At 49.8% G+C, this 267153-nt stretch overlaps 6 protein-coding genes and 3 long non-coding RNA genes across 23 annotated transcripts; 7 read left to right on the top strand and 2 right to left on the bottom strand.

The window, feature by feature from the left end:
* The first annotated feature begins 20995 nt into the window (after positions 1 to 20995).
* CORO2B (coronin 2B) lies at positions 20996 to 52570 on the top strand. Of its 3 annotated transcripts, none has more exons than XM_067305246.1 (12): positions 20996 to 21232; positions 36644 to 36844; positions 44650 to 44766; positions 47606 to 47755; positions 48293 to 48457; positions 48747 to 48863; positions 49291 to 49395; positions 49838 to 49934; positions 50328 to 50440; positions 50610 to 50649; positions 50796 to 50935; positions 51405 to 52570. In XM_067305246.1, exons 1-12 carry the CDS (start codon positions 21218 to 21220, stop codon positions 51534 to 51536), a joined length of 1392 nt encoding a protein of 463 aa, XP_067161347.1. In that variant the 5' UTR covers positions 20996 to 21217; the 3' UTR covers positions 51537 to 52570. The 3 variants fall into 3 exon arrangements, with proteins under 3 accessions (XP_067161347.1, XP_067161344.1, XP_067161346.1); XM_067305243.1 differs by having other exon boundaries at positions 20998 to 21232; positions 50610 to 50700; XM_067305245.1 differs by lacking the exon at positions 20996 to 21232 and adding an exon at positions 25364 to 25452 and having other exon boundaries at positions 50610 to 50700.
* Positions 52571 to 60868: 8298 nt separating this feature from the next.
* Positions 60869 to 84731, bottom strand: ANP32A (acidic nuclear phosphoprotein 32 family member A). The gene is made up of 7 exons (XM_013952076.2): positions 84517 to 84731; positions 67981 to 68130; positions 67708 to 67830; positions 65444 to 65642; positions 63796 to 63893; positions 62416 to 62476; positions 60869 to 62224 (listed from the first exon to the last, which is right to left on the bottom strand). The coding sequence occupies exons 1-7, from the start codon at positions 84568 to 84570 to the stop codon at positions 62163 to 62165; spliced, it is 747 nt and encodes a 248-aa protein (XP_013807530.1). The 5' UTR covers positions 84571 to 84731; the 3' UTR covers positions 60869 to 62162.
* Positions 72228 to 82122, bottom strand: LOC106492275 (uncharacterized). Its single transcript, XR_001293965.2, has 3 exons — positions 81966 to 82122; positions 73779 to 73818; positions 72228 to 73267 (listed from the first exon to the last, which is right to left on the bottom strand). It is a non-coding gene; the product is annotated as an uncharacterized lncRNA (long non-coding RNA).
* LOC136993418 (uncharacterized) lies at positions 82529 to 84426 on the top strand. Its single transcript, XR_010885705.1, has 3 exons — positions 82529 to 82684; positions 83169 to 83257; positions 83991 to 84426. It is a non-coding gene; the product is annotated as an uncharacterized lncRNA (long non-coding RNA).
* Positions 84732 to 85001: 270 nt separating the features above from the next.
* Positions 85002 to 117830, top strand: LOC106492274 (uncharacterized). 3 transcript variants are annotated; one of them, XR_010885723.1, is made up of 4 exons: positions 85002 to 85103; positions 86437 to 92301; positions 102767 to 102959; positions 115908 to 117830. It is a non-coding gene; the product is annotated as an uncharacterized lncRNA (long non-coding RNA). The 3 variants fall into 3 exon arrangements; XR_010885724.1 differs by lacking the exon at positions 115908 to 117830 and having other exon boundaries at positions 86437 to 86656; positions 86760 to 92301; positions 102767 to 104941; XR_010885722.1 differs by lacking the exon at positions 115908 to 117830 and having other exon boundaries at positions 102767 to 104941.
* Positions 117831 to 125771: 7941 nt separating this feature from the next.
* On the top strand, positions 125772 to 134560 carry NOX5 (NADPH oxidase 5). The gene is made up of 17 exons (XM_067305525.1): positions 125772 to 125894; positions 125969 to 126119; positions 126487 to 126529; positions 127364 to 127410; positions 127558 to 127768; positions 127844 to 128078; positions 128416 to 128569; positions 130058 to 130233; positions 130461 to 130643; positions 131492 to 131624; positions 131728 to 131884; positions 132796 to 132823; positions 133179 to 133297; positions 133788 to 133872; positions 133949 to 134048; positions 134137 to 134303; positions 134429 to 134560. The coding sequence occupies exons 1-17, from the start codon at positions 125775 to 125777 to the stop codon at positions 134558 to 134560; spliced, it is 2241 nt and encodes a 746-aa protein (XP_067161626.1). The 5' UTR covers positions 125772 to 125774.
* A 10540-nt stretch (positions 134561 to 145100) lies between these two features.
* Positions 145101 to 207169, top strand: GLCE (glucuronic acid epimerase). 3 transcript variants are annotated; one of them, XR_010885721.1, is made up of 6 exons: positions 145101 to 145161; positions 165120 to 165219; positions 197069 to 197652; positions 201612 to 201857; positions 205193 to 206285; positions 206846 to 207169. XR_010885721.1 is itself a non-coding variant. In XM_067305627.1 (5 exons), exons 3-5 carry the CDS (start codon positions 197082 to 197084, stop codon positions 206215 to 206217), a joined length of 1842 nt encoding a protein of 613 aa, XP_067161728.1. In that variant the 5' UTR covers positions 145101 to 145161; positions 165120 to 165219; positions 197069 to 197081; the 3' UTR covers positions 206218 to 207169. The 3 variants fall into 3 exon arrangements, 2 of the variants coding, with proteins under 2 accessions (XP_067161728.1, XP_067161729.1); XM_067305627.1 differs by having other exon boundaries at positions 205193 to 207169; XM_067305628.1 differs by lacking the exon at positions 165120 to 165219 and having other exon boundaries at positions 145102 to 145161; positions 205193 to 207169.
* A 14008-nt stretch (positions 207170 to 221177) lies between these two features.
* On the top strand, positions 221178 to 234140 carry PAQR5 (progestin and adipoQ receptor family member 5). Its single transcript, XM_067305381.1, has 7 exons — positions 221178 to 221266; positions 222365 to 222492; positions 222893 to 223098; positions 224730 to 224856; positions 230519 to 230615; positions 231350 to 231491; positions 232069 to 234140. Exons 1-7 carry the CDS (start codon positions 221216 to 221218, stop codon positions 232314 to 232316), a joined length of 999 nt encoding a protein of 332 aa, XP_067161482.1. The 5' UTR covers positions 221178 to 221215; the 3' UTR covers positions 232317 to 234140.
* A 2836-nt stretch (positions 234141 to 236976) lies between these two features.
* KIF23 (kinesin family member 23) lies at positions 236977 to 254788 on the top strand. 9 transcript variants are annotated; one of them, XM_067305372.1, is made up of 24 exons: positions 236979 to 237040; positions 237126 to 237192; positions 237280 to 237408; positions 238753 to 238858; positions 239635 to 239771; positions 240408 to 240517; positions 241106 to 241279; positions 242207 to 242248; positions 242684 to 242796; positions 242944 to 243065; positions 243642 to 243744; positions 244074 to 244153; positions 244233 to 244352; positions 244877 to 245036; positions 245579 to 245746; positions 245968 to 246125; positions 246529 to 246702; positions 247434 to 247613; positions 247976 to 248281; positions 250345 to 250575; positions 251592 to 251674; positions 251979 to 252060; positions 252173 to 252243; positions 253960 to 254788. In XM_067305372.1, the coding sequence occupies exons 1-24, from the start codon at positions 237030 to 237032 to the stop codon at positions 253973 to 253975; spliced, it is 2943 nt and encodes a 980-aa protein (XP_067161473.1). In that variant the 5' UTR covers positions 236979 to 237029; the 3' UTR covers positions 253976 to 254788. The 9 variants fall into 9 exon arrangements, with proteins under 9 accessions (XP_067161477.1, XP_067161473.1, XP_067161474.1 ...); XM_067305373.1 differs by having other exon boundaries at positions 236985 to 237040; positions 237123 to 237192; positions 241109 to 241279; XM_067305371.1 differs by having other exon boundaries at positions 236986 to 237040; positions 237123 to 237192.
* Positions 254789 to 267153: the final 12365 nt, after the last annotated feature.

Genomic DNA, 267153 nt, shown 5'->3' with positions numbered 1-267153 from the left:
GTGTGCCGAGGGCAGCTCTGGACGCGGCCGGGCAAGTGCTGGCTGCCGCGTCCCGCCTGACCGAGGTGGGAAACCACCCGCCGGGAATGAAACGCGTCTGTTCAGCGGAAAGCAAAACCCAGCTCTTCACGAAGAGAGGTGACACGAGGCCTTTTCCACCCGAAAGCTGCACCTCGGCTGGCACGCGGCCTTTGCAGGCACCTTGTTTTCCCCTGCAGCCAGAGGACTCGCCACCAGGGAGCTACCGGCATCAGTTACGTTTCCTGTGCAGAAATCCGAAGGGATAATCCCGAGGTTCTGCTCTGGGTTTTACGATTTACAGCTATTAGATGTGTTGCTGGAGACCACGCGACCAAGCCCCCGTGGAGCTGTGGCACCCACAGAGGGTCCGACCTGCTTTTCCCCCATTAGAGAGGCCGGTTTGACATCTGAGGACCTCACCCAGACCTCAGTTTCGCCCCCAGAAGGGCTGCGGGATCAGAGACCCTGCTGCCGCCTTCGACTTCGAGCGGCGACGGCTAGTCCCTGCAACCGGAGAAGAGATGTGTGCGGGTTTTCCTCCCTGAAGGCGTCCTGCTCCGCTCCTGGCGATCGCCTGCCAGCGGCTTGCGAATCTCCCGGGTTCTGCCCCCAAAACTGCCCCAATTCGGACGGCGGGGCACCGGGCGCTCGCATCTCCCGCCCGGCCGAGCCAAGCGGCGCCGGCGCCCACGTGGCCGCGCTGCCGTGAGGACTCCGCGGCGGAGCTGCCGGGGCTCGCCACCGGCCGTCCTCGTGTCGCGGAGCTCCTGCGCAAGAAATGCCACGAGTTCAAAGGAGAAGAGCTGCGCTCTGCTAATACTGATGTAATTCTTCCGAAATGTAAACAGCTGTCGCCGGAAATGATAGAGGGGAAAAGAAAAAGAAGGAAATAACAGTGCTTCACCCCCTTCCAAAAAGCTGTTTAGGGAAAGCCGGGCTGCTCTGGGAACGTCTCGTGGTATTCTTGCAGAAAATTAAGAAGCCGGGCTCTTTAATATCTAAAAAACCTACACAAGATGATTTTCATGTATTCATCATCTGATACTAATCCTGTGAAAGGATCGAGCAGGGCTCAGTAAAAAATTGCCTTCCCGCTGCATTTTTGGAGCCTGCTCCTGTGCGCGTGCTGCTTGACGGGGGCCAGGCAGCGCTTTCCAAGAGCTCTGCTGGCAGCGGAGCCAAGCGGAGCCGAGCGCCGGGCCGGGGCCGGCCGGGCACGCGCTCCCGCCGGAGCAGCCCCCGAGAGCCAAAGCGAGGCAGTTAAACCCACGCAGCCGACTGCTTTTTAATAAAACGGTGGCTTTTTTTCTTTTTGACGCCCCAGCTGCCGATTGCGAAGCGTTCGCAAAAGCAGCAGGAGCAGCCGGAGGGGTCTGGAGCCGCCGGCGCGCCGGGGGGGGCACGGACTGGCCGGCAGCGCCACGTCCTCGCGCCCGCGGGGAGGACGCAGAATAAACGTCTCCAAGAGAGACCGGCAAGGCTGGAAACAACAAGCCATCCCCACGCGGAGCTCAGATGTCTGGAAGGGCCCTAGGAAAAGATTTGCTGTGAGCTTCGCCTGGCTCCTGAGGAGCCGGTGCAGGGATGGTTCTCCTTATTTTGGGGCTGGGGGGGGGCTGGAAGAACTGGGAGGATGAGGAGGGCGACGATAGGACTTCTAAGGAAGTTTGCGCTGTTTTCCCTGCCCCCGGTGCTCATGCCTCAAACGTCAGAGGCTCGTGGCTGAGAAACCTCTCGTTTTCTTGGCACGTGTGACACCTTCGCAGCCAAGCGCTGCGGTGCAAACGGGGCCGCCCGCACCCCGCGGCCGGCACGTGCTCCGCGGCCGGGGGCCCCGCGGGGCGAAGACCGTACAGCCCCGGCGGGCAAAGCCAGACGGTCGCGGGGGCTTCAGCGTCGCTGCCGCGGAGCCCAGAGGAGCGCGGGGCACCGGCCTGGCGCACGTGCTGCTGCGGCAAATTAAAACATTGGTTTTCACCCGCCGGATATAAAATGATGCTTTATTTTCTGCACGCCGCCGCCTCGCATCCTGCCTGCTTTTAACTCACCGAGCGCTGTTGTGTCGAAATAACCGGCCCCGGCCCCACGGCGAACCTGCCCCGTGGGCGGCGGGGGCTCGGCTGGGTGCACCTGCGAGCGGGGGGCTTCCGCCCCCACCGCGGACCCCGACGGCACGGGCCCGGGGACGGAGCCAGAAGCGAAGTTCCCACGCTCCGCTGCATCCTGCTGCGGCGCAGAACAAGCTTTTTAAGCACCTCTTAAAAATAACGGCCTAACAGTAACTTTTTAAACCTCCATCTGTGCTTCCGAGCCGAGTCCTGGCTCCAGCTCTCGCCCCGATGTCTTCGGAGCTGAAAACAGACCCCGGACACGAGCTCACGCTACCAGCTCGCCACCAGCCTGACCTTATTTTCCCTCTAGCTGGAGAAAGGCTGAAGCTGTCCCAGGAGTTCACCGCACATTTTCCCACGTGTGCTCATTTTTTCCACCCTTCTCCAGCCTTTCCCTCCTGCAGATGCTTCCTTGTGCCTGACCTTTCCAAGGGTGTAATGCGCTGGATGCTATTACCGCTCGAGTTTTGGAAGAATTAACCTAGGATACAAGGAATGTAAACAGAGGCCAGGAATGAAAACAAAATCCCTAATTCGGGAATATAAATGGAGGAAGGGCCGATGGTGTCTCGCGGGGTGTTTCATCGCGAGCTGCCCTGGACCACCTGCGCAGGGAGCGTTTCCACCACTTTTGCAAGAAGCGCTTGCGTGCACAGGGGTGGGTTTGTCCTCGCGAAATCCCCGCTCTGAAGCTTGCCCGGGACACCGTCGCCCCGCGCGCGGGCAGGTCGAGGCACGCGCTCGCTAAAGGCGATCTTGTCCACCAGGAGCATCGCTAGCTCCTCGCCAGCTCCGGCCGGACCACGTTGCAAAAAGCTCCCGCTGCAGTCGGCTCCTTCCTCCAGCAGCTTTGGAAGAGCTTCGGATTCCGCGCCGAGCTTTGCTGCTGAGACCAGCCCCGACTGAAACAAAAAGCTGGGAGACCTGCGAGGCCGCCGGGCAGCCCCCGCGGGGCCGGGGCGGCCGTACCTGGGCGCCCGCGTCCCCGCCGCCTCGGCTTCCCCGGGGCCGCGGGCAGCAGCTTGCAGCCGTCTGCCGAGGGCGGGAGCATCCCGTCCCGTCCCGTCCCGTCCCGTCCCGTCCCGCCTGGCCGCCGCGCAGCCTGGGTGAACTAATAGCTCTGGAGAGTTGGTTGTCCAAAACAACAGCTGATGTAAACCCACAACTATCCTTTTCCAGAGATTATCAGTTTTAGACCAAGCCAGGAAATGTTGCATCTTTAAACAGCACAAGACCAGCGTTAGGAGTATTAAAACCAAACGCAGCCAAAGGAGGGACGTTGCAGGGAAGCAGACTGGAAACAAAAGTACCCGGAAAATAAGCAAGGAATCGGGGTCCATTCCTCGTTCCCGCGCTGCAGCCGTGGCGATGCCGGGAGCCGGGACCGACGGCAGCAGGCGCCCGCGGGGCAGGGGGTGACGCTGGGGACCCGGGGACAAGGCACCGAGGAGCAGGGAGGCGTCGCCAGCTGCAGGAGCTGGGAAAACCCGAGTTATACTACGAGACCGATGTCCAGCGCCGGCTTCCTCGCTCCGGGCAGGGATTCGGTGGGCCTGCCTCTTCCATCCGCGGCCGCCTCCAGCACTGCCCAATTCCAGAAGCAATTTCAGGGGGCAAAATATGAACTAAACCAAGAGAAATTCCTCTGGTAAAGCGGTGCAGCAGAGATCAATTCGACTTTTTAAAAGGGGAAAGTAATTCAGCCTCCGGAAAACAGAGATTTGGAATCTGCTCTGTGTTTGGAAGTACTTTGGCCCTTAGCTCCCAGCACTCAATTAGCCTAAGCTTTATTTATTAGCCCCAGCCAAAACGCTTCTCTCCTCTTCTCCTTCTCCGCCACCAGCTTCGTGCTCTGGCCAAACGCTCTTGCGGCGCGTGCCAGGCGGTTTAAGCCCGCGTTCGCGCCGCCGGCTGCAGAGGTGCCACGCTGCGGTCCCGCGGGCGGCAGAGCCCGCCGGAGGCGGCTGATCCCGCCCGAAAGCAAGGCAAAACCCCCCAGCTGGGACACTGGCTGCTGGACGGCGCTCAGCCGACTTGGCAGTCGGCATCCCGCTGTAAACATCCACCTCGGATCCCTCCGCACGCAGAGAGCAGCTTTCCGAAGCGCCTAAGCGCCGCTCAGGGCGAGCCGGCGAAGCCCCAGGCCCTGCCGCAGGGCACCGCTTTACGGGCAGAAACGTGTATTTTATGGTCACCCCTCACGCGGGGGGGGCCCTGGGTCCGGGTCTGCCCAGCACCTGATGCCATCGCAGGGAGGGATTCGGGAGCAGCCTCCGCACAAGCGTTTGCTACTGAGGAATTTTCTTCTGTTTACTTAAGCCAGCAAATTTATTTCTTTTTTTCTATTTAGTCTCTCTCTGCTTATTTCTTCCTTCGAACGAGCAAACATCCACGCTGCCTTGATAACAAATAACGGCATTAAGACCGGTCCCTCGGGGAGAGCGAGCCGTGGGTAACGGCTGCCTGTCGGCTCCGGGCCGGGCGCGCTCCGCCTGGACCGGCTTCCCACGCACCGCGGCACGGCCGAGAGCCGCCGCCGCTCTCCCCCGCCGCCATGCAAGGGGAAAAGGCACCTAACGGCGTTTTTTTCCAAAAAGCAGCATCGCCTGCCCAGCCTCTGAGCATCCCCGGCACATCACCGTCCTGACAGGCCTGGAAACGGCCGGAGCGGACAGCTCGCCCGGCCAGCGGTTAATCCGCACTCACACCAGGAAAAGATGCCAAATCTCGCGGTTTTGCACTCAAAGGGATGGGACGCCTCCATCCCCCCCCACCCCGACCCCGACCCTCTCCCAGCACCTTGCAGCCCGTCTCCCTCCCCGAGCTTCGCCCAGCTCTCCAAAATCCTTCGAAGCCTTGAGGTTTATGGCCCGAGTCGGAGCAGCGGGTGCAGAAGCACCGGAGCCGCGCGTGGGAATATCCCGCTCCTCCCGCCCGGCCCAGAGCCGCAAAGCAGATCTGCCGCCGCCGCCGCCGGGTCCCGGCGCGAGGAATCGTCGCTCTCCATAGATGCTCATGCACTTTTAATTTACAGAAAAGGAATTAAATACCTCAGCAATAAAAACACAATCCTTCCCCTGGGAAATTTTCCGTTGCAGGAAAAAGCCTCTTACGTAACTATTCCGAACAACTTATTAATAATATTATTTTATCTCTTGCTCCGCAGAAGCGCTAGTCACAGCTGTACATTTTTGCTACCTCCATTTGCCTGCCTATAGCAATTAGTCTCTGTTCGGAGGCAATTGCTATGGAATACAAGCAAGAATTCTGTTTTTTCTACCAAAGCGACACACATACTTCAGCCCTAAACACGAATGGTAAAGCCATCGAAGGCCTGATTTGCAAGAGAAGGTGCCAAACTGGCTTTGTGCAGTTGGCAGTCCATAAAAATCGCAGAACTTCAGAGGAAAGCGTGATTAATATGCTGTCGAGCATATTGGAGGGGAAAATATGTGACAGTTAAAGTAACTCTGGGCACAAAATCATTTGCAAAGAAGGAAGAAAAAAAAGAAAACAAAAAGGGTTTGAGCCCCGCTTTCTCCTCCGGGCGGTAAAGAGGGGGTGCCCAGCTGGCAGGAGGGTGCTGGACGCCTCCGGGAAGCGTCGTGCAGCCGCGGCCGCAGAGCTTGGCACTTTGCTGAACAAAGCTAGCTGGTAAGTTAAGAAAAACTGATGTGAATTCTTTACATTGAGGCCAAAATGCAGTTTTTTTCTTTCTTAAAGGAAAGCAATGCAACGGTTTCAGTGCCAGCTTGGAGGAGGGCAAGTCACCACTGGATTCAAGAACTTCGGAGATGGGAAACACAGTTTGACCCAAAATATGGTCAGGATTAAGATCAAAGCCAAAAGCGGTATTAAGGTATGAGTCACTCGGATTCGTCCCCGCTTTGTTCTGCCCGACCCCAAGCGAGCCGCAAGCCGGCGCTCTGCCCAGCCGGCCCCGCTCCCAGCGGGAGCCGTTCCTCCCCTGCCTTCGGAGGGGGAACCAGCACGTTGTGGTCACTTCCCCGGAACGGTCCGCTGCTCAAAATAAGCGCGCCGCCCGCTCCAGGGTGCAATTAGGTTGCTGTAAGGAGCCTTCGGACTTGTGCAGAGCGCTTCCTCCGAGCAGCTCAAACGCTTCTCCAAACCGGTGGCGCGATCGCGCCGGAGAGATCGATCCACGTCTCCCCACTCACCTGACTTCACGGGCACTCAGGACCGGCGTTTTCTGGACAATCCCCTATTAAAAAAAAAAAAAAAGCGCTATTTTTAAAATCTGGAGATGGATTTAACGTATTCCAGCCTTCTGGAGAGAGCTCTGGTCTGCAGGCCACGCTCCAGGCCCTTCCTGCTAGGAACATTACTCGATCTGTCCTCCCGCAGACACATAAAATGCAGTTCCCCTCTCCTGCTGGATTTACTTCACACTTGCGAATCCGCTTGCGAGCAGCTTTGCACCCCTTTCGGTTTATCTGAACATCAAAAGTTTTTCCACGGTAGTTTCAAGCAGGGATATGCAAGTCGTAAAGCTGCATTTATCGGCCCTTGGGCCGCTTTGAAGCAAATGGACTTTTCTGGGAACAGTTAGACCCTCTGATTTCCAAAATACCGTCGCCCCCACGTGCCAGCTGCGCCCCTGTACTGACTGCAAATGCAGCTGTTCAACAGCTCTTAGTTTTAAAAGAAAAAATACAAGCTTCCCAGGGGCTAACCGGCGTGACGGCACCCCGGATGGCAAGCCAACACGTGGAGCGACGCGGTGTGTCCGTGTCCACCGCGCACGGAGCGCGGCACCCGGTGAAGCGTTGGGGACGGTGCCCACGGGCGACGCTGAGAACGCATCGCATTCAGAGGAAAACCTCTTTTTCCACCCAGGCGGTCTCCCTTCATCCGCGCCGGTCATAGATCCGAGACTAGAATTAGCGCAACATTTTCTGCTTATGCCAAAGAAGGATCTGGCAGCTGGATTTTTAATCGAAGAGTAGCCAAAAGAAGGTGCCGTATTAATGAGATTTGAGCTTTTGCTATAAATCTGAATGCCAGCACATTCTCTTCCCCCCCCCCCTTTCTTTCCTTGGAAAAAAGCTGTAGTCATTAAGAAAGCCAATTCTTTGCAGAAAATGCTGACCCTACCTTTTGCCATCCCTGCCCGCCCACTTTGGCTCCTTCCACGAGGTAGCCGAGACGCCCCTTGGCCGCCTTTCCCGGCCGGCGCTGCCATGCGGCGGCGTCTGCACACCAGGAAATGCCAGCAGAAGCCACCCAATTAAACGAAGCAAGAAAAATGGAAAAAGGAAAATGTGAAAGTGCTTAATGCCGCAGCCGTCAGGCCGGCTTTCGCAAAAGCGCGGCCCGAACGTCTAAACAAACTCCCCCCGTTCCGGAGGTACGCGTGAAAAATATTTTCAGCTAAGGAACTTATTACCTCTGCAAGCAGGTGGTTTCTCTTCTTTCCAGTGATCCATAAAACTACCCCGGAAGCATCCCAATGCCAGGAGCGCTTTCAAGCCGCACTAACGTCACCCCAAGTCAGAGCTGCTCGCCGCTGCTTTGGGCCGGGGGCTCATCGAAAGTTTAACTCCACCACTCGCTTAAGGTCACATAGCAGGTTCGCTGAGGGCTTTCTCTCCCTTTGCTTGGATTTTGACTCTCTTCGGGGCGTTTGCCAAAAACGGGATGGGGGAAGGCAGGCTCCTTGCAGGGGGGCCGGTTCCCCCCAGGCGCGGGAACGGGCGCCGCGCTCAGCTCCCTTCTTGGGCCTCGGGCGAGCTCCCAAATTACGGCTTTCCCTGGCTTCCCTCAACATTATTTTAGTATCACTAGTTTTCCGAGTTGCTTGCTCCTCGCGAGGCGTCACGTCTTGCGGGACGGAGCGATGCCCGCCTGCGACGCCCGGCCCCGGCTCTCCCGCATCCGCGTCCCCGCATCCCCGTGACTGCGTCCCGTCACGCCGGCGTGACCCAGTGTCACAGCAACGCTGGGCTGAGGAGGAAGGATGCAGCAGCAGCAAGACGCCTGCCCCAGCTCGTAACAGGAAAGAGATGTTCTGCTGCCCAAACGAGCCCAAGCGGCAAATTAGGGAGCGGGGAAAGCTCGCGGCCGCCTTCACGAGAGAGATCTGCACCGAAGGCAATGCTGCAGTAAATGCATACCTTCATAAGCCAAATAAATCCTTCGGGAAACGGGTTTGCAGATCTGCCTTTTTGTGGACAAGCAGATTTTTATCTGCCGCCTGCGTGCCATATTTGTAACGGAGTCAAGTGCTCGGTATCTGCTAACGGCACCTCTTCCAGCGTCAGGGGAGCGGTTCGGATTGAGCAAAACCAGACGGGAGGCGCAGCCGAGCACCGCGCGCGGCCAGTCCCCCGCGGTCCCTGGGGAGCGGCGGGCACTGTCCCTGCCGGCGGAACCTGCCTGGCCTTTCAGATCAAGAGAGGGTGGTACATAATTTAACAGCAGCTTCAGAAAAATCTCACTTTCCGGGGGATTTAAAACAAGGAGAATCAGTGCGCCTGGCCCTTTCTGCAAGTGTTCTCGGTAGGAAGTCACACGTACCGTTTATGCCATGTCCCAGCTTGCTCCGCCTTCGATTTCGGCTTCTTCTTGGTAAAAAGCTGCATTTTTAAAGCTCTGAACATCTTTTGGTGGTTACAGATTTAAAAAGCTTGCAAAAATTTGGTAAACCTGGGCTCGGAATCGTTTCCGCTCTGTTTGCATTTAAAGCTAGTCTCTTTGGTGTGACGGGCTGACGCACACCAATGGGACCCGCCGGGCTCGGCGGACAAGCAGCTCTGCTGCAAAGCTCTGGCTGAAAGCAGGCACCGGTTCCAAAGTCTCCCATTTACTTTCTTTTTCGTTAGATAAGGAAAGATAAGTTCCGCCCGCACAAGCACTAGCTACCTTAGACAAGAGCTTCTCCTTTCCCTTGCACCTCCTGCACCACCGCGGTGCGAGCGCTTCCCCTCGCGCTCCCGAGCTGCCAGCAGCATCCCCGTCCTCGGCTGGACAGGGCTCTGTATTTAGCACCTTAGAAAAACAAATATCAGTTTTGCAAACTGTAACCTGATGAACGTGTCATTTTGCAGACTTTTTCCTCCGGGCCAGGCTGCTGGGAAAACACACGTTTCACCGCAGCTCGTGCAGGTGGTCAGCTCGGAGCGAGCCGACACGCTCTGCTCGTTGCACGGGAGCAGGGGGAAGCATCAAACGACGGCATGAAACCTCGGGACGTTGCACTCCCGGTGCGCTGAAAAAGAGCCAGGACTTGTGCAACCCTCTCCGGTGCTTTTTTCCAGCGTCACCAGAATTTTATCAGTCAGGAGTGTTACGGCATGGAGACTGCAGGAAATCAATGCACCTGGGTGGAAGCTGAGTCTTAGCCCGGCCGGGCGGTGGCTCCTCGTCCTCTCGCCCCCGACGGGCCGTTTGCACGCCCTGGCCCAGCTCCCTGACGAGCCAGCACACTGATGGGCCCTCGTTCGGAGACGGGAGCCGAGGAAATGTGCCTCGTGACGGCCCCTTGCTGCTGCCAGCCACCCAGCCCTGAGCCACTTCCGCGGCATAAATCCACTGCCAATGCCCCAGAGCCCCAGATCCAGCGTTATTCGGGATTCTCCAGTCCAGAAATCCTGTTAAAACCATCACTAAAAGACCTTTCAAGTGTAAAATTACTGCATCGACCTTTTTTCTCCATACTCTATCATGTTAAAAAAAAAAAATCCTATTTTACGTATCCAAGTCTCCATTACTTTTAAGTATGATGTATTGTTAATACATTCATGGAAGCAAAGCCATTCCTTTCATTCGGTGCTATAGCCCGCGTTACGCTACCTCGTCACACCTGAAACCCATTTAGGGGAACTCTAAATTATCGTGCTGCTGCTGCAGTGGCACCAGCCTGGGTCTGGCATTAAAATCAGGCCAGACCAGGTGTATCGGTTTCTCCCCCGCCGCGCGTGGCAGCCGGTCCCAGGCGCCCTTTGCACCCGGGCGGCTTTGGAGGAGAAGAGGCTTTTGCAGCCCTTCTCGCCGCACGGGCGCCGACCCCCCCAAGCACAGCTGGGAATGCTCCAGAGGATGCTCTGCAGGCACCTCCGGCGTTCGGGGCCCCGCTCCGGAAGCACAGGGCTGCCGCGTGCCGGGCTCTCCGCAAGCTCCTTTCAAAGCACGGCCCGGGCTCGCAGATCGCAGCTGAAAGCCCGTTCCTCGGACGCGAGCGCTCGCTGGAAGCGTTCAGCGCGGCTGCGCCCTGCAACGCGTCGCACTGCCGGGCAGGGCTGAGCTGGCCACGGGTCGGGATTCACCATCACTTTTAGACTCACGTCCCCATGCCAGGATGATGCGCAGGCTCCTCGGGCAAATCCCGGAGCCGCTGCAAGACGTCGCCCGTGCTCAAGTGCCAAGGAGCCACCAGTCCTCACCCCCCGCTGGAAATAATAGTCTCACGGGAGGGGAGGCGGCACGGTGGCAGCCACCCGGCGTGCGGCACCGACGGCCACACGCTCCCGATCCAGGCATCTGCTGGACTCGCAGGCAGGCGCTTTCCTACCGGTAACGACCAAAGAAGGTGATGAAAATAAGCAGGGAGGGAGAATAAACGAAAAAAAAACCCGGGTACGAAGTGGCAGGGAGAGCGCTTTTCTCCGCAGCATTTGGCGGAGAGGTGCCGGGAGCTGCTTCCGACGGGAGCCGCCCCGCGGGAAGTGGGAGCCCTGAACCCAGCCCCAAAGATGCGTTTCCAACAGGACCTGCCAGAAAATCAGCCGGGGGCTGCACACTTGGGGAGCGCTGCGAAACCTGTGGCACGTGCGGGCGGGTTGCGGGTGCTCGTGGCACGCGGCGGCCCCTGAAAAGCAGCGAGGAAGGCGAGAGCCGGTGCGCTGCGCTTGCGGCAGCGCGTGAGCCGGGGCCCGGGCACCCGCCGGCCCCAGGCGCTGAGCAGCGAAAGCCTGCGTTTAAATACGTCGTTTAGAAAACGAGCACACGTGCTAGCAAGGGTGCTCAGAAACAGGGGGGTTTGGCGTGACGCGTGCTGCGGCCAGCGTGCCCCGAGCACTTCCGAAACCCCACGCCCGCCCGCAGCCAGCGCTTGCAAGGGAGCCGCTTTCGGGGGCTGCTCGGGGGCTGCGCGGCCCAGCGGGGTGCTGAGGGCCGCGCTTTGTGGCTTTCCCAGTCAGAGCTTTGTTTGCTTTTATTTGTTTTGCTCTAAAACGTCTGAAAAAAGCTTTGGAAAAGTAAACGGCCTCGTAGCCGGTGGGTCGGGTCCAGCATGCTGCGCCAGGTGCGACAGCAGTGGGAGCCGAGGCTGGCGCTTGCTGCGCGGGTGAGTGTCCAGACATCCCGTCCCCTCCTGCCCTGTGTCCCATCCCATCCCATCCCGTCCCCTCTGCCAGCGGTAGCTCCCCCCAGCCCTGGCAGGGCAGAGCACCTTGGGCACCACCTGGCTGCACGCTGCTACCAGGGATGCAGAGAACACGTCTAATGTTGGAAACTTTCACTCATTCCTAACCGCGTATTCCGGACTGGATTTTTACCCCCCAAATGCAGGCGGCTGTCAAAAGCAAGAGAATTATTCCCTCCCCTCCGCCTTTTTGTCCTAGAAGTCAGGAAAAAAACGTTCTTCGGTCGCTCGCTTCTGTCCTTGCTCTTCCCCTGCCAGGTTTCCTTCTTCTAACTTTTCAAACCTCCCTCTGCTTAGGGGAACATGTCGCGCAGCAGCAAAAGCAAAACGCGCCAAATGCAGCTGGCAAATGATGTGAAAGGAGGGAGTTTGCCACCTTTAAATAGTAACGTTCACACGAAAAATACTCGAGTTAATAACCCCATGGCAAATTTCCACCTTTTGCAAAGCTGAGGAAAGGCGGCAGCCGGCGGCTGGGCCATGCAGGCGCGATGGGTGGCCGCTGCCCCGCTCCTCGCGCCCCGAACTCTGGGGCTGGCCCACCACGAGGGAACGTGGCCGCGCTGCGCTGCCGTGGGGGCTCGCGTGGGCGAAGGCCGCCCAACGCCTCGCGGCATCCACCAGCCCAGCCGGGCCGATGCTGCGGCCGCCGGCTCTGCAACACCGGTGGTGCTTCCCGGGCCCCGGCGTCCGGCGGGCGGGCGCCTTGCAGCGGGGCGTCCCACAGCGCGCTCGGAGCAGCCCCGCAGCCACCGCTGCTGAGCCGCTTCGCGGGGTTTGGGCGCAGATGGAGCCCGGCGCGGGCTGCAGCGCTGTGCTGAGCCGTTTGGGCACTAGAGGGCAAGCTCGGCCCCAAAATGCTGCGGCGTGCACCGGGCTTGGCCCCCAAAATGCTGCTGTGTGCACCAGGCTTGGCCCCCAAAATGCTGCAGCGTGCACGGGGTTCAGCCCCCAAAATGCTGCGGTGTGTGCAGGGCTTGACCCCCAAAATGCTGCCGTGCACCCTGTCCTCGGTCCCAAAATGCTGCGGTGTGCACTGGGCTTGGCCCCCAAAATGCTGCGGTGTGCACGGGGTTCAGCCCCCAAAATGCTGCCATGCACCCTGTGCTCAAGCCCCAAAATGCTGTGGCGTGCACGAGGCTCAGCCCCCAAAATGTGGTGCACCCTGTGCTCGGCCCCAAAATGCTGCGGTGTGCACGGGGTTCAGCCCCCAAAATGCTGCCGTGCACCCTGTGCTCGCCCCCCAAAACACCGTGGTGTGCACCAGTCTCAGCCCCCAATGGATGTGGTGCTGCATCCCAGGCTCAGCCCCCCAAAATGCTGCGCTGTGCACCGGGCTCGGCCCCCCGAAGCGCTGCTGGGCACCCCAGGCTTCGCCCCTCGGACGGCTGCGGTGGGCCCTGGCTCAGCCCCCAAGGATGCCGCCCGTGGGAGGCGCCGGGCTGCGCCTGCCTCTGGAGCGGGGCTCGTTCTGCCGCGCTCCCCTCCCGCAGCAGGGCGGCAGCTCCGCTCCCCCCCCCCCCCCCGAAAGGCCTGAGGCCGTGCTGATGGGCTGCAGGCACCCCGCCGGATGGCTCCCGCAACCCTGCACGGCTCCCGAAGCCTACGGCTGCCTCGAGCCCGCGGGGACGTGGGGTGCCCGTGCCGCGACAGGAGAGCGAGCAAGTGGGCCGGGCGCTTCACGTTTCCTTTTAAAATGCACGTCGGATGCCGCTGCCAAATGCATGCGCCAAACAACCGCGGCGAGCGACGGAAAACCCTTCTTAAACGGCCCGGGCCGCCTTCCCGCGGGCCAGGCCTCCTGCCAGGGCTCTCCTTAAAGCGGAGCCCTGCTTCCACGTCCCCCTGGCTCCGAGCCCTGCCACTTTCCCGCCTGCCGCCGCATCCTCCACGGTTCCAGCTTCAATGGACGCCCTTCCCCAGCGGGAGATGCGGCTCAGCGCAGCCTTAAATCCGGGCTCCGTTTAAACATAAATCAGCATCAGGCATTTGAGCGTCTGAGCCGACTCGGTCCCGCCAGGGAGAAACGGGGCGAGACGAGGGGTAGCGACCGAACCGCCCTTTGCATCGCACCCGCCGGCCACTTTTGCCACGACGCTCCCGGGGAGGAGGGAAGGAGGGAACGAACGTCCCCGGCGAGGGACGACGAGGACGGGCCGGAGGAGCGCCGGCGCGGGGGCTGGGACGAGGGTGGGCGCCGAGGCGAGGGGTCCCATTGCAGCGAGGCCGAATCGGAGAAAGCAGCCTTTCCAAGAGCTTCTCATCCCTCCTCCCGAGGGGCCGGGAGCCCCCGGAACGGGGCCGGGCGGCAGGGCAGCGGCAGGCTGCGCTTGCACTTGTCGATGCAAATAGCAGTTCTGCCCGGGAGGAGCTGCAGATCCGCCCGATCGCCGGTCTGGGAGGTCGCTAGGAAAACGGAGCGTTTCCTCGCCGGGACAGGAGCCGCCAAAGCCGCAGCGCGCCCAGCACACCAAAAGGGAGCAGGCGCTTTCAAAGACCTGCTCCTTTAAAACAGTTTTAAAGCCTGTTGTGCCCCCAGCCACAAACACCCGGGTTGGTGCAGAGAGCCTGGCCTCCCCCCTCCCGAAAGCCCATGGAAAAAATGCGGTAACCTCCGGGCGTTTTCCACCCTCGCTAGCCCAGATCCACAATTCAAAGCAGCCAGGGGTGTGCCGAAACGCAGGGGCGAAACCGCGCCGAGGTTCACGCGGTGCCAGCGCCGAGCCCCCGCGGGCGCCGCCGGCCGCAGCTCGGGGCAGTGCGCTCCTCCATGGGGCAGCCCGGGCAGCAAAAACCGATCGAAAGGTGGAGATTCGGCATTTTTGGAGAAATTTGTCTTCCTAATATGCTGGTCGAATGTTGCCACCCAGAAGTCGGTTTTTCTTTGCTCGGTGATTTGCACTGGATGAAGCTGAGTTCAAAGTGCCACTCTGGCTGCAAATGCCGCTCAAATATCTGGAAAATTGCAGTTTTCTCTCAGTCGACCGGCTGCAGGCGCTGGTGAGATCCCTCCCTTTGCATCCTCTTCTGCTTCCTCCATGTGCAGCTGCTCATTCCCACAGAGCAAGAAAGATAAAGGATCAGTAAATTTTGCAAAATTCCGGGTGATTTGCAACAAACAACTCAGCCACAGGCGGTTTCAGGCCGCGTCCAGGCAGTGACCCCGGCGGCGGGCAGCACTTAGGCGTGTGCTTAACTTCAAGCACATCCTAATTTCTGCAGCAGGTGGGAGCTCGAGCGCGTGTTTAATTGCTTTCCTGTGGCCTGAGGACTTGCGCTCCTCAGCTGCGCTCAGCGACCGTCCTCTCCTCCGGTGCTGCCAAGCCTCCGCGCGCTGGGAAGTCCAAACGCACTGTGCTATAGCTGCCTATAGCACGCTGCGAGTCCAAGCCAGCGAGCGCTGCTAGGGGCCTCGTGGTCCGCCTGAAAGGACGCTGCCTTGCCCGCGTGGGCTGCAAGCAGCAATTCACCTCCCCAAAGCAGCCCAGCCCCAAACCCCAGCAGTTTTTGGGTGGACGCCCGCGTGCATTGCTAGGGTGCAGGGAGGTGCGCGGTAGGACACGGATGCGTCCCGGGCACGCGGTCAGCTCACTTTGCACCGGTCATGTCCCGGCAGCTCCCAGGTCTGTGGTGGTGCGGGGATGCCTTCCCGTCGGATGCTCCGGCCTCGGGTCCCTTGCTTGGCGCTGGTTCCCTGCAGCGACTCTGTTATTCCCTCCGCCGTCTGCTGCAGAGCGTTTCCCATCGTCACGGGCTACCGAAGCAGGAGCTACGGCAGAGCCAGCTATGAGCAGACGCTGCGTAAACAGCAAGACGCAAGACGGGCTGGGTCCGACTTGCGCTCCCTCCTCCTTGGCCATCCTTATCTGCAGGAATCGCTTTCCCCACTTGGAGAGCGCCAGGAGCACCCGGCCTCGCCGAGCCCCGATGCCGCCCGGCTGGCGGAGCAGAGCCGGGAAGCCCCAAATCCGGCGGCAGCTCCTGCCATGCCGGGGGCCTCCGCCACCATTCGCGATGCCGATGTGCCACCCTGGGACCACGCTCCCGCCGGTCCCCCTGCCGCGCTGCCCGCCGCACTTTTCCCCCGGGAGGCGTGGACGTGGCTCCCGTTCCCTCTGCCCGGTGGAGCCCGTTCCCTTTCTGTTCGTGCGCCACGTTCGGCTCATACTCGAAACGAGCCGAAACAGCTCCAAGTTCGCCTCCTCGTTCCTGAGCGCACGGGACCCCGTCCAGTGCTAACGCGAAGCAGATGCCTGCGGCGGAGGGGAGAGCGCTGCGCGTCGGCAAGAGGGAGATGTTTGCTCTTGCTAACAGTGCTTCTAAATGGAAACATCTTGCTCGCAGGCGCAAGGGCTCGGGCCGTCGGTGCGATCCAAGCACCGAGTCCTACCAAGAGTTGTTATTCCAGATGAACTTTCATCAAAGCAGATAAAAGCCCATCTCCGGGCTTCTCAATAAATTATCCAGTATGAAATACAAACATTAACTTCGGTATAAGTCACAGCTGCAGTAAGTCAGGGGATAATCCAGAAAAATTTGCTGTGCACAGACTGTGTGTCGTATCCATACGATATTTATTTCAGTGTAATTTTAGCCAGTGCAAACAATGAATTCAGTTTTGGCTGCTTTTCCGCCTCGGTTTAGTGATGGAGCATCTCGGAGAACCGTAATTGGTTTTCAGCAGGGCAAGGAACCAGCTCAGTGGATCTTTTCCTAAGAGTCAAATAATCGAGGATTCGCTAGCACAGGACCATACGCTCTTCATTTCAGGGGCATAAGCCTTGCAGAGACGGAGCATGGACCTGGAAGACACGAACACGTGTTTCCGTCTGTAGGCAGCAGTGCTGGGTGAGGAAGAGCATCCCACCAGACCCAGCGCCCAGCGTTTCGGCGTCCCGCCCGGGCGGCAGGCGGACCTCTCGCGGGAGTTTTGGGCCTGACCTGGACCACCGGAGCGAGCTCCACCATCGGCTTGCGGCGAGAGACTCATCCAGCTCCGTTCCCGAATCGCCTCCTAACGAGGGCTCTCTGGCGACGTGGTAATTATGCCTTACAGCGCTGCTTCGTTATTATTCTCGTACGTCCACGAGCTCAGACGGGTGCAATCGAGACGATGCTTTCCAAGAGCTGCACCAAACGAAGGGCTAAATTCGTCCCTGGTGCAACAGGACCGACCTCAGAGCCGGCGCCGGACCGAGTCTGGCCTGAGCAAGGCAGGTCCTGAGCGACGGGTCGCCGCGGCCGACAGCGAGGACAGCTTTGGCGGTGCTTCTCCGGGAAGCGGCCCCGGAGCAAGGGGAGGCACGGCGCCGGGCAGCCGCGGGCCCGCAGCGTGGACCCGGCCGCGGCGCAGCCGGACGGCAGCCTCCGGTTTTCCTGAGGGCTTGCTTTAATCGCTCGCACCCACCGGCGCCGCGTCTCCCCTCCGCTGCTCAGCAGCCGCAGCCGGTTAGCGGCACAGACAAGCACGGAGAAGGGCTGCGGCAGGCGGTGCGAAGGGCCGGGGGGCAGGCGAGCTCCGGGTGCAGCCGCAGCGCAGTTGGGCTCCAGCTGCCGGCGACGCTGCGGGGCCGGGGGGGGGGGGGACCGGGGGGCAGCACCCCCCCCCCAAGCTGCTTCCGTAATTACTGTTGTTAATCACCGCTAACGGCCCTGCAGGGCAGCGCGTGGCCGAGCCGAGCTCTGGGCCAGGGCGAGCAGCGGGCGCTCTCCCGCTCCTTCCCAGGCCCTGCAATTCCTGGAATCCGGAGCGGCACCTCTGCGCCCGGCTCTCGCCACGCAGATAACGCTGGGGCTGCTCCAACGCTCCAGGGCAAGCGAAGTCCCTTAGTCACAATTGCAGGAAGGAGGCCCTGGAGCCCGGGATGTGCCGTCAGGCCCGGGGTCTGGGATGCAGCACACTGCCGGATGGCGAGAGCTCACGCGTGGCCTGTGCACATGGCATGCCGGGATCCCAGGGCCCTTTGGGCATCTGCATCCCGTTTTACCATTAATCGCTTTTAGGAGCAGGATGGTGCTCGGTGCCACAGGGGCGCCGTGGGGGAAAACCTCTCCCGGAGAGGAGCCGGGGGAAGCAGGGCCTGGAGACAGCCGTGAGAGGGAGCCCCAGGCAACCCAATCCCGAAAAGCCCGACCCACTGCTGCGCTCGGCGGGAGCAGCTTGTCCAGGGAGCCGTCGTGTCCCTGCAGGCGCCTGCTCCGGCGGGCGTGAAACGCGGGCTCCCTCCCCGCCACGGCGCGCCTGGGGCTCCGCAGCCTCCCCCCGGTCCCAGCCTGGCCACACCGCAGCATCCCGCAGGGAGGCTCCGGGTGTCCTCGGCACGTTCCCACAGCCGCGCGCCGAGCAGGGGCTGCCGGGCACCGCGGGCCCGACGATTCTCCCTGCGCGGCCGAAGTCGCCTATGGGTGTCTCTCCCGGTGCGGATGTGGAGGGCGCTGCCGCAGCCAGCGCTGCTGCTCGCAGTTCCGGCTGCCGGAGGAGGCCGGAGCGGGATGCCGCACCATGCCAGCAGGAAGTGGCTTGCAGATGCCGAGCATCTCCTTTCCCTGGAGCTCGCGGCCGGCATGCTCCGGGCGGCCGCGCGTGGCGCTGGGAGGCGAGCGGAGCGCTGTGATTGCAGTTCTCCGCGGCCGGTGCAAACTCTGCCCCTCCCCAGCCCCCGAGAGCCACAACCTCAGTCCAGGCCTTGAACGAAGCCCCAGCAAATCTTCAAAGCAAAACCCAGTAACAAAGTCCCTGCAACCTATTACAGTCTTAATTTTGATCCAAACTATAATAAAATCCTTTCCGGCCCACCAAAAGCCTTGCGATTTGGAGCTGTACCAGTGAGGCAAGGAGCCCGTGCTATTTTCCTGAAACCGCTGTGGGGCAAAGCTAAGGGAAGGTTTTCTTTCACGCTGCGCGCCAGCCCCTGCGAGGCGTCAGCGCTGAGCCCCGCGCGCTCGTTAGCGCTGCCGCCGCCGCAGCAGCGGGGCTCCCGCAAGCCGCTGCAGCGCCGCCGGCCGCCCCGCACCGGGAGCCTCCCCGCGCTCAGCAAGCTCATCGCCGCTGCAGTTCTCCCACGGCTGCAAAGTCTCGCCTCTCCCCAAGCAGGGGTCTGCCCTCGGCGGAGCGTTTCGGGAAAACACGGCTTTTCAGAAGCCTTTCCTGCCTTGCCCGACCTTCGCCAGCTGTCCCAGCTCACTGCACCAAGCGGCAAAGCACTGGGTTGTTTCAGTCAGTTAATTGGTGCTAATTAACTCCAGCAGCTCCAGCTGCATGTGCGAGAGGCGCCGCGGCGAGGAGCGCTCCGGGCGCCGGCGTTCCCAGGCTACCGGCACCGGGGCTCAGTGGCAGCCAGCGAGACCAGACACGGGGCTCGGCGCACCCCAGGCACCCTGCAGCCTGGCAGGTTCATTCCTTTATTTTAAGCTCTCGCTCCATCCCCGCCCCAGGACCTGCAGCTGCAGATGCCTCCAGGAGCTTTCCACCATTTGGTCAATAAAGAACCTCGTGGTTCCTCCAAAATGGTGCAAGAGGCTGTTTTCTCCTCATTTGGTGCCTTAGGGCCTCTACGCCCTCCGCCTGGGTCGGTTCACGAGCACATTCTAGTTTTAAGCACATCCTCCATCCACAGCGGCCTTCTGCTCCGTTCACCGGCTTGCAGGGAAAAATGGGGTATTTGCAGAAAAGAGGTCATTCCTAGGTGCTTCAGGAATTAGAGGCGGCTTGTTCTGCTGGCTAATGTAATTAACTCTACGTTAAATGCATTAACCTTCCTCGCCAGTTCAAATCCAGCTCGCAGAACACGTTTCATCATTGAAAACAGAGCCGCTTTATAGAGGAGTGTCTGTGGACAGCCATTTTTTACAGCTCTCTCGGTATGCACTTGTTATCAGATCCTCTAATATTTTATGGAAAGGCTCGGCACGAGAATAAAACTCAGTAATCTTTCATCAGACTCTTGGCTGTATAATCGCCTTATAAAAAGGAAATCCTTTGTTTATTGGCAGAGTGCTTTTCTTTAAGGGGAATGGGAAGTGCATTTTTTTTTTTGGCCTCAAGTATTTTTAATGCAGCAGCAATAAAATAATTTTGTGCAAGGCCTAATGGCTGGATGATTCTGCGGTGAGTTTGTACTGTGCTGTCTTCAGCTCTATATACCCAGGAGACAATGACTTAAAACGCTACTTGCAAATTTTGCCTCTCAGCTCGAACGATGAGGAGCTTTAAAAAAGTGACAAAAAGCCTCTGTTTCACAGCTGGTGCAAAACCCTTGCTAGCAGAGGCAAACCTTTGCTGCAGCAGGCACCTGCCGCAGCCTCCCCTTTGGGGTTTTTCTGTCCAATTCGACCGTGCCATGCAGAATTAGGTGTGTTTGCTCTGGGGCTCGATGCTGCCTGAGTCACGGGCCGTCGTGCGGGAGCACGGTGGCTGTGTTGTGCGTGCCCGCGCAGCCGAACCATCGCTTCTCCACTCCCCAGACTCTTCTAGCATTAAAAAGTCACTTGTCACAGGCTACAACAGTAGAAAAAAAATCGCTTATTAGATACAATAAGATGTTTCATGGAATTTTTAAAAATAGTGGCTAAGCTAAAAATTCTGAAAAACTTTCGCTGGGTTGGCATAAAAACTGCAGCTACTGGAAGAGCTGCTCGTGCAGCTGCTCTTCTCACCGACGTGGGGAAGCTGCAGCAGTCCCGACGTTTACATTGGAGAGGGGGGGAAAAAAAAATGGAAAAACAACTTATTTCCTCCCGCGTGGGCGCCTCGGCGGGGGCAGCGCTGCGGGGGGGGCGGTTTATTCGGGCACAGCCTGTCTAGTGCTCCGAAAGGAGCGTTTATTTTTATTGCCTTGGGTGGAAGAAAACAATTGCCCTTCCAGCCTGTAAGCACGGGAACGCGCCGGCCGCTGCGAGGCCCCGGAGATCGCCGCAAAACCCGGATTTGGGGCGATTCGCGGTAAGCACGGGGCGCCGCTCGCGCCCGCCTCGGCCCCGCGGAGCAAAGCCGCCCCCGGCGCGGCGCGATGCGGCCCCGGCAGCAGCGATTAACGGGAGCCATGGCCGCCTCGCACCGGCTCGGCCCGCCTGGAGAAAAGGGCTCTGCTATTACATGCATTTATTTATAAGCGCTCAGCGCTGGCGCAGCCCCGAGCAAGCGGCCGGAGCGGGAGCGGGGTGGGAAGCGCAGCAGGTGCCCGCCGGGCTGCGGCCCCCCGGAAATAGGAAGTTCGGCTTCCAAAGAGTTAAAAAAAACCCGGCCTTTTCTCCTCGGAGCTGAATGGCAATTATTCCCCCCGCGCCTGCCCCGCGCTCCGTCCTGGCGCTTCCCTCCGCCGCCCGCCCGCCCTCCCTCTCCGCCGCGCTCTCCTCCCTCGCTTCCCCCTCCGCCGCCTCTTCCCCCGCTGCCGGGGCCCTGCCTGCCTGCCTGCCTGCCTGCGGCCCGGGCGGCTCCGGCGTTGCGGCCCCGCCGGGCACCGGCCCCGGCCCCGGCCGCGGCCCCGCTGCGCGGCGGCAGCTCCCGGCTCTGCCCGCAGCCGCTGACGCCGGTGCCTCTGCGGGAGCAGCGGCGGCTCCGCTCGCCCCAAACCCTGCCCCGGGGCTCCGCTGGGGGTTTTTGTTTGTTTGTTTGTTTTTGTCTGTTTTCCTCCCGCCTCCCCCCCCCCCCCCTCCCCAATCGCTGCTTTCCGGAGAGCTCGCTCACTTCTCCCCGCGGTTCTGCATGACTGTCACCAAGGTAAGGACCTGCCCGTCTCGGCCCGCGCCCCCGAGCCGCGCCGCGCCGCGGGCTGGCGAGGCTCCGGCTGCGGCACCGGGCCGGAGCGCGGCCCCCCGGGATGCCGCGGGGGAACCGGCACCGGCACCGGGGCGCGGCGGCGGCGGCAGCAGCCTCCCGCGCCCCCCGCCCGAGCCGCTTCCCGCATCTCCAAGTTGCTCCATCGCCAGCTCCCGGCTCTGCTGCATTTTTAACCCTTTGAGCGGCGGCGCGGGAGGCCCGGGAGCACCGGGCCGGGCGGCAGCGAGGGGCCCCGGAGCCCGCTAAGCCGCTCGGCTCGGCCCGGCCCGCCCGGCCGGTGCTGCCCGGTCTCCGCAGGTGGCTGCCCGAGGGGAGGGCGGCGGGCGCGGGGGCATCAGGGCGCTGCACGCTGTGGGGTGCGACGGCCGGGCCCCGAGCAACCCCCCCCCGGCGAGGGATGCTCTCCCGGGGGCGGCTGCGTCGCGAGCAGAGAGCGGCTCCGGTTCTGAAATTCTGCCGTTTCACCCTCTGCCGGGTCTCTCCCAGACCTCAAAGCGGAGGCTCTGCTTTCCCGAAGCACTGGCAGCGCTCTGGGGGAAGGTGCTGCTTTCTAGGGAGCGCTCCGCATTTCTGCTTCCCACGGCAGCTGGTGCCGGGGCGCCGCGCTCAGCAATCCCCCCTTGGCCCCTGCCTGCAGTGGGACAGTGCCAGAGCGATGCCACGGCTGGGGTGGCCCCAGAGCAAGCCCTGTCCTGGGGGCACTGGGTCACGCTGAGTTCATTTCTGTGCCATAGCTGCATCCGGGGGAAGGGGATACCTTGCAGGGGAGCAGCGGGACACGGGGATCACAGCTGCCCAGACTCACCTGCTTGCCCCATGCCCCCAATTTGCAGCTGTGCAGATGAGCAGATGCATAAAGGCTTACGCACTGGGGTGAAGCAGCAGTGCCCCCCGCTAGCAATCCCCCTCCGGGCAGCAAACCGCCTCGCGCAGGGCTGGTGCAGCTCTGGGGCTAGGTTGGGTGGTAGGACACAGCCCTGTGTGCTGCGTTTGCCTCCGCAAGGGGCCAGGGAGCAGACTTGCTTTCCCAGCAAACACAGGGCACCAGCTCAGCTCCACCAAGCCCAGTCCTGCATGCAGCGAGGGTGCAGCAAACCGCTCACGTAGCGGCCAGCGGGTGAAGGGACTGGACTTCCCCGGATGTGGTCTGATGTTAGAGGCCAAACAAAGCCCTTGCCCATCGTTGCACGTGCACGATGCGGGTTTGTGGAGCATGGCGCTGAGGTAATCAATGTGCAGCGCCCAAGCACCCCGAGGGCTGCTGCCTGCGCACACGTAGCAAACGGGAACAGCGTAGTTCTTCACTGAACCCTGAGACGAGGTGGGTTTGGGGGGGGAAACCCCAGTGCCGTGCTCTGCCTGCCACCTCTTGCGCTGGACGTAGTCAACCTCCTGGTTTGGAGGTGGCACAGCAGGGACACGAGCCTTGCACAGCCTGAGCACTGGAGGTGTTGCAGCTCCAGGCTGAGGAGCAGGAAGCCGAGCTCTGGGACCGGATCTGCTGGTGAAGACAGTGCAGGGGATGAAGTGCTTCCCCTAGCTCCGTCCTTAGCAAGCAGCTTGCGTATTGCCTGGTTTGATCTTTTTGCTGAGCAGCCACCAGCTTTTGCATCTGTTGTTATTTGTTTCTGGTGCGTCTTGTGCTGCGTCGTGCTGTTGCAAAGCCCCTGCTAGCTGGACAAATGCACCAGTATTTGTGTATTAAAATAAGTGTTTCCAGCTCTTCTGGGGGCTGAGAGAAGGATTGAAGGACTGACCCAGAAGGTCAATGAGGTTAAAAACCTGCAAACTTACTGATATTAGAGTGTCAGGTTTAACCCAGGCCAATTAGTCTGTAGTGCTTGTTAACATATTTTGTTTTTTGAGTGCAGATTTATTCAGTGCTAAATTGAGAAAAGGCCTTGAGGTTGCAAGGAAAACAAGCTTTGTAGTAAGCAAAGGACTCCTCTGTTCATTGTCAGGAAAAAATATATACATAAACTAAAAGGATCTATAGTACGTGCACAGAGTATGCATTCATTAAAGCACCCAAAAGCTCCAATATCCCCTGTTATATACTATTTCCTGCAACGTGGACTACCTTAATGCAAGCTAAAGGCAGCCCCAGAGCAGGGCCCTGAACCTGCCGCCGTGCCTGTGCCAGGATCCTTCCAGGGTCCTTCGGTGGCCGACCCGCTCTGGCTGCGTGGCGGCGGTGCTCTACCACGGCAGGGTAAACGAGGGGTTCGGTGCCTCGCTGCCCCTGCGAGGGGGGAGCCCTGGAGGACGTCGGCGTCCACCACAGCCCGTCCCAGGGCAGGTGTGGGGCCGCTTTCAAGGCGGTGCAAAGCTCAGCAGCGAGGGGTAGGGTTTGCAAACCTTGCAAATATTCCTGAGCAGCCTTTGTCTTTGGATGAAAACAGACTGGAAAAATCGGGTCCAATTGCCTAATGCCAGATAAGGCTATTTTAACGCGAGCCCCAAGCACGGGCAGGCTGCCGGGCAGGTCGGATCAGCAGGAAAAGCTCCTGCACAGTGCCCGCGTGGGGAGGCAGCATGGGGGCAGAGATGCACGCTGTCAGGATGTCCCACGAGCTGGTTTCATCAGCCCCCAAGCCACCCCCTGCCTCCCACGGGAGGGAAGCCAAGCGAACGCGGCACATCCCCACACCTCCTTCTTTTGGGGGAGTTTTCTACCCAGGAGAGGAGATCTTAGGTTATAAATAGGATGGAGAAGAACTGATTGAAATGCAAGAAGAGCCCACGACTCACATTGAGGAATCTACTCAAATGCTGTGAAACCTCTCCTGGGGCTGGAAGCCAACCATCTCCTTCCTGTGTGGTTCTTCCACATCTCCAAACAGGAAATTCCAGGGGAAGGAGCTCATGGGTCTCACCAAGAGCAACCCCAGCAAACCTGGGGCCTCTGCCCTGGGGAGGTTTTCTCCAGGCTCTGCAATAAGGGTCAATGAGGGCAATGTCCCGCAGCTGGGGAGGTGCCATCCCAAGGGGGCAATTCACCCTGATGTAGCCCAGCTGGGCCTGTGGCATGGCCCATGGCCACTCCGTGGAGAGGAGGACTTTCATCTGGATGACTTGGTGCTTCCATGCCCTGATTATCCTGGAGCGCATTGATGTTTACTATCTCATCCGCCTTGCAAAAGTGGTTGGAAATGAATCTTCTTTTTTTCTGCTGGGCCACAGAAACCATCGCAGCATTGCATTTGAGCCGGAGCAGCCCAGAGCCCTGCGAGCGGTGCCCGTGCTCCAGCTCTGCTGCACCGTACCTCACTCCCAGGAGATGAACCTGGGTCCAGACAGGACCTCCTGGGTCACCGGGGCTCATCTGCTGCTGCCGAGTCAAAGAGGGATCGATTAGGTGCAAGCGAGCATGACCGGGTGGTGTCCGCTGCGTGCAAATGGGGAAAAAAAACCCAAATCCATTTTGCGTAGCGGTGCTTATGGTCTACGTTGCAAAGCTCAATGAACCAGCTCATGAAACCCATCTGCATAAAGTGCCACTTCCACAGAGGCAAAGCGTGTCGGGACCTATTTCCAGAGACCTTTTCCGCCCCAAAGACGTGCCTGTACGTACGGGGGCAGAGGTGGCAGCCCGCGCGACGGATGGGCCCGTCGCCCTGCGGCGATGCCCAGCGGCTGGAAGCAGGCGTGCCGAGCCGAAACCCGCGGAGGGGAGAGGTGGCAGCTGCGCGGGGCAGGGGCGGAGGAGAACAGCCCTCGTTCCTGCCCGCGGGGTGTTTCGTCCGCAGCTTGATAAAGCCAGTAACGGTGATCGAAGGCACCGTGACTCCCATTCTGATTCAGAAGCAAAACCGCTGTAGGAACAAGCGGCTCGTGGCCGAGTGAGCCGAGGTCCTGCTGCGCTGGGAGCCGCTCCGGGGCTCCGTGGGCTGCAGAGCCGTGCCTTGCCCCGGATGACGTTCTGCTTCTTATCAGCGAGCAGGAAGAGCGCAAAGCCAGGCCTGATGGTTGGCAGATGATGCAAGGCCTGGGGGAGTGAAAAGCGAGGGGGGGGCTCAGTCACGGATGTGAGTCACGGGAGGGATAAGAGGAGCCGGGGGAAAGTGGCCGAACGGGGAGACTTAACCTCCGGTTGCAGCGCGCGCGGGATCGCGGATTCGCCTGATTGCCCCCAAACCGCCAAGAGCAGCACGAGGGAGGTGAGGAAGAGCGGCCTGATCGGGGAGGGTTGGGTTTCCTCCGCGCTTGGTGCCGAGGCTGCAATGCCGGGAAAACGGTCCGTCCAGGGGCGGACGGCTCGAGCCGCGGGGAAGCTTGGAAACGCCCAGAGGCTCCCCAGGACGCGTCCAGCTCCCGCCCGTGCGCTGGGGCCGGGGGGGGGACGGATCGTGAGAACAACCTTCGGGGGGGGGGGGGTCTTACTTGGAGGGATACGGTTTTAAAACGCCTGGAGTTTTTTCTGAAAGATGCAGTTTAGAAGAGGATGCGCCGTGGGGTGGTTTAGGCCGAACGGTCTCCTCCGACTTTTCTATCTATTAATTGGCATTAGTCATGGAGTTACATCGTCTAGATAACTGCTCATCCTCTTAAGTCAGCGGCGTGATGAAGCCAAAACAGAAACCCGGGGAGGAAATTGCATCTACGGTCTGCCGCGGTGAAGGCTGGTAACGAATGACGCAGTCTAACGTGGGCAAGGAGTAATTCCAATTACCGCAGAAGCCCTCGGTGGGGAGGGCGCAGCGGCTACAGCGCCGGCGAGCCGGGCGGCGGCGCCTGGAAGCGGCTTTTACAGCCAGCTGCGTTGTCCTTTGCGTTCTCAGTAAGGGCAGATTCAAAGTGTCTGGGGCAAACGCTGATCCCACGGAAACGCTGATACTGGTTCAATCAGTACAAAGCTTGCTTGAAGGTACCGGGCCGCGTTACCACGCAAAATGGCTTTACAGAAAATGGGCTTTGGACTGCACAGCTCAACTTCATTTCTGAAGAAATTGCTGCATTTGATGAAGTCTTCTCTATACGTTCCCCTGCAAAATGAATTCGATGATGTGCATGCTCTGATGTCTGAAAAAAAAAAAGCTCCAGATAAACCCTTTAGCATGAGTTTTAGTAATATTAGGTGCGGGCAAACCAACACGTCTAGAAAGCAGATGAACGGCAACGATCGCCGCAGGGCGTATTGCCAGCGGCGTTCGGCGCCGCCGGCCCCTTTTGTCCCGCGTGCTCGGCCGCGGCCTGGGCTCGGCCGTTCTGCAGCACGTGATCCGCAGATCCCGTATAATGGTGCCGTCGCAGCAACTGGAAGAGGCAGCAACATCGCTTTAGTCACCAGCTGCATCCAGAGGAAAACAAGGCTGTCGGTAATGAATTGCTAATAAAGTGCAAAACAAGCCCTCCTTTCTTAAACGGCACCGATGTTCTGTTCGCTGCTCTTCAGCTCTGCTGGGATTGCTGGGGTGGGGAGCAAGCCCCGCGGGCGGCTTTGAGTCTAAAAAGGGAAGCTCCTCGTTTCAGAAAGTATTGCTCTCATCAAAGGCGACTTCTCTGGCCTGGGTTTTTTTAGAGGGTTTGAATTCTGACTCAATGCAGCGTTAATCTGTGGCTTTAATACTGTCCGTTTGCAGCCAGTAGGCTCGCTGGGTGCTGTAGTTCATACTGTGCAAAACGCAACGCCGGGTCACTTTTTCCCCCCTGCCCTGCCCCACCCCCCCCTTCTTCTTTTCATGGAAATTTTATCAAATGATGAATTGTTCAATTCATTACCCAGCTAGCAGAAAGCTCGGAGTCCTCGAATTCTGGATTCCTATCTCCCGAGTCAGTGTGCAATTGCCAAAATCTGGCAGCAGGCAAAATCTACGTGACGGAGCCAGCTGCTCGAGTCCCCCACAAATCTGTGAATCGGATCTTTCAGGGGCTGGAAGCGACCCAGCGGAGCGCTCGGCTCCGCGAATCCCTCGCTCCTTTGTTCAGCGCGAGGAGGCTCTTAGCGGCGCTGCCTCCCGGCAGCTCCCTGCCAAGGCCGCGGCGCTGCCGAGCCTCGGGAGCGGGCGTCCCGGGAAAGCGCTGCTGGGGGGTGCGAGCCCGGGGAAAGCCAGCGTGGCGCAAGAGGAGCGGCCGGGACGTCGGGCGACTCCTCCGCCTGGCCCCGACGACTGCGAGATTTAACAGGAAATCGGGCTGAACCCTTGAGACCCGAGCCTGGCCGATGGCAGGGACGCGGGTTTGGATGAAGCGCGGTGGAAAATCCCGTCGGAGGCTGAGCGGCCACAGCGGCTCTTTGCAAACTGTTGCTCGATGCTCGCTGCAAAGCCCGGCCGGGATGCGTCTCTTGGGGTCCGCGCGGCGCTCCCGCGGGAAACCCTTTCCTCCAGGAGGAGCCTGGACCCGCTGCTTTCCCCCTCTCTGTGCTGCGGTTTCTTCCGGAGGCGCCGGCGAGCTGCTGGGCCGGATGCAGAAGCCCTCGCCCACCTCCCGCTCCGCAGGGCGGATGACAGCACGGCTCCGGACAGAAAAGCCCTGCGGAGCAGCCGGCCGGGCGCGCGGCCAGCGCGGCCGCTGCCTCTCGGGGGGTTTCTCCCCTGCCCCGGCGGAGCGCGGGAAAGTCCCGCGGAGGCATCGCCGCTGGCCTGTGCCCTGGAGCCGCCGCTGCCGCTGCCTTTTGGTAACGGGAAGGACCCAAAGGGCAGGTTCCTGGGGCCGGAGCGATGCACGGATGGGGGTCACATCCCGGTGGCACGGATAGGGGCTGCCGGAGCGAGCCGGCCCCGGCCTGGGTTCATGGTGCCGCGAGGCGCCTTGGTGCCCGCGTGCACAACAGCGGCTGTAAATTCCCCGGGGAATAATAGCGGCTGTGTGAGCGCGGCGGGAGCCGTGCAGCCTCGCAGCGGGCCGTGCCAGGCGCCCCGGGGCGCTCGCCCTCCTGCCGCAGCCCCAGCCGGCGCATCCCGTCCCGTCCCGTCCCGCCGCGCCTGTGAATTCCAGGCTATAGCAGGATATTAAGGGTTAGCTGCCTGCAGGTGCGCTGGCGTCGACGTGCAGCGATTGCACCCAAAAGTGGTTCAACGCCCGCCTCTCTCTATCTGTCTGCCGTCCCCCGACCCGACCCGACCTGGCCGGGCGCTCGCCGGCGCCGCTGCTGGCCCCGCACGTTCCCGCGCCGTCCCCAGGGCTGTACAGCTCTGCGGCGGCTCGTTGCAAAGCCCCGGCAAAGGGAGCAGCTGCGGCTGTTCCCATGGCTGGATGAAGTGCAAAGAAACCTGGGTTTATGGCGTTACGTGTTAAAATACAAGGAAGTGAGGAAAAGGCAAACTTTAAGGCTCTGGCAGGCGTAATAGAGAGAAATGGATGGGAATGATGAGCGCACCGCGCTGGTCTGCAGGAAAGCGGGCAGAAAGGCCTGGGTGCTTCGTGCGCCCCTTCCCCGGGAAGCTGCCGGGTGCGAGGGCGGCTCGTCCTGTCCCATCCTGTCCCATCCCGTCCTGTCCCGTCGCAGGCGTTTCCGGCTCGCCGGGAGCCGTTTGCGGTCTGCTCTGCCTTTGCGCCTGACCTTCCCCTGCTCCCCTTCGTGCCGCACATCGCTGGCGCTTCCTCGGGCTGGCCGGGAAGCCGACTTCTGAGGCTGGAAATGTTTAGAAGAAAGCGCTTGTTTTCCTTCCTGATGTTTTTTTGTTTCTTTTTTCCTTCGCTTTGGGAAAAAGTTTTGCCCCCCAGCTGGGACAAACTTCCGAGGAAGCCGTGCGATGCTGCAAGCTGTGCAGGAGCGCAGCCCCGAGCCCCGCGATGGGGATCGGTCCCGGCACGGGGTGCGCGGCCCCAGGGACCCGCGGGAGCTGCCGCCTCTCCGGGCGCCGGGGAGCTTTCCCTGGCTTGCTAGGCAGCCCCACTTGTTATTCTTAAAACGGCTGGATCCCAGCTGGAAAAAGCTGCTGTAATCGAGTCTCCTGACTCAGTCGCCTTGATTATGTGCGGCGTGATTTGCCGACGCCGATAGGGACTAACGTTCGTGGAGCGGCGCCCGGTTCAGTTACCCGCTCGTCTGGGGACACGAAAAGAGACTTTTTCCCCCTCTAAGCTTCCTGAAAACCTCTCAAGTTGAGAACAAGCGTGCAACGTTTTTGCCCCAAAGGAAACATTATTCCAAGAAGCCGCAAAGAGGGCGAAGTCCCGCGGTCAGTGCCAATGTCCCGGGGTGACTCCGGGCTCCTGGGAAGCCGGGCCGTAGGGCTGCTCCCCGTCCCCTTTGCACTTCCTCAGAATATTTCTGCTGGCTTCGTGGGGCGGGAAGGAGTCGGGAAGCAGAGCGGGAAGGAAACTGCTTCTTTACATGATTTATTGACAAGCAGGAGCCTCGCGTTTCTTCTCAGCCAGCGGGCCCGGGAGCTGCGGGGGGGTTTGCTTGGCTGCCCCCAGACCGATTCCTGGGGCGGAAATGGGCCAAAACGGGTCGCTGCGCTCACGGAGAGCGCTGCGGCAGCGAGCGGAGCCGGAGCAGGGCGGGCAGCCGAGGAGCCGTGCCGGCTCCGGAGCCGCGGCCCATCCGGTGCCGTTTCCCAGCCGCCGGGGAAGGGCAACGGCTCTCCCCAGGCAGCCGGCGCTCGCTGGAAAGCGGAAATTATTGAAAAGTTAAGCGCGGGGGAAATCCCAGGCGCGCACTTCCAGGCTGGACGGAGCTCAAGCTGGCAAATATCTTTTCGGAAATGTTCGTGTGTCTCGTGTCCTTTGTGCAGACGGCGTTAATGCGATTAATATTTGCAGCGTGAGTCTAATGCTCTTCGCCAGCCGGATAAACGTGCAGCTCTCTCTGCCGCTTTTTCCTCGTCTCTGCGCTAAGGGCAAGTGACTTTCCCAAAACCAGCGGTGCCGGCGCGAAATCGAGTCCCTCGGGCCCTCGCCGGGGTGCGGGGTCACTGCCGGGCTCTGGGGGACCCCAGCGCCCCACGGGCAGAGGCGGCTCGGGATGGCTGCGGCTGGGGTCTGCCGCCGGCACCGCGCTCGGATCCGGCGCGGCGCAGGGAGGGCAATGCCTCCCCCCGGTCCTCCATGGGGCCGCGTTTTCCATGGCGATCCAGGAACCGGTGCCTGCTCTGCCCAGCTCCTCGGCGGAGGGTGTGAGGTCCCTTTTCCTATGGAAACAGCCCCACGGGATGCCTGGTGCAATGGGAAACGTGCCCCGTCCTGGCCCAGCCACTGCGGGAACGGCGGCTCCTCGGAGCGGGCGAGCAGCTCCTCGGAGCAGGCTGTGCCCGACGCATCCCTGCCGCCACGGCCGTGCAATATCATCATAAATCCCCAAGCAGCGGCGTTCTCCGGCGGCTCAGGAAGCCTCAGCGGGCACGCCGTGTCCGCACGTGCCAGCCCCCCTCGTCGCACCCTTCCTTGGAGCGCGGCTCCGGCGGCAGGGTGAATCCGGCGGCCGTTTCGGGGCCGAACCTCGGCGACCGGATTTCAGAGCATCCCGACTAGCTGCCGTCGCCCACCTCCATCCCTGGGATTAACGTGGGGGGTCCCAGCCCCGCTGAGCCCGGCAGCAGCCGGCGCCGCTCCGTCGGGCCGCTGAGAACGGGGCAACTCGGGGGCGACACCGGACCGGGCACGGCCAGACGCCTTCGCCGCTGCGCTTGCCCGGGGCTTGGTGGCTCCGGGGTGGTTCCCATCGCCGTTGCTCCAGCCAAGCTCTCCAGTGCCGCATCCCTGAAGGAGACGGCGAAAACGGAGCACGGAGAACGCCTCGCTCCATCCTGGCCCTCGGAAGGCGTATTGACCACGCTCATCCGGAAAGCTCCCGGCGAGCCCCTGCGGGAGCAAGGCACGGAGTCGCAGCACGGATGATCTGCAGATCGTCATGTCCAACCCCCTGCTCGAGCAGGGTCCCCTGGAGCAGGTTGCCCAGCTCCGTGCCCGATGGCTTTGGCGTATCTCCGAGGACGGTGCCTCCGCAGCCTCGCGGGCAGCCCCTTCCAGCGCTCGGTCCCCGCCAGGACCGCGAGGGCTGCTGAACCCGATGGCAATTCCTTTTCGGTGGGCGTTAAACCCGCATCAGGACCAGGAACGTACCCCGCTGCCGAGGAGGTTCTTTTCTCCCTTCACCCTTCCAAGCCCCATCTTCTGCTTGGTCTCCGCCAAGAGAAGTTGCTATCCACCCGCTTATTCCCCCGCGACGTTCCCACGCAATCAGTGCGTGGTTTTGCGGCTCCGATGGCCGTCGCCGACGTGCCGAACCGCTCGGCTATTCTCCTGCGGGGGGGTGAAGCCGTGGCGAGGGGGTTGGTCCTCGTTCCTTCCCCATCCCCATCCGCGTCCTGCCCCGAGCCCCCGCCAGCTCGCTGGCCTCGGCCCCGTCGCGAACGCCCAGGTGCCCCGCGGGCGACGCTTTCCGTGGAAAGCGCTTCCGCGGCATTTCCCGGCCCTTCGGCTTTTAGGGCCATGCTAGGGCTGCGAATGCCGCCGGGGGCCTCAGCTGGGCCCTGAATTTCGGGGGCAGCTGTGAATCCGGACGGTCCCAAACTTGCCGTGGGGGCGGCAGGGGCTAAATGACGTCTTCCCACCCCGAGCGCGTTGCCCTCTGCAGCGGGATTGTTATTAAAATGAAGAACGGGATGTGCCTCAATGTTAAACCTCGCCGAGGCTCGTTAGCATGAAAGCCATTAACGCGAACAAAAGCCGTTTTCAAGGTTGAATTGAGAAGCATCAGAGCATTAGCGTACTGAAGAGATTAAAATCAGCATTTGCTTGGCTCTAATCGCATGTGCATGGAACAATAAGCGTTTGATGACTAATTTTGGCAGGCCCGGGTATCTTAGCAAAATATAGCTGTTTGATTTGGAGCTTTTCTTCGGGGCGCGGGTTCCAGCAGCGCGGGCGCGACGCTAGGTGCTGTGCTCGCGCAGGGGCCGCCGGAGGGGTGCCGCCGACCCGCGCTCCCCGGGAGCCGCGGGGTTCGGGGGGACCGGGACCGGGATTGGGAGGGATCTCTGGGGGTGCCGCTGGCCTGAGCTCCCTGGGAGCCACGGGGTTCGGGGAGGACCGGGACCGGGATTGGGAGGGATCTCTGGGGGTGCTGCCGGCCCGTGCTCCCCGGGAGCCGCGGGGTTCGGGGGGACCGGGATCAGGAGGGATCCCCGGGGGCGCAGGTGGGTCCTCGCGCCCCTTTCTGCAGCGTCAAGGCGCAAGTCAGCACCCCGAACATGACGGACCCCGCCGGGGACCTGCCGCGGAGACGCCGGCGCACAGAGCGGTGGCGAACGTTTTTATGGGAAAAAACGCGCCGCGGGTGATGCTGGCGCGCTGAATCCGTCCGCGGTGAACGGGGAGGCGGGAGGGAGATTCGGCAGGAGCCACCCCGGTGCTGGGAGAGCCCCGGCGGTGCGCAGGGACGACGCACGAGCTGGGGACAAGTTTTGGCTGCGGCGGAGCCGCTCGAGCCTCCAGGTTTGAGCGAAGCCCTGCGGGGCTGGCGCGGGTCAGCTCCGCTTGCCCCCGGCGTTTGCCCTCTAACGTGGCCTCGCACGACGTGTTTCGGTGTTTTTTCCCCGCGTGGGAGGCGCGATGAGGGTCCCCGGGGCAGGGAAGGGGGGATGCGGCAGCCGGGCATTTCCGAGAAATGGAAACGGCGCCTTTGCTTCGGCGCTGCTGGAAGCAGGCTGCTGCCTGCTGCCTCTTGCAAACAAATCGGCAGCGCTTTCTTGCCCAGTAACATCTTCATTTTGCCGGAATGGCCGATCAATACTGCAAATGTCAAACTCGAGCACCGCTGACCTCCCTGGTGGAAAACAACCCCCGTCCTCCGGCGCCGAGGGATGCGGCCTCGACGCTTTCGCTCCGCGTTGGAGAGCGGGGAGGAAAAGCGGCCCTGGGCGAACCCCGTGCCGGGAGACCGCCGAGCTCGGGCGGATGCTGGCTCCTGGGTTCCTGCAAAACCCTCCCGCAAAAGCCCCAGCTTTGCTGGGAAAAGAGCGATTGCCGGTTCTCCCGGCGGCTGCCGCGGCGCCTGCACCGGCGTGGGAATCGCAGCGCGGTCAGGCAGAGCGGCTGCAGGCGGGGAGCCGCTTCTCCGCGAGCTCTCCCGACGGAGGCGGGTTCAGAGGAACTATTTATAGGATATATAGCTTACGAAGGGCTTACGGCCCGCTTTGCTGCCTAGCCGCGCTTTCCGGCCGTGTGGGCTCTCCTTCCTGCAAGCTCGCTTTCCGCACGGCTGTTGCCAAGGCTCCCGATGCTTGAAAAGATGCATTTAAAAATAAACACATTGAGACAAGAGCTGCGCCCTGCTGCTGCCGGTAGGGAAAGACGGGAGCTGCCAGGACACCAGGAAAGAGTCCAAGCAGGGGGCTGGGTTTGCCTCTCGCTTCCTTTGCTGGGCGAGCGGCATTCGCCTCTCTGCCGGCTGCAAACTCCTGCAGGAAGCAAAGCGGAGGCAGGCAGCGGGGGGCAGGTCACTGTCATCGTCCCCCCCCCGGCGCCGGGAGGCCGCCGGCGTCCTGGAGCCGGGACGCGGCTCCTAACAGCTCCCTTTGCCGTCATCGCCTTAATCCAGCGTTAGCGGCGACGCAAAGCCGCCCGCTGCCTGCCCTACATCTCGCGCGCTCGGCGGCCGTCCGCCCGCTCGGCTTTTGCAAAGGGCTGCTTTTTTTTTTTTTGCTTTCTTCTTTTTTTTGGCAAAGCCTCGCCGGGGCTGCCGGCGCCAGGCCCTCGGCTTGCGGTGCCGTTCCCGGCGTCTCCCCGCGGCCTCCGGGGCTGCGCGCCTGCCTCGGGCTTTGAGCAATGGCCCAGGCGTGATGCAAGGGCAAATGCACCGGGAGCGATGTAGCGCTCCCCTGGGTTGCTTCCAACGGCGCCTCTTCCCCAAAATCCCTTCTGCGAAGCAAAAAAACGGGCGAAATGCTGCTCCCCTCCGCCCGGCCGGAGCTTGTTCCCTCGCCCGGTGCTCCGTGCGGCTCCCAGTGCTGCCGTTTTCTGCCCTAACTGCTGCCGCAAGGGAGGTTTCCCTCTTCCAGCTTGGGACCTGGGCACACGCTCTTCCCCTCAACTCCTTAAACAACTAAAACACTGCAACGATTCGGGAAATGCTGGAGCAGATGCTGGAGCGTTTCTCCGCTGCTGCAGTTTCATGAGGTTTAATATTGATGCTGAACGTCATGATTGAGGATGTGATTTATTTTATTACCTTACTTCAAAGTGTTTTATAGCATTCCCGTTTTTCATTTAAGGCCTGCTCAACCAAAGACGGAGGAGGAGTTTTGTAATGAAAGGAAAAACTGGAGTCCAAGAATAATGCAGAAGGAGAATGAATCTTGGAAATGGTGGCACATTAGTCTGATTCTCGGAGATGGATGAAAATGACTCCAATAAATCAATAGTATTTTCTTAATATCTCTGAGCCACTGAGAGCAAGGTGATGGAAAAATAGAATGCCCATTAGTGTCAGCGAAATGTAGAGAATTACTCAAAGAGCAAGTTTCGTAAAAATTATGTATTGTAGGATTGCAAATGCTCCGGATAATAACTTGCAGCCTTGCTAGACGTTGCAAAGGGCATGCACGTTGGCGCCGGGCGGCCGCCGGCTGCTCCGAGGAGGCGCCCGTGCGTTGCTGCGAATGCGCATGCTGCACGAGAGCATCCTGCACCCACCCGGCGGGCTCTGTTTTTCACGGACAGCAAATCTTTGCAGCATTCCCGTGGGAAGCGCGGTGCTGCGGGGGACACCCAGCGCTGCCGAGGGGGTGCCGCTCCCCGGGACGGCTCTCCGACAGGAACGCGATGCCTTGGCCTTGGCTGCCTGCTCCAGCGCCGCAGCGGAGCTGTGCTCCGAGCGGCCTTTTCCTGCCCGTCCGGATCCCGAGCACCTGGTTTCAATGGCAGGACGCAGAGCTATTCCCAGTGCGGGAATGCAGCTGGGCGACACTGTTTCCGGATACCCCACGGGCGTTTCCTGGCTGCCTGCGCCCCGGCCCCTGGGCTGCTCGGCACCGTTTGCAGGAAATACACGGCCGAAGGAGCGAGCCTGGGGCTTTGCGGAACAAATAGCTTTAAAAAAGAAAAAGCAATACGCTGGAATGCTGAAAGCGGCGCCTGCGGCAGGTGGGACAGCGCCGCGGCACCGCGCCGAGCTTTGCAACGCGGCCGCGCTCGGTGCTGTAGGATGCAGAAGCGGAAAAGCTGCCGGGCAGCGGGGGCCGTGCCGGGTTTTTAAGAGCTCGTGACAAGTTATTAGCCATGTCGTACCAGAAGCAAGCAACATGATGCAATGTGCAGTACGATGTAATATTTCTGCACGCGGCCGCTCCAGCTCGGCTGGGGCTGACGCGGCTCTTCGGCACTGCGGCGGGCCGCGGGGAGCGTTTGCGGAGCGCCGGCGCTCGCCGGGAGACGCTCTCAGCGGCTGACCCGCCGTTTAAGTACGTACTTGCATGCTTTTGTCGACAGGCGCCGGTTACAAAGACACGACCGCTGCGAGTCCTCAGGCGTGCAGTTAGCAGCGTCTTTGGAGAGCGCTAAGTGCTTACGTTGCTCGGAGGTGGCTTAAGTGCTCACGCTTTTCTGCACACCGAAAGTGCCTTCAATCTGCGTAGATTTTATTCAGGAACGCTTGTGCTGCCGTAAGGATCGTCCCAAAAAAAAAAAAAAAAAAGCCTTCTTTTCCCTTAGTGAGAACAAGCAAAGTGCTGCTCGTCCAGGCGGAAGCGCACTGGTTTCCGTGCGGACGCCTGGGCGCTCCGGCTTGCTCCGGGCAGCGCCTCGCTCCTGCCCGCTGCTGCCCTGGCGGCCTGTCCCCGAGCGGCCGGGCTGGCGTCCCCCCTCGCGAGGCGGCAGCCGTGCAAGGGGGCTCGGGCGGGAAGATCAGATGCAATAACTGTTTGATACCCGCTCCCTGCCCAGGTGCTCTTAGCCTGCTCCGATGCATGCTTTTATGTAGTTCACGTTATTCGGATCAAGCCATTTCCAAGTCATTGCATTAAAAGCCTTAATTCAGTACATAAAATAGCAGTGCTGGGTGTTCGGGATAAGCAGTTCCTTCCGAAAAGGGTATCGGCTTGGATTTTGCAACAGTATAGAGCCTTTGGCTGCCTTTTGCGAGTTGTGCCGTGCACCAGAGAGACGCCTCGCCTTTTCCCAAGGGTGCTATATTTGCAAATCCGTGCTGCTCCTACACTGCCCTGCCTAGTCAGGCAAAGCCGTACTGCGGCGCGGCTTAGCCCGGCTGGGAGGAAAGGGCGGTTGTGTTAAAACCAGCCGGCAAGCTCGAGGCCGCGACGTTGCAGAGAGCACGCGGCGCTAAGGGTGCTCGAACGCGCCGGTGCGGGGACTCGGCACCCGGCGCCGCCTGCGGCTCCCGCTGGGACGTCCCCGCAGGACGCCCGGATTTCGGCTCCTGACGGGGCTCTTTCTCCTCGGCAGATGTCATGGCGCCCGCAGTACCGCAGCTCCAAGTTCCGCAACGTCTACGGCAAGGTGGCGAACCGGGAGCACTGCTTCGACGGGATCCCCATCACCAAGAACGTGCACGACAACCACTTCTGCGCCGTCAACGCCCGCTTCCTCGCCATCGTCACGGAGAGCGCCGGCGGCGGCTCCTTCCTCGTCATCCCGCTGGAGCAGGTAGGGCGCTTCGGCCCCCCCGGCCCCACTGCAAAACCCTCCTTGCGGCCCCTTCGATGGCCGGATCCGGCCGGGGCTGCGCCGAGCGCTGGCCAAGCGCGGTCCTGTGTCTTCCGCCGCGGGAACGGCCCCGGCTTTTGCCAGGGCAGAAACACGGATCCGGCGCCCGGCCGTGCCCGGCCGGCGGCAGCGGGGTCACCGGGCTGCCAGAAATGCCGGCGAGGACGTTCCCGTGAAAAGGCCGTATTGTTCAGGGCGAAACGGGGGCGGATGGGGAGACTAAAAATACCCCAGCGCGCTTTAATCGGCGTCGGTTCCCTGCCTGGGCCCCGGGGCGCGGAGCCGGGATCCACGGGCCGGCAGCGGAGCAGCCGGCTGCTTCCCGAAATGCCGTTTGTGACATTCTGGCTTCAGCTCCTTGCGCGAGTTCCCGAGCAAATCTGCACGTCCCTCGTCCATGCAGTTTTAAACTCCTGGAAATTCAGCTGATTCCTCGGAAAGGGGCCTGTGGGAATGGACCGCGCGCGCCGAAAGCGGCGCCTGCCAGGAATGGTCGCTCGCGGTTGAGTGCTCGCCGCCGCGGGGGCCGAGCTGCATCTCCCGGCAGCGACCTGGCGCGTGCAATAGATATTACCTTTGCTCTGCTTTGCTTCCCGAGCGTGAGCGCCCGGCGCTGCCGGCGGCCAGCCGAGGCTCGCGCTCGCCGCCCGACTTTTGGCGTTTGTTCCCGTGCAACTTTCATGCCTCTTCTGAATTTTTCTTTAATTTCTTGAGCAGAATCAACTACAGATGGAAGAAGCTGTAATCAGCGTTTTAATTGCAATGCACAGCTTGACTCTTATTAATATTCTAAAAACCGGGAGCTTTATCTAAGCGTTCGGCACGCTCCAGTCTCCATCCCTGCCTCTTTTCCCCGACTTTCAGCCCTCGGCGGTGAATGAGCCCGTCCACACACCAGTTGTTGGTGGTCCTGACTCAGGAGCCGCTAAGCTGGCATTGCCCACCGAATCCCATTTTTCTGGCCAATGCAGCACGATCCCAGGGGAACGAGAGCAGAGGGAGCACGGCATGGCTTGCAAGCTGCTCCGGCAGGATCATCTGTGCGGAAATCCCCAGGCAGACTGAGCGCGGAGACATTAGCGCCGCATAAATTCCGGTCGGAGCAGACCTTGGCAACCCATGTCAAGTGGCTGCACGCTCCTTTGTACAATTTAATAATTTTCCTTTTTTTTTTTTTTAAATAGGAACTGATTAGCTCATTAAGAGTAAACTAATTTTCTTTGGAAGTCAGCAGCCATCTAATTAATTGGCATCCATATTTAGCTGAACATAATTAAGGTAACCTAGATACTGCGGATCTACGCAGGATTTGATTTGCTGCCATCTTTCCTTTTTTTCAGCTCTCTGCCCTCTGTTCCCGTCAGAAATCTGCCGCAGAAAACCCCTCTGCTCTATGCTTAAAGCCACAGTGCGTTTGCACGCTCGGGGCCGTATGTTCCCCTGCCTGCGCTTGGCTCCGGCACCGCCAGCAAAATCACGCCTGGCGCGGGCCGGGCGGTTTGGGCGAGCTCGGTGGCCGCTCCTTCTGCCTGCCAACAGCCCCGTGGCATTTTCTGCACCTTTGCTCTCCAGCATGGGCTGGCAGGAACGCGCTTCTGCTTAATCCTCCCCTGCGCCCTCCACGGAGCTTTGCAATGGATGCTCTCGGGCCGGGGCCGAGCGGGGAAGCAGCCGCTGTTTAAAACAATACTTGCGAGCCGATCGCTTTCTCTAGCCGTCATATCCAATATTGCTTTTATTTGTTTGCTGATCTTTAATGCTGGGTAAATCTTTTCTCTGGCGTGTGCACGGGTCGGTTTGCTTTTCTGCAAAACAGCCCCCCGCTTTTCACCCCTCCCGCGCGTCAGGAGGAGCCGCAGCAGCCTCGTGGCGGGTGCCCGTCCCAGCAGCTGCCTTTGGCTCCGCTCGGGTCTCGGCGCGTTTTCACCTTTTCGGCAGGGCAGAGGGAAATTCTGAAAAGATAGGCCCGTGCGGGGGGCTGCAGGGCCATGCACAGAGACGGCGCAACGCGGGCGACGCTCCCACAGGAATCCCGCAGCGGCTCCCGCAGCACCAGCACCAGCAGCATTGGGCAGCTGCCTGGGCGCAGCGGGGATGGGCTCCGTCAGGGTGGCGATTGCTTCCAGCTGGGCTGCATTTGGGTAGCGCTACATAAACCAGGCTCCGAGGGGGGCTCAGCTCCCTGCTGGGGCGGTTTGTGTGACCTGCTGGGGCATCCACAGGGTGCAGCAAGCCCTGCCCAAGCCCTGCGCGGCCGCTCGGGATGCCCTGGCACTGCTCGCACCGCCGTGGGAGGATCTTTGCTGCTCCAGGGGGTGAGGGTGGTTTGTTTTGCACTGCTGGAGGATGTCACCTGCCTGCGTGACGTGAGGAAGCAGAGAGCACGGAGGGGGCATCTTTATTTACGAGCAGGAAGCTGAAATCCAAAATTGCACTCGTGCCAGAGCTGCTTTTTGTAGCCGTGCTTTGCTGAGGCTTGCACGCGGGTGCATCTCCCTCTGCTAGCCCAGCGGGTGCGAGTGCCCCCCAGGAGGTGCGTGGTCCCGTGGGGTGGGTGCTGGGAGCTGCGGGGCCTGGGGGAGAGGGCAAGAAGGTGGCTGCTCCTCTGCCAGCCCGGCGGCCTGCAGCAGCTCTTCCCCTCTGCTGGGCATGGGTGCGTTGCGGTCTGATGGCTGGGACCCCCTGTCCTGGCGGCATCTCCTTGGCTCGTGGTGTGCAGCACGTGCGTTGCCTGTGGGAGCTCATGTGCACCCACACCTCTGCCGGACACCTGAGCGCCCTGGCTGCAGAGAACGGGCAAGCTCATCACGTGGTTAAGGCACCTCCACAGGACGCCTGAGCACCCCAGCTGCAGAGAACGGGCAAGCTCATCACATGGTTAAGGCACCTCCACAGGATGCCTGAGTACCCTGGCTGCAGAGAACGGGCAAGCTCATGGCAGGGTTAGCGCCCTTGCTTCTCGGTGCTCCCGTGCGCTGAAGCGGTCCCCGGGGCTCTGAGCGCTGGGGCCCCGCAGCAGCCCCTTTCCCCGTGCCCGGCCCCCCTGGACAGGGCTCCCCGGCACGCGGAGGGCTCCCGGGAGCTCTCCGTCTCGGCGATGCGGATCCTTCGGGCATTTCCGCCTGCAGAGCCGGGGCGCGGGAGACCTCGCCTGCTGCCTTTCGCTTCTCTCCGCGTTTTCCGCATCGCTTTGGGCTGACGGAGGCGGCTCCTCCAACCTGGGGCTTGCAGAAAACACGGCGTTTCCCCGGGCGCCGCGCTGCGTGACCTCCCCGCCTTTGCGGGAAACCCGCTTCTGCCGCCGGCCCCCGCCTTTAAGCGCCCGGCGCCGGATCGGGAGGTTCCGCCGCCGCCGCCCCGGGAGCAGCGCAGGCGGCAGAGCTCGGCGCGGCGGGGGGGACGCGAGTCCCGTCCCGTCCCGTCCCGTCCCGTCCCGTCCCGCCCGAGGCGGCGGCCGCGGCCGCAGGCGCCTGCACCCTCTGCCGGCTGCACGGGAGACGGAGCGCGCCCTCGCCGGGGAGAAGCGCCTGGCTGTTACCCCTAAACGCGGGTTCCTTTTTAAACGCCCGTAATCCGGTTTAGCCGGAACGTTATATGGGCTTTTGTCTTTTTAATTAACAAGCTCGGTGCTGGCTACTACCGCTTTTATGGTGCGGATAGATCCCGCCTCAGCGAGGCTTCGGGGTTTTAATTTGTGCAAATCGCTGCTCGCGAGCCGCCGCCGCCGCCACGCGTTGGCTTGTCTCGCCCGCGGGCAGCACCCGATACCCGAACCTGCATCCTTGTAAAACACCCTGCTCGACACCCCGCTGGGGCAGGCGCGGCGGGGGGATTCGCAGGAGGATACGCGCTGCTGCCCCGCTCCTTTCCCGCGCCCGGATTCCGGGAGCCGCTGACAGAGCCGGTGGGGCGGCAGCTCTCTCCTGGGGCAGCATTTTCCTAGGGACACGTGCGGCTGAAGAGCCACCTTGTGTAACAAGGGACTAGAACATGATCTGATTCTTTTTTTAAACTTTTTTTTTTTCTGGAAAAGCTTGGCTTGGAAGAAGCCAGGAATCTCCCCTGGTTCCGTGAAATCTGTTCTGTTTCTTCCTCTTTCATCCTCCAGTAGGAGAGGCCTTTAAATGACAGCAGAAAATGCGCTTACTCTCCTAATCTCAGCCACTAGAGACTTGTACGTACTCCAGGATTTCTTAGGAAACCCATAAATCTGCTGTGGCTCAGGCAGAACTTCCTTGATCCCCCTGTAAAAGCTAATACGAGATTAGGGAGAATTTGTGGGGAGCCAATAGGTGGGGAACAAGGCCTGGGCTGGTGGGATTTGTCCTTATCCCGGAGGATTTCTCATCCATGGACAGGTTTTGATGGCGTTGATGCTGTTTCTGAAGTTTTGTGTGATTGGTTTGAGCGCAGAGAGCTGGATGAAGCTTCTTGCCATATCCAAAGCTCTTCACAGAAAACACGGGAACTCGGAGAAGTTCTGTTTTTTGCGTTTCAAGGAAAGTTGGCAGTTTTTGAAAAGCAAAAAAAAAAAAAAAAAAAATTTTGAATCAAATATCTGTGTGACAAAATGATGCCGCTTAGCGGATCTAAAGCAATAAAACTTCCCTTCACTTGAGTCCAACGCTGGCGAAGAGGTTCACTGGGATGGATCTGGACCCAGAGGTGGAAATGGCTCGAAAGCTGCCACCGCTTTTGCCTGGGGTCTGCGGACACCGGGGGCATCGCACCCTGATGGCCCAGGGCGCCGCTGCTCCATGGCTCTGCTCCGCTTTTCTCCATGTGTGTGCGTATTTTAAGCAAATCCCTTGCATTCCGGGACAGGCAGGGTTGCTAGGAACCGAACCCTGTCTTGCCCTCTGGAAAACCTAATGAATTTTGACAAAAAAAACATCAAACCTACTCTGCAAAGGAAATTACTCAGCTGGTTGCTCAAAATTGAAGCGATCGTGTGTTAACTTGTGCTGTTGAAAGGTCCGTGCTCTCGGACTGCTGCACAAATTCCTACTCTAGGCAGCGTGTTAATAATGTCGCGCTAATGCAGCCACGAACACGGGGAGGAAAGCTGATGGTCTGGGCTGTCCGGGCAGGCGGTGTCGGCCCTTGTGCTTAATAAGCCGGAAAGCCGTGCTCCGCACGCCGTTAACGCGTGGCGGGAGGAGGGGGTCCGTGGTCCCGCCGGGCGTCGCGGGACCCGGCGGAGGCTCCGCTCGCGAACGGAGCAAGGAGACTCCTGTTCTCGGACCGGCTGCCTCCCGCCTCCGCCGTCCCTCTCCCGAACCTCGTCCGCTTGTCCCCTGCGATGCCCTGCTTTTTCCCTGGGAAAAGTTGAAGAACACAAAATCTGATTTTTTTTTTTCTTTTTTAATGATTTCTCGTGGTTTGGCTTTTGCAGTGACTCGATGAAGGGAATAGGCTGATGCGGGGCCGGGCTGTGCTGCCCTGGGCACCGTGCGGGTCTCACTGGCCCCGGAGCATCCGCCGCAGGGCAAGCGGCACCTCCTGGAGCCCCAGCCCACGGGAGCCTCTCGGAGCAGCGCCGAGAGGCGGGAACGGCTGAAACGGCCAGGAAGGCACCGCAGCAAGGGGCAGAAAAATAAATACTGGTCTCGGGCATTCGGATGTTCTTTCAGTCAAACGCAGCATTTTCCAGAATTCTTTCCTTTGGAAAACTTAATTTAGTTGGAAACCAGCTCTTCAATCAGAGCCATTTTTCCAAGGGGGAGCGTCACACCGAGCTCCGTGTTGGCACGGGAGAGGCGTTCCCAGCTTCGATTCCTCTTCTCCCACTTTTTTAATTAAGGGCTTGTGTTTGCTAACGATTTCCCTTGCGTTATTGATACTAGCGCTTGGCTGGTCACGCTCATCCTTGGGCCTCGCTTTTCCATGCCCTGGGCCTCCGGGGTGCCAGGATCGAGATCCTGGGGAGATCCCGGGGGCTGTCGCTTTGCTGGACCCATTGCACGGATGTGGAGTGACGAGCAGGAGACGGGGAGAGCCGGGTCCCCAGGGAGGGTCTTCGTCACGGGGTAGAAGGAGATTCCAGCCTGCGCCGGTGATGTGCTGTAACGCGTTGCGCTCCTGGTGGGATGCTCCAGCGTCTGCAACCGTGCTTAGCTCCGTCCTGCTCATCCGTCAAACCCGGCCCGATGCCACCGCAATGGGCCCTGGTGGAGGCTAAAATCACCCCGGCAGAGAGCGGCCGCTGCGGTGCCGACGAGCCGGGTGCCGTATGGGCCGGGAATTGGCCTTACGCGCCCTAATCGGAGCACGGCTCGGAGGTGGGAAGCAGCCTGGCGTCAAGGGCTCGGCATCGGCCCGCTGGCAGGGCTGTAATCCCGTGCTGTCGCCCGCGGGCGTTAATGCGGGTTTACAAGAGGCTTCACGGGAGGGCAGAGGGGATCGGCTGCAAACGACCCTGTTACCCGGGCAGCGATGCTGCTGGATGCGCCAATTTGTGCCCGTATCGGCGCTGACGAGAGCGGACACCTATCTTTTTTCCTTTACCTTGATAACCGCGATGACCCACGTAACTAATCCCCCTGCGTTTTAGGGCCAGCCGCGCGCGCATCTTATACGTGCGCCGTGTCCGAAGGATGGCTTGGAACGGTTTTGTCTGAGCGGAAACGGGCTTTTCGCTGAGCAAATAAAACAGGCGAATGCTATAAAAAGGGCTGCAACGCTGCTTCTGCCCCAAAATGCCCTGGCAGGGCTGCACGGGAAAACTAACCCAAACCTTAACCCCCCACCACCACCACCACCAGCTGCCGGGACCAGGGCACTGCTGCCGTGTTTCGGTCCTTGCACGACCTGCATCGCTGCAGCAGCCGAGTAATTAGGGGCCGGCCCGATGTGCAGCTGGTGAACGTACGGATACCTTGAGCTGCTGCTCTAGGATAAGTCTTTGCTTAATAAGCAGTAAATTGGGAGGGGTTTGGGGGGCCTGGTATATTTTTCTTTGCTAAGCTTCTGCTTGCTTGTCTTCCGCGCACCGAGAGCGGGAGCCCGGGCCGGCGTGCCGCAGCCGCGCGTCGCACGAGCGCGTTAGCGAAGCCGGGCGCTGAATGCTTCGGACGGCCAGCGCTGCCAGCGCCATCAAATATTTAGCGGCCGCGTCGCGCGCTGACCTAGTTTGCGGGCGCGGGGGGAAGCTTGCTGCCCGCGTGCCCGTGCCGGTGCGCAGCCGCCCCAGCGCGTTTCTGCACCCGCCCGGGAAGGGGGGAGTCAGCGGGCGGCTGCGCTAGCGGGATCCGCGCGCGGTTCCTCTGCCGGCGTCCCGGGAATGGAGCCGCCCTAAATCCTGGCGAGCATCCGTGTTCCCTAGAGGGAAAAGGGTTGCGTGAGATACATGGCATAAGCGTTACGTTAGCGTTATTAATCCATACTGGTCTTGCTCCCCAAGGCCTTAAAGATTCATTCTATGGAGCGCGTGTGTGTATATCTATCTATCTATCTATCTATATAAAAGTGTGTGTATATGTGTGTGTGTTTATATATATATTAAAAAAGTGTGTGTGTATATATATATATATATACATGTATGCATGTGTACCTTGGTCAGAGTGACTCTCTTTTTGTGCGTGACTTGGCTGCAGTGAAGGTGTAGGACCGCTCAGGAGGGTGCAGACGGCGCGGGCATGGTGCTGAGCGCCGCGGCATGCTGTCGCCGCCGTCCCCGCGGCCGTGGGAAGGCCCGCTGTGTCGCCGGCCGTGCTTATCTCTCTTTTTCTCGTCATTTGTTGCAGACCGGTCGGATTGAGCCGAACTACCCCAAAGTGTGCGGCCACCAGGGCAACGTGCTCGACATCAAGTGGAATCCCTTCATCGAAAACATCATCGCTTCCTGCTCCGAAGACACCTCTGTGAGTAGCAGCGGTCGGAGCCGGCGTCTCGGGAGCCGACGTCCGCGCCGGCAGCGTCCTCCCAGGAGCGGCTCGCTCCGATACCTCCCCCATCCCGCGTGCCGGGCTCCTCCGGGTGCACGTGCTGCTGGTCCCTGCTCCGGCGTCGCTGTCTGCGGCTCCGTCCCCGCTGCAGGCAGGCGGCAGCGTCCCGTGCGAAGCCGGCAGCGATGCTGCTGGGAGTCGCTGCTGCTGCATCGCGTGGTGCCGGCAGCCCGGGGGGGGCTGGACCAGGGCAGCCCCGTCTCGCTGATGTTTGCTGCCTCCGCTATCTTCTGGACACAAGCAAGTCCCTCCCGGAAGGTGTATCGTAAAGGGGAAAAAAAAAAAAGCCTTTACGCAAGGGAGAAGAGCAGAAACCGCAGCCCGTTCTGCTCAGCAGCAGCCAGGGCTCGTGGCGACCCGGTTTCAGATCCGCCTCGCTTGAGCTCGCCATGCCGCCGTATATCCTCAGCTAACGTCTCCTCCTCCCCCTCGGCTCGGTGTGTTTGGCTAGCTGAAAGCTTGTCAAGGCGGCTTCCGAGGGGAAAAGGTTCAGATCGCGGCCGTGAGCCACGGTGAGCTGCCGCCCGCTCTGAGTTGCAGCCTGCTCCGTGCCGTTGTTGGAGGTGTCGGGAGGGAGGAGGGATGGGGACGACTTCCCGAGCCGCCACTGATGAACCCGGGAAGCTAATTGCCCCGCAGGCTGCCTGGGGCATCCAGGTTTCTTCCCCCTCTCGTTTCCGGAGTCGTGGATGAGAAGAGATCCTGGAGGTCTCCGCTCCGGCCTCCCGCCGGCACGAGATGAGCTTGGCCATGGCGTTGTCTATAGCCGAGTCTGGAAGCCTCCGGGCTCGGAGGTCCCCTGCCTCCCCGGGGAGCTGTGCAGGGCCATGCCGCGCTCTAGGGACGCCGGGTTTCCTAAGGTCCGACCGGAGCCTCCGGGCCGCAGCTCGCGGCCGTTGCCCATCGCGCCACGGTCGGGCGCCGCGGGGAAGAGCTCGGCTCCGTCGCCGTTGCAGCCTCCTCCGCGTCGGTGCACGCTGCCGCTAGACCCCTCTTCGGGCTCCGCTTCGCCGGGCCGGACCGTGGCGGTGACCACTCACCGCCTGTGACCCCGGGACGCTGCTGGAGGTGGCACACGAGGATTTTACGGCTCGGCGGCGTCTAACGCTAACGGCCGCGGTTAGAGGCGGTCTCGCCGGAGCGCGACCCCCCCCCCCCCCCGTGGGCGATGCCGGTTTGGGGGTGCAATTAGCAGCTTCGTCAGGAAGGGCCCAAAGGTCTGGGGCGGGAGAGGAAGCCTCCTGCTTCCCGGGCTGCTTCCCACCACGTCTGCTCTTGCTGGGGCCCGGGCCGAGCCTCGGGGGCTGCTGTCGGAGCCGGCACCTCCCAAAGCAGCGTTCCCATCCCCGGACGGCTCTGGGACGCAGCGCTTCGTTCTGGCTCGGCTCCGGCCGCGCCAGCCGTACCGGCTAGGAAATGGCACTCGCGCCGCGTTCGGGCCCGATAAGTCTATTTTCGGGTCGTAGTGCCCATGGTAACGAGGAAACCTGCCTAAAATAGCCCGTCGTGCCAGGCAGCCTCCGAAGGCACTGCTCGTTCGCCAGCGGCGGGGGGGGATTGCGGAGGCGACGCCGCGCTGCGGAGCGCCGGCAAGGATGCCCGGCCATACCGGCATGGCACACGCTTCACCGGCTTTAATGCCCCCTTTTATACCCCAAAAGTGGCGTTTTGGCTATATAGATGGCTCCTAACCCGGGTGCTGCCACGTGCCCGCCCTTTGCTGATGCTTTCGGGAGCCTGGGCATCCGAAGGGCATCCCAATCCTAAGGGTTTCCCCGCGCCCCTCGCTAGCGGGGACCCCAAATTCCCGCTGCAAATCCCCCGCTTGCAACGAGCCTCCGAGCGCAGCCGGCGCCGAGGGGCTGAGGACGCCGAGGGCGTTTCGAGGCGGGAGTGGGGCTTTGGCGCCAACAGGCATCTTGCGTGCCGAGCTCCCACGCGCCAGCGCCGATCGAGCTCGCCGGAGCGGAGGTTTGGTGGCGGCAGTTCCGTAACCGGCCGGTTTCATAACCGCTGCCTCGGACGCCCGGCACTTCGGGTTTTGTTGCACCTTCCTCCTGTCACGCTCTGCTTTGAAATCTCCGTTTTGAGAATCGTATGTCTGATCCGACTTGGATTTAAAGCACCTTTCTCCTAACTCCCTTCTCTCCGCGCGCCACGTGCCCCAAACAAACACCGGTGACTCTACGGGGGCTGCTCAGGGCCTCAGCCCCATCGCTCTGCCCTCGCCCGGGTCTCTGCACGGGTTTTTTCCCTGCAATATTGCAGGTAATTAGCTTCCAGCCCCGAGGCAGCGGCGCGGCGTCTCCCTGGGTGCAGCCGGCCGGGCTGCTGCTTGCAGGGCGCTCGCGCGTGGCCGGCACTGGGGGGGCCGGAGGGCTGAGCTCCCCCCCCCAATTCACCCCCAAATGCAAATGCTTGAGCGAGCGGCAAAGCAGGAAAATGGGAGCCGAAAGGACGGTGCTTTGCATTCGCTGCCGTTTGGCTTTTCCGGCGGGAATTGCTGGGCTGCGCTGCAAAACGCCTTTACCTGCTGCCGGCCCCAAGACGGGCAAGGGCTCAGCTTCGCGCCGGCCACCTGCCACAGGGGCGAAAGCTAATTCCTTGGTTTTCCAAGGAATTAGGTGGAGTGGTTTAATCGAGGAGCAGGGAGACGCTTTCAAGGCTTTATTCCGCGGGGGGCGGCAGGAAGCAGCCAGGCGCTCCGTTTTTCGGCGCCACTGCCGGAACCCAACCGTCTCCTCTCCCGGCCCAGGTGCGGATATGGGAGATTCCCGAGGGGGGCCTGAAGCGCAACATGACGGAGGCGGTGCTGGAGCTGTACGGGCACAGCCGGCGCGTGGGCCTCGTCGAGTGGCACCCCACCACCAACAACATCCTCTTCAGCGCCGGCTACGACTATAAGGTGAGCTGCCGCCGCCGGCGCTTTTCCGGGGGGTTTCCCGGGGCTCCCGGGGGCGGCTGTGGCCGGGCTGAGCCGCTGCAAGGTGCAAAGTGTGGCCAGAGGTGCTGCGAGACCCTTTGCGCATCCGGGGCCAGAGGGGTGCCGCGGTGCAAGATAAAACGAGGCGCCGTGCCGGCATTCCCGCGCATGGTGCGTCCCGCCATCCCTACGGACCTGCCGTCTGTGGAAGGACCGTGCAACACACGGGCCGACCCGGCGCTGCGGGAATAGCAAGCCCTGAAATCCCGGCGTCCGTCCCTGATGGAGATGTGGGGGCTTTCCTAAGCGATGAGTCGCGGAGCTCATCCGCGTTCCCGGTGGGAAGGGCCGGGCTGCACGGAGCGCTCCCTCTCTGCTTGGGCCCTGCCGGCAGCTCCGGAGGGCTTTGCTTCACCGGAGCCAAATTTCAGCGGCTTTGCCCAAGCGGCCGGGGCGGAGGGCAGCCGCGGGGGGCTGGGGGCATCCTCACCCCCCCGCCCATCCGCCCGCCCGCCGCAGGTGCTCATCTGGAACCTGGACATCGGGGAGCCGGTGAAGATGATCGACTGCCACACGGACGTCATCCTCTGCATGTCCTTCAACGGCGACGGCAGCCTGCTGGCCACCAGCTGCAAGGACAAGCGGCTCCGCGTCGTCGAGCCGCGCTCGGGCCGCGTGCTGCAGGTGAGGCGCTCGCCGGGCAGAGCCGGGGCTTCCCGGGGGGGGGGGAGGCTGCAGCGTGTGCATCCCCCCCCCCCCCGACCCTGCGCCTGCCCCCCGCCAGCGGGCAGCTAGCTTCAGAAATAAGATACCGGGGCAGAATCCTAACGAATCGCGGCAAAGCGCTGGCCAGGCGCTGCCGGCGCCCAAGCAGCGGCGCTCTGCGCGTGGCGGGACCTTGCACGCACCTCTGCCGCGAGGGAGCCCAGCTCGTTTGGAGCGAGCTGAGGGCGGCGCGCGGGCTGTCTTGCAGGAGGCCAGCTGCAAGAACCACCGCGTGAACCGCGTCGTCTTCCTGGGCAGCACCAAGCGGCTGCTGACGACGGGCGTCTCGCGCTGGAACACGCGGCAGATCGCCCTCTGGGACCAGGTCGGCGGCCGCCCCGCGCCGGGGACGCGTGCGGGGGGGGTTTGGAGGGGTCGCGGCCAAGCGGGAAGTTTTGTGCCTGTCTCGGCATCCCGGCTGCTTCCAGCCCTTCAGGCGTTTTGGAAAACGAAATGTCGCCCTTGCAATCCGGTAGGAGGAGGGACGGGAAGCGGCGGCACGCCGGGCACCGGTGCTGCTCCGCGGCGCCTTCCTGCCCCCTCCTGTGCAATGCACGAATCCAGGAAAAACACCCCCAAACCTGCCGCCCCAAAAGCAGCCATTTCGGGGCCCCAGCGGCCGGGTCCCCCCCGGGCTGGGCTCCTGCCTCGGCGTGCGGATGCCGCTGGGGCAGCGCGGCGCTCGTCCCGGCCCCGCGGCGCGCTCCCGCCTTGCGCTTCGCGGTGCCTAAAACGCTGGTGCTGTTGCGCAGGAAGATCTGTCCATGCCGCTCATAGAGGAGGAGATCGACGGGCTCTCGGGCCTCCTCTTCCCCTTCTACGACGCGGACACGCACATGCTGTACTTGGCCGGCAAGGTAGGCTGGCTGTGCCGTGCCGCGCTGCGCTGCGCTGCTCTCCCGCGGCTCAGTTTTCCCCTACCGGCAGAGTAACCCCCCCCCCCCCCGAGCATGCATCTGCAGCAGGCAGGTGGAGGGACCCCTCTCCCGAGCAAACAGCGCGTGGGAGAACATGGTTTGGCTAATTATGGCAGGGTTTCGTTAATTAGCGTTGCACGCGGGGCAAGGGCAGGCGGCAGCGGTGCAAACTGGCTTCGCCCAGCGCAGCGGGCGCCGGGGCCGGTGCAAAGGCAGCCGACACGCTGCGTTCCCGCGTCCCGCCGGCGCTGCAGAGCGGAGAGCGCGCTGCATTCCCGCGGCCCGCCAGCGCTGCAGCCGGGAGCTGTCGGAGCCTGCCGGAGCGGCAGCACCAGCCCTGCCGCCGGGCAGCACTGACCCTTCCCTCCCTCCCGCGCCGCAGGGGGACGGCAACATCCGCTACTACGAGATCGGCTCGGAGAAGCCCTACCTGAGTTACCTCATGGAGTTTCGCTCCCCGGCGCCGCAGAAGGGCCTGGGTGAGGATCCGGCCGAGGGCACGGAAAAGGCGGAGGAGGGCGGGAGGGTTTCGTTAAGGGTCGCAGACGGACGCGCGGTGCATCGCCAGCCCCCTGCCGCCGGCTCGGCGCTCTCCCCCCCTCGGCTCTGTCCCGCGCTGTTGGGACTCGCTGGGGAGTTAATCCAGATTCCCAGGTTTGCACTGCCGGGATTTGGTCTTTCCTGCGCCGTGCTCTGCGCGGAGGGACGCAGCCCAGCTCTCCGCGGCGCCCCGCGCTCCGCTGCGACGGTGCGGACGCTCACCCGCCCCGCGTGCCGCAGAACCTCCCCAGCGACCGCGCGGTTCCTGCCGTTCTGGCCCTCGAAACTTTCCCGAACGACTGCAATTCCTGCAATTTTTCCTGCCGCCGCAGGGGTGATGCCGAAGCACGGGCTGGACGTGTCGGCCTGTGAGGTCTTCCGCTTCTACAAGCTCGTCACCCTCAAGGGGCTCATCGAGCCCATCTCCATGATCGTGCCGCGGCGGGTGAGTGCCGCGGGGACGGGGACGGGGACGGGGATGGGGACGGGGACGGGGCGAGGGGCGTCCGCGGGTCGCGAAGTTTTCGCTCGCGAATCTTTACCCCGGGGCCTCGGGAAACGCCGCGTTTCTGCGTTGCTTCCGTCGCCGCTATTCTCTTTCCCCGTGCTTCCAGTCGGAGACGTACCAGGAGGACATCTACCCGATGACGCCGGGTACAGAGCCGGCGCTGACGCCGGACGAGTGGCTGAGCGGGATGAACCGAGGTAGCGCGGGGCCGGGGAGGCGCCGGGGTCCGGCAGGGTGCCGGCGGGACGGGGGCCCGGGGCCGCGCGCTGACCCGCCGCCCGCCTCCCCCCAGACCCCATCCTGATGTCGCTGAAGGAGGGCTACAAGAAGACGTCCAAAATCGTCTTCAAGGCGCCGGCGCGCGAGAAGAAGAGCGTCGTGGTGAACGGCATAGACCTGCTGGAGAACGTGCCGCCCCGGACGGAGAACGAGGTAAGCGGGGGGGGGGATGCGCCGGCCCCGGCATTGCCACCGGCTCCGCACGGACCCGCCGAGGTCTGCAGCCCCCGGAGCTGCTGCCGAGCGCCGGTGCCGCGTCTCTGCTCTTATTCCCAACCTGAAAAATCCACGCGGCGCGTTTCCCTCCGGCGCGAGGCGTCCTGCTGCAGATGAGCTGCAGGATGCCCCAGAAGAGCGAGCAGCGTTAGGCTGCTAAAAATCCTGCTTAAAACCCTCCCTCTTGGAACACCTCGGTCCGCGAGGGAGGGCGGTTCCTACAGCCGCGCTTCCCGGTCGGGCGTAGCCGACACCACCGAGCTGGAGGGTGAAAATTAAACCGGAGCAAGCAGCCGGCAGCGCAGACCGAGCCGGGAACCGGGAACGGGAACGGCACCACGCGGCTCCGGGAGGGCCGGCGGGAAGGGCAGCGCGGTCCCGACACCTCTGTCTCCTTTCTCCCAAGCTGCTCCGCATGTTCTTCCGGCAGCAAGACGAGATCCGGCGGCTGAAGGACGAGCTCTCGCAGAAAGACATACGGATCCGGCAGCTACAGTTGGAGTTAAAAAACTTACGTAACAGCCCGAAGAATAATTAACTTCCCGGGACGTTTTATAAATGAACTTTCTCTGTTTATACTCGCTCTTTAATTTTATTTTATCCACTTACACAGAACATGAGCCAGAAGTCGAGTGACCTGCCAAGAGCCCACATGCTAACTGGAAATGTGTCCTTGTAGTCTTGTCTAGCACTAAAAAAGGCCTCTGCACTAAAGCTGAAAGCTACTGCATGAACGGAAGCTGGGGCGGGATTTGCACCCCGGCGTTTTCCTTGGAGTAAGTAGAAGAGCACCGTATCCTCCGTACGGCACTAACGCGTCGGGCGCCGCTTCGACTAAACCCCGACAAGGGAGAACGCAGCGTGTCCTTGAGCAAGTGAAGATGGTTTATCGCTATTAACTTTTTTCCTATGCAAAGTGTGACAGCAGATGCCCCTGGGTACAAAACTGGAAGTGGATTCGCTCAACTAGCATGTTTCCAGAAAGGGCTTAAATTTGCAAGCGCTCTCGCCGAGAAAGCGGACGGCATTGCGGATTAACTCGGGTTGCAAGTTAATCCTCCCGTCCGGTCGGGAGCCGGCCCGGGAAAGCCCTTTGCTGGCTCCGAAGGCCCCTCGCCGCCGCACCGCGACGGGCACCCGCAGCCCGTCACCGCCAGAGCATCTTCGGGTCCGGTTTTAGGCTGAAACCCGCGGAAGGGAGTTGCTCCCGGAGGGGCGCGTGTGTATGTGCATGCACCTGTGCACATAGGCGTATCATCTTTTAATACATAAATACGTAAAAAGACCCTAGGTGCGTACAATCACGTTCCTGTGAATTAGGCCTGCCACACGGGGAAAGACACCAAATACTGCTAGTTTGCCTCTATATCTATCTATCTATCTGTGTATATTTTCACGTAAATCAAGCTGTTAAGCTGCCTAGCACCGTCGGTGCGACGGTTTCTCCTCGCCGTCGGTTTACATTGTGCCCAGCACCCACCGCTCTCCCGTCTTCACGTTCGATGTGCTGTCGCCGGCTCTTATTTATGCTACCACAGAATAGTGATGAAATAAAATGTTTTCAAGATACCAGCCCTTGCGAGTGGCCCAGTGTTTTTTTTTTTTCAGGCGGGAACCAACAGGAAGCCCTGGCTGATGCCACCACCGAGAGCTCCTGACCTGCGCCGGCTGCGGGGACCGAGGGCTGCTGCATCCGCGGCCCCGTGCAGGGAAGGGTTTGCTCCAGCCCCGGGGGTCGGGATCTCCCCTTTCTGGCAGCTGCAGGGTGTTTTCTGCAATTAGCAATTGGGGGCTGCTGCAAACGAGGGGGTGGAGGCAGCCGTGCTGGGCTCAGCCCTTTGCACCAGCCAGCAGCAAAAGCCGGGGCTGCACTGGGGAGGTGATGAGGGAAGTTGTCCCCAGCTGTGGGGCTGGAGGAGGCTCTTTGCTGGGATGGCTGCATGCAATGTGGCTGCGGACACCAGAACCGGCCCTGAGTTCAGAGGTGGCTTTGCAGGTAAAACACATCCCCCTTTGCTCTAGTCCGTGTTTGCACCAGCGCTGCCGTAACGGTGAAGGTGCCGGGTTGGAAAGAGGCATCGTGGTTCCGTTTCATTCCTTTTCCGCTGCTGAGCAGCATGTTGTAGTTTGGTAGCAGGGCTGGAGCTGCTTGGTCTTGTGGTTGCTCGTGTTGCTTCTCCTGCTGCTGTTCATTGGTTTTCGGGTGCCGCCTGGCAGCGTTAGCAGAACCGAGCGCTTTTGTTTAAAATACTGTTCAGAAAAAGGGGCCTGGGGCCGCTAAGGGAAAGGGGGAAATTTCTGCCGCTTTGGGCGCATGCCGGGGTGGCACCCGGGGAGTGTGAGAGCAGGACGGAGTAACGCCGGCGCCTTTTCCCGAGCAGCCCGGGGTGTTTGGTTGTGTTTCCCTGCTCAGCTACGTTACGCTATGAAGCTGGGTTTTTTGGGAAGGAGAAACCACTAGTTAAGCAAATCTCAGGTGCTCTGTTACTCCTGTGAGCTCTGTTTGCTCCCAGATCTCTGCTGCCCACCCCAGTCCGGAACAGAAACCTCGTAGTCCTGTTTGCACTTATTTACGTGTTCCGGCCTTATCCAAACGCAGTGCGTCGGGATTTGTTCGGTTAAGTTACCTCTTGTGAGAGAGGCGCCAAGGTTTCCCCAAAGCCCCTGTGAAACGAGCCCCGTTGCAGCCGCCGGTGGCGGTGATTAACGAGGCGATTAGCATATCTGCGAGCATCAGCAGGGACGCGGTGGCGCTTGGTGAGGGGCGACGTCCCTGTGCGGTGCGGGCTCCGCCGCTGCCCGCCTTCCCGAGGGAGCATCTGCTCGTTCCCAGGCCTTCCTTACGCCTTGGCTTCCCACCTCCCTCTTTCCGGAGCAGCTCAAGCTTTTCCTGACGTTTCCTCTCATACCATCTGGGGGCTGTTTCAAGCAGAAAGGTCCATTTGGGGCAATAGCTAAACCCTGTTTTATTCCTGCGTTCCCGGTGCCTTCGTCCGGCCGCCCCAGCCCGGGCTCTGCATCCTCGCCGATGGTGCTTTCGGCCAGGTTTAGACATTTCTGTGATCCCTGGGCAACCCGACGCCCCGGCGGGACTCTACCCAGCCTCGACCCCTTGCAAACATTAATTAATGAATCTGAAGGGCTTTCCGAGCCGCCCCGTTGAGGCTCCAAGCTAAAGTCTTGCCCTTCCCGTGCTGACGCCAGCGGCGATTGCTCCTTTCTTGTTCAGCTATATTCATAGCGTGATTTCTCGGTGCCATGTAGCTCTTCTATTTTGTTTTTTCCCTCTCTGTATTAACGCTATCGTTCTGTGCTCATCCGGATCAACCTGACCCACTTTCTGCTTCCCGGATGTTTTGCTCCGTGTTTGAGCCTGATGAAGAGGTTGTGTCTTGGCCTCCTGTTACGCTTCCTATCTTTAGGATTATTGTTAATCTTCCGTGTTTCCCAACATCTTGCGAGTGCCTACTTGAAAAGGTTTCCAATGATTAAGAACCTCTTAATTTATAGACGAAGATATAACAAGAGCTGCTCTCTGAAACCTAAAAACAAGCAAATTCAGACAGGAAGACACCGTATTTTTCAATTAGTTAGGGATTTCCCATCAGGACAACTTACTGAGGATTAGGGCGGTCGCTCTGTTGCCCAACACCTTTACATCGGGCTGTTCTGCACTAGCAGAATTTGGACCCACTTGATTCGGGAGCTCTGACTACGCGCTCGGGAGCACGCCTTTGGCATCTTGACACTTTCATAGCAAAATACCATTTTTTAAAAAATGAAGCACAGTTGCTTTTTGACCCAAAGTGACGTCCCAGCATACAACTTCTCCAGCCTTTCCTGGGAAGGAGCTTTCAAAAGCTGAAAGGGGAATTTGGTGCTTGAGCACAGCCAGATGTGGCCATGCCAGATGTGGCCATGCCAGATGTTCAGCAGCAGCCATAAGGCCACGGGGCTGGAGCAGCTCAGGGTGAAAACACCCCGTTGCTTTCTCTATTGCCCAGTAGCATGGAGCTGCTGAACATAGCTGAAAAAATCACAGTAAAATTGGTAGTTGTAGGGTTAGGGTTGCTGGTTTGCAAAGACGGTTGAAGCAAGGGCAGGCAGTTCCCTCTCTGGAAGGCTGGTGGGGTCATAGCGCCTGCCTGGCACGGCCTCTGCTAATGCCACCTTCTCCGTGCAAATGTTTGCAAGAGGAAAGTGTCCATGGGCAATGGAAACAATAAAAATTCCCGACAGAAAGCGCTAACGCCTTGCCAAAAAGTCTCCGCCAGTTTTATTGGCCCTGTGTGGAAGGAACAAAACCAACAGTGTGAACAAACGACTGATAGCGGAAAAGTGACACGGGGACTTTATCTAGACCAAACGCTTCCAAGGGGGAAGTGGGAACTGCCAAGCTAAATAACACAGGAGTCAAAATACATTTGGAGGAACACTAGTGAGAGTTAATAGGAGACGCTCAGCCGGAAAAACAATCTTGAAGTTTTCCAGTTAAAAGGGGACTGATACCTACAGCTCCCGAGCTACGTGCGCTATCATACTCGAGGCTTTCTGATGCTAACCCGTGTCCTGGGCTGTCAAAGGAGAAAGTTCTTGCCACCCCGTTTTAAAACAATTTACGCCATTAACCCCGCTGCCACCATACCGTTGCCCAACGCGCGGAAGGAAACGGCGGCTGAATGTTTGTCCTCCTTGGGCGACTCGTGCAGCGACTCGTGCAGGCATTATTGCTGCAAGGGCTCGCCTCGGGGAGCGGCGAGGGCCACGGCAGCGCCAGGTCACGCCGCGCGATCGCTTCACCCGCGGCCTCGGGGGGAGCGTTCGGCCCCGGGCGGCCGTTTCGGGGAGGAGGAGAGCTCTTCCAGCCGTGATGTGGGAGGGCTGGTGGCGTTGCAGCCGGGGTTGCTCCTCCCCGCCCCGGCAGACCGTCCCCTGGGGGTGCAGCCCTAAGGGTGGGTTTTGCACCCATGTCTCGCATCACCTTATTTCTTTGCCCACCGTGTTGCAATAGCTACTTAAAAGCACCAAAGTGCCCCCAGTCTTTTTGGTCACTGTGAAAGCATTGCTGGTTCTGCGCTCAAACCTACCTGGTGTCCTCCTTCGGGGAGCTGTAGGCAGTGCAATACCTTCTCCCAACCTCCCAGCTGCCCGCTTGCTCCTGCTGGAGCAAAGGGCTTGGGCGTGGTCCGGAGGGGTGAGAGGGCTGGAGGTGACCCCTGAGGAGCAGCTGGTGGGAGAACTGCATCTTGTCCCTCCCATGGTCCGGTCCGCTCCTGCAGAGCGCGATGGAGCTGCGCGCGGGCCTCGGCACCGGCACGGCGCGGGACTGCGCTGGCACCTGCCCTCCGCCGTCTCCCAGATGCCGGCAAGCCGAGCCGCTTTGCCGCTTCATGTAGCTCCGCTGCGCCTGTCTGAGCTGTTTCTGCTTCTTGCTCTGCTCCAAAACGTCTCACCGCAGTGCAGCATCCCCCTGGGGCCTCCCGAACCTCGCAGCCGGCGCTGGCGTTTGATTTTTTTTTTTTTTTTTCCAAGGCTTGTCTGCTCCCAAGAGCAACAAATGAGAAGTCACTGGGGTACCATTAAGGACAGATGAGGGTAAGCCTGCAATGAGAAGGTAGTATCCAAAGAGCAATGCGGTCCCACCCGCCAAACTACCACCTTCTTCCAGCTGGCAGGCTCCAGAGAGCGGCCGCGCGGCTGCGGTGGTGCTGCCTTTGCCGCCTGCCAAACGCGAGCTCAGAAGTCCTCCTCGGATGCTGAAACAGCTCCTGCCAGCCCAGATCTCCGACCAGCCTGCAAGCTTGCTGCTGATGTGGGTATAGCGGCACGCTGAAATCAATAGCTAAAGCAGTTGTGACCTCCGGAAAGCTGAGAGACAGGAATCTGCCCATCAGGATGAGCTCTGTGCAGCTGGCCTGTTAATGAAGCAAGTCTCTGTTTTTGAGTAACCCTGCAGTAGGCTTCCTCCCTTGGTTTTGTGGGCTGAACATCCTCAGCCATCTCGTTCCTAGGCTTGAGTTTCTCACCAGCCCTAGGTCTGTAGCTGTTGCGGAGTTCTAAGTTTCAGCATGATTCATTCTTCCCGAGACATAAGATATCTTTAAAGACAACTGTAAGCGACTCTTGGTCAAGGTAGCTAAGGCCAAAATCAGTATTTTTCTCTGCAGAGAAATAGGGAAAGAATTTAACACCTCCTGCCTAAATCACCACAATGGGAGAACATGCAGGATAAGGCTATAGAGCATCACTGCTTTGGGAGTCCACTTTCAACAGGGGTTGTTGGTTGTCGCATCTGGCTACGAACCAGTGGATTTGCCTCTTTGTAGGTACCCGAATCTCATTTCAAAAGGATCCAGAACACTAAACGTGGCCAAGCAAGTCACTGAGCCTCTCTGGGGCGGGAGGATGAAGGAATAGCTTTTCTATCACAAGGGCTAAAGTTTTACGGAAGCATCATTTAAAGTAGCAGTGGGGACTTGCAGCAGAGTCCAGGCAGAGCCTTTGCTTCACGCAGCCTGCAGCCACTCTCTTTTCCTATAATTGGATAATGTTGACAGTTACTTGGACTTGGAAAGCCTGCTTGACCTTCACCAAAGTCTTGTGCCCTTGCTCTAAAGTCCATGAATAGCTCAGGTACAAGAAAGCACCATCAAATCAGCTAAGGAGAAGCCTTCCTCGAGAGTGCCAGAAATGCAAACAGCCAGGCCATTACGTTATTAAGACTAGACGGCGCTCGCTGTCCCCATGCGCTCCGCTCGGCGGGAAGGTTTCTGATGAAGATCACGCTGTTCCCGGCTCGCGTGCGTTCATTTACATGCACCGCGCAAGGCAGAGCAGCACGGTCGCGATGGCTCGTTTGCTACGAGGGACGTAAACAAGGCTGGAAAGCGGCTGCCAGCACTGCTCCGGCAAGGCCGGCACTGCTCCGGCGAGGTCGGCACTGCCGGCAGCCGAGCCGCGCGGCTGGGGGGGCGGTGAGGCACTTGGGTGCTGAGGAACCTTGTTTCATTAGCACAGCGGCTCCTGGACTGCACGGGCAGCACCAGCGTGGCTTTGCGAAGTTTTTTTTTCTTTTGTCTTTAAAGAGGGAGAATTTAAATTCAAGAAGGTGGTTGAGAGAGAGGGTAGATCGTTCTTCCAGGTGGTTTTCCGCTCCTGCTAGTGCATACGCCAGCTTTTGCATTGCAGAGCCGTTTGCAGCGCTTGCTTTAGGAGAAGCCGCGGAGAGGCCGCGGGGTCCCTGCGGAGGCGGCGGGTGCTCGGCGCGGGCCGGCGGCTGGCAGCCCGGAGCCCCCTTCCCCGCGGCGCTAACGGCTCTGCCGCTGCCGCCGCGGAGGCAGGAAAGGCAGCAGGCTGGAGGATGAGCGCTGGAGAGCCAAGCAGCGTGTCGCAGCCTGCCAAAGACTCGCTCGGGAGCTCCTTCGTATCGCTGCGACGATTAGTCGGATACTGTATAAATAAAGGTTAAAAACGTTAAAAGCAAGAGCGCTCAGGGTGGTGACTGGGACGTGATCTTGGATAGCTTGATTCTCCCGAGGCGTTTCGGGTCAGATTTGCTCTGCCAGCAGCAAATCACGGGCACAACAGGAAGGGCCTGTGCTGCACTCGAAGCTGTAGGTAAAAGCGGAGGTTTTCCTCCAACGCGGTCTGCTGTGGGTCCTCGTTTCTGCCCGCAAGTGCAGAAGTGGGTATTTATTTGGGAAACTTGAGGGTGAAATAGGCCTATCACTTTCACAGCCCCAGCAGTACTTTCTAGGCAGTCTGAGGACAGTTCCAGCTAGCAAGACAAAATAAAACACCCCAGAAACAAACTCCAGGGATTCTCGGAACTAGGAAGCTGGGGAGGCCGCCATACCTCCCTGAAGGAGAGGTATTCCCACAGCAATCATCTCGCCTGTTCCAGGTAAAGCTTATCCTACTTATGTTCCATTTAAGTAGGAATGTGCAGGAAGAATAGTTCAGGCAGTCTGGAGAAGGAGCAGGCTCCAACGCCGCAGCCCTTGTCTGGGCAGGATTGGGGCCCTTCAGTTAAGGTGTGGTTAAAAGGCAAACAGAGCAGAAAGAGGTAAGTGACCCAAAAACTTAGCGTTTGCAGGAGATGAGCTCTCCCAGCGTGCATTTCTGACAGCAGACACGCAAGGCTCAAGCTTTCCTGAGCTGTTATGAAATAACGTTTCGTGTTTTTTCCAAAAGAGGCTGCAAGTTAAGCTGTTAAATACCTTTAGCCAGTGTTCATGTATAAACATATACACCTGGGAAAAGAAGCCCCTTGGCTCTCAGCGTGGCAAGGCTGTATGCTAGGAAATAACTACGAAATTGTCCACAGTGGGCAAAACTGGTTATATTTCAGCGGCCTAAGGGCTTGAGTCCCACCTCCTCCCAGCACACTCGCGCTCGGTCAAAACCTTGCTGCTTAGGGAGAAGGGAGAGGGCGGGCTGGCGTCTTAGCAGAGCTAAGCAGGGAACAGGACTTCACGGGGAAACTGGTAAATACGAGGTGGGGGGAGTAAGGGTCCTACTGCTGCAGTTTTCTGAGAGGAACGTAATTAATTCCAAAGCAAGCTTTGAAACAATTAGCACTACAAAAAGAAGAGTCCTCGCATGACACCTGAGCCATTCCCTGCTTACAAAGGGTGATTAACTTAAGGGTTTCAGAGCGTTTCCAAGAGATGAGGGAAAAACTGCTCTGCAAGCCAGAAGCAACTCGCTGGAGCCCCTGGGTGACAAGGGTTAAACAGATGTCGCTTCTGCATCGCCACGAGCCTGGGCTCGCGGGCCTGTCTGCGTGCAAAGGGGACGTTCGTTCAGTGGGCGCGTTCAGTTGCTAAGTGCCTGGGAACTGGAGCGGCTGCTTGCAGCAGAGGTCAGCTCCTGCTGCTGAGGAGGCCTTTTAACAGCTCCAGCAAAAAGCCATGCTTTCGGAAAACAGTTAAAAACCGAGTTTCCCGGTACAAAGCCAAATTGAAGTCGTGCATAGAGAGGTTCAGTGCAGCCCAAAGGCTCTGTTCGGGGTACAGCTCTTGGCTCCCGGGTCTGCCCCTGTGCTAACGAGGGTTTGCGACTGCTCTTTGCCTCGCAGGAGTCTGGCCCTGCCCTGCTCGTCCGTGGTTTTGGTTTCACAGCAGCAGACCCTGGCTAGGGAGGGAGCAAGTTTGCCAGCTGTACTTCTCTTACTCCAAAAAACCCATCCTACACAAATGCTTGATAATAGCGCAGTTTCCTGCTATGGAAAAGGGCTTTTTTTTTAATTATTATTTTTAGAGATCCAGTGAGTCTTCCACGGCTTCTCGCTCTCTTGTACGGCCCATACAAGCCCCTTTAAGCATGTGGCATGTGCTACCTGCTCTGCTGTTCACCTGTAATGCAGAGCTCCCTCGCAAGAGGAAAACTCGGGAGAAACTTGCCTTTGGACTGTCAGTACGTAACCGGAAGGAGCCTTTGTCTCGGTTAATCACAAGCGAAATATCGCAGCAGAGTTCCTACCTCTAGTAACCTAACACACAGAACCATTTTTTTCCTCAATCAGACGGAGGAAACCAGGCATTCTTTCTTCTGGGCCTGGATAAATAGGGGTCGGATCAAACACTCAGTAGATATGAACACGCTAAACTATAACATTCATCATGACAACACAGGGAAAAAAAATCCTCTTCCTGAAATAAAAATGGTGTACCATTATTTGCATTAAAACCAAAACCTCTCCCTTGGTTTCACCCAACCATGGCTAAGAGTAGTTTTATAGAGCAAAACATATCATCAAGCTACTAAAAATATTGGGGAATTTACCAGAATAGGTTATTAAATGCCTTTTAAAAAAGGTATGCAATTCATTCCCAGTGGCCCATTTTACTCAAATAAGCCACAGAAAAATTGTATAAAAAGATTTATTGAAATTCATCAATGACAAACAGACATAAAACTCAAAGTTTGGCTCTTCTGGGAAAAAAAACTGTTGCAAATGTATTTATACAGATGAAATATTGACTAGGAAATACAAGTCACTTCTAAAGCTATTTTAAAGAGGGATATGAAAGTAAAACTGTACATTCACTAGGTATTTTCAGTCATTTTACTGACTTCCACTAGGTAAGAAAATACAATTTTGTATTAGTATCTCGTGCTTGAGTGTATGAAAAGAAACCTCCTACCCTACATGCTGAACTGCCTCCTGTATTTAGGTTTGTAAAAATTTTCAAAGTATATAGCACAAGTGGAAGTAGTTTCTCATCACTTAAAATTGACTAGGTGTTATATATTACAGACCAAAATAGTACACACCTTATTTAAAAGGGTTGAAACATTTTTTTATTACAATTGTCAAATTCATTTCACTAGTAACTCAGGAATTAGGAACACTTTTTATATATATTTATATATATATTTAAATGCCTGCCATTTTCAGTGTATTGGCTATACCCTAGCCAAAAAAAAAAACCCCAAAACAAACAGAAAGGAAAAAACACAACACACAGGGGGAGGGGGGATTGCAAGTTCACCCCACAAACCAGATCCAAAGGAACACCCTGAAGGAAAAAACAAAAAAACAACAAAAACATTTGGTCACTATTTACAAACAGCAAAATAAAAGATACCTATAGAAGCAGGGAAAGCATTGGCTGAAAATGGCAGTCATTCACAGACAGGCAACAAAGAAATCACTTTATCAATATGCCATTCTCACACCTGTTGCTGTGGAGGGATGCTTTGCCTAGATCTGCAGCATCCCTAAAAAATGCTTACAATATGTTTAGTGACTGGCAGCGGTGGAAAATCCCAACAAGCAGATATTCAGCTGTCTCAGAACAGATTATGCATATTTTGGGTATCATCCACTGATCTTAAACTTTTTATTTTTTAAGATGTCAAACTATCCACTCCAATAATAAGAAACAAATTACCACTTGGTTTATACTTACTATTGCAGTTACAGGGACTAAGAGAGGGACAAAAAAAGAAAAAATTTAAAATGAATAGGAGGAGGAGTGGCAGTAAAAATAGTATTTTATTCCCTTGCCCACCCAGTCTGCTTCTCCCTCTCATTCCCACAGCAACATTACAATCAGGAGAAAAAAAAAAAAAAAAAAAGTTGGGGGTGTGGGGAGGGGGGATACAGGGTAAAAACAGTCAAATCACAATAGGAAATTTTCAAAATAGGTTATTCAGTTTAGTCGTCTTCATCCCCTTCGTCTTCAGGTTCTCGTTTTCTCTTCTGTCCCCTTTCTTCATCTGCAAAATAAAACGCAACTTGAATTATGTGAATGCTTCCACATGCTACTCGGAAGCTGAACAAGTTCAACAGGCTTCTACTTGGCAGCTGGCTTGCTATCAAAGAGGCAGGAATACAAATGCGAGCCTGCCTTTACTATACTACACATTTTATTTTTTAATCTCTAGCAAAAACTGGATTACTGCCATACCAAGTTCTTCTTCATCTTCATCATCATCTACCTCACCGTCGTTATAGCCTTCTTCATCCTCCTAGACAGAAAAGAAAGTATCAAAAAAGTTGCTTTTTGTGCAGCACCTTTCACAATTTAACAATATCCAGCAGCATTTTACAACAGGGAAAAAGTCCTTGAAGCATCTTAAACAAAAACCAAACAAAAAGGCAGACACTTCCCCCACACTTATGTAAGTGCAGTTGCTGAAGTTCTTAGCTACAGTATAACTGGACTCTGGCCCAAGTTTCACTGCAGGAAATCAAAAGCAATCATAGCAGCCACTTCTAGCTTAAAGCCTTCAGCAAGTAAATGATTTTATAATTCACACTGCTATGTTGCTGCAAATTTGTTAAGAAGTTTGAGTTTAGTTAAAGTTGATGACTGGACAGTAGAAGGCACAATGTCTAGAGGTAAGGAGAGTTAAAAGATGAACACACATCTCCAGATCCTGAGAAGTTGCTGTTATTTTTGAAAACAGGCTGGCCAACCAGTCAGAAAGAGTGAGAGCTAAGTATCTGCGATTCTTTGGCCAGAGGATGGATTATATGATCTCCTACAGTCACTTTTTAGTCCCGTTCCCAGTGGTTCTGCTAACAGCGAAGTCTCAGCAGATTGCGACAGGCTCAGCATACCCTACACACAGGACCCAGACCATGCAAAGAATTTAAGCATCCTTAAGTGTCACAAAGCACATGTCCAAGGAGGAACCTTGTTCTTGAGAGCACATGGTCAGTAATTTGTGTACCACATCAAGCAGCACGCAACTTCTACAACATCAGTGTGACCTTGTTAGAGCAGGGTCTGCTCAGAGTCTCTTCTTACAAAGAGGTGCTAAACTGTGTTTTTCTACGTGTGCTAAGAATAACATGAGCAACAGTTACCCACAGGCCCTCACAAAGACAACTTCACTTTCTGCTCTTTGTGCTCATCCCGTTTATCCCATTGTCATTCTGACTAACTCTTACTCAAATCAATACCATGGTTTAAAGGTTCAGCGTTGGTACTCTGTGTTTTCTGGGCTGCAGTTTCTCCCACTCCTCCTTTGCTTGCGTGGAGACTGTAACTCCAGCTTTTCAAAGGCTCCACATGCGAAAACTCCACAAACATTCCTGATAGTATTTTTGACATCAGCCCAATAAACAGAATGATTTAATGTCAGTGGTCACTAGATGGCAGCTGGCTCACAGAAAGACACTCCTCAATGCCACCCCCATTGTAATTTTAATTCAGGTTAAAAAAAAAAAAGTACACGCTTCAACTACAAAAAGGTTCAATATTTGGTCCATTTCTTGCCCAGCTATTCCAAGTTAGATAATGTTCACTCCATGCTCATTTTTAACTACAATGAAACCTTACCTCCTCTTCTCCGCTTACATCCTCCTCTTCTCCTTCCTCCTCTTCCTCCTCATCTTCTTCGTCTTCTACTACCTGAGCATCTTCATCGTATTCCTCTTCTACACAAGCAAACAAGATTAACCACTCAGATATTTAGAGTTTATTTTTTCAGCATTACCACCTGAGATGTGCCCTCTTAGTGATGCAAGGAGCAAACTGAAAGCATTGCTTAAAGGCAGAACAGAGTTTCATGCAGCTCTCCAGCTGCAAAACACAGAGCTAGACACAGTCTTGTGCCTCTTTAGTCTAGTGACAGGGTAGCGCAGCAGCTGTACCCACAGACTGACCTGCTCCAGGACTGAGGGGGCCTTGACAGTAAGTCACAGAAGCCTCAGGGCTGCTTTAGTTGAAGCTGCTCCAGCTCCCACTACTAATAGGCATTTTAAAGCCTATGAGACACTGCAGCTCTTCTGCTCTGTCCATCTGCTCCCACCAGGGACAGCGCAGAACTGTAACAGGCAACCACACACTAGAAATGCTCCCTAACAGCCACCCCTTGCCTTTGTGCTGCCAGAGGAAGGGCTGCACACAATCCAAAATGGGAGTTTTCAATCTGTTTTCAAGAGGAAAGAGTTCAAATACACCTAGCCCAAGCAACAAACCAGGAGTGTTTTCCATACTGTATGAAGGGTGTTTTGGAGCTTTTTCATGCATTTGAACACAGGCCCAGGCTTGTGCTCTGCTGAAAAGAACCTGTCCCTGCTGAACCTGGCTGAATGCACCACTCTGCCAGGCAGTGCTGCAACACTCACCCTTTCACCAGATCTCACATTCAGCACTCGAGAGAAAAGTGCAAGTCCAGCTATTCTGCTTTTGCTGTGCAGCTGGGTTTGAAGAGTCTAGCAAATTCCCCAACTCAGCCCGATACTCATCCAGCTGGTGAACTGATGCCTCTGACTGCAGTCTGCCAGGGAGGCAGAACGGCACCTACAGCCCAGTGGGACCCACAGTTAATTTTCCTAACATTAGAAAGTTGTTTGCTACTTCATTAGTGCCTTTCACAGAGCTTGCTCCAGGCAATCTTCAGTACACACTTTCCCCTCTTCTGCCCTAACCCAACTAGTTCACTTTGCCCTTAATGATCAGACATACTCTCCTGTTAATAAGCAATGCCTCAGCTCCTTTGATTCCTTGACTCTGGCACTTTTTTCTATGCCCAGTCTGGTTCCCCCTTCCACCCTCATCTATCAGGGTCTACACAACTGCACATACTCCCCTGACTGTATGGTTCCTGGAAAACTGCAGTATGTACATGTCATCTTTTCTTACCCACTTCTTCCTTATGTCTTCCTTCCCTGAAGTTCACCGTTCCCTGAACTCTTTTAGTGTCTTATTGCTTGTCTTACTCCTCCTCCTGGCCCATTTCTTCTACTACCCCTTCACTCCCTGTCTTTTACTACAGATAAGACTGAGAAAACTTTCTCAAGCCCTGCCCATCTTCCTTCCCCTCATTCCTTCAGAGGGCACTGAGGTACTTCTCCTTACATCAGGCAGGGAAGGAGCTACTGACACACCCCTTCTCTGGCCAAGAAGTCAGAGCCGGAAACAAAAAGTACTAGGCAGCATATCACTCTTAACTTATGTATACCAAGTAACACAATTTACATACCATCTTCATCTTCCTCCTCATCGTCTAAGCCTTCCACGTAGCCCTCTGCATCAGAGTCTGGTGCTTCTTTGTCATCCCGATCGTAGCCATCGAGGTATGTGAGCTGCGGGAGGAGCTTGAATACGTTTTCTCTATAATCGTTCAAGTTGGTTACCTCGCAATTGAAAAGATCTAAACTCTTCAGGTTTTCTAACTTTTTCTGCAAGGAAAGAAAAGTCTCTGAAGTTCAGTGTTACAATAAATCTCTAAAGAACAGAGAACACAACAGCAGCTGGAGTTAATGTGCTCAACAGCTTCCCATGACAAAAGGGTCACTTCATTCTCTGCCTACTAAATTGGTGTGGAATAGAATTCTGCAATGCTTGGCCATTGTTGCTTTGATATCTGTGAATGGAAAATGCTCTTTCTAAAGTTCAGTATCTCACAAGCAGAAGACTGAAATTTGGAAAGAGGTAATGGTGCAAAATTACACATTGTGAGGGACCAAGCCAAGAATAAATATCAGTCCAGTGAGTTAACACAAAAGGGCAAAGCAAGATATTGGAGCCAGCAGTCAGATACCTTTAAACTACTACTTTCAATGTAAAAAGAAACAGCCTATTCTTTGGACATAAGAATTTTACTGAGGGACATTTAAAAAGTTTTAATGATTGTAGTCTACTTAATCCTTTTCTGTTCAATTTCTAACTTTTTTTTAAATTATTCTTGTGAAAGGTTTTTTTTGTTTTTTTTGGTTTTTTTTGAGGAAGAGGTCTGCACTGCCAGCAGCCAAGGGCACTTAAAAAAAACAAGAAAAACACAAGCATAGCAGTTAAGGATTTGTATCAAGTCTTATGAAATATCTCCCTTCTGGAGCTGAAGATACAGAGCAATGGTGACTTCAAGAAAAGAACAAGCCTGAACTGGAAGCAGTTACAATCCTCTTTCTCATATGTATGCTACAGGAGTTCAGCTCCTCTGCTGTCCCCTTCTGTTAAAGGAAAGAGGGTCCAAGACAAACTCATCTGAGAACTGCTCCTTGAGACATTTTAAGAGCAAGTATTTTGGAAGTAAAAACAAGCTGAAACTCTTCATTTCTGGAGATTAAAGGGCACACAATCCAAAAACTAAAGAACAGTTCTAAAAAGCACTAAATGAATGGACACGTGGACGCTTTTTGGAACTGCAACCTGATAAACTTGAACCCAACATTTGAAATAACCATAGTGAAAGTGAGCAGGCAAAGCCTGGTGGCACATGGCATTGCAGCTGGTTTCTACTAACACCAGCACATCCCACATTGCTGAGCAGAAGTAGTGGCTGGTAATTTTAGACTGAATGCTTTAGGGAAAATACATTCAGTTCAAGTAGAGAGTCTGGCTAAGGGAGGCAAACCTGCAACACATGCCAGCCATTTGAGCTGACTCTTGGTTACTCTCTTCTGATGAGTTACATTAGCGCAAATTTGTTGTGCTTCTAAAATGCACTGATTGAGTGACACTAGCCTTCATATTTCAGGGAGGGCACAAGACTGCAATGTGACACTGTCAGGTGCACAGCTTTGTTCCAAACAGACAGTCCTAGAGGACACAACCTGTGTGGATAAGCACAGACCTACTTCCCTCAGCTGGCCTCAGTCAGGACTTAAAGGTTCAGCTATGGAAAGAGGAGGGAAGCAGAGAACTCGTGCTTAATGAGCGGTAAGTGTGTCAAACTGGTACCATAGTAGAGGTACTGTAGTATCTACAGAAAGCTCAGAAGAAACAGGAGTAACCCCCAGTTTGCACTGTTACAGTTCACAAGCAGCCACCACTGCAACTCTGGCTGACCTGCCCTAAACAAGAATAGGCAACGTGAGGACAAAAGTTCCAGATCCTGCTGCAGCCGCCTACTCGCTGCACGACTCTGCCCCATGCCAAGTCCTGACTCCTGGGGATGTGGCTGGCTCCTCTTTTGCAGAGGGCTGGCCGCTAGAGGGAGGCAACATCTCATGCTCCCAGCTGAGACGCAGCACCAGTCCCGGCTACACTGTGCTCCCCGCAGACGGTGCCCGACTACCAGTATCCTGTTAGGGGTGTCAGTCAGTCTAGAGCCACAGCCACACTACAGTCCGGTAGCAAAGGCCAGCGGCTGCAGAGATAAACACCAGAACTGAAGACACTTAGCTGAAAGTTGGTTTGGAAATTTCAAAGTCCAAAATATTCAGGCTCCACTAAGCCAGTGCGTTACCCCTCCTCATCACAAAATGACAGGTTTTGATTTCATTCTGTATCACAATAACTTACCAGAGGTTCTATTGTACCGAGATCTTTTATTTTGTTGCCACTTAGATTTAGATGCGTGAGGTTTGGACACTTTTCTGCCAACACTTCCAGTCCTCCTGAGATTCTGTTGTCGCTTAGTTCGAGCTAAAAGGCAGATAAACATCTTGAGTTTTTGGCACTAACCATGTATCACAAAGCCACTTGGTTGGTTAAATTAAGTTTTTCTGAAAACAACTATATTATATTCAGTATATTGCAAAGAGGGAAAGATATGGCATATGGCATTTTATTTACCTTCTTAAGTTTGTTTAACTTTGGTAAGTTTGCAACCGAGGCTAGGCCTACGTTGATTGTACTTAAGAATTCCAGCTCTTCAAACTCATCTGTAAGGCCTTCAATTTTGCCTTCACATGACCTACAGTTGTCAAGAACGAGTTCTTTAACCTGGAAAAAGAGCAATGCAAAATGTGAATAAGAAATTCTGCATGGAGAATAAAGAGTTCACTCACAAGCAAACTACAACACAACTCAAGCAATGGAACTGAATAAAAAGTACTCCATTAAACTGGCAAGCATGCTAAGGGTTATTTTCAGTATCTGATTCTTAATTTCGCTAGCTTGCTAGGTTAGCATCTCTTGAAGGGTCTCAGCTACACTTCAAAAACACAGGCTAGACTTCAGAAACATTAATCCTGGCTTAACTTATTTGTTATAAGTAGCACTGCCTTTGGTAAATGAAAACAATAAGCACTCTAAACAATATGAAAACAATATATATTTTTTAAACTAACCTACAACTTTGACACTTTTTGCAACTTGTCTGCTATTACAATGTATCATCAGTTGTTAAAACAGCTTCTTTGTGCATGCAAAAATTATTCAAGCTTTTCAAGCTGGAGAACTGTGTATTTCAGATCACTGCCTACTCAGACATTTCTGAAACCCAAAGACAGACACTGGCTATCCTAAATCAGGCATTGCTGGATTTCATCCTCACCCCCTTCTCATTAGGGTAGCTTCGTGTACCTTAGGGCAAGATCTTCTCCACAGAGGCAACTATTTTCTCGGGGAATTACAAGGCATGTTGCAGATGATTCTGGAAGGGGAGGTTTAGTGAATACAGGCTGCTGCTACTTAAGTACATCTCTTGACTTATCTCCCCTGCCCTGCTGCAGTAGGGAGACTCGAAGGGGGAGGCAGCGATAATTTCCCCAGATGTCGGTGCAGCACAGAAGGTGCCTAACAGGGAGAGCAAGGCAGCTGACACGGGGTGTGTATAGCAAGTTACAATCTGCTTTACTGAGCACCACTCTTTTTGCAGGTGCTATCTTCAACTGACACAAAACAAGAGTATTAATGCAAAAGAGCCGCTAAGCATGCTCCACCCTGCATAAAACAGCTCATTTTCACCCTAGAGTCAAGTCCCTCTCACAAGATTCAATTAGTAGCAAACATTAGGTGAGTTTTTCTGGGCTCTCTAGAAGCTCTCGGCATCATGGTCTGTGCCACCACAGGAAGGCCCCACCCTTTCGGACACTATCCAGGCATTTTCACATCCATGGAGAATTTCTGGGGATTATTTCTCCCCTACATACAAATACCTTGAAAAACACATCCTTCTGACTGCATTATAGCCCCCCTCCTGTAACAGGCAACCAGAGAACCAAAGCTCAACTCTTGAGGTTTGGGGGTTGTTTACGGGTGTGAGGGGGTTGCTTTATGCAGAGAGTATTGGACAGAAGAAAGTCTGCGAGAATGATGCACACAGAAACGTGAAGCAACTCTTCAGTTCACACAAAGGACAGTTAATATGCAAATATTTAATTTCCTTAATTTTTTTATTACTGTAACCTTCTCTGTGCAGCAGCACAGAGAAGAATCCTATGTAGTTTTACAGCTCCAAATAACATCCCTAGATTTCTAATTAAATCCTAAGCACTGAAGTCAATAGGGAAGTCAGCCCAAAGCAACACGAGAGTACAAATGATTCATTGAGAGTAGGAGGATCAGAGTTAGACAGGAAATACGTTTTCCAAGTCTCTACAGTTTTCCTAGAAAAATTATGATAGGGAATGACTATACAGAAGTCTTCCAGAATTTTAGACTGGTTAGGAGAAACCAAAGATTAAGTCAAATGCTCAAGATCCTACATACATTTATTTCAATGCAAAAACCAAACCAAAACACCCCCACCCCCAACAAATCTAAAGGCACATACATACAGCTTTTTAGTGTAACAGTATTTAAGTATCAGGGTACTCAGATCAATTCAGGGACAAACACAGTTTTCTTGGACATCTCTTGCTTCATACATACAGCCCCCGTCCAAAAAAAGAAGAAACAGTAAAATAAAAAGCTCCACCCCAAAACCAAACCTTAGAGCAGCTATGTTTCATCCCTATCTGTTTGTGTCCTTGCTCCACAGCACACAGAGGCCTTTGCCTGCCGCATTATCTCCTTTGGCCAGCCCGCTTGCTCATCTGAGACAGCGCTCGGTAGTTTCAGAATCCACCCGGAGATATGTTTCTTTCTGAACAACGTGGGCAAAGGAGAGTGCTATCGTGTAGAGCACACAACTTCCCCATCCACCGGCCGCCATGTGGCTGGGATCTGGCTGGAGAGGCTAGGGAACTCCACAGCTGCAGGAGAAAAGGTTTTCTGTGGAAGCAGATTAGATCCTGTTATTGGAAGGCTGATAATTGTGCAAAATGCACAATCTTTTTTTTGTCTTATCCTCTTTGCAAAAGCCAGAAAAGGAAGTTTGCAAAAACACACGTAGGAAGATGAAGCAAGGCCGGGGTTGAGGGAGACAATGCTCATGGGCTCAACCAGCACAGGACAGAGCTTACGGTCAGATTTGGCTTGAAACTGTGCAGCAGACCAAAGAAAACGGTATCTGTCCTCGCTGCATGGCAAGAACAGGAGGAAGAGAAAAGGCAAACAGGGAATCAGACAAAGCTTCCACAGGGGCAGATAAGAGATCTGAGGAGGAGTTGGAAATTGCTATGGATGTAGAAGAAGAACCCTTTAATATGGCAGCAGAAGAGCCAACTAGCTTCTACTTTCAGTCTGCTCCACTTAAGGGAAGACTGCTGTTTCCTCTCTGCCTTTCCAAAAACTTTATTTGATACAGACCTGCAACACTTTCTTGTTTCCTTTGCCCAGTACCAAGACACCGGGCAAAGGTACAGTCAAAACAACTGCCACAGGGAAGTTATCACGGAATAAAACTGGGCAGGTTTACAAGTGGTGGAAAGCCTGGTCAAATCTAAGAGTTCATTTAGGAAACAGCGGCACACGGCTCCTAACGCTCCAGAATTGCAACTGCAGCAACGCAAGTTCAGTGCCTAGGTGGTCAAGTTAAAATTAAAGTGGCTTTAGATTCAAAGAGATTTAAGAATACTATAGAAAATAATACACATGTGCAAAAGCATGAAGGTAACACAGCTGCATGAACTGGGCACTTGGGGCTTCTCCCCACTTCCTTTCAATGTGCACACTCAAGGCTGCATTGTAGCCAGTTCTGTTTTGCAGTACAAACAGTAACAACTACCACCAGCTTATACACTTTCTGAGTATTAAAATTATCCACGGCTGTTCGCCCATGTCCTCTCAGCCAGCAGTCTCGCACATCCCGCTCTCTTCCCCTTCCACTCCACCTTTACTTGCTATTTCCTTCTTCTCTTCAGCACTTACAATCTTGCACATAACCAGAGAACTGCAGCGCTGAGCTGGTCAGCCACCGACATCCCACGCAGGCGAGGGCACTGCTCTTGCACTGCGTGTTCTTAACCGGAGACGGCTCCGCCACAGGCAACAGGCCAAAGGAACCAACATGCTGGCTGCTGCCCTGCTGTCTACTCAAAACGTAGTCCCCTTCTGAGGACGATGGGCCTTATCCAGGCATACTATAGCAGGCCACGCTAGACAGTTAAACAATTATGTAAGCACATATAAGTACTGAAAAGGTGACCTCAGTAAAGCTGCATTTCATCTAAAACAGCTCACCACCACCAAAGTATGACAGAGGGAGTAAATCTCTCCCCATTTGTTTTCCTGACGTCTTAACAGTTTTATAAAAATTCCAGACCCTGAATCATTCTCCAAACATCTACTGGACTTCCCATTAACACACTGAAAATGCACAGTAAGACTAGCATTTTTACATGTCTCTTTCTTCAAACACAGCACAAACATTTGCCTGATATAAGTAGCCGGCGCTAGTACCCTCTCTGAATCTTGATGTATTCTTGAGCGAGATGAGTGGGCCTCAACTGGTCTGAATCAATTTAATTGTATCACATTTCAATCTGCATAATGTTACAGACATATGGATGAACAGTCAGACTAAGGAAGACAGTCTGAACTTGTTTGGATGGATAGGCTAAGGGAACAAGTTTTCTGAAATAATTCATGCTTAGTTATGCCAAAGACAGGAAGATCCAACTTGCAGAAGTTGTATACAGTCAGTTTTACTGTTGTCTACTACACAATGCATAAGCCAGTCAAAGCACTAATGGAAATAAGTACCACGACAAATAGGCCACATGACCTGTCCCTTCCTACCTCTTCCACCTCCTTCCCAAAAACCTACTACATAGTGAGAAACAGCAGAAGAGCGACATGCCACAGGCTACTAAACATCAGAGATAACACAGCAATACAAGGGTAGTCAAAGGACAAAAAAGTGTATAAACCACTACTTGCCCGAACAGCTAAGAAGGAACCTGCATGCGAATGCCTAGCAGAAAATCTAACATACAGCAGGTTAGGCTGGATCTTGCAGCGCATACACCACGTCTTCAGCAGTATTTATGACAAGGCACCACTGTGTACTGGAGCAGGGATATTGCTGCACAGCTTCAACTGTCAGGTGCTTACTGTCAAGGTCTGCTGTTCTGCCTCGTTCTCAGTGCTCGCTCCCCATGCCAGGGGTGGCTCGCGGGGCTCTGCTGCCCCAGTCGTCCATTCAGTACGCTGCCATCTGCTCTAGCAGGTGCTTCCTGGTTGGTTGTGTACTGCTGCTTGCGTGTTGCTTTATGGCTTGCTAGTATCAGTCCCTAGTTTTCAGCAGTCATATGCAAGCAAGTAGACTGCTGCTTCTTCACCAGACTCTTTAGACAACGTGCCTTGGAACTGTTCTCCTGTGGTCATTCTAGTTTCTATTTCTGATGTTCTCAGACGCTTTCAGAACATGACATCACATTGTTGTTAAGCCCCTGTGCGCTGTTAAGTGTGGATGACAGCATCCCCTGGATCTCTCCAGGCCTTTCATGACATCGCACTTTGCATTACTCCTTGCTTGATAATCAAGGTCTCTTATTTGTTTCCTAGTATGGTTACTGTATTAAGCTGTATTCCCAGCTGTGTATATGGTATCCTTAATATAGTCACAGTGTGTACTGTGAGACTTCCAGCTTATTCCTAGGATAAGTACAGGCAACCATGGGTAAGCTGCCACTGAATTTCATGGGAATAATCACAAGGAACATCTACAACTTATTCACTGTACAGGGTATCTGGCAGACCTTCCCCAGCTCACTTTTCCAGTGCAGTCTGTGTCTCTGGAAGCGACCATACTCTGTATCAACAAATACACACTCAACAGAATATAATTACACATAGACACACTACTATCCAAAACATTTATCACCTTAACCTTTAATCTGCACTTGCATAGTAACATTTAAAAAGACAAAGTCTCCACTTCAGAGAGTCTACAACCCATGGGCAGAAAGATCCATGAATTAGGGACTAAGCTCCTGACTTTTAGTCTGTGACTGAAGTCTTTTAATAATGTGACAAAAGGACAGTTGTGAATACAATTTTTAAAAGGTAAATGGCAAGTTTACAAGTTCAAATACCATTCTGCTGGCTTTACAAGCAGGAACAGCAAAGGCTGTAACATCTTATTTTCAGTACAATAAATCAGATGCTTCTGAAGCATATGTTGTGTATGGTACCCCTAGGATAGGAATATCCAACCATGTAGCATTTTTTCACAAAGAACAGGTAAACAGGGTGTAACTATCTTCCACTGCTCCCAACCAAATGGTCCACGGGAACAATGAGAGAATTAAAGTCTTTCATACCTCTTAACCAGATGGAAGCTTCATTTGGAGGAAGGCAGAGCTGTGAAAAGAAGGGAGGGGAGAGCAAGGGAAGTCTGCTGTGATAAGCTGAAGCCAAGTCCAGCCTTACTTTTGAAAGCAGAGGTAGCTTTTTCTCTCTGAGATGCACAAATACTTCTGGTTTTTGTTTTCTTTTTTCATTTTTTTCTTTTTTGAGGGGGGAGGTCTCCTAAGTCCTGTATCATTCTGCAGTAAAGAGTGAAAGAATGAGCTTTGCTTGCCTATTGTAACCAGACTGCCAGATGACTGTGTTCCTTCTAGTTCTAGTACTGCATTCTACATTTATACTCCTGTAGATTTGAGGATCCTTGGGCAAAAATGGATCTATGCAGGTTTTTGGTTTTACCCAATTTGTGCCATGAAGTTTAAGAGAAGCCCACCCTCCACAGTCATGACATTCAAATTTGCTGGGGATGGAAGTGGGTTTGACAAAGCTCAAGATATCACCCCAATCTTGCAAAGAGCCCATCATTCATGCTTAGCTCAAACACTGGGCAGAGAAGTGATGGTAAGGATGTAGAATATATCATGTTGGCCACGTTCAATTTAAACAACCCTCCCCCAAAGTTGCTTTTCCTGGAGGGAGGTAACATTTCATGAATTTTCATTTCCGATATTATCTGGAATGTGACTAGGCCAAAAACACTTGAACAAACAGCCTATTTAATACCTTGTGCTAAAACTGAAGCTCCTTTGAAGGCTCAAAGACATGATGCAATTTCTGCTCTAAGATGGTCACCAAAATGTAACCAATGGATGCTTGAAGAACAGATTTTTTTGAATAGAGATAGCACCACATGTAATTTCCCACCTGCATTTAAGACAGGTCTTCAGCCATGTTAGGGCACCCTGTGATTCAGAGGCACAGCAGAGCAGGCTATGCAAAGTTCAGCTCATGGTGGAAAACGGCAAGAGACAGAGGAATGCAAAATAACCTCTAGCTCAAATTAGAGCAGCTACTGGGCTTTTGTATGTCAACGAAGACACACCTTAAGAGCTGTTCTGCCTTTCCAGGCTTGCCACAGCGCGCACATTCTGGCTGTGCCCCCCCCCCTACCTCTGGCGTACTGCCCACATGCGGAGAGGAAGAGGGGAGGAAACAGGTGGCACAGCACTGACTGTGCTGGCGCTGTGCCACCCGGGATTCCCCTTCCACGGGGTAATCCTCAGCTGCTCCTTCTGGGCAGCTCAGAATCACTCAGTGGAGATGCTCCAGGATGAGCGTCTAACCACAACATTTTTTTTTCCCTACCTTAAATTTAACAGATGAGGGAAAATTCCTATACTGATGATATCCTCCTGTCCCCACAACATACACATGTGAAAAGAAAGTCAGAATAAAGCTCACATGCACCTACTCCGTGTGACAGCAGCAATGATTTGTTTTCTTATCAAACCAACATTTCATTTTGGATTTTGGCATGTCCCTTCAAGTGTTATAAGTATCTGAGACAAAAATCTGCTCCCCCCCCCATCACCTACAGTAAATGTCTTAAACTATTAGTTAACCAACTATTATTTACCTCGCACAGGCTCTGGTATTATTGTGTTGTGCAGAGAACTTTACAAACCCTGGGGCAGGGAGAAATACTGCTCAAGAAATGGCTGCATAGCACAAACCACTTCCCTTGAGATAAGGACAAGATATCTAGCAGCCAGAGTACTTGAGAACTGTATTAGCAGAGGCAGTGACTGACAGCTGGAAAGAGACTGGATGGAATTAATGCGTATACCTTGTAATTTTGAGTAGCACTCCATTACCACCATGATGGATACCAAGTGCAAATGCAGAATCTCAGCACAGCTGAAGGCCAGATGCATGTCAGGACTTCAAAGCAATTCAGTTTTAAGTTTACAGAATCTCCCCCATGCACACTCCCCAAAACCTAACAAAGATGTCCCTTTCAACAGCACTCTGGAACTGGCCCTTTCAATACCAGGCAATTAACAGTTGCTGAACATAATACTTTCTGGTGTAGTCTGGTTCAATGACAACAGGTTCAATTTCTAGTTATTTTACATCTATTCAACTGAGCTGGAACTCCAAATCTTTGCAACAAGGTCACATGAAACTACTAGTGGGCTTAGAAATTCATCTACGGTTTCTCCAAATGATGTAACCCCACCAAACTTTCATATTCAAATTCCTCTTACGCATCTCTTTCTTGGAAAGTCCCAGCAATATTTACTTCAAAATTTTAGTGGAGGATTTTAAAAGTCCAACATTGAAACTCCAGTATCATGCTGATAACAGTTTTCATGCTTCTGGTATTTTTCACTAAAAGCACAAATATACATGGATGTGCACAGGTCCTGACACCACTGTCTTCAAACAGCTAATGCCATGATTCTCCTACAGGTTTACTCTGCATTTGTAAACTATACTCTAGCAAACTGTTTGTATTTAATACAGTTGATCTAGCAATCACATGACAAAGAAAATCAGAATATTTTCTAGATGTTAATTATATACCGTATTCAGTCTTTAACCATTCCAGCATTCTGTTCTGCTTGCAAAGTGCCTGGGGGAAGCGAGGGGCTGTGAGCCAGCTTCTAAAACCAGAAGCAGCATCCTCCCATCAACAGGGTACTCAGGAAAAATGGCCACGGGAGGAGGCTAACAACAGGATTCACTTGGAAAGAAGGTGCAACCACGGAATAGCATGAAAACATTTGCCAAGGCATCAAGAATGATTCAATAACAACATGGCATCTCTGTGGACATCTGTCATAGTCTTGACTCAAGCAGTTCAGGCAAATCACTGTGTCCAAGTTCAAGGCAGTGCTGAAAAACAGCAATTTAAAGCCACCTTTTAAACTGCTACCAAGCTGAAGATAACACCATGCTAGGAATTCACAACCTGAAAGCTGGGCTCTGTTTATGTTAACTCCCACAAAGATGAACACAGTTAATGTTTTCTTTTAACTACACTGCATGTATCAGGGACCCTGCATCACCTCTACCCTGGCAAAAAGACAGAAACCGGGGAAGAGAGAAGGGAAAATGGTTTATTATTATTGAAGCTACCCTGTGTTCACAGACAGCCAAATGCTGCTTTCATAGCCTAGAAAAATCTGGCTCTACATCAATAAATTTACTTCCCTTTACTATGCACCTATGAGAAACCTAAAGTTCCAAGTGAAATAGATAAGCCATAGAGGGTCAAAGAGTCTTGACAAGTCTGACTACACCTTAAGCTCAAATCTAATTATGAAGCATCTCCAGTGCAAGAAGCTTCCAGAAAAAATAATCTACTGTTAGGATGCCTTTCTCAAAAAAACCCAAAACCCAAACCAAGAAACCCTATGAGTCACATAAATATACTTTCACACATTTAGAAATGTCAGTATAGCTATATGCATAGGCAACATACTAATTAATAAATCGAGAACACACATTAGAGACACAGAAAGCTGTTTCATTCAAAAGTGTATAGCTAGTTTGTGTTTTGGTTTCTAGTGTTAAGAGCATAACACTGTAAAATCCTGAAATATTTCACCCGAAATGTTTCAAATACTTAAGTGATTAAATTGTTTGATCTTTGCATTAAGTGCTTTTAAAATTCACACTAACGTCGCTTTCTTCTCCTTTTTCTACAGATAGTATGCACAAGTCACTTTACCTCTGCCTCAGTTTCTCTATTTGAGAAAGTGTCTGATACCACATTCAGAGTGTATTTCATTCACTGCCAGCTATTATTAAATACAACAGAACTAAAATACATATCTGCGTTCCACCTTGAATTTGAAATTTCTTCAGTTGGAAATGTTAAGTATTTGGCTGAATTGTTTAGTTTGCTCAGTTGCAGATATCAGCTGCTATAGAATGCATTGACAAATCATACTTGCAAAAGACAAGCTTTTCCTACGTTTTTTATGCTTTGGAAGGGAAAGTGCCCTTTGGAAAGGAAAGGCCAAGTCGATGGACAAATTAGTGCTCCAAAAGAGAGCCCAACTTTTACAGAGTGGCATAAAGGCAAGCCACTAAGGTTGGGTTTTTTTAGATTTCAAAGGTCATACTTACATATGGAAGAGCTTCAGAACTGATATTAGCAACTTGGTCAAACATAGAGACCAAGTATTTACTAGCTATTTTGTTTGAAGGACAGCAGAGCAAGAGATGAGGAGACAGGAAAAAATTAAATGCAGAACAAGTCCACTAGTGTCACAGAAACAGCTGAGAAGCCTCCATCATACTAAAGCACAACAAAAACATAAATGCTGTCTATTCCCATTTGAGACCTGTCCCTAGTTACAGACACAGACTTAGGTTCATCTAGCTGAGCTGTCTGTCAATCAAGCCTGCCGAAAGCCATCACACGCTTTGTAAATGGAAAGCCTAGTGCAGCGAGCAGCAAGAGGAGGATCACCTTGGCTGCCACCCTCTGCTACTCCTGCTTCCTCCCAGGACGCTGCTGCGGAATCGCAGAGGCATTACACTCCTGCGTAGCTTGCAAACCAGAACTGCTCTCTTTAGGGCAATACCCATAACCAAAGCCTTATTCTCAATTAATTCCAAAGCATTCAAGACATAGCATCCACTCATATTTCACAGGTTCTTACTTCTCAGGCTTCAGCAACTTACCTATACCTTTACAGGGGGAGGATGGGGGGGGGTAAAAGAGTAATCCACAGATGGAGTGAAATAGAAAGAACCAGTCAACATCAACCTTCTGGACTGCAAATATTTAAGAAAACAACCACCGATATTTGTGCCACTGATTCAATTCACATTTAAAGATGCATCACTGATGTAGATAATATGGTCTTTTCAAATACAGTGAAAGATAAAGTGTTTTATAAGTCCTAAATTTCTGCATGTGATTAATGTTACCTTAAAACACACAGATTTTTGATGTACATTTGGAGCAGAAAAACAGAAAAGTGTATTTTTCCACAGATATATAATGCACAAATCCTGCTGCAAGGACAGATTACAATAGTTAGGTCGAGCCAAGGCCCCAGAAGGTTTGTATTAACAAGTACTTTTTTTCCTTGTTTCAATAACTTGTTTCACTTGGTGGGCAGGACAAGATCTCTTGTTTCTTCAGGAGATGCATTTCCTGATGGACTACAACACAATGGTGTCATCTAAACTCCAGCTATCTCTTCTTCATACATTTTTATCAAGCCAGTATCATTTTTCAGAACAATATTTTCTTGTTTTGGACACACACCTGAATCATCCAAAAGGTTGTGTAACTGCGACTGCATGTTAGCTATTGCTTGTCAAAAGGGAATTTCCAGGAGTTGAAGGTTTACTATATATACATACATATATATATATATATACACACACATATATATATATATATACACACACACACACACACATATATATCTGTATCTATATCTCTACTGTTGCTTCTTTCTAGCAACATCAGAGAAATGGAAAAATCAGGCAAACAGTTTCAGCTCCATGTATCGGTGCTTTTCAATTCTGTGTGCACAGTTCCTTTCATATGCTTAGGACTTGATCCAGCTTAAGAAAAAAGGAGGAGGCTTTGCCAAATACTGTGCTGATCAGCCCAGTACTCAGAGGAGAAATTAGGCTGAATTTCAGTGAGGACAGCTCAGACATCATATACTTTCTCCAGGCCTGCTTTTTGTGGGCAGCAGTTGTTCCAAGATGAACATGCGTGCTGTGACAGGACGCTCATTGTAAAGGTTTGCAACTAGAAATTCAGAAATATAAAGACTGCTAATACGCAAGCTTGGGAATTTTGCAAAAAAATCAGCTATTTCTTTGCTACAGTTGTGCCCTTCCATCAGCTACGTAAGTGATTATCATGAATTTTTGCAGGCTTGAATCACTCAATCTGAGCATGCTGAATAGAGTTTGGATGTGCTGATCTCATGCCACCCTAGACACTACCACACAACATTGCTTGTTCCATTTGTTTCAAACCTAGAGTACATTCCCCTTCTATTTTGAGGTTGTTCAGCCTGGGGAAGGTAAAAATGTACGCCTATACCCCGTAACAATACCAAAATATTTTTTTAAACGCAAGTCTCTAAAAAGATGTGTGTCAGTTTAAACTCTCCACTGTTATTGCACACATCACAATAAGGAATTAGCTTGGGGAAAAGAGTCCTTTTATTTACATTTTTCATCTAAAACAATACTACATATAGAAGTTTGCACTGTATTTCCCTTTAGCATTAAAACTTACAGAAAACCAGAGAAATCAGACCGTGAAATGAGTTTTAAAATGCAGCAGAGAGTTAAAGAAGTGTAAGAAATACCCAATGTTACTGTCAGTATGTTATCACTGTCACAATTTTGAGCTGATAAAACTCCTTTTAGAAGCAGTATTAAATCCTCAGACTAAATGAACCGGCATGGTAGCTCTAAACCACAGAAGATGAGGTTTTGTGTACAATTTCAAAAACCTACCCCTATGTTGCACAGCTGAGAAGAGTGTTAGTAGTGAATTTGTTTTATATTCTTTGTACTTTACTAATGAGTTGCGCTTTCCACTATACAAATGAAAAAAAAAAAAAAAGCCCACAAATCTGCCCAGGTGAGCATCTTCTCTGAGGAGGTGAGTAGTTTTATTACTACTATCTGATGGGTCTGGAGGAAACCTAGGTAAAATAATTCTACCTGACCAATTCCTAGCAGGCAGTTATTTTTAACAGAAAACTAATATTATAAGTAAGATAAGCAAAGTGATGAATGTTATGGTAAATGCACTACCTTAAGTGATCACTAAAGGTAATGGGATAAAAAGAAAAGTTGAAATATCTGGGCAAGGCAGGAAGCAGATGCACAGACTCAACTCTGACTGTCCAATGCACAGAAAAACAAATTTCAGGCACTAAAACCCCACACTTCTCACCAACACTGAATTCACATAAAAATGAAGGGAGAACTAAAAAAAAGGAGGCTGAGAAGGAAATAGCTCCTATACTATCCACTTTCAGATATCTTAATTATACAGTTTTGTTAATTGATATGTATATTGACCCTACAGGATTATATGACTTAATGTCTTAAAGCAGCCAGTTATGTTACATAGTATCAAGCAGTATTCTACACAAGCACTGTATTAGCTATCTCAAATTATAAAATATTAATGTAAGTTCAGAAAGACGTAAAACACCTTATCTACATTCTCTTACCTAACTTTGATTTACAAAAAAAGTTTTGATAATGCAAACCAGTAACAGTATACATTAAACGTAAAATGCACTGCAAAACGTAGGCACATATATGGCAGAAGCTCCAAGACAAATTAATTTACTTCTATTTGTGCAAGCAGAGTTTTTTTTCCCCCCCAGAATGTATTTATACTAACTTTGAAACATGGAAATAACGATCCCCACAGAACATATGACAAATACTGCATATCTATCAAAGTGCAGATTAATAAAGACAATTTACAGAACTATTATTCTGTTCATGTTGAAATACTTATTAAAATCTATGAATAAATTAAATACCGGCATCAGAATCACTTCTAAAACTCAGTTTCAGACATTTTACCAAAAGCACTGGCTGGATTTAAATAGACTTTATTTTAAAATGTATTTTAGACAGATAGTGGCCAAACTGTACACTTAATTCTCCATGACAAAACAGTGTATGTATGCATCTATAATCGATAGTTTTACAAAACCAATTCTAAACAGAACAGCATTCCCAACTGACATTCCCCCCTTTGGATGAAACCAGAAGTATTCAGCTTTAAAACGAGTATGATTACATTTGCTACCTGAGAGGACTAATACATGTAACTCATTGACAGAACTAAAGACTAACAGGTAAAAAATGACAGGTCAGATAAGCATTATTTTATGACCAACTGCTTTGGCCTAGATTTCTTTATCCAAAATCGCTCTGAATTCCAAAGGAATAGCAAAACACCACCCAAATCAATGCGCTCTCAACTTTGTCCTGCAGCAAGTCAAAACAGAGCAAAAACCGAACAAAAGGTAAGCAGGGGAAAAGAAAATGTTCCGCTTACACCTGACAGGCTTCGGACCCAGTCTTTACACCTTGGGTCCGTGTTTAAAATGGGGCGTGTAAATAAGTGCTGACAAACCTCCTAGCAGTAGGATTAGGAGATTAATCAGTAAAAAAGGTTAAAAAAAAAAAAAAAAAGGTTAAAAAAAAATTAAAAAAAAAGGAAAAGCGAGACCTACCTTCCCGTAGGGCCCTGCCCAGGAAGAAGGCGTATTCCCAGCTCGTCAGTAACGCGCTCCCTCCCTGCGGAAGCTGCAGCAGGAGCCTCCGGCCGCCCCGAAACACCGCGCTCCGCCGCCGGCCCCGCTGCGCGCCCCGCGGGCCCCGCGCGGCTGCCGGGACGGGACGGGCCTCGGCGGCGGCGCTGCTCCGGCCCGGCGCGGCGCCTTCGCCCGCGGAGGCCCCTCAAACCCGCAGCGAGCGCCGCCTCCGCCCCCCCCCCCCGCACCCCAGCAACGGCATCGTGCGGGAACGCGATTAAAATAATAATAATAAATGGAGGATGGTGGGGGAAAAAAAGCCGCTTTTTCTTTTTTTTTTTTTTTTTTTACCCTCCTGGCTCTGGCGGTCGCCGTTAAGAGCCTCCTCCCTCCCTGCGCTCGGCGACAGCGGCGACAAAATGGCAGACGCGGACGCAGTCATGTCGGCGGCGGGCGCGCCCCCTCCGCGCCTCCGCCGCCCCAACGGCCCCAACGGCCGCGGCCCGCCGCGCGCGGCGCCTCTCCCCCCTCAGGAAAACGCCCTCCCCGCCAGCGCCTCATGGCGCAGTTCGACACCAAAACGCGGCCGCGGCGGCCGCTCCTCTCTTCTTCCCCCCCCCCTCCTCCGCCACCACCGCCCCCGGCGGCCGGCGCGTAACGGCGGGAGGCGGCGAGGGCTCCCGCCGCGGCGGCGCTCGGTAACGGCCGCCGCCCGCCCAGCCGCTCCCCGCGAGGGAAAGGCGGCGGGAAGGGAGGAGGAGGAGGGGGGGAAACATGGCGCCGCGTCCTACTTCGGGTGGACGGTGGCGCTGCCAACGCGAGGATACGGAGCGGGGAACGGTTTCGCGAGGAGGAGGAGGAGGAGGAGGAGGAGGGGAAGAAGGGGGGGACGGGGAGGAGGGGGGGGGGTTATTCCGCCTGCCCGGCAGCGGCGGCGGGACGGAGGCGGCTCGGCGGGAGCCGCTTTGTCCGTCCATTCCCCCCCCCTTCCCCGCGCGCGAACAATGAGCCTCCGCGGCCGCGCAGGGCCGCGCCGCGCCGCCCTTGGCCGGCGGCCGGGCGACAGCGCCGGAGCCGCTCCGGCGAGAGCCCTCCTCCCCCCCCCCCCTTCTTCTCCTCGCCCAGGACTTTTTAAAGTTTAAAGAGCAAGGTTACATAAATCTGCCCATCTTTGTCCGTCAGACATTTTACAGGCGAGCGGAAAAACTGCGGGGCCGCGTCCGGCCGCCTCCCTGCGCCCTCCCCCGAACATAGTGTCGCTTCCCGGAGAGGTACGTTTCCATTCACTCGCGCCGGGGCCCGCGGCCGCGGAGTGGGGGGGGGGAGCGCGGAGCCGCCTCCCCTTCCTTCCCCGCGCGCACGGCGCCGCGGGAGCGCCCCAGCCATTATGTAACGGCCCCGCGGGCACCGGGCTGCCCCCCGCCCGGCCGCTGCCCGCCGCCGGCCCCGGCCGGGGAAGCCGCCTCGCGGCCGCAGCTCGCCCGCCCGCCCGTCCGTCCGCGGGCGAGGCGGGAGCGGCCGCCGCGCTCCGCGCCGCCGGGGCGCCGCGAGTTCGAGCCCCGCCGCCGCCGCCACCGCCGCCGCTCCGGTGCCACCGCGGCAGCGCGGCCCCCCCCACACCCCCGCCCCCGGTGCCCGCATGCATCTGGGCACCCCCCGCCGCGGACTATTTTTGTCCTGACAAAGTTTCTTGTTCTCGTCTATTCAGGCAGACGCTGCACAACAACCTTAAGTCCAGCCCCGAGGAAGAAGAGGGGGGGTGGAAAAAAAAACCCAACAAACCCAAAAACAAAAAACACGCACACACACACATCCAGCCTTTTTGTGTGTGTGTGTGCGTGTGTGTGCGTGTGTGTGGATGTGTGTGTGGATGGAGGGGGGGTGGAGAGTGCATTTATTTTTTGCAATATTTTTTATTCAACGCTCACACTACCGGCAGCGATATCAGATCTCTAAAAACGCTAAGCATTTGTTTAAAATTCTTTTTTTTTTAAATCTTCTCAGCATCTGGAGAGAGGGAGAGAGAGAGAAAGGGCGCGTTCATGAGGACTACAAAGTTACAAATATGGCTCCCCAGTCTCTCTTGCCTGATCACTGCAAAGAAATGAAGACGCACTTTAAACTAAACCATTTGCAACTCACTCACAGTCTCTGTCTGTCTCTCCCTGCCCAGCACCCAGTACAAATATTTGCAAACTAAACACGCCAGAGAGGAGCACCAACTTATTTTTATTTAATGCACTGCAAGCCCCTTTAATGCATTTCACACCAGCCGAGTCAGGAGCAGCTCATAGTTTCCCCCTAGACCATAACGCGTGCGCCTTCGGGCACCCCAAATTGGGTGCACAGACACATATACACACACACAGGTAGGCACCTCAAGGGCAGCAGCGGCCCCCGCGCCGGCTGGCACCTTCCCCACCCCCGTGCCACCGCACCCCCAAACCTCGCCGGGGTTTGAATGCACCCCCCCTCCCAAAAAAAAAAAAAAAATGTGGGATGGATTTTTTTTTTTTTTTGCATTGCTTACATCTGAGGGCGTCCTGTTCCGCAGCTCTAAGTGGATCCTTTTCTTCATGTCCATGTCCGTGGCTGGCAGGAGTGGCTCGCTGTCGCCGGCCCCGCTCGTGCACCGACACCGATGGAGACCCCCCCAAAGCCAGCGCGGTGAGGGACTTTGAGGGCGCAACCAGCTCCGCTCGGAATCCCGAGCCCCAGCACCGCGGCGAACACTAACCTGATAGCTGCGGAGGCGGGCGCTCCCGCGGGCTGCCGCCTGATTGACGCCCGCGCCCGCCAACCGCCGCGCCGCAGCTGGCGGCCGGAGCCGATGGGGCGGGCGAAGGGGCGGCGGGAGCCAATGGGCGAGCGGCGAAGCCGGCCAGGGGGACAGCCCGGCTGGGAGCGGAGGATCATTCCGTGCTGGTGGCTGCTGGGGAAGGAGCGGCGGCGGCTCCGCGCTGGGGATGGGGCGCGCTCTCCCGTCGCCCCCCCCCTCGCCCCCCCCCTCCCCGCGCTCCCCCGCCTTCCGGATCCTGGGGGAGGCGCCGAGGCGCGGGGCGGGGAGCGGCGCTAGAGCCGGCCGGGCAGGGGCGCGAAGCCAGGAGGGAGGGAAAGGTGCGGAGCGGCGCGGAGCGGGCGCGGGCGCGAGCAATGGCGCGCGGGCCGTTGGGGGCGGGGAGGCGCGCGGCGGGGGGGGGGAGGGGCGGCCGCCGTTGCCGTTCGTGAGGGGCGGCGGGGCCGGGCGCGCCGCGGTGGCGGCGGCCGGGGCAGCGCGGGGCCGTTGGGGCCGCCTCGCGCCCACCCTCGTTCTTTATTTTCGGCTGCGCAAGCTGTAGGGGCTGCTGCGCGGAGAGGCCCGGGCTGCTGAGGGCGCGCAGGGGAGCGAGGGGAGGGGAAACGACCCTCGTGGGGAGCGAGGGGGGAAACGAGCCTTTCCTCCCACGGAGAAATCCCAGGAGGGGCCATTCCTGCTCTAGCGGAGGCGCCTGTGGCTGCCCTGAGCGGAAAGCGTCGCCCCCGGCCTTGCCGCCGCTCTCGCCCGCGTCCCGTCGGCGGCGGTGGGGAAGGGCCTGCGTTGCCAACGAGAGGTGTATTCTCCCGTGTCCTTTGCCAGGCAGCTTTCTGAAACGAGCTGCCAAATATGCCCTGGCAAGGCTCGCCGCCGGCGTCGGGCCTCGGAGCCACCAGCGTCGCGACGGCGGCGAAACCCCTCGCTCGCGTGCTGCGTCGCGCTCCGGACCGGCTTCGTCGCACGTGCGGGACCGCTTTCGCCGGGCTTCGCGGGTGACGGATAAAACGTGCTTCGTTTGCTTAGCGCGATGCCGGCTCATCCCTTCGTGCGGAGCGGCCGGCCTTCCCGTAGACATGTTGACCTCGCCTTCGCCTCGGGTGGTCAGAGAAGGCTTGAGGGCCGTACAAATCCGTACGAGTCCTTCGAAGCGCTTGGTGTTCAGTGCTAGCAAGAAGACGAGAATTGCTGGGAAACAGTCTGGCTTGTCAAAATACTTTGCAGCGTAGGGTGGGGAATTTCTTGTTTTGGTCTGTTTTTACCTGCATCGTTTGTGGATAAACTGTAACGCAGTTGACAGCTAAGCACAAATTCTGTGGGAGTGTTTCTGTGAGTTGGGAGAAAGGTCAAGCTGGATCCAGCTTAAGGTAAAAACAAATGTAGCTTGTAGGTGGTATCACAGGTATTCTGCAACAGGTTAATATTTTTGTGGTGATTTAGGGCCTCTTATAAATTTAGCTGTTAGAGCCCTTGAATTTCTGCTTTGTCTGTGGCGTGTTCTGCCCTTGGACAAGTCATTTTACTTACTGTTCTGTGGCACTGGCTTCACCAGAACAAAAGTTAGGGCAATTGCTTTAAAACATAAAGTTTGTAAAGTGTTTAGGACTTCTGGATTAACATGAATTTTATTTTTGCTCTATTTTAAATTCTTCTTTTCAGGTGTGAACAAAAGCGGCCCTTGGGCTGAGGCTTCACAAAGGAAGGTTTGGTCTGGAGGTTTTAATGGCACAGGCGAAGAAAAAGAGCTTTGGAAAAGAGCTTTTATCATGGAAACCAAGTATCTGTAAGAATTAACTAAACCAGCATCATTTAAAAAAAAAAAGTTTCTGAGAATGCAGAAATGCTTTCTTCTTCGTTTCCTCTCAAGTGAGAACAAGTTGTAAGTTCAAATTATATTTGAATATGTAAAGTTGTATAAAGTTGTAAATTGTTCTCCTCCAAAATACTGAGTGAAATTTATTCAAAAAAAATTTTTTTTAAAGGTGTTGACTTCCCCTCTGCCCCATGCATGCACACACTACTCTTACTACAGGAATTTTAGAAGTCTTGAAAACTGTTGGGAGAGCTAAAATGAAAGCAAATGTTCCAAAGGCTAAATATCTAAGCAACCTATGACAGTGGTAAATGCATTTTAAATAACACTTTTGCGGGTACAGCTTTCTTAAAATAAATAAAAAAAAAATTTAAATCCCTGGTCAGTGAATTAGTTATTAGATTTAGGATAAAAGAAAAAGTAAATCAGTTTAAAAGATTGATATGATTATGCCATTTAAATTAAGGATCCAGTTTTCTTCCCTTTGTGATAGGGGAAGAAACTGTTGCATTTTGATGAAGCAAAATTAAGCCTTAGTTGAGGTGTTTTTTTATTATGCCTTTCCATGAATAAAGCTGTCAATTCTATCTGTTATAGACATCGTTAATCGGGACACGCTTTGCTAGCGAGATATATGGAATCCTGTCTTGTCAGAGTCTTAACAGCTGAGCAGCAAAAGTCCTGCTTATAGTAGTGGGAAACTAGTTTTTAGTTATCCCTGGTTAGTCTCCCATTGAAAGATGAAAATATTCTCCATTCCTATTGGTATGTTCAGGTTTTCAAACCTTGAGTACAAAGAAGTTAATACTGTGAGTGTAAGATTCGCTACAGTTAATGTTTAGTTTTGTACATGGTTCCCATACTTGTCCAATTTCCTCATTATTCAAAATAGTCTATAAATAATTATGTGGATGTTGAATTGTAAATGCAGGTTTGCATGTAGAAGCTAGCCATCATACTTCAGCATCCTGGGCCAAAATTTAAAATATTAAAAATACTCATTCTAAAAGATATTGAAGTTCTTCAGTTATTGCTGGAACTGAATTAGGTTTTCATGTGCTTCTATATGATTATCTTTTAGATATGTTCTGATCTAGCATTAAGAGCTATTTAGTGTTGCTGCTGGTTTGATCAATTAGGTCACTTCATCCAGAACTAGTATTTTGCTACATAGTTCTGTGCATGTTTTTGTTTTGTTTTTAACATGAAGTACTGCAGCTACACCCTAAGTATATGGTTCATACTAGAAGTCAGTAGAATTTCTCATGTCAGAAAGTTACTGGGTAGTTGAACACTTGCTGAAGTGAGCTCCTGACTGGCTTTTGTGGCTTATAAGATATCAGCTGATCTACAAAGGAGTATTATTTGTCCCTGCTGCATCTAAACAATGCATTCCTTCATTTTTTGTGTAACATCTTCTTCAGTCATTTCTTGTGTATGTAGATACGGTAACTGGAAAGAGAAAATTCTGCTCTTAAACTGCTGTTCTTCCCTGCCCTCACCCCCCAGTGTAGCTGGATAATTGGTCATTAAGGGGAAATTACGATGATATTGATCACAGGTAACAAGGAATGCTGGGGGGAAGGAACAAAAGTGTGTATGGGGAAACTATAACTAAGTTTTCTGACAACACAAATTTACACTCTGAGACCGTTAAAATCAATACGGCAGTGCTGTAGACAGAATTAAAAAAAAAAGGGAAAATAAAAAGCTGAAGTCTTTGGGCAAATAAGCACTGGAGCTTAGCACCATTTTAAGAGGCTTGGATGTTTGTACTGTGCCTTTTGTCTCTAGTTCACTTTTTTAAGTGAACTTATCAATGAACAGGTCAATAGTGGTTAGCAAGGTACGAGCAGGAGGGTCAAATTTAGATTCAGAGATGTTCTTGTCTGCTGTTATTTGCTCAGAATTCTTGATGTAATCAGTCCTTTGAGGGAGTTGGACAAGTTCAAAACAATATGATTTCTAGTACTGACTTCTGGGACTGGTGTATAATTGCTCTGGCATATGAATGATTCCCATTGGTTTCTGCATTAATTGCTTGCAAATACGGCATAGTTGTGTCACAATGTTCTATTTTCTAGTTATGTTTCAAATAAGAGACTAATATACAACTGGGAAGCTCAGATAAGGAATGCAGAAAGGTTATTTAAAGCAGTGTGTAGAATAGGAAGAACTACTTTAACAAACTAGGTGAAGAAGAAATTAATTTGTATGTGGAATGAACTAATATACTGTAGTGTGTTCTGCAGAAATACTCTTAAACTTGCAAAATCGTATATAAGGAGGAATTAGGATACTCTGCACTATTTTGATTGTCATCTCCCTGGCATTCCAGAGGGAAATGCTGGCAAAAAAGTACAATGAAAGAGGGATCCATCCAGTGAAAAAAATGAGAAAAGATTCTGATTTCTATTTTTTTTTAAGACTTAAGTCCACTACTGAGGAATAGCATGACTGATTGTTTCAAGTTTCCTTTTATTATGCCTCAGGCTTTCTTGGAAAAAACATTTTCTTCTGCATCTCATTTTTCCCTCTCTGTAATGTGGGGATACTATGTAAAAAAACCCTCTGTTCAGTGAAATTTAAGTAAATATGGTTTAAAAAACATTTTTCAGGATTCTACACAGAAGGCAGCATGTTAATGAAAAACATTTTTTAAGTGAACATAGCGTTACAATAACAATGACTAGTCTTCCTATGTTTCTTATTATGATTTCCTACGCTTCTGTACGTGTAGGATGTTGGGGTTTGGAGGATTTTTTTTTTCTTCCCCCCTGTTGCAGCAATAGCACACCTTGCTACCTCTGGTGCCTACGCTTGTTTGTGGAAGTATTGTCACCGCTGCCAGCTCAAAGCTATCGGGGCTGTGTTTGCCTGTGGTGCCAGGGGTTTGCCATCACTGCTTTATTTCATGTCGTATCCGTAATGCCTATTAGCAGTACTCCGTGGTGTTGGGAGAAGAATGTGTACTTCACCTGTTCCACATTGAAGACATGTATCAGAAGGTAATAAATTAACAGTGGCATCACACGTACTGGTTTCTCAGACTAAGAGTGCTCCTCCCATTAATTGTCTTTAGCATGCAATTATATTATTTCCGGTAGGTGTTAAAACTGCCCTTTTTCCAGAGTTTACTGCAGCATGCTATCTCCCTTTTCATCTGCATAATATCAGGCAGGCCAGTGAAGCCTGGAAGTTCATAATGTTTAACAAAAGAAGGGAAGAAATGAAGTTGCACATGCTTTCACTGGTCTATAAGAATAAACTGGTCAATATCTATTTGCAAAATTTCCACAATTTGTACACCATTTTTTTAAAAGTTTTCTGCAGTCTTTTGCAGTACACCATTTTTTCCTAGTTTTATGTTGTAAGATATGTTTTCTATTTCCTGCCAAAAATGTTTGTTGTACTTGTGGTGTATTTAGGACAGGATTTGGATTTTTTTTAAACAGATACATTGTATATTGTCCCTTTTTGTGAAAAGAATACTTGTTTATCCTTTGATGTTCTCTAGGTAACCAAGTCATTCTTCATATAAACTGGCAAATTTCTTTGTGTTTCTTTTCTGAAGCATTAATCATTTTATTATTATGAAGATAGGCTGATGTCATCACAGATAAATGCTTTTTCTATGGCTGTGATACTTCATATTATTATCATAAAGATTCCTCTATGGAGTTTAACCAATGAAAAATAATTATGTGGTTAGTGAAGAGCAACAATTCCAGATTTTTGTATACATATTACATATTTTGTAACTGAGTATTCAGCTATTCTTACTACTGTTGGTCTTTCAGGCCTGTGAATGTAGTTGAAGCTAAAGGAGTCTTATGGTTTAACTAGGACTTTAAAAAAAACTTTCAGCAATATTTGACTGGTACTACTCTATCCAGGGAGAAAGAAGGGAAAAAAAAAAGTACTTATAGATTTTATAACTTATGCAATGGTTAGGTTTTGATTCAGTGAAAGTGCCTCAAATGAACAAAGTGTATATCTTTCTTACACTCAAAATAGGAAGCACCTACTGTAGAAAGGGCGTATTGTACTAAACTTGCTGTGGTAGATGTGAGTGCTTTCAGGTCTGACAGTTTAAGTAGTGAAGATGAAAGTGAGGACAGTTCTTGGGCAGGGGACTTCAAGAGGAATGTGATTCATAGGACACAGTTACCAGCGTAATTACCAGTGCAGCTGCTGTAGTAACTTCTGCCAGTACTAAAAAAATCTGTCATGTCCAATGCTCTATTGGTTGTAGTGTGAGTGATAAAGATGGGAGCAGCAGAAGTGTAGTATCTTGTTCCACTTGCCAACTTCAAACCAGTGTAAGCGAATGGAGCTATTTCTGCAAAGCTCGAAACTGGCATCAAAGCTTCACCGGATTTGCATAAGTTTTGGGCTGCACTAAAATTTTGGAATTAGAGATGGCAAGATTTTTTTTGTTTTCAGTTTTCTATAAATAATAATGAAAGGACTGAGATTCAGGTGGACTGAATTTTTCTGATAATTAGTCAAATTTGGCAAATAAATTCAGGCAAGAAATAAAGAACCTTAAATATAAACACCATTATGGCACTTTGAATACATAATGTTTTATTTCAGTAGTACATTTGTTTCTGTATTGTAATAAATAAGATTTTCACCTTTTCTTTGTGATGATACTTTCTATTTGTCACTTCCTTAAAATGTAGGTCAGACTTTTGAAGTATTAATATTTTTTCCAGTTGTGTTGATGAAAGGTTTCAGATCTGTTCCAAAATAGAATTTGGGGATAAGGAGATCTTGGGGAAAAAAGAGGGGTGTGTGTGGGGGGAAATAGTCTGTTAGACACAGGCTTCTTTAATACACATTTTTAGTTCAAATGAGAAAAAATATTTTGGGAGGGGTGGGGGAGTGCTTTTGAAATACATACCATAAAAATATTTTTATATTATAATTATACTATTATTATATTATAATATTATTGTATTTTCTCTCATTAACGTATCACTCATCATCAACACTCACTTTTCCAGCACACAAAAGATAAGTGCAATTTCTACTTAAAGTGAATTGCCAAAGGTTATACAACAGGCTAGCATTAAAGATGGGTCTAGAATTAAGGAACTCTGAATTTTACGGGTGGAGCAGATCTATTTGACTGTCTAGCCCCTACATCTGCATTAACATCATAAAATTTCATCTGTGCAATAGAAATAATTATTCTGCCCCATGTAAGTAAATACTTGGCTTTCTTCATAGCTATTCAGGGTATCATCTACATACAGACATGCACACGTGTGGGGAAACCTTCCCAATTTCATTGTCTTCCTCATACTCTTCAAGGAATTGCAAGGTCTTGCTCTTCTCAACGTTTCACTTGTCTGTCACTTTATTTTTGTCATCTCCACCTCCTGTTTCTTAAGAATTTACCTCCTTTGGTTTGTTTGGCATTCTTGAGTAAAGACTTTAGTGGCTTGATTCAGCAGAAAGGTAAATAGGAGTCAAAAGTTCCTGTATACCATGTTATCACAAGATTGTTGCTTATTTCATGAAAATAGTCTATAAGCATTCCTGACTTGTTTCCCCTGTTGATTGCTATAGTACAATTGTTACAGACTTAAATTCAAGCAAAATATTGGTCCTACAGTAAAACTCCAGAACTGAGCTGTACTGTAGAGCAAGAAAACTCCCTGTACTCCTCCGAACACTTCCTGACTGCAGACAGAGTGGTGGTAAGTCATTTAGCTCATCTGTAGCTTTCATATGTCTGAAATATATCTGTATGCATTGGGGCTCAGCCCTAATAAAGTGACCTTTTTGTGGAAGATATCTTGCATATTTTCTTTGTCACAGATGTTTATCAGTTTGTCCTGACAAAATGATGAATGGCGATTAGTTGAAACAGCCTGGCTACTTGCTTTGGTGTTGGTTCTGCTATGTGTGTGCCCTGCTCAAATGCAGAACAGCCTCCATGCAGGTGGAAGGTGTGTTGACTTGGCCCTGGTAACACAGGCAAGGGCCTGAATGGAATATGAGGAGGAGGGTGGTATTTTAATGCATTTGTAATTTTTAATGGTGTTTTCAAAAATAAGATTCTCTACAAAATGTATTTTGCCCCAAGTTGGTGTGTGTGGGGTGTGGGTGTGTGGGGCTCTTTTTTTTTTTTTTTCCTTTATAATAAAAAATCCAAGCCTGAAAATGATAGCTTAATCCTTTTTCCATGCCATCTTCTGGCCTTTTTCCAATATGGAGACCAGGGAGGGAACTGCTTATTTTTTAAAGTAATCCTTTTTTAAAACCTATAAACAATAATAGTTTTAAAAAGAGAAGTACAATTTCAGCTAGTGTAAGAAGTGATCAGTTCATCTCTGAGATTTTCTTTTCCTCAACAATTAACTCTTCACAGTTTCCAAAGCAGCTTAACAAATAATACATTTTAAGTCACTTAGTTTCTCTGCTTTTCTTTGTGACTTTTTTTTTTGCCTAATGCGTGGGTTTTATATATTGTGCATCAACCACTTTTATACCCAGTCACATAAATAAATTATTCCATTGTTAAACTTTAAGGTCAGTCACACGTGACCAGAGGATATGAAACTTCTGTTTTAGCCAGCTCTCTGAAAAAGGGTTTTGTAATATTTCTAATGGTCCAAGAACTTGTTGAGCCAGAGGCAGATCCAGCCAATAACTGTGTTAACCATGAGAAATATTCATGAGATGTACAAACTAGGAGTAAGATTTGCATCCATTTTGTAGATAGGTAAGTTGAGGTGGAATAAGTGATACGTACATCCTGTGGGGAAAAAAAAGATAGATTAGAACTTGATCCTAACTGACTGTTAAGTCACCCCTGCTATCCATCCCAAAATACTTGGTGCTTTTTAAACATGCAGGCTAATCTTCGAGTGTACTAGGTCTCTTCTATCATTTTTATGCCCAGTTACAAAAATAAATGCAGCTTCTTTTAAGACATACAGGATGAAGATGAAAAACTTATTTAACAAATTAAAGTTTTGACTTGTGCTGGAATGTGCAGATACTTTCTTTATTCAAAGACAGAATAGAGTGGGAAAGAAGTAAATTCTGTAGCCTAGAAGTTATTATCAAAACCAAGTTACTTGTAAAGATAAAGTAGAAGGGACTTTGTAGAGCCTTATGAAGCAAGATTCTTATGTATCTGCACCATTAATGCCTTTAAGGTGGAAGTGATGTATTGCAATAATGAACTGGTGCTAAATAGGAGGCTGAACATGTACTGGATGCGGTAACCTGGCTTCTACTATAGTTAATGGAATTATTGCCATTGGCTTCATGAGCATTTTGGTTTTGGCTCGTATGCCACTTACATTTCAACTTCTACAGTGAAGATAAAGAACGATCTGTTAGTTTATACAGCAGCTACTGGTAGACATCAGGCATGAGATCTGGCCTGCCAGTTAGTTAAAAGATAACAGTTTTGGAAATATTTGAGAATCCTAATCCTCTTGAGTCCACATCCTGTTGTTTTCCCTCCTAGGTGGTTATGGAATTCCTGGGTAGCAAAAGGGAGTTCTACAAACAGCCCGTGCACTCTGTGTCCTATAAAGCTGTAGTTCACACACATTTTGTGTCTACTAACACAAAAGTAGCTTTGGGGATGAAACAGGACTTTGATAAAAGTCAGTTTTAACTTAGACTGCAGAGTGAGGGTTACTACTTACCCTCTCATGGAAGGAGGATCCTAATGCAGCAAGTGCCTCATATACCACTCCAGTAAATGGAGGCCTTTATGAAAAGATACGTTTCTCTAGAGCAGTATACAGAATTTTATTACACGTTTGTTGTTTCCTGGGTAACAGCCAGTTTGTTTGTTGTTCCCCCCCACACACACACACTTCCATTTACAAAGGAAGTCTTCAGTCTCTTGAATATCATACAAAACTGTTCAAGAGCAGATTTGAATAATTGAAATCAAATTAGTTCAATCAGAGCAATTCCATTGACACAGCTGAGTTCTGTAATCTGAACAAAAGATTTTGCTTGAATTGTCTAGAATATATAAATGATAATACGACTGTCTTGTTTCCTGCCCTCTAGAAAGATGCAGTGTGTTTTCAAGTTTATTGGTATGCACTTTATTTTACTTCTTGAGGTTCATGTGGTGCCTCAGCCTTTTATAAAATTGCAGGTGAAAGCAGTCCTCTGGAAGACAAGTGTTTGTATGGTGAATATTGGGGGTTAACAAGTAATGTGCTGCTAAATTTGGTACGTGGCTCAGTTGTCTATTCTGTTCTGAGACAGATTATTTTCCTGATTAAATCATTTGAGATAAGAAAATTATAATTCATGGCTCAACTGTAGTGATGTTCAAGTCAAAACCAGAACTTTCATTATCTCGGAAATTGTTATGATACTTGCTTTTCTTAAATCTACTTACACTTCTCAGTCTATAATATACAATGGGGTGCAAAGCCAAAATAAATATATATTTATTCTCTAATAAGAGGACCAAGAGTCTCCACTGTTAGAAACAGAAATTTGTTCAATCATCTTGCTTTTGCCACTAGCAGTCATGCTCTTTGTGACTTGTGTTTTCACATGGCATCTGCGACTGCCACCAGTTCTTTTCTCACATTCCTGGATGCTTCTTCACCATGTCATCTTTGTCCCTCTTTTGGTTTTCTGTAGATAATCAAAAAAGTGTCTTGTTCTTGCTTCCTCTGTTTCTCATTTTGCATAAGCACAAACCTAATGGTCAAACCAGTACTTCAGTTGCTACCTAGTTCTGTTTTCTGCTCAAATTTAAGATCTCGTGTTGTCTTTCTGACATTGTCTATGGAAATTAGGCATCAGCTTATGCATCACACAGTTAAATCAGAGATCCTCGTCTTCTGTCGGTCCTCCTTGATCAGTGATATCTCAGTCACAGCAGATAAAGCGGCCTTATTTCCTTACCATGTAAATTCAAATTGGGCATCATCTTTGAAATAAGCTTCTCTCTAATCTTAAGTAGGGTTGTCTAAACTTCCATTTTCTTTCTACGTGAGATCTCAGAAATGAGACCTTTAGCCATCCACACACGTAAAACTTCTCTGACATCTCACCATCTAGTTAATCACTCATTTGAATATACTTTTCTGTAGGCTTGATAAATGTCATGTGTCACATCCATACAGAGCAATGCTGCAGAGGGCATTGTGCAAGATAGTGGTTTGATATTTCATCCCTTTTTTGGTGCTCTGGTCTCATGCTTTGAGTAGGAAGTATTTCTCCTTACCTCAGATCCTACACAGCCTTATTTCTTATTGCCTCACTTTAGAGTCAGCCACCGCTTTTGCTTGGTATAGTGTGCCAGCCTCCATTGTCTGCCTGTTGCATTTCAAACCATTATTTTCAAACGAGGAGTTCCCCATAAACATCCCCTTCTCCTGCTTTTCTGTAACGGCTATAAAAGTCCTCACAGTTATTTGCTGTCATGCTTTTGGAACCATCAGTGCTGTCTTCCTGTTTCTTTGGGCCTCCCTATCTGTCAATTCGACTGTTGTCATTTATGTTTATCCTATCCCAGGATTTGGCATGAGTCAGTGGCTAGGCCTTATGGACATTAAAGTAAAATAAATAATTAATGGTAGAATATGCAGTAATCAAACACTGAATCGTAAGTGTGGAAGGTCATCTGGTTTATACTTCCCTGCAAGGCAGGGTTAACTACACTTCCATTCCTCCTAACAGATGTATGGGTTCTTCTTAGAGATATCTGGTATTGGAGATTCTGCTCCCCAATAATTTGTTCCACTACCTTGCTGTCCTTGCTATTTATAATGTTTAACTTGAATCTTGCTTGCTGCAATGTAAAGTCCATTTCTTCTTACATGGGCCATGAACAGAAACAAGCTATTTCTTAATTAATTAATTAATTAATTTAACATTTTTGTTTCAAGTACTTGAAGACTTCATGGTCTTTTTGTCAGGCAAACCACCTCTGTTTCTTCAACTTTTCCTTGTAAATTGTTTTCTAAATGTCTGATCATCCTTACTGGTTTTCTGTAGGTAGTCTGCATTTGATCCAACCCTTTCTTAAGGGATAGCACTCCAAAGCGGAGTGCTGCTCACCAGCTGAGACCTGGGGTTATGTTTGTCTTTCACCCCCGTGTGGTACTGTTGACTCATGCTCACCACCTTGTAATTTCTCAACAGCCAGTAGATTCTATTCCGCAGCGTTGCCATCTAGCTCATTCTTTCAGTCCAGTATTTATGTGGTTGAAGTAGCAGTAATGGAAAGTAGTTGTGGTTTTTTCCTGAACAAGGGTCTCACTCTGGATAGTCCAATATGTCAGTGCAAAACTTTTCGTAGAGGGAAGTGTGATCAGCGCAAGGAGCTTGCAGCTCTGGCTTGAACTAGAAACACAGAACTGGAAAAGGTCCTGAGGCTGTTCAAAACCCTCTGGTGGATAGAAGCCATCTAATCTTTTCATGCTGGTTTGGATATATCCTTGCACTAACATTGTCTGTTAGGTTAAATAGCATTGCTTCTCTGATACTTATCCCTTGGGTATGTAGAGGGAGGAATTTTATCCCTTTTCAGCTTTCGTTTTTGTGAACATCAAGTGAAGCTCCTACATCCTCCATGAAATCCATTACAAGAATAATCTTCATTGTTCTTTACTGGACTTGTTCCTTTAATTCTTGCTGATAAGAATAATTACGATTGTACTCACTTTTCTGATCTATTTCAAGCTGGGTCTCACTTATAATACCAGGAATCTGGGTTTCATTGCTGAGTCTTGAGCCTTAGAGACAACATAAAGAAACATAAGTATGTCAGGATGGTACTTTGAAGTCTATGGGTCAGGAGACTGAAATCCAGCCTTCATGCCCACAACATCTAAGGATGCTGTGATGGGTGAGGAGCAAACTGTGCCAAGAATGGACACAGCAAATCTCACAAGGGTTCTCAAACTGAAAAAAATGACAGCGTAGACAGAAAAGATCTGAATAGAAAAAGAGAGGAAAGACTTCTTGTTATTAATCACTATCCATATTGAGTGCAGTACTACTGTTCTGGATATTGGAAAATAAAAAGAAATGTTATTTGCTTTTGTCATATTTAAAATGAAAAACCCAGGACTGAGTGGTAGCTATTAAATATTGTATATTTCAAAAGGATTTTTCATCTGCTGAGCATAAAGAAACCTCACTTCCGAATGAAACAGTCTGGTTAGGCCCTATATCTTGGTGGGTGTGTGTGTATATATATGATTTACATAATTATTAACATAATTATGTTTATTATATATTTTTATTTTATACACATACACACTTGTATACATACGCACACAAGTATGACTTGACTTGGTTTTTCCTCATACAGATCATGTATTCCTATTTCTGTTTAAGCTAAACTTAGGTCTGGGTAAATGGAAGCACTTTACAGAAATGCTATTACAAAAAAAAACAATTTAATCAAATCAGCTCCACAGAATATTCACAGCTCGCCCTCTTGTGCGCTGGAGTTCAGCATTGTACAAACAGGATCACAAATTCTTTGCTTACGTAGCAGCAGATTGGCTACTTAATCAGATGTGCAAAATACACGACTGAATTTACAATGCTGGGAAAAAAAAGTTTTGATAATTTGGCTTTCTTTTGTAGTGTCATTCATTGCAGGGTCAGACTTTTCAGATAATAACTGTACAAAGCATCTCAGCATTCTGTATGTGCTCTGAATGAAGCTCAGAACACAAACCTCCCCCCTATGCAGGCTTAGGGGGGATCTTATCAACAGGTACAAGTATCTGAAGGGAGGGTGTCAAGAGGATGGGGCCAGACTCTTCTCAGTGATGCCCAGCAACGGGACAAGAGGCAACGGGCACAAACTGAAACACAGGAATTTCCATCTGAACATGAGGAAAAACTTCTTCACTGTGAGGGTGACAGAGCACTGCAACAGGTTGCCCAGAGAGGTTGTGGAGTCTCCTTCCTTGGAGATATTCAAAATCCACCTGGACACGATCCTGGGCAACGTGCTCTAGGTGACTCTGCTTGAGCAGGGGGGTTGGACTAGATGATCTCCAGAGGTCCCTTCCAACCTCAACCATTCTGTGATTCTGTACGTGCTCATCATGCAAATTCTGCTTTATAACCTGTACTTGTTTTACTGCGCCCCTGTCTAATTCACGCACAAGTTTATGATAAGTGATTATACAAATAAGTCAAATAATCTGAGCATTTTTTATTAATTAGTATGTTTGTGAACTTTCAAAACACTCAAACATATATGGTCACATATATCAAAAGATCCATCTCTGCATACAGGTTACTGAAGGTAAGTACCAGTAGCAGGAAAAGTCCTAGTACAAGGAAAGTATTATTTGTTGTCATGAATATAAATAACCTTTGGTTTTTACTCTGTGAGGTAAAAAAGAGGGATTTTGATGTATTACTAGCTAGGGGAGAATACTGAAGGTGGCTTTTTTTCCCCTCTAAAATGAAGACAGCAGGTCACCAATTAATTTGAGTTTTCACAGTCACCAGCAAAACATCTTCCCCTTGACTTAATCTTCAAATTGTTCTAACTTTCCACCTTCCTTCTGAGTATTCTGTAAATACTCACAGTACTTTGCTCAGCATCTCTGATGAGAAGGAAGCACGTGTGGGGACTGAAAGCTAGCACTAGGGAATGAATTTCAGCAAAAGGAGATACTATTTGAATAACGATTTTTCTGCGAAGGGCTCCTTCCATCGCAAGTTCACTTTACAGTCATGGAGCAATGTCTTACTATCTGGAAACATCTAAACTACAGACACAGTGAGTGAGGAGAGGCAGGAGTGTAGAAGTATCTACAGAGAATGTTTCATTTTTTTATGGGGGGGGTTCTTTAGATTTCTGCCACTAGTTCCTGTTACTGAGTCTTCCTGTGCATTAAGCTTCGGAAATTTTAACAAAAAAAAAAGTTTAGGCACTCCACTTAAGTCTTGATTAGATGCGCACGTATTTTTAGGTGTGGTCTGTCTGTCAGTTATGCTCGCCTGAGCTCCCAGTCCGGCTGACTGTTCTTGTGGTCTAATCCTCTTTCAGCAGAATCCCCCTGCAACTGAAGGTGGGAACCCTCAGATTTACAGCATAGATTTTAGGAGGAACTGAAGCGAGACGATCAAATATGCAGATATAGAAAGGCTTTAGGCACACCGTTGTTCTTAACTGAGGGATAAAGTGTTGGAATTAGGGAGAAAGACTCATGATATCCTTACTGTTGCTGTCCCCTTTAATGTCTTTGGCAATCCCTCTGTGTTCAGGCAAGTCAGATTCCTCATGTTTCATTGAGGTCTTGATACAAGCAAGTCCACCTCAGCTCAAAGTGGTTAAATGAATCGTTTCTGCCCTTTTATAACTTCACAGTTTCAGTCTGGTGATTTTTTGATCATCTGCTATCTCAGATCCCTGCAAGACACCACTGTTTATCAAGGTAAGCCTCCTCTTGACAAATCAATTCTTGATGAGTTGTAGTTTACTGTCCAACTTAGCTCCTTTCAGTGGGGTAATACAAAAATCAATAGTCCTCTGTTGCTAGCCTGTGCCAGCATCTTTTAGGGATCTCCATCCTACGTGGAGAGTAAAAGACAGCAGGAGGATGAGGAAAAGTAAGTCCAAGTTTGCATGTGACAGATACCATCGCTTCAGCAGGAGACCAGAAACTGTCTGCAGACTTCCAAATCACTACAGAAGGAGAACTGGAATAAGCTTTCCTGAGGGGCAAGTGGAGCAGGAGGAGAAGGGTCCATATCCTTGGGATTGCCACGGCCAAAGCTTGACCCTCTCATCCTCAGATGCAGTAGACTCATGAGTAAGTGAAGATCAGTGAGCAAAGTAATGTTTTGGGGAGTCTTCAGAAACAAGCTGTGAATTAACCAGGTCATTCCCACTCAGAACCTCATATACAAATAAGAAGAGACTCCCCTACTTGCTAGGCAGAGAGAATTTTAGCCTTTTTTTTTTTTTCGGGGTAGGAGAATGAAAATTAAATGTGTTTCTGGACAACAGCCTCCCCTTCAAACAGCAGCTACAAAGTTGCACCATGTTTTTTATCCTCCCTATTTACTCTTGCTTCGAGGTAAGTATATGCGACTTGGCTGTCAGTGTGCCTGTAACTTAGCACTGAAATGAAACCGTTGCCTAATATACATAGTCAGATATTCCAAAAACAACAACAAAATAGTTTTCTCTTTGTGTAGATGACTGTGACTGTCTAGTGAATGTCATTTTTGTTATTAAAGTGATTTAACTTGTTGCCCAAGAAAAAAATGTGTTACAGCAATGCTTTGTTAGCATTACAAATTTTCTGGTCATATCCACTGCTGTTTCCAGGGTCTTATCTTATGTTTTTGGCTTTGGAATTCTCCATCTCTGGATTTCCAGAAACTGGGTTTGTTAATCTTTCATGCATTTAGTAAACATATAACCCAAAGCAGACTTTATTTTGTCTTTTCCCTAGGGGCTATGTGCATAGAGCACAGGATAAGTGTTGCTAGCAATTCATGATTTTAAGAAGTTGAAGTGATTAAGAATAAGCTAAAATTATTAGTGTGCACAAGTTGGGACCAGGAGGGATTCATATGCTATGAAATCCGGAGGAAAGAAAACCATTCCAGCTGTTTGTTAAATTATAATATTAATTTTATTTTACGTAAATATGTACCTAAGGTTTTTGTACTGAAATTTCTTTTTACCATTGCTATGTGATTTAAAGGTGCATTGCTTCTGAGCAGAAGTAATTAGTTTGACTTTTTCACGATGTTATTGTTAGAAAATGTAAAGGTAATACGATTTACAATCCCCTTCTACAAAATTTGTCATTCCACTGATACTGATCATTGCCAGACCCTAGATGCAAAAGGATTTAAGAATGACAGGAGCGACTAGCCACAGCACTCAAATAAGAGCGAGAAGAAGGAACAGAGTGAATGAGCTATCTGAGTGATGAGCATTAAGATATCTCCAGATGTGACTTGTGGCCTCCTGTCCTCAGAAAGGGATACAAGTATAGATCAGGTGCATGTAATACTTGTGGAAGCATTAATCAGCTCCTAGACTCCTCTGCAGGCTGTGAAATACTCTCAGGAATATCCTGCCAATGAATGTTCTGATGATGAAGTGATTTTTAACTTGTCTTTCATTGGGGAAGCATGTTGTCGCTCAGTATCTTGCCAAGCAAGTTTAATGGGGTGGAGATTCTGGGAAAACAGGTGGGACTGGAAGTAAATGGCACTGTTCTACTATTAAAATTGAGCTAGGCTTCTGAATAAAAAGCTGCTATTTGCCTAATTTTCCTTCAGATGTTTTAATATACAGATGGGTCCAAAGCTAATTCTTTGACTATTTAATAGCGCTAAAGTTGGTTAAGATGCAAACCATAAAGTTAAAAAAAAAAAAGGGGGGGGCTTGCGGGTGGGAAAACAGGTAAGTAGAAAACTTCTAAAATATATTTTTAATTCCTTTTAAGGTCTTATTTTTTCCTTCTTGTTAATAGAGCCTATCTTTGTTTCATTTTTTTCTCCAATTCTCTCATTCCTTTGTGATCTGTCATTTCTATGGATATTTCTCAAAAAGCTGCTGTTCTTGGCTGTGACCTATAACAGAATGGGAAGAAGTGGTTTGTAATGTTTTTTATTTTAATCTTTTCTATGATGCCTGAAAAACAAGGTTTAAAAGAAACCCTCATTATTTTTGCAGAAATATGACTTCCATTTTTACTGTGGGAGACTGTGGATAACTCAGGAATGGGGGCTGTGAGCTTTGCAAGCCATTGCTTGAAGGGGCAAGGATTTGAAGTCTCAGCCAACACTGCTTCCCCCAAAGTATTTCTGTTAATAAACATAAATAGATACCAGATAATTTTAAACCCCCTGCAGTAAAGCAATTTCCTTCACAGATCAAGTTTTGCTACCATCTCTTTCTGATTCTCACTGCATGTACCCCACAGGAGAGAGAACCTCAGCGTCTGATGTAAGATCTCAGCAGGCAGAACAGAATTGTTCTTTTTAAACAAAATGTAACCTGTTACACTTTCTTTGTATACCCTAAAAACAAAAGGAGGATTCACAACCTTAAAAAAAAAAAAATCTAATCTTTCCCCAAAATAAATGGATTTGGAATGTTTTCTCTGTCTGAGCAGGCCGACTCTCACTTTAGCTGTGCATGTCTGTTTTCTCTTCCTATAGGCTGTGCTGTCCAAAGACTTCAAGATATTTAAGAGCTTTATTCCTGAAAGTACTGTGCATCTGAAACTCCCTTCAGAAGTTCCTAGGCTACATCCACAGGTCTCAGCGTTTGGATTAATTTTCAGCCATTGTTGAGAGAGCAGAGTGTCTGTACTGTATAGATGAGATGCGTTATGATTAAGCTATTTTTAAGGTAACAGTATAGCCACACAGCCTGGTGTCATTTTGAAACAAGTGCTCATCATTCTGATGAGCCATCTCATGGTTCACTGGGTGGTGTTGTGTTGTGTGTGATCTGACAATTACTGTGCTGCATATTGTACAAGTCGTACTGGGGGGGGAATTGAAATCTGGGCTTAAAGTCAAACTGAACAATCCCTGCAATGCCTTGTGTTTCATGCTATCAGATTTTCTGATTTTTTGCAAGGTAGAGACGAGCTGTAGCTAACAGCGAGAAAGAAATGTGCATCTGCACTGCCTTCCTAATACTGGTAAGTTCAAGCAGACTGCTGTAGGCTTACCTAAAATTAGGCAATAGGTCCTGACCCTGTGACACCTGAGAAGAGGGGCCGATGTGAAGTATGTACTTCTTTGTTTTTGTGATCTTTTGTTTGAGAAAATTCATGCAACAAATGATAGTTTGGGGACAAAACTGTCTCTAGGACATGGAAGTGCTGTAGATATGGCAATGGTAAAAGAAATTCAGGTTCTCAGGAATGTCTTTTGCAGAAATCTGTGCAGATCTTGCTTTGTGGCCCCACAACATTTACGTATATTTACTACTGCCTCCCCTCCAGCTGCAAGTCCATAGCTAGCCAGTTTGGTATTGGCAGATAAATCACTTGGGCTGTTTATAATGGAGCCAGCACTGCTGACCACAAGGTGTTTGTCCCCCAACTTGGGTTATTTTTGTCAGAGTAACGCACAGGAACTTGAGAATAGTTTGAGGGTTTGTTGGTTTGCTTTCAGTGGAGTTCCTGAATTGCACAAGGGTTGCTGATGAGACCCGTATTCTTGGCTTTTTGCTTTCCACAATAGGTTTTAAAGCTCATTTACAAGAGGAGGTATTTTGTCCAGTGTTATGCACGGCCTGTCTGACCACCATTGGGGGACTGGCAGGGTTCCTAACTCTGGGAACACACAAAGTCCTCTTTCTGAGAGGAAAAGGGCCCCTGGATGCATGTAGACTGTAGCCTGCTTCGCGAGTGTAGAACAAACGTGTTATTCAGGAAAGTCTTGCGTCTCTGTCAGCCCTACCAGGTGTGCCTGCCAGGTACTGACCATTTCTGTCCTCTCTTCTGTCACGCTTTATGGAGCCTTCCCTCCGTTCCTCCACTTTTTATCTCTGTTTTGGTCAAAGCAAGCTCTCTGAGAGTGTGTTTTGTACCTTTGTTCCTTTGGTGTAGATTGGCCAGGAATTTAGAGACATTAGCAGCTTTGCCACCAACTTAATCAAATAGCAAGGGGGGAAAAGAGAAAAGTAATTCTAATTATTATGTCAAACATACAGTGGAGAATTTGGCAGAGGTGCAGCAACTGTTGGGGGTGACTGCTAGTAAACTCCCTCTGTGTCCCAGTAAACTTGTTTCGTAAGAGCTTCTAGATACCAGCTGTTTCCTAACAAATTGTTTTGTTTATCTACACAGGATACTTCCTAACACAAAATAGCAAGCTGACCTGCAAGAAATTTCAAGTATAGGCAAATTGTTAGGGGCTGAGGCCTGAACGTGTTTGCTGGAACTAATGCTGTGTCTGGGTTCCTCTTATCTCGGATTCTTAGTTTATATTTGAGAACTCTGATGGGTTCATTTGAACATGCTCTTTACTAAGACTTTCAGAATGTCAGCCATATGTCTGTCATATATAGAGCTGTTTTAAGCACAATTTTGTGCACATTTAACTTTGTTTATAAGTGTTATAGTTAAGTGATTTCATGAATGATAGCAGTATGTTTATACCAGTATAATTGCACTCACAGTAGCAAGTTTTATTGAATTAACTGTATTTGTTTCCAAACAAATGTAGTTAGTTGAATTGGTACAAAATCTGTATATAGACAAAGCCTTACTTTTACCAATTATACAGTATTGCAAAGGTAGGAGGTGCTCTGTAAGATGCGTCATAAAACTCCCTTACTCAAGAGGAAACTGCAGAGTTGCAACAAAACACTTTAGGAAAAAGTGGGTGTAGAGAGGGGTGGGGGGGTTTTTTTGGTTGGGAGAAGGGGAGGGGAATGGATTTTAGGGAAGAAGTGCTTGGCAGACAATCCAGCGATCGTTTCAAGTGTATCATAGTCAATAAAGTAGAAAATCAAGACAGAGTGACGTGCAGAATGGGTCTCATTGGGGCTGTCTTGATCGGTGCTGATGGCATGTGTGGGCACGGTGCTACCAGGGAAAGGGCATTGCAGGGTGAGCGCAGAGGCCCTGAGCACCGCGTTTCCTAGCGGTTACTTGCAGGCAGACTGAGCAAGAGCTCTAGCTCTGCTCCCCACGGCCTGCGCCACACTGGCAGTAGGGATGCGTGCGTGGAGCTGTCTTGGAGAAGAACCTGACCGTTCTTTTGTCTTGCTCATCGCTTTTAGTAGCTGGGTGTTCCCCAGGTAAAAGTGTAAAAGCAATGGAGAGAGATGTACGGATTGTTCTTGGGGAATCTCCTCTGAATCAGAGTCCTCTGCCGGAAACAGTGCAATACACGAAACTTGCACTTTTGGAGGTGGGTATTTCATGGAGTGCTTCATGAGCAGATGCATAATCTACAGAGGGGGAACAGAGCTATGTCTTATTAGTGGGTTGTCTGGGTGCCTAGAGGGGGGGAAGAGGATGGGACACCTATTGCAATAGGCTAGTCCTTTAGCTTACATCTATCAGCATGTGAAAAGTAATGTGACTACCAGCAGTAGCCCCTGGCGTGGCACGCTCAGCATTACACATTGAAGTTATCCTTCTCTGTTTGTTTCTCAATTCTGTAAAACCTGCGTAAGTGCTGCCACCTAGCCCTTGGAGTACTCCTGGAAGCACTCCACGTGCTGAGAGGTACCTGACAGCGGTATCAAGCCCCATCCATCTCCTGAATGATACCTGGTTTAAAGGGATGTCCTTACATTTTTTTTAAAATTAGCTGTGTTTTAACTGAACTGAAAGATAGGTAGGCCAGAGCCGAACTGCCGATTCTCTTCTCTCAATGAGAAGAAATTTTACTGTTGGAGGAAAGCAGTAAAAATTTCAAAATCTTTTCTCTGGAATGGATACCATATCCACTCCAATTGTTTTTCTGGTGGCAAGAACATCTCAGGATCCAAGTTCTCACTGATTTATTTTAGGAACTATACTAGAGTGGGTCAAAATACTTCTATACAAGTTTCCCATCAAAGCATCTGATTTCTAAAATGAATGTGTTGATTTTTCAGTAAAGTTTGGGAAAAATGTAAAATCTTCAAAAATTGAAACCATGTTTTGTTTTGCTTTTCCTATTTCATTTTTATGTTTGATAGCATAAAAGGTCTTGTTTGACTTTCAGACTTCTGATGTTACTGTTATTTTCAATATTTTGAAGTGGTTCTTATTTCAGTATTTCCAGCCAGGTGCCGCATTTGGAACAACTCTGTCAGCCACATAGGGAATTGCCATTTGGTCGCAGCTATTCTTAAGAGTTTCCTTCCCCGTGGGTGCGGCGCTGGTTTGCAGGAGTTGTTGCCTGGGTATTCACAGGGGGGGATTTGACAACTGTTGTCAAATGTGCTGCCAGGAACAGCCATTTCCCCTTGCCTCCGGTTCTAACATAAGACCACCCTAGCAACAGCAGTGCCTTGGACGCCACAGACTAGTAGTTCGGTCAGTCTGTTTTCTGCTCGGTTTTGAAATACAGACATCAAAGTGAAAGAAACATTTTAGAAAATTCATTTTGAAGAATCTTAAATGAAACTTTTGATTCTCATCTATTTTTTATTTTGTTAGTTTTGCAATATCAACTTTTCATCCTGATTTAAAAAAAAAAAGAAAAAGAGAGAGAGGAAGAAATATCTAGTATTTCTCCTGGAACAGAAATCCCATTTTAACACACATCGGTTTCCACTGATTTTCCTGGGACATCTCACATACATAAAGTTAAGTAGCTAAAGAAGTGTTAGTGAAATCACAGACATAAATTTTGCAATAGATTAAAAGTGTCCTGTCAAAATGTGGATAATAAATTCTGGTTATAATGAAATTGTTCATAACTTTTTCAGGAAAAAAAGTGAGACTGCGTTTTTTCCAAGTGATTTACAACAGCTGTAATTTTTAAGGGGGCTAAATTCACTTTTCAATTTAAAATAATTTAAAATGCTTCCATAAACAAGCAGTGATGCTATGTTGGCCATACTTCTTTCTAATTAAATATTTACTATACTTATATATCTGGTGGCTGAACCAGGAACTTGGAAAAGCTGATGCAGGCAGCTCTAAAATGGCATATCTTACGTTTCTGCCGACTGACAGGCCTGACCTTGGCAGGCCGACCCTGCGCCTCCCACACCCTCGCTTTGTTCTGCTGCGCTCGCCCTGGCAGTGTCACGGCAAGGCTTTCATCCCTGCAGCCCCTTTGGCTTGCATGGGTTTTATTTCCAAAAAACTCTTGACAGGTGAAAACGTCGTCTTTGAAGTCCTCTGGAGAGGCAGATTTCCTTTTGGTCTGCAGTTTGCCATACCAGCGCCTGTCTTTCTGTGTGTAAATGTTTGTTTGGTCTGTGCATCTTTTTGTCTCTACTGTGCTCTAAATATTCCTCGTTTAATGAAGGGGAGTTCTTTAATTACTATTTTTCTTTGTGGAATGGCTCATGATCCCTCAGTCTGTTGGTATTATCAGACTGAAAGGGAAAAATCTTTTAAACAATTTTCTGACTCCCCCTAGAGGATTTCTTTCACAGCCTAGAAATAGCTCTACAGTGTGAGAAATAGCATTTAGTCACTGTGTCTGCACTGCCAGGTTTCAGTGCAGATTCTATCTTTTTCAGTATCCACAGATTGCTTTTTTTCTGTCAGTTCCTGCTAATGTCTCCTTGATTCTATTCCCACTGTTCTTTAAATATAAATGCTTGTAGTCCATTTTTCCTCAGGCAGCATCAGCCCTGCATTCTCTGCCAAACTAAATACCTTGCTGCAATCATCACTGCCCAGAGAATGTCCATTCCTGTGATGTACTAATTCCTCTTGATCAAACTTTCTGAGACTATCCATCGAGTAGAAAGCTTATTTTAAACATCTTTTTGATGCCTTCTGTCCCATTGCAATAGTGAAATTTTAATGGAAGTTGTGAATAGCAACTCATTTTCATGATGGCGTCTTTTCTTCCCCTCATTTTAAGGGTGCACATAACTTGCTTGTATTTCTGCAGCAATCCTTTTCTATTGCTGCACATCATGTAATGCCAGAGCTGATGAAAAAATGCCATTAAGTTTTAACAGACTGTTGTGGCTTCTTTACAGAGGTCACAAAAAGAGTGGTGACTTTTTAAATATAAAATACTAAATGCAATTCATCTTAGAAAGGTGCTAATGTCGTGTCCATACCCTGTAAAGAAATATGTTCCAAGGCACTCTCTGTGAAGTGCACTTCTCCAATATACATTTAAATAAGAAAATAATTCCTCATATTTCAGATACATTATCCTATTTAACCATTCAGTAGCCATCACTTGCCAAGAGAGATCTGTTATGAGAATATTGTTAGCTATGGTAGAAACGAGCAATCCTAGACTCTTGTTACTACCACTTTTTTTATATAAAATTCTTTCAGGATTTTAACCAACTGCTGTGAATATTGACTAATAGCTGAATTACTGCTGCACTAAATCATTCTCAATTTAAAATAGTTGCAACCACCTCTAATTCATCATCTTCTTTCCTAAGTGATATGTTAACCAGAACAATCATTTGAAAAATAGTAGCTAATGATGGGCAATATTATTTGATTCTTTTAACATACTTAGAAGTAAATCGCAATATAATCAACTAACCTAGTACCACTAATGCTTTGGACAAGGGGTCAAATGTAGGGGTGTGTGTGGACTTCTCCCTCCTTCCCAAGTCCCTCATTAATCCTATATTCCAACTCATCTGATTTCGTTGGAGAGCCAGGACTTCTTGGAGGGATTCACCCCCTGGTAGAGGCTGCAGCACAAAGCTGATGCTGGTGTCCCCATCACGCTCCCAGCACATGCAGCACGTGTGTACGGTGAGGTGCTGGCCCTTTGCTGGAACCGGGAGAAGAGGGAGGGAGGGAGGGAGAAGGAAGGGGAGACGTGGTGGCCTAGCCACAGATCAGCACGGCAGCGTCGAGCTCAGGTGAGGCGATGGAACATGCCTTTGAAGTTACCTGTTAATCAGTCTGTTGTGAATTCATGCAGCTGTAGCACAGTCGATGAGTTTAAACCACGTCATGTCTAGGTTACTGTTCTGACTATGTTTTCCTTCATCTTCCAAAATGACATAGGCTATGGGGAATGTTGGAATTGAGACTGGTTGCCTTTTAACTTTGACTGTATTCTAACATAAAACTCTATAGGAGCTAACTGCATTTTATTAAAATGCACTATTTACATATAGATAGTAGGAGTTTTTTTGATCCCTTGGCCAAATTCTCTGGAAAAGTGTGATACCAATAAACAGTACCTCAGGGTTAGGAAAATCACTATGTGGTTTTCCCGAAGTATCTCTTGAAGGACACAGGCTTAATCAATAACAGTAGGCCACAGTGTTACAGTTGAAGCAGATATTACTAGTCTTGCATCTGACTTCAGCTAGATATATTTCTCAATCTTAATTGCAGTAAATTCTGATTGCAGTAGTTTCAAATTTGGATTCTGCGTCCTAAAAATGCTTTGGTTTCACCGTATTACATGTGCGATATTAGAGAATCACAAGAGTACCAAGATTTAAATGTACTTCCATAATTTTTTCAATGTATGGCTAAAATATACACATGCTATATTTTTTAGGCCTGATGGAACATATTTAATGTGCTCCTCCATGCCAGACCACAGGACTCAACCCAAAGATTCGTGTTCAGGCAGGACTGAATTTGGTAGATGCAATTTTGTATTTGCACTGTGCTGTGCTCGCGCACGTTATCCCTGAGTTCTGTGCATGGAAAATGCATGCCTGAATTGCTGGATTAAAAAGGCAAGGCCTAAATTACTGGCTCTTGCTACCATGCACTGAGCAGATCCGAGTTTTACCAAGCGCACCGCCGCTGCCCTCAGCCATTGCGGCCTGGGAAGGGCGGTGGTGCGAAGAAGTGGAAAGCCTAGAGGGTGGCATGTGGCAGGGGAGTTGGTGCCGTTGTCACCTCTGTGCACGCTGCAGCGTGGGACGCGTGGCTGGCAGCGCGTTGGGGCAGGCGATTTTTCCCGAGCGAGCAGCAGGACTGCGCGGGCTGGAGCTGGTGCATGAGAAGCTGCAGGTACGAATAGAACTGTGGTGAGGAGGGGAAGGGATCTGGTGCCCGTTTCACACACACCCCCAACCCGGCTGGGGAAAGGGCCCGGTGCCTGTTCCCCCCCCCCCCCCAACCCGGCTGGGGAAAGGGCCCGGTGACCAGTTCCCCCCCCCCCCCAACCCGGCTGGGGAAAGGGCCAGGTGCCCGGTTCCCCCCCAACCCCAACCCAGCTGGGGAAAGGGCCCGGTGCCTGTTCCCCCCCAACCCCAACCCGGCTGGGGAAAGGGCCCGGTGCCTGTTTCCCCCCCCCCCCCCCAACCCCAACCCGGCTGGGGAAAGGGCCCGGTGCCTGTTCCCCCCCCCCCCCCAACCCCAACCCCAACCCGGCTGGGGAAAGGGCCCGGTGCCTGTTCCCCCCCAACCCCAACCTGGCTGGGGAAGGGGCCCGGTGCCTGTTTCCCCCCCTCCCCCAACCCGGCTGGGGAAGGGGCCCGGTGCCCGTTTCCACCCCCCCCAACCCCAACCCCAACCCAGCTGGGGAAGGGGCCCGGTGCCCATTTCTCCCCCCCAACCCAACCCGGCTGGGGAAGGGGCCCGGTGTGTGCGCGCATGTGAGGGCGCGAGCGCTGGGCGGGGGGAGGAGGGCGGCCGTTGGGGGGGGGGCGTGGCGGCCGTTGGGGGGGGGGCGTGGCGGCCGTTGGGGGGGGCGTGGCGGCCGTTGGGGGGGGGCGTGGCGGCCGCGTCGCGCGGAGGGGGCGGCGGCAGCTCCTGCTGCCGGCAGCGGCGCTCAGCCTGCCGCCGCCCCGCGGTGAGTCAGCGCGGCGGGGCTGGCGCGAGGCGCCCTCCTGCCGCGCCTGCTCGCGGGCCCTTCCGCACGGTGCTTGTGGGCGCCTCGGCGCCCCGCCGCTTCCGCGCGCTTCTAGAAAACCCCGCGTTTGCGCCCCCCCGTCGTGGGTGAGGCCTCGTCGCTCCACGGCGTCGTGCGGGGCCCTCAGGGAAACGGCCCGTCCGAAAACGGCCCGTTTTGGAAGCAGCAGCCTAGTGAGAACGCTCGAGCTTTCCTGCCGCTGGGAGGGGAGGCGTGCGAGGGGGGCAGCGGCTGGCCCGGCCTCTCCCCGCGGGCTCCGTCTCCCATTACTAATGCGCCTTTTTAATTTCATTTTCTTCACTGCGTGTGCTACATATTTCTTCAATTTATTCTCTTTTTTTCCTTGAGCCGCAGATATCTGGTAGAATTACCAATCGTAGATGAGAGGTCCTCAGACAAAAGCAAAACCATTTCAATTCATGCTTGAATATATATATATATATATATGTTTTTTAGTCACCATTGTAAATTACTGTGATTGGCATGGAATTAACATCAGCAGAAATGTAAATTAGGAACGACTTGAAACAGTGCTCTCAGATGTTTTAAAAGGTTATTTTAAAGCTTCTCACTTCTTCCAGCGAAAGTGTTTTGCTGTGTTCCAAAGCCCAAGCATTTGCTTAGTAATAGCGTTACAGTCTTTTGTTGATCAGAATAATAACTCCTCTCTCAGCAATCAGTAATTTGTCAGGAATGATATCGTACGTGTTACTTTGACTTCAGCACCGCGTCTGGAAGTCGATGAGCGGGACAGCGAGGTGGGAGACGCAGCCTGCGTGCAGCCCGCTCGCGACCGCCCGGCCACTGTCAGCTAGTAACGAGCGCCGTCAAGGGGAGCGAAGTGCATCTCCCACCTTCCTCGCCAGCCCGAGGGAAGCTCCTAAATGCATCCCAGGCTGCACTCACGCTCTGCCATGTCCTATCACTTTTAAACCTTTGGAAGGGGTGGATGCAGAAGAGATCTGGTATTTCTGTTTAGTGCAGAGGACTGTGTCTGGTGGTTAATTGTTCCTGTGCCTGCATGGATCCATTGCTCGTGCTAGTTATGCTGCACAAACCACCTTTTTCTCTTTGCTTGTTTGCTGACTTGTTAGATAAGACAAAAAAAAAATTACATTCTTGCTCTGAGGTTGAATGAACTAGCATAGATCTATGGCTTTTTCACACAGTTTTTTTTCTGTACCTTTCTATGGAATGTGTGTTTTAAATATTTAATCATTATAGAAAAATGTACAGAAATAAAATAATAATGGGCTTTGCCTCCTGCAGGGTAATAACATTTTAAAATTAACTCCACAAACTTCTGAGTAGAACTGTTAAAACAAGTGTTTGTACCTCAGGGGAACGCAAGATAAACCTGCTAAGGGGCATCTATTACCTGAAACCTTTCCTGGTTTGCATATACTGTTCCCAACATGATAAAAACTTAGGGCTGTTTCAGCCCTGAAAACGCAGCGGGAAGCTGTGTGCTGGAACTGAGGCGGGAGGGACGCTTGGAAAGAGCAGAAGGCACTTGCAGATGCCACCAGAGTTTATATTATTTCCATTGCACTGGCGGTTTACTTGATTGTAGTATTTGTGGATCTTCTCTATTGATACGGAAGAGAGGGAATACCTTTTTTCTTTAGACATTTAAGAAATCAGTACGTATGATAGCTATGGTTTTTAGTTCCCAGCTGACAACTTTTAGTCTGTGAGCATGTTTTGTAGTATGATAACTGCCGCTTCTATGGATAGAAGACCTTTCTGGTAAGCTTATGGGCGAGAAGATACAATGTCAAGTCACCTCTGATGGGTCTTCTGCTCCGGTGTGAATTGCTATTCTGGGGAGGTTTGGCAGAAATCTTAAAGAAGACAGCTGAGTAGAAATCAATATTCTTCTTGACAGCCTGGGTCGTCGTCTTCTCTTTCCAATTGACATCTGTCCTCCAGAGATGACAAATTGGTGTAGTCACCAGAGAGGCTTTCCGTCTCCTGGATTACAATTGGGATGTTTTGTTTTGTTTCTAATTCCACAGGCAAAAATGAATTAATAGTATACTTTCTCTATTGTAAACCCTTTGAGATTCCTTGGATTTTCAAATTCTCCCATTGCTTGAGTAGGGAAATAGCTATATTTTTTTCCCCTCTTCTCAGATTAATTTTTCATCATTAAGATTGTTCATCCAAACGATGAAATTAGTTAGAAAATTCTATGCTGTTGAAAGCACTGCGTGAGCGTCTCTGTAAAACATCACTTATTAGAGAATGGATCATGTGAGGGAAGTTCTTTGACATCAAAGGTCAGATTTATTTTCCTTTGTGGTCTCAGCCTTAGTTCCAGATATAATTTATTGTGCGGATGCTGTTCTATAAATAAGGTTTTAGCTGAAGAAGTTATAGAATCTCATTTATTATGTACATATGAAGGTATTATGAAGCCTCATGAAAGACGGGAGAAAGCCAGAAGCTTATTTGTGTTCTTTTAGAACAAATCGCACACATGTTTTAGCAAATACATGTTTGTATAAAATTGAAATTTGATTTTTTTAAGAGTTTGCGACTCTGTTTCTAGCTTTTGGTTCCTGAATAACTGTGAAGGTTTTAACTGTGAAATTCATGCTATTTTACATTGTTTTTATCTCAGAAAACTTGAGAATTAGGAAATAATTTGAATTTTTTTAGATTGAGCAGTTACTGTAACACAATCTTAAGCTTCAAGGTTTAATATTGTCTTTGACCTTTTTCCCTTTGGTGTGTCTTTTTAGTTTTTGAGTCTTACTGAAGTGCAATTTTTAAATGATCTAGATAATAAAATAGATGTTGTAATTGATCACATCATAAAAGCAGTTATAAAAATGCATACTGATCTTTCACTAGTGGTATTCTGATGTGTAAGTTGCCTAATAGCTGAGATGGAAACTTGCACAGCTCCTTTATCTAGAAGTAGAAGATAAGATCTTATTTCTCTATTTCATTTTATGTATTTTTTTTCCCCCAGATTGCCCTTTTGTATTGCTAAGATTTTCTGAGCTCATAGTTTCAGAAAGGCAAGGTGCAACCAGCTTTATTTCTAAATTCACTCTGAAATTGTAAGGATGAACATATTATTTAAGGTCGAAGTCAGTCCCCCAAAATAAACTTTTAAACCTTTGCAGACTTTTAAATGCTTTCAGATATGTACCTGGGGGGTTATGAGGGCAGCATGGCACTGGAAAAGCAGACGTGTCATGTTACCTGGAAGGTCAATAGTAAGGCTTTACAGGTGTCCACTGGAAGTGGTTGGACTGTCTTGAGTCACGAGATAGGATGCTTCAGTGTAATATCTTTATTAAGATGCTACATTGGGAAAATCATTCCTTCATTTTCCCTTTGTTTGTAGAGGATCTGATCTTCTGATATTATATTCTGATATTATAACTTCAGAAAAGAAAAATTTCTGTAGAAGTTCCAGTGGACCTATCTATAAAAAAAGAAACCTATCTACAAAACATAAAAAATATATCTATAAAAAAGAAACAATCTCTTTTGTTCTTTCACAATTTAACTTTGCAGTTTTTCTTTACCAGAACCATTATGACCTGACAACTTTTTTTTCAAAGAGAAAATTATAAAGTAAGAAAACAGCAAATTTAAGCCTATGTATCAAATCGAGATCACATTGTTGCTTATGTGTTGTGCTGATTGTTTCTAAAAAATCTTTCTTTTAGCTCTGCAGTATAATTTCAAGAATGCTAAATGCATAAAGGTAAATTTAATGAGGGGACTTTGAAACGTATATTTATTTATGTGTGTGACCACAGAATGTCAGAGATTCCATAACCAAAAGGATCTTCCCTGTCCCAGATGGATGCAATTAGCATTTGGTGTCCTTCATATCCTGTGTCTCATTTATTTTTTCCTTTGGCTTAAAGCTAAAATTTTTTCTGATTGATTACTCACTGTTTTGGTGCTACTGTGTGTACTGTGCTACTGTTCATTTACAAGTTGGATTTAGACATTTTTGAACTTGTAAAAGCCTATATTCTCCCCCCCCCCCCAGTACATGTAAAGGAAAAGCAAATTTGAGTTGCAAGTATTGTAAAGAATATATTTGCTAATGTAATGTTTTTTTATTGGCATGGTTTGATTGCTTTTTTCCTAAAAATGGTAACCTTGAGTTTCCAGGCTTCCCTAGGCATAATGTTTCGATTAAAGACCCCACACACACTGCCACCCACCCACCCACCATTTTTTTCCCCAGTAGTTTGTCTTCATTTGGACTTAAAAAAAATTTGGTGGGATAATATGTTGCTGAGTGTTATCACTTTAATGAGCTGAAAGTCCTTCTGTGATTAAAGTTAACTTTGTGTGTGACACATGATAGTGCATCCGTTCTTGTTTACTGAGATTTCAGCTGCAGGAACAGACAGTGTTGCAGTCCATGGTAAGAACTTTTCCATTTCACAGCTGTAATTCTGTGGACATTCACTACAAAGCCATACAGTTCATCTGGATGCTAAACAGTAGGACCTATTTCAAACCAATTAACTCTTAAGGAAGGCTTTCCAGGGTCGTATTTCACAATCTGTGAACCAAGGGCGTAAAAGCCGCAACTTTAAAGAGCGGTGTGGCAGAACTCCATTTCACTGCAGAAGCAGAGTGACCTGGAGAATTCACTGCATTATTTATCCATTCAAGAAAGGAGGGTTATTATTTAGTATGGCAAAACTAATGGATTTTCTGTAAGTATGCACTTTTGCTAGACTACTTTTAATATTCATTTGTACTAAAGTTTGTAGTATTTGTGATATTGACCAAAAGGTGAACAAAGCAAATGTACATTTGACATTTGCTTGAATGCACAACTTGAAACTATTTAATAATCTTTCTTTTGCAGCATCTCAAACAACTTCATCCAGGACAGAAACAAATAAAGAAGAGGAAATCCTGAAGAGCCTTGTGGACATGCTGCGGCATGTAATGCAAGGTGTTCCCACCCAGGGCCCACCACCAAAGCATACAGCCATTATACCCCCAGAAGGGCAGAATTCTTTTAATGATACACTAGATTCTCTTTGGTTAAAAATATACAGAAAGCATGTTAAAAAGCAAAAAAACCTTAAAAGCTTTGCAATTACAGGAAGATCTATTCCCTCTACAACTCCATCGTTTTTGACACTCCAGGCTGAGCCAGATGTTTCTGTTGTGTTGCGTACTTATGAATCTACACAGTTGAAAGCACCACTGAAAAAGCTAGCCTTAATATTTCAGACTGTTGCTACAAAAAAAGAAAAATAAATAAGTCTTTTGATGAGTTAATAAATGAGCTTAGCGAAAACTTTAAAGAATATTAAGAAAGAAGTGGTAAATACCACTATTAAGTTTGAAAATCCAAAACCTGCTAATGAAATGATGAAAAAAGCTGCATGAATTTAAGAAGGTGGAACATGAACCTCTAGGCAAAGAAGTCTTGAGAATAATTGAAACATTACAAAAAGCAGTAGAGAATGCACCTACCAACGTTAAACAAAATCTGCATTTCAGGGGGCATGTTGGATTGGCTGAAATCTAGACAGCAACATCTCAAGCACCAGAAGAAGTAGAGAATTTGTTAGAACAACTGTGTATTTTTTCTAAAGCTTCCCTTGCTCCTCCCTCTCCATCTCTGTCTCCACTAGACTGTCTAGGAGAGAATTCAGCTGAAACCAGAAAATTAAGAACTTTGATTAACCTGTTTTATGATTTTAGTCCTGAATTAAATACATATATTGATACTTATCCTGAGAAAAATATCACAAAGAATATTACTGAAAAAGCTATTGTTGTGACTAAGGCTCTAAAACAGGTTTTCTGTGGAAATCGGAGCACAACAGAAAAAGCAGGAAGGAAATCATTAGAAGATACTAAACTTTTAAACCATGCTTTTAAGAATGCTAAAGACACTATTAAAAAAAAAAACACAACGAATATCTGCAATATTGTCATTGACTTTCCTTGAGGTTTTAAAGATCAATTTTCAGTTTTCTCTGTTATCCAAATCGGATATGTTATAACCGTATTCATCCCAGTAATTAAAAACTATCATTTTTAAATGATCATACTCATGTCTGTGATTTGAAAATGACTTTGACAGGCTTTTTCTGTGAAAAGATCCATGTTTGCATTTGAATGAAATATGCTTGGTCTAGTTACAGAGCTCTCTCTACTGCAAGAATATTCTGCATTACTGTAGGTGCACCACTTAGTGTAGAGAACTGGAATTTTTTAACATCTTTTCTAAACCTAAATATCACTAAATATATCTGCACTCATGGATTTGTGCCACAATAATACTAGGCTCACATTCAGATAAGTACAACATGCATATTCCTGGTATTTTACTACTATGTGCAGAACATAATTACTTTTTATATTTAATTTTAAAATACATTTCTAACTTTCTAGTACAGTCATTCTTTCATAAATTTGTCATATTCAATTAAAATGTTTTTTCAAAACTCTTCTTCCTCTGCTTGGAGAAAATAAAAAGCAACAGGCTGTTTTAATGTATGCCTAAGAAAACAGTACAAACTGACACAAATGTGACATGGAGATAGCAAAAAGCCTCACGGAAAGCATTGGAGTTTGGATCCTGACTGTTGTATGACAGAGTTTCATGAATATAGACCAACTTAGTACAGAAGAGGAAAACTAAAGTCAGTGGGGTCAAAACTGAACTGTAGCAGGATGATTCTGAAATAGATTGCACAAGGAATCAGAAATCTGTTTTGTCTTCTCTTTTAGGAATAATTGCAATGAATTTCTGTGCTCTTCCACTTAGAATTATACATCAAATGCATTTTTTGATTGTGTGAAATTGTTTCCTTAATTTTTACTTATAAACAAGTGAATCATTTTCAGTATGCAATTTATTTGTAAATCATTGACAGCTTTGAATTTTTGTTTGTTGTTGTTGAGGTTGCTTGTTTGTGGCTAATATTTATGTTCCTTCAGTGGATCACTGGAACTCTTAGGCAAGAATGTAGTGAGTAGTGAGTACTGTACTTTACTGTACAATACTGTACAGTAGTCAGTACTGTACTGTACTTTTTTGTGCAAATAATCAGTTCTGACTAAGTTAAACTTTTTCAGCTTTCCAAACAAAACTCTTTCGGCTTTCACCAACTGTAGGTACCAGTCTGAATAGTTATCACTAAGCCAATATAACTTTTAAGTTGTAATAAGTGTATCTTTCTGCTTCTTGTGAATTATGAATTTTTTACTTAATAAGTAGGCACTGTGGACAAAGATTAAGACTCTTTAGGCAATTTTAAGTGCAGGATTTTGGAGAGTCAAATACTGCTTTCAGAACAGATGCCTTATTTTCAGATACTTGTGTCAAGATAGGCTAATATGTTTTGGTAAAGAGAGGGTTTTTTTTTCAAATGAAATTTAATATGTTGGCATGCAACTTTCTTCTGGCCCAAGTTTGTCATAGATTGTTGGACATAACACACTTGGACACATGCCCGTGGACTAGAATAGGTTGCTAGTAAGTCTTTCTGCAACAAAGAGGAAAGATTCATTTCTGAGTTTGCATAGTTTGGATACAAAATAGAACTTCCACAACATTAGCAAATGGTGCTGAAAAATGCATAGAGGATGAGTGCATGGTGTGTTATGTTTTCTAAGGAAGCTTGAAATATTAGGACATTTTCAATGGATTAGTTTTCGAATAAATATTTTTGATTTTACTTATTTTAAGATAAAGATATATGTATGCAAAGGAAGACTTATTTCAACAAAAGCACGCTTCATGAAAGAAATGTTTATTTTTCACATCATGTTTTGTACAAAACAGGAGAGAAGATAAATGTCTAATTCGCTAAGTACATGAGTGGCTTTGTCATATCAAATGCGTTATCCAGCAATAACCCTGTGGATGCAACAGAATCCTAATCAAATTGCATTTGGATTTCTTACCCCTGGCTCGATCCTGTGAGGAGCTGAATGCCCTTCCTCCCCATTCGGAAGAAGGTTGAGATTAGTTTTTCTAGTTTCGAACCACTTTGACTGCTTTTCTGTAGCCTGATTCTTCAAAATGCCTTGTTTCAACAAAGCACTTTCAGTGCTTTAACGAGCTTTACGGATCACGCCGGGCAGGGGTTCGTGCGCTCCGCACCTCCCACGGCCAAGCCCGCAACGCCCTGGATTGTTTGGACTCAGCTTGTCCGTGGGTTGTTTTTAGCAGAGTCCTTTGAAGTATGTCTTACTGTGGGGTTAAAAATTGTGAGTTGTAAATGAATTAACGCATCCCTCTTACATTTAAAAAAAAAACCTACTATAAACATGAATGAATTGTGCTCTCTTTATTGTATGCACTGCTGTATATGGAATATTTCTCAGGAGTGTATAGAGTGTATATTTGTGTATAGAGTTTTGTACATTGTCATTCAAATACAGGGCTTGCTGGTAAGTTGAGTATTTCACTAGTGCTCAGCCGATACTCTCTGACGTTTTGAGCAAATGACTTGATCATGTGCATTTGAGGAACCAAATGTTCTCTTTTATTTTTCAAAGTATTTAGATGAGTAACCCATAAGCCACTTTCAAAGCAGTTATAAAATACCTGGGTAATTATTAAAATGTCACAACCAGATGCTCCTTAATGGTTCTGCTGAAATCCTTTTCTTATTTGACAAAAAAGAAAAAAAAAAGAAAAGAAAAGAAAGCTTTACCAGGGCAGTATTAACTTAAACCTTTAAAAGGCTAGATGTCTCTAATTTAAGGTGAAATCACTTAGAATTGAATTTGCACCTAACTGAAGAATGTATTAACAATGTTTTGCACTGGAACTTGGAATAAACAAGAATACTGAAGAATGAAAGCTATATCAAACATTTGATTTAAGGTGAGTTTAAGAATTAAGAATGTTAAAGTACACTGTTCTTCAGAGGAAAAGTTTAGTCATTTTTTTGCTATATTTCATATAATTTAAACATCTTTAACATTTGTAATTTGTAGGAATATTTGTGTAAAACCTGAGTAGATTTATAATAAATATATTTGTAGATCCAAATTGCATGATTTGTTAATATATGCATATATGCATTAATTCTTGCCTTAATGCAAATATTCTGATAGTTGGTAAATATGAAATTAATTTTGTTTTTCTTAAAGGAAATTAGATATTTTGAGGAACATTCTTTAAATTGCTATGTGTTGGCCAGTTGTATTATCTGTGCTTAGTTTGAGTATTTAAAGTATGCATTGCAGTTTACAATTTGTGAAATTATAAAGTGAAAAACTGTTTAACTTAATTTTCAGAAGAGGAAGTGTGCACAGTATTTAAGTCATGATGCTTATGTGCTTATTTCTGGCATGAGAGACAAAAGTATACTGTTGCACAATTTATTTAAATACTATTCTTCAGAACTCTTCAGAAATTTTTAGATAGTCATAGAAAAAATTTTTTAAATATTCTCTTATAGCTTATTTAAAGGATATTAATTTAGCAAACCTCATTCTTAAATTTGTAAACATTTTATTTCTCCTATATATGCACATCTTTCTTGTATCAGTTTTGTGAGATGGTAGTAGGTTTTTTATATTTTCTGTGTTGGAAGACACTTTTCTGTTTCTCCTTTTTCAACTGACTTTACTTGAAACTCATCACTGAGTAAATACACTGATAAATTATTTAGTATCCACTCTCCTTTTGATAGCTGCTGCCAAATTAAGCTTTATTTAACCATAATCAAATCTCATTATATTAAACTTGAAAACACCTTTAATACTTCAGAGTATTTTCAGAACAGATGATATTTGCACTAGTGTAAAATGCCTGAAACTTCTCCAAGTGGATTACCTCAGTCACCAGCTATTTGGGAACACTTAAAGCAAGAAGTCATCAAAAATGTGACAAAATAAGTTGCTCAGAATTAGCAACATCAAACAGTTTGAAGTCACAAGCCAAATCCTGTAAAAATTGAATTAGCTTAGAAATCATGAGGCTCTTGAAAAATAATAAACGCTAGGCCCTTTTTAGTCAGCTTCTGGTTTGGAGCCTGAAAAGTTCATATTATGAAGACTGGGAATCCAGCTGCTTTCAATAAAAAGCTGATATTCAGACTTCATGACATGACTCCAGGTGCTGAAGCTTTCAGAAAAAATATCAAATGTCACTAACTTTAGAAAGATATTGCAAGAAATGGCAGTACTGTTGTTAATGCATGCTACCGGGCTTAGCCCACCAAGACAGGACAGTTCTACTGGGTTTGAAGGAAGAGGACTACAGACATCAAAGTGCGTCAAAACTTAAGTTGTTAATAAACGAGACAGGCAGTGAAAATGGCTTAGTCGTGGCTCACGACTGGACTATCTTAAGGCTATGTGACCAACAAGGTATAGTGAAGTTTCTTCCTACAGTAGTCAGAGATGACTTTAACTCTTGTCGCTCCTTCCAGCAGTGGGATGCTGTCTTTACAATCTTGCATCAAACACAAGGTTTCCACTCCTACATCTCTAAACGTCTCAGTTTTGAAGCTACTGCTCTATCAGTCGGGGTATTGCCTTTGAAGGGTGACTCAGGAAGGCTGGTATACATTTCAGAGTTGCTTCTTGCTCCTCTGCTGCTGAGGTGGAAGAAGCATGCTCAGAAGTTGCCTTTATTATTGCTTAGCAATATTATAGTGATGTACTTTTGTATTAATTACAGCCTCTTTTAAGCACACTTAATCCACTCTCTTTGGTGCTGGTGTCTTAGTAAGGTATCTACTTTTCAAATTTGTGTGTCTTGCTGATTCTAAAGACATTTAGATGTGTGTGTACCCACATTTGATCTTGGAGCAACAGGCAGTTTGGTAGATATCAAAGCTTTATCTCTGGAGTCAGAGCTACAGTAACTCTACGCTAGAAGCTGCAAATCTCTTGGCTGCAACCAGTTCTGTATACTTTCACTTCTGAAGAAGTAATTTAGGTTTGTTCATATCTGTTTTTTTGTAGCATTTCAGGTGAAATACATCAATAGCAAAATGATTTAGTACATGCAAGTTGGAAGAAAAGCTGGCCAAATCCTGAATCTTAACTTGTATTCATTCCTCGTTTGCACTAAATATCTTCAGCCTGTAGGAGCCTTACCTGACGTGATTCAGCTCTCATCAAGCTGAAATCAGCTCTCCTCCACAACTTAATGTCCTGCCTCCTGTACGGTTGGGTGGCCAGCCACTTGTGTGGCAGCAACTGCCTGCCAGTCTTCATCCCAGCCCCACACATCTAGGGAGTGAAGATTTCATGTATTCATATATATAGAGGGGACTTTTGCAAAAGAGACAGCTGCAGCACGTCCTTGTGGTTATGGGGTGAGAAGCTAGCAGCAAAATTGAAGGCGTTTTGAGGTGCTGTCCAGTAAAGATTTACAAATGTGGGATTTGACTCTAGAAAGCAGTCTCGATGGGTAGCAATTTAAATGGAGTAACTTGCATTGCTCTCCCCTCTGTGAGTTTTCGTAGAATTGGCCCCTTTGTTTGCAAGCCAGCTTATATGGCTTGATTTACATTTATACATTCCCGTGTGGTGTGAAAATTCCGGGGTTTGTGGTCATGTTTTGAAAGCTTGAGAGGGGAATCTCTGCAAGCAGAGAAAACAGAAGTGCTTTTCTTGAGAGATTGGCTTGTCAGCCTTATTTTCATAAATTTATATGAGGAATTTAACACAAGAACTGAAATAAAACAGACTTGCGCTGGTACATCTGTCAGCCTGAAAGGGAGTAAGTAGCATAGGATCCCACTTCAGGCAATGTCAGATGCCTGAATATAATATATTATGTTCTTTTGGTAGCAGCCTGACCACATTTCACAAGTCGTGTTAGCAAACTTAAGGTTTCTTCTTTCCTATTTTAGATATCTGCAGTATGTTTGTATAGTAGAAATACTCTGAGAATAAAGGGGGGCTTGTGTCAGTGAGATCCAGAACGTACTTGAAGATGATCTATGTTTTACTCTCCCCTTTCCCTACTGAATGGTTTCATGACCTTGGATCACCATAGTTTTAAAATGAATTTATCTGGACTGCAAATTGATATTTTTAGCTCAGTTTAGAATTTGTGTGGGGTTCCTGTTGGAATCCCAATAGGGAGTGCTGCAAGTTAATGTAAAATAAACACAATTTAGAAGAGATACTACTGTACTGGGAAATATGAAGAATAACTCCTTTGAAACTGTATTACTTTGCACTGAAGCTCTGTTATATGCGGTGTCTACAGCACCTATTTCGGAGCTCTTATTTATTAAAACAGTTGTATCTGTTTTTATGTGCACTGTTTTCAAATCATACGGTAATACTGTTCCGGTATCATTTCAAATTAAAGCTTGCTTGTGGCTAGGGAAATAAGTTCTTACATGAAGAATGATTCCCCCACAACCCAAAGAGATGCTGGTGTTCTGTGTTTGCTGATGCTTTCCGTCTGGAAGACAAAGCTGGTGGGATGCAGGACTGCGCCTTTGGGGAGGCGAAGAGTCGTCAGCTGTCAGCGTGATAGAGGCTTCAGGTAGCGGGTTTGCAGAAGCACAGGAGTCAGAAACGCGTTCGGGGATGGTTTGTTGTCGTGAAGGCTAGTTTGTCATTTTGACTGTGTAAAACAGAGTGGAGAATTTTGAAGTTCCAGGTCCGTTTGCAACAAAGTAAGCTCTGGAAATACTTGTCTGACACAGTCTCAGCATTTACCGTCAGCTATTAAGAATGAAGCGGAAAAGTTTCAGAAAACCAGCTTGCAGAAGCTGGTGGCAGCAGGATGCAGTCAAATCTAATTTATGAGCAAACCAGAATGTATTTTGACCTGCCGGGGTAGGCGCTAATCCCTGACACACACAAAAATGAAATTAACTCTATTGAAGCCAACGTTGTTAAACTGGTCAGGCCCAGGAGAAGGGAGCGATGCTGATAAGGGTTTGCGAAATTCTTGAAGGCTGATGGGGAGGTGCGAAAGGTTCACTTCTGCCGATGCGTGCTTAGGTCATTCTGTAGGGCTTGCCTATATGTTTTGTCAGGCTCTACTAGCTTGTCTGTGTTTCTCCGTGTTCCTCGAAATACAATATGTGGGGTGCACATCAGCGTGTTATTTAAGTGGTGAGGTAGTTTCATCTAAAACTCCGGATATTTTGGCTGATTAGATCTGTGTGTCTACAAGCCTTTCAAGCCTGGGATCCATGGACCATGCCTCACGGAGCTGGACAGGTAGATTTTTGTACAAACCTCACCAGTCCGTTGGCCAGCACTGTGAATTTTGAGCCAAATACATAAGTAGATAGACCAAGGGAGTTTTCCAGCTGAGCTCTGCTGTCTCGGCTCCAGCAGTGAAGTGAAACTGTGCCGCTTAGCGTGCAAAACTGCTCTCTGCCTCCTCAACTTGTTTACTGCACAGGCACCTCTCTGCCTGAAGTACCTATTGCATCGGTTTGAGTAGTAAAGCGCAAATGGTTTACTATCTGGCTTCTGGTTCTGACATTCCCATGGCAACCTTCTCCCCAATTTAGTCACAGTTTATTGCCTTACAAGTAGGATTTGTTCAAAAATGAATAAAGGTTGCAGTATGAAAAAGACACTTCCCCATGTGTTCGTGATGGCTAGTAAATAAGGACCGAAGCACAGGGTGAACACGAGCTCTTTATTGAATTTGGCAGGGTGCACACTTCCCAAGGTTAGACTGCTTAATGGGGCAAGCAGCGTGAAATAAAGGAAATTAAAAGAATAACATACAACAGCTGCGATCATCTACATTTTAAATATCATGCGGCAACTGAACAACTGGGCTGCAGTTGCAGATCTGATGACAAAACTGGATGTGACTGTGAGATATGAGAAACAATAAATTAAAACCAGTGTGAAGCGGCGCAGAGCTCGGAAATGACCTACCTTTATACGAGCAGGCGCACAAAGCGATGCTGAAAGTTTGTGCCGGGTTTATAGGTGCGTTGCCCAAACTCCATCTATCCCTGCGTGTCGTCTCGGGGACGCTGTGTCCTTCTGATGAGACCTGCCGCTTTTGGAGTTGCACAGGAGCCGTGTGAGAAAGGTTAATAGAAGGGATTTGGGGTAAGATGGTGCAGGATGATTCACAGTTGTAAAACGGCGTGTTGAATTCAGCAGTTGTGCGTGAATTTTCTCCTGGTTTCCGGAGATAATGGGAGTCTGGGGCAATTTTGGACTCTGTTGGCAAGTCGCAAACAGATTCGGCAGAAGCCTGGAGGGCTCGAAAGGGCGAGCAAGTTTGGAGAAGGCGATGGGGAGGAGAAGCGGGATGGGAGGAGGCAGGACTGAACGGGAAGGCCAGGAGACCTGGGCTGGCTGGAGAGGGAAACTGGGCCGGGACGAGGCCGAGGGGAAACGAGGGGAGGAGGACAGGGCAGTCTGCAAAAGTTAAAGAAACCTAGAATTAGGGTGCGTGCGTAACAAGAAAATCGGCCTCTCTGAGCGCACGCTAGGAAACGTACGCAGCTACGTGACGTTTCTCACACCCCGAAGCAGCAGACGATTAAAAGGAAGCCAGTCAGCCCGGGAACGTGCCGCTGATGTCCCTCGTGGACAAGGTCACGAAGGCTGGAGCCACCTTGGGAGAAGAGGAAAAGGGGGAGGGGGGGCTGTCGGGCTGAGAAACGGGAAACCTTTATTCCTGCACGGCCCCCGGACGGATGGCGGATCCGGGGCTGAGACGTGAGCTCGGTCCGCGGGATCCGAGCGGCGCCGCTGCCCGTGCTCCGCCGTGCCCTTCCTCAGGCGTCCGGGCACCATGGGCACGGGCGAGGATGCCCGCTGGCTGGCGCGGGTAGCGGCGCAGTTCGCCAGCATCGCGGGGGACGACGGCGAAATCAGCCTGCAGGAGTTCAAGGCCGCTCTCGGAGTGAAGGAGGTGAGTGGTCCGCGCCGCCGGCGCCGCCGGGGAGCCCGGCCGGCCATCCGGGCAGCACGGCGCCCTTTCCGCAGTCCTTCTTCGCCGAGCGGTTCTTCGCGCTGTTCGACTCCGACGGCAGCGGCACCATCAGTTTAGAGGAGCTGCTGAGAGCCCTGAGCCTGCTCGTACACGGAAGCGAGATGGACAAGCTGAGATTCCTCTTCCAAGTTTACGACGTGGACGGTAAGCGGGTGAGAGGCGGATTAGTGCCCGTTTCCGCACAACGCTTGCGACGTGCAAGGCGACATTGCTCTCCTCTGAGCGTCCAAGCTCGTGTCCACCCCCCTCTCGCGTTAAGCAAACCAAGGTTAGGGGCAGGTCAGTCTTCACCGCAGGACCTGGGTCTTCATTAAAAAACGTCTCTCAGGCAGAACTTTGCTGTCCTTGTCCTGTGGTGAAGGTACCAAAAGTCCTTCCAAACGACAGCAACTGAGCTGGCGCGTGTCAGGGCTTCCCACGACATGCTTTTATCCTTGGCCGTGGAGATGAACCAAACGAAAAGCGGTAGTATCTGAACAGGAGTTAATTCGGGGCTGGAATTCACGCTGAGCTGAAATCTTCCCCTTCCCCCCCTCTCAGAGCAGAGCTCCGGGGTGGAAAAACAGCTCATCCGCGCTGGGGCAGCTCGGCACCGCTGCGGCGCTGCTCCGTGAGCCTGGCACAGCAGCTCTCGGCGGCGAGGGCCCCCTCCCGGCCCGTGCCGTGAGCTCCCGGCGGCGGGCGCTCGGTACCGCGCGTCTGAGCGTTCCCGGCGCTTCTGGGGATTTCGGCAAAAACGAGACCCCGGTCTTTGCCGGGCAGCGTGGCGATTGCTGCTTGGAAGTTGAACGCGTCCCGTCGGGGAGCAGAGGGGAAGCCCGCAGCCCCACGCGCCGCCCGGAAGGGCAGATCGTACCGGGTGGAAGGGGGACGTGCACCAGGCAGGGAGATCCAAGGCAAAAGCAGAGCTTTCCCCGCAAAGCAGAGGGCACTAAGCGCTGGGTGCAAGCACCGGTGTGACTAAGCCTCCGGGGCTGGGAGAAGGCAGCCGGCTTCAAGTCTGCCTGGAAGCTTGCAAAGAGCCTTAGTACTGCAGATCTGCCTCTTCCGTTTGGCTATTAGTCAAGCTGATATATGTGAATCATGGTATGAGATGTTCTTTCCCCGCTGGCTGGGAAAGCTGAAAATAATGATAAAAGGCTCTTCCTGACCTCACGTGGTCTTTTTCCCTGCTCTGACCTGCCTGGGTGTCAAATGCCGCCCCAAGGATGAAGAGTCAGGCCGCTTTCCTACCCAACGTGCTCTCGCGTTTTGCTGCCGGATGAGCACGTCCGCGCTGATTCTGTAAGGCCGAACTTTGCCGGTCCGGCAGCAAAGCAGCTGCTGCAGGCGAGCCGCTTGAGCAGAGCGACACCTCTCTCGAAACAGCCGGTTTGCTCGCGCGTTAGTGCCGGCATCGCCCTGTCCGCGTACCGATCGCTACCGCAAGTCCGGAGCGGCAGGGAGGGAGGGAGGCGATTCCTGCACTGAAAGTGCAAGATAAATGTAAAATCGGCCGCTTTGGTGGGCGCGGGCGGCCGCTGGTGGTGGGGTCTGGGGCGGCTCCGCTGACGGCCGCCGCGCTCCCGCTCTCCCGGGCCAGGCAGCGGCTCCATCGAGCCGGACGAGCTGCGCACGGTGCTGAGGTCCTGCCTGGGGGAGAGCGCCGTGTCCCTGCCCGAGGAGAGGCTGGACGCCCTCACGCTGGCTCTCTTCGAGGCCGCCGACAAGGACCGCAGCGGCTCCATCACCTTCCAGGAGCTCAGGGAGGAGCTGGAGCGTTTTCCAGAGGTCACGGAGAACCTGACCATCAGGTAACGCTCCGGGGGGGGAAGAAGGGGGCATCCCCAGGGCCGCGTTTTCCCGCCTGATGCTGATGTTCTCCGCAGCGCCGCGAGCTGGCTGAAGCCCCCGTCGCCCCGCGAGCGGAGCCGGCGGCCGCGCTGCCCCGACCCGGCGGGCTGGCACCGCCGCCGCGGCGAGCTGGGCTGCCTGGGGGGCTACGCCGCCCTCAACCTGCTGCTCTTCGCCCCCGCCGCCCTGGGCCACGTCGGCCGCGGCGCCTGGCTGCCGCTGGCCCGCGGCTGCGGCCAGTGCCTGAACTTCAACTGCGCCTTCATCGCCGTGAGTGCGGGCGCCGGGGGGCTGGGGGGGGGCCGCGTGCCGGGATGCTTCCCGCCGGGAGCCGTCCCCGGGCCTGAGACCCTGCAGCGCTGCCGGGTGCAAGAGCTGGAGCCCGGGGACTTTGCACCTTCCTCCTTCATGCGACCCTAAATAAGCAACAGCGGGAGGAGGCTGCGTGCTTTCTGGGGCAAGGGCAGCCCTACGTCCCTTCTTTGCGTGCTGCAAAAGGGTCCCCGATTCCTGCCTCCGGGCTCTCCCGGCCGGACCCCCCAGCCCCGGCGGGGGAAGCCCCGTGGGAGCCCCCCGCCGCCTCCCGCCGCCCTCTGCCGCCCCGCAGGTGCTCGTGCTGCGGCGCTGCCTGACCCGGCTGCGAGCCACCCGCCTCGCCAAAGTCCTGCCGCTGGACCAGAGCGTGGTTTTCCACCGGCGCGTGGGCTACGTGGTGGCGGCGCTCGCGGCGCTTCACACGGCCGCGCACGTGGCCAACTTCGGTAAGCGGCAGCTCCCGGCCGGCGAAGGCCTTCGGTTTGCGGCAGGTTGATGTTAGGCGACGCCCGTGCTGACGCGGCCGGTTAATCCTGGGGGACGCGTGGGCTGGGGCAGAGCTGCGCCGCTGCGCGGGGAGAGGCCTGAGAGCCATCGCGGGGGGCCCGGCGCACCGCCGGCTCCGGTCGCGGCAGGACGGCGCTGCGTCCCAGTGCATGCGGGGTGCGAGGCCCCCGGCGGCCCCTGGGAAGATGCACGTGGCTCAAAGGGGGATGCAGATGCCCCCGGTAGGGTTGCACGTGCCCCCAGGGGGGATGCAGGGGTCCCCTGGGGGGGATGCAGGGGTCCCCAGTAGGGATGCAGGGTCCCCGGGGGGGATGCAGGGGTCCCCTGGGGGGGATGCAGGGGTCCCCAGGAGGGATGCAGGGGTCTCCTGGGGGGGATGCAGGGACCCCAGGAGGGATGCAGGGGTCCCCAGGAGGGATGCAGGGTCCCCAGGAGGGATGCAGAGTCCCCAGGAGGGATGCAGGGGTCCCCTGGGGGGGATGCAGGGCTCCCCAGGAGGGATGCAGGGGTCCCCAGGAGGGATGCAGGGGTCCCCTGGGGGGGATGCAGGGGTCCCCAGGAGGGATGCAGGGTCCCCAGGAGGGATGCAGAGTCCCCAGGAGGGATGCAGGGGTCCCCTGGGGGGGATGCAGGGTCCCCAGGAGGGATGCAGGGGTCCCCAGGAGGGATGCAGGGTCCCCAGGAGGGCCGCTGGGCCGCAAGGAGGGCCATGCAGGCCGGGGGACGGCGAGCGCGGCACCGCGCAGTCTGTGCGCTGTCTGTTATCCCCCTCTAGTGGCTTTTCCAGCTGGGCAGAGAAGGGCTCCGGCTCTCCCCCGTGCAGCATGGGCCCTGCACCCCTTCCCGCTGCCCTCGGGTGCCTGGTGATGTATTTGTGCACCTCCACGGCACCGTCCTTCCCTGGCTGAGGGCTTTGGCTGCGCTTCGAATGCCCAACTTCCTTAAAACCCCTTAAAACTGGTGGCAGAAGTCATCAGCTGTGCCCAGGCCTAAGCGAACGCATCCCCTTCCTGGGCAAAGCGGAAAAACCGAGAGTCTTTCAGGCCAGCACCAAGTCAAGCGCTTGGCTGTCCTGGAGCACGGTGACCCGTCTCCAAATATCCCGTTCTGAGTGGCAGGAAGGGCTGCTTGATGGCAGGGGGAACATTCGCTTGTGGCACGGGGCTTGCTAGCTTTTATCCAACCATTACTGTGAAGTATGTTTAGTCCGAGAATATTTTCTGGCCAGAAGACATAGATACGTTTCTTTTTGAAAATGCACGAAGGAAGCCGGGGGGCACTTCCTCGTTAAAAAAAAAAAAAGTCGGGAATTCAGTGAATTCAGCAGAAACCTGGAAGCCCAGCGGAGGGGAGCCCGCAGCACTCGGCTGAGCCCGGCGTGGGGAGGTCGCGCGGCGCCGGGCCCCTCCGACGGCGCCTCTCCGCAGGCCGGCTGGCGCGGGACGAGCGGCGCCACGCGCTCTGGGAATACCTGCTGACGGCGCGGCCCGGCGTCGGCGGTGCCAGCAGCACGGCGGCGCTCACGGGGCTGGTCCTGCAGCTGCTGCTCGCCACCATGCTGGCCTTCTCCGGCTCCTGCGTCCGCAGGAGCGGCCACTTCGAGGTACCCGCGCCGGCCCCCCCCCCCCCCCCCAAACGGCGTCTTGCAGTTTGATCCCCTCGCGCGTCGGTCGCCCTTTGCATGCAGGGACGCGCTGGCAACCCGCGGTCCCGTGCAAGGGACGCCCCTGCCCGGCTCCCGGCGCGGCACCGTTTCCCTCTGCCCCCTCGAACCCGCTCGGCTCGCTCAACGCCGCCGCCGCCGACCCGCCGCCGCGTCCCTCCCCGCAGGTCTTCTACTGGAGCCACCTCTGCTACGTCTGCGTCTGGGCCCTGCTGCTCCTGCACGGCCCCAACTTCTGGAAGTGGTTCGCGGTTCCCGGCTGCCTCTTCGTGCTGGAGAAGGTCGCTGGCCTGGCCGCGTGGCGCGCCGGCGGGCTGCGCATCGTGGAGGTCAACCTGCTGCCGTCCGAGGTGCGGCGCGGCCCCTTCCTGCGGCAGGTTCCCGTGGCAGGTTCCCGCGGCAGGTTCCCGCGGCAGGTTCCCGCGGCAGGTTCCTGCGGCAGGTTCCCGCAGTCGGTTCCCGCAGTCGGTTCCCGCAGTCGGTTCCCACAGTCAGTTCCCGCAGCTGGTTCCCACGGCCGGTTCCCGTGGCCAGTTCCTGTGGCTGGTTCCCGCAGCAGGTTCCTGCAGGCAGTTCCCGCAGTCGGTTCCCGCAGCTGGTTCCCGCGGTCGGTTCCCGCAGCTGGTTCCTGCTGCTGGCTCCCGCAGCACCTCCCCTCGCTTCCCACTCCTATCCCGAGTGCGGGGATAAAGGTGCTGCTGCCGCTTGCAGGCGCACCTTGAATGTGGGCAAAGTGCTTTGCAACGCGGGGAAAAGCACTTTGTAAGTGACAGCTGTGGTTATTCGACGTGGGGGAAAAGGAAGGAAAAGAGAGACACAAAAGACAAACGCGGGTTATTTCCCTAGCGCGTTTGCACGGCGAGCTGGAAGGCAACGTGCCTCCAATCGCGGCGGGCAGGGATGGAGCAAGCAGGGCTGGCGTCTCGTCCCTTCACCTGAATTGCTCCCTCTATTCTGTTGCCAGCAAAGATGGGTAAAAATCTTCATGTGAATAGTTTATATGAAAAAGATGCAGTTTTGCATTGCCTGATAGCGTTCAGGAATTCGCCCTGCATTGGTGAATACTTACAGCAAAAGGTGAAAGGAGCAATTTTTTTCTTTCCCAAATGAAACTTTCTATTTTTTCAAAATGTTTCGCTCAGAATTTTGCTTGCGCGCCCGGGCGCTCGCAGCCTTCCCGCTGTCCCCTTTAATCCAGGTGACTCACCTGGTGATTAAGAGGCCGCCGTCTTTCCGCTACGAGCCCGGAGACTACGTCTACCTGAACGTCCCGGCCATTGCGGCCTACGAGTGGCACCCGTTCTCCATCAGCAGCGCGCCCGAGCAGCCAGGTTTGCCGCGGCGGGTTGGCTCGCCGGGCCGAGCGCGGGATGCTGCGGCGGGATGCTGCGGCGGGATGCTGCAGCCCGGCTCACGCGCGGCTCCGCTCCGCAGACACCATCTGGCTGCACGTGAGGTCGCGGGGGCAGTGGACCAGCCGGCTGCACGAGTACTTCCAGCAGCCCGAACCGCTGAGCTGCCGGGCCGGAGCCCTTGCCGGAAACCCGAGGGGGCAGCGCGGGGCGCAGGTGGGGTGCGCAGTGGCGCCGGGAGCCCGATCACCCCGGGCGGACCTGGCCGGTGCCATGGGCAGCCCGGCGAGCTCCCCCGGGGCCGGTTTTTTCAGGATGGCGTTCCCAGTGCCACCGGCTCCGAGGGCTCTGCAGCCGCCGGCGCGGATAGCAGCGTGGAGCTGACGGTGCACGGAGCTGCCGGGGAGGAGGCGCCGCCGGCGGCAGGGGTGAGCGCGACCGTCCGGAGCGCTGCCGAGCGTTTGCAGCCTCCGGGGTTTGGCACCCTGGCCGGTTGCACCGTTCCCTCTGGGGCATCGGAGACGGTCCGCGGGAAGCCGGGGCTCTTCCGAACGCAGCAGCCACCGGAGGAGCAGGCTGGGGAAACAAGGGGAAAACATGAATTCCTTGGGAAATCGGCCGAAGCTGCCTGGGAACCCTTTTTTTAAGAGGCAGCTTCTCCCCGCCCCGCGTGCGGTATAAATCGTGCTCGCGGCAGGACGCGGACAGCCGCGTCTGGGGGCTTTGATCCCCCGGTACGAGAAGTTCTCAGGCCTGGGGCGCCCGGTCTGCACCGCCGCAGGTCTCCCCCTAACCGAGGGGCTCGAGCCTTTCCCTTGTTTTTTTTTTTTTAATTGTATAAATATCGTTTTATGAACGCTGGCCGTGGGTAAGTTGTCCCAGGCGTCCCCAGCCCGGGCAGCGGCTGGCTCCAGCGGAGCCCGGGATGCTCGGAGGGATGCGGAGGGCACCGGTCTGCGCACAGCTCGGGTGAGGCCGAGGTCTCCTGATCTGCAAAGCTGGGGGGAAAAAACAAACAACAAAACCCCGAAGCAAGCCCTGGAAATAAGCGGATACGGTGTTAGCAGGGGAATCGTCAGGAAGGGAAGGGGAGGCGGGCGCCGGGCTCCCGTAACGCTGGGCCCTTCGCTCGCCAGGTCTGTGCCGCGACGAGCAGCCGCCGCCTCTGCGACGTCAAGGTGAGGGACCCTCCGCGGGCCGGGGGCCGCGTGCGGCTCCCCCGATCCCCCCGGTGCCGGGCGCTCCACCAAGGGCTGCAAAATCCCTTAGCAGCTGCACGCGGCCCCAAATTCCCATAGGAGCCCCCGAGCTCTGCCTGGGCCCCGCAAGCCTGCAAGATACCTTGCAGACAGCCCCCGTTTTGGGGCCCTGCTCCTTCGGGGACGAGGAGAGGCTGCCTCGCTTCTCGCTGAAAAGGCAGCCCGATACCTGTTCCCGTGCGCACGGGCGCCTTGCGTCGGGGAGAGCCCAAGACCTGCCTTAACGCGCACGGCTTTCTCCCCGCCCGGCCCCGCCGGCTCTCGCCTCTCCCAGTGCTACGTCGACGGCCCCTACGGCACCCCGACGCGGCGGATCTTCTCCTCGGAGCACGCGGTGCTCATCGGCGCCGGCATCGGCATCACCCCCTTCGCCTCGATTCTGCAGAGCGTCATGTACAGGTCGGTGGCTCTGGGGCGGCCCGGACGTGGCGCGCGCCGCGGCAGATGTGTCCTCTGGCGCCTCGCCGGCGCTCTGCCGTGTCCCGGCCCCGCGCGAGCTTGAGCTCCTTGGAGCCCTCTCGCCCTCGGAGAGCGCTGGCTCCGCCGAGCCGGTGGAGAAGGGGCGGCAGAGGGGGGACGGGGCTGCTGCAGAGCGGCGGGGATGCTTCACCGCTTCCTCCGCGCTCTTCCGAACCTGAAAGTCATCGTATGCGGTGATAAGACCCCAAACCGGGTCCTGGGGACGCGTGACCTCCCTCAATGTGAAGCACGCTTAGCCCTGAGGGTCTCTCCTGCAGGGAGAGCTCTGGTGGGACGTTTGACACGGGAAGGTGCAAGAGCAAAGGCTGCTTGGGGTTATCTGCAAAGGTTTGGGGGTTTGGAGCGCCTGGTGGGGGGGGGGGGGGGAGGCCGGGGGTGCCTCCGTCTGCAGCCGTCCCTCCAGGTACCGCATGAGGAAGCAGAGCTGTCCCCGCTGCGGCCACTCGTGGTGCCAGGGCCCGAAGGACGAGGCCATGGCGCTCAGGAAGGTAGGAACGGGCACGGAGCGGGCCAGCGGCCGTGGCACCGCCGACGAGCGCCCGAGCCGCGGCTGCCTCCTTGCAGGTGGACTTCATCTGGATCAACCGGGACCAGAAGCACTTCGAGTGGTTCGTCAGCCTGCTGGCCAAGCTGGAGATGGAGCAGGCGGAGCAGGAGCCGGGAGGTCGGCGGGGGCCGGGGGGCAGGAGCCGCAGGGGGGGCCCGGCACCCGTCCCGGCCACCAGCCTGACCCCCCCTCCGTGCCCGCCCAGGGCGGTTTTTGGAGATGCACATGTACATGACGTCGGCCCTGGGCAAGAGCGACGTGAAGGCCATCGGGCTGCAGACGGCCCTGGACCTGCTGGCTGCCAAGGAGCAGAAGGACTCGATCACGGGGCTGAGGACCAGGACCCGGGCCGGCCGCCCCGACTGGGGCCAGGTGGGGGCCCGCAGCCCTGCCGCAGCCCGCGGAGGCGGATTTGCGCCGGGGAAAACGAGCGCGGTTTCTAATCGCCCCCCCCCCCGGGGTAAGAGCAGCCCGTGCAACCTCCTCCCGTCCCCTAGGTGTTTCGCAAGGTGGCGGAGGAGAAGAAAGGGAAGGTCCAGGTCTTCTTCTGCGGCTCGCCGGCGCTGGCGAAGGTTGTCAAAGCTCACTGCGAGCGCTTCAACTTCCGCTTCTTCAAGGAAAGCTTCTAGCTCGGCCGCCCCGTCTGGGGCATCTCCGGTGCCGCGGTGCCGCGGTGCCGCCCGCTGCGGTGCCCGGGGGCTTCGGGCTTCCCACGCGCCCGGCGGATAAAGGGGCTCGGCGTCCCCCGGCGCTCGGGGGTGTCCGCGCTCGCTCGTGCTCCTGCGGTCGCAGCTCAAGCACGGGGAAGCGTCCAGCACGGGGCGTCATCCCTAGGGACCAGCCGCGTCAGGCGGGACCGGAGCAGGGCGGCGTGGCTGGCCAGCGGGAATCCTGGTGCCGGCTGGGCCCCGGGAAGGGGGGGGGCGAGGAGCTGCGGGAGCTCAGCCGATGGGGACCATCCTCCCCGCCCCACGCCGGGCTGCCCCACTTGGGTCCCCCCCTGACCGGAGCCTGGAGCTGCAGCCAGCCTGGAGCCCAGTGGACACCCTGGAGTGAAGGTCCCCAACCGTCCCTGGGGTGGAGGGGAGGGGTGTCCTGGAGCACCCTGGCATGGATTTGGGGTGAAAGGGATGGGTATGCGAGATCAGTTCGGGGTGGAGGAGAGGGATGTCCTGGACCCCCTGTGGGGTGGAAGGGACTGGTGTCCCCGGCACTTTGGGATGGAGGGGATAGATGTCCTGGAGCACCCTCGCATGGATTTGGGGTGAAAGGGCTGGGTGTCCCAGAGCACTTTGGGGTGGAGGGGACGGGTGTCCCTGGGCACCCCGGGGTGGCGGGCGGGTGTCCCAGCAGCCGGGGGCCGTGGGGACAGCCGGAGGAGCTGTGCCCACAGGAGGGCACTGCAGCCTCGCCGACGGCGCCCGCGGCACCAGGCCCGGGGGGTGCCGGGCCGGGACCCCCCCCCCCGTCCGTCTGTCTGTCCGGGCCGCGTCGCATCGCTCCGGGGAGCATCCCGCCTTTCCCGCTGCCCCCGTGCCCGGTGCATCCTGCCGCCTCGCTGCGGGGCGGGAGCAGCTCTGCCCTTCAGCGGGGAAAGGAGACGACTCCGCAGCGCCGGGCCCGGCCCTGAGCCCCCCCGAGCCCCCCCGAGCCGCGGCACCGCTGAGCTCGCGGGCGACCTCCGAAACGGCTCGGCACGGACGCGCGGCCGGCGGATGCTCACGGCGCCCCCGGCCCCGGGGACCCGTCGCGGGGCTGAGCGAGCGCTCGTCTTCCCAGCGGATTTGTGCCTCCTTTCACAACCTGCCTCTGCAACAGGCTGATGCTTTTGTGGTTTCTTTTTTTTTAAGAAAAAAAAGATTAATTTAGATGAGATGCTTGTTCCATGGCAAAGTCACCCACGGGGAAAACAAAGTCTAACCTGGAGGCGGGAGGAGCCCAGGGCAGGAGTGGGGACTTGGGCAGCGAGAAGGGGCGTCCCAGCCCTGGAAACGCCACCCAAGCGTGCCAGGAACGCGGAGCAGCGCCAAAAAGGGGGATGTCGGAGCGCACGTGCCTGCACGTAGGTGTGCGGCCGCTCGGATGGGCCAGAGCGCGTCCGTCGGGGGCCAAGCGGGACGGTGACCCCTGCGTGGGACCCCGGAGCTCCCGCAGGAGCCGCCGGACGCAGCGACTCCGTGTGCGACACGGGCTGTGCGTAATCGATGCTAATTGCTCCAGCTGCCGGGGGGGGGGGACACGGACACGAGCTGGTCAGAGTGCACAACCGCCCACGCGACGCTGCCCGTTCTGCCTGCGCTGTTCGCATTTTCCAAGTGCCCTGCTCGCCCCGAAGAGCCTTTCCTGGTCTCGGGCACCGCGCGGCAGCCGGCACCACCGGGAGCTTCGCCCCGGTTTGCAGCGGTGGCACCGTAAGCTAAACGCGCCGGCGAGCGATGCCGCTGGGTTTCGCCCGGGGCGGCGCGTGCGGGCGAAGGGCAGAGGCGAGCGCTCGGCGTCCCGTGCAGCTGCAGCCGGCGGCGCCGACCCCCAAGTCAAGCGTCAGTTTTTCCTAACCTCGGCTAACGCAGCTTCTTGCCTCCCCTATTAACACCGAGACGGCGGCGTAACGCAGCTCGCTGCCCTGCCCGAGCCCTCGCCATCTGAACAGACCTTTTTTTTGGTCCTCATTAGGGTCTTTCCTGCAGATCCAAGCTGCGGAGCCCTGGATTTGGCCCCAGACCCGCGGGCCGACCCTGGGCTGCGAGCCGGCGCGGGCGGCGCTCCGGCCTCCCCGGGACGCGGCGCGGAGCCCGGGGCTCGTGTTTACCGGCCCCGCTGCAATTACAGCCCAGGCGCCGCAATTAAAGGGGGCTGTTTCAATAGGGGGATGATGTCAGCCTCTGCTCACGGCGTCCAAGGGAAAATTGGGACAGCTGCAGCCTCCTGGGGCTTGCAAGGGGAAAAAACCCACCCCAGTCCCTGCGCACATGGAGTTGTGGTCTTTTAGGGATGGCTCTCAGCTAATCTCCCAGATTGACTCCATTCATGTGCATATATCTGTGCTCTCACACATGCGTTTCCAAAGATGCCAGGAAAAAAATGTGGCTGTATGTGGCAGTGTCACGTGGCTAAGGAAAACATACTCATCTCAATCATAAAGAAGAGTTAATTACATCTCCCTATTCTCCTTATGTATTGAAGCAATTATAAACAGAATGAATCATTATGCATGTGCTGATAATCATTTTCATTTAGTATCCCCACTGAATTGCAGGGTACTGAAGTGCATAATTCAAATGCTCTAAAGCTTTACGCTTCTCGAAAAAGAAAATTTAGCTTTCTTTGAAAATCATGGCACCAAAGTGCCTGAAGTGGAGAAGGCAGCCCCGGATCCTGGGAAGCCGTGCAAAATGCACCATAAACCCCCGGATGGGGCGACAGCAGTGGAGCGTCGAGGCGTCCCGGCCCTGCCGGGGAGAGGTGCCGGAGGCGCAGGGAGCAGGGAGGCGGGACGGGGCAACGGCGTTGCTCAGGCTGGACGAATAGTTAAAGCAAACCTCAGGGGCGAGAACGCGCATGGAGAAAACCGGAGGGAAGAAGCATCGCGTGAATTCTTGCATCTCCCGCCCCAGACCGTGAAGCACCCAGAAGGCACAGATCCATGTGGCTGGCGAAGGGGCGTCCTCGCTGCGCTCCTGGTTTTCCCTCCCTGCTGGGGTGAACGCAAGGACACGGCCGGACGGTGCGTGGGGAAACCGCGGGGCCTCGCTGGCGCCGGTTTTCAGCCCGAGGCCGCGGTGCAGGAGTCGCGATCCCCGAGAGCCCCGGTGCTGCAGCAGCCCTGCCCCATCCGCCTGCTGCACCCAAAGCCCCGTGTCCTGGGCATAAACCGAATTATTGCAGCTGCAGTCGGGGTTAGAAAACCCTCCGCAGGTACAGCGGGAACGGCTCCAGCAGCTTGGCTTTGCGAGAGCTCGGCACGGAGCCAGCAAGGAGCGGTGGCCGGTTCCCTCCGCCGCCTCCTGCCGCCCCCGTGCCGGGATCTGGGACCTCTGCCCGGGCCAGAACAGGCAGCGTGGTCCCACGTGCACGAGCTTGCGTTGGAAAACGGCGGGTCCGGGGGTTGCACGGGTCTCTCTGCCGTGCAGAGACAGCGAGGAAGAGCCCCACGTCGCGGCCCAACGCGCCGGACGCTGCGGGCAGGGCCGTGCATCGCCCTGCATCGCCGTGCATCGTGCAAACCGTGCCAGGGCACAACGCCCGGTGGAAACGCAGAGTTTAGCCACGTCTCTTGGTGCGGGCTGCGGCTCCGCTTGGAGCGTGCTTTCCGCCGGCGGGAGGCTGCCTCGCCACGCAGGATGTTCGGAAGGGTTTTTTTCCTCCCCCTCCGAAGCAAGCCGGCGGTGTTTGCGGATGCAAAGCGATGTAGCGCACACGCTCGGGACTGGTGCGCATTTAGCCGTCGGTGCCTCGCCGGCGGGTGTTGCACGGTTCGCCGGGGCAGCGAGCGGCGCCCACGGGCTGATGCCAAACAGATGGTGGGAACGGGCTCTCCGAGGGCGCTGGCGGCGGCATCGAGGTCACCGCCGGCACGAGGCATGCTAGCTGCTCACGGCTCAGCCACGGCCCTGAAAAATTCCTGGATTCCCTCCTCTCCATCCGCGGAAGCGCTGCCGGCTGCTGTTTCCCAGCATCTCCAGCTCGGGGGCTTTCCCCCCTCGGCAGCGACGGTGCTGCCGGCGGAGCTGGTCCATGCTCCCACGTGCTGGCAGAGCCGGGCCGCCTCGCTGACTCCCGCTACACCTCCCGATCGCTGCCTTCCCGCAGCCGCCTGTTACGGTGACTGCGCTCCGACTGTAGCGTAGCAACAGCTAATTGCTGGTTGGTTGCAAAGTGCATAATTCCCCATATTAAAATTTTATTAAGACGTAATTGCATTCATCTTGCCGCAGCGGATGCTTCCAAGATGCCACGAACAGGCCGCGTGGCTTGGCGTATCCGTGCCCTTTCCCAGCCGGAGCCACTGCTCCAGGTTGCGGGATTTTCAGCTCGGCTCCCCCGTTTTGGGGATTTTTGTCCTACAGCATGCAAAAACGAGGACCGGAGGGCAGGGAAGGCTGCGGCTCGCGGGCGGCTCCCGGAGTGCCGCGTAGGCAGCTGCCCTGGCGCACACGGGCCGCTTCTGCCTCTCGTTGGGAAGAAACTCGACCGGGAGCTGCCTGCGGCTGAAAGCCCTGGACGCACCGAAGCCGGGCCCCGGCTCTTCCCAAAGCCGCGTATGGGGAGAAACTTTAAAGAAACTGCGTTTACTAACAGCGCCATCGCACTTGGCACGTCCTGTCACCAAGTGCTCCTGGTACGCAGGTATTATTCACTTAAGTAATCAATCACTGCCAACAAATTACAGGATACCGGGAACAGAATTAGCAAAATGAACTATGGATGTAAAATTCATTTGAAATTCAATTTAGGAGCAACATTAGCTTTCAATTAGCCTGCCCAACTGTTTGAGCGTCATTTTGTCTATCAGATTTTTATATAAATGTAATTAACCTTTGCTGTGAAATTGTTGTTGATTTCATCGATATAATTATTATGCGACTCCTAAAATTTTGCTTGGGTGACATCTCATTAGTTCGGCGGCTTCCAATTAGTGAAACGAAGCCTTCCTGGGCGTCCGCGCTGCCTCCGCGTCGCCGGGCGGGGAAGGAAGAGGGGGGGAAAAGCACCCGTGGGGCCGTCACCGAGCGCGGACGGGCACGTGGCGGTGCGAATTCGGGCGCTGGCGCCTGCTCCGGTGTCCAGGCTGGACGTGGCCCCCGCGCTGCCGCTCTCCCCCCGCGGCGCTGGGCGCAGCTCCCTTGGGGCTGATGGTGCCGAAGGATTCGTGCTGGCCCCACGCATTTTCCAAAAGGCGCACGTCACCCTTGGAAGAAATGCAGATATCTCTTATTTACTTAGATAATTGCTCCGGCTTCCTACGTTGTCGCCATCCCAGTTGCCGAGGGCTCAGATACGCCTGGGAAGTGTTGCAAGCTCAGAGGCGATTTTTCATACCAGCGATCAGGTCATCCTATAAACGACCGGGAGAACAGATGTGTGCGGGTGCAGACAGATATTTGCAGGGGAGCGACGCTGTGGCTGGCGTGCACGGGAAGGGACGAGCGCGGGAGCAATGCCGTGGCCGGCGTGCATGGGAAGGGACGAGCACAGCAGCGATGCCACAGCTGGCGTGCATGGGAAGGGACGAGCACGGGAGCGATGCCGCAGCTGGCATGCGCGGGAAGGGGCTGTTTGCACCAGTCCGGGCGGCATTTCCGCCTCCTGCGCTGCCTTTGCAAGCAGCATCCTGGCAGCTGTCGGGATCCCCGGAGCATCCGGAGTCGGACCCGCTGGCTGCGTGCAGCTCTGCTCCCGGTGTCGCTGCCCGGCAAGTCCCCGCTGCCGCCGGCGCCGCGTGCGTCAAGCCGCAGGGATGCAGCGGGGGCAGTGGCGATTCCCTGGAAATGTTCGTCTGGAGGAATTACCTGCAAAGAAAGCGCTTAACGCTTTGTGCCCGGCGCGCTTGGAAACGGCTGCCCAGAGGCCGAGCGGTGAGTTTGCTCAGGCGCGTCCGAGCGCCGGCCGAGCGAGCCCCGTCGATAGGCGCAGCGCCGCTCGCCGCCGGCGTTTCCGCGGGTTTCCGGCCTCCTCGGGCGCGCGCCGGAGAGATGAAGCGTCTTGCGCGGTGCATTAGCGCGTCACGACGAGAACAGCCGCTCCCGGGGCCCCCGGGGCTGCGCTGAGGGCGCGAGCGCCGCAGCGGTTCGGATGGGCTCGAGCACGGTAACCGGGCTCCCTGCGAGCCCTGGTCCCGCCAGCCGGCACCGGGCAGGCGGCCGCTGCCGGGGCCGCCGGCGTTTCGGCACCGCGGAGCGTTTCCGCACGGCGCCGCACGAGGGTCGTGCACGGCTGGCGGCACCGCGGGGCCATCCCCGTCCCCGTCCCCATCCCCTCGATTGCTCCCGAGCGCCCATCCTGCTGCCCTGCCGGAGAGCTGCCCCCGGGGAGCCTCTGCCCCGGCGCATCCGGAGCCCCGCTGCTTGGGAATCAAGCTGCAGGCGGGAGGCAGGAAGGAGGTGCATGAAAGCAGCTGAGCATCCCAGCCCCTCTTCCCGCTCCCGTGGTGCCGGCGGAGCCGGGATCTGGCCGGAGGAGCCGCCGTCACCTCCCAGCGCCGCCTCGGAGCTGCTGACCGCCGGCACAAATATTTGTTTTCCCCTACGAGCGAGAAATATCACTGACAGCCGCTTAATTCCCATGAGTTATTTTTAACAGATACAACTTTCCCCCTCCAGCTCTATGGATCTTCACAAGGTTATAAATCAAGCTAATATCTGATATATAGGCCTAATTCTGCCCCCGTTGAAGTCGATGGAAATTTTCCCGTCGATGTCAGCGGCAGCAGGATTGATCTCCATGCATGTACCATTTGTTCCCGAGGTTTTAAGAATTCATTTCCTTCCTCCATTGCCAAAGACAGATAGCAGCAGCCGAGGTAGAGGAGTCATCTAATAACCACATATTAATACATGAATCATCAGCTTAGAGCCGGTGCAGGAGGAGCCCGAAAGGAGAACAACGGCGCTTGATATTGTGCTGTCTGCAGTAAAGGATTTCACCGATAAAGCGCAGCAGCTAATCTGGAGCAAGATAATAATTGCAATGTAAATTTTTACACTAGCACCAGCACCACAGCTTTTAAGCTCTATTTAAATGCATTGCGGTATATGGGACCTCCGCCGAAATCCTTCATGCTGTGCTGGAGCAAGAGCGGCCCAGTGTTTCTTTACAGAGCACTTGGAAAACACCCGTTTGCTTCCGGACAGACTCCCGATGCAGCAGTTAAGCAATCAAGGAGAGTTTCGGAAAGAAACGGAGAGCACCGCGTCTCCCTTGCGCGTTGCCCCGGCCGAAGCCCTGCGGCGAGGGCAGCGCCGGGTCCGGCCCCGGCCTCTCCTGGAAGGGAGAGGGATGGTGGATGCACAGCGCCGCGGCATTGCCTTTGCTCTCGCGGCCTTTCCGGAGCTGCGACCCGATCCTACGTGTTTTCATAGCTCCGTATTTCCCTGCCCGGGGGCGCGCGGACGCTGGAGCGGCGTCCGAGCAAGCCAGCGCCCGGGGCTCCCTCGAGGGCTGGGCGTTTGCACGGACGTTTCCGTGGGGCCTTGAATCGCACCCTGACACCTTGTTTTTACTGCTGCATTTTAACGGAAGACACTGGCTTTTTTTATATAACGGTACCTTCCTAGGCAGCACTTCAAAAACCTCTTGCCTGGAGGCTGCTAAATATAAAGCCGTGTCCTGTGCGACCCGGCACATCCGGCAGAGCACGTAGGAGCATCGGTGCGATTTGGAATTCGTTTGCAAGTGAAATTTCCCCAAGCGTCTCGCTGCGACGGCTCGGGTTATGAGCACCCTTCGTGCAGAAAAAAAGGGGGGGGGGGAAAAAAAGAGCAGCAGCGACCTTTCATTAGCTTAAAATCTCTTTGTATTTTACCCTGTGATTTTGTTTGCGCAGCGTGTGACAAATAGGAGTGATGGATGACTTGGGCAAAGGCGGGGGGGGGGTGCGTGTGCCTGTGCCTGTGCGTGTTTATACCGCCCTGGAGACAATCTCAGGGCCACGCCGAAAGGACAGCTCTGTTACCGGTGTTTGTGCTCTGAGAAGCCGCCAGAACCGCGGAATTCGCGGTGCATTTGGCGCGTGGCCGTGACCAGCTCCGGCAGCAGCAGGAGCTCTGCTCCCGGCTCCGCGCTTGCCGCTTCGGCCCCCGGCACGTGCGGCGCTGCCCGGCGCTGCTAAGCAGTAGTGACGATAATGCCTGAATTAAGACACTCGGCTGAGTGTTTTCTTACTCGGTTAATTTAAAATCAGGGAAAGGTCAACGTACCGGATCTAGGCGGGATCCAGCCTTTGGGCGGCCGAGCGCTGCTCGCGCTCAGCAAAACGCTTTGCAAAAGTTGCTGACGAAAGCGAAAAGCTGCTCAGGAGACGCCCGGCACGTGTCCCCTGCACGGCAGGAGGGGTTCAGAGCTGCCGGCCGCGGCTGGAGCATCCCCGAGCAGCGACGGAGTCCTGAGGCAGGACGGTGCTGCGCGAGCTCAACGCGAGCTCAGGTTACAGCAAAGAGATGAGGAGGAGACTTGGGCACGCTGAAGAGAAACCGGCAAAATTTAGATTATGCGGTAAGTAATTATTCCCATTTCAAGAGAGAACTAGATTAAAAAAAAAAAGTGCAATAAAATTTGTAAAAGATTAAGCTTGTTTGGGAAATGGAGACTATCCCATGGCTGTGAGCGCGCCAGGTGCCAAGGTCTTCGTGAGCGAGTTTATACTGTAAAAGCACACCAGCCTGCGACGGCAGGAAACTCCGAGCACGTCAAAGCGAAACACGGAAAGAAAAGCCTCAGTTCCTCAGTACGAAAATCAATGCTGTGCTAAATATAAACTTTTTTTTCCTTAGCATTGTTAAAAATCTTGCAGACTATGATGTTTTAACCCCCAAAGCACGTCAAACGAGAAGCAGAGCAAAGTCCAGCCTGACCTTGTGATTGCAAACACGCTGCGAGAAGCCGTTTGCCTGCAGCCGAAACGTGGTAGAGATTTGTTCATGCTGGGAAAAAAGCGCGTGTGGAGCCTGGGTGCTTCCCGCCACGACGCAGGAAGAGCAGGTGGGAAACGTGACGGCCGATCACGCAGCCGCGCGGATAAACCCGGCACCTGTCAGCCACGGAGCGCAGCAAGCGAGCCCGGCGGACCGGGGGGCGCGAATGAGGAATTACGCACTTTATTTTGCAGAAATGTTATTTAAAGCACAGAGCCGCCGCTGACAGCTGCCCTGAAGAGAGGTCAAAAAGTCGCTAGAGGCTGGTTTAAAAGCCGAGTCCGAGCTCCGGGCCGCAGGCAGCACACGGCCGAGCAGCCCCGGCTCCGTCCGGCAAGGTGGTCAGCAGAGACGGCGGATCCGACCGGCACGCAGGAATTCACGCAAGGACCCCGGGGCGGAAAGTGCGGAGCAGTGTGGGGACACATCGGCCGAGGCGGGGAAACGGGAGGGCAGACGGAGCTGCCGTGCGTTAGCTCCTCGCTCCTGCAACACGGACACCTCTAGGTTTTTTATGGGAACGGAGCAAAGAGAAAATTCTTCGTTTCTGTAGTTCTGGCTAAGAGGGAACGTGGGGGGAAAGTGCAGACGGACCCAGCACTGCGGAGAGGGGCCGGGCAGCGAGGAGCGAGGCAGCACCCGCGGTGCAGAGTCAGCGCACGTTTTTGGTTATCGGTCCTTTATTTTTGGTTATCAGTCCTTTGCACTTTGCGTCCCCCCGGGAGGAAAGCGGGGAGGCTGCAGGCCCTTTCCAGGGGCTGGCGACACGCCGGCTGGAAACCGCGCTGCGGGGAAAGCGCTCCCGGCCGTGCCAGCCGGTGACGAGCCCAGGACGCACGTCCTCCACTCCCTCCTTCCCGCCGTTGTTAGGTTTCCCCTGCTTTAACCACAGCGTGATGCAATCATCAGCTCGAGGTCACGAAACAGCCCTGCAGGCTCCCGGGGCCTCTGCGGCGGTAACGCGCCGGCGGGCTGGGGGACACGTGCGGGCGCCTGCAAGGGAAGGGTGGTGTGCGGGAACCCGGACTCACGGAGGTACTGTTTTTTTTGCTTTTTTATTTTTTTTGCTTTTTTTGCTTTTTTATTTTTTGCTTTTTCTTGCTTTTCTTGCCTTTCTTTTTTTCTTTTTCGCACTTTTCACCGAGCACTACCCCAAAACGGCAACCAGCGAGCAGGCCAGGAGGAAAGCGCCCTGGCTGCGGCTGCAACCGGGCCGTCGTTACCGGGGCGCGGGGAGCCACGCGGAGCGGCTCTCTCCGGCCGGGGGTCGCTGCACCGGGGCCGGGGCCGGTCCCGAGTCCCCGCGGCGCCGCCACGTGGGCGCGGGAAGAGGGGGCGGGGCGAGGCGCGGCGCGGCGCAGCCAATGGGCAGCGAGCCGCGCCGGGCGGTACCGCCTCCGGGCCCCGCCCCCTACCCGCGCCCCCATTGGCCGGCGTCAGGCTCCGCCCCCGCCCGCGGTTCTCGCGGGAAGTGGGGGCGGGGCGCGGGGCTCCCCCCTCCGTGCGCCCCCGCCTCCCCGGCGCTGGGGTTCCGCCGCGACCGCCGACCGAGCCCGGCGCTGTCGCGCCCTCCCGCCACCCGCGCCGGCGGCACCGCGCAGGTAGGCCCCACCGGGCGGGGGGGGGCCGCGCCGCGCCGACACCCGCCGGGGACGCAGCCCTGCCCTCGGCGCAGCGCCCCGCTCTGCCCGCGGCGCGGCGAGGCGGGCGGCGCCGGGGCGCTGAAGGGGAAGGGGGGGAAGGCCGAGGGTGTGGCGCGGCGGCGGGGCGCACCGAGACGCTGCCGCGGGGCCGGGGCCGGGGAGGACGGGAGCCGCCCCGCCGCGGGGGTGTCCGCGGGCGAGGCCGCGCCGGTCCCGCGCCCCCTCCCCCCCCCCCGCCGCCGCGGCTGTCACGGCACGCCGCGTGCCCCTATTGGCCGCCGCCGCGCCGCGCGCCCCGCCCCCCGCGCCCCTATTGGTCACCGCTGCTCCCCGCGCCCCGCCCCTCGCGCTCCCATTGGCCGGGGGGCGTGGCGCGGCGGTCCGGGCGCCCCCCGCTCCCCCTGCGCTGGGGTTCCGCCGCGGCCCCGCGCGGGCAGGGCCCCACCCGGCCCCCCCGGAGCCCCCCCGGGAGCCCCTCGGCCCCTCTTCACCCTCCCCGGCCCCGGGGGGAGCCCCGGGTCCCCCTCGACCCCCCGCAGCCCCCTCGGGGGCAGCCCCGGCCTTTCACCCCTCAATGCCCCCAGCCCGGGCCTCCCTCCCCGACCCCCCCGCAGCCCCTTTTTGGGGTGAAAAACGCCCTGATTGATAACATCCGCGCGGGTCTCTCCGAACTGCGGGTTCGTCGCGTGTTTTAACTCCCTGTTGCAGCTGCGGTCGGTCAGAACGCAGACCCCGAAGGGAGCGAGCGTGGTCCCGCACTCGGGACGCGTAACCTCTCAGCAGGCGCCCGCACGGAGGGGGGCATTTCGCCCAGCTGGGCTGCGTGCGAATATACCTAGCCCCCTTTCTTTTTTCTTTTTCTTTTTTTTTTTTCTGTCAGATTCCAGTTTTGTGAGTGTTGTTTGGAAAATTCCCAAATTCAGAATAAAGCAAGGCGTCGGAGCAGTAATTGCGCTCCCCTGGTTTCCCAATTTCTGTAAAACCTCACGTATTTCGTAGGAGGAGAGGCAGATACTTCCTCTGTGATCATCAATTCAATTGAAGAGTTAACTGATGAAATGTGGGATTATTTGTGTAAGACGTCTGCATCAGCTTGACTAATAGTAAGGAACCTTATTTAATCATTTAATGCAACCTAGCTTTCATTATATCAGTAGTGTAAACGTTTTTAGAAGAGGTCAGCTCCTAGTATGAAACGACAGATACCGCTCAGGAGCAAGGTTTAAATGTACGCTTAGGGAATGGTTGAGCACTCAGCTTGCGGGTCAGGTACTTTCTGTCTCTGCCCAGACACAGATGCCCTTCCAGTGCATCAAAGGCATTTTGCATGCTTGCTGCCTGAGATCTCGGGACATGGCAAAAATGGCATTAAGGCACTTGCAGTAATGCTGAGATGCTTCATCAAGTGCCTGTATAGCTAAACTCAACTCGGAATACTTCCTTATACTTTTTTTTTTTCCACTGCGAGCTTAAGGTAACCACGACTCTGTCAAACCTTGCCCTAAAATTGCCTCTGAAATGACAAACACAACAGGCTTTCCAAAATTCATGGAATTCAGAAGGTAGCAGCCGTCTGTAAACCTATTTACATGACGGATCACTGCTTACATCAAGCAAGTACTGTAGTAGACCTAACAAATTGAAATTAGCTTTGTTAGTAAGCCTACTGCTAAGTGATTTTTGTGTCGTGGATATGCTAATACTGGAACAGTCATCCTCCTTAACTGAATTTAATTCAAACAGGCGTGGTCTGCATGTGTTTTTCATTTTGCCTTCTGGAATTAATACCCTCTTGAACAGTGTGAAGAGGAGATAACCTCATCAAAACACTCTCTGGGAAAGGAAAAATTAAAATCATGAAATCCATAGTTTTGCTAGTGTAAGAGCTAGAAGGCCCTGTGCAGGTGAGTGCATGGATAACGAAAGCAGGACTTTCCAATATCTTGTGTCCTGTGTGTTCTTTCAAAACACAACATGCAAATCGACTGTTACAGGCCTTTCACATTAGTTTGTGGAAGATTTCTCATAACGAAAGAGATTTCCTGCACTTTATTGTAAGACAGTTTCAAAGTCATGAAAGCACAAATAGGATGTGCTTATGCTGTAATTGCAGATAGGTTTGAGTGTCCTTGGGCTGTTCTGCTTCTGCCCGTTTTGAGAATCATAAAAAAGATGCATGACAGTATTATTGTGATGCAGAGATTTAGCTAATATATTCTGCCTTTAAGCAAGATTTTAATGTTGCAAAAGCAAATACCTCACAGCTTCCTGGGCACTAGAAGAGGATTAGCATACATGCAGGAGTGTGATCCTCAGTTTTTCCACACAGTGCTTGTTGGCTTCAGGAGAGTACAACACCTTAGACTCCAAAAGTTTATTTTACTTATGTTTTTAAGCCAGTAGGACCTTGAGCAATTTGGCTTGTTGCATTAGATGCAGGAATTGCCAGTAGTTAATAGTTCTTCCAGTTAGAGCTGGCCAAGCAAGAAAGAGTTTTAAGGACGTTATGTACTTCTAAACTTGGCCAGTTGTAACATGCCTTAATATTTTAGCTACTCTGTAGAAGCATCTTGCCCTACTAATATGTTCTTTGGCATGGTTGTGAAATCTGGGTGAAATATTGCACTTGCTGTTTATTTAAAGTCATTGTTTTCACTTCAGTGAACTGCTAAGCCTTGTGATACAGCTGGTGATCAATACATAGAAATGAGGTCAAAAGCAATTCGCAAATAATTCCGCGAGGCATCTTGATTATCCAGATGTTCTTTGTAACTTCCTAAGTGAATCTCTTCTTATCAAGATAAGGTGAAACTTGCACAATTACTTTATGTCTGCACTTTTCAGATACGTTGCATGAGTCTGGACATCACAGTTCTGTAGCAGCATCTGTGACAAACATTTCCTGTTTTAATAAGGAAGTTCAAAGTGAGAATGGTTAATCCTAAACTCACCAAACTGGTTTGCAAAGCCACCAGACTGTTGTCAAAGCCATCTTCACTTGGCTTTGCCATCCTAGCTTGTGGAACAGCTTTTGACACTGTGCTCTGATGTTGTAGGAATGTAGGATGTTGTTTCAGCTCGTCATAATGTTACATTCAGGGTGATAGCAAATTTTTTGGTGTTTTTTGGGTTTTTTTTTTAATACTCAAAAGTATCCTAAAACACCGCCTGTGTGCAGCTGCCCCTGTTGTAACGGAGCGTGTTGCACAGCTAAAAATTAGTAGGGACCTGAAATGATTAGTATCTGGCTGGTGGCCCAGAAAGAGGGAAAGCTGGGTCTGGCAGCGTTTGACGGTAATTTTCTGTAAGACAAGTGTCTTTAGCTCTTTCATTGCCCAATTGATTCTTAGGCAATAGCACTCCTGTTTGTAATGCTGAATCTATAGTGCTGCTGCAGCAGTAGAAATATGAGATGATCTAGTCGCTAGCTAGCCCACATGCTGCAGTAAACAAGAGATCTTGCGTGGCTGCTTTAGAGTTATTGCTCTTAAATACAACAAATGTGTAGTATTCAGCAGGAGTTGCAATGGTCACCTAAGGTGGTGCCGTTGTAATATGGACAGGTGATAATCAAAAATATTTTCCTCAAAGCCTCTATTGCTGTTTTGTGGTCTTTTTGCCTAATGGCTTTTAGTGTTTCTTCTTTCCTTTCAGAATCTCTGATCCTTTGGTAAGAAAAGTAAAACGAGAGGCTGGATTTCACTGAGGTTAACTTTAAAGTGGCTCTCTTTCTCTGAACATTTAATTGAGCTGTAAGATTAAAAGGCAACTATGTACGGTATTTCTCAAACTGGTTACTTCACTACTTGGCTATGTTTTTAATGAAGTAGCTTTCATGTCTGAGTAGCATTCAGAAATTTTAAGATATAATTTCTACTGTTTTTCAAAGCAAGTTGACTCATCAGTTTAGTCTTGTACTGCAGACCTAAAATGTCGGAAGATGTTATTCTTTTTACTATATTACCATTTAGTGATTTTTTTTTTTCCTGCAACACTAAAATTCTTATGCACCTAAATAAAACTTGGGGAATAAGTGTTCTCCTTATGCAACAAGCCTAGTATAGCTTTAGCTTTTCCATAGCATGCTTGAATTTCACTTAACATTTCATCTTGCTTTCATGTCACCACCTTTCTCAGCTGACTATTTTCTTGACTCTCCCCTCCGTATTTCACAGTTATCGTTATGTAAGGTGTTGTGTAGCTTTGGCTTCACCCAGCCTCTTTCCCGTGTTGGTATTTCTTGTCGCTCTGCTTCATTCTGCTCTCTGTGAGCTAAACATGAGATCTTATTTCCCCCGCGTCCCAAGAGCCCGGTTTTCTCTGAAACTTTCCTTCCAAGCCCACTTCTTCAGCTTTCGCTCCTGGTTTTCACCTTCTCTTGGCATCCTGTCCTTCGCTGTGTCCTAATGGCATTAGAATATAAAATATCCTCTTCACGTGACGCCTCGGCTGTGTTTGTTTTAATCCTTCCTCGCCTTCTTGACCTTCTAACTTTGTGCCGTGCTTGCTGATAACTTCTGGCTGTTGGATGAGCTCTTTGCGGTTCTTTTTAATCTCCGGGAAACAATGTGCAAGCTTGAAGCAGGGGTAGAAATTCCTGCTTTGTAACTGTCTAGCTAATATTTAACAAAGTTTACCTGGAAACTATGCATAGCGTCTAAGCTATGTTTTAAGTCTTAATATTGGATTTGAAATATTGGAGGTGGCAGATAAAATGCATGGTAATGAGATCCTTCAAAAGAAAGCTCACTTCCAATTCCAAAGGAAACGAGCTTTTAGTTAGTGTCTTACCTCAAGTATGCCACCTTTCCTTTTTTCCTCACTTATGCTGCTTGTATGATTAGTGTTAAAGATCGGCTGGTGTCCCCTGATACGGGAACCAATTGGCCAGTGTCATTTTATAAAATCTGATTTACAGTCTCTCCGTTATATGTAGCTTGCTGATTGCAAACTTATTTGATTTGGCCATGTTTTCAGGACTTGGAATTTACTGTTGTCTAATTTCTGTTGAAATTAAGAATCCTTAGGCTACTGCCCATGCAACATCTTGCTTATAGGCAGAGACTTTGCAGAGCTCAATCTTTTATCTTTCGAGATGGATATATCTGCCGTTTCAATGTAGTAAAAACCTAAACACAGAAACTTGTAAGTGTTGAAAAAATAACTATCAATACCAAACAGTAAGATTAGCCACTCCAGAAAAGTAACTTTTGGCTTGAATTGTAAATGTTTCTCCTGCTGACCTTGATAAGGTTTAGAACAAAAGGTTTCTGTTTGATTGTTACTGTTCAAATGGATTTTCCCCAGCAATATTTGTTTACAACTCATGTAAAATACTGTGTAAGATCCTCAAACTTTAGAAGGTGTTTATGTAGTCTGAATTCAGTTTGAGATATATGCATAGATTACTTAGGTTAAAGAAAAAGAGTTAAAAACCTGAGCAGTTTTTAATATTAAAGATATCATGGATGCACAAAGGGGGCTTTGCACACATGGTTTCTTTCAATTTGTCTCCGGTTGCGGGTATACCTTTATAGCGAATGCGAGAGTTCATCAGGTTACTTTCTTAATAGTTTGAAAGTTGTTGGTTAAGACAGAGTTATGATGCTTTAAAAAAGTTGTGGAGAAGTTTGGCTTAGATGTCAAATATTACCAGAGTAGTTCATTAAAGAGTCAAGTTGTACCCTAAAGAGAGTCCTCCGTTGGTACTGGAGTGCTTTCCATACCTTTGCAATGGGCAAAATTGCAGAGAAACCTAATTATATTTCTGTGTGAGGGATTTTTCTCTGGAAGCTTTAAGAAAAGCCTATGCTATAAGTCAAGCTGTTTTGTCTGTGTGTGTGTGTGTGTGTGTGTGTGTGTGTGTGTGTGTGTGTTTAATTTCTGGTTCGAGTGTAACTTTCCTTGGTTTTGCAAAATAAGTTGTTGGGTTGAGTCAAAAGATCTGAATTAACAGTGATTGTGCAACATGCCCATCGTGGTGGATGAGACTGACCCATGGTAAACCAGTAAACCACGTGTGTAGGAAACTGATGGCTTGGAATAAGCAGTGCTACCCCTCACCCCCCGCTGCAAACTCTTTTTTTTCCCCATGTTTCATCTGAATCAGTTTGCCTGTTTTGTGTTGATGCAGTAGCGAGTCCTGCTGCTGCTGCCGCTGCCACCGCCACCAAAAGCCGGATGCATTGCTGTTTCCACGCTGAAAGGCAAGGCTGGGTGGTGGTTGCTTCTGCTTTTCCTGTGTAGTTATTTTGGAACAAGGATATAGACACGGGAAAGGGTAGAGTAAGGAGAGAGCTAAGGTGAGCTTGAATCCTTGAGGAAAAAATGGGCTTGACCTGTTAGTAGAGCACTTGGTCTTCTCATCTGTGGTGTGAACCAGGAAGGTTAACACCTGGTTTAGCTTCTCAAGTGGCATTATTCAAACTCGGTGTTTTCTGTCCTGCTTCTTGCCTTCAAAAATGAGGTATATTACAGAGAATTAGAGCTTTTTCATGTCCCTTCCAGGGTGCTTGTGAGCTGTTCGCTTTGTGTTCTATGCGCCAATGAGGAGTCTGGCTGTGGAAACGCTGCTTCGCTAGGAATGTCCCCAAACTGTTCTCGTACGGGAAGCGTGGCCTTTGGCTTGCTTCTTTTTGTCTTTTTAATTGGATTAAGGTATGCAGAAAATTCAGGGAAGTCTTGAAACAAAAGAATGGCCTTATCAGAAACTCCGAGCGCCAGCGAGGCAAAGGAGGCTCGTTTGGAGGCGAAAACTCAGGATTTTCATTTGCGCTTCTTGGTCTTCGTGGGGATTCTGGAGGGTAACTTCTCCACCTTCAACAGGCATGTCTGGCGCACGGAAGCAGGGGTCTCTTCCTTTTAAGTTCTAGTTTCTGTGCTCAGAGTGAAATGATTTCTCAGTCTTCTGCTGGGTGTGGCTTTCCTGAAGATGTATGTTGGCTGTTTTCCTTCTCTGACCTCATCTGGTTTAGATGGAGATCTTCAAAGCAGTCCCAAATATATCCTGTTGCTTCAGTTGCCGAGAGACCGGTTAATTACTTGCCCTTTACTCTGTCCTGCTTGCGGTGATAAAGGTGGGTCTCAATTCAAGGTGACAAGCAAAAAGCACATTACTAAGAGCGTAATTCTCCTTTCTGGTGGAGAGAGCCAGATTATTTCGAAGCAGGGTGTTTGTAGCAGGTGGGAGCACCAGGGCAAAACTGATTAGTGCAATAGCAAGGGGGTGTTATGTAGGTATTTCACTACGTTATTTCCCATTCCCATTATTTCATTGAGGAATCCGAAGGGTTTTAGATACAGAAGAGGAAATCTAAATAGGAACAGAATTGGCTTATTTTACCTGTTGTTGTATTTAATGAATATTTGAACTTCACGTGCAAGTCCTCTCGGCAACGACAGCGGAGCAATACCGAAAGGTGTATTGAATTAGTTCCTGCGAAAGAACCACCTGAAGAAATAAAAAACTGTTTCCATCGGTCAGTCTAAACAGGCAAATGCAAGATAATCTCTCCACGCAGCATTCAAAATCACGTTTGCTAATAGCACATTAACTCAGTTACAGACGAAATACTGTAATATTAAGGCTGCAGAGGTGATTAAGGCAAGAAAACCACCTTTAAAAGTCATGCCTTATGACTGTAGTTCTTGTTATTTAGGTGATAGATTTCCATGAAGTAACTGAATTTTTCAGATCAGTAGGTTTCCTCGCTGAAATGGTTGGTATCTTAGTTTCTGAATGCTTATGGTACTTTCCTCAGCTTTAGATGGACTGGAGCTGTTTCAACGAACTTGATGGTGACTCCAATATCCAATCAAATAATCTTCATTTAATATTTTGTTTTAATTTCTTGGCATTTATATTTTCCCTGAAGTTGTATTGCCTTGTATAGCTTGATGTTATACTAGCTGGCTAGGTTACTATTTTGAATGAATGGAAATAATGGATGGTTGTTGGCTTAATTTTTTTCTAATTTGTTTTGAGCAGGACTTAAATAGATATAAGGATTTTTTTTAAGTGTTTATTGAGCTGACTTTGTAAGAAAGTAGTCAAAACAGGGTTTGCATTTACAGCAGATTGTAATAAACAAATGGGCAATGTGTAGTTGGTGAACTGAACCGAATGTTTTCTAATTATCATGTGTTTCAAGACTTTAAAGATAGTAGATATTGTACATCTATAGTGGAAGCCTCTGTCAAAACGATTTACTGTTTCTGAAAATAGGACTCTAGCTTGTGGTTTGAAATGAAAGGGCTTTTGAAAATGCTTTTTTTTTTGTCTATGCTAGTTTGATCTGCATTTCTGGGGTTTTTTTGATAAGCAGAAAAATTTTCTTTAGAATATATTTTTTAAAATGTTGATTTTGATTTTTGGGAAGCTGTCAAACTGATGTTTCTTGAAGTCAGAGTCCAAACTCTTTTGGTAAACAGGTATCTGAATACAGAAGGCTGCTTGTTGCATTGTCTTGGCTTATTTTGCTGAATTCTTAATTTTTTTTTTTTAACTGTAGTGTGTATCTCAAGCTGTAGGACTAATCAGCTCTTGCCATCCCTGCTGTTTAATGTAGGCTTTCTTTAAAATCCTAAGAAGCTTTACTATCTTTGTAGGGCTTTCAGAGGTATCTCCTCCTAATGATGAATGTCAACAAATGAGATCCGAACATCTTTTGCTGCGGTAAGGGAGAAGTCATTTTCCCGGTGTGTTTTTGACGCGCTGTTTCTCAGAGCTGCTCAAAATAGGTCACATACTTCAAACCGCAAAGGAGGCGAGCGTTGCGGGTTGTTGTGTTTTTTTATTATTATTATTTTTAATCCAATTATTAATACAGTTGTGCAACTCTACTTAAATTATTTCTGTGACTGGATTTGGGTGGGTTTTTTCCTTGCCCCCATGATGAATTTTTACCGAAGCTGCCATAAAGAAGGTGAATTTGGGTAAAGCCTTGATTATATATATGCCAGCCCCAGGGCTTGGGTGTCACAGACCTGTACGTTCGTCTTCTGCGACGAGAGCCACCTTGCTCCACGCGTTAGCGGCTCTTGGCTCCGTTTTTGATGCAGCGAGTGTTCTTCCAGAAAAATCCCAGTTTCCCAGGGAGTTAAATTATCACAAAAAGCAACTCGCTTTTTGGTAGGTGGGAGGAAGAGCTTTGCTCCGCTCAGCCATATGGTAGTGGTAGCTGAAAGCTGGCAGGGTTTTGGGCTTAGAAACAGGAATTCAGCCAACCCTGCGCCCTGGCCTAACCGCGAGGAAGAGTTATCCCGGGACTCTGGTGCAGTGTTGTCACGGACGCGTACCGGCGTCCATTAGCTTGCAAAAATGCTTTTTATTGCATTTGGCCTAGCAAAGCCCCGTGGGCAGACGGGCTCTGGGCAAGAGCCCGGGCAGATGCGGCTCTGTCGGGGCTCCCTGCGCCGCCGGCCACCCCATGGAGCCTGTGCCACCCTCCAGGAGCGCGTTGCAGCCCAGAGATGCGTGCTTTTATTATATTGGCTTATTTATTATTTATTTATTGCTGGTTTTGGTGCTTCCCTCAGCTCAAAATTGTGCCCAGCTCTTAGTTTCCTTTTGGTGCTCTCCAGCTGAAGCCTTGCGTCCCTGCGCTGTGCAAGCGCTTGTGTCCGACACCGGGGTCAGCCGAACCGTAGCACGTCTGTTTGCGGAAAACCCGAGTGCCTGGGTCGGTTGTTCGAGGTAACCGGACCTGTACGTTTTAAGACTTGGCACGTCTCCGCGGTGGCGTTTTAACGGCAGCTGGTGTCTCTTACGAGGTCCACAGCACGGTTTATGCAATAACTTGCCGTGAAATTCCAGCTCCGTGCGGAGCACCTTAACACTTCTATTGGCACGAGGATAATTTGTAGCTTGGATGCTTGCATGCACTGAGTCCTAGGTGGCCAAACAAAGTAGGTCAGTTATTTTTAGGTGTTATGATTAATTTATAAATGCCATTATTTTATGGAGGTAGATGTAAATGCTCAATCTTAGGCAGTGGATGGCTGTTTGCAATAGAAAACTGGTGCTTCAGAGTAAACAAACATTTTTGCAAGGATGATCTAGACTAAGTAGAAAGGATTATTTTAAAGCGTAAAGCTTTGCATGTCTGGAGTTGTTTTTTTTTTTTCTTGAACATTAAATAGTTTTAGAACAGAAAATCTTTCCTGGTATGTAATGCTTCCAAAATCCTTGGCAGATGGGTGACTTTGTTTCTAAACATCAAATGTTTTAGCTGTTTTAATGCTGTATTTTTAAGCATGAACAGCACTGTCAGAGAATGTTCATATTAAGTCTGTCCAGAATTAGACTTTTAAAGAACTATATCGTTACATTGTCATGGAAAGCAAAGAATTAAGGAAAATTTAATGCAACACTTGAACTCCTTTGCATAAAGCACAAAATAATGTCACACTGGAAAAAAGAAAGGGAAGTACACTCATGCCCTAGGGTTTAACCCTCTGTAGTCACTGAAAGGAGTAGAGACTATCTGAGTATCCCCGGGAGGGAAATTGGCCTTATATGAAAATAAACCTTGTGCATGCACAAACAAACGTTTGCCATGTGGTATTTTAAAACTTGAAGAATTAGTGGTAGAAAGAGAATCAACACCTTGCTGAGAGGTGAGAACGGACGGCTGCTAGAAAGCAAACACTTTGTATTTAATGGCTGTCAGCTGCTTTTTTTCATATTCATGAGTCTTATTTCTGCTAGATTTCTCAAGAATGTGTTTTGTTTTTGGGGGGGGGGTGTTTGGTTTTAATATTGAATGCATAGTTTATTACTGCTCTGGATAGAAGCTGATATATCCCTCTTGGTATAATGTGGACGAAGTCGGTCACAAGATGCATCTAGTCCCTAAATTCATATTTGATCTTTGAACTCTATCTATAAGTAAGTAAATATTTGGGGCCCTGTATCTTTGGGAAGTCATTCTTATATTGAAGGTGAATTTGTTTCTAAACTTCTAAGCCAAGTGACTTGAGTGTGGTCATTTTTGCAAGGTGTCTGATGGCATTCTCGTACGTTTGTGTTCCAGGTACCTTTAGACTCAATTTCCTTAATTAACTTTATCCTCATAAGAGATATTCCTTTATGCATACAGATTGACTGTTGGGTCACGGTAGCTGCGAGTTACGGTAAGCACCAGTACTGGATGTTGTGCTGTAGACAAAGGATTTTGTACAGTATTGAATTTTCTTAGAAAGCCAATTCCTGACATCTGCATTCGCTAACTGTAAAATATTCTTGGTATTTATGAACTGTAAAATTTATAGTGTGATAGGTATGCAAATATGCTGCCAAAACACTGAAAGCTGTATAATACTTCATAATTGTGACACATTTTTAGCTATTTGCAAAAATTGGCTTTGTTGCAAGAGTCAGATTTATCAAGTTCTCACCTTTTTAAGGATATAATTCTCACGTCTCTTATCTAAATTTTCATTTTTTACATTTTGCATATTGGTGGTTGGGGAAAATGAAAGCTGGGAAGCAGTGCTTAAGGGAAATGGGGAGAAACGAGAAGAGGCACCTCAGGGTTAGCTTGCAGGTCATTTGCAGAACCACCAAAATTTGATGGCCGTTTTTCATTTTCAGAAGACTTAAGGCGATGCTGCGTTTCTCTGACGCTACCAAATTGCTTTGTCCCCTGACGTACGTGATTATAAAAAGGGCCCAGGATCAGGGCATCAGAGGTCGATCTGTTCAGTGCACGGAGAGCCCCAGAGCGATGCGGGTTGCTGTCTCGGTGTTTGCCACCAAGGTGTATTTTCCTGAGCTGCTGGAGCAGGACTCTGGGATTTTGATTTTGTGGACTCTGTCTGTCAACCATGCACTGTGATTTTTGCCTTAAATCCCCCTAGTGTATGATACTAACGACCTAACATGTTAAATTTCTGAACTTAGGCAAATATCGAAAATGTGACTGTCAATAGTCTTTCCCCCCCCCTTTTTTTTTAATAGTGTTTGTAAATGTTTGCATTTTCCCTGGCATAGACTGTATAGCACGAAATTCTTAGCAAATATTTTCTGCTATGCACAATCCAAAGTACACAACTCATTGCATTTGCTTGCAGATGCATGCTGTAACTGTCAGCTGACTTCTTACTATGACAGCTACTTTAAAATGACCACCCTTAATATTTTGTGGTAAAATGTTTCTTACTCCAAATGGACCATTGATCAGTAAAACTCTCTTTTTCCAAGTTTCTACAACTGAATTTGCTGCCACTGGTTTCAGTGCTTACATTCCATTTCTGGTTGAGTAAATGGAGGCGGCGATCTTACTGAGATAGGATTTCTAATACCTGGCTTTTCAGGAGTCACAGAATTGCTAGCAGGTTCCTTGCCTGCTTGACAGTCAATTTCAGATTTTGCTTCTATTAAAATTGTCCGCTTCTCTAATAAGATCTTAGGTTTTTATTGCAAAATGTTGCCCTGCAAAAAATATCTAACGCGACACTTGGCTTGATGTGACTTCTGACATTGCTTTCTCCTTGCTTTAGCGGCTGCTTTGACTGACAGTAGTGCACATTTCCCCCAAAAACGTTTTCCTGAAGCGGAAGGACTGACTCCTCAGACAGTAGTGGATTCTTTATTCTGTAGTCTTTGCTTTTAAAAGCAAGCAAAGCTGGATCTCGTGTGTAGGATTGTAGAGGCCGTTCAAAATGGGAATTATCTGCAGGGGCATTTTGCTGGGGTTGGAAGAGAGCCTGAAATCAGACCTTCAGAATATAGACCACCCACAATTTTACCCGGTGCTGGGATAAACGATACTGTTTTAACCATCGGCTGTCCAATATTTTACGACGCGTGCAAGGATGTACTTTACGGAGCTGCGGTGGCTTTCCCGAGGCAGGCGGGCTTTCCGCTGAGGAAGGCTTGCAGGAGTGTGGGAGGTGGGGAAGCCATCTCCGCTTGGGTGTACCCGGCAGCGCGCCGGGCTGTCGCGCTGGCATGGACGACCGGTTCTCTTTTCCTGAACTTGGTCTTAGCTTTCAGCGGTCCAAGCGGGAGCGCTCCGCGGGACCGGTAATACCCCAGCGGTCGTCGCTCCTGTGATCAGCCCCGAGCTGCCCTGACGTTTGGGAACCGTAAGTTTAGACGGTAGACTTCCACGCACTGAGCGTTTAAGTATCGTACGTCAAGTACTATATTAGCAAAATTTGTACTACGGTAGCGCACAGCGTGGTAATTCATACGAAAGTAGTTCCCGTCATTAAAACATTGCTTTCTGGGTGCTGCGTGAAGACACTGCCTTTCAGCAAGCCGCCAGCTTGCAATACAACGTATTTGTTATATTAGCATGTATTTAGCATTTCCCCCTCGAAGCGGGTGCCAGCTTTGTGCTTCACGCCCGCCGAGGTGTTATTTAGCGCGGGCCGGTGCCCGCTCCTTCGGCGGCGGCGGCCGCCGTCCTTTGCGCTCTCTTGGTGTCGCGGTGCCCTCTGCTGGAGGTAGTGCCTCCTCCCAGCGAGCGGGTTTTGCCTATCGATTACGGTACGTGCCGGACAGCGTTTAATACAACTTCTGCGTTACTTCGCGCTTATCGCAAGAGATCCCTCTGTATCCCTGTACGGTTTAGCCTCCTGCTGTTTGTAAGCACTTCCCTTGGGACTTGCTTTGCAAAGGCTCCTTGCATTGTTCAGCTCTGAAAGCTGAAAGCTTAATATTTGCAGAAACGAAGAGCGGCGGTCTGTGCCGAAGGCTGGGCACGCCGCAGAAACAAGGCAGGTAGTGATTCCTTCGCGGCTGCGGGCTGCGTGGGGGGAGGCCTGCGGATTTGAAGAGAATATGATAACTAGATGCCAATAAACGCAGCACAGCTGCGAGACTGAGAACTTACAATGCTGCTGTTGTTCGGTGGATGTTTTCTCTGCTCGCGGAGCCGAGGGAGCTCCTGCTGAACCCCTCTGACCAGAGGCGGGCAGACCCTTTTGTTCAGCCTGCAAACTGGGGAAACGTCTCCGGAATAACGGAGTTTGACCCCGTTTCTTGTAACCCGATTGAGTCCTCACCGTGCAGGGCAAGACATTAAATCTTAGGTGGGCACTCTCTCATTTCTGCTCTAAGTGACCGCTTTGCACTCCATCGCAGTCAGAAAAACCAGATGTGCTGGGATTAAACACTGAAGTGCCAGCGTTCAAAAGTAAGTAACTGTTTTGCTGTCTAGATGGTTCAGATTCAGGGATTTTCTGCCATAGCCAACTTCTTGGGTTATGTGGGTTTAACTAGGTGGGTTTGAGTCAGGCTGCTTCCTCTTTTTTTAATGGAACTGAAAATTCCCCTGTCAGCATGAGTAGAATTGGGAAGAGCTTAAACAGTAGCATTTAAAATGGGGAAAAGTCAGAATGGAACCTGTATCAGTTGCTGAAACGAGTATTAATTTTTTCCGGATGGTACAGCATCAGGGTAGCTTTGTTGTGTATGATTTCAGACAACTAAGACTTTTGCATCTGCTTTGAATGTTTCATGAATATTAATACAGTCCTCATACTGAGCAGTTAATTGGGAGCTATCGCTTTAACCGCCTTACTTCAATTGAAAAGTGCCGTTAATAAATGACAAATGTCAGTGTGAAATTCCATGTGTTCTCCGTGCACCAGGAGCAGCCTTCTGTCTCTTCCGGCGCCTTGTCTCCTCTTTGCTCTCCTAGCAGCCTGATGAGTAATCTTAAACCCGTGAGTCTTTTGTGTTCTTTGGCAGCCTTTTTAGATCACGTTTTCCACTATCAGGTTGCTGCTTTCCCAGTGCTTTGCTGCTTCTCCATGCTATCGTCCTGCGCCTCCGGGAGGCGGTGGAAATTTTCAGCTCTCAGGAAGACATTTGTGATCCCAATAGATGGACAGAAACACATTTAGAGGAGGAGTGACGTTGGTAACGGGCACGGTGTGAGAGTAGAAATTCAAATCTTGGATTTTATGGCTATTTCAAATAGCTAATTTGAAACGTGCAGCTTGAACTTGTCCGTTTCTTGCCTCGGACTGGGAGTTACGCTAAAAGGCGCCTTGGCGGAGCGAGGGTGCACCGTGTGTCTGCGCGTGCGGCTCGGCGGCTGGAAACGGGATAGCGTCTTTCTGTTGTTAATCTCGGGCTTCATGAACAACTGGCAGAATTCTGTTTTACTGATCACTAAAGTTAAATAAAACAACACGACTTCATATTTTGATAGAAATGGGATAAAATCCTCCTGACTGGGTGTTGAAAAGAAAACATTATTGTTTGCGGATTCATGAAGGCAATACAAACAAAATGAGTTAAAATGTTACGTTTCTGACTATCTCTTTGAGGTGTATTTTGATGTCGTATCAGATGTGTCCTTTGATTGGCCCTTGTCTTTTGGGCTCAAGGACGGGTGAATTGCTGACGCCCCCAGGACTCGATCCTCTCGTTTCCACTATTACCCGTGTGTTTGTCTCCTGCACGGCTTTCTCCTCTCCAGGCAGCTTTGCCTGCAGTCGAAACCTTTGTTGTCGAAGATGGAAAAGCGTTGTGCTTTTATGTGTGCAGCTCCCTTCAGGGAGCATCTTAAAACTTGGTACAAAAAGCTGGAGTTGCGCCGTTGTCCGGCCTTGCGGGGCTGTTGTTACGGCTGTACCTCCCAGGGCAAGCCGTAGGAGCTTATGGGTAGCCCTTTTTACGAAATAAGCTTAGTAATCCTCGCGGTCTTAACACTGTTTTAGGGTATTACATTCCCGGTGTTTTGCAAAGCGTTAGCCCGTGTTTAGAAGCAGGATTTTAACTCCAGTCAGGAGTTTGCAACTGATTGTGTGGAACTTGCATGTCTGGCTATTTGTTTTATAGCTCTGCAACTAGCATGTAGCTATTGTAAAAACACAGCATTTAGGCACAGGAGGTCATTAACATGTTATCAGATAACACTGCTTTGGATGTGCTGAAACTGTGGCTTGCAAGCCAAGGCCTTTTATCACCCATTGCCTGTATTAATGGCTTACTAGACCATGTCCTGGAGTAACAGATTGGAATAACTGTGGCTTCAGAAATTCAACAAATAGGCGCCAAAATTTAATTCGGCAGACGAAGCCCAGTTTGCGGCTGCGCCGAAAGCAGCGGTTTCCACTGGGGATCCTGCAGACGGGGTGAGCTTTGCTTTCCGATGCGCCGGAACCCAAGCCCGCGTCGACGCGTCGGTGCAGTCGACGGTGGCAGCGCGGGAGCTCTGGGCTGGGGGGGGCTGCAGGGACGGCAGCAGTCAGTGCCGCCCTCTTCCCACCCCCAGCTGTCAGGAACGCAGAAGGACCAAGGACTTTCAAAGTCCTTGGGTTTAGGTGCTAATTTTAGTTACTTCTGAGTAGCAAAGTCAGTTCTTCTAATAACGCGTACGGTGCTGTAAGTGCGCGTTGATTAGTGATTAGGCTGCGGGTCCTGGCCTGCGTAGTTTGCAGTCTCCGCATTGGGGAAATGAAGCAGAGGGGAGCAAGGCTTAAAATAAACAGCTCAGACCGGATAGCAAAAAGTTGTCTTTACTGGTGGTTGAAAATCTTTCCTTTTGTGTATGTATGGGTAAAGGCTCTTGATAAACAGGCAGTTGCACGCGCGCTGAACATTAACTTCTGCCTTCCAGTCAACCAGTTTTCTGTTAAGGTGCCTCCTGGGGAAGCAGGCACGTCGGGCTGCTGCTTCCAACGTGGTTCTGGACGCTTCTGAACAGAAAATAACTGTTTTCCACAGGGCACGCGGACAGGAGCAGCCCCTTGGGGCTGCATTAAGTGGCGTGCGGAAGACTAGTCGCTTGTGAATCCTCCTACTCTTTTCCTCTTGTCTCATCCTCCAGCTCCTGCAGCCCTGGTGGAGAATTGGCTAAATGCTTTACCGCGCAAAGACCTCGATCCCTCTTCTGAAGGTAGCCGGGGGGGGGGGGGATTTCTCCACTCTTGGAGCGGACCCCTAGGTCCAGGTGCAAGCTGTTTGCACGCGTTGCCCTTCGGCAGACCTGCCGCGCTTTCCTGCAGGAGCGCCGGGGCCGGGCACCTGCTCGGCCGCTCCGCGCGCAGCCTTCGGGCTATCTCCTGGGGTTACTTCCAGGCTCTGCAGCTGCTCCTCCCGTGCGCCAGGACCGGAGAGAAACACAACTTGGCCAGATTGACTCTCCTAACTGCATCCAAGCTGTTACGGGGCTGCTCGCTGCTTAGTCCCTGTTGACCTGCTGTAATGGATGAGCACAGTTCTGCCCATATGGACAGTCTAGAAGAAAAGTGTCTCTGCCCAGCACTGATCCCCTAAGTCTGCATTAAACAAGACTGTGACAGTTGCTGGAATCTTACCAATATTTTAAAGATGAATTCTTGTCATTGAATAGCTATGGAGATACTTCGGCTGTGTATGTAGGAAAAATACAAGGGAAGCACAAATTTAAGTCTCCGTTTGTTCATGGATCTTATGCGTTCGACGTTAAACATCTCAAATATGTCGATTACTTTAAAACTTTGTAGTGAGGCATCAGGTAAAAGACTTTTATGGAGAGGATCTATATTAGACTGATAGTATTTTGGAGGAAAAGTAACTTTTGCCATGCTAGTCCTTTTTTTCCTCAAATTGTGGCCACAGTGCTACCACCACCAAAAGTGACACTCTAGGGTATCTTTTGAGATGCAGTTCTGCCTGTTTTAAGGAAGTTTCTATCTAAGGAAACTGCATTTAAAAAAAAATAATAATTCTAGTGTTGAAGATCATGCCAAGGTGTGGCCCTTTTCAAGGAAGTGTTTGGCCCCTTTTATGGTAGGTTAGAATTTGAGAAGGAAGTTGTGGTCTATGAAATGGTACGTAAGTACTGGGAGCAGATTTTTGCCTGTAACAAATAGCAATCAGTTGCCAGCGTTTCCGTTCACACTGACTTCTGGTAATGTGATCGAGTTTAGCACACATGCCACATTAAGGGAATCCTAGCCTAGGACAGAGAAGGTAGTAAAGAAGCAGCACTCCCTTTGAAGGTATCTAGAGAGTATCCTAAGACTTGCATCTTTTCAGTGTGGAAAAAATAGAACTTTTGTTTAAACATATCCTTATTGTGCGGAGGACCATGTTGGACAAAAATGTCTCTGCTTTCTCTTGCTAAAAACTTAATTTTTCTTCTCTGGCAGTTGTTTCTGCATGTCAAGAATGCAAAACCTTGGCATTCTTGCCTTGCTATTTGAAGGCAACAGGGTAAACTATTAAATAATAAAAATAATTCTCTTGGGGAAACAAAGTGAGGGGCTTTCTGACAGATGTCATGTGAATGTACTATACAGTGTGTAAAAATGCATGTTCTGTGTGGTTAGTCTTCTCTAACCTGGCCATAAGGAAAAAAAATTAAGTACTTGGTTGGATTTTAGCTTTGTTTGCTTCACTATAAATAAGAGCTAAGAAAATGAGTATTTTGTTGTAAAGATGTTTTCAAGGCCATGTTTTTTTTTTAAGAGAATCATGGAAGAAAAGCTGACAATTTAATGGTGCATGATGCACTAATAAAAATGTCTGCATGGTTTTGTTTAATCCTTTAAAGGAGAGAAAAGAAACACAGTAGTTATCAGCATTCAAAAGGCAAGACAGAGGCTTAAATATATGCAAAGCCTTGGAGAGACTGAAGAAATGTACTGAGTATGTTGCAGAAAGCTTCTGACAGGCACATCACATCTTTGAAAGTAAGATTTGAATTATTAGAGCTGCCTTTGTTTATTAAATTGAGCCTCCAATGAGAGGATTATATGAAGAAATACCATGCAGGCTCAAGTTGCATTGGCATAAATTTTAATGGATGATAAAACTAAATTTACTTTGTTGAGCTAATTCGGTAAGAAAATTCAAATAGATGAAAAAAAAATCCAGGTGTGTAGTAGATGCCTAAAGAAAGACTTCAAATGCCTAAATAAGCCTCCTTTTATGGAATCTGGTTTGCTTTTAGTGAAGGGTAATCCTTTTAAAACAAGACCACTTGAAGGCGAACTCCAACAGAAGAGTTTTTGTTTAATTTTAAATTGGGAATGCAAAGGAAAGAGGCAGAGAGCTAATAAGAGTGTAATTATACAAGCTATTGCCAAGTTGAGGAAGGGCAGAGACCATTAAAATGCCATTTTCAGAGTTAATTATATGGTGTTTCAAGTCAATGCTGGTGTCCTGATTTTTGTTTAATCCGCATGTAGCATGTATTTAGGATCTTATGTTCATGACATCTAATTTCTATTTTAAGGAACTTTAGGCTACTACATTATGAAAAACTGTCACAAAATCTAGCTTCAAAAGGCTTTTTCCCTGTTGGATTGGATTAAGAAATGTGCAAAAGTAATAAAGGAGATGGGAGAAACCTTAGCAAATAGTTTGGGACCAGCACAGATGCCATAAATAAAGCATTGCAGTGGAATCTGGTTAGTTAAATCTTTTCGGAAACTCATTTAATAATTGCAGAGCTTCTGCTCCTGCTCGGACGTAGGCAGCTGTAATTTGCTTCGCGGTTCGCCTTGGACTTCTGTGTTATTAGCTTTCCGGTTTATATTCTTCCACTTGTGCAGTTTCTCCAGTGAAACTACATAATGGTTTAGCTAAACCCGGGATCCTTTGACTGTGGGGTTGAGATGGGAATTCTTGAAGAGCACTTAATGAAAGCCCCACATGAGGCAGATGTCAGGATTTGCTCTTCGGCTGGGTGGGCTCGCGGAGGGGCGAGCGGATCAGGCTCGCTCGCCCTTGATGTGCTGCCCGGAGGAAGTGACATTTGTGCTCTTGATCCTGCAGTGATTCTGCATGTCAAGGGCTGAGCCTTGAAATTCGTCAGCAGCGCTGTCTTGGGAGCAGGCAGGGCTGAATAAGAGGATTTTTTACAGATAGAGGGGGGAAATTCAACTCCAATTGCTGCAGCAGGTCCTTAAGTACTTCAAAAAAAACAAAAAACAAAAAAACCTTTTTTTCCACCTCTCCCCTTTAGGAGATCGGAAAGGGAAGTCGCTTTAAATCACCACCCAGTATATTTTTGAAGTTGACAAATCTGCGATGCATTAGAACTCAGAGACCTTCTTTCACTTAAGGTAAGAAAGGAGCAGATTTTCCCCTTTCCTGCCTGATCAGCGTGCGCGTTGCCGGAGACCGTAGCGCACCGAGCGTGCGGCGTGCTGTCAACGCCTAAACGGTTAACGTCCGCTCAGTTTAATAACTCGCAGCTGCGCGAGGCTCGGCGCTCGCGGGAGGTGCGGCGGTGCCGGCCGGCTTCCGCGCGCCCGGAGGAGCGGGAGCGGGCGCCCGTCACCGGGACTGACCCGGCCGCTTGTTTTCGCCGTGTAGCCGGAGGTCCGTCAGGCGCGAAACCTAATCGGTGGGGGTTTTTATTTTTGCAAGCCCCGTAGCCCCCGAAGGACGGCGGGGGGAGACCGGGGCGGAGGCGGTGGAAATCCGCCCTCGCGGGACCCGGTGGCGGTAGGCGTCCGCTGCCAGGTGAGCCCGGCCAAGCTGCCCTTGCGTTGCCATGGTTTCCCTCGATTACTCCCGCGCGACTGTTGGTGAATGGCACCGGTGAATTAGCCCCCGTCCGACGTGTGTGCGAAGGGGTCTGCGTGCCGCTAGCCTAGCAGTCTGTTTTGGGGTAAGAACTATGTTAATCGCCTTCTTTTGTGTGCTGTGCGTAATTATCCATGCTGTAATCCTGATTTCTGCGGCACGGAAGAGACAGATTTTTAACCTGTTGTAACTACGTAGAGGTTTGGGGAGACTGTCTGAAATACATATTTTAACAAACTACAGCTTGGCTTTCTATGACTTTCTAATTTTCAAGGCATAGAAGTTTGTCTTGATTAGTAATTCAGTGATTTTTGTACTTAAAACAGTTGCTTTACTAGTTGTGGTATATCTTGCCGTGCAAAACTTTAGGAAACCTAATTCAAAAGGAGAGAAGCCAAAGCTGGAGACTAGGAAATCTTGCCTAGGATTTCCAGCGTGCCTCTTAACGTGACGGGAGGAAGATAAAAGCTGCTTTGGAGCTGCTACGCCAGAAAAGTGATTTCAAAGCATTTCAAAATGATTAAAGGAAACTTTAAACTTCTGCCCAGTAATTAATACATGCTGTTCTTCTGTGCGTAATCTAAACTTGGCGAGTTTTGTTTTTCAGCATGTTACCACTGGGTTCATTCCGTGTGGGTAAGTAGTCCCCGCGGGCCCGGCCAGGTCAGTCTCCGCAGTCCGTGGCGGTGGCCTGCTCTGGCGTGCGTGAGCTGTCACCGCAAATTACTTTGCGCTGCAGGGTTGTCCAAGGCACGGAGTGGTTTAAATTCCCCCTCGTTATTTTTAACTGAGCAGAAAGGAGCATCCATTTTAGCAGCTAAAACCTTCTGTCAAAAGTAGCAAATGAATGTTTAACTGGAGAGAGAAAGTTGTCTGGAAAAGCATCCATTTTGTGCTACCGCAACCGTGCCTTTTCTATCCTGCGCGCGGCTGAGGGAGGAAACAAGCGCACCGAATCCCTGGTGGGGCGTTTTGACCGGCTGCTTAAAACGTTCCCCCTTCCGTCACGCAGTATATTCTCAAGCCTGCTCCCGAGTTGTTTGCCTTGTCAACCTCCTCGTGCTTCCCAGACCTTTTCAGCCCGAACCGATCATGAAGTATGCCTTTTATTAACATCGAGGCGACAGAATCGAAGAGGATATCCTCTTTAGGAGGGGAATAAAGTTCTGCTGCCAGGTTTTTAAGTACGTATCCTCTTCAACATGCCTAGCAATCTGCTTGTGTGAGCATCATGAGTTTTTGTGTGTAAAAGTGGAGGGTTGTTTTGTTTTGTTTTGATGAAAGTAGTTCAAGATCTGAATTGTGAGGGACAGATGAAACGAAGCTGCAGAAACATGGCAACCTACAAAGCTTTAGTGTGTTAATGTAGTCTAGAGACTATATGTATTTAGAAGCAGTCTAGATTTAATCCTGGAGAAAAAGTAGTTATTCATAGACTTGTGTCTTGATCATGTTTCTCTGTGGGTGATGGATGGTATGGGACAGGGGGTGAAGGAGACATTAAAAATTACTTTGCTTTTGCTAGAACTGTATCAGGTATTAATTGTCCCCAAGTTCAGTATTGGTTTAAAAAAACACTGGGGAGGGTGGTAGATGAAAGCATGGAAAATGTCTTAGCTTTGTGCAGACCCTTTCCACCTTCATGAATTATTCAGTTTTTCAAGTCTGCTATATTGCTGTATTTAATATGTTTTAAATGATACTGAATCCGTTAATATGGTAAAGGAAAAGACCTGGGTGGACTGCTGATTTGTCCACCGGGGAATGGCAGAAGATAAGCTATTGACATAGACTGGACAGTCGTATGATGTTTTTGTTTGTTTGTTTTAAACAAACATGGAGCATTTTAGCATCCGCTAAAAAGGGATTTTGATAGACCAGGACGGAGAAGCTTTCTGGAGCCAGTGTCTCTGCGCTAGTGCAGTGCCTTGACCCTGCCTGGAGCCTGTGGATGCACGGCTACATAAAGTAATAATTCATGGGCTCTCGGTGGGGTTGAAAGTGAATTAAGAGTGAATGCATTGAATTCCTAAATGAAAAAGAGCCCTATAGCATCTAGAAGAAAATAGATTAGTATTATAGGTCTATTAACTTTTTTATGCTTGAATATTGAACAGTTGGTGGACAGAAACGTTGGGAGAAAATTCTGTTCTTGACGATAACGTGTGTGTGTGTGTGTGAGGGTACAACTTTCTTTAAAGAAACTTTTAAAATATTTGTGAAAGAATAGGATGTTTTGCCTGAGTGCTCACTAGTCTCATTTTTTGCTGAAGGTCTTAAGTTACTACAGGGAAAAACAACATGTTGTTTACACCTTCATGGTAAATATGCCTGTGGATGCCAGGTCATGTCTCTGCTTTTCTGTGTTAGTCTTTCCTTCCTGAAACATTTCCAGGTAATTATGGTCCATTCAAAGCGGCAAAGATGCTCTAGATGACTTTTTCAGGCAGATGCCTTTCAGTGAAGTCTTTTTATCCTTTTTGATGGCCTCAATTAATGTTTCCAGAGCTAGTTATTAAATAAGCTTTTTCTGTAATAATTCTGTGATGATCTCTTATTCTGCTTATGCTTCAGTGGTAACAGTTCAGCTGTGATAATTAGGTTGAAATCTTTGCAAGTTGTTTGATTCGTCATGTATTTTAAATATCTGAGCCTGTGCATCTATAACACACCTGCTGAAGCTGTTTAAAATCGACTCCGTCAGTCCCTCAGTAAAATGCAGCTGGATGGCCTGTAGACCACAGAAGAGGCTTTCATTTGTATTTCTGCTCTGTGTTAATTAAGACTTCAGCTAATTTTTAACTAGCAACGTCTGAAAAAAGGTCAGTCTGGAAGATCCTTAAGATGATTTGAATCAAGAGTATCGTTTCTGTGACTGCGATGCTGATTCTTCTGCATGGCCACCTTACAGCTCCGAACTCTCTCGTGGAATTTAATACATCTTGGCTGAGTGGGAGGAGATCGTGACAGTAAGTCCATTAAGAGTTTCTGGAGTGACCTACTTCCCGTGCTTGAAATATATGGCTAAGCCTTCCCTTCCCCCTTCTTATTTTATGGTCATGGCAGGGTCTGGACTGGCATGTCCAGAACTGCTTCTCCAGCAGGCTGCTTTTCTGAAAGACCAGCTTGTTTTTGGAAATTTCCACAAGTTCACTGTATTCTGTGTCCTGTGTTCAGCTGTCTCCCTGTGGAGCTGAGACTGGCGGTGTTTCAGGGGCTGCGTCCAAGCATGCATTTCTGTAGCTACTGTGGAAATGTCACATCACCATATTTTATTACCCTAAGCGGGAATTAGTTTCTCTAAGCAGATGGCAAAAAGGTGGTTTGGTTAATTTGTGCCTACTTGAAATAAGTAACTAAATATGTGTCAAACCACTGATTTATTAGGTCAGAGCATATTAGTGGTAGATAAGTGGTGATGTTAGATTGCAAACTCAGAAACACTGAGGACCCAGACAGGTATCTGAAACTGAAACAAAAATGGACAAAAAGTTGAAATGCTCTATAGCTGTTAGAGCTTGGAAACAATCAATGTTTACAAATCGTGAAATTAGAAAGTGCCCAAAAGAAAGTGCTGACCATTTGTTCCCTGGATAACTTGCCTCACAAAGAATTGCTATCTAGTAAATTCAGCATTTCTCCTGCAAAATCTCTGTTGGGCTGTTTCCTTGCACGCTTGGCTTATAGAGCAATATACATCTGACAGTCACTGAAATGATGCAAGATGCGTGCTGGCCTCTATTTGCCCGCTTGGGCACAGGCACGTGCTGTACCCAGCCTAGCCTGGTCTGCCTGCATGGGGAAGAGGTCTGCCAGAGCAGTCAAAGCTCGGTCTTTCGGCTATGGTCTTCACAGAAGATGAAGCTTTCTTTAGAGCAATACACATGGAAGAAGGGTAAAGGCACTCAGTGTTTAAATAACACTAATTACTAATTCTTGTGAAATTTGCAACAAAATGGTATTTCTCTGACGTGCACTTGCACACTCTTATATATATATATATATATATATATAATATAAAATCAGTTGCAGTAGGTAAGTTTAAGCTCTGTCACTATTTACTCATTTACCCTAAGAGTTAATGCTCGTTGTATCACGAAGGGTGGAGCTACTGCACTTGCTGCAGCTACAAATTATCTTTCTATTGTTCCTGCTTTGGCAGAATGTCTCTGGGAAATGCCAAGCGGTACAAATCCGAGTGGAACGAGCATAATAGTCGAGTGAAGGCTGGAAAACATTGCCATGCCCTTTCTGGGGTTATCTTTCAGCCGGAGTTCTGTAAACAGTTTTTCTATGGCAAGGGTTATGTCTAGGGGAACAAAAGAAAGCTAAGCTAATAAGAATTGCAAAAGGAAAAAATATATTCTCCCCCCCCCCCGCAGTTCTGTGCATTAACAAGCCTATCATAGCTGAGAATCTGATGTATCCAGATCAGATGGTTTTTTTTGTTGCAGCTGTTAGCAGTTGATTATAGGGAATTCTAGAGTGAGCTGAATCGCTTTGTCTTGACTGGGCCTTACATAGACTGTAATCGGACTATAGACACCTTAATTAAGGTGTCTGAATAAGGAGTTTAATATCACTCCAAATGTTGATGTCAGGGGAAAAAAAATCCATCTGTCTTCTCTTTGGCCAAGTGCTCCTTAAATTAGGCAAGAGAAGTAGTATGACTTCCTGGTACTACAAGGAAATATTCTTCATGCAGTGTTTTAGTTGCATTGTAAGGTTTCCGCTGATGCTAATTAATTACATGGACCATGTTGGGTTTGAGTTGTAATTACACTGACTGATATGCAATAATTAGCTTTAATATATGTTTCCATGTGTAGAAGAGATTTAATTGCTTGCTGTTTTCTGACAAAGATGTTGCTGTTCTTCTGTAATTGGGTTTCCCCTTTTTTCTGCAAGTAACTAAAACTAGAAGCCAGTCAAATAGGAAGATACACCACTGACAATTTCTTTGTAAGATGAATATGGTATTAGTGTTCTCTTTGGCAGCTTGGCTAATTGCATTTTGTATATCTCGCTACAAGCAGATACTTGTCTTTGCATCCATCTAACAGTGTTAAGCCTTATAAGCACATTTCCTGTAACACACTGCTAACTTCAGCTAAAACGAAAATGCTTTCAGATCAAACTCATTGGTCTGCAGTTCTGTTACTTGGCTTTTATATGCAAACTTATGTTAATGAAGGTAGTCTGCTTGCACATCTCCATGGCTTTGGTTAATGAATCTTGTATCAATCCACGCGTTTACCAGGCTTCGAGTTTTGTGAGTGGTAAGTTTACAATAAGCTGGCCCACAAAAGTGGCATATTCAGTAAAAAATACTTTTGGTAGTAAAAGCATATTTAATAACAGGATGGCTTTTGCAAGATGGACTGTGATGCTCAGGCAGGACCGTCACAAACCTCACCGCCCTCCGGCCAGACCCCAGGGCGCATCTTCTGGCCCCGCCATCCTGCTGGCACGCGGGTGGGCTGCGAGTCTGTGCCTGCCACTTTGGAATAAGCCAGCCCGACAGATGTGCTTTCCCCCCCAGGGAAAGGCTCGGAGCAACGTGACAGCTGAGCCGCCTGGCGTCAACGTAGATGCTCTGAACGTTGCGTCGAAGCCCCCGGGGAGCAGGGTAGGGTGTAGGAAAAGCTTTGGACGGGGCTCTGGGAGCCTGGCGCAGTGAATGCTGCCGTACGGCATGGACAGCACAGCAGCCTGCTCGGGCCCGTCCTTCCCACCGGGCTGTACAGCTCGAGGCAAAGGCACTGATGTCTCCTCCGCTGAAATGTCAGGAGGCCCCTGCTTTGCTCCAAGCGCAGCAGCCAGTGGTGCCAGTAATGCAGAAGACAGAAGCCACCAGTAATTCTGGTCTCTGGTGCCCTTACTTGGTATCTTCCAGGCACCATCTTTTCTGAATATTATCAGTGATGCTAGGAAAGAAGCCAAAACCACTCTATTTGCATTTGCTCTTTAAACATCTGGAAGAATAGCAAATGCTTATGCATTAACTTAAAATGTTTGCTTTGAAAATTCTTATTTTTATTTAAATTTTTAGTAAAGATGCTAGCACAGAGATGGGATGAATCCTTTTATCTTGTCTGTATGAGCAGTCTTTTACTGCAGTGCCTATTGCTGAGTGTGGTCAGCATAAAGAGTATAATCAGCCAAACTATTGTTAGTGTTTAATTGCATAACTGAATCTTTGCATGTTTGCAGATTTTTTTCTGTCAAATCCACTGCCAGTTGCTCATTTAAAAGAACAGCGACAAAACAAAAACCCTACTTCTAATACAGTTATGCTTGAAGTGCTACTTTTGTCAATGGCAGATCTATCGTGAATAGCACAAACTTTGGATTTTTTTTTTAAATATAATTAATTTGGCAATAAAATCACAACAAATATTAAGCATATACTAAATAAACTGTTGTAAATTTTCAGAAATGCCTTAAAGTGTTTTGCTAATAAACCGATTTTCCAGTGGTTTGATGGACTCTATCTGCGGAGTGATTTAACAGTCTTATCTTAATAGCTCTTTTGCCCGTGGCGATGTTATATGGTCAAGATTAACAATTAAGTGTAGTGTCATTGTCAGTCTCAACGCATTTTTCTTATATTTTCATTAGATTAATGATCTTATTGTAGGATAGACATAACTTGTCTATAAAGCAACCCTTGTGTATTCGTATATAGATGGATAGTTTCCCTTCGCGGCTGTTCTCCTTGTTCTTTCAAGTCTTTCACGTTTCTTGTACTAATCGTCTTGTGTTTTGGCTAGTAGGGAAGCGGGATAAACGTGTTATGTACACTGGCTTTCATGTTAGTAAATCTTGTCGTTTCTCAAGCAGTATTTTTGAAGTGATCCTTTCTCTGCAGGGCTTGGAAGTCAGCTCCTACCGTTTCTAAATGCTCCTATCGGGTTTCCTAATCTTGGAACTTAACGAAGACGACTTTCATAAAGCAGTCAGAAGTCGATTAACATCCCACTTTTTTTTTTTAAAGCCCAATGAAGTGTCCATTGCTAAATATGTTTATTAGAATTACACTTTAACTGTTTAGATCCGATGATAGCCCAATGGAAGTGCTCGAGCTACGCAAATGCTGCGACTCTTACCAAGTCTTCACTGTATATTTTCCTGTTTTTAAAAGTGAACCTGTTAAATGTTGGGTGAATCTTCATCAAGTGAAGATTTCTTTAAGCGTGTTTAATGTAGAAATCTTCATTCCGAATGTATTTAGCTGAAGCAAACAATTTTATTTTGTTGTATTTTTGGTAAAGATATTTTCATTGTGGTAGAGGTTCTTCCTCCAATGCAACAAAGCAATTTGAATGTTAAAACACTTAGAATTTAGCCTAACAATCTGTGGAAGAGTTAGAGAGATGCTTCTGGTCTCTGGAATATCTCCCAATATCCTGAATATTTTTTTGGTGTTCTGGGATATAACTAATACTGCTAGTTATTCACTGTGAATCCGCGTGGGTTTACATAATGTGATATAAGCAAAGAGTGGATTTAAGGCATGCAAGTTTTCTACTGCTAGTCTAAAACTGGGACCACTGTAATATTTTTTCTGAAGTCTGCATAACAAAAGCAGATAATCATACTAATGTAGAAATCGGTAAAAATAGGGCAGTTAGTATTTAGATTAGCACTTTAGGAGATATTGCTGCAAAATATGATCATTCTTGCTTTAACAATGAAAGGTCTTCTAAGAAATCGAAATCAAAATATTTCAAATCAAAGTGTAATATTTAATGAGCCACCTCTCTCCTGCTTCCTCCCTCAAGGAGTTACATGTTTCATGATTTAGAAAGGTATATGTGGAGAGGAGAGATTAAAAAAAAAAAATTCTGTTTGGTAACCTTCTTTCTTTGCTATTTTCTGTTCAGTTCAAATATTCATAATCACTGTTTTTGCTGTAGAAGCGAATGGGTGAGAGCTGCTGAGAGAATATGAAGAATGCCCTCAGAGTGGGTTTTAGTTCTTCTCCAGTGTCTTAGACATGATGTTTTGCTATTGGAAAACTTGTGTTTTTGGAAAAAGAAAGTATCCGTTTAGTCATAAGCATCTAGGCTGCTGTCAGTCACGCTTGGAAGGTCGAGCATGCTGCTCTGGAGTTAAGCATATGCCTGTCCATAGGATGAGATTCATGTTCAAAATGCTTGTGAAAACTTCTTTTTTCCCTGCAAGTGGAAATTTTGCATATGATGATAGTTTGGGAGATGTGTGGTTTTTTTGCTTGCTTGTTTGTTTTTAATGAAGGATTTCGGAGTTAAACTGCTTACTTAAATTATAAGCTTTATAAAGCTTTCTCAACTTTGCTTTGCTTCTCCTCAAAATAGCTAACTTGATTGCAGCCTTCCTGTTTGTACTTTTTACTTTGAAAAGAAGTCTTCCTTGCTATTAAGCATGTGGTAGAGATACTACCTACCTTTGCGGGGAGGAGGAAGAATTGGGCTCATTGATGTTTCACAGCAGTTCATTTAAAATAGAAACATCAACTCCTACTTCTGCAAAGTAGAATTTGCATTGGAAAAACAGGTAAACCGCAGAACTGAATTTCTGTAGCAACAGAAATGAATGTATAAAATGGTAATGATTAGCCTGTTTTGGAAAAGAAGAGAGTATTTTTCTAGCAGTTCTGACTCACTGTCCCAGTGCTTTATATGTTTGTTGTATGAATACATATTCATACATAATTTATTGACACAGGAAAGGTTGCTAGTTTACAGTCCATTAGATTCAATCGTGCAGTGATCAAAGAACATGCATCTATCGCAAATCTTTTTTCCTTTTTACTTTAAGTGATGGGGAAGATGGATGGAATTGTGTGGCCTCTTTTTGCAGAAAAAACAACTGAATATGCAAAATGCCTTTTATTCTGCTTGTTTCATGTTCATAGTTGTTTTTTTCATAAATGGAATTTCATATAAAAGTAGTAGGTAAATCTTTGAGGATTTACACTGAGTATCTTGTGTGAACGTGTCCTGTCTCCTGAGGCTCTTGAGTGCATCTGTTGATCTAATGGCACCCGCTGAAGTATTCGGTGTGAATCTCCAGATCGGATTAACCTCTTCTGCCCTAATGGCAGGGGAGCCGGGAGGATCCCGGCTGCAACGGCTCTGGGCCGGTGGCTGCCCCGGCTGCTGCAGGGTTTGCAGGGAAAGAATTGCTCACGTGCTTCCGTCAGCAAGCGTTGCACAGACCTGGGCTAAAAATCTGCGCTCCAGAAATGAAATCGTGTTCTTCCTGGATCAGTAGCATAACTCCCTTTGGTTTCTTCGTGTAGAATAGGATGCAAGAAGAGAGTAGAAGAAAAATACTGGGGGAGAAGAGTCATGAAGCAAAAATGCTAAGCTGAAGTTCTGCACGTTTGCAGCCTGCAGTGGTGAAATTGGTCTGTTCCCATCAACCACGTCTCCACCAAAACCCCACAGTGTTTTGATTAACTTGCATGGCAAGTTGCAAGTCAATAAAAAGTCTACAATAAATGGAGCTGAAGAATTAAAGATGTAAAAATGTGTGCTGGTTTTCTTGAGGGTTTGTTCGCTAATGTAGCTGTTCTTCAAGCAAGCTGCCTGCTCGTCTAGGGAGAGGACAGAGCACCGCTCTGAGCGATCGTGCTCCAGTGAAAATGGTTTCCTTAGCTGGAGGAGCTGGTCCTTTTCTTCCCCACTATTCCACCTTTTAAAATATGTGGCCGCAGCGCAGAAAGCCGAATGCAGCACTCTGATGCAAAAAATCCAGCTGGGAATGTTGCTGGAGGGACTGCAGCGCCGGGGCTGAGGTTCATCCACTCGGACCGAGAGCCCATGGAGGGAGCAGAAACCATCGTGAAGCCACAGACTAAGATCAGTCTTTGCATGCTAGGACAGAGGTTATTCTGCTGCCAGTTACTTCCCTTGAAATGCATAAAGTATCTGTTGTCCCTGTCTTTTGTTTAATGATATCGCTAGACGTTAAGGTTGCAGTAGCTGTTTTGCATGAGATTGATAGAAAAGCAGAAAGATAATTTTGCCAAGGGCAGTAAGTTGGAGTTGCAGCTTTCTGTTCTGTGGGTTGTTCAGTGTTCAGACGCTGAAGAAAGCAGAGTGTCGCTGCTATTAAAGAAATCCTCAGTATCCTGTTATAAGATTATAATTTGCTGTATTACAACAGGAAAAACAGCTAAAATCTGTTTTGGCACCAAAGATTTTTAGTGATTTCCTCTGGATTAAGGTTGACTGCAAATCCCCATTTGGAGCAGAATATTGCCTCTTCATAAAATCTCTCCTCTCCTGAATATAAGGAATTGCAGTCATCTTCGGTCCCTAATTACTGAGGTGGAAGGGGTATTAGTGTTAAATACAGTAATTTTATCAAAGGCTTTTTCTATCCGAACGGAAATCATGCAATGAATCTGTTGTGCATCCGAGAAGCCTGGGATGATTTCATCCTCTTGTCTAGCCTGTGAGAAGCAATTCCGTGCAGCTGTCCGTCCAGCTCCCGCAGCGGGATCGAGATCCAGCGCGTGGGAGGGCGCGTGGCTTCCTGCCCGAGTGCCTAGGAATTTCCTCCGGAGGACTGTCCCTGCGCCGGCACGGAGCGGCAGCGGTGGCGGGTCCCAGCGTGCGCCCCGCGGGGCAGGCGTGCAGGGCGAGCGACATCCCAACCTGCTCGTGCCTGCAGGAGCGGAGCTGCCCGCTTCCAGGCTGGGAGAAGGCAGCGGGAGGGAGCGGACCCGGAGAGGCTGGGCGATGCTGCGTGTGCTGTGTTGGGAGTTCCCCTGATGGTTTGATGGCCAGAAACAGGCCACTGGAAAATGTAAGCTCTTGGGCACTTTTCCTTCCTAAGCACTTTGAGATGCTTGCTCACTTCAAGGAAATCGTTCTTGTTCCAGGATATCCGGATGAAGTCAAACTTTCTATTTTCTTTTTTTTTTTTTTTTCCTTTCTTGGAAAGGCTGGGACCCTTATCTCTTTCAGGATTGAATTACTCCGTGTTGAGGTTGAGCTAGAAGGGAAGCTTGCTTTGGAGGAGATAGCTGCTCTGCAGATACGCTTGATTTAATGTAAACTCTGCAGCAACAGCACTTCGAGATAGCTGGGTAACTAGTGCTCATCCCTGGGAAGCCTCGCAGTCCGGAGGTGACCGCAGCGGGCAAGGGTGTTCCTAAGAGGCAAAGAAAGGCTTGCTTTAAGAAGGCAATGAGGCTTACCTTCGGGAATTGTCTCCATAATCTGCCCTCCTACCTCTCTCGTTGGAACTCTGGCCGTGTTCGCTGTTTGAACTGGTTTCCTCCTGCATGGGAGTATCCCCGTTTGCTGGATGGGGCCTGCCTGCTCGCTGTAATTTCATGGAGGGTAATGCAGGCGACGGGATGGCTTCTCGCTGGGCTGCCAGTCCGAAATAAGCGGAGGCTGCAGCTAGGCTTTCTCATCCGGCGGTACGGCTGCGTCAGGTCCCCCACGTGCACTTAACCCTCTGCAAAGGCTGCCCGCTTTCTGCATGCTTTTTCACTAGTTTGAGAGTTTAAATCAATTATTTAGGACTTTTGGGGGGAGGTTAAGGTGTAAGTTAACCTAAATTCTGAAATACAAACGGAAAAGACGTAATCGCAAGCATGCGTGCAGACTGTGTTTTGCCTGAGTACAAAAAGCAACTTTCCAAGCTTCCACTTTAAGCCGCCAGACTAATGGCTCTATCCAGCGTGTCTCAGTCTAGCCTCCGTTAACTGTTGCTAAATGTTATAAAGCACGGAGAAATAATATTCTTTCTTATTTCAGCACAATTATTGCCCTTTTTCTACTAGTGAATGCCATGGAAAAAGGGCGTTTCGGCAGGGGAGGCATGGACATACTTGTGTAACGCTGCCTCTCCTACGGACAAGCCGCTTCCACTTGCTGAAGCCCCGTCAGCCTGGGATGAAATTAAATCAGCCGCCCCAGGAGATGAGATAAATACTGCATTAAAGAAAGTTTGCCTAACCGTAACAACTGGTGTGTGGTGTTAAGGCACGGAAGCAGAGATGGAGCATGTGTAGCGATCGCACATAGGGACTGGACCTGGAGCGGGACCTCGGGGCCCTCCAGCACCGCGGCTCCGGCTCTCCCGGACAACGTGTTCCCACGCTTTTAAATCTACCTTGCAAAGAGATTTTTATCGCTTGCCCTAGCCATCGATTTCTGTTTGCAGCAGGTTTGTGCGTATTTGGGTATTTGCCATCCTCCTCCTCGGTCTCAGCAGCGCTGCTTGTTCTGTGTCCTTCCTCCCGCGCTTCCCTGCCGCTTTCCTGCTGAGCCTCCGGACCGATCCGCGTCTCTCGCGGCGATGCCCCAAACCGGCCAGTGCCCCGGCTGCATCTTCGGGAATGCCGTGCAGAGCAGCAGGATTGCTTCAGGGGTCTTGTAAGCCGTTTCCATGCAGGTGCCCACCCCAGGATGATTTTTTTTGTCACAACAGCCGGATGAAGTGTAGCTTGCCATGCAGTATAACCTCTAGCTGTTTCTAAAATACCCTCCTGTTTAATAGCACTATTGCCATTTTGTAACTCCATGGTTGGTTAGACCTGTCTAAATAGAGTGACTTGTGTTTAATGAATTTTTTTTTCCCGTTTTTCAGAAAACAGGATTTTTTTTGTTGATCAGCCATCCTGTTTTGCACTGTTCCGGCAATGCTCAGCTTGGCAGATTTACTGGGTGGTGGAGAGGACGATCACTGTTAGTGGAAAACATGCGGTAGCCAGAGGCCCCGCAGACCCTACTGCGTGTCCCCGCACCACGATGCTTTAGGCGGTGACCGGTTTCCCGGCGGTGGCAGGGTACCCGTGCTGCCGGTAGGCTCGGCCTGCCCGCGAATTTGCTGCTTGTTGATCTGCCTCGGTGCAACCCAGTGTTGGTGCTCTTGCTTAAATGACACACAAAATCTAAATCTGTTTGTGGTGGGATGAAGTGACTTATTCAGCTTGTTAGTGCTTGGTAAAAAAGGATATGTTGAATCGTGGATAAAATACTGCCGCCCGTAAATGTTAGAATAGCTGAGGTAGCCTGATACGTTTAGTGTCAGGATTAATGCTTATAAAATGCAATATTTATTTTTCTAGCTGAGGTAGGTATGCAAAAGTCACAAAAATGAGAAATTTGGAACCACAGTAGAATGTTATTGTCTGATGTTTTCTGCTGCCTTTAAGAACGAAGACTATGATAGTTTGCTCCAATTAACAAAGCTATTTAAACTTAAATGTTCCTTGCAGATAGAGCTAGAGGAGTACAGATAGGCACATGGTATAACTGAGCCACATCCTGCTGCTGCTTTTGATGGGTGACCTGCAGTGCGGCTCTGGGCCCCCTGAACAAGCAGCCTGAAGTTTGGAATTCTATTTAAAAAATAAATAAATAAAAATCTTGACTGATCAGTTTAAAAATTAGAGCAAACAAAATATAATCTGAAAGCTATAAATCCTGTGAATCTTGTGTTACAGCCTGCAGTCAAAGTACCAGTCTAAAATCCCTGCAGGTATAGGTTCCCGCTTTGCTGGAAGTGAAGGACGGGAAGGAATCCTGCCGAGCAGAAGAGCTGGAAGCGATGGACAGAAGCGTTGCCTCTCTCCCCAGGCACCACTTCTCTGCTCTGTGCTGAGCTGCGTCTCTTCCTGGAGAGAGACGCCTTCTCTGAAAACGCTGTCTCTCTTCTCAGAAGTCCTGCTGACCTTTCCTTTGACTATTCTTTTTTTTTTTCTTCTGGTCTAGTGGATGTTTAATAGTAATCACCTCCCATATAAAATATTCACTGTCGTAGCTATACGAAATAATTCATATCCAAAACGGTTTGCTATCAGCCAGCTTTCAGCATGCTTTTGTGTAGCCTCTGATTGTATTCTGCCTTTTTTATCAGTTCTTCTGAGGAGTTGAAATACAAAGGATTAAAAAAAAAGTAAAATACAAGGATACATCTATCTTATGCTTTATTACATGCATATATACATTCATGGGTTATATTCTAAAATATCAGAATTAGTTGGTGTCATGCATTTTGTGAAAGCTAGATCTGCCTTTGTGGTGAATTTTCAATACAGGCAGGCTTTGCACTTCATCTCCTTCTCTGTCCTGTCCAGCTCTGCTGCCTCCTGCTAATCTCTGGCTTGCTGAATATGAAAAAATTTAGAAACAGAAGGTTTCCAAACACATTTGCCAGGGTTAATGCCAGTATCTAAACATAAACTCTGCTGAGACAGGTTGTTATTTGGAGAATGAAGTGCCAGAGAGAGCTGGATTTGAAGGATTAAGGGAAAGAAACGCGGCACCTCTTTCCGGATAGAGATCACTCCTGGATGGGAGACCCGTTACTGAGCGTTTGCCGTTCTGCCTCGGTGCCGTTCCGCATTATCTGCGGCTTGGACACTGCTAAATGGTATGTACATGTTTGGTTTGGGGGTTTTTTTGTGTTTTTTTTGTTTGTTTTCTTATATACCAATCCTTAGAAAGTGATACTTCGGAGATGGGGACACACACACGTGCGCTGCTTTATTGCAGCATCAGTCCCATGTTCTGGTGTCGGTTCGTGTTGGTGTTTGCGATTGGCTTGTAACTAATCCAAGCTTTGGCTTGTAACTAATCCAAGCTTTACAACTGATCGGAGGGAATGCTTACCCTTCGGTCAGCGTGCTGCGGGGTCGGAGAGGAATGATGGCTCTTGCTGTCCGTGTGGATTTTTCTACCCTTTATATTTGTTGTTCAAAATAGCACATATGGAAAACTTCATGTTAGTGCTTAGCTCGTATTTATCAATACTGATGTTCAGCCATTGCTCATATTTTACATTACTAATGTACTAATATTTTACGTTATGAACTTTGAGGAAAAATATTTTCAGTTGTTTTTTCTAAGTGAGAGCTATGAGAAAATACCAGTGGAAGTAACTGTAATTAAAGCTTAAAAAACTTCTTGGAAAAATCACTTTAACAAACTTTAATTGGCATCGCTTATTGTTGTGCAGTTCATTCTCTTCAGAATTATTTTGTTGGTGGAGCAGCAAAACTTCACTGAAGCCTTTAATTCTGCTATTGAGTGACTACCATCAGTGACTCCTTCATGCAGAACCGTCTGTGCAGAATGCCAGAGTTGGCCAAGAAATAAAAACAAGGCATATTCAGCCGGTTGCTCTGACGCAGGACAGCCTGGTTTGGGTGGTGGGTTCCCCCCCCCGCTTCCCCGGTAACAGCGTTGCTTCCTTAACCTCTGCTTTTTGCATTGTGAAAGAAAATGCCGATGAAACTAAAACTTCAAAATAGGTAAGAATATAATTGTAAATAGTTAATGCCAGTAATGATGAACTGTAAAATTAGCGATACAAAGCTCTGGGATTTTGCACTTCACGTGCCCCGTACCTGCCAGGTGTCCGAAGCCGTAATGTGGAGCACGCTTGGGACTGAAGCCTTCTAGGCACTGGGCCGCGTTGGCCGCAGAAGCGCCTCAGCCCCGTCCGTGCTGCGGCTCTGTTGCCGTCCGGGAAGCCCTGTCGGTAAGGAAAGACGGGTCTGTGTCTCCCACTAAAGCGCAGGTTGCATGTCGGGCTTCCCCATGGCAGGGAGGAAACTATCGTGTTCTAAATCAGCAGGATTTTTCAGTGGAAGTTCTTAAAGGGAACCGGAGAGGGAGCAAATGAAAGCACAAAGCGAACCTGGGGCTTTCTGACGGTAAAAAGAGCCAATAGGTATAGTGCAGTTCAGTGAAAATTGCCGTAGAGGTAAAACGTTTTCTGTTCAAGTGAAAGTCAGACCGTATGCTTAGAGCAAAACGTACAAATACATTTTTTTCAGAATGAAGGGAACCCGTGCTTCTTTGGCTGCTGGATGCTGACAGCTGTCTTTTCCCAATTCATTAGGAAGGCAAAGGAGGAGAAAGCAAGCTTAACTGTGCTAGCAGACAGTTTCATACACGGGTGGCTTTGCCGTGTCGTTTGGTGAAAGAAACTCTATTTGTCACAGAATGTAGTTGCTAATGTACAAGCCATGAGACAATTTTTAAATGTCTCTGGTGAGCCAGTAAAATGTAAAGTGACAGTGAAAAATATCATTTTGATTCTAAGTCTTGTGCTCACTTTACACTCATTTTCAGGGAAGACACATCCACTTACGGAACCAGCAAACACGATCCTCTCCCCCAGCAGCTCATAGGATCTGTTGGATAAGGATTTTTATTCTGATGTTTCCCTCTTTCCTCAAAAATGAGGGAAACAAAGCTTCGGGCTTTGTATTTTAGTTCATGCAATGTGTGTTTTCAATAGAGACGAGGCAGGCGAAGAGGAGATCCAGATGACTTCCTGCAACCAAATCTGGGGCAGCCATGTGCGAAGTGCAAAACTTGGCTTGAAACAGATGATAGCGTTAGACGTGGCTAAGAGGAGACAAGGCTTTCTGCTTTGTTAAAGCTGCGTTGTTGAGCAAAGGGGTTATGGTATGATTTTAAAGTTGCCTTGCTATACACCAGAGGTATGTTGAGAAACACAAACCTCGTCCTCTATGACTGGGAGCTTTGTCTGTGCTGTTGTGGTTTGCACACCTTAAATACCATTTTTTTTAATATGCTTCCTGAATCCGGTCCAGAATTATATTGGAAAATCCTATATTTGTGGCTTGAAAAGCATCTTCTCTCATTTCTTCTCTCATAAAGAGCATTAATTTCAAATTTAGTAGTGGTAAGTCTTTTTTTGCCTCTTCATAATGCACTTTCAAGTAACTTTTCAGTGGTTAACCTTAGCTACAGATAGCTTAAAATGTTATATTTCAGATGATCTTCAGATGGATGATTTTTCAGATGAACTGATGATTTTCAGATGACCACAAGACAGGGGGCTATAAAAATATTAGTCTTGACTCTGCTGATGTTGAGTGATCCTTACTTTTCTAATCATTGTCCATCCCCCCTTCCCTTCTCCCCAAACTTTTCTCTAGGTGTGTAGGCTTGACAGCAGTTAGTCATGCCATGGAAAGGGAAGCAGGAGGGGAAAACTCTTCTCTTTTTTTGTCTTGCTAACATAAAGATGTGCATGCATAATGTTGAGCTGCAGAACTGATTATTCAGAAGAGGATTTCAAAAATAGATGCGTTCTGACTTATGGCTAAATAGACCATGAGTTATGTGGTTTATCCTTTCTCCAGTGGGGTGATCAAAATTTAAATTGCTGCTAGTGTACTGGATCGGTTTTGTATTAAAGGAATTTGGCCTTATATACTTGCTGTTGGGAAATGAGGTTAAAAGATTTTTAGCCTTCAGCAGAAAGTTCAGATCGAAGTAATGAGTTTTCCGTCCATCAGAGCGCCGTGCAGCTGGGCGGCAGAGACTTTGGCTGGACGTTCCCAGCCGCTCTGTCCCCCGTTGCATGTACATTGCGACATCCATGTTCTCAGTGCAATGCACGGCTGGACGTTATCCATCTATTATTTAGAAAGTGTGCGCTATACTGTTATAATTTTTTAAGTGTTACCCTTCCTTTTCTTTGTGTTCGGGTATTCCTTGACTTTGGCTTAATTGTAAAATACCTTCCCACCTTTAAGATAAGGGATATAATGATTTAATTGGCAAGCGGTACTGCATGCTTTCCATCAGCAAAGTTGTCTTTAGATGCAGATCAGCATATCGGTCTGTTGCCAAAAACGTGTGTAGTTTGTATATGTTAACACACTTCCGCAATTGTTCTGTGTAATAGAGAGCTTGTATGCGGGTGGTTGGGGATATGTTGTCTTGCGAGGGTTGCAGCTGTATTTGTAGCTGTTAAGCATTCTGTATGACACTAATTCCAATAAGCAGTTTAAAAAATAACAATTTTTGACAAAAATCACTCGAGCTCAAATGCCTGTATTTTGCAAAAGGCAAATAGTTGCAGTGGAAACCCTTGCACGGTTCAGTTATAGCCGTCACCAGCACTTCCATGGTGCCTATATGGAGTGGAACCGCCAGAAGAGCAGAGCGGAGGTCGGGATTTATACTCGTTCCGAATTTCGCTGGTCTCTATCTTCGCTGTAAAATGCTTCTCTCTTTTAGTAAGGCAGTAACAAATAGGAGCTGACAGGGCAGTGTAATGGTTGCCAGCATACATGATTAAAGGTGACCTGTTCAGAGACTGCAGGAGCAGAGCGACGGCAGAACCAGAGAAGCTGTAACGTGGACACTGAGGAGACTGTTGTTTTTAAGGACAAAAATTAAGTGTGTTCATCAAACAAGCATTGCAGACTTTGCAATCGCACAAAAACACGTGGCTTATTAATGTAAACAGTCAGTCAAACGAACGGTTCAGATTACTTGGGCTAATTGCAGTCGTGAATTGAAATGGTTTGGGAGGCCTTTGGCAGGAGGGAGTTATCGCGGAGATGGAGCAGCAGAGGTCAGAGGGGACCTCGGCAGGTCTCCCAGCTGATCTCCAGCGCAGAGCAGAGCCAACGTCGAAGTCCGAAGGGGTTGCTCAGGGCCTCATCCAGCTGAGCTCAGAAAGCCTCCGAGGATGGATATAGTCCGTCATCTCCCCGGGCAGCCCGTCTGCTCAGCCGCTCTCATCCTGGCGCTTTTTCTTTCTTTATATCCAGCTGAGATTTGCTTTGCAGCAGCTTGTGATTGCTGCGGCTTGTTCTTCTGCTGTGCACCTCCAAGGAGAATCTGTCTCCGTTTTCTCTATAATCCCCTTTTAGGAGCACGAAGACTTAAGTTAGATTCTCCCTTCAGCCTTCTCTTCTCCAGACGAAGACTTGGTCATCTCTAGCTCTCCCGCTGTGTTTTGCTCCAGCCCCCTAACTGCCTTGGACGTGTGTATGTGTGTGTGTGTGTATGTGTGTGGCCAAGGCTTGTGCATTCAAGACTCATCATTAATTTTTTTATAAGGCCGCTGGTGCTGGTGATGCTTTCTGAATCGCCACTTGGTTGGCTCTCTGTCCTCCTCGGTGGTGCCCGCTGCACTGCCCTTTCTCATCTCCGTGCGCCCCGCCAGGGACTGGCGAGCTGATGGGGCGGCTGCGGGAATACGAGTTTCGGTGAGGGGAGGATGAGGAGCGAGGAAGAAAGCGTGCCTGATGTTGTTTTCTTGACATAAAGCCTCTCTCTCTTTTTAGGGCTGTGAATCAGATGGCTCATTATGAGAAGCTACTAATGATTCATAGGAACAAAATGGTCCTGTTGCTTGTTCTCACCAGCCAGGCCTGCATTACAGGATGGAGCAGGTGCTATGCACATAGCTGCAAAGCAGCTGCTTCTCTCTTCCATGTTCAGTAGTTTTATTTAGATGTTTAGATGATTAACATAGTCATCCAAAGAAATTTCCTGAAGTTCCCCTCATCCCCTCTCACCAAACAGCACTATAAGGAAACAAGTATAAATAAGGGGCTTCACTTTTTTCATTTTTTCTAGCTTATGGACACGAATGGTTGGAGTGCCACATTTTATGTAATCCTGGTTAGCCAATACGGCGTTGCCGAATGGGGCTGGGGGGAAGGAGTAGTGCTAACCCCTGGGCACGTACCGGTGCTAGCTCTTGTCAATCAAACGCAGTTAGCAGTTGCAGCTATTTTTTTTTTTCTTGTAGGTACCCAGGATCTCTGTAAAGGAGAGATCGATGCTTCAGTTGCTGCCAAACAAAAATTGCTTAAGCTTCCCTAGGTCACTGGGGTAGTTCTGTAGTCGCTCTTGCAACTACCTACGTGGTCCAAGGCAGAGCTTTGAGGTGAAGGCTCCGTACAGCGCCCTGGTTTTCACTGCGCCGTGGCATTTCCTTAGGGTAGGATGGAGAGAGATCTCGGAGAGAGAGAGGGGGAGAGAGGGAACTAAGAAAGAAAAAGCGTCTGCTTAACCCCTTCGAAAGCAGGTACCGTATGGTAGCAGAGGCATCCGAGACAGGCACGCTAGCACAGTCCGGAATACAACATAGCGTACCTACCACGAAGATGCTTTAAAACTAGCGATATCAACGTGCTTTATTTTCCTGTCCAAGGAAAGAACCCAACTCCTGAAATAGTACTTGCAAGGCTTCTCCTGAGAGTCTTGTTACAGCACTTAATGCCACTGTCTTGAGACTTGTTAGGGTATTTACGGCGTTAGTTGCAAAGCCTAAATATAAGGGAGACTGATGAAACTGTTTCATCTTTTGCTTCGTTAATCTGTGTAGTAACAATGTAATACTTGATAGCTTGGGAAGAGGCATTGTAATGCATTCGTAAGCAGCTGCTAGACTTTGGAGTTATTGTTTGTGCCATTAGTGAGGGGTTTAATAGCTTAATCCATCTGGAAAGCAAGTAGATTTATTAGACTGTACAATAAATGGACTCATAATTACAGCAGCAGTTCCTACTAACTGTTTTTCCTGATATGGCATAAAAGTGTGATATACAAGTAACTTAATCTTCTTCAAAGTTTTGTAAGAAAATGCTGTGCTACATTTAGTAGAAGAGCAAAGCCACCTCGATGTTCTCTTTTTGGTGACTGAAGGCTCTCTTAGTGGATGGGGCTGCCCAGCTAGTGTGAATGCATAAAAACTGAATAATTGTGCAAGGAAACACTGCTAACTCATCATTTGCAGTGCAATTCAAGTGAATGTCTGCCTAGCATCTTTAAAAATTATTTTCTAACTTGTTTAGATTACATTAATGCTTTGAGCTACACTGGATTTTTTTTTTTAATTAATACAGCCTGATGAATGCTTATTAAAATACATGGTGTGTGCAGGAGTTGAGAAAGAAGACCAATGCTTACTTTGGAGGACCAGCGTAAAAAGATCTTGCATTTTCTATTAACTTCATCAGTGTGCCTTCTTAAAGTTGTGCATCTTACTATCAACTCACAGAAGAGTCTAGGTTGGAAGGGACGGCTGAAGATCGCCTGGTCCAACTTGCTCTTGAAAGCAGGTCTTTAGTCCTTCAGGGCCTTGTCAAGCCAAGTCTTGACCATTCCCAGCGAGGAAGGTTCCACCACCTCTGTGGGCAACCCAATCCAACCTTTAATGGTTCTCATCATGCACTTTTTTTTCTTACATCCAGATGCAACTTGCTCAGAAGCAGCATGTATGCTGCTTTGCACCTAAAAAAGCGATGCTTTGGGGTTTGCTGCATGGACCAGTTAACTGTTTGCTCTCACACAGTGTATAGGGGGAACTTGAAAATACAGTTTTCTTTTATCTGTGAAGAATCAGCACTGATGCGATATCAAAACTTGGGAAAAAAAAGATGACTTTATTGCACTGCCTAGAGACAAGGTTGACTTGTTGGTGATTTTAGTTCATAATACATGCCTGATCGTGTGAGAGTCAAAGGCCTGCGTGCCATAAAATCCTGCTCTTATCCAGGGAAATAGTTCGCTCTCACTTGTATTAACTGTCTGGTGCACAGAGAAATGTGTTTTCTGCCCAGACTGAAACACAGGACGGCCCTTCGGTGAAGGGGAGCGGGCAGGGAGGGGGATATGGTCCGGGCACAGCTGTCTCCGGGCAGCAGCTCAACCTGTTCGGAAAATCTTGTAAACCCTGTAGTTGCATGGATGATATACTGAATGTCTGACACGGAAATTAGATGCAAATCTCCGTTTCTAATAAGAAACGATTTCAGAGGTTTCCATAGAAAAGTACTTTGACTTTTTTGAATTAACTGGTATTGTGACAGACTTTTCTGATAACGATAGATGTGTTGATACAAACAAAAACTGTATTAGGCTCTAATTGCCCTGGAAAACTGTAGGATAAACTGCTGCACCCTGTTCCTCCACTTAGTATTTCTCTGTTTCTTCACTGTATCTGTCTTAGATCCTTCTTGTCTAAAATGCACGGAGGGAACGTGGGAAGCAGCCAGAACCAAATAGTAAATCTGTCTTAAAGAGCCACGGTCGAGACTTGTAATCTAGCTTCTGTTATCACAGATATATTCATCTCTACTTGTACAGTATTATAATTTCCCAGCACAAAAGGAAAACTAGTGACTTTAAAGTGATCGTGACAGTGCACTATATATTAAAATACTAACTGAATACAGGCTCTATACAAATTAATTATCAATAAAATATTAGAAATTAGGATTGTCTAGTCAAGGCAGTTTTCACAGGTTAACATTCCAGTAAATTGCTGAAAATATCCTGGTAATAAATACATTTTCCTCAATATGTAACACCTCTAAGTCTAGCGTCTTGCAAAATAGCAGTGGTAGTTTGTATTCGTCTGGGGGAAGCAAATGCATAATAAGGCAGATTATAGGAAATGTGTTCAAGGAGCCAACACGGGCAGATTTAGGATGCAGGTGAAACATGTCTGGGAAATGCAGAACTGTCAGGAAGCTTTAATAACTCATAAATATCTCATTTTAAGGCATAAGTAAGCATTGGCAAAGCATCAGAAGTTTTGATGTCATTCTTACTACAATTATCAAAAGGATTTTAATTTTCCACGCTATTAAAAAATAATTTCAGAGTTCTTTGGGGTGTTTTTCCTATTGTACAGTATGAATAATAAGCTAAATAGTATTTTGCTATGTGAAATGAATAGGAAGTAGGAAACATTTTCTGCTTGAGGTTTGTGTGTAACTCAGTATAACTTTTTGAACAGGATATATTTTGAAGCTCTAGCCTTGTTGCTCTTTTTGTTGTTAGATTGTGCAGTGTATCTTTTCCTTAAATATTGAGTTTAATGCATCTCAGATTGGCAGTCGCTGGTCTGTTTTTCCCTCTGTACTAAATAGCTTAGCTTGGCATGGAAGCTTCAAAGTAAATAGGTGGCTTATCACTATTCAGCAGAAATCCCTGGTCTTAAGTTAAAATACCATCCGTCTTCCTCCAGAGCAAACATGGTGCCGGTGTGTTAGACTGTTCCAAGACCTCTAAAATCTCAGTGGGCAACTTATTTTTGGCTGTTTAAACACACAGAATTTAAATGTGAATACTTTAACGTGTTGCCAGCTGACTTGTTCATGGGAAGTGTACTTTGTGTGTGGCTTTTTTTTTTTGTCTGTCGTAGTTATTTGTGCAGAATAACATGCAGTGCAAGGAGAAGGCAGTAAGCGCTGAAATAACTACTGACCGACGGTATCCGGTGCATGTCGGAACGGCCGGCTCGCATCTGCGCGGCCCGGGTGCAACCTGCTTAATGGTTAAAAACAGATGAAAGCTCGCGGCTAGCTGCCGTGTTCGTCTGCGCCGTCCCTGTAACAGCGGTGGCACTAGCAATGCACGCAGAGGAGGAATATCCCCAGAGACCTTTGGGAGCTAGTGAGAAAGTTCAAAAGCTTTTTTTTTTTTGCCTCTACAGTGGGTAAAATGCATCAGCCTTATGCAAAATATTATGGCCAGAGTCACCATATGCCACTGGTCTAATATAGTGTTCCAGTTTTTAACTCTGTGTGCCAGTGAGACTTTAATATGTATCCTCATCAAAAAATTATACTAGGTTACACACAAGTCTCGAGCAGGAAATGTTGTCCTGCTTCCTAACTCGTTGTTACACATAACAAAATACCATTTAGTCTAGTCGTTCATGTTGGAAAATAACCAGCGAGTAGGTGTTTTTGTTGGAGGGTCCTTGAGAGGCCCCGGGGAGCAGGACGGTGCCGGCAGCCTCTATCCCACCTTAGCTGTATTTCTCCACCAAAAACAAGTTATACTTGAAATACGTTCGGATTGTGAGAACCCGGACGCTGCAAAGACCGATACGAGCGTTGGAAACGAAACGCTAGTACTGGGCAAATGAGCAGCGGCGCTGTAATCCGACTGCTCCGGGGACCGCTAGATCTTCGTTTCTGAAACGAGATGGGGGTAGTCTAGTCGGAGGATTGCTGAAAGTTACCTGCTTCCATGCTGCTTGGTTTATATTTAATTCGCCAAGTCGTATAGATGAAGCCTGGGGAAGCAGAAGTGCTTTTTGGAGCGCGTCCTGCCTTTTATCCCTCTCCAAGCGCTTTGCAGATGGTGGGCTGCGCGGTCTTGCCTTCTGTAGCTGGGGAATTGGGTGTTCCAGAGCCTAAAAAAAATTATCTAGGGCTTCTTGTTCTGAAGAAAATCTTTTAAAAATACAACTGCGTGCAAAATGATTGCAGTATTGCCTGCTGAAATTGCCAATGGCCTAAATCAGCAGTTATAACCGAGGTAGAAACTTCCCATGTTCATCCCGGAGTTCTGGCTTTGAAACTTAACGATGACGATTTAAGTGTTAACGGTCTTTCTCGCTCCGGTGCTGAGCACTTGTGCCGAGCGCCTTTCCTCTTCTCCGTCTGCCTTTCGCGCTGTTCTTGTTCGGTGGTAGGACGAAGCATGCCCAGTGTTTTTGTTGCTGCTTTTCATGAACTTTCAATAGGAAAATAAATGGTATTTCGCTAACGGATAAGGGCAGCGAAGTGGCAAACTACCTAACAGACAATTATGCATTCATTATTTTGTCTCTGTTTTGAGAATATGATATAAAAATGCATGGTTTTATCTTAAACATGTCAAGGAGTCTGCAGCTTGGTTGCCCGGGAGCACAGTGGAGTGAAGCCGTTCCTGCTTCCCGCGCAGGAGGGTGCAAATGGAAAATGGCAGCAATGCTTCGGGGTGGGGGCACAAAACGCGAGGAAAGACCTGTTAAAACAGATCTTAAATTAGGAATGGTTCATCTTTCAGAAAAGAATTCCCTAATAAAAATCTAAGAAAGAATTTACCTAGAAACGGAAGGGATGTTTATTTTCCAAAAAAAAAAGGGAAAAAAATCATAGCTCCTTTGATTCACCTTTCTGTAGGGTTTAACAGAGAATTTCTTATCAGACCATCCGTTTCAGACTCTGCAATAGCTGCAACCTTGGAGGAAGAGTTTGACACTATTATGTATCCATTAGTGAAACCTTTCTACTCTCTTCTTCATCTGCCTCTTTGTCATGAATTTTTCAAGTTCAGTAAAGAAAGAAATAGGTTTGTAACCTTGCATCTTTAATGGCGAATATGACTGGAAATAGCTCGTACGGGGAAGCTGTCAGAATTATATTAACGCTTCAAACTAGTGAACACAGTAGCTCGCGGGAGGAACCAAACTCCAAAATTGCCCTTGGTAGCATATATCAAGGCACATTGAATTTATGAGGTAATAACTAGCTTCTGTGTTGAGGGTAAGCCAGAAATACAGGCTAAGGATTTTGGTCAGCATTTTTCAGGATTTGTGTGTGCTGAATTTACTGGATACTGAAATTTTTTAAGAGGGATTAAACAAAATGATCCCTTTAATAAAACTGTAGATTCTGCTAAGAATTAAACTGTGTTCTGTGCCAGATCATCTTCCTCTATTTCTAGGCTTTTATTCTTCTATTTTATTTCTCCCCCTGCCCCCCCCAGGGCTGTTCAGTCTGGCACGAAAAGAGTACACTGTCGTATTTACAGACTGTTTGGTATTTTATATATAGCATAATGAAGGTTGAGAAGACATCTTAATTCTTGTGCTTAAAAATTGGTGCTATAGTCTCAGAATCTGCAGAAGGAAAGACTCCTGTTATTCTTTTTGACAGTGAAATACAAAGGTTGTTACAGCAGCACTATCAAATACTGCATTTTACATAAAGGATAACTTAATGTTGCTAATTTAGAGTTTAAAAATAAAATAAAATTTTCAAGGAAGGATAAGTCTATGAAATGTCAGTGGTCAAATGATTTCAAGAGAAGGCTTATATGGTCAGTTTAAGAAAAAAGTTATGTTTGGCTTAAGATCTTTTGATAGATGTAGGTAGTGTGCATATATAAATAGCATTACAGACAGTCACTGGACACTTCATATGTAGAGAAGTGGCATCAAGCTCATAATTTGCTGCAATGGAAAATTTATCTCTAACAGAGGAGGATGTGATACAGCATTTGCTGTAATTTCACATTTACAGATCCAGACGCCTATATAACTCCCACTGAGAGAGATATCTTAAACTGTTTCAGTTTACTGGAACAGTTGTAGTTTAATGGTTCTTGGAGGACCCAAGAAATGCCAGCTATAATGGCAATTGCCCGTTTGGCTCTGGTGTCGAGGAGGAACTGAAGGGATGAACCGGAGAACTGGGCTCAGGCTGGTGCTGGTTTTGGTCAAAAGGAAACGCTCGATTCATAGCCCCTGTCAACACAGAGTAAGTACTAAAAGTTGTTGTTAGCCAGCAAGGTTTAATGAAAAACAAGTCAAATGTGTATCTCTTTTTTTTCTTTTTTCTTTTCTTTTTTGAGGGGGCAAAGGGAGGGGGGAACTTGCATAAGACTAGAACGATTAACGGGGAAACTGTTTTGATGCAGCAGGCTCGGATTTCTCTTCTTTTGGAGATGATGCTGCTGACCAGGGCTCGTACTCGGAGTTAGAGACCTGCGCAAACCTTTCTTCATTTGAGGCCATTGGAGGACGGGACGGAACGGAACGGGCTGCTGCACGCCCAAACTCCCTGCTGGGTATCTTGTGTGTCAGTACTGCATGCCAAGAAACTTCCTCTTGGGTATCTGGGTTTTGCTGGACAAAGCAGTTGGGTATCTTGTGGCTTGGTCCCGTAACCTTCCACGCTCTATTTCAAGTTTGTTGATCTCGGCCATATGAGCAGTCTCATCTGGTTGATTCACAGCCCCGTGGGCACGTCTCTGCAAACAGGGTCTGGAGACACGACCGTCTGCGAGAGCTGTGCAGGGAACGTCCTTCAGAGACGCCCTCCACAAACCTAGTTTTGGATGATCTCTTTACCTGGGGACTGGCGTCCGTAACTTGTGTGGTTCTGAGCTTTTACGTGGGCTGTATGGACACCCTGTCAAGAAGGTGTCCTGAAAAGGAGTATCCATGCTTACCGGAATTTGGCTATTTCCGTTTTCCCTGTGGTGCTAATATTTATTACTCCCATTCCACCCATCTGGGACAGCTAGAGCGCAGCAGCAGTCTTCTTTCATGATAACTCTTTTCAGCTGTTATTCAGATGTTCAATTTGTTTCTGGCCAACCCGTTGACTTGTGAAGGGTTGTCCAGGAACATGCCTTGACGGCGGAAGTTCTCAGCCACGCAGCAGACGTGCGCCGAGGGGTGCAGGAGGCCGGTGCGCTGGGTCGGCAGCGGGCTGCGGTCCTGCCGGGCCGCTCGCTGCGATCGGCGGCTCGCATGACTCCGTGAGAAACGAGACGGCCTTCAGAAGATGCTTAGATGTGTCTACAAAGCAAGTTGCTCTGCTTAGGGCTCCCTTAGTGCCTGTTCACCTGCTTATTAGAGAAAATCAAGAGGAAAAGAGGTTGGTCTTGGATGGCTGTTTTAAGTGGGCTGTTGCTGGAATCGGTAAAAGCTTTTAGTAACTTGTATGCTTTTTTTTCCCCCCATTGAGTACACGGGCAATGGCCTGGACTTAAAAATTTTTACTTTTAACGTATTCAACACATTTTTTGCAGCTCAAAAAGCCTGTCTTATAAAGGACTTAGGATTTGTTTGGGGGGATTTTTTTGAGTGTAATAAATATCACAGCAAATAATTTAGTCTTATGTAAGAGACGAGTACCAGAACTAATTCTGACATTCTTGACACAGAGTTGTGACGGTTGATTCATGATTCAGAGCGTGGCAAACCAAGACTTGTCCTTGTTTCCAGGCATAATTAATGCCTGTAGCAGTGGCAAGAATATTCTACTTAACCCCAGTTGTTCTTTTTATTAAAACCAGTGTTTTAGAAACTGACACCTCACTGGAATTGGCAAAATAAGTTTCTGTAATTGCATCCCTTTTTTGGATACATTTGATCCTAGCTGTTCACTCTGTAAGAAATGTTATTTTATTGCATTTTAATTAGAATATCATGAAGCGATATGTAGCTAAACAAGAATTAATTTATAGATTATTTGCATTGACACTATTCTAGGATAAATTTGACTTTTGACTCTGCATACTATTAAGATAAAATGCTTGGGCGTCCTGTTTGTGTTCATCGCTGCACACTGTGTCCCTGCCGTAGCAATGTCTTTTATCACAACAGAAATGACCCGTCTGGGGGGGCTCAGTTTTCTGTTGGCACCCGCACTTGCTTTCACACTTTCAGACTGGTGACCTCTAGTTTGGGAGCTACTGAATTATAAGAATTAAACAGCTTAACAAGTTAGTAAAAGGCCAAAGAGAGGGAATCGGTCACAGTTGCAAACAAAAACAGGGCATTACTTGGTTAGTGATTTCTGTAGCCCAAAATAGTAATTTAACATTGGCAAAAATCCCTTTAATTCCTGACTTCTGAGAAGTCTTTAAAAGCTGAAATTCCAATATTACTTCAGGGATGGAGATCAGCTTTTATTTAGGTTTGAGATCTCTCAGGGCACAGCCTTATAAAGAGTCTCTATCTTCCAGCAAAACAAAGGGGAAAAGCAAACATGGATATCATGGATCTGTTACTTCATACCTTAAAAATACTTTCCGATCTTGCACTCCTTAAATCTTAAGTATTGCATGATGAAATCCTTTTTATAGCAGTAGCAGGAGAATAAACCAATTTGACACAGTCCCTTCACAGGTTTAAATTACCTCTGTCTACTGTTGAAATTCCGAATTCTTTTTTCTACCGTTGAATAAAAACCCATCTATCCATTTAACATTATCCATGCGATAAGCCTCTATTTCTAGATTTTTTTTTGGTGACTGGAGAGATTTAAGGTGATGCTTCTTGGGAAATACCGCTCTTGTCTGAATCCTTTTTGGTTCGCTTGCCGCCGGTGCAAGCTGAGGGCTGCAGCAGCGCGGCCGGCAGCCGTGCACGGCGCTGCCCTGCGCCGGGGCTCTGCGCCGCTCCGGCCGCTCTGCCTTTTCACGCAGCGCAGAACCAAAATAAAATAAAAGCTGGGTCTAGTTGTGGAGTACCCGGCACCTTTTCACAGCTACCTAGTAACACACACATCTGCTTAAAAAATGTGGAGAAATGGGTACAGGGTAGTAGATGGGTAAAAAGTGTGACGATGTCCTTCCCCCTTCTCTCTCCCCATGCCCCGATAATCCAGATGGTTTAATTAAAATTGAGTGAGTTTTATACGTAAGGGTGAAGTGTGTCAGAAATGTTATTCTCCATTTAAAAGTGAATTATACCTTTGTATAAAAAGAGCAGAGCATATTTGTTGAGGTCATTCCGAAAGCATCATCACTAAAAATTATCTGCTGATGCAGAAAATTGGATTTATTCTTATGCTAGCATTTCCATAAAAATACAATTATATATAAATTTATGTTCTCTAAAAGCTTGTACTAAACTGGGCTTTTAGAAAATAGCACACTTATCTTTTTAAAGTCCAGTTTTAAAGGGCCAGATGGTGCTTGCAGTGTGGGAGCATAAAGCTAGTGAGAGATCATTCATTATTTCCATTTAAAAAAGTGGCCGGGGGGGGAACTTTTGGTGAAACTCCTTCTAACCGTTGTGCGGTGCGGCTTGCGCGTGTCCGCCAGCGGGAGCGGCGGCGTTGCTGGAGCTCCTCATCTAAGTCAGCGCGGGTCCGGTGGGATGGCCGCGGGTGAGCTCGGCCGCTCCGGTGGGAGTGCTCTGCCACGCCGGCGGGCTTTTCCCAGCCTTGCTTCCGGACTTTCACCGCCCCTATTGCAGGCGGCGCGCTGGGAGCCGGGATGGGTGCAGAGCCTTGGAATGGATCCGGCGTGTGCTCGGGGCTTTCTGGTGTCTGCGCTCAGCTCCGTCTCCAGCCCGAGAATGCCGGGAGCATCCGCAACGCTGCGGGAGCATCTTCGGCCTCGCGCGGGAGGCGCCGGGGAAGGAGCGGCGCTCGGGAGCAGGACGGGCCTTGGGGCAAAGAGCTGAGTGAAAGCTCAGGGTTTGGCTTTCCCTAGTGGCTAATGCGGTTAGAAAGCACAAAGGGGTGAAATAACGCAGTTAGAAAATACAAAGCGGTAAAATGCTTCTTGGTGCTTCACTTTGGTGTCAGCTGCGCGGTGGTTTCAAGGAGGAGGCACGTTCGGGTGGATGCGCGGGACTTGAAGCTGTTGGTAGCTGGTGGTTGAATACGAGCGCGGAGAAGAAACCCGAAGAGCAGCACGTGCTTTCGGCGGTGCAACGTGCCCAGGGCGGCCAAGTCTTGCCCCGCGCCGCTGCTCGTCTCCGCTGCCCCGGCCCGCGAGCTCGGCTTCCCCGCGGCTGCTGCCGGAGGTCACGGGGCATAAAACTCACCCGCGGATTCAACGTGCGGCTCGCTGGCTGCGACGGGACAGTGCCGTACGCTTAGTAGGGAGACAAACTTCCTTTTAATAAGGGTTTTGTGAAGTACAGCGTAAACATTCCCACGTATTTGAAAAACGCGTGCATCGCGTTGGAGGGAGTTCGCTCGTCAGCAAAAGCAGGGTCTTGTGGGTGGATGTGCTTTCATCGCCTGCGCCTCGTGTGTTGCTCAGCCTTGGTGCTCTCGGCGGTGATGGTGCTATTTGGGTACGTTTCTTGCAAAATGAGTTTTATCTTGCAAAAAAAAAAAAAAAAAATCCTGAGAGAAGGTTTGCATAGTTTCTGCCTCCTCCTCGTGAAGGGAGAAATCTGAGCCCCGGAGCACTTCAGGAGGAGTCTCGTCCCTTGGGAGAGTCTCATATTTTCCCAGTCTGTCCTTAGTTTTTTAAAGAGGCTTTAACGAGGCTTCCCTGGCGTTCGGCCCAGCGTGAGGTCGGGCTTGGACGGGGCTGCAGTTAAAAGCACTCTGCATTCCTCCCTTACCATCCTCCCTGCTCCTGTTCGGAAACGCTATTTTTCAAAAGTGCATTTGAGTTGTTGGAACGTCACGAACTGATCCAGGTTTGAGCGTTTAATTTTGTACCCGAAAAAGTTTAGAGCTTGCAGTCGGACTTTTAAATAAATAAATAAATAAATATCCCCCTTTTTATATAGCTATCTAAGTAATTTTGGCTACATGGATTATTAATATTTCTAAACTGGAGACGTTGATTCCAGGGTGTCGTGCGGAGGAGCGCTCTGTCGCTGTGCCGGCTGCGTGGCCGTGGGTTTCCCCCCGCTCTTGCTCCCGCGCCTGCCTGGCGTCGCTGTGCGAGCTTGTCCGCCCTTTCCCTGGTAGCTGCTGGGCATTTTTTCAGCTTAGAACTTTTTATTTGGATGAGCGTTGCCCTGTGATTGCTGCTATTTCTGATCCGTCCCTTACGTTTGACGGAAGGGTCTTAACGCGCTGCTGTGTTGTCGCAGCCTGGCGCTTCGGAGATGAATCGTTCATCGGTGCGTTTGATCCCGTCGAGTTTTGGAGGAGGAGGAACGAAGGAGAGGGAGGGTTGGCAAAAAAAAAACGCGTTCTCTTCTAGGTGCCTCCACCCAACCCCTGCCCACGACGTACCCTGTAACGCGCGCGTGGCAGTACCTTAAATCGAAACAGACCCTACCTGCGTTTTTAACGAGCAGAACCGGCCGTTCTTGCCTTAAAGCTGCCGGCGTCGTTGTCTGACGGTGCCTTGCCTCCTTGTCTTGCAGGTATGGTGTGAATATGCGTTGCTTGGCAGCTCGGGTCAACTACAAGACTCTGATCGTCATCTGCGCCCTCTTCACGCTGGTCACGGTGCTGCTGTGGAATAAATGCTCCACCGAGAAAGCGGGGCGCTTCCCGCGGGGCCCCGGCCGAGGCGAGGGCCTGGAGAAGCGGGCGGCCGCCTCCGAGAGCAACCCCTACGCCCGCGACGCGGCGAGGCAGCAGAGCGAGGAGGCGTCGCCGCAGGAGCAGCAGAAGGCTCCGCCGGTGGTGGGGGGAGGCTTCAACGGCAACCGGGCCCTGGGACCGAAATACGAAGAGATTGACTGTCTGATCAATGACGAACACACGATTAAAGGGAGGAGGGAAGGCAACGAGATCTTCCTGCCGTTCAGCTGGGTAGAGAAATACTTTGAGGTTTATGGGAAAATTGCTCAGTACGATGGTTATGACAGGTTTGAATTCTCTCATAGCTACTCCAAAGTATACACACAGAGAGCACCTTACCACCCGGACGGGGTGTTCATGTCCTTCGAAGGCTACAACGTCGAAGTTCGAGACAGAGTGAAATGCATAAGTGGTGTCGAAGGTTTGTGTTAAATACGTTTTTCACACTCGAAATGCCTCTTACGATTTGCTGTCACCGCTTGAGATGCAAAGCGACTTTAATTTTGTCACGATAGCCTGAGGAACCGGAAGCCAGCTCGGCCTCGCGGCGTGCTTTGCCCTCCCACCCTCCGGCTGCGTGCCTCTCCGGGGGAGCCGGCTGCGGCACGCTCCCGCAGCGCCGGCGTCCCGTTCTGGCACTGTCGCTGACGCTTGTCACATAGGTGAAAGGGAGCCAAAACGCTTTCTGAAAAAAAAAAAAAAAGAAAGTTTGGCTCGGGTTCCTGAAAAGGCTCGCTTCCCCGTGGGCGCCGGCTCTAACGCTGGGGCTGATGTTCCCTGCTGCCGGCTGGGAAGCAGCCGCTGCGCTCCGCCGCAGTTTAATACGCGGGGTTTTGTCCACGGCGCGTTTGACAATACGCTGTTCCCTCGTTTTGCTGGGAGGCGCCCAAGTTATCACCACCGTCCGCTTCGGCTTATTCTAGAGCGAGCGATGACTGTTTTGCTCCATACCACGGTGTGGGCTTAGCTCTCGTCCGAGCTGGCTGGGCCCGGTGCAAGCCGTGGGCAAATCGGAATAACGGGGCCGTTGTGCCGCTGCGGACAGGGGAAGGCTGTTTCCTCACGTCGTTCCGTGCGACGCTGTGCCACTCGGTGCAGCGCCAGGAGATTTCAGGGAATTGTTTCAGGGTCCAAAAGCACTTAAGCCGTTAAAGCATCTTCTCATCAGCCCCTGAATAAAATTAGAATACGGTAAAACCTTTCTAATTTGCACTTTTGCTAAACGGTGCAATCAGTAATTAGTACATGAGGTCTTTCCGCTTCTTAGCAGAGATTTAATAGCAGAAAATTCTTGTTGGGTTTCATAATAAAAAATGAATGCCTTTATAAAGCTATTATAGAATGTGACACTGACTCTTATAAATTAAAGAGTAACTTTCATTTAAGGAATAAAATACATTAATCTTTAGGCATCTCAGTGGTTGGTGATACTCTGCAATGTTGGTATGAACCCTTTTCATGATATAGGTGTTCAGAAAGCTGATACAATATGCAATTAGTTTGTCTATAAAGGATTCCTATAAGCAAATGCATAGGTATGTCAATCCTTTCTTTTTTTTTTTTTTTTACATTTCTCATCACATTTTTGTTTTTTAACTTGGGCATCATCCAAATGAGTGCTTCTCATTCAAGATTCTTCATTCGAATTTCAAATACATCTTGAAGAAAGGAAGCTGATCATTCACTAGTAATCTTGGTGGATGTGATATACTGTAATGATTAAATTAGAGCTCTGAGGCTTACCTACCCTCGTTTTTAAAAAGCTCCACCATAGCATGTTTTTCAGCATTTTTTATTAATGCTTCAGAATGAGCTTCCTTGTAAGATGTCTGTCGTCTTGGTGGCGTGAGGTCTGTCAGAGAAGGGAGCTGCGGTTCTTAAACTCGTGGCTCTCCCAAAGGTGCAAATACCTCTTTGGAGCCACAAATGCACCAAGCGCGAGTGTTGTCTTGCTCGGGGCTGGATCCGCTGTTTCCCTGTGAGGGGCTGAGCAGATGGTTTCTTTCCTAATGCTAGAGTCACTGCTGATCAAATATGACTTGAGAATATCTAAAATAGCTATGGGTGCCTCTTCTCTTGTTGTCAGGTGGGAGGTGTTTTTTTTTTGGGGGGGGGGGGTGGACCTAGGTCTTGAAGCACTACCAGTTTTTGTATTAAATGTGGGAGATAATGTGGAATGTCCCTTGCAGCTGGACTCTGCAATATTTGTGACATTCTTGAGCAAAAAAGCTAAGTTCAGTATGAAATAATTCAGAATCAGAATACATTCTGCAGGCTCTTGGCTTGCAAAATGTGTAAGCTGCTGACTGGTATATACTGTGTTTAACTGCTATGTGCTAAAGCCTCAAGAAACAAGCGAGTTGAACACTTGACAGCTTCGTTACTTATCTGTAAACCTGGCTTTTTTGCAAGATGTGATTTAAGAGCTGTCATAGTGAAATGTGATGCCAGAGCCTAGGTTTTGTAAAAGCAATAGAATTATTGGCATCTTGTAAACAGGTCTGAGAAGTGAGAGAGTTGTAGTCTGTGGGAAAGGGGGGTTAATACTAAAATGCATTCTCAGAAAGTCCTGGACTCCTACCTTGCATCATTCCAGTCCTAGAGATTCTCATTTTGTAACATGATGAAAAACCTCATGTTATATTTTCACCTCTCTTTCTGCAAGGTTAATGTGTTGTGTTATGTCTTATGACCTGGAGAATTTAATCTTGTCATCTTGTATACATTTCAAGTAAAGCTCTTAAAGCAGATTTCTTTTTTGCATCTTTCGGTCTCAATGTGTGCACTCTTAACTGAGAATGCTTAGCATTAATGAGAGAGCTGGCTTCCAGGAGTTCAGATAATACATGATACTTATATATTTCACATGATGGCTTTCTGTTCAGAAAACTATCGCCTCTCCATCAGTAATATTTATTAGTAACATGAAGCACAGAAATATGTATGAAAACTTATCTTTTCACATTTAGTTTAATCTTTTCATTACACCAGGCTTCAGGCAGAATTGGTTTCTGAGCTTGACATTGCCAAAGGGGAAAATGGTGCAAATGCCAGCTTGTTTATTTTCGCGTTCATCTTTCTTTCCTTATGCAAAGGTTTACAGTACAAAATATCCTTGGTTTCCTGCAAGAGGGTCATGATATATTTTCACTTTGGATTCACACTTAGAGGTTGGGAATTTGTTGCAAATAAAATCTAGGACATGAAGAGAATCCTATTTTTATCCATATCTTAAGTATTGTGTGTTTGCTCATTTTTTGAGGTATATGCATGAGGAATTCTCTTCCATATCGTTTGTATTCCTTTCACGTACAGCCATTGATGCAATATGCAGTTTGCTAGGTTTTTAACTCAAAAGCTGAGGTTGTACCTGCTGGGAGATCTTGAGAGGAAGGCAGGAACCTGCTGGAACTTGGGAAGATTTTCTTTGGGTGCATCTTTCCTATTTATCCTAACGAAAGTTGGCAGTTTTATGTTGAGTATGGCTATGTGACATTATCTGAGCTCATGCTATGAGTTTTGCATGTGAAATTCATCAGGCTACAGAAAACACTGTGACCTTCCTAGTTCGAATCAGGATGGAGCTCCAGAGGCTTCTTTTGGTGGGTGCAGACTTCAAATAACCCTAAGCCTAAAATAAGAGTGGGAAGGTGTGCTTTTCTCAGAGGCTAGTAGCTTCTGGGACAAGGAGCCGTCTGCAGAGGATTAATCCCAGGGACAGGCGGCCTCGAGCAGCAGCTCCGAGGACCCTGCGAGCTGTGGGTGGAGGAGTCGGTGCGCGTTGTGCCGCGTTGGTGGAGCGCCTGGCTTGTGCAGGCATCGTTTCAGCGTGCGCTTGTCATGCTCTTAGGGAGCCAGGGCAATTGGAGCAGATTTGTGGATGCTGGGTAAATTGCTGCTTTAGCATCAAATAACTCTAGCCAAAATCTAGTAATAACATATACACTTAATTTGCAAAGATTTATGTGGCGTTAAGGGGATTGAGTTAGCTGTAACATCATTTGGAGATTTAGTGGTCTCCAGGGTAGGGGGGGGGAAATCTATTAAGGCATTTAAAATGTATTTGAAAATAAGTATGATGCTTCAGCAAACAATTGAATGGGGATGGATGGAAGACTGTGATAAGGACTTCTCAGCCATTCGCATCTGCTCCGTTTTGGCTAGTCAGAGATCTTAGAGTAAATGGGAGCAATTCACACTTTGAACAGGACTTTCTTTGAGTTTAACTAGCGGGGAAGCCTACATAAATGCAGTTTGCCAGAAGTAAAGCAGAGATTGGGGTATGGAGGAGGAAGAGAGCGCAGTGCTGCAAACACTATATATATATTTTTAGGTGTTCTGATAAAGTACTCATTTTTTTGTCTCCCCCCTCTCTTGTAGGTGTACCGTTATCCACACAGTGGGGGCCTCAAGGCTATTTCTACCCAATCCAGATCGCACAGTATGGGTTAAGTCACTACAGTAAAAACCTGACTGAGAAACCACCTCACATAGAGGTGTACGAAACAGCGGAGGACAAGGAGAAGACCAGCAGGTCCGTGGACTGGACTGTACCCAAAGGCTGTTCTGTTGCAACAGTATATGATAAATCCAAGTTCACTAGCGTTAAGCAGTTTATCGCTCCAGGTGGGTCATTGTAAATACATAGCCGCTGAGCCATTTTTGTTAATTTGTACAGATGGTACCAGGGGAGCTTTAACTTTCCGGGATTGGTGTGTGTTTATTTATCCTGAGTGACTTCTCATCCTTGAAATCTCACCTGAGAATGTCGTCTAATTGCTATCCTTCTGAAGTTTTCCTTCTCTTCTGTTTCCTCTCAGTTGCTATGTTTTTAAAACATCACTGTTTGAATGGAAAAGGCAGGTGTATGTAGGGATGTGTGGAGGACGGTGCGATTCAACAGAGAAGCTACAGTTGCATTTCCTGAACCTTTTAGCATCTATCTCAAAACAGAAGCAAAAAAAAAATTTAACCAGTTCTGAAGTGTGGGAAACACCACTGATGTGGTATAAGCCTGTGTTGACAAATGATAATATAAGCACCATTTTCAGCCTTGAGCAAATGTGTGACTGTTAGGTTGGACCCCCAATCTCTCTTTATTGGGAGGAAGCTCTTTTTGCAAACCATGCAGATCTCAGTTTTGGTTAACCCAAGTTGCCTTAAACAAGATGGAGCAACTGCAAATGTACTGCTGAAGATCGAGGGCTACCTCTCGCATCGCTTCGCTTGTAGAGATGTTAGCTACGCTTTGCTGCTGTCTCTAGAATTTACCATTTTCTGTTTCATACTTACCAGAGGTTTATTTTGAGAAATTCATTATTTCATGCAAGAGTTTCCTTTGTGCTAGAACAGGCTCATTAATAAGGACGTAATGTATTTTTCCTCAATCAATACCCATTAGAATTAATGAGTCCATTACTTAAAAAGACAATGAAGTAATTTTCAGTTGGCACCTTAGGCCTGGGTCTCTAGGGAAAAAATTGTCGAACATGCTTGTGTCTTTGCAGTAGATAAATACAGGGAGAGGAAAGGCTAAAAGATCTGTTATGTATTCTCCCCTCATCCTTTATTGATGGCAGAGTAATCTTTGGAGCTTGAAGGCCGCAGTATGCATCCACTCATCTTAGATGGCCTTAAGTAATGGATTTATAGGCGCTTAAGGCAGTGCAAACAACAGGCAGCCTTTAGTTTTCTTCTCGTTCTTAAAGCTTTTTCTCTAGTATAATTCACTTTGTTATCATATAAGCATTTATTTACAAGAAAGTGTAAAACTTATTTGACAGGAATTTTGAGCGTGGTTTTTTAATTAGACTTTTCACAGAAGCAAGTGTTGTGCAGCAAAGCTGCACAGAAGCAGATACTGATCTCCAAAACTCAAAGGAGTCGAAGCTTTTACTTTAAAAGATTTAAAAACATGACATTCAGTCAAAATAATAGGTACAGTAGAATAGACTTTTACAATGCAAAATGTGGAAATGGTATTGATGCGAAATGTAATAGATTAGTTTGGGAGATGGGGAAAAGCCTCTGCTTTTCAGGGAAAGCTGACCATAACTCGTTTGTTGCACACAGAAATATTTATGGGATTTTTCACACATCAAGAAATAGCAGCAAGGAAACAATTGCCTCACACAGGAGAATTTTATTCTATGAAAAGCTGTTAATTTAAAATGACTATCTTTAAATGTTCATCATCCCTCTGTGCCTTCAAAGCTACAGGATTTGCACACAGCCTTACAAACTAATTAGCCCTTTGATCTTTTAGAGTAGGGCTTTTTGGGGAGGAGTTGATTTTACATTTTAAAATCTAGCCTGAGAGAGAACACTGGATTTCATTATGTGGTTTTGCCTAGGAGCTTTATTTAATTTTTTTTTTTTTAATTAAACAAACAGAGTTTTGCCCATGGAGAGGTTAATAAATACTTCAACGTGTTAGTCTTTCTGCAATCTTTCCCCCCCGCTTTAAACTAATCAGTGAACTGTTTTTCTAGACCTGTCAGGTTGGGAAATAAAAAGTAATAGATTTGAATATTAGTCCCAGTGGTTTTCTAAATACTTGCTTCTTAGCACTCCTGGCTCTTTTGCTTAAAGTGCAGCTTTATTTAGAAATGCGACTGCTAAAGTGGCACTGTGTTGTTTTCTTTCTGTCAAGTTAAATTTTCAGTTTGGAACAAAAGGGTGACGGTGGTTTTTCTGTTTTGAACTGCAGAAAAAGAAAAACCACGCAGGTTCCCGTCGTGCGCATCACCAGCGGTAATGCGGGTCTGGGCAGGCCTCCAGTTGCGCCTGCAAAATACCCTGCGCTGTGCCTTTGCACCGCTACTGCCGCTCGTTGGGCAGTTCAGCTGGTAAAATAACACCACGCCAGGAGCAGCCCGTGGGCTCGGCGAAATACCCGCTCGAGCTGTCTAGCGGTTCTGTGATGAGTACGGTCAAAGCGCTGAATTTGTTCTCTGCACCCACTTGTCTTTCTATGGAAAGCTCAAATGAAATGTTAAGATGTTTTTCCGACCGTGTGATTATAACCTACCCAAGCGAGCCATATTTATCACTAAAAATCCGTATTTTGCTGCTAAACAGTTTAAAACACAATTTGTGTTGAAGGGGAGTAGCTGGCGTTGAGCTGCAGACTCCTTAGGCTGGAGGGGACCTCCGGAGGGCGAGTGCCACCTCCGCCCAGGCAGGCCCAGCTTTGACGCTGGCTGCTTGGGACCTTGCTCAGCTGAATTTTGAGCATCTCCAAGGATGGAGATTCCACCACGTGTGACTACCCTTACTGTGATTTTTTTTTTTTTCCCCTGTAATGTCTGATTGGGGTTTTCATTCTTGCAAGTTGTGTGCTCTGCCTGTCCCATCCCTGTGCACCTCCAAGAAGAGCCTGGCTCTGCATGCTCGTCCCAGGAGGCATCCGAGGACAGCAGCAAGATCCCCCGTTAGTCTTCTCCGGGCTGGACACAACTGGTGCTCTCAGCCTCTGCGGTTCCTCTCTGCTGTGATTAGCTTAGCGCTTCCAGAGACTTCCAAAGCTCATGGTGACAAGCCGTTTGCCCTCTTTTGCATCTTGGTCCCTTTGTCTCATGGCAGCTTTCCTTTCCCTCAAATTCCTCTGGTATCTGTTGTCTGTTAGCAGAAGTTTCTGCTAAAGCACTTCATCAAACGCCCGGCGTTTCCTCTCCCCGGGGAAGTGCAGCAGCATGTCCACGTACGATGCAAAAGGATTCTTCTGGTGCCACAAGAGTCGGCCTTCACTCACTGATTTAGTTTTATGGTTAGCTAATATATAATAGTGTACGGAAAAAAGAGAGAATGTTTGAATTTTTTACTGGCTAACCTAGAAGTGTTTGGATTTTGTCTGGTGACATGGTTACCTCTGGAAGTTACACTCCATATCTTAAACATTTTAAAAACAAAAGTGCTTTACCACTTAACAAGGTGTTTTTGTTTGTTTGTGTGTTTTCCAGACAATACTGAAGGGGTATCTCTGCAGCTTGGGAACACTAGAGATTTTATTATTTCTTTTGATCTCAAATTCATAACAAATGGGAGCGTTTCTGTGGTTCTCGAGACGACAGAGAAAAACCAGCTCTTCACGGTACACTACGTCTCAAACACTCAGCTGATAGCTTTCAAGGACAGAGACGTCTACTACGGCATTGGCCCTAGGACTAGTTGGAGCACGGTCACAAGAGACCTGGTGACTGACCTCCGAAAGGGCGTTGGCCTCTCAAACACAAAAGCTGTAAAGCAGACAAAAATAATGCCCAAGAAAGTGGTCAGGCTGGTGGCGAAGGGGAAGGGCTTCATCGACAACGTCACCATCTCGGCCACTGCTCACATGGCGGCCTTTTTTGCTGCGAGCAGCTGGCTGGTGAGGAACCAGGACGAGAAGGGCGGCTGGCCCATCATGGTGACGCGGAAGCTAGGGGAAGGCTTCAAATCGCTGGACCCGGGCTGGTATTCCGCCATGGCGCAAGGGCAGGCCATCTCCACGCTCGTCAGGGCTTACCTGCTGACGAAGGACCACGCGTTCCTCAGTTCGGCTTTACGGGCCACAGCACCTTACAAGCTGCCGTCGGAGCAGCACGGGGTGAAGGCGGTGTTCATGAGCAGGCACGACTGGTACGAGGAGTACCCCACCTCTCCCAGCTCCTTCGTTCTCAACGGCTTCATGTACTCTTTGATTGGGCTCTACGACTTGAAGGAGACGGCGGGGGAGAAGCTGGGGAAGGAGGCGAGGCTTCTCTACGAGCGGGGCATGGAGTCGCTGAAGGCCATGCTCCCCCTCTACGACACCGGCTCAGGAACCATCTACGACCTTCGGCACTTCATGCTCGGCACCGCTCCCAACTTGGCCCGCTGGGACTATCACACCACCCACATAAACCAGCTCCAGCTGCTCAGCACTATAGACGAGTCCCCCATTTTCAAGGAGTTCGTCAAGAGGTGGAAGAGCTACCTAAGAGGCGGCAGGGCAAAGCACAACTAGAGCTTACAACCAAAACCGTTGTTTCTGCTGTCTGCGGGAAGGATTGGACTCCTTAGAGCTAAGCAAAGGTACATTTTAAAAGGTTGCATACTAAATTTTTACGGACTGTTTCAATGAAGTGATCCTTAAAACTGATCTCCTGAAACGATTGCATTCCAGAGCGAAAATATTGGGGTCTGCTGGGTGGGATTTGGAGCAGGGTCCCGTCCAAGGACCGAGTGCAAGCTAGTATCTTCCCCTTGCTCACCTGCCCCTAGTGTGTTCCGCAGTGAAATTAGCCGCACAAAGCAAAATCCATTTGTGCTCCTGAGTCTGGGGACGTTTTTATTTTTCCTTTTTGTAGGAAAATATTTACAGAAGCCATACAGGTCTTTAAAGTCCAGCACTTGCCTGAAAAGTTAGTATGTGGCCTCTTTTAAAATGGAGTTACATGTGTATATGTTGGGAACAGCATACCGAATCATGTGGTGTAATGCAGTAAACGTGTATTTACTTGTAGCCTGGATAGTGGACAGTGTATCTTTTTAAAGGTGTTTCTTTTTATATGGATTCTTTTCTCGAGGTGAAAAATACACAATTTTTTTAATTCTATATATTGAGATACTTAAACTGTATGTTTTCTTTAAAGCTGTGTAAACGGAAACCACATAGTCAGCGTGGAGGCTTCCCGGTCATGTTAGGTAAGCACAACGCCGCGAGGCTCGCTGACTGCACAAAGCCTGCAAACGTGCCACCCCGTCTATAAGCCAAATTTCCACTCGTGTTTGAGGTTTGCTAGTGTCACCGCCTGCCCCGTAGCTGCAGTCTCTAGGTGTGGAACCGGGTGTTTAGTACTCTACTTTCAGTTACGTTGGAGAAGTTTCTGCAAGCGTTGGCTGGAGAAGTTTCTGCAAGTGTTGGCTGGAGAAGTTTCTGCAAGCATTGGCTGGAGAAGTTTCTGCAAGTGTTGGCTGGAGAAGTTTCTGCAAGTGTTGGCTGGAGAAGTTTCTGCAAGTGTTGGCTGGAGAAGTTTCTGCAAGCGTCGGCTGGAGAAGTTTCTGCAAGCGTTGGCAACTTCATTCTCTGAGAGACTTGCATTAAATCCTGAATGTGACGTGGAGCTGAGTCTGAGTAGCGCATAGAAAATGTCATTTGAGTCAGTTAATGTTTTCCTATGGTGATTTTCATTTTTAGCCTGCTTTACGAATATCAAGCATTTAAAAAATTAAAATTACCCCATAGGGCTTTCTAGCTCAGCTTATATTGTAACGTTAAGTTTTGCCTCTGACTGAAGTCTGGCGCATTGCTTAAGGGTAGTTATCCCCACGACACGGGTTTCCTCGGTGTGTTTTGCCTCCGGGGTTCTGGCGGGCGAGCAAGGGTATCTGTGCAATAACCGAACACCTCCGACCCCGGACACGTGCACTGCAAGGGTGCGATGCGAAAGAAACCACGAGGTTTCTTCCTGATATCTCTAAATTCTTTACACCCAGCGCTAGTCTGCCTTTTCAACATGTAGATTCCTGGTTGATCCAGCAAAATAAAACCAATCAATCGTGTAATTAGACCAATATTGTTTAATCTGGTAGCATAGGGAATACTGGGTTGTCAGCTCTGTTAATGCCCGCTGAGGTTTGCTCTCTGAGTCCTAGACTCTCCAGCTCCAAACGTTTACCAACATGAGAAGGACGTGTATTAGCTATATATATATTTTTTCCACTGATTCTATTACATGTTGTATGTTCTAGGTGTGGCTTAAGCTTAAGATGTTCGTACAGAGGACAAAGTCTGTTCAAACCACAGAAAAGCTGGGCACGTGGACAATGTACATCTTGATTTTCTTTTTTTTTTTACCGCATTTTTTTTTCCTCACAGATATATGAAACAGCTTTGTAATTACTTGATCTTTGCAAACACATGATATGACCATATCAGTTCGTATGAAAAGTGGATGCCACAGGAGAAATTTCAATACCAAAGTTAGCAGAAACGAATTTTTTTTTAACGCACACGCACATACACGCACACACACGTACTTCCTTTACGAATGACTGGTCCTTACTGCAAACAGAGAAACATCTTTCTCCTGCATGTTTCCTCCATCTTTTGCCCATTTTTGATTCAGAATATTTGGGTATTGCTCAAGAGACAGTATCAGTGCCTTAATGAGGCCACAATTTCCTCTTGTTTTAAGGACAGCTTAAAAATGACAGTGATCTTTTAGTGTTCATTAGAATCAACCCCAAAGCTGGTGGGTAGCTTAGTTCAGAAGCATAAGTTGGCGATGCCAACAAAGAAAGTCGTGTCAGACCATCTTATCCTTAATATCTTGATTGCGTTTTTGTTGAGCTTTGCACATGCATAAATTAAACCAACCCGCCATCAGAGGTTGTGGAAATGAAGAGAATTAGTGTGCGGATTTTCTCCTGTTGTTTTTTTAATAGAATTGTGCAGTGGAAGAGGATTTTTGGACATTGGTGCCCATAACTTCCTTGAATTCACTTATTTTTTATTCCTTTGCTTTTCAGTCTTCAAACTGACAAAGATCTTAGCGACTAAGATCCGTGTAATCTTTCCCTGAGGCTTTTACTGTACATAGAGAACTCGTTGGAACCGTAGTGCGCATGGGTATATGCAAACCAGTGACACACAAGCACAACTGTAAAAGTGTGGCAGTGCTGTTTTCCTTGGCCATTGTGCAAGACATTCACTGAAAGCTGCTATTTTCATTCACCGTGTAATTGTACTTTATTTTTTCTACATTTTCACATGTGGGATATACACCATGTGTTAAATATGCAATAAATTGTTTACAGGATGCCCTTGTGAAGGGTAGTCCTTTGTAAAGCTGTACAGACTTTGCAGTTTAAGCACAATGTGCACGTTAGTTTTATATACAGCAAGACATGACTTTTTGCAGAGGGAAAGGTTCTACTATGTTTATATACAAAGTAAATGGATCAACATTTGTGCTTAATGTAAAGCTGCTTTATAAAATTGTAAAATAAATTTTTTTATCTTATGACCAGCGTGGGGTGTTTTCTCTATATTGGTTGATAGCTTCTCGCCTGCGTGTGGTTGCAGATAAGTACAAGCTGATTGGGGATCTTCTTAATGTTTTTTGAGATACCTCCTTTTAGAGAATTCTAGAAGGTCGTTGCTTCAAAGCAAGATGAAAAAAGGATATTTCTTTAACCGTTACGAGTTTGGTGATTTGGGGTATCTTATGCCTGGCCTTTCGGGGATGTACATTCTCTGTCTTCTCAAGTAAGGTTCATGCAGTCTGTTGCCAATATGAGTTATTTCTGCGAAATGCACCTAATTTTGACTCCATATAGTTTTTGTGAAGTAACGATCTTAACTAGTCACTGGACGAATATCCTAACAAAGATGACGGTCGGTTGAAAGCGCGTTAGTGACCTAGCTCCGGTTTTCAGCTGCAAATGCGCAGCTCCTACTCTCTGTCCAGATCCCAACAAAAATGGAAGTGAGGCCACCTCGGTCTCGTCCGCTCCAGGACCGGAGTGATGCTTCCCACCTTGACACGTAAGCGCGGTTAAATTGGAGATACTTTCCTGCTCCGTGGAAAGTTGGTGCCTCCTCAGCCGTAGGCATGACCTGCGTGCAGCGTGTCGCTTTTGACCGTGTCTTGAATAATCTTGTGCGACTGAAATACCTAGGAGACATCCCCAGCACCGGGCAGAACTTCCCGTGCTTTCTCCCAACTGCTTGGGTGAAAATATTGATTTTCATTACTTAGCAGTTTGTTAAAAATGTATGAATTGAAAATAGAAGTGGATTTAAATATGTTGTCTTGGTGATGAATTTGAATGTTTGCTGCTCAGTTTGTGGTGAAAGGAGATACATTTACCATCTGCCTGGAATGATTGATAACTCCCATGTATGCGGTGCTCTTCCTGAATGTTAAATAGCTGCTTCTATAATTTACTAATCTTTTTCCAAAAATGGAAGGAGCTATTTAAACGCCAAGTGCTCAGCATTTTCGCGTATTAAACAAGGTTGAGTTTTGCTACGGTTGAAGCGCAAATGTGAAAAACATCCTGGCGCTCACAGTCTTGAGTCTGTAGGACAGCAAGTATTTTAATAGCTCATCTCGTTAAATTTGTATTGCCAAGCAACCTGCCGCGTAGCTCTCGCTCGGTTTAGCTCAGTGCAGATCAGCAGCCCTCTCCATGCAAGCCCTCGTGCAATAGCAGCGGGGACAGACGTCGCGTCCCGTGCATCGCGTGCCGGCTGCGATGGGGAGCCGCCGCTCCGGAGCGCTGCAGGTCGGAGCGAGCATTGCTGCCTTCCAGGTTTCTCCAAGCCCGCGGACCGGCAGCCGACGGACCCTCGCGCGGCGCCGCCTGCGCACGCACCCGGCCTCCGGCAAGCGAGGCGGCAGGTCTTCGTCTCCGCTAGGATGCACAAGCTGGACGCCAGCAGGTTTCCAGGGCCCGGCCATGGTCCACATGGACCAGCGTGCAGAGATTCCGGGTGCGAGAAGAGGCTTGGAGGATGTTCGGAAGCGGGTTCGTTGTGCATGCGTCGGCTCGGCTGCCCTGCGTCCGCACGCGGGGGTGCCTGGGTGCGCGGTCCCCTGTCTGTCCCTGCAGCAGTTGTGCATCGTGCACTGCGTTTGTACCGCCGTCGCCGCGTTGCCTCGCACCCTGGGCCGGTCCGGCCGAGCACGAGTCCTCGCGGAGCGGTTGCGTTGGAAGTCAGCGGCGCCTTTCAAGCCGCTGGAAATTTGGATTTGGTTAACGACATTATTGCATGCTCAGCTTATCGCAGTGCACGCCAGCCTTCATGCAGAGGTAAAGTATCTTTGGAGATGTTTGCAAATAGGACGTTGGAGGCGCGTAAAGGGCCTGTACGCAGCACTGGGAGCGCTCGCTTCGGGATTGGGAGAAAAGCCACCCTGGCAAGGAGCTCCGGGGAGCCGCAGCTCCCGCGGCAGAGCGGGAGCCGTCGCGGGGCGGCCGCAAGGTCGGGGCTGCCGCGGGTCCCAGCTGGCCGCTCTTCCCTGGTGAAAAACGCGTCCCAAAACGCAGACGTGTTTAGAGAGACTCGCAAAGCAGGAGCGGCGCGGCACGACGGGGCTGCCGTGGCCTCGAACACGAGCCGGGGGCTAGCGCGAGGGAAAGGGTGCGGGGAAGCAAGTGCTTTTGGTTCCTCTAAATTAACGCAGTATTTCCCGTTCTCCCCACAGCGCTGCGGACCCGCTGATTTGATCATGAAGAGGCTTTCTTATTAAAATCCCCGCGTTATCCCGAGTGCTAGCAGGGCTTGGCTGGGTCTTATTAAACACCCTGATATTCCACAGTATCTTTTTGTTTTTCCTGCGCCTTGTTTGAACACTCCAATGTCAGCAGAAGCAGCTGGGGGTAAACTGCCGTTTTCCGCTTTTTGGGGACCTCAGGATTGGCTGCCAGGTGCTTAAGCGAGAGATGAGCTCCTTAGAGCGAATTAAATATTAATGCTCTGTATTGGTCTCTTTAATGCACTAAACCTTATTTATGTAGTGCAAACCGAGAGCCAGCTGTGCCTCGGCACCTCGCCGGAGCACCGTGTGCCCGGCCCGCGCGGGCAGCCAAGGGAGCAGCCGCAGCGCTGGGAAAGGAGGGCTGGAGAGGGAGCTGGAGGTGCCGGCGGTGCGTTACCCCGCGGTGCTGGCGTCGTGCGTCACCCTGCCTTAAGGCGTGCGCATTCCCCTGCGGTGCCATGGCTGTGCATCACCGTGCAGTAATGTGCATGCATTACCCCGTGGTGCCACAGCTGTGCATCACCGTGCAGTAATGTGCATGCATTACCCCGTGGTGCCACAGCTGTGCATCACCATGCAGTAATGCGCATGCATTACCCCGTGGTGCCACAGCTGTGCATCACCATGCAGTAATGCGCATGCATTACCCCGTGGTGCCATGGCCGTGCATCACCGTGCAGTAATGCGCATGCATTACCCCGTGGTGCCACGGCCATGCATCACCGTGCAGTAATGTGCATGCATTACCCCGTGGTGCCACAGCTGTGCATCACCGTGCAGTAATGTGCATGCATTACCCCGTGGTGCCACAGCTGTGCATCACCGTGCAGTAATGTGCATGCATTACCCCGTGGTGCCATGGCCGTGCATCACTGTGCAGTAATGCACGTGCATTACCCCGTGGTGCCGTGGCCGTGCATTATCCAGGAGTAATGCGCATGCATTCCCCCGTGGTGCCGTGGCTGTGCATTACCCTGCAGTAATGCATGTGCGTTCTCCTGCGGTGCCGGGGCCGTGCATTGCCCTGCAGCCCCTCGCTACCACCCGCCTCCTTCCCATGGGTTTTCCGGAGCCGATTCCTCCCCTCCGCCTGCGGCCTCCTCCCGGGCGAGCGGGGGCGAAGCCGCAGGGCTGGCAGTGGCTGGTGCTCGCAGCTGCACCCCGGCACCCGCAGGTGCTCCACAGATCTTGCGGCAGCAGCTGCGCCGGCGCGTTCCTCCATCTTACCTGCCCCGCAAGCACAACTTGTCACCCTTTCATTTTGCAATTAAAAGTATTAATTGAGGAAAGTCGGAGCCAGAAATCCGTCCCACGGGCTGTGCGGTGCCTGCATCCGTCTCCGGGCAGCCTGGTGGGGAGCAGCGAGGCTCAGCGAGAGCCGCCACCGCTGCTCCGGCCCGGCGGCAGCCCCGCGCTCTTCCTTGCGGGCTTGGCCTGTAAATACTTAACGTTTGTTCCCGTCGGTCTCGCCTTTTCCGGAAACCTTGGGCTGTGCCTGGCCTCCTTGGGTAGTTTAGAAACGGCAGAGGAGCCTTTTGCTTTGCCCGTTTCCCCGTGCTCAGGGCACTGGCGAGGGGCCGCGGGAGCAGCCTGCAGTCGCCCTGGTTTGGGGCTTGGCGTGGGTGTTCGGCATTTCAGCACCCCAGCCTGGTTTTAACTCAAGCTGGCAGGAGCTTGTGTGCCGGTCTAAATTTGTCGTTAGGCTGAGCCCCGGCATCTCCCGTCTGAGTCACTTTTTGGCAACAGATGTTTGTCCACAGCTCGGCAAACGCTGCCTTTTCTGGGATACCAGCAGCAGGTAGAAACTCCCCTTATGCTCCTGCTATCCTGGTGTAAGCGAAGCAAAATGTAGAACGTGATAACAACAGACTCTCTTGTGCTGGCAAGGACCGGGTGGATAAACCGTGGGATGGAGGGAAGGAGCAAACTGGAAAAGGAGAAGCGCCTGGGAGCAGGGACGGAGCTGTGCAGGGAGCTGACGTGGGAGCCCGGCGCAGCGAGCGGCGGTGGCAGGGAGGACCCGCGCAGGGACACCGGCCTCTGCCCCTCTGCCAGGGAGACTTCGGCAGGGGTCTGTGCGCCCCGGGAGGTGAGGCGCGTGCGTGCAGGGCTGTGGCACGGGCACATCTGGATGCGGATGTGCACACGTGCACGGATTTGTTTACATGCACATCTGGGAGTGGACGTGAGCACTTGCAGGGGGTGTCTGCACCCATCCGAGCGGTGGATGTTTGCATCTGTGGGGGGGGGTCGGGTGTCTCCGCACATCGGGTGGTGGATGTGCACATCTGTGGGGATTTGTTTGCGTGCACATCTGGGGATGGAAGCGCACATCTGCAGGGATTTGTTTACGTGCACATCCGGGAGTGGACGTGCACATCTCTAGGGGATGAGTGCGCACGTCAGAGAGGCGGGTGTGTGCATCCGCCGGGTTGTGCGCCTGCACATCTGGGGGCGGCTGTGCGCATCTGCAGGGTCCAGGTATGTGCATCTGGGAGCCGGGTGTGCATATCCACGGGGATGGGCGTGCACATCTGGGAGGCAGCTGTGCATATCTGCAGATGCGTCCCCGGGGGTGCGTGGGTGGGTGTGCATGCATGAGCGTGCAGCACCGCACTGCACAGCTGTGCATGAGCGTGCAGCACTGTGCTGCAGAGATGCATGCACGTATATGAGCGCATAGCAGTGTGCACATGCATGCACACATGTGCAAAGACACAGCAACATCCCTTCCCGTGTCCTTGTCCCCACATCAGGGGCAGCCACGCATGCAGCCGCAGCACGGCTTGGCCAGGGCCCGGCGCTCCCGAGCTGGAGAGACAGGGCTGCACACCCGGCGCTACCCCTGCCGGCCCCGAGCAGGCCGGACCGCGGGCGTCTCCACCGGGCATGGCTCGGTCGCGCGTCCCACGGCGCTGGCCCCTGAACGCCGCGGTCCTGCCTCGTGCGTGCCCGGTTTGGCGCTTTCTCCTCGCCGCGCGGCGCGTTGCAAGCCACGGTGACCTCCCGAGATCCACCGCGCTCGCTGCGCCGCGTCCCGGCACTGAGCTCACGCGCGTTGCTCCGTCAAAGACAGCTCAGGGGAGCAGCACCCGGCCAAGGCTCCAGCACGGATCTTTCGTTTTTCATCCTCTCTGGCTTCTCTCTGCCCCCAGGAGCAGCGCAGCCGATGGGGGAAGCCGGGCGGTAACGGCGGCTTTGAACCTCAGCGGTGGCTGGAGCGCGGCTCGGTGCCGCTGCCGTCGGTGCTGGGCACCCCCGGGAACGCTGCGGCCAGCGAGGCTCGGCGGCGCCGCGGCTGGGCGGACCCGGATCCAGCGGCTCCGGCCCCAACGCTGGGGCTGCGCCAGCGTCTGCACCCGCAGCAATCAGCCAACACGCGGGGCGAGGGCGTCCTCCCCGCTGCTCCCCGTGCCCGAGCCGCCGGCGCCGTGCCGCACCGCTCCCCTCCGCCCGGCCGGGGTTTGCGGCCACGGTTTGGCTCGCAGCGGGCTGCCGGGGAAGTCGCGCTCCCCCGGGACCCCCCCGGTTTAGCGACGCAGCCCCTGGGGGCTCGGCGCCGCGGTTCCCAGAGCCGCTCCGTGCGCGGCCGAAGGGCCTCTGGCCGAGGGCAGCGCCCCTGGGAGGCGCCCGGCCTCTGCGATCCGCAGCTTTCCCCCTGGAAACGCCGTTTTCCAGTGGTTTGACCCCAGGGACCAGCTCGTGGCTGCTTTGCTCTTGCTGCTGTTTCGCAGATGCCCGGAGCTGCCTGCGACCGCGGTCGCGTTTCGCCTCGGTTCCGATCGCGTCGCCGCCGCGAACGCCACAGCCGGGCTCTGCCCGCGGTTTGCCGGCTGCCGCTCTCAGCTGCGCGGCGCTGGGGAGTTTCCACCGCTTTGGAACTCCTTGTGCCGGTTGCTGGCTCCGGAGGCTTCCCGGGCCGGCACGGCTCCGCCGGGCTCTCGCACACCTCGGCGCTGCTGGAAACGGTGGGTTGCAAACGGGAAGCGTTGCAGGGAGCCGGCTGCTTGCAGACTTTGTGGACCTGGTGGGAATGAAGCCCTGAAGCCGGGAGCGGCGGGAGGCCTCGGCGTGGCGGGAGCACTTGGGGAGCAATCGCTTTGTGCCCGGCAGTGCGAGGCGAAACGCTGCTGCCGGCACGCCGGCGTGCCTGTGCCGCTGAACGGGGGGCACCGGCTGAGCGATGAGATGGATCGGGGTCAGCGATCGTGGGAAAATGACCGGGAGTCACCTGCAAGTTTTTCAATGGTTTATTGCAAAGCAGCAGCAGACTTCCCGGCTCATTTGAGCGGCAGCGGCTCATAAACCCGGGCGGACGGGAGGGCGAGCAGAATAAATCCGCGTCTTGGCCATCGCAGGGAAGAGATGCGCAACCCGGGAAACCCTGCGGGAAAACCCGTTTTGGGTTCCCTCCTGGGGCAGCGGTGCCGGAGGGTGATCCCTGGCCGGGCGTCTCGCCGCGGTCGCGGCTGCCCTGCTGCCGAAACACGCCGGCGCCTGCCGCACGCTGCTGCCCTCGCTTGCCGTGTCCCGGCCCGGGAGGGGACCAGCGTCTTGGCGGCCTCCAGGGCAAGAGGCAGGACGGGCTGCCGGGAAATCATCTGGGAACGGTTGGGAGGTGAAAAGGGCTGGATGGAGGCGGAAGCACGGGAAATGGTCTAAAACATGTGCGAAATGCCAGCAGTGGGCGGAAAGCCAGCGTTTTCCTGCTGTTTGCTGTGCGCCTGGGGGGGGGGGTGTGGCGAGATCTGTGTCCTGGGGCCAGGATCTGTGGGATCTGCGCCCCGGGGATGGGATCTGCAGGATCTGAACCCTGGGGATGGGATCTGTGAGATCTGCACCCCGGGGATGGATCTGCGCCCTGGGAGGGGGCCGGGATCTGCGGGATCTGTGCCCTGGGGCTGGGATCTGCAGGATCTGCTCCCTGGGGGGGGGAGATGGGATCTGCACCCTGGATAAATTCCCAGCGCGTGAAGTCAGTGACCGTTTCCCAGGGCCCCCCCGAGCCACAGCTGGGCGCAGATGTGCACGCGGCATCCCCGTCCTGCCCAGGGCCCTCGCCCTCGCCCTGCTTTGGGGCCGGTTCGCCAGCAAAGGGGGAAAAAACCGTGGCGTGAGCCCGCGGCCCTGCAGCGCTGCGACGGCGTCGCGCTCCTCGTGCCGTTTGCGGGCGGCTTCCTTTCGTTAGCCCGAACAAAGCGGGTGTTTACAAGCCGAGCCTCGCGCCGGCCCGCTCCCGAGGGTGAGCGACGGTTCCCGCTGGCGGGCGGCCGCCTCCGCGTCCCACTGACTCACCTCTGCCGGGAGGAGCCGCTTCCTCGGGCCTGGGAGGCGCCCAAGCTCGCTCGCCGCGCTGCCGAGGCTCCTCTCCGCTCCGCTGCCGGAGCCGGGGCCGGGCCGAGGAGCTGCTTCCCCCGGGCAGCGCTGCGCGGCGGCTCCTCGGCCGCGGCCGGGGGGGGTTTGGCCCCTGCGCGACTTTATTTTCCGGCCCCTGCGTGATTTCTGCCCTTTTGCTTCAGAGCAAAGCTCGGCCCCCCCCGAACGACGCGGGCTTCGGCCCCCCCCCGAGTTCCCGCGCCCGGCCGAGCTGCGGCGTCTCCCGGGGCAGCTGCCGCGGGGTCCCGGCCGCGGCCGTCGGATGCTCCCGGGAGCCGCTCCCGCCGCGGAGCCTCTCCAACCGGAGGAACGAGCCCGGCGGGCGGACGGGGCGCAGCCGGAGCCTCCGACCCGACCCGACCCAACCCTGCTGCGCGGCGGCATTTTTTCCGCCTGACTCAGCGCCGGTGCTATCGGCTCGGCGTCCGGGCGCGCGGAAGGGCCGAGCCCGGGTTCGTGTCGCTCGGCTGGGCCCGCACCGCCGAGGCGGCTTCGCCGAGAGCAGGACGCCCCGCGGGGCGAGTCCTGCCCGGCCCCGCCGAAACCCGGGCGCGGGGTTTTGCACGGCGCCCTTGCAGCCGGCGCGGTGCCGCCGGGGCATCGCGGCCGGGTTTGACGCTGCAGCTCAGCGCAGGCCGCCGCGTGCATCCCTGCGATGGAAACGGCGCCGAAAAGGGAAATCCCGGAGGCGTCACAGGCTCCTCGTTCCTCCGCCTGAGGTTTAAGGGTGAAAAAGCGGCAGCACAACTCTGGGAGTTTGGCATCCGAGGGAAAGCCGTGCTGTAGAGCTGGCAACGGAGGGTTAACGCGCTTACGCTTACAGATTTATGTCAAGATATTTTCCCTTGTGATTAAGGTCCGGGATGCTGTTGCATATTCATGAGCCCTGATTTAAAATGACCATTATTTCTTCTCCCCGTGATTTGTGAATAATGCATTGTGCCTGGATGCAGCATTTTCTTTAAGTACTTAGTAATACGAGAGTAATGACCTTGCATCACTCTCCGGTGATTCAAGGTTCTTAATCTGATGCTATATTCCAATATTGTGAAACGCACTGCTAATGGCTGCCTGAGCTGCAGTAGGGATAGAGGCTTCACCAAAGGGGAGAGGGGAAACGCGCCGGGGTTTGCACGCAGCGACGGGTCGCCCTCGGTGGCGGGTCCCTGCTCGGGGCAGGCTGCGGCGCACCGTCGTTTCTGCTCGTTTCTCCGCTTTCCGACACAGTTTCCTCTCCTCCGCGTTCCTGCTTTGAAAGTGCCGGTGCTTACCGCGATCACAAAAAAGGGAGCGATTTTCCTTCGGCTCGGGCCAGGTCGCGCCTGGATTGCTCCGAGGGAGCGACGCGAGGACCAGCTCCGGCGCGGCAGCACCTCCCTCGCCGGCTGCGTGACGGCTTTAACTTTGCAGTCTCCTTGGAGACAGTTAAGCAAGTCTGCGGTGTTTTCCGGTGCTCAGCCCGAGGGGCCCGGCAGCTGCAGATGCACGGAGCAGCCTGTGAGTTAATATCTTTTCCTGCCCTCGTTCTGCTTCCTTAAAGCCTCGCTAAACCCCATGCAGAACGTAACTGCGGCCAAAGCGCGCCAGACTGTTTTCCGGTTTTGTTTTGTTCGGGTTTTTCCTGTTTCACTCAAAGACGACCCCAGCGCCAGCTCGCCCCCAGCCTCGGCGAGCGGCGGCCGGGCTGACCTCGGCGCGTCCTTCCCCTCGCCCGAGGCGGGAGCGCAGCCCCCGGCCGAGCTTTCCTGCCCTTCCCCGGCTGCATCCCGGCCCCGGCTGCTGCCGGCTTTTTGCAGACCTGCCCGGCCCAGCTCGCTGCACCGTCCACGCCCCGGCGAGCGCCGCCGCCGCCGCCACCGCCGGCCCCACGTGCTCCCTGTTTGCACACAGATGAGTAACGCTGCCGCCAGGAGCCGAGCGCGCCGCCCCGCTCCCGGGGCACGGCGCTGCCCGCCTCGTCCCCGGCCGGCGGCTGCTCTCGGCGCTCCCCGCGGGCAGCCTGGGGGCTCGTGCCGTGGGAGCGCGCCGGGACGCCCGAGCTGCTCCGCGGGAAGCCGAACGTGACGAGGACAAGGACAAGCGCTCCGATACCACCGGTAAGTTGGGGTTTCCGTACGCTCGTGCCCTACTAGCACCTCGTGGCTGCTGCAACCGCACCTCTCACGGGAGCCTGCGCTCCCAGGGTTTTGCAAGCAGGAACAGGCAGGGTGGAAACGCGGCCGCCTCCGGAGCGGGATGGCTCGAAGTGCTGGATCTGGCAAAGGGCTCCGGCACGTGCCTGAGATGCACTGATTTTTGGAAAGCCTTAAGCACATGCACATGCTTGGAATCGCTCTGCTTGTGCCAGAGCTCGAGCAAATAATAGCTGCTGTGATAAGCAACGACCTTTCCGCAGCCTCCTCGCCGTTCCGCCAGGAAAGGTTCCGGCGAGTCCTGCGGTGCCGTCCCCGGGGACAACTACCCAAAGGAGCCCAGGCGCTAGTTTTATAGTTCAACTAGTCTCTCTCCTCTACCACCATAAGCAACTCATGAAAGTTAATAATTAACAGTTAGAATATTTTTCTTGAGTTGAAATACACGGCTGCGTACCGCCGTGCTCCGGCTCCGATCGCGCCCGGCACTAAAAAATGTAGGTATGGAAACGGTGCACGGCAAAGCTGCGCCCTGAAAAGACCCGTCGCCCCTCGGCTGCGCGTCCGCACGGAGCGGTGCGGGCAGGGGAGAGGGACGCTCGCAGCGGGCACGTGCCGGCGGCGCCGCTCGCTCCCGGGGCGAATCCCGGCCTCGGCGCCAGGTCGGAGGTGCGAGCTCGGTGGCGAACAAGAGGAGAAACTCCGCTGTTTCCCGGAGAAGCCAAACAGTGCGAGAGCCAATTCTTTAACCTCCCGAAGGCTTAAACGAGCCCCTCGGGGAATTAAAATCCTCCTCTCAGCTGTGGAGAAATGGAGAAATAAGCAGGGGATCGCAGCGGGTTGCAGGCTACTTGCGACTACCAGGCAGCGTACTGGCAGTAAAACAGCCACGAAAAGGATCCTGGTTTAAGTGTAATCTTTAACTAAAGGCATTTCCAGTTCTGTTTTACGCAGGTTTATCGCTTTCTTGCCTCGTTAATTTTCTCCTCTAGGTTAACCGCCTCTCGGCTGCTTCCTTCTCGCCGGGAGCCGGGGTGGAGCGCGGGGTCTCGCCGATCCGCGCCGGAGCCGCTCGGCCGCGCTGGAGGTAGGGCACGGAGCGGGGCGAGGGCCGCGGGGCCGCGGGACGCCCTGCGGAGGGGGACGGATGGTGTCGGGGGCAAGAGGGAAGGACGGCGCAGGGGTCGCCTGGGACGCTGCCGGCCGCTTTCCGCGCAGGAACAGCCACGCGCCCAAGTCCCAGGTTGTCCAAGCCAGAGCAGGGGGAGGTTTTAGGGGGAGAGCAACGACTCGTGCGCGTAATTAGGGCAGTCTGTCAAGAGGAGGTTTTGTCCACGTGGCGTTTTGCCAAAGCGCGTTTCGGGCACGGTTCTCCCCGGTTCTGGGGCGGTGTCCTGCAGCGGTCGCTTTGCCGGGTCGGCAGCGGCGGAGAGACGGCGAGCACGGTGCTCCCCTCCGGCGGCCTGCGGCGGGAGAGCTGCCAAGCAAATGCCAACAGGTCGCGCCGGAGGGGCCCAGACCCTGCGGCGGGGTGTGAAGTTATGCGGTGGCTGCGGCTCCCGAAATACCGCGCCTCGCTCCGCGGCGGTCTGCGGAGGCTCTTCCTCACGGCTCGGCGCACGAGAGGTTTGCAAACGCCCCTCGGCAGTCGGGGGGGGGGGGATGCAAACCGTGCACGTCGGGGTGCGTTTTTCCCCGGTCTGCCAAACCCGCAGCTCACAGCGGCGGTGCCACAAGGTCCCTGCAGCAGCGAAGACTGTGACCTGGGGGGGGGGGAAAAAAAGAAGCAAGCAGCAAGTTTTATTACCTAGTTTTGCTGGCATGCAGATGATGGGATGCTTGTTTTAGTGAGTTTATTTACACGAGAAATAACTGTGCGATCATTTATTTATAGCTGATCTTGCAAGGAGCAGCTCAGTCTTCTTCCCCCTCGCACGGTTTCCTCCTGGGCTGCTCTGCGTGGGCTCGGCTGCCGGCTTCGTGCGAGCGGGGCCGGGAGCTTCCTCGCGGCCGCTTCGCTCCCGACCCGGCACTGGTGCAAACTCACTTCTCTCACCTTCGTTTTGCAGGTAAGAGAGAGGCAGCACGACACCCCGAAGCCCGGCGGCGGGTGAGTGGGACGCCTGCGGCCGGGGAGCCGGCACCCACGGGCCGCGCGGTGGGAATGCGGCCTGGCGGCGTGTGAGCTGCAAACTGCCCTGCGGAGCCGGAGCCGGAGCCGGAGCCGGAGCCCGACCGCCGCGCGATGCTGAGCCTCAAGCTGCCCCGGCTGCTCAGCAGCAACCAAGTGCCCGAGGTGAGCGCGGAGCTGCCCCGGCGCCGGCACCAGCACCAGTGCTGGCCTGAGCGCGCGGGGAAAAGCCTTGTAAGGCGACTCCAAGGCTTCCAGTTAGGAAGAGAGATGCTGGGAAACAGGATAAAATGTTCTGATGGTCTGCTTTGCCTGCAATTTGCTAAGGTTTAAAAAGAGAGGTGGAAATACCTCGGACTTCGTTGTTGTTTCATTTTGGTCAAAAGCAAGGTTAAAAAATGTTTTAACGCAACCAAGAAAAGTTTCTCGTTTAGCTAACCAAATGCCCCAAATGTGTCATGGGAGAAAGTGAGTATGGCAAGTTCTTACGCTCACCTTTGACATATATGTATATATATATATATATATATATTTTTTTTTTTTTTGCTGGAAACTCGACGGGTTTTGGGTGGTGGCAGTGGGAGCAGTGTGCCTGGGTGGCCGCCGGTGCCTTTGCACCTGGGGAGCCGAACCGCCCCTCCCGGGCAGCGCTCCCACACCCCGGAGGGGGAGCGGAAAGGGAGGCTTGGGGCAGCGCTTGAAAACCACAGGCAATGTCCCATTGGAGGCCAAAAAAAAAGAGACAGTAAAGTCTTTTTTTGGAAAAAGCTTCTTTTTAAGGAAGCCCTGAAATATTGGTGGGGGGTTTGGGCCTACGGGTGCCCAGCACTTCTGCAAGCTGTGTCCAGAGTAACTCAGTGAGCTCAGTGAACTCGTTGCTTGAGTTCCGATTGCCCGGGAACGGGCTGTCCTGGCAGAGGGGGAGCCTGGTGTCCGCCGCAGGAGCATCCAGGGCGGGCTGCAAGCCCTCAGCCCGACGGGCTCAGGGAAATACCCCGCTGTGCTCAGCAGCGCTTTCCCCTCCCTTGGGACCGTCTCCCGCAGATGGACCCGCCGCTTCTTTCGCAGCCGGTTCCTGCACCCTGCAGCACGCGTCCGTCTCCTTTCCTCGGGGCGCTCCGAGTTGCTCATCCTCCTTCTCCAGGAAGATTTGCAGCCGGTGCTTTTCGCAGGACTCGGCGCCCGGCACGCGGCACGCAGCCCCGGGGCCCGGCGCGAGGGCCGGAGCTTGCCGTGCAGCTCTTTCCCCTCCTGTCTCTGCAGGGCTACCAGGAGCAGGGAATCCTGTTCGGGTATCGCCACCCGAGGAGCTCCGCAACAGACTGCCTGCTCAGCGTCTTCCAAATGACCAACGAAACCCTCAACATCTGGACGCATTTTGTGCCTACCTGGTACGTAACCTGCTCTGCCTTTTTAATCCAACGTTGCGCTTTTAAGCGGTCGCAGATCTGCAGGGGTCGGTGGCGGGGTTTTTGCAGAGGGTCTTTGCAAAGGCAGGAGGGGCGACGGGCTGAGGAGAAGGGGCTGGTTCCCGGCGAATCAGCCTGGGAGTAGCGACGGCAGAGAGGTGCAAGCAAAAGATGAGTGAGAACTTGCACAGCGCGAGCCGAAGCGTTAACTCTTGAGACAAGTTACGGCATTAACGAGGCTGAAACCCAGCCCTCGTCGTTTGCAGCCGTTGGGGAACACGGTAGCTCTAAAGCGATCGGCGGCGCAGGCGGATGCGGGAAGCGAGGCTGCCGCCGGCGAGGATCCCGGCGGAGGTTTCCCTCGGGCGCCTTTGCCTTGCAGGTACTTCTTGTGGCACCTGGCGGGCTCGCTGCCGCCGCGGGACGGCCGGGCGGGCGCCGGCGCCTGGCCCTTCCTCGCCTACCTGCTCTCCTGCTGCCTCTACCCCTTCGCCTCCAGCTGCGCCCACACCTTCAGCACCATGTCCAGCCGGGCCCGGCACATCTGCTACTTCTTCGACTACGCCGCTCTCAGCACGTACAGCTTAGGTGAGGGCGCGCGGACGGCGTCTCGGCGAAAGGCGGGACGAGCCCGCGCGGACGGCGGCGGGCGGCTGCGGCGCGTAACCCCGCAGGAGCCGTTTGGCACCTACGGACCCAAAGTTAGCGGGATCGGGATCCGGGCACGTGCCGTTCTTGGTCCGTTCAGGCCTGCTTGGAAATATCGCTTAATTTTGTCTCGTTCCTTTCCTCAGCTGCAGCCAATGGCCGAAACACTCGGGGGCTGCTGTGTTTCGCGTAGCCGTAACTATTCATAACGAACGCGCGGTGCTCGGACATTGGCAGCATTAATTAAGCCCGGCAAAGCCCAGATGCATCGGCAGCGGTTTTCCTGGGCGGGAACCGAAGCGTTGGGAAACGCAGGCGACCGGGCTGAAGCCCCGCAGGTGCAGGGAGACGGCTCCGACCCGCGGGACGAGCCGAAACCGCGGGCGCCGACGTCCCGCTGCAGCCTGCCGCGGTCCCGTGCCGGCTGCCGCCGCGAGCATCCGGCCCCGAGGCGCTCCTCCTCCGCCGCGCTTCGCTTGCGGGTCTGCGGAGGTCACGGGGGGCCCTGGCGGCTCCCTCGCGGATCGGACGCCTCCTGCTGCGGGTCGCTGCCTTGCGGCTCGTTCGCTGTGCTTGCGAAGGAGCGAGCTCGGCGGGACGCGGCGTCTCCTGCTGACGGCGACTGCAGCGACGCGGTTAATTCCAGCGCTTACTCGTTCGGATTATGAATATAACGAGATAATCTGGGTCTGAACAGAACGAAACGCTTTGGTAATCACGGAGCACAGATGGGTGTGAAGCATCTCTGACACCGCTCAATATTGTTATTATAATAATAATTTCGGGCTGGGTCCTCCGGTCTGTGTTTTGTTCCCCTGGGGGAGAGGCCGCGGGCTGGGCTCTTTGCAGTAGGTTGAACAAGAAAAAATAAAATAGCACCCTAAAGAAAAATGAAATTCAGTGAAGTCAGTGGCACCTCACTGGGGTAAAAACCAGCGTAAGCAAGATCAGACTTGGTCTTAGCATGGCCTCTGATTTTTAATGAAAACGTACTTACAAGAGAATGTTATCGGGGTGGTCTGCCAGTACAGGGAGAGAGATAACGCCTTCCCCAGCTAGTTAGCCTGCTCTGCTAGTTCAGTTGATACCGCCCTTTCGTGACAGAGACCAGTTCCAAGCTCTGATTAGAAGTGTTTCCCTCTGCATCCCGAACGGCTGGCTGCAGCGATTTCTGTATTTGACCTGTTCCCCGCGGCCGGTGCCTTGCTCTGCCCTCGTCAGGACTACGGATCCATACGGGGGGGTCCGAAGCGGCACAGGGCAATAGGGCTGGACTGGAATCGCCCGTCCGTAAACCCGTCCCTGCCCGCTGCCGGCAGCCCCGGCGTTTCGGCGGCTTCGTTCTCGCGTGTCCGGGACTCCTCGCGGTCCTCGGCAAGTGGCTTTAGCTCAGAGCTGCTCGCCGTCCCGGAAACGCAGGCCGTGGATACGTTTAGGATCTGTCTGGAAGAACATACCCGTAATAAACTGACTCATTTGGTCTGACACCGTGAAGTCCACAGATGCACCCATGAGGTTGCTGAGGACGCAAACGGTGTTTGTGACTAATCGTGATCTTTCTGTATTTCCAGGCTCTGCACTGGCGTATTCAGCGTACATTTTCCCCAAAGAATGGGTCAACAGCACTTTCCACTATTATTATGTTCCCATCGCCGTGTTTAACACTGTTGTTAGCACCAGCCTCTCCTGCTATTCCAGGTATAGTTACCTTTTGCTTTGTCTGCTGGGATTGCTAAAGCATAATCATTAAATACTATTATTAACAGAGTTTTGTAATTGCAGACTGTGTTGTGACAGTTTGTGCCTTATGGTCAGGAAGGGGAGGAAGAGGATGTTTTAATTTGAGAAATGTGTTGCAAGCTGATACTAGGATAGACTGGCAAACAAAACTGCAAAGCAGTTGGAAAAGTTTTAATATTTGAAAATTCAAAAGGTAATTTTATACTGTATGTCTAGCAGGGAGAAAACCACCTGAAGCACCTTGTTTTGTCTGTAGTATTTCTAATAGCCTGTAAAGGTTGCGGGCTCCTGTGCCACAAACGTTTAAGCATGTGCTCAGTTTTAACTGCCAGAAGTACTTACCAGCCTAAGCTCTGCGTGCGTGTGTGTTACGGATTTGCAGAGGAGGAACACTAATATTCTCGCAGCTGATTGCATTATTTTTAAAGCATAAATAGCATTATGTGTATGGTATTGTGTTCCCAAATGGAATTAGACAATTTGTTTTGAAAAGCTCTTTTAAAAATGTCTAAAGTGCTTAGCTGATTTCTAGCTATACATTCTGTGACAGAACTCTAGCAGGATTTCTTTTTTTCAATTTAATTCATGGTAGATACTTTCTTCAAGGCTGTGTCTGTATCTGCCGTTGCGATATCAGGCAGTTTGCTTTGCAGAAAATACGATTTCTGTTTTCTGAAGGTGGGTGACTCGTCTGGCGTTCCCTTTGCTTGGTGGCGTTTAGCTGGCATCGCGCTGCGGTCGCGCTGGCCGTCGCGGCTCGCCGTCGCAGCGCCGCGCCGGGGGCCTTGCGGCTTCTGCTGCCCCGGCCCGAGCGCGCCTCTGTCCCGGGGCCGTCACCAGCGGCTCACTGTGTTTCGACTGCTGCCGCCTCGACGGCGAGAAACGAGCAGCACGGAAAAATAAAGATGATACCCAGCCGGTTTCGCTGCAGGAGACCGGCTGCTCAGGGCGAGATGCAGCTGAGCATCAGCGTTTTACCGAGAGGGAGGATACGAAGTTCTTGATATTTCTGATGGATCCTGAAATTTTGGCTTATTCTAGTATCTGTTGAAAATGAAGGGATTTACTTGCCTTTTGGACTAAGGATTACTCACTAGAGTAAGTCCCTGGAGTAGAAGATTTGGACCTATCTTTAGTATTACTGTATGGTATTGCAGAATCGAGGATCACTCCTAGATCGTCTTTGCGAATGATGCCAGTAAGGATTTGGTATCTTTTCCTTATACTCCTTTCTTTCTCCTTCTTTTTGTCTCTTTTTCCCTCTTATTTTTGTCTTCTGCGTCTCTCTGTTGTCTTGCTAGATGGGCTTAGCAAGTGAAGCTCACTGACCGTGTGTTAACCCTAGTACTTACCACTCGAAGATAACACTTAAGACATTTCAGCGGCTTGCGATCAGTTCAAGATTAATTGGGAATTTTCTAAATTCTTGACCTGCAAATTTAAATGTCAGCATCTCTCTGCTACAGAACTGTAAGTACAGTTATGTGAAAAATACGCAACTGCCACTATATGCTGGAATAACGATTGCTATTGTCTCAGTAATTCTCGTGGTGAATTGTGTAAATAGTAAATCCACCAAATATCACCTTAGAAAAGTCAATGGAAGGTTCCTGGGTCGGCAGAAGTTCCCAGCACTGGGCCCTGCTCAGCTCTGGCTCCGTGCCGATGTGATCCGATCGGCCCCGGTAGCAACGCTGCCCGTCGACACCCCGGTGCGAGCGGAGCCCGAGACCCCTTGACTGGTGCCTGCAGCCGGGGTTTTGCCAGGTGCTTTTTTTTGGGACTCGGCTGAGCATCCCGAACCCGCCTTTCGGGATCGCGGCTTCCCGCACTTGGCCGTCAGCGCCCGGGGGGCCTGTGGATGCTGCTCGTTCCGCGCCGGGGAGGTGGGATAGCCGGAGCCGTGCGGCTCTAACAGCGCGGAGCTGCCTTCTCTCGCCGCACACCCGGACGGCTCGCGGTTTTCCGAGCCGGGACCGCCGCCGCGCGCAGCCCCTCCGCCTTCGCGCTCTCCCTTTCGCCTGTCTCTCTCTTTTCTCCCTTTTCTCGCAGGCTGCGGCTCGCGGGGCTGTGGAGAAAAAAGTGGTGCCGCTCGCCCGGCGCTCGCCCGGTCGCCGTAAGCGGCTCGCACGTCGGGACATCCCCGCGGGGACGCTGTTCCGGCACGCTGCCGCTTCTCCGGCTTAGGCAGGAATGAGCAGGAGCCCAGCGACGCGGTCCCGGCGGCTCCTCTCTGCCGCGCCCTCCACGGGGCTCGGGTGAGGGACGGACGGACAGCCGGACGGATGGATGGCGCGTTCGCCAGGGACGCAGGGACTTGCGAGGGCAGATGCAAGCCCTGCACCTGGCCGTTTCGAACCGGTTCGCGCTCAGACTGCTCGCGCTAGCAAGGGGGAGGCTCGGGAACCCTTCTGAGGTCGCTTGCTGTGGCTGAATCCAGCAGCGAAGGCAGCCTGAGCCGCCCCAGCCGCTTTGCATGCGCCACGCGGCAGTCGACGGGACTGCAAATTAACGTGGCTGAAGACACAGGGCTCCTTGAGGAAGGCAGGGGCTTTCAGCGGGGCGCCTGAAGAACGTGCGAAGGCATTTGCCAAGCCTATTGCACCAAGTTTTTTCAACATCTCAGGAAAATTTTCCAATCCTGTATAGCTGGTTAATGAGTCCATCAGAAGAATTTTGTTTGTTTGCTTTTTGTCTTTTACCTCCTTTGCCCTAGGAACATTGAATTGCCAGGCAGGGAAACATATGCAGATAGATGTAAATGAACGCGTTTATCTTTTCTGTGGTGCTAGATAGCCCTGTAGCGCTGTCGCAGAGAACATCTGACCGCGTTCCCCACCCGCGGGATGAGCAGTCGAACAAAGGCATTCTTTCATGCCTGAGAATTTGGCATCTCCCTGCAGACTTCTGCGTGAAAGCAGAAAAACCTGTATGAGCTTTTCACAGTGAGGACAGAGTATGCTTGAACTCTGTTATATCGCACGCAGCCCCCCGTGAATAGGGTGCTGTCCCAGGGGTTGCTGTGTGCCCGGCCATAGGCCCAGGCTGCAATATTGCGGCAAAATTTTGGAAGCAGAAGTGTGCAGGTTAGATTTGTACATGGCCAAAAGAGCGGGAGGATGCACGGCGAGGGTTAGCCCAGCACCACATAGCAATACTTGAGCAATGGGCGTGCAGAAGTGGAGTGCAGCACCTTGCGGGTGAAACCGCAGTAGTAGGAACATGCAGTAGAAATATCAAATTTCTACCATGGGAATACTGTAGAAAGACAGGAGAAAATACAGTAGGAGGCACCTTCACCATCACTGTGATGTTTCACATTAAGATCTCCTGAAAAAGCCGCAGGCCATGATGGAAAGGGCCAAACTGAGCAGGACTGAGGCGAAGCTCCTTATGCAGTTGTAGCTCTCGAGTATAACTTCTCTTTGCTGTGTTTTCAACACATATTTGGGGTTATCTATCTCATCAACAGAGCCCTTCTGCTTTGCAAGCAGATCTGTTGTAATTCTGTTCGAGTTAAGTTAATCTCCCTGTTTCCTCATTGGGCTAAAAAAACCTATTAAACTCCGTCTTGTTCTGCCTTATCCAGAAGGGGAAACATCAGAGGGAGAGGTTTTCTGTTTGCTTTCTGGTTCATCCCGACTCTGGAGTGCAGCGTGGCGAGTTTGGGCGTGGGGGTCCTCCCGGCTGGACCGACTGCCCAGATGGACGTCGTGCTCCTTGCCGGCGCGCGGGAGGAGGCATCTGGCTCCTCCGCGGCAGCTCGGTGGTCCGTGCGGGTCCTGCTGCGGTGGGTCGTGGTGGGCTGCGCTGCCCGGGCTCGCTTGCGGCTGCCCCGGCGGGTGACACAGTGCCTCTTTGCGGCTCTATCGGGTTTTCAGTGTCGAGATTTCATCTGAGTCGTGTTCCTGTTGTGTCAGGAGCACCCTGGGGACTCTGCACACAGCTTGTCACCCGGCTGCTATTCCTCCGGTTTTTGTACTGTGTTTTGGGGGGATCTGTGCATTCAGTTATTTTGTGATCTGAGCCATGAAGTATATCCTACAGTGTAGGACATACTCAACAGTGTAATTTCCCAGGCGGGAAAAAATGCAGAATATTATTCCCCATCCAGACATACACCCTCCTCCTCAGATAGAGCATCGTTCTAACCCATAGGCTTGTTGTTGCTGTAGTGGTGATGTCATAAAAAAGGTAACTAACTTGTTAAATTAATTTATTTTTTGATTTTAGTGTCTGTCTCCATGCATTCTCTACAATGACAATTGCAAAGTCTTGGCAGGATGTAAAAAAGAAGTATGTAGAGACATTTCACGCATTTTGGACACAAGCTGCAATACAGCTTAATCAACAAACATTGACAATTGCAGCCTGCATGCCGTATTACCTACAACGCCTTCTAAACTATTGCAGATGTATTCTCCTTGGGATTGCTGTGCTCAGAAAGCTTGAACTCAAAACTATGAAAGTAAAAACTCAGTTAAAAACAACTGCAGGGGCAGCAGCTGTTTAAAGACAAGCTCTGCTCCCAGCTGCTGATGTGTAATCGTTAATGAGCAATGGTAAAACAAGCAAAATCAGCCATGCCAAGATGGAGTAAAAAAGACTCCACATTTTCAGAGCTGCTTCCAGTATCTGCAAGAGCCTGGTGCATACTAAACCATGTCTAGAAAGTGTACCTGTTGGAGACAGAACTTGGCTGATTTCCTTCTGGCCTGTGATTTTTTTATAAGGATAAGGGCATCATGAACTGAGCCGTAAATTAGGTGTGATTCACTAATCACGGAAACAGCTAGAGAGCCCTCGATGCGCCGGCACGTCCACCCTGAGATAGGGGAGACGGCTGGAGGGAACCGTCAGACTCGGCCACCCGCAGAGCCGGTAGCACAGACTCGGCTGCCAGGTCGGTTTGCAGGTGGACGTTGTCACGTCCGTGACGCAGCATCGTGCTCGGGCACCGGCCGGCGGGTGTGCAGTGAGAAAGGGCACCCGCGGGGCACGGAGGCATCGCCCAGAGCTGGCCGACAGCAGCAAAGGGAGGGGAAGGCCCAGGGGTTACGTAGGTAGATTTGATTAAAAAGCAGTCAACAAACTGGGAAGTAAAGGGGAGGGGGAGAAGGATGCGAGGTGAGGCAGAGGAAAGAGGAGAAGGGGCAGAGAGAGAGCAAAGAGCAGCACACTGTCGGATTAAATTAGGACATTTTCAGCATAGCTTGCAGTCAAATTTGCTTTGGCTGAGTCCTGGGTGACTCCTCGTTGCAGCTCTATGCCCAAGCCTGCACGGCTGGTGGAGAAGAGGCTTTGCCCAGACTCAGCGTGAGGCTCTTCTGCATGTAATACAGATGGGGGGCTCCTCTCATCCTTCCTCCCCACCGCAGTATTCAGCCAGGAAAGGATCAGCCAGCTGAACTGCCAGTGGTTGCAGCTTTAATATTGTCAGCACACAAAAAACGCACTGTACTGGCTGAAATTCATGGACCTCTGTGGGAAAGGGTATGCCCAGTCTGCACGTTGCAAGGCACAGTCCCCAGAAAATTGATGAAAGACAGAATCCAGCACTTGCATTAGCCTCATCAGCCGTGCCTCTGTCATGTGAAATACTTTCTTTGTCTTGATTCAGGTTTCTGGAGGTGGAGCGGTCCCGGTTCAGCAAAGCTTCCCGCACCCTGGCCTTCGTGTACCCATACCTATTCGACAGCATTCCTCTCTTCTACAGGGTATGCCTTGAAGAGTCAATATTCACAGCACCAAGACATTTGCTCGCTGCAGGGTTGGAAATATCAGCTGCTTAATCTCAGTCTGAAAATACTTTGGAAAATATATCAACATTTTTTTTTTATAGAAAACTAACTCCAGGAGGAAAAGAGATTTGGTTATTTTTTCCTGTACCTATTGATACACAGATTGTTCTCACTTCAAAGCAGGGCATTCAAACTTTGCCTGTGCTGGAAATTTGCTGTCTTTGAAAGCTGTGCTTAGTTCCTAAACATGAGCTGGGTGGGAATTTTCCTGTGGTGACATCTAAGGACGGGAGGTGAGGGTCTGGGATTCACATAAAACAGAGGCAACGGCTCTTGCTCTTGTATCGAGTCATGGGTCCTGCAAGCAGAGCTCCAGCTCCCGACAGCCACTCTCAGCCTACCACATGCCCTGCTCCTAGGCGAGGAGCAGTCGGAGGTGACGGAGGCTCAGGAGATTGCAAATTGGTGCTGCCTCCTTTAGAAACGGGCAGTGGGAAAGCCCTGACACACCGGCCGAGAGCAGAGCCTGCCAAGCCCCAGCCTCGCCCGGGAGCCAAACGGAGCTGGCGCAGGCCGCGGAGGGCTGGGATGGGGATTCCCCGTTGGCCCTAAGGCGGCCCTTGGGGCACAGAAGCTGAAGGGTATCTTTGGTTGTTCGCTCTCTTTCCGTTGCACGGTAGCCTCATGTGGCCGTTTCTTTACTTTTGCAGTTCTACCTGTGCGCGGCGGAGAGCTGCACGGAGGCCGTGATCAGGGCGCACTACAAACACACAGCGCTTGCCTTCCTCACGTGCTTCATCTTTGCTAGCCATCTGCCGGAGAGACTTGCACCAGGACACTTTGACTACATTGGTAAGTGCCAAAAGGGTGAGTTTGTGTGGTTTTCACGTTATTTTCAGGGAGGAAGAACACTAATGCCTGAGCGGTTCTCAAAGGCTGTAATATAGCCCCTGTTGGAAATTCTAGGTGCAGTTTTACACGCAAGATACAGTAGTGCTGCCTAAGTAAAGTGGAAACAGCTCCTGAGACCTGCTGTACCAAAAATGTTTCATACGGGGTTTTGCGACCAAAAAGCACTCATTTCTCATGCAAAAGACATCACCTTTATCACAGTGACACTTCAGAGTGCCACATCAGGGCACTGCAAGAGCAGTCACCAAGGAGAGACTGGATTAGAGTCCTCCTCCTGACGGCACCAAGGGTTTTCCTTGGTCTCTCATCGAAGCCGTGCATAAGCTCAGCGCTACTTCACATGTCACATGTGCCAGGATTGCAGCAGAGCTGCATGTCTCTCCTGTCAGTTGTAGCTGGCTGGAGTTCAATGCGTTTTGGAAAGGAAGATCTCGGTAGTGTAGTGGCACAACAATAAATGGAACAATTCAATGACACCCAAGGCGTTTCACACTGAATGCTTTCGATTTTGTTGCAGGGCACAGCCACCAGGTCTTCCACGTGTGCGGGATCATTGGCACGCACTTCCAGATGGAAGCCATCAGGATGGATATGACCGAGCGCCACGACTGGCTCCTGGCCACTTCGATGCTTCCCTCGGCTCTTCAGACTCTCGGTTCGATGGGCATCTGCATGGCTGTTTCCCTGACTGTCATTGGGCTCTGCTCAGTGTCTCTTAGCTTCATGCCTGAGCCTTCGCAGAGAGAAAAACTGCATGGGCATTAGGCTTCAGTTCTAGATGCTATTTATATGGCTCCATGGGAGAGAAACTAAACAATGTTTGTATGGTATGAATGAAGATGGATTTATTCACATACGCTCTTTGAGAAAATGTTTATTTAAAAATTCTCAAGAGTGAAACATTTAATATTGCACTGTTCTTTATATAGCTTTAAAGCTGGAAACAGATTATGAAATGCTTTTAATCAATATAATAGTTCACCACAAAAAATGTTTATAATAATCTTATTTTTTTCTGTAGAAGGGAGGAGAACACTACTAGTTTCCAAAGCAATAGGCATTCATCCGTTCTGCCTTACGGAGGAACTGGGGAGACAAGTGGAAGTGGATAATGCTGGTCATCTGATGACATGAATGTCCTTGTTATCAATTTAGACTGGAAGCAAAAACTCAGCTGTATGGAAATCAATGTGAATTGTGTTACTGACTTCAGTGCAGGCAGGGCTGGAAGAGTCCCGAGGGCTGAGCTTGGAGGAGGCTGCTCTGCAGTTAGCTCTTGCAATGCTTTTCCAGGTTTCCTCCAACAGATTTAGCTTTCATTGAGGGCGTGAGCCCAAGCTTGTTAAGGCAAGGGCTGACTTCTGTGGCGCAGAGCAATTTTAGATCCATTCCTTGCATCACTTGACATCAGCGAGCTGGATCATTAGCCAGGGTGTAATAGTGCGACACTGTTCGGGCCAGCGGATCTGGCTCCTTTGCAAAGGAGTAAGAGAAAGAGCTCTCCTAGGGGCTCCCTAACTAACGTTTTACCTTCAACAGCAGTATCATCTAGGAGATTAAAAACTCAAGTATCTGTCTTCCACAGCCTTACATTAAACCAAAGTGCCTAACAGGTATGTGATTGAGAGAGACTAGAGGTTGCCTGCGTTTCAAATTTTACTGAATTTTTTTGTGTCGCCTCGGCTTTGAGGATGCCTGTGACGAGATTGTCACATTGGACTTATCTAGTAACGTGTAGTAGGTACATGAACATGTAATGCAAAAATTACTTCTGTGGAATGTTATCAAGCTTCTTGATAATCATACGGGTGTATAATTTGTTTTATATATAATTACCTCTATTAAGGTATAATAGATGCACTTTTAAGTGACAATACAACAGCTCTTTAAATATATTATGAGACAAACAAGTCTTTGAAAGCAAGCTTTCTTTTGAAAGCTGACCAAGATTTATATTAATATTTATAAGCACTGGAACATAATTGTGTATTCAACAGTTTTATTTCATTAAAAGGAAAAACTAATATAACTATGGCACTGATATATGCTAACCTGATTTGGATGGTTCATAAAAATACTGTCTGTGAAAATAACCTCTTCAAAGATAATTGCTAATAATTGCAAATTATTTACCTTGTGTACATGTGTAACTGGAAAGGAATCTGGCTTCGTGTGCAAGAAGTGATTTAAGATTCTCTAAAATTTACATTAATTTATTATAATTTTTTCTTGGTAGTTTAACTTTTGAATATGGGAATATTGTCTTCTTCATATGCAACATCTATTAAATATGTCATTATTTGTAGGAAAACTACACTAAAAAATACAGCACTATTTTATACACTGTTACAATCCTTACAGATCCTGCAACACTATGCATGGAGTCTTTGTCTAATAGATACTTTACACACTAAATGAGTGAATGTTGTTTGATCTTGAAGCAGCATAGGTAAACCAGATTCCTTGTTCAGTTGGAGCTATGCCTTCCAAAAGCTATTTTCTGTACTGAGTTTTATGCACATATAAAGAAATAAAACTTCTGTGTCAAACTGTTACTTGTAAATAATACAAGATATTTATTTGTTTGAACATGTTGTTTCATTGTATCTGTGCCCCTTCCTCTGTAACCCAGGAAGGCTCAGTTTAACAGGGCTCTCATGCAGACTATAATCTGCTCACCTCATCCCAATCCAAAGCAAATTGCAAACACAACTATTAACTTTATGACCAAATCTAGGAGAGGATCATTATTCTGTTCTTCAGCCAGTGGGATTTTACTGCACTGGTGAACGAGGCAGGTACTGCAGGAATGTGAGAAGGATCAAACTTGGTAGGTGTGCAAAGAACAAGGTACGACTCTCCCAGGGTAAAGCTTTGCACTGAATTTTGGCTGGAATCCATGTTTGGGTCTCACTACTGCCCGTTCTAGATCTGGAGCCTGTTTGCTATGTAACACCACATGGTCTCTTGAATTTAGCCTTAATTTATCTTGAACTACAGTCTTCTATACCAACCACTATAATTCCATAGTATTCTAAATAGGCTGCATCATACTCATAGGCCACTGATCTAACTTCTACATCTTAGGCAAAAGTTACTGGAAATTGTGACTTTCCTATTCGGTAGGGCAGTTGGCTGATTCTCAGGTCTTACCGTGACACAAAAGTTCCTTTGGATTAAGGTAAGTCATGAATCTGAATATTTCTGAATAATTCTTAATCCAAAAGATGCATGTCTTTTTTGAAAACAGTATAATGTACAAAATAGATTAAAATAATTTGCAATTAGGGTGTAAGTGTGTTTGCACAGGGAATTAGGAACATCTGGAATACCTCTCCATGTGAAGAAGCCTGTAGTGTCGGTGAGGATGGAGGCGTGGATGAGGGCTTGCTGCCTGAGAATCAGCTCACAGGAGGCTGAGATGACCGTGCGTAGTGGAGACGGCATGGCAGGGTTATTTCTTCCCTAGCGACTGAGGTTATGTTGCTCCCTTTACGTGCTGAGGTTCATGATCTGTATGGCTGATTAGAATCCTGGCTCCTGCTATTAGATCAGGTAACTAGTACAGAGCTATTTTGGCCTTTTTTCCATCTACAGAGAGATAGGATCTTGTGCCCAACTGAAAACAAACACATACTCAGTTACAGACCTTCTAGCTGTCTTGCATGTCTTTATCACCTTGGCATTTGACATTGCAGTGGGGCTATATCTTCAATCTATTGGAAATGGCAGCGGGTGCATGAATTGTTAGCTTGTTTGTTAAGCAACCTTTCTCTCTGTGATCATATTAAATTGTGCTCTCATCAGTGCTGCATGTATCATTTCCCAGACAGATGCAAATATACCGGTTTTAACTTACAAAGTCCTAAACAGTCTGGGATCTACAAGAAGCAGTACCGCGCAACACTGCAAAAGCAGTCAGCAGGAGCGCGAGCTAAGCTTTGCTATGAGTGGAGTGCAGCCTCAGGCACCCTTCTTTGTTAGTTCCCAGGGCTTTTGCAATTTAGTTTGCTTTTGAGGGTGACAACCCCATCTCATTTGTTTTGAGGGTACTGTGCAAGACCCATCTTGGCTTGTGAGGTATAGTGTGATGGTAGAAATGCACGCGGGGCTCTGGTTCTACTTCTGCGTAGGTTTAATTTTGCTTGTACTGTTGATGGGTTTTATGAGCAGGGGCGTGAAGAAATGTGTCTGTTCCAGTGTATTTTAAAACTCTCTTTAAGAAGTGAAGGTTGCCCAGAGCACTAAAGGGGTCACTGCAATAGTGGTCTGTCACAGTAGAAAACTGACAGCTTGGTGGGGTCTCTTTGTTATTTCCTTTGTTGTGTTTTAAATGGGATTGACTAACTTGATTTAGTTAATTGGCACTGAAGCTGACAACTGGCAGGAGTCTGTGGTTTAAGTGAGATTGAGTTCAGGCCCCTGGAGGCTTTCTGAGCTGCTAACCATGGTTAAAAAACAAATTATTTTACCCTCACCATTGCCTTGACCCCAGTTTGTCCACTTGATTTAAAAGCGCGCTTCCCTTGCAGGCTGCAGATTTTTCAACACGCTTGTTCAGCTGGTCTTTCTACACGTGCCTCAGTTCCACGTTTTGGGTTTTGGCTTCTGTCATTCACCGTTCCCTAAAGGGCTGGGAATTAACCCGCCTACGTTTGGGCAGGTAGCGGCAGAGGCGCTGGCACACCGACGCTCGCTGGACTACACCTGTCTCCACGAGCCCGAATCTCTGTTTGAACTAAGCAGATAAAGAGACAAATAGGAGATAAGGAGCAGCCCGGGCAGCGGTCCAGGCCGGGCTCCCATCCCCGGGCTGCGGCCCGCGCTCCCACCTGCGGTGACATGTTGCTTCCGCTCCTCGCCCAAGGGAATGGGCTGGTGGCTGGTGGAGAACGGCCCCGGGGCCGGCGGGAGCAGGGCGGGCCTCCCGGGCGGCTCGGGGGGCTGCAGGCCGCGGACCTCTCCGCGGGGCGCGGGCCTGGCTCCGGCCCCTCGGGCCCGGGGGGGCGGGGGGTCGCGCAGGAGGCGGTGAGGCCCGCGGGGGTCGGGGCCGGGGACCGGGGCCGGGGGTCGGGGCCTCACGGCGGCGGCGGCGGCGGCGGCGGCCGCGCGTCCCGCCGGGCCCAGCGGGGGGCGCCCGCGCTCCGGGCCGCGCCCGCGGGCGTCGCCCTGGCAACGCGCTCGAGGGCCGCGCCCCGGCGAGGGGAGGGGAGGGGAGGGGGGATGATGGAACCCCTCCCCGCCCGCCCGCCGGCCGCGTCGCCCCCTACGTAACAACGCGCTGCGCGCTGACGCGCCCGCGGCCGCGCGCGCTGATTGGCCAGATTTGAATAACAGCAGGCGCGCGGGCCGCCGGCCGGAGGGAAGTTCAAAGCCCCGGCGGTCTCGCCGCCCGCGCCCGCTTCGCACGGGACCCCCGGCGCGCGCGGCCCCGCCCGGCCACCGTCCGCCGCCCGGCCACCGTCCGCCGCCCGCGCCATGAAGGCGGCGTAAGTGGCCCCCGCGGGGGTGCGGGGGGGGCCCGGGGCCCGGCCCGGCGCCCCCGCCCTGACGCCTCGCTCCTTCTCCCAGTAGGGCCAAGACGCCGCGGAGGCCGGCGCCGAAGAAGCCGTCGAACCCCAGCCTGAAGGATCCCGTGGGGGTGAGTGCGGGGCCGCGGCGGCGGGGGGCCCGGCGGCCACGGGGGGCCCAGGCCGCCGCCGCCACAACGGGGCCTGTCTCGCCGCAGGTGTACTGCAGGGTGCGGCCGCTCAGCCGCCCGGACCAGGAGTGCTGCATCGAGGTGATCAACGAGACCACGGTGCAGATCCACCCGCCCGACGGCTACCGCGTGTTCCGCAACGGCGAGTACCGGGAGGTAATGCCTACAGCGGGGCCGCGCTCTCCGCATTCCCCTCCCCCCCGGCCTGGGCTGGCGCGTTTACGTCCTCTCTCTCTGCTGTCTTTGTTTTCTGCTGGCTCCTGGTATCCTCTTGTCGCGTGCAAATCAGCAATGCCTAAGCAATTGGCGCTCTTAGAAAGGTGAATTTTCAGAAAACTATCTAGAGCAAAAACGCAGGTTTTCCTTAGCTGTCAAATATAGCCCCCGTGTATTAAAAGACTTCTTTGTGGGAGGCCAGGAAAGGGGTAAAAGGAAAAAAAAAAAAAACAAAAACAGAGCTGACTAATATTTAGACTTAAGGATTCTGCCATGTAGGACTAATTCAAAAAAACCAACTCTAAGCAAAACCAACTTTAAAAGAATTGAGAGTTGCTTTATCTCAAACTTCACATTGGGTAAAAAGCAAAGTTCTCTTAGGTCACTTGCAGTAAGCAGCTTGTGTTGTTACTTGACCAATACTTGTGTTTAGTCCAGCACGTGTGTTGCCTAGAAAGGGGGGATTTAGGTCACGCGTGCAGAACAAGGAGCTGGAGGACTGTGGCACTGAACGTAATTTGGTAGTAAAACAGTTGACCGCAAATTCCCAACACAGCAGTGTAACTCAAAAGAAGACATGTTCCTTAGGTTTCTAAGAAGAAAAATAGTGTATACCAGTTGAGATGTAGAATACTTGTTTCTGATTTCAATATAGGAAATTCTTAAAGGAAGGGTACATAAAGCAACCTTTAAAAGCTTGTATAAAAGAGCCAAAGATTAATTAAAAGTTTGGTAACCAAACCTTCGTTGGAAAACTAAACTGCAAATATTTACATGAGCAAGTGACTTAATGAAGAGTAACCAGATTCATCAAAAAAATAGTATGTTGAAATTCTAGGACTGGAAATTGAGGCTAGTCTAGAAAAAGACACAAACTTAAGATTGGTTAAATGCTGGAACAATTTGACTTTGGCCATTGTGGGTCTTTAATTGCTGAGTGCTGGAATAGATAGTTGGTCTTGAGAAGAAGTTTTGGACTTGAAGCTGAAAACAGTGAGATTCTCTGGTTGCTAGGAGGTCAGGCGTTGTGATCACTCTGGTTATTTATGGACTTGAGTTCTATGAAAATGAGAAAATTGCTGTTCTTCATTATGCAGATCTGATCTCATTCTCAGTATACTTGTATTGAAGCAACTGTACGTATTCAAATGCTGGTATAATCTTAAAGTAGAATCCTTGTCTTTCTGGTAAGCTGGTGAAAAACAGTTCTAAGGTATGAAGCATTTTGAAGCAACAGACTCCTGGAAAATTAATCTTTAGGGCAGTGTATTTTCTTTTCTTCAGACTCAGTATTCATTTAAAGAAGTATTTGGCACCCTGGTTATTCAGAAGGAGCTTTTTGATGTGGTGGCTAAACCTCTTGTGGAAGATCTCATTCGTGGGAAAAATGGTAAGCAAGGACTTGTTCTTTACCACTTTTTGTATGTGTGTTCTGCAAATTTATATTTTTTTATTGCTATGACTTTACTTGTGTCAAGGTTCTTTAGCTTGTCTAAGAAAAAATCGTAAATACTTTTTTTCCCTCTTCAAAGAAAATATTTATGGTTTGTCTCCCCTGTACAGCATTCTTGGAAGCTCTTCCTGCCGTTCCTTACTTCTAAACTTATTCATTTGTGTTGTGCCATGCATGTTACTTGTGTCAAGGTCTAATTTTTTTGTATGTTATTAACTGGAGAAACACTTTTTCTGCAGAAAGGCATGACTTCTCCACCTAAAGACTGACTTCCGAAATAAATTGATTTGTTTTTCTAGGACTTGATGTCCTGGGCTCAGTTTGATATCTCTGTGTTGGTGCTTGAAGTATCTGGCTAATGTCAGACTCCTCAGTAACAGTCAATATAAACCAGCCCTCTACAGCCTGGACTTAGGAGAAATTTCTTGGTTTCATTCCATTTTGCCTTCTAAATGTACCCTTTGAAAACAGGGTGATAGGCATTCCTAGCTGTAGTTGAAGTGTATATCAATGCAAGTACTGGTATTGACTGACTAATAATGCTTTATGAGGGGCTCGAATAATTTACTGTTAACTGTTCAAAAGGAGTCGTTGGTTTTCCCAAATACATTTGACAGAGGAAAGACTGAGCGAGATTATAACTGAGCATTTATTTTTTATTTTATTTTTTTAAGACAGAAAGCACCATTTCTTAACCTTTCTGTCTCTCCTAGGCCTGCTTTTTACATATGGTGTAACAGGCAGTGGAAAAACACACACCATGACAGGATCTCCTGGTGATGGAGGACTTCTTCCTCGGTGCTTGGATATGATCTTCAACAGCATAGGACCATTCCAGGCCAAGCGATTTGTGTGTAGTTTTGCACTAAATTCTTTATCCTGTTGCTCGTGGCAGCCTAAAACACTAGAAAAAATATTGTTTGAAATGTTTAACTTGTGTCTAGTCATGCAACTGTAGCACTGGGGAAAAACAACAACAACATAGGACTGGAAATGCGGGGCAAAGGAGGCAGACGTAGTAGCTAGGAGGGACATTTCAAAAAAATGAGTAGTCTGGTCTGGCTATCCCTGTAATTGTTTCTAATTCTTTAACTATCTTATAAAAACAATGGAAAAAAGCTTTCTGAGCATTGGCTTCCTGTGGCTTTATCTGATTCCATGTCTACTAACAGAGGAGATGATTTGAAACTTTTCTTGTTGTCAAACATCTCTGGATTTTCTGGTGTCCAAAAATATTGGAAATAATGCTGAAAGCCTTTTCCTTAATAGAATGCTAGCTTGGAAGCTTTTGTGAAATATTTTTCTTGGAACTATCTGTCCTCTGTTGAATCTACTTGGAATTAGCCAGCAGATTGAGTGTTAGTGAGGGGCACAGTATTCACTCATTGCCAGACAGCTTGATCACATAACTTGCGTTTTGCTGGCCAACACCTTATGTTCTCTAGTGTTTGTCATTATATTGTCTAAATGTATATTCACTGCTCAGGTTTTTAAGCTTGATGAGAAGAATGGTGTGGATGTTCAGTGTGAAGTAGATGCTCTATTAGAGCGACAGAAAAGAGATGCCATGCCTGTTCCAAAAACTCCATCTGGCAAGTAAGTAACTATTGTAACGTGCAGAATGAATTAATTAATGTAAGTATTATTCTGATATTCTGGTCTTAACTTAGTCTCTTGACCTTTCCCTTGAAAAAAGGAGAAAAAAGTTAGTGAAAATTTAATATATAAACTTTCTTGTCATTTGAGGAATTATGTAGTTAAGTATTTAGATTAGAAGATTTAGAATCGGGCAACTTAATTCTATCTTTGTACCTCTACCTTCTCATGAGTAAAATGCGATGATTTCAGTTAGTAGTGATACTGTAAGGTTAAATGTGAGGATGTTCTGCCAAACAAGTGAAATTGCTGAATGGAAGATGATAGAAATGCAAACTATCCAGGAATTCTGCAAGGTATTTCCAACTGCAACTGAGTACAGCAGTGACAGCTGAAAATTTATATTTTTAAACTTTTCAGAGTGCTTTTTTAGTTTTTTATTAAAAACTGGATGTTTTGGCTGTAGTTTCTAGTGTGAGAATCGTGCTATCTGTCAATAGACTTGCTTTTTAATTCTACGATCCATTGTCTATAAGATATTAGCTGACTGTGGATGCTCCATTACAATTGCTTGTTCTGCGTCTTTAGCAGGCGACAAATAGATCCAGAATTTGCTGATATGATCAATGTGCAAGATCACTGCAAAGTGGAAGAAGTTGATGAAGATAATGTGTATAGTGTCTTTGTCTCCTATATTGAGATCTACAATAACTACATATATGACCTCTTGGAGGAAGCTCCCTTTGATCCCATAAAACCAAAGTAAGTTTTATGAATACCCTTATTGCTGGCTTTAGTTGCACTTTTATGGGAACTATAATATGTCTTTGGCTGCAGTCTTGGCAAGTGTGGCTTAACTCCATCATGTGAGAAAGGTGATGGTCAAGGAGTCCAGACAATAGCATTTAAGTGTGCCAAGTACTGATGGTCTTTTTGTTGCTGCTTCTAAGACTTGGTGCTCTCTTCCTTAGTATAATGGCAGATCAATAAGTAAATAGTGAATTTGTTAGGCAGCCTGTTGTATCCCACTGAGATTCTAAGCCTGTTCATGCTATTCTGCAAGTAGTATTCCTAGCAGATGATGGCAATTAGAGTAAGCCATTCCATAGCTGCTGTTTTTCCTCCTGGAAGCAGTGTATTGGACAAAAGCCACTTTCGGCTGTTACTTACAGTTAATGCAAGCTTGCATATTGTTTCTCTTGAGGCTGACCACTTCCATAGAGACAGATGGATAGTGTCTTAAGTGAAATTTTGACTATTGTGTGGAAAGACATGTACTTAGGCGATGTCCAAAACTGGTGAATATTGGAACCTTTGGGAAAAAACAGTCTGAAAGTTAAACTTTGACTCTGAATATGTATTTTTTTAAATTCTAAACCCGTTAAAAAAAACCTATACGTATCTATTGGCATACATGTTAGTTAAAGAGTTGGCCAATCTGTAAAGATTAACTAGAGCAAAACAAGCCATTGCACTAAAACATCAAGAGTTAGCTCTAGGGTAGTGCTTTGAAATGGGTTTGAATATCTATGAATGCTTTTTAAGGAAGGATTAAAGTATTTGGTTTAGTATCTTGCTTATCATGCCCACAAATCAGCCTGGGAAGGATCTTAAAGTATTTCCATTTATGGAAACTGCAGTGTGTTAAAGCTGAATGATTTAATATTTTTAACCCTGTTTTTTTGGTAGGTGGAACAATTGCAACACTCCTGTGCGAAACGGTGACTTTATGTATGTGCATAAGCATATTATTCACAATATTGAAAAGTGAAATTTCTTTGTAGTAGAAGCAGAAAATGAACTCAGACTGACTCCCTACCTTTTCTTGCTTTACTAGTGAATACAGAATGCTTTTGAAGCCATCTTGCTTCTGTATGAGCATATGCATGTAGAAAAAACAATAGCTGCCATCCAAACCCATGATTTCCAGTAAGAATTGCAATTAAATGTAGCTTCTAAATTAAAGCAGTAGCTGAAGTGTAACTAATCCTGGCTGAGTGTGTGTCCATGTATTTGTACTTTCTCTTCCATCTGCTGTATGGATAATTGACATGTTCAGTCTGAATTTTGTATTTAAACAAACAAAAATTTGCATGACATAGAATGTATGGTTGTATATAAAACTCCCTTCAGTTTTAGGTTTCTTGTTTTTTCTCCCCCCTTAAGACCTCCACAATCCAAAATACTGCGTGAGGACCAGAATCACAATATGTATGTCACAGGATGCACCGAAGTAGAGGTGAAATCTACAGAAGAAGCTTTTGAAGTGTTTTGGAGAGGTAAATCTTAAAATATAACTACTTAAATTCAGTACAGGTGTGTAGTCGTTCTCACTCATGGTGAAAACAGAATTCACTTTGCTAAGTGGCAAGTCTTAAATGAAGCACAGTGCTTTTTTTTTTTCCCCCCCCCCCTCTCTTAAACAGGTCAAAAGAAAAGGCGTATTGCAAATACTCAGCTGAATCGAGAATCTAGTCGCTCTCATAGTGTTTTTATAATAAAGTTGGCTCAGGCACCCCTGGATGCAGATGGAGATAATGTGCTACAGGTGAATTCATGAGCAGACTATTAAAGAACTCTGTGTGTGTATGTATGTATCTGTAGGTTAGAAAAAGTAGTGAACCTTGCAGCATGGCCTGCCTAAACAGTGACCTTGTCTTGAACATATGCATCTGCTGGTTAGCAATTTCATTCTGAAACAAATCAAACTCTTTAAATTTCTGAGATTTCTGATAGAATTAATCTCCTCTCTATAATAAAAGTAGAGCATTAAAATGAGGAGTAAAACTGTTTATTCCTTGTTCTTTACCTCTGTTTCTCTTAAGCTAAAACTGTTAAGAATATAAAACTGAGAGGCTTTGAACGACTGCACTTGTTACATCTATCTTGTGGCCCAAAACAGAAAGGATTTGAAAAACTTATGTACTAAAAAGCTAATGGTGGGCATTTTCTTGCATTAAGGATTATAAAAACTCCCTCAGATTTTGTCTAAAGTTGCAACATGGGGTCTTTTAAGTTTGCATGCTGATTTGGAATTGTGAAGGTTCCTCCCTTTACCCCCACCCTCAGAAGGTAGGGAACAGTGTTTATCATTAGCCTAACGTAATTTTGTTTCCTGTAATAGGAGAAAGAACAGATCACTTTAAGCCAGCTGTCCTTGGTTGATCTAGCTGGAAGTGAAAGAACTAATAGAACAAAAGCTGAAGGGAACAGGTTGCGTGAAGCAGGTATCTACCACAATTAGACAGTCCATTAGTTGTATATACTAATATATATGCTTGTATTCAAGTATCAGTCTGCCTCCTAGCAAAAAAAAAAAATTTTTGAAGTGTTCTGTTTTGATGTTCAGTTATCTGATCTGATGGTCTTAAATCCTCAAGTTTGTAAATCAGAAGTTTCTTTGTAGTACTAAATTCATGGATACTTCAGACTAATTGGAGCAGTTATCTGTAACAAATCTTACTTAAGAGTCCAGGCAGTTTATTCTTAGGTAAACCACTACATAATTTGGGAACATTATCCAAATGGCTGCTTAAGGAGCTCTTTTTATTTTTAGGTAATATTAATCAGTCACTAATGACATTAAGAACATGTATTGAAGTTCTACGGGAAAACCAGATGTATGGAACAAATAAGGTATGCAACAGATCATCTAATTGTCTCTTGATGACTGGTTTAATGAAAGCTTACTAGATCTTTGTGTGTTTGTTCTAAGATGGTTCCGTACAGAGATTCCAAGCTGACTCATCTCTTCAAGAACTATTTTGATGGTGAAGGAAAAGTGCGTATGATTGTGTGCGTTAATCCCAAAGCTGAGGACTACGAGGAAAGCTTGGTAATTTCCTTGTAGATCTTCTTTCTCTTCTCTTCCATGTTTATCATCAAATTACTGCACTTGTTTAGCAGGATATAGGAATGGTAATCTTTGTTGCTTGGACTCATGTAATCAAATATATTATGACTGGGTAGATGTGTCCTCTAAGTCTCATTTTTCCTTTTAAAAATTGCAACTCTGCTTGCACATAAAATAGGAAAGGTCATCTTATTTACAAAAGTCCAAACCCACAGCGATGTTTAAGTGCTTAATTCCCACTGTGGAAGTACCTGCAAGAACTTCAGTGCAGGTGTTCGCACAGTCAGTTTCGTGGTTCTTGGGGGTGGAGGTTGGGGGGGGGGATGTTACTAGGAAGGTTTTTGGATGCTCCACTTTAAAATTGCAAGCTATGCAGCTGGGAGCTACTTGATATTATAGCTTGATAATGTCTCCTCTAATGCTTTTATTGATCTAAAATGTTACTTTTTCACTTTTGACTTGTTCTGTTTAGTTTCATTGTTAAGCTTGCTTTTGTTCTTTTGTAGCAAGTGATGCGATTTGCAGAAATGACTCAAGAAGTTGAAGTTGCAAGACCTGTTGATAAACCGCTCTGTGGTTTAACACCAGGGCGGCGCTTTAGGAATCAGGCCTTTAGAGAGGAACTTTCACGGAAACTGGAGATTCGGGGTGGCCCAATAAATGGAGGTAAATACTAAAATGCTAGATGGTTACAGCACAGGCTTTTCTGTTTGGGGATGAATACTATTTAAAACAAATTATTCAGACCTTAAAAGTGCAAAAGAAATAATTTACCTGTTAGTCGTGAGCTTGTTCTGCATTATGTATATTTGAGTTGCTCTTTTTGTACTGCAGCACTACTTTTACAATTACTGGGCTTATACTACAAGTGTCAGAGTAATTCTTTGTAGTTGGTGATGAGTTGAATTCACGGTCCCATTACTGCAGTTCCTGAAAGGAAATTGTTATACTGAGGATGATACTCTGATGTTTTTGTATGCTCAGGGCCTACTGTAGAAAGCAGGAGTTGCCTGGAAGTAATGAATCAAGGATGTCGTGTTTAATTTTTCCTCAATACTGTCATTTCTTCTGAAAACTTCTAGTTCTCAGTAATTATTCTGTCTACTTCATAATATTATGGAATGAATGATCTGTGGCTATGTGTTGTCAAATGGAATTTTTCCATTCTGTAGCTTGTTGACAGACTTTCTTGGCTTTAAATGTTACAGAAACAGAAGAGCAATCTGTTTCAGAAATGCTTTTGCAGAGCTTTCCTCCGTTGCCTTCGTGTGAACTATTGGATGTTAATGATGATCAAACGCTTCCAAAGCTTATTGAAGTCCTGGAAAAACGCCATAGACTACGACAAATGTTGTCAGAGGAATTTGCCAAGAATGGTAAGAATTTGAACATCAGTGTTGAACTAGACTTATGTCTCACTTAATACTTTTCAGGGATGTCTTCTGTACCAACACAAAATAAATACCTTTTCTCAGTTGATGCTTTAGAAAGCCTTTGTTTGGGGTAGCTGGTAGCGTTAAGCTGGTGGGAGTTGAAGAACTGTTTTTGATATTTTGGGGATAGTGTGAGAAGATAAAATATATTGATTCTTTTGCAGTGCTTACATTTAAAACTATGCTGCAAGAATTTGATTCCAGCGTTGTATCCAAGGAAAACTATATTCAAGGAAAACTGTCTGAAAAAGAGAAAATAATAGCAGGACAGAAAATGGAGCTAGAACGCCTGGAGAAGAAAACTAAAACTCTGGAATACAAGGTTGGGGGGTTTTTGTTTCATGTTTTTTTCATTGTCTAAAGCTACATAGTTCCTCATCAGAAAAGGAATTTTCTACCTACCATTTGGCAGACTTCTTGACATCAGAAGTTGCCTAAGAAGGATATTAGAAATGAGATTAAGTGTTTTCTGGGGAACTTTAACTGAATGTTTTTAGCTTTTTGGCTTTCCTATTAGGTGAGGATTTTCTCAATACATTGAGATCTGCAACTTACGAGAAAGTTGTAATATCCAAAGTTTTTTGGAATTTTTCTAGGTATACTTATATACACAACTGCTAATGTATTCTCGTACTTGTTAACTTAATCAAATATGGCTAGCAGTCTTGGGCTTAGATGGTTGCGCTTGTAAGAAGCGTAGCCAAGTCCTTCCTCTTTTCCTCCAGATTGAGATTTTGGAGAAAACTGCTACAATTTATGAAGAAGACAAACGTAATCTCCAGCAAGAACTAGAAAGCAAGAGCCAGAAATTGCAACGTCAAGCTTCTGACAAGCGTAGGCTGGAGGCACGATTGCAAGGCATGGTGGCAGAAACGACCATGAAATGGGAAAAGGAGTGTGTAAGTACACTGCTATATCTGTTAGAAATGCATAACTCAGCATTGCTCCCTTATGTGTGGTGGGTTGTGATTTTGGTTGTGTTTTTTTTTTTTCTTTATTTCTTACGTGGCACTAAGACTGAAGATATTTGGCTTTAAATATGGACTTTAATTAAACATTTTCACCTTAAAAATTTTATAAATGCGATATGTTCGGATATATTTTTCAAGGACTTTTGATGCAGCTAGAACAACATTCGAGCAATTCCTCATTTTATTCCAATATCTAGAATTTGTTTCTTGGGTTTCTGGCTCTCTAACTTCAGGAGTGATTCTCATGTTCTGTCAGCTGTCATCAGGAGCCTACTATCAGAGTTTCTGCATTCTCCTCATTGCATATACTCTTGCTCAGATGTGCTTGACATGCAATAAGAAAAGGAAATCTGAGGGATTAATACAGCAAGCTCATACTTCAGGACCATTGATAAAACTATAGTTAGACACACTCCCATTTGTCTTAATTCAAAAGGCAAATTTTTTGTGGCATTAAATATGGTACTGTTCTGGAATTTGGCAAGTCTTTTTTTTTTTTTTTTTTTCCCTTGATTTGCCATTATTTCCAATAGCTTGTATCTTAACAGGGAAAAGATTTAATTCCATCTGGAATATATGATTCCCTTTAAACTTACAGTACAATTACTTGCTTGTGCCTTTGTGTAACATACTTCACACTTTCTCACTTGTCTTTCCAGGAACGTCGTGTAGCAGCAAAGCAGCTGGAAATGCAGAACAAACTTTGGGTCAAAGATGAAAAACTGAAGCAACTGAAGGCCATTGTTACTGAACCAAAGAATGAAAAACCTGAGAGGCCTTCACGGGAGAGAGACAGAGAGAAGCCTGTTCAGAGATCAGTGTCTCCTTCACCAGTACCTGTAAGTTGCCTATGAAACACTTGACATGGGGGTAAGCATTTTTATAAGAACGAACTGAAATGCAGACCACTTGTCTTAGTGGCTAGAAAAGGTTCTCAAGCACAGAACTTGAATGACTAACCTTTTGAATTCTTCTTCTCCAGTTGTATTTATCAGTGTTCTTTATTTGTGCTGCTACCTTCCAGTGCTCCTAGTATTGGAAGAATACCTGATTCTTAATGCTGTCACTGAAACACACTAACTGTCCAAAACAGTAAGCTTTATAGCTGAATTGAATACAGACAATGTGCAGCGTGATACCGTTTTATTGGCTTAAGTTGACAGTTCTGTATGTTCACTAACTTCTTTCCTATTCTCTCTAGCCTTCTAGTAATTGCGTTACTCAGGTCCCTAACAGCCAGCGACTCGTGAGCAACCCACAGGTGCACAGACGTTCTAATTCTTGTAGCAGCATTTCTGTGGCATCCTGTATTACGGAATGGGAGCAGAAAATCCCTTCACACAAGCATACCAGTGGCACTCCTAATGCAAGGAGTAGACAACAAGAACCAGAACAAAGTAGAAACTGTAATGCCTCAGACAGAAGGCGAGGGATGTACTGGACTGGAGTCGTTGAGGTTCCCAGACGTAGAGATGAGCTAGAAATAGAAGAGGACCAATGCTGCAGGGTTAGTGCTGCTCCTGTCAAAAACTAAATGTAGTGTTGCTTAGTCTGGCTCAGAAGCTCATCTTAACTGCTCTTTCGTTTAGAGCACACCTAAAACAGATTGGAACTCATTCCATAATTTTTCTCATAGGACCGTACTATTTCCAAGCTGAGTCTCACTATTCATTCTATTTGACTTCTTAATTTGACATTTGAAAATTCCTTAAAAGCAGTATGCCTATCTCTCACTAGCATGTAGATAGCTCTTGTAAGGAATTCTGAGCTAGCTAGACCTCTTTTCTGGCTATGGATGTCCCTGTTTTTCAATTTGTGTCTGTCTCCTCAGATCTGTCTCACAGTCTGCAATTTACCATAGTCTGCTTGGGCAGCTTAAAAGGTGGTCTTATGCGCCATTTGTGCAAATGTCTATTGGAAATAGTGCTTGGACAAGCATCTCATTTGTATGAATGTTAGTTTTGCTCTTAGAATATTCTTCCCAAATCTGTGCGTGTGTGTGTTAAAGCGGGGGGTTTTGTTTACAGTTGGGACACTTTTCCTCCACCCTTCCTCCTTTAAATTGATGTGTGCAAATGTTTGCATCTGTGATGCTTGTCTGTGTCACATTATAGCTCTGTTGCAGTGGCTCAGGAAAATCTAAAAGAATTGTACAAAAGAAACTAAATCAGCCTTCTTGAGAGTGCTTCTCAAGAGGAAGAAAGTTTCTCATGGTATGATTCACTTTCAGTAATGTTTCCAAAATTCCTGTTACTTACTAACCCTTTGAAGCAAGGGATGTGCTTTTAAGCTAATGCTATTTTAATTAACTAACACATGAACCACTCTTAACAGAGTAAGGGATGTGGTCTCTTACAGTAAAATGTAACCAGTAGTAGTGTGCCCTTAGGGCATAACTTCTAAGGCAGCTTGGCAAAACTGTTTCCAAAAAGCATCAACAGAAACCAGTACTTGCTCCCTAAAAGGAAGGAAAAAAAAAAGTCTGAGGAATTCTTTCTTTAATGGAAAACTTTTGCTGAAAGCAGCATGTCTATTTATTTATTTATTTTTAAGAGCTGCTTTAGACTTGTGAGAGGTATGTCTATTGCTAAAAGCCATAATTGATGCTAATCACCTAAAAGTGCAGTGGATGGGATTTGGATTTACAGATTTGGATTATGTAACTTCACTATGATTCAGAGCGGTCTGTAAAATTAGTGTGTAAATGGAACAGGGAGAGCCTGCAGACATTCTTTCTAAAGCCCAATAATGCTTCAAGGACCTTTCAATGGTCTTACTAGTTTTGCATGTCTATGAGCAAAAAGGCCACAACTCCCAAAGAAGGGAGTAGAGCTGATCCTTGGCATGAGAGTATGTCAGTACTTTTCAAAGATCTTGAAGGGATCCAGTTTTTTAAGCAAGTTATTGCTGGTTATCAGTCTTCTATTTTTCCTAAGCATCTGACAGTAATGTTTATGAACACAGTAAAAATACATGAACTTCACTCATTCCTATGGATTTTCAACAGCTGAATTCAGAAGCAGTAGCTCTAGCACAGGAGGAGACTTCCTCTAGCTCTGCTCTATTTAATGAAAAGTACTATGAGGCCTTGCATCCTTTAGAGATATTAGAAATCCATACTTAGTCTGCTTCCTTTGCTACCACAAAAATTGCTTATTTGATCCAGGAATGCACCCATGGAAACGTATTTCAAACTTTTCTCTTTTCAGGTGGGTTAATACGTCTGTAGCAATCAGTTTTGATTTGTAGCACTTATCCCAAGTTTCCAAAAGATACCCATGTCCTCCTTGAGAAAACTTTACTATGTGTGGAATGCAACTGATTAAATAACTGTTAACTAAAATTGACAATCAATAGAAATTGGCACAGAAAAAATCTATTAATAATCTTACACAAGGTGCTCAATAATGGTGCCTTTCAGGATGGATTCTGAAAGTACTTTAGGAATAAGGCTTTGATCTTATTACGGATACGTTTTAACCAGACCTGAAAAGCTCACTTCTGCTAATGATATCCTTTGAGAAATTTACTGTGTGCTGATTTCTTCCGATTCTCTTCTACTCTGATCAGAATGCACCTCCGGTTCGTCTCAGACACAGACGGTCGCGCTCAGCTGGGGAGAGATGGGTAGATCATAAGCCACCTTCTAATCTGCCCACTGAAACAGTCATGCAGCCGCATGTCCCTCATGCCATCACAGTAGCGGCTGCAAGTGAAAAAGCACTAGCTAAGTGTGACAAGTATATGCTGACGCACCAGGAGCTAGCCTCTGATGGGGAGATTGAAACAAAACTAATTAAGGTAAAGAAAACACCCTTGTGGTAGATGTGTGATAACCCTGCCAACTCCTATTTCTGACAATGTATTTGGGCTGCAGTATTACTAGCTTGCAAAAAGGTACATTTGACTCAATGTGCCAGGAGGTTTGATTTGAAAGCTTTGTGAAGTTGGATTCGAGGTAGCTTTGGAGTCTGAAAATGCTTTTCTTGAACTTCATCATTACTTTATATGAACTATTCCAAGCTTGTTTACCTTGAAAGCAATTAAGTCCCCCCCCCGTAAAATGCAATAACCCATTTGCGGTGAAAATGTCTTAGGCTTGTGATTGCAGCTAATTTTATGGAGTCAGTTTTATTGGAGTGATATTATTTGATTTCCATTAGCAGCATGAATAGGCTTGCTGCAGTGATGGATGCTCAAATGCTCCAGAACACAATTTACAGTATTAAATGGACAAGCAAATTGTTGCAATAGCCTAGGCTTTGTGTCTCAAAATACTGACTGTGATTGCTTAAGGCAAATTGGGAGCTCTTTGTAATTCACAGTAAGGAGCTCTTGGTTTCTGGAACTTGAGTTCACTTTTCCCGTAGTTATGGGCCTTCTGGTATTTTCTTTAAACTTCAAAAAAGCAAACAACCCTCACTCTAAGCTAACCTTAGGTCTCAGCTATGTTTCCAAAAGTGAAGCCTTAGATGACAGCGTAGCTGTTCATGCTGTGAAAAGGAAGTTTGACTGAGCCAATGACATTGTGTCTGTAATATACTTAGTCATTGCTGTCATGCAGAAATCTTTGTCAAGGCAGTGACTGCTCCCTGGGTATTTTGCATGATTGTTGGGGTCAATGATGATCCCTCTTTATTTCCCTGTGTATAATCAAGGAGGCTGGGGGAAAATGTATTCATGCACATATGCTTGCTGGCTACCAACCTGCAAGGAAATAACAGCTGTAAGCGCTTAAGTTTTCATGTGAAAACTTGCACTGGTAGCCATCATACTGACCTAATGAATGTAACTTGGTAACTGATTTTGGCTTCCAGGGTGATGTTTTCAAAACCAGAGGTGGTGGACAGGCTGTCCAGTTCACAGAGATAGAGACTCTAAAGCAAGAATCTCCAACTGGGTGAGTTGTGTTCTTGATTTTTAGGTTCTGACACTGACTCCTGTCTTTCCAATAGTACTTGTGTAACTGATTTTGGTCAAAATGATTGAACAGAAAGTTTTTGAACCTGAATTGAAATTGTATAGAGGTAACTTGGGGAAAGCTTCTTATAGATGCTGGAGCTGCTGGTAAGGCTGGTCTGCTGCTAGGAACAAAGCTCTCTAAAGTATTACTTTAGACAATATGAAATGTATTTGCTTGTACTTGAGAATCTGCCAAAGTACCTGACATTCCCGTAATGTTTTTCTCTCTCCTCCTTTTTCAGTCGAAAGCGAAGATCATCACCTTCCAATCCTAACCCACCAGAAGATGCTGCAGACGCTGAATGGACTGATGTAGAAACCAGAGTAAGCTACAAAGGAGGAGGGGGACATCTCGTGCTTGATTTGGATGAGAATTTGGAGTAATGCTGACAGCTGGGGTTTTGGGGTGATAGATACTGACTTTGTGTTTTCTCAGTGTTCTGTGGCGGTGGAGATGAGGGCAGGATCTACTCTTGGACCTGGATATCAGCATCATGCTCAGCCCAAGTAAGTGCATCTCTCATCTGTAATTGGGCTATTGGGTCCTTGTTCTAATGTTTCAGGATTAATATGAAGCCTGATGACATCTGAAATGAGATGACATTTCCCCCCCACACACACACTTGACTACAGTGCCTTTACAGCTTTAGGTTTGGGGTGCACACCCCTTTAAACAAGCCTGTCCATCCTAGAGTATTAGAGTTGGAAATGAGCTGGTGATAGATTTGTAAGAGACTTTTGCCCAGAAGACATGTTAATAGTTCTACTTAAATTCTGGCCTGCAGTGCAGTGAGCAGAATGTCGAGTTTGATCTTATCCTTTAGCAGCAATTCAGAGTGGACTAACTGGACTGTAAAAAGTTGGGCTGTGGAACCATGGCGCACCTGGCAGATTAAATGTGGAATAGTTAGGGATGGTAAAAGTAATAGGTAAAGATGCTAAACTGCTAAACTGTATCGCTCTTCTCCCCTTTCCCCTCCTCTAGCCTTTATCGGGTGTTGATACAGTAGAAAATATTCTTTTTTTTTTTTAATACCTTTAGATACATTAAGGTTGCAAATACCTTGTTTCTTTCAGTATTGGGGTAGAAACTGAGACAATTGTGGATAATGCCTAATGGTAAACTTGAATGGAGCTAATATTCCAGCTGCTATCAGCTGTGCGATTGCCAAAGGCCTCTGTTAAGGAAGCATTGACTCTAGTCATGTTTGGAAAAAACCTTCCTTTTGTTCAAATATGTGGACTAACAATCTGAACTCTCAGGTCTGTCTTGTCGTTCTCTATCTTGATGGGATGAGAGTGTTGGCTGCACCCCTAAATTTAAGCATACCAAATCAGAAGTCCCAGTTTCTAGAAGAAAATCCAAATGACCCTGCAGTTTGTAAAGTCAGTGCCCAACATTCGAGCCCTGTGTCTGACAAAACACTTGGACAAAAAAAAATGCTTCAGATAAGATAGCTTTGCTAACTTAAGTGTTGGAGAACAGAATTCAATATCCAGATTTGGCCTCTTGCAGATAGGTGCTGGCAGTGCTCTGGAAGTGACCTATTCAACTCAGGGAAGAAAACTTGCAGTTTTACAAGACGTGTTTACAGGCAGGAGAGAGGGCTGGAGAGGTAAAGAGATTTCTGTGAAGCCAAAATCAACCAAACTGATTGCATTTGGAATCCAAATAGTGAAACCATTAGTTTCTACTCTACTTTTGAACCACAGCTGTTGTCTTTCATCTTTTGTGTAGTGTGTATCTCTACTACATAAAAAACATAGAGCTGTAGTGGAAAGGTATTTCAAGGAGTATCTGAAATGGGTAATCCCTGTTTCACACAAAGTCACAAACATGTGCTTGTCATCAACTTAGCATACACTTTATTACATCTCTCGCTAGAATCTGGGACCTGCTCATGGCTGCTACTGCTACTTGCAGCCTTGCTACAGCCTTGTAATACAGTACTTGTGTATTGAAGTGGAAGTTGTATTTATTTAAGCTTATTAAATAATCAAAATAAAACTTTGTTTTTAGTTCACAGCTGTTTTAAAAAATAACAACAAGACCCAACTATTTCTTGATGAATAACCTCTAGTTTGCTCATGTTAATTGTAGCATTTTTCTAGCATAGAAAGTATGTGAAACTTTGCATACATCAGAATAGATAAAAAGGCTATTGGAAAACTGCTGCTGTGTAAAAACTGAAAGCTGTTTATGGCTTTTTTTTTTTCTTTTAGGCGAAGAAAACCATGAACTTAATGTACTACTGCATTGGAATCCTGTTGATTTTATCAAAGGGATGTAATCTGCTGCCAGTAATAACTTGATAAAGTAACTGCTTTGTTATCACTACAGGCTTGTATTTTTATAATGACCTATACTAGGCAGTGGTTAAATGGGAGATACTTCTTGCAAACCCAAAGAAGCATGTGCATGTGTAGTTTCAATAGACTTGGGGGGGGTTCTGCCATTGTGTGCTTTGGACTTCTGAAGAGCACCTTCCGTCTTATAGGTATGAACCCCTTGTTATTAAGCTGTATCTTTATAGACTAATAACACAAGGCCTCTGCCTTGCATATTTTTCAGCTTTTTCTTTTAAAGAGCAAAATACTTCTATTTTGGTCACAATCCCTTCCTTTTCAGGTCTTCTGTTTTGAAGAGACATAAATGCTGCTATTTATTTAGTTGCAGTAATGCACTTTAGGAGTGTTCTATGCCATTTCAAATTTTATTATAACTAGCAACTGCTCAGTAATATGAATTACTTTTTGGAAGAATTACCTAGTCCTGACTGTTGAACTGACAGTGTTATTTAACATGCAAATCGGCTTGTGAAAACAATTTCAGTTTTCATACATTCATAGTAACAAAGCAAGAATACAGAGATAAGTAATGGTGACTTGACATCATACCTACTTCATTTTGTAGGGCAAATAAGCATTACAAATGTTTTATATCTGTAGATATGGGGTAAGAGGGTAATGTGCTCACAAATATGGTGAGAACTTTATATAAGTGTGGCTCTGCAAACATGTTAAAATAAATACTTTTATTCAATGGCTCTTACCCAGCATGTACTTGTTAGTTTCTGTAGCTTAGCCTATTCTTAAGCATCTCAGCATCTTGTGCTATATAGCAGAGCTTTGAACAGATCTGCAATTTTGAAATGCAGCTTTTGGGATACTTCTGAAACTTCAGTGAAGGAACCTGCTTGGATCCCCAGATATAAAATGCTTTGACAAGCTTATCTTCAAGACTGCAAATTGCTTTTGAGGGCAGTCAGTTCCATTTTGAGTGACTGTCTGTCTCATTAAAAGATGTGAAGCATTGAGCTTTTCCAGCCTCAGGAAAAACAGCTTTTGTTATTGTAAGTAGCTTGAAAAGCACTTTTTTTAAGCCAGGGGATTTTTTTAAGGAAAGGAAGTGACCAATATGAGTATCTGTTTATAGTTGGTATAAGCTCATTTCTTTCCAAGTGGTCCATGAAAAGGCTTATATTCTAAGGAAACATATCTCCCACTCTGTGGGCCTAAGATTCTTGTGTGGAAGAGCTGTACAGCACCCGTAGTGGTTAGAGCAATGCTGCTCTCTATGGTAATATTAAGAGTCAGGTGGCTGAGGCCAGGCATGATCATAATCTTTCTGAGAAAGCACATGACAGAGCTTTATTCTACCTCTAGCGTCTGGAGTAAGCAGTGCTGCTTAATGCTTTCAGAGACTTGGCCTTGGAAACGAAGCCTGCCACATCATCTAGATCTGCTGGTGCTTTCCCCTCTAATTCTGTCCTCAGTCCTTGGAGAACTAAATGGTAGAGACTGTAGAAGTCTGAGCTGTGGAACCTCTTGCAGGCCTCACAAACTGTTGTCTCTGCCTTGTCATCTTGCAGAGTAGAGGCAAACCTCAGAGTTAAACCAGTATAGCAGCTTCCTAAGACCTGAAACACCTTCCAAAGGTTCATAATTATTCTTCCCATATAGTAGATGCCTGTCTCAAGTGCTTTGCATTAATTTTAAAGCAGTGCATTTAAACTTTGTGACTACAGGAAGAAAAAGACATGATGCTACTACTTCAGTCATAAGTTCCCAAAATCAAGAGAGGTGGAGTCTGGCTGTGTATCATCTTTAATTTTGAACTGTAGAAAAGCAAAGTCTAGTAAGATGTGTAAATCTGTGCCTGTATCCAGTGTTGCAGAGAAGCTTTCTCATGAACTTGTCACTGCCTGGCTTACATGGAGTTAATACTGACAAACTCCGAGTCTGTCATTCACTTGAACCAGGCTAGACCTGCAGATGATATGTATTCTACTCCTGGTTCAAAAAGTTACGTGCAGAAATAGCTCCAGGTGGCAAGCATGCATTTGGTAAATGTACGTGCAAGATGCTGGTTGAAGTACAATTTTGCTTTTGTTTTGTACACAACTAATTAGTTAAATGCAGTGTATTGGAATACAGCAGACGAGTCATGAACAGCAAACTTTGGCATCTTGCTGGCAAAAGTAGTTGTTGGGTTGCTGCTTTCCTGCTTGCCTTTCTGACTGAAGAAAGGCACATTCTGATATTAGTTTCTCTGTGAGCTGCTAGGATTTTTAATGGATAAAAAGGGTAGATCTTGAGAGTAAGGCCAAAAGGGGGGAAAAAAAAACAAAAAAACGTGTTTATGTAAATGAAGTTTCTGTGAACTTGAGCCGCACAGGCAGACTGCATGTTTTATCAGTACCGGAGCTGTGGGAAGTAGCGTTCCTGTAACTGCCTGTTAAGCTGATGCCGCTAGGTGGTGTGAAATAGCAATCATCAGCTGTTGGTACTCTAAATCCTGTGTTCCTCTTCCCTCCCCTGCATCTTGGAAGGGAGTTTTCGCAGAGGCAGGCTCTGCTTTGAGGCCGATTCCCTTTCCTCCTTCCAGCACTGCGGAGCCTCAGGATACTGCTAACCTGCGCTGTGGGTTCCCCGCTGCCACCTGCGTTCCTGCATTGTGTGCTGCTCTTCTGGGGGAGGATAGGAAGGGCAGCCAGGAGAAAAAACGGTGAAAGGAAGTTAAATAGGCCCCTGCACCTGTCTCTGGTATCTAAGTGAACTCCTTCACATGCACTAAAATAACTAAAATCTACTATTAATAATGAGCAAGCCATCAAAGACACATTTCCTTAACTTGGATTTGGTCATCCTGTCATCAGCATAAGTCGTAATGGAAGTATTACAGAGGAAGTCTGAGAGAGAGACATCAGAAACTGTATTCAAAACTTTTTAAAGGAAAATATTTTTTAGCTGTAGAATGTAGCTTCATTTGGGTTGCTTAAAAAGCAATGTGCATGAGGCTTTCTGAATTAAGAGCTCTCAAAACGCTGGTTTTATATCACCTTTTGCAAAGGATGTGTGGCCAAAGTGTTTATATGTCAAGATAACAGTACTCAGCAAGGGCTGAGAAATATTTTGCAATATCTTTGCTCAGTAAGAGATTTCTTGTTTAGAATGAGGATTCTGTTAAGCACAAAGAAAATAGCTGCTGCAGCCACCTTGCCTCCATGTAAAGGTTAATCAAAAACAAGTAAAAGACCTCACTAAGGAGGATGTCTGTGTCCTTAACAATGCTATGAGGAACGTAGCAGCAGGGTAACAAATCATATCAAACCTGTGATTTGTTCTTTGTATGCCTAAACTGCCCTACAGCTAGGCTGAGGTCTGTCTCTGATGCACTGGGCCTCTGAGCAGAATTTAAGGGTAATAGTGAAGGCTGAGCTGTACTGCCTGGCTCGAAGTCTTGACTAGTATGACCTTTGCGCAGCTAACAACCGTACTGCGTGCCCCTCCTGTCTTAACTATTTAACCTTTAATTACTCAAATACTGTTATTACCTTCTGTGATGGGAAGAGAGGAAGTAGCAGATAACTTTAAAGATCAAACCTAGTGATGAGTGAGAGGCAGCTCTGAGCTGCCACAGGTTCACGGCTGGAAAGAAACAGAACTTAAATGAGGACTTCAGGCTCTTCAGAAGAGAATTTTTGAGGGCTGTTAGTTTGGGGGAGGGAGAAGTTGCAGGGATTCTTGCACTAGCAGGGATTCTTGCACTAGCAATAACAGTCGGACTTCAGTGTGTGCATCAAACTGTTTCCCTGGCCCAGTTTTAACAACGCTTTTTCATCAGTGGAATTGCATTCAGTGCCACTCAATTGCATTCCACTGAAGGCGTTCATGTCTTAGCATCTTCTTCACATATTTACTCTAGCACACAGTCCTGGCAGTGTTTACTCTGCAAAGATTCCTCTAAGACTCTGCTAAGCACACAATTTACTCAGCTAACAAGGGCTGGCATTTATTGTGAGTATCTTTGTGTACTTGTCATTCTTTAGTCTCCATTGACATTCAGTGGGAAGCATTAAAACAAACAGCAGCACACAGTAGGAGGGTTGCCTGTACCAATGCTCCCCTGTGAAACGGCTGAATGAGGCCTTCTGCTTGGTGTTGGCCAGAGCTGGCTTCTACCAGTCTGCTGTCAATGAGGATGGAAAAGTCTCCTTTGTTAAGGGAGCAGGCTTTTTGGAAAAAAATTTCCTCTTTGGAAATTCAGCTTTTTTTTTTCTTTCCTCTCTCTCTGGCACATATGCCTTCCTTTGTTTCCCTTGAGTTATGCATTGATTGCAGTTAACCTTTTCCAAAAAAAACAGGTAAGGAATTAGCTTTATGGGATAATCTGAAGTTCAAGTTTCTAGTGGACAAGCTTTGGGGCTTTAGCCCTGAGCTTGTTACTGCCCAGCCAGGGGCTCTGAACCTAAGGACGTCTTTAGGTCTCACTGTAACTGGAAGCTGCAGCATGTTTGTTTGGAGGATGGAGGGCTCTGGTGACTCTCAACTTTTTTTGTGCTTGCAAGAGACAGCTGTCCTGCCAGCCTCTGTAGTAGGGTATTTCAGCCTGTTGCTGAGGAGAGCTCAATTATACATGGAAGCCAAGTGACCAGCACAATGCAAATGTATGCTAATTTGTGTGATTAGATTTTTGAATTTAAACAGGAAAATCTAACTGTTCTCTCGAGATTGCTTTAAGAGGAAGATGCTGAAGTTCATTGCAGATCCTTCTTGTTATCTCTGCCAGTCCTTTCACTGAACAGCAGGATGATGCCATATTCCAGTGAGATGCTTCACTCTGTTTTGCAAAGGCTTGCAGCCTACTGCTGAAAGATTTTTGATGCTTTTGTTTCAAGTCTTGTATCTGATTTCTGGCTCATGCAGCTAGAAGCCAGCAGAACTTCAGCACTCTGAGTCCGCTTCGTTTCTCCACCACCAAACAGAACTGACAAGCAATGGACGCTCTGTGCTTCCTGAGACCAAGCCTAGCATCAAGAGAAAAATCTCAGTCAGTTTGCTCATAGTTAAGTTCCTTAGCATTACTGACAAATGATGTTGCAAATTCAGCAAACTGTGCCACCTTATTCACCTTTCGAGATAATAAATTATTACCACAATAGGCTGAAGTCTGCAGTTATACTGCCTGTTTTTCCCACCAGTTCTGAAATAGCAGTTTCCAATTGGCGAAAGGTGAAGGCTCTGGGTTCTGTTGCCTGTGTTGCTTGGATTTTTTTGGCACTGTTTTGTTGCTGTCTATGCTGAGCAATGAAAATTAGAAAATAATATGCAGTCTGAGTGCTGAAGTCGTGCACTTCTCTCCTCCAGCTCACTGTGAGCTGTTCTTGATCTGGGGCTGTTCTGAACGCTGCAGGCTCAAAACAGGTCAAGGTATGGTGTGAGAGTTCAGGACACCAGTCCTCTTCCAGGTCAAGTTCTGCCCCTTTGCTTCTGTGGCACTGAATCACTGCTAAGCATGTAAGTATTAGAAGTCCATAGGATTAGCTGAACTCTTCCCAGTGAAGTTTAACAGGGTTTTACTGCCTGCCTGCTCCTCCTGCCAAGTGCTTTGCCAAAAAAGTGCCTGCCCTCTGCTCCTGCGAAGAGTGTTCTGGCTGAACTTGGCCTGCGTGCACCAGGCAGCCTGCCAGAGAGAAGGGGGTGAAAAAGCTGACATGGAGGAGCCTCTGCTTTTGGAACTGGCAGCTCCTGTGTGTGCTTCCCACCTGCATGCTGACATGCTCCAGCCCTGACCTGGATGGCCACAGCTGTTCTCAGCCTGGGCTCTCAATCAGAGACTGTCAGTCTTCAGATCTTCCCATGCTGCTTGGTGGAAGCTGTTTGCAGAAATGGGATCAAAGGTATGGCCAACAAAACTGACTATTCAGGAGCTAACGCAGGCTGTCTGAGATGGGAGACAACTTCTGCTTAGAAGTCATTGCAAAGCGTTTATGTTTTGGTGGTGTCTGCCAAATAATGTTGCGTGAAGGAATGTGCACGGTGCTGGCAGCAGGAAGTGCGGGGTGCTTACTGCTGATGTGTTGTCCTTGGTATGTGGTGGTTTCAGTATGTGTAAAAACAAGGATGCAGGTATTCACCTGGCTTTGAACACTTCATCCCCCCCAAATGGAGGCCAGGATCAGAGAACAGCCACTGCAGGATGTTTGGGGTGCAGTGACTTCTTAGAGATTTCTGTATCTAATGTGCTTCCTCACAGTTCTCTCACTGAACTGCTTTCTGTTTTCCACTCCCTTTTGTGATCTCCCGCAGCTAGATCTGTGTAAGCCTTGCAAAGGCTCAGCCTGCTGGTAGAGGTCCACGAGTGGTATTTTGGGGCTGGGCATGAGGTTGAGAACTTAGAGTTTGCAGGACTAAGCTTTGGATTGTTCAAAAGAATTAAAATTGGAGTTGCTGCTCTTCTGAGGGAGGCTCACTGTTCATGGCACGGCATGAATAATTGCAGGCAGTAATCCTGGTGGGCATGAACAACCCTCTTGAACTCGCAAAAACAGATGAACCACTTGCAGATAGAAACATCCGTGTTAATAAAGCAGGGTGGCGTTGGCTGGCAGTGGGGGCAACACTGGGAACCGTCCTCAGGGCGTGCTGTGCTCCATCCCAAGGGCAGATGATGAAAACCACCTTTGACCTTATTATTCAGGCAAAGCATTTATCTTCCTGGGGATGGCAGCTCGTTTGAAAAATGGCTAGCGCCTGCAACAGCCTGGCAGCATCTGCGGCCGAAGGACGGGGCTTTATCCCTGCCTATAAACAGGGCAGATGTTTATATGCAAACATCCCTAGTGGAATCTTCCATTCGCCGGCGGCGCTGGTAGCGATCCGAGCGCGGAGCTCGGGCTGCCGCAAGGATCCGCTCCGCGAGGCTGGCTGACACATAAGCAACGATCTCTCCAGCGAGCTGCTCCCCGCTTCCCAAAAATAGCGTTTCTCTCTAACGTCTCTCTTGATTTATGTCGAGTTCAGATGCTGTTAAAAATAATCCACCCACATGCTAAAATTATATTGTCTCTGATTATATTCAGCTTTGTGAAAGAAGTGCCTACAAAAAGATGAGTAAAAGGGTGCTGTTGGAAAAAACCAGTTGTTTTCTGTAGGAAAAAGTTCGCCCTTCTTTGCTCTGGCCAGAATCACCGCCCTGCCACAGAGAAAGCAGGTTTAGTGTTGTCGCAGCTGGGTTACTGTGAACTGGCTCCCAAGATGCGCTGCAGGCTGGTTCCTGGCAGCGTTAGCCCCCGCGGAGAGCTCCTGTTAGCTCCCCGAGGCTGTTGTGCTGGGAGGGCAGGAGTTAAATCATTTAATCTGCAGTTGGCCTGAGAACTTTTTAATTACTGAGCAAGAACTTGGAGTTTCAGACAGTTGTGGAGAAGCCCCTTCTCCCCGCTCCAATAGTTTGATTATTCTGGAGCTTTAGACACTTGGATTTATTTCTAAAATACCACGAGCTGGTCTTGTTGTTTTATTAGGAAAAACCTAGAGTCCATAAAATACAATTCTCTGGGATAGAAACCTAATCCTCTTATTTCTACACATTTCTGGATGATTAAATGGCTGGATTATTTAAGTAGTGATTTGTTACTGGATTGCATCATCAAGGAGATCTAAGGCATAAATATTAGCTTTGGGCTTTTGGCTCTTTACTGTTGAAAGGGGTAGAAGGTGTTCTGCAGACAAAAGCCAGAGAAATGAAATTAAATGAGCGTGCGGAGTAGCGGGTCACGGCAAAGTCCCTAAACCCTTACTGGCTCAAAGAGCTTTGGTTTCGGAGCTGCCAATCTGCCCCGAATCGGCGATCTCTGCGGCAGCGTGGCCGTCAAGGCTTGCGGCGGCACCGGTGCTGGTGTTGCTGCCTCCCTCGCCCTGGTGCCAAGGGTCCTGTGCTCAGATGAGCCCAGAGCCGGCTGGGCCCCGCCGCGCGTGGGCACCCCCGGTTCGTGCAGAAACGGCGCGGGACGGCAGATGGTGCTCTCAGACTGGCGGAAGCGAACGCGGGCCGCGTTGTCGGCCGCTGCTCCCCGGCAGCTGGGCTCCGCGCGACCACCCCTCTGCCCCGCCGAAGTGCTCCGAGTGCCGCAGCCCGTGACGGATGCCTTGGAAAATACTGGTCCTGTTAAGGACGGCGGTGGGAGATGCCCTGGAAAAGGGCGGCGGTGTGGATCGTTCTGCCCTCTCCTGGAACGCGGCATGAGCGCACGAACCTGAGCAAACGAAGACCTCCCGTGCTGTGCTTAATAGCCTGTTGGCAGTCCTCTCAACACATGGATTCCCCAGGATGCTGGTGCAGGAGAGATGGATTGTGCCTCTATTCTGCGCTCCTGGGAAGGCACAAATATCGCAGGCTTAAGATTTGCATTTGACACCCCTACCTGGCTGGTCCGAGGAGGTAAAAACCTGCTTTTGTAAAAGCCTGCGACATCCAAAGGTGTCCAAAGTGAAGTGCACTTGGGTGTATATAGTGGGGCACGCTCTGCTTGGGGGGTCCGATGGGGCCTCTGCAGCACACAGCTGCGAGGAAATGACTTGGGCACAGGGTGGTCTCTTTGCCTTTTCCTCAGCTAGTGGTTAAAAACCTGCAAGGATGACAGAGTGAGAGTGGAAAGATAAACAAAGGAGAGGAGGAAAGTGGCTCCAAGTAACTAGCTTGGGGGGGCTTGTGCTCTGATTTGGCTTCCGAGACCTTGGTGGGATTCACATGTTAGCAAAAGAAAAGTTGAGGCAGGCTTGTATGCACAAGGCTTTATCAAATTCAAAATTTCCTTGGGGAAAGGAGGGAAGGCAAGAAAGAAAAAGGAGAACTCCCAGGTGGCCAGCTGGGAACAGAAGCGATGGGGTCACCAGACAAGCATCCCGCTCCAGGTTTCTCTCCACGTCCTGCTGATGGAGATGATGCTGATGGAACTTTTCATGTTTTCTCCCTAGCGCAGTTGCACCTTTCAGTGAGGCTGGCTCAAGCTCCTAGTGGTAGTTTCTGGTTATGATACTACTAGTGTTGATTGGACTACGCCTAATTAGGTGCAGATGTTGCACATTAATTGGTTGTTCGGCTTTGTGCATGTATTGTGCCAGGTAATATTTATCAGATATTAAAATGACTATTACCTACTCGTTACCCAGTGGGCCTTGTTCTAATAAGCTAGACTGAGAGCTCTGAGGTGGAGGGATCTTAGTGTAGAGGTAAAGACTAAAAGCTACAATGCAAAAAGGCGAGGAGATAAAGGAAAAAAGGGACGATTTAAACATCGATGGCAATCACTTTGACAAGAAACCCGGCGTAGCAATGGGTCAGAGTCTGCCTGTGCGAGGCTGTGAGCATAAGAGCCCTTGGGAGACTGCAGTGTCTAAATGCCCCAGCCTCAACGTGTGTGTGTGTGAAAGGTTGCAAGTGCAAAAAGCAGGATACCGAATTGCAGGTGGAGAGCCCTCAGCTTTGCAAAGGCTAAAGCACTGAGTCCCTGGGAAGCTTTTCTTAGTCGGAGGGGTCCTGAGGAGCACCTGCATGCAAGTGTGTGTGGGCTGGGGGCTTTGCAAGCCCTTGGCAGCCTTCCTGCCTAGCTCTCGGGGGGCAGAGACCACTGCCTTCCTGCAACAACCCGGGTGGCTAAAAAGAAAATAATGACACTTGCTGAGGAGCCATGAATTAATGGTTTACCTACTATCCAGATGCTCTACCAAAGAGCCACCCTTTGACTCCGTAGTGTGGGATTGCTTCTGGGTGATTATGGATTTGAGTCCTGCTCTTGCAAGGCAGGAATTCCCCTCTCCATAAAGTAGGAAGAAAGGAGGAAGCCACGGGATGAGTGGTTTTGCCAGGGCAAGCGTTTCTGGCCTGCTGAGACACCTGGTGAGTTTGTGGCTTTGCTTCTCTGGTTTTGCATTATTGTATCCTCAAGGTGATCTAGTCTGGAGCATTAGCAGAAGAGCAGGAAACCCTGAGCTCACCCGTGCTCGCATTGCTGCTGGGGCCTGGCTTGCTTGGAGAGGTATCCTTGTTGGACAGACGTTCACTGGTGGCTGATGAGGTGGAGATGGAGCCCTGCTGCGCTGCCCCAGCTCTCCTGGAGCACCAGAGAAGGAACATGCTCCTGCCTCCGCAATCGGATATTGTCTCCTGGTGAGGTACAGCCAGCGCTAACCCCTCCTGCCCATGTCTGACGTATCATGTAGCAAATGGCGAGGGGCACTCTCTTTGCTTTTTGTCTTCTTGGCTATTTTTTCTTTTTTAAATCACCGACAATGTGGAATCCCCCAGGTTATTCCTGGACAGCCACGTAATGAGAGATGGGAGTGTGTTCAAGGCAGCGTCTTGTATCTGCTGCTGATTTTAGTTTAGTAACTGCATCTGAGGAGCACAGAGGGTTTAGGGAGAAAACTTCTTTACTAGGAAGTGCATTTTTGGATTTAGAGGAAGGAAGGTGGTTGTGTGGCTCTGGCTCTGGATTAGAGCCTGGCAGGTCTGGCTTTAGCATGCAGCGTTCCCGTGCGCTGCAGAAGCATTTCACAGGGGATCGGCAAGCTCTTGGCAGGTTCCTTTAGGAGCCTGAGCCTGCGACTCCTTTGCCTCCCTGCAAAAGGGAGATAAAGGCGCAACGACGAGCGCTTTCGTGCATCCGTTACAGAAACGGCCTGCCACTGCCCTCGGAGGTGACAAACGCGAGCCCTTGTCCTCTGCGCTGTAACGGTTCAGGAGCGCGCGCAGCGACCCACTGCTCGTGGGTGACGGAGGGCCAGACCCCACCGAGCCAATTAGTCAGGCTGGGTCATCTAAGCACTTTGTTACAGTAACAAATTATTGTTAAAATCATACAGATATTGAAATTGGTATGGGCAGGAAGGGTGTTTGGCTGCGGACTTGAAACTGGAGCAGAGCTGGAAGGTGTAATTCCTCAGACGCTTCAAGAAATGCAGCTGAAAAATAAGCAAAGTAAATATTTACTTGAGCTTGGACTATCTGAATGCATTATTGCATTGGGAATTCGTAGCTCTGGTACGTCCATGCTTTCAACCGCTGCGTTAATGAACGCGGCGACAGAGGGGCTGGGGCGCAGCACGCCGCGGGTGCCCAGTGCGGGCGCCTGTCCGTGGCTGCCGGCCTCCTTCAGGTGCTTTGGAAACCTTGTTCAAACACCCGTCCTGCTTTTTAATGAGTTCAACCTTCAATGCAAATTAGATTCCAAATAATAAGTAATTAACTTTATCAAATTGACATTACCATTTATAACAAAATGTCAACATCGGCTTTATAAACAAGGCAGAGTTGCTATTTACAAAGTCGGCGCGGAGACTGAAACGGTAGGAAAAGGCAGCTCGGCCGGGATGAGAAGAGCAAACGATGCCTTTCCTGGGCTGCGGCTTCTCCTCCGCCGTCACTCCCGTCGGCACCCTGGAGTCCCGCGGCCTGGGAAGCCGCTGTGCCGGTGGCTATGTTTAAGCCAGCCCTCGGCGCTGGAGGTGACGTGTCCCTCGCCGGGCTCTGGAGTTTGTGACCATTGTGCATCGATGAGGAATGTGAAACCTGGGAGGTGAAACCTGCCCCAGGGTGTGTGTGTGTGTGTTCATACGCTAAAGGAAGACAAACAGCAGGTATTAAAAAAGCCTTCATGTTATTGCAGGCAAAGCTTATAGATAATCTCGTCTCTAAGTGATGCTTAAATGTAAAAGCAGGTTTTAGCTGATAGTTTTTCCAGAGAAGTGCAATACAAGGGAAGAGGTCAAGCTGCAGTGTTGAGATTCAAGCCTGGATTTCCACCTTCCTCTGAAGGCCTGTCACCTCTGGTTTTATAACGAGAGAAAATAAATTACGAATTAGAAAATGTGGCTCTGAATCTGGAGCGGGTGCCAAGCCCCTGATGGATTTACATGCATATAAAAAAAGTGAAAATTTGCCAGCTGAGAGGCTCCTTAAAAATTTCCAGTGTAAAATCAGTCTATGTTTACTCTCACATATGGAAATAAAATCACTTGTCACTGTGCATTGGCGTCAATACTGCGTCTTTTCGTGTTATCCGTGAAATGAAAAGTTACTCATTTACCTCCAGCGTCCTCACATGCAGAGGTTAATAGCTGCAATAAGGATAAAGTTAATCCTCCCTCCTGGAAGCACAGGTCTGGGGCTGCAGCATCAGAGGAGAATTTAAACACGCACAGCTCGAAGGGCTCTGCTGCAGCGGTTTCCATGAAGGAAGCAAGGAAATAAAGCAGTCCTTCATTATTTCTCCGTGCTGTGTGCCTTTGCCGCGGGTTAAGCGCGGGGACCCGCCGTGCCCTCGGCAGGGCCGTGTCCGCACCGGTGGCGGCACAGAGCAGGAGCCCTGTCTGCAACGCAAAGCCGAGCCCAGGCGGCGCTCGCTTCCCTGTGGTTTGGGTCACAATTTTGTAAGGAAATGTTTTTGAAATGGAAAATATCTGTTTTACTGGCACGGGTGTTTCTGCGGATGTGTCTATTCTTACTGCAATTCTAGATTTCTGGCAGCGTCCACCAAAAGTCTGGCAACTAAAAAGCAAACGTTAAAATAAAACTACGTGGACTAGCAGCTCTGAAGGTTCCTGCACCAGGGACTGGTGGATATATAGGGGCAATTAGGAGCTTTAATTCTCTAATGGTCCAGGTGCAAGAGAAGTATTTATTCTCTTTTTTTCCTCAAGGTTTGTATTTAGAGTCCAATCAATTCAAAAAGATGCAGGTGGGATGTGTGGCCTTTCTGTTTCAATTCATCTCTTGGCAACAGTAAATAGGATAAATTTCAGCTTAAAGGGTAATTCCTTGGGGGTGGGGGGAAAAGTGGGGGGGAGGAGGAGGAGGAGGAGGGCAGCTCTGCGCACCTGAAACAAGGCCGCTCTTTGGGGGGACGCGACTCCCAGCCGCGCTGGTTCCAGCCTCGTGCAGGTGGCCGGCTGAAGTGGAAACTTGCCCTGTTTGGAAAATATGCTGTTTGATTCAGTCCAATTCTATCGGAGATAAAAACAAAACAATACGGATTAATCTCCTCAGTGGAAATAATCACATTGGGTCTATGATCTTAATCTCTTACGGCATACGCATCTGGAAAAGTAATTCGGGGGAAATAATATAAACTTCAG

The sequence above is a fragment of the Apteryx mantelli genome, chromosome 15, assembly GCF_036417845.1.
Source record: "Apteryx mantelli isolate bAptMan1 chromosome 15, bAptMan1.hap1, whole genome shotgun sequence".
Lineage (NCBI taxonomy): Eukaryota > Metazoa > Chordata > Aves > Apterygiformes > Apterygidae > Apteryx > Apteryx mantelli.
The sequence above is the reverse complement of the archived record's forward strand: the minus strand, read 5'-3'. Positions and strand labels throughout refer to the sequence as shown.

What these genes read in the sequence shown, in the direction of transcription:
- CORO2B (XM_067305243.1), top strand. An exon ending in AGATCGCCCTCTGGGACCAG is followed by an intron (nt 48,864 to 49,290) that starts GTCGGCGGCCGC and finishes GCTGTTGCGCAG; the next exon opens with GAAGATCTGTCCATGCCGCT. An exon ending in CCATGATCGTGCCGCGGCGG is followed by an intron (nt 50,441 to 50,609) that starts GTGAGTGCCGCG and finishes CCGTGCTTCCAG; the next exon opens with TCGGAGACGTACCAGGAGGA.
- ANP32A (XM_013952076.2), bottom strand. Translation starts at nt 84,570, where the DNA reads ATGGACATGAAGAAAAGGATCCACTTAGAGCTGCGGAACAGGACGCCC. An exon ending in TGAGGAGGAAGATGAAGATG is followed by an intron (nt 63,894 to 65,443) that starts GTATGTAAATTG and finishes TTGCTTGTGTAG; the next exon opens with AAGAGGAATACGATGAAGAT. An exon ending in TGAAGATGAAGAAGAACTTG is followed by an intron (nt 62,225 to 62,415) that starts GTATGGCAGTAA and finishes TTTATTTTGCAG; the next exon opens with ATGAAGAAAGGGGACAGAAG.
- NOX5 (XM_067305525.1), top strand. Translation starts at nt 125,775, where the DNA reads ATGGGCACGGGCGAGGATGCCCGCTGGCTGGCGCGGGTAGCGGCGCAG. An exon ending in TCTCAGAGCAGAGCTCCGGG is followed by an intron (nt 126,530 to 127,363) that starts GTGGAAAAACAG and finishes CTCGCGCGTTAG; the next exon opens with TGCCGGCATCGCCCTGTCCG. An exon ending in AGGCCATGGCGCTCAGGAAG is followed by an intron (nt 133,873 to 133,948) that starts GTAGGAACGGGC and finishes GCCTCCTTGCAG; the next exon opens with GTGGACTTCATCTGGATCAA.
- GLCE (XM_067305627.1), top strand. Translation starts at nt 197,082, where the DNA reads ATGCGTTGCTTGGCAGCTCGGGTCAACTACAAGACTCTGATCGTCATC. An exon ending in ATGCATAAGTGGTGTCGAAG is followed by an intron (nt 197,653 to 201,611) that starts GTTTGTGTTAAA and finishes CCTCTCTTGTAG; the next exon opens with GTGTACCGTTATCCACACAG. An exon ending in TAAGCAGTTTATCGCTCCAG is followed by an intron (nt 201,858 to 205,192) that starts GTGGGTCATTGT and finishes TGTGTTTTCCAG; the next exon opens with ACAATACTGAAGGGGTATCT.
- PAQR5 (XM_067305381.1), top strand. Translation starts at nt 221,216, where the DNA reads ATGCTGAGCCTCAAGCTGCCCCGGCTGCTCAGCAGCAACCAAGTGCCC. An exon ending in ACGCATTTTGTGCCTACCTG is followed by an intron (nt 222,493 to 222,892) that starts GTACGTAACCTG and finishes TTTGCCTTGCAG; the next exon opens with GTACTTCTTGTGGCACCTGG. An exon ending in TCTCAGCACGTACAGCTTAG is followed by an intron (nt 223,099 to 224,729) that starts GTGAGGGCGCGC and finishes CTGTATTTCCAG; the next exon opens with GCTCTGCACTGGCGTATTCA.
- KIF23 (XM_067305371.1), top strand. An exon ending in TCTCATTCGTGGGAAAAATG is followed by an intron (nt 238,859 to 239,634) that starts GTAAGCAAGGAC and finishes TGTCTCTCCTAG; the next exon opens with GCCTGCTTTTTACATATGGT. An exon ending in GGACTGATGTAGAAACCAGA is followed by an intron (nt 252,061 to 252,172) that starts GTAAGCTACAAA and finishes GTGTTTTCTCAG; the next exon opens with TGTTCTGTGGCGGTGGAGAT.